The sequence below is a fragment of the Battus philenor genome, unplaced genomic scaffold (genome assembly GCF_028537555.1).
Source record: "Battus philenor isolate CCGP_79_NKW_IND1 unplaced genomic scaffold, ilBatPhil1.0.hap1 SCAF_1, whole genome shotgun sequence".
NCBI classification, from domain to species: Eukaryota; Metazoa; Arthropoda; class Insecta; order Lepidoptera; family Papilionidae; genus Battus; species Battus philenor.
This window is the reverse complement of record NW_027181661.1, coordinates 15,867,460-16,155,817: the sequence shown is the minus strand read 5'-3', so window position 1 is coordinate 16,155,817 and position 288,358 is coordinate 15,867,460. Positions and strand designations below refer to the sequence as shown.

The following is a 288,358-nucleotide window of genomic DNA, read 5'->3' as shown; positions in this document are numbered from 1 at the left end:
GCATTCTTTTCGTGACGTAAGTAATAAATTAACGCGTAATTTATTATAAAAGAGCAAAAATATACAACTAAATATAATATACAACTTTTTGATTAAATTAAAATATATCAATAGAAATGAAAATGATATAAATTTTGTGGCATAAGAAATTGTATTGTTTCGAAATAATTTTTAATTTTTTTTTAATTTGAGGTCTCACTTTTTTTTAATTTCAAATTTCGAACGTCATATTTGTATAAATCTTGTTAGTGACTGGTGTTGTCGCGACTAATAAAAAAAGAAAAAAAAAGCAAAAGGCATTCAAAGTTTACATTCCATTAATAGTTTTATTGAATATAAAAAAATTACGTTATCACTAAAATTGTGATAACTTTTTAAATTTAATTTTTAAATGTTTTGCTCTCTGTTCGAAATTTGAAAAGGCTATCTGACTTTATCGAGAACGCAAAATACAACTTGTAACGGTACAATAAATATGAAATTGTGTGGCTGTTACGCGCATTTCGCGTGTCTACCACAGGCTTGCAGCTGTACCTAATGACGCCCACGAATTGCTACGCAATTTCAATGAAATAAATATTCTTATTAATTTTATATGGAAATTGTTTCAAGTAGTTATTGTTTTAACGTTTATAGTGTATTTATTTTACGTCATACTTTAGTTTTGTGTACTTTAAATTGCAGATTAAAAATCACTTAACTTTTTAAATTAGTATGTGGTATGTAGGTAAATGATATATATACATATGAAATGAACTTGCAATCAGAGGTTGCGAGTTCGATTCCCAGGATATAATATTATATAATTCACACTCTGTATATTAATTATATGGCATTGCCACTACTCAAATATTAATTAAGAAAAGAACCAATATTTAGCCACTTCCGTCCACCGATTAGTGCCAAACACAGAGTGATTAGCAGATAGATAGATAAAGGTACTAATCGGTGTAACATAGTTCCTGAAGATGCCCCGTGGAGGGGTGAAACAGGTGTTGATTGATTTGGCGGTGGCAGTTGTGTGATTCGCATTGTTTGCCGCATACGCATTTATCAGCAGGCTGGCGGGCGGTGCACTTTGTTGCACGACTACTACTGCATGTGCGGAAGTGGCTAAATATTGGTCCTATTCTTACTTAGGATGGACTTCCGCGAGGTAACGCCTGATTCCATTAAATACTCAAATATTAGTTTTCAGGGGATGGGCAGCAGTGTCGTCTACGTACCATGATGCCACACTGCGATCTATAACTCTCCAGTCTATATTTTTTTATTGTTTTTTTTTTTTAATTAAAAGTGCAACTCGGCCCGTATTTTAATTTGTTTTCTATTTATTTATTTATTTATTTATTTATGTCATTCATATTTTCTAATAGCTCACCGAATAGACGTTCTCCTATGTTATGGATAATCGACTGGAACTTTAACAAATAAATAAAAAAAAATTATTTCAAAGACCAATTGTTTGATGTAATGATTTTTTATACAAGACAGTTGGTGACTAAATAAGTTGAGTTGGTGGTTTTCCAACACGGGAACAGGGAACATTGGCCATGTTAAGTGCACGAAATTTTACGTATAATCTGAAACATTAAATGACTGCCTCTGTAATTTATTTACCGAGTCAGTACAAGCGAGTCGCAATGGAACGTGCAATAGTAATTATATAAAAAAATAAATGAAATCAGTAAATACGTTCTAAAGTTCTTATATGTCCAAGGGAAATAGACATTAATTTTTTTTATAGAGTGTAATTATAAATAGGTGTAAAAGTTTTAAATACGTGAAAGTATATTTCCATTTAAAGTTTATACTACCTGTTTCCAATTACCCTGTGTAAAGTGATCATACTTATATATGTTTAACAATATATTTTTTATATTCGAATACGCCTATAATGTTTACAGAAAGAAATAGTAAACTTTTGGTATACCGCATTTTCTTACTTTATTATTATTAAGTTATTTATTATTTCTGAAATAACATTTCTGTATAGGTTATACCGTACATTATTTGAAAGCAAATGTAATATATTCACCCTTCAATGCTTTTATAGTTGAATAATTCTTTTTTTAAATAAATGATATTTGAATGTAGCTCCGTTTCTAGCGTTTTTAGATACAATTTTTAATAATAACAATTTGGCTAGAAAACGATGTTATATAAATTTGAATATTGGCAGAGATTTGTATCGTTGTATCCGATTTATAATAATTCGACAGATTTTTATATTAATAAGCAATTAAAATGAAATGCAAATCACAATTCGACGCTCCATCATTGAGTTTCAGCCGTGACGTTAGGTCGTTACCGACTTTCTATTTATTTGACTTGGCTTTCATAGCTGCCCAAGGGCCATTTGCAAATCTCGCGGGCTCGAAGGGGCAGAACGCAGAGGGCGCTTATCCTAAAATCTCTTTTTTATTATTAGAATATATATTCCATAGACATTAGCGTCCGTGGCTTTGTTTTGTATTTACGTTAAATATTTACGATTTTTTTTTGTTCACTTTTTTACATGTTACAGTGTTTACTAAGTTTCTCGATTTATTTTTATAACGCCCTAACAATGTCTAGTTTTTACTTCCTAGCAATGTTTAGTTTTTAAAATTACGTTTCATGTGACTAAAATTACGTTTCATGGGACTTACCATAATACCATTCTGATGTTGTACGCCCGTATCTATGCGGCGGTTGTTGTATTCGTCACATCGATGAATCTTGAGATTGCATCTTGAGTCTCGTCCGTGTAATTCACGCACGAGTTCGTGTGACGTGATATATTGCTACCACCGCATGGCGGACACTGTTATACAGTCCTAGGATGTCTATTGTTCGACAGACAATAATGTCTCGCTCTTTAGCCTCTGAGCCTCGTGGATGGTCAGAGTCTATGAACCTGTCTTTGTAACGTAGTCTTGGCAAATTAAAACTTGTTTGTCGGCTTGGAAGTTAGTTGTGGAACAGATAGTGAAGGTCGAGAGTTCCCTGGTAAGCCTTGGCTCGGATCGCTACATCTTATATTTTCAGACACGGATCCCAGTTTCTTAGGTTTCTCTTAATTGGTTCAGTAATTAAGTTCTTTTATAGCTTTTTCGGTGACTAAGGGGTATTGTTAAATGGAAACGAGAATGAACAAGTGCGCGTATAAATCTCTCTCTCTCTGTCTTTGCACGTGTGCACGTACATGCGTACGTACGTGTGTGTATGTGTGTGTGAGAGCGAGTGTGTTTATGTACGTAAGAGAGTGAGTACGTGTGAGTGTAAGTATGGGAGTACGTGAGTTTGTATGTTACAGTTTTAAAATATATTTCAGAACCGCTACTGCCACTTTCTATTACCCTTGTGTTTTCCACCTTCATAGGACTGTCTAACACGACGTCCTATGACAGAAATAATAATGGTAGTGATTTATTTATATGATTCATAATCAGAATAAAAATTCAAGTGGGTATTTCACGGCAATCGTATATATCTTCAGGAGAATTTCTCAACTAATACGTTAATCCTATTCCTGCGTACTTTATGAAGGTTATTACGATAAAGTTTATCGCATCTCGGCATGGATCATTTAGATTTGTCTGAGCATCTCAACAATGACTCTTTTAAATGAACTAAATCGATTTTAACCCCAACAAAAAAAAAAGTCAACGCTTCGTAACTTATCGAATAGAAAAAGAAAAGTTATTCCTTCACGGGCGATAAAGCCCGTTGATTTAAGTCGACTTGGTTCAAAATACGGATTTGGTCTAAGCCTAGCCTTTTTATTCGAGGTACTATATTTGAATATTTGTTGGTAATAGTCCCAATTTTGTCTTACAGACATGGTATCACCACACAGGTTCCGTCACCAACAAACCTCATTTCATATGGTATATATAAAACAATAGACATTAAAACTCTTTGTATGATTGTAACATTGTCAATAATGGACTGTAATCCTTAATCCTGAGAGAGGATCTGGTTCTATTTCTCCACGATGGCTCAGTGCAGATTGTTAAATGCCATTACGCTTATAAAGTTTCGTTTAAACTTTTTAATCACTTAATTTAGTTTATTCACTACTATGATATGATACGCTTTTTTATTGTTATAATTATTCTACGGTATATTTATTTTTAAGGATGTCAACTCTTGGACAAGAATTTGGTAAAGTAGGAACTACGACTATGTATGGAGATAAGCTCTCCCGCTGATTTATAATAAGAACGGATGGAAGCAGGCTGTATCCGACAACCATAACATGGTATAAGGGACACCATGTCGGTGAACATCCTATGTTGCGTCTATCGGTCTTTAGTATCTACTTCAGACCTTGAAGGCTTCGACGGTTGTCTGTTCTACGCGATAACCAGTAAAATATCTTGCACATGAAGAAAATAAATTTCTGTTTTTTCTTAAGGTATTTAACGAAAGCGAATCATAACAAGAACATTATAATCAAGATCAAAGGCACATCGCTTGCGTAACAGATGACTCTTAAAGCAGAAAGTTTCTCAAGTGGCGCCCATGAGCAGTTAGAAGCTGCGTAGGATCCCCCTCTAAGTGAATCGACGAGATAATTCAGGTCGCGGGAAGACGGTAGAGCTGGGCAGCGAAGAATCGATCATCGTAGCGATCTTAGGGAGAGGCCTATAGCTTGCAGTGGACATCCATCTGAAGGCTCTTCCCAGGTAAAAGGCACTATTGTATTCCGCGTAGCTTCAATTTGTTTGTGGTTTCTATTGAGTTGGGTTCATTAGTGATTTTTCTATTGATGTGTATGTATATATTTATATATAGTATATAGGATTTTGTACGTTCGTATATTTTTTATATTATATTTACATACCTGCCTAGTTCTTATCTCAGCACGTCTTTAGGTTGACGCGTCGGGAATGATAATAATCATCATCATATTAGCCGATATACGCTGAAAGCAAGGGATGGGCTTTCGTCAAAGATCATCATGTTCGTTCTTGCGCTACCTGCTTTCAAAATTTTTCGATCCAATTTAAAGAGTAAAATTTAAAGAACAAGCTGACGGTTGTCTCTAAGGATGCAAGTTGCATCTTCACCGGTGTTTCCTGGGATCCCATCAACCACCATGGCGTACTTATGACGCATGTGCGGAATGGTTTTATATAACCTAGGGTTGTACCCAAAACCGACGCGACCCATGGAATAACGTCCGTTAGGAAAGTTTACTCATTCATCTTTTCCCTAAAAGCGGGGTGGACGGGGTGTCTGCGGGGAGGTGCGGGGGACCGGGGGGTGCGCTGCGCTACTCTGTTATGTAATGCTGGAAAGCGACGCCGATTTTAACTCGAGCCGTCGTAGCGCACGGACCTCTCCCGAGTACGAAGTCGCAACAGTTAGCGTTAGAGCCGAGCTTACGGAACTACAGCCGCACGCCCGCGGTCCCAGTGCCGCATTTAAAACTCGCCGCGTTTCTTTCCGATTTCTAACTTTACTTCTTCACTGTCATCTTCTTCCCGTCGATCGGTAAGCCCTTCTTTACTATTATCATTTAATCATGCGTTAAATCTATTTGTTATATAACGTTTTTGTTGCTCTGTACATTCGATGATTTTTTAAACTGCTGAGCGTATTTATTCCTTTCAGTTTTCGACACTTTTAAATGAGAATTGTTTTAAAATAATTTTTTTACGTCTCCGGGCCTGCGATAAAAAAATCCGTGTACAATTTAATCATTTATTTTTTACATCACATACTACTTTATATGTACTCAAATTTAGGCGGCGACTCCTGACGTGGTTTACCTGAAAACAACAAATAATATTTTTATAAATTACATACATATACATAAAAATGTGCAGCAAGTTACAATATTTGAAATATATTCATTAAAACAGTAATTTACTGTTTTAAAATCACAAAAATATTTCTTTTGTTTTTGTAACATTAGAAAAAAATATTGCGAATGAAAATAAATTGTTAAAATCTTACTTTACCAAAAACAGTGTTAGTTTTAAAATTGAACAAGAATAAGCGAAATAAAAGTCCGGAATAGTTTAAATAATTACGTACGTTAGTAAATTATTTAATTTTAAAGATTATATTTACCTTTTAAATATAATAGGTGTTTTCTGACACTGACCATTATCTATGTTAATTCATTTGGCTTTGTGTTTGCTCTTTGCATAACAAAGGCCACAATAGAGGCGATGTAAAAATAATTATACGACGACTAAGTAGGTTAAATTAATTAATTAATTATAAAAATAGAAAATATATTATTAAAAACATAATAAATTTATTTTATATGAAATAATAGGTATTTTATTTTTTAAGTGAAATAGCGGAAATAATAAATTGGTTTTTGCTACGAGAACGCGTAGCAAGTAGACGAAAGCGTAGAGGTCTGCAGTTCTTATCATTGTTATTCGGCTCTCCCACAAAGATTACATGTGATTAATGTTTTTAAGGTTTTCAGCTTTCCCGGGAATCTTGTTACGTAAGATATTTTGGAGACGGTCGCTTTACTTCAATGGATTCATAGACTATTTATATCCCTATGTCGTTCAATTTAACTTTTAATATTTTCAATGAACGTTAAATATAAAGAAGAATAAACGAGTATTAATGCGTAAAAAATGGAATACAATATTACTTTCATATTTTTGATCGTATATAGCAAATATTTCAAAAATAATAAAGTTCAAAAAGTCTTAATTAATAAGGAACCGCAGTTAAAAATTGAATTAATTATAAAAAAAATTTATCCTCATCCTTTTATTCACAGGATGTCCAAAGCTGGACATAGACTTGGTCATTGATTAGGAGCGCTTCACTTTAAGCGTCTTAACACGACTTTTGCTATTTTTTTAACTTAATTTTTTTAATGAAGCTTTTGATATTTGTATACAATGTTTCACGACTACATTTTGAATACGTAAATAGTTGGTTTACATTCGGTGATTATAATGAAAAACATGTGGCAGTATTCAGTACATAAAATAAATTAAATATAAAAACAGTATAAAACTATTAAGAACATTTGTATTAATTATGAAATTCTAAAAATTAACTTTATTTAATTTTGATTTTAACTATATATTTTATAATAAAGGTTAACAAGTTGTTACATATATAAATATATATTTGTATATATATCATCGCTTAGTTCGGCTCAACCAAATTTTAAAGAGAATTTCACAAATAAGTAAACTACAAAGAAATTGAAGAGCTTTTGAAAGTACTTGAATAAGTAAGCTTGTCTGTTTTCTTTTTGCACGGTGCGTTCAGTTCATTTACCTTTCATTGAATTCAATTGACGTTAAGAAATGTATGATAGTTAGGTTTGTTTGAATTTGGAATTAATCGATGTCGGCTTATATTAGGAGAGCGTAAGTTGCTGCGTTTATTTTTATTGAAAGGAAATTAAGTAGAAAAATAACTCCAACACCTGCTTATTGAATAAATTCCGCGAGTTTTTCCATTAATAACAGTACCGTCGGAAACTGTTGATATTTCTTTTGTTTAATTAATTATCGGTATAGAATAGATTATAATTTATACATTGTGTCAGTATCTAAGCCGGTTGACAAGTGTTTTCTCTGTAAAAATATAGGCGGATGCTGTTACTGGGGAGTTGTTCCTACTCTTTTAAGTCTTATTTATTTATTATTTAGATCAGCTAGAAGCAGAGCAAGAAAATTAATTTAATGTTTAGATCAATGTACTTATATGTATCATTTTATCTCACTTTGAACTTTGTGAAATCTAAATGTGCCATCACTGATTATTGACAAAGTTATAAGAATCGTCAAGAGAGGAAGAATTATTTTTTTTTAATACTTTTTCAATTGCGATTCTCGAAAATTCAAATTTTGAGGGTATTGTATTGTATTGTCTGCCACTGATATATGTAGATAATCAGAGAACAACATATTTTTATAATCATATTATGGATTACTGTCTAAAATCAAAATCTAAGCTTAATCGTGTATCCTAAATACTCAAACTAGTTTTTCCATAGAACCTTACGCCTATTTAAGAGCTATAAAGCTATTATGAACTTTTATCTATTTTTAAACTACACGACTCGATTGTGACATTTTGTAATATCGTTAACGATGCTATACGTAGCATATTGCTACGCGCTGGTCTACGTTATTCAAGCTCTACGATCATAAATTATTTTTAGACCATTATTACTTCATTTTGATAACATTACTACATCGGACGATTTAGTTCAATGAATGAATTATTGACTGCATTAAGATCTACTTCATGTATTAGATACTATATTATTAATTATATCATTTTTATTTTACATAAGCACGCTTGTTTATCAATATGTTGAGAGTATAAAGATAGGTTTACATAAAACAATATTTAGAATTATGATGGACTTCAATAGTTTTGCCGAAATATAAATAGAATATCTTTTATTGTAAAATTGTTTTGTTCTTTTTCATTTTTATTTCAATTAATATTTATTCTTTGCAGAATATAATGTTTTGTATGTAAGCCTCTTTTCTTCTGGTCATCTTTTAGGTGCTCATTGCAAAGCATAGGTCTTCCGAAAAATCGCCGCGAAGTCTGATCTTGCGCCGCATCCAAGAACTTCTCGCGTATTTAACTATATCGTCGGTTCATTTAGTGGAGAGTCTGCCTATGCCCCGTTCACCGTCTTTTTTCTTACTCAATTGTAAAATATAGATATAAAAATAAATGATTAAATATCGATAAATAAAATTTCATCTAATATTCACAACGGAGGTCGAATAGGCTCATATACAATGGAGGTCCTATATAAGGAGCGAAATTTAAATCAAGTCTTAAGCTTTAACTGAAGGAAAACATTTTCATAATCAACTCGGTATTTAGATGCTGAAATTCCAATTTCAAATTCACGATACGGTATATCCGGTTCTTTCGTAAGCGAGCAACCGCAAACAAATCGGGTCAATGATTCGAGAGATGCGGGCGTTTAACTAACGGAAAATAAAATTCCCTAAAAAAAATGTCCTCCGTCGCTTACGCAGGGACACAATGTATTTTTTAACATTATTTATTTATTTCACAATGCGCACACCGCCTTAGCATAGCCGTTGACATTTGTAAATCTACCTCCATTAACTTCTTAGATTCCTCGCGGGTATTTTTATAGCTCGCCTAGGGATTCTTCGTTCGTAAAGAAAATTACATCGTGGAATACTAGAACAGAAAGAACAAGAAAGTTAAATATGTTAAATTATATCTGCGACGAACTCGTGCATTTCAGAACTTAGCGAGACGCAATTGAATTTGCTAACTTACTTTAATATGAGAATATCTTCTAGATTATTCTAGAGCCATGAAACCCTAATATGCCCTGAATTTTAACTGTGTAATTGAATCAAGATTATGATTAGTAACTTAAAGTAGACTTGAAGTAGGCAGTAGACTAAAGTCTGCCCATAGAGTGGACAGACTACCATGGAAGATGCTGATTTTTGGAGAGTTCTTTGTACAATGCTGGACATAGTTTTCCCCGTACATTTTCACGAAGAACAATTGGAAGCTACAGCGTTTTCCAAGAACCTTAAAATGTCGTCTGATTATCTTATGGGTGGACGTTCCACTCTGCGTTTAACTCCATCTTCTCATCTCCAAGACCTGCAATCCACAGCGGCCATCAGTTCTCAATGCATTTAAAAATATTATATTCCTTTATAATTTACTCGTCTGCTGCGTACCTAAGTTATTTACATGCAAATTACACTACCAAATCAACTCGTTTGAACCACGAAAACATTGTCAGCGAAACGCTAACAGAGTTTATTTATATGAGACATTTTCAATGTAGAGGTAATTACAAAATCTGTCATTAACTATCACCGGAATTTTATTTATTAATATTATTATAGTTTATCGAATAAATTATTACGTAATTTTAAGTTCATTACACTTAGTAATTATATATTTTTAAAATTCTCCTTGCAAAAAATACAGGGAAAAGCTAAAACTTCACATAAATATACTATTTCGTATAATCGAAAATGGAAAATAGTCTTAAAAGAAAACAGAGACGTAGAAAAAGAAATTGAATGATAGATGGTAGCCAACATACAACATGTAAGCAGCTTGTGCTTTGAGAGATTGTACATTCGCGTCACAAAGCATCTAACATATCTCCTTTAAATTTAATGACTCGATTCTAGATATATACACAATAATAAAAAAAATTTTCGTAAACCTTTTTTTATATTCAGATTGATAGACTATATGTTGTTGTAAAGGCTTCAGAGGGGTGTATTGTATAAAATATACATCTGCATAAATTGGCCACTTTTAAATATGTAACATTTTTTTTAATTCAATGCGACACGTCAATAACTTCTTGCAGAACAAAGTCTACAGTGACAAATAGTAAACACACCTTTGCTTACTTTATTACCATTAGGTTGTTTATTATGTCTAAAACCATTGATTTTTGGATACGGTGCACCATATATTAATTGACAGTTAATGTATTATACATTGGTTCGTTTAAATCTATAACTTTGTAGATCGATTTGATATCTTATAAATTTTTATCTACGATTATTAAACAATTGTAACACAAGTATATTTACAAAGAGAATGTAAGGGTAAGATAGCGAGCGAAGGTCGCTTATTTTCCGTAATATTATTCCTAGATTATACCGATTTCCCTTACGATGTTTTTCATGATGTTATCAAAATATCGGCCGGTTTAACCAAGGGTAAGGAACTAACAACGCTAACGGTGTTGAAATAAAGTACATATTCCGAGAGAGTAGTACTCCAGATGTGCAATTAGTGTTGAAGTTGTTTGCAATTTTCCTTTATTTTCGTACTTAAATTTGCGCACAAAGATTACCTGCCCTAATTATTTTATAACTTTTATTTGAAATAATTTTCATTAGGAATTTTTAAAATACGTATATAGAAGATACAAATTAGATTAAATAATTTAACATAAATACTGCTTGATAAAATATTTAAGAATAACTTGATTTAAATACTATTTTATAAAATGCCAGTATTTCTTCGCCGGCTTTGGACCGCACTGCATTTGGTGTCATTTCATAAAATCAATTTTTGGTTATTTTTAAAATGCCATAAAAATGTTTCAGCCAATTTGTCAAGTTTCTGTTGTTAGCTAACATCCAGTCCTAAACCAATGTTTCTAAAAATATCTTGATGAGGACATGTGGTGAAAATTGTGTACACATTTAATAATTACTGGTTTATTATATTAATTATAATGTAACAAGATAAATAAATTAAAACATTTAAATGTAAAAGTATGGATCGGTTGAACCAAATAATATTGAATTGAAAAACCTGTTTTGAATTAAAAAAATAACCTAAAAAAAATGTTTCCAAATGTAGCGCTAGTGAGGCACTCTCTGATATTACATAGTTTATGTTCATACAAGTTTAAAAGTCACGTCGGATAAGCGTGTTAGAGATTTTGCCTGAAATATGTATTTGAGCTCTCTTTCGCCACACATTGACCTTGTCGCCTGAAGAACCGTGATAAGTCTATTTCGCGATATATTTTTTCGTATATCACTTTTAATAATGTTACACGTACATCGTTATATAACGCAGAGCAAAGTCTAAAAAAAATTAAATTATGGTAATATAGCGTGGAGACAAAATTACAAAGTTTGGAAATGATGAACCAATGTTTCATAAACGGAGGAGGTTGTAGAGAAGCCCAACCAAAAAGTTAAAAAGTACATGACCACAAATAAATTTCTTTTTTTTACGAAACTACCGTGTAAAAGGTAATAAAGAGTAAAGGTGTAGTGTAAAAGTTTCAAAGGCGAAAGTTTAGCTCATTTGCTAATTAACGTGTAGTACACCCAATCTAAAAACAATATATATATATATATATATATATATATATATATATATATATATATATATATATATATATATATATATATATATATATATATATATAATTGTCTAATATCTGTTCCTAAAGACTTTGTACTGTCAGAAGTTTTCGAATTTCAATAGAAATAATAAATTATTTTAACATATTTCTCAATGATTGTTTAGGGTGGTTGAAAATAGGTCAAAAATTCTTAGCTAACAAATGTGCTACACGCCTATGAAGCCATTACAGCCATAACCAATCACCCTATATAAATAAAATGAATTACACTGGACAATAGACAACTGCACTTAAGGAAACCTATCAGTCTATTGAGATCAGTTTCCTTATTAAAGTAGTTTGTATTATATATGGTTCTAGAAACTAAATTAAATTGATTTAGCGTAGAATGAGTTCGTGCAATGAGATGAACTTGTATGGTTTACTTTGTTTATGGTTTAACAAAGTTGACGACATTGGCTTATACATGTGTCCAGATACTTTTTTCTTTATTTGGATCATTTACATGGTAGAGTATGATTTAATAGAAACAAGAAATAGAATGAGAGCACCTATAATGGCATCGTTCAAATAAAAATGAAGCTACGAGATTTCGTGGCTCTAGTCTGAGAAGATCCCACAACAAACTGAGCGCTCTTAATCCATATGAAGACCTAAACTAGGCCATCTATCCACCTCGTGGACGTCCTAAACATGACAATCCATGGTTTTCGCTCTAGAACTTTAAGATACTATTGACCATTACAGCTTGCAAGCCCTCTGGATCAGACTCGTCGTAATAATATTTAAGTAATGTTTGCTTCTTTCATTTATAAAATAAATGTAAATGTTAAAAATGAAGCTATATAATATGAACGAATCGTTGAAATTCAGGTAGATTTGTGAGGTTACTCGTTTCAGCAAGTAGACGCCTACTGGTAGGTCTCCTTAATGATATGTGGGAAGTATACAATAATCGCCTCGCTTGGCAGGCGGGTAGACGATCACAGTGTGGTATTATGGTATGTCTCTGTCCTTCTTTTGGAAACTTGACTGACTGTCTTGAATAAAATCGACCCCCGCTGAACACTAACCGATACCTTCACAAAAACCTGTCTGATTTTTTCATCGTTTCAAAAATCTTTAAATCACCACCTCCATTGTTTACTCGCTGTTAAGATCGTCAATTACGGGATGATCGCTACGAAATTTGTGAATTCTTGTAATATAATCTTCAATATCTTTTCCGGACTCCGTGAACAGATTTTAATAAAACAAACTTCAAATGAAATTGAAATAGGTTGGGTATCCGGCACCTGTAAAAAGGGAATTGCCGAAGAATAAAATAAACGGACAATGTATTTCAATTTTTTCGCGAAAACTATCACAAATGTAATTATAAAATGATTTTTTTATTATAACAAATAAAATACAATTGGTATTTAAATTGATTGCTTTTAGGTCCAAAGGCTTTAAATGGGTGAATGTATAGCTTATTATCAAATATTATCAATTATCCTGTACAAATTGATCATACTAAAAAAGTTACATTAATTTATGTTTATTGATATGCGACAGTAATTATTTCTGCTAGTACAATATCTGCAGGGATACTAAACAGTAAACAATTTTAATAAATAGTAATTCAAATTCTAAAGCCTTTTCCTTACTATGCTATCATAATTTTATTAATAATTTCTGAAACTGTTTAATTATGAATAGGGTGTATTATAAATAAATTAACTGCAAATAAACTATACTTTCATCTGTTTAAAGCCTTTACATCTATAACAAATCACCTGTATAATATTATTATAAGCTTGTAATGATATATGGATGATGCGAGTATTTTTACTGCAAAATTATAAGACGTTTATATTCTGAAAGGATTCGGGAATTAATCTTTGTAACGGGATTAAAATTAAAAGGGAGCAATAGGATGGCAAATTTATTCTAGTTAGAGCAAAACGCTTGTTAGATCAACTTGTATTTACGTATATATTTTAGATAATTACGAGGCTTTGATGTTTTTTTAATACAAGTTAGGCAGCTTCCATATATTACTTGATAATTTATTTAATGGTTTATATTTTATTAAAACAAATTTAAAGCGTACAAATTTAGCATAGGTTTTTTACAACTTAAAACACTTACAGAATCATGAAATGCACGCTATATATTGTCAAGATTATGTTACTACTTGTTTTAATAACTTAGCCTCTGATGATAAAACTGAGTGTCAATATTTTTATTTAAGCAAAAAATCATTAAACACCACAGCACTTTAATCTCATTGAATATTTTATGCTAATAAATATTCAAATATAGTGGATGATATATTTTACTCTACCAATATGGCTTTTAGGTTTATATGTTGATTTTAGCACCGGTTTTGGTTAATTACGTGTCTATTTACATCGGTAAAATAATTGGTTACCGCAACATTAATCATGAAATGTTAATATTTTCATTTGCTAAACATGTAAATGCTGATAATAAAAGCGGAATGACAAGTTGAAGTAACAGTGGGTAGGCCACATGGCGTGCAGAACAGATGGCCGCTGAAGCCTTAAGACTTTGAATGCAGGCCTCTTTTAACCGGTCCTATTTAAGTAAAGATAATAAAAAAGCTATAACTTTAAAAATAGAACTAGAAACACAAATTGCAACGAATAGTAAAATATAAATATAATCGTAAAGTTGAGTCAAAAATGTAATAGTAAATATGAACAAATATGAGGGAAGAAAGATAATACATGGGATACGATTTGACTTTTAAAAAAGATAGGGATAATGAAGGAAAGGAGGAAGTGAAATAAAAGAGTAAAATGATCAAATCATTTATCCGGTTGTCCTTGTCCCATACTTGGCAGGGTTAGAAAAACGGGAGGCCGTAGAAAGAAAAACCGTTCCTATTTACTGAAAGAGTGTGGCGAAGGAAGAGAAGCGAGGTGTAAATGAAATGTAATTAAATGACAAAAGAATTAAAAAAAATTCAAGAATGGAAGAAGAGTTCCGAAATTGTGAATAACGAAAGAGGAGAGTGAGAAATAAGATTACAAACAATGACAAAAATATTTAAATTAAAAAAAATTTGTTTAAGTAAGAAAATGACCAATATTTTGCCACAGAGACTCTGTGTTTGGCACTAATCGGTGTAACATAACTCCTGAAGATGCCCCGTGGAGAGGTGAACGTGTTGAGTGATTTTACGGTGGCAGTTGTGTAATTCGCATTATTTGCCGCATGCGCATTTATCATCGGGCTGGCGAGCGATGCACTTTGTTGCACGACTGCCCCTGCATGTGAGGAAGTGGCTAAATATTGGTCTTCAAGAGTGAAGTTATATTCTAGGCAAATATGTACCATCGTAGACCTGTTCATCTTAAGATATAGCGAGACAGAGGTCAAATTATTTTCCAATAAACGATAAAAAAAATGTAATACAAAATGTATTTGGATCACATGTCGATCGTGTTTCGTTCGTCACGAATACGGGATCCGTAATCTTAAAGTAATTTCAAATATAAAAAGGTAAAATTACTTCAAATTAACAAAGTTAATCGCGTGTGAACACATTGAAGGACGGTCAAAGGTTACTCTTATCCGAAATCATTCGATAGACTTTAGCCAATTGATTAATTAACAGATGGGTAATGACCGTTAAAAGGATAAAGAAAAATACAATATATTCGACCGGTTAGTCTATTAATGTATCTAGTTTCGAGACAAGATTTTCTTCTCAGAGTAATTGTGCGGACAATGAGGAGCTTAAACCAAATTCGTAGACGTCAATAAGCTTTCGGATATTTCGGTTTTGAAATTCAATAGCTTAAAACTGCACTGGATTAGTTTGATTGCAATCAAACCCCTGACCCATGAGCGTAAACAATATTTTATTTTATCAAAAATCCATACAGAAAGCAAAGACAAGTCCGAGCTATCAAATTTTTTGTCGCCAATCAAAAAATATTTTATTCTGTTGGACAAAGTAGAATACTTATATTTGTATACAGTCTTTATTGATACGTATTGTTAAGATAGTCAATCGTACAAATTATTTCACGCTTGTGGAATCATACTTTTATCTATTTTCAAAAGACAAGTAGCTTCACTATACTCCCACTTATCTTAGGATATATTTATATATTACATTATAAAATATACGGTTATTTGTTTTTCCATGATAACTATATATTGTGTACTCGGTAATTTAAAATTGACCTTGATGACCGCCAGTTTTTTTTTAATTATAAATAAGTTGATCTAATAGTTGTCAAATCTTGTTTACTATCGCGCAATGAGTTTGTAATTATGAAGTTAAAAGAAAAAGTTTTAGTTAAAAAATTCCAACGTTATAACATCTCTTATGTTATAATTTCATTAAAAATTCGTGGCTAATATTCTCTGAAAATTGTCGACCACTCACTCGCCTCGACGGAGGCGACAAGTCATATTTCATGAAAGAATAGAGTCGTTCTTTCTGCATAAAATGTAACAGAATATAAATTGGTATAGAGCTTAGACTTTCCAAGTTTCTTGGTTTGTTCTATAAGCATATCATATCATTTTTAATGTGTTGATAAATAACTTGTTACATGTTACATTATAGTTGCAGTCAAAGCTTTGCCCAAGTTAGATGAAGTTAATAAAATGAAGCAATCGATATGTAATTTATGATGTAATTCTTAAACAGAAATAGATATAACTCAGAGGATATCTCATTAATAATATACAAAAATATTATTAATTAATAAATATATATTATAACGAACCAAACCATATATGTTTCATAACACAAGTTCGTAATGCGTTTACAACAATGTTAATATATTCAAGTTGTATTTTAAAGTATATGTCAGGACGATTTCTATGTTATTCTTTTCTTGTTAATATTTGTACAACAACATGTAATTTTAAAAGGTTATGGCGGTAGAGTGTATATGTTTATATTATTAAAGGACCTAGGGCGAGAGCTAGAGGTAGCGGGGTATATGACTTCGATCCTTCCGCGTGAGTTGACTTAAGTGAATATCCATTTGGTTAGCAGTGGTTATTTCTGAGATTTACTTTAAACTAACAACGATTTCTTTGAAATTTATCAAAGTTATTTTTTTTGGTAGAACTGGTAGCATTGTAACTTAGGACTTATTTAGTGTAAATAATCTTACTTTGATTATACTTGTAAAGGTGAAAGAATAATTCTAGAACAAACTGACATAATTTAGAATAAAAACACGCCTTTAGACTGACGAATCGAAACATTAAATTACGCTAATTATAAACGCTCACTACCCCCTCTCCTCCCCCTGCCACACTTCCGTACACATACATACGTACACGCACACACAGATACACTGATTCGCAAAGTATATAATTGTATGACTTATTAAATATATAACATAGAGTTATCCTGATCTCTACGATGCGGGCCTATTAGATCAAAGAATATCAATAATAATACATTTAAAACAATATAAACTTCTTGCATCTAAGTTTACAAGTTTAATTATGTACAAAAATTTGTAATTATATTTTGAATTATATTTTAAAGTGTATAGTAATAAATAAATAAAAAACTTTATTGTTCAAATAAATAATATAGTGTGATTAGTGTAAAAGACTTATAGGGGTAAATATACAGCTTATTTCTTCGTATGGTACTACTTATCGAAATATCAGTGATATGAGAATTAATAAACAATGTCATGATAATATAGTATAGGAACTAAATAATAAATTATTGTTCACTATATACCCCTGCAGACTATGTAATGCCAGAAGTTATTATCTTGTCACTTTCCAATGGAAAGAATAAATTATTGTAACATTTTTCAGAGTGTTTACTTTATACAGGTAGTTTGGAAATAGATGTTTTACCTTTAAAGTTTTTACCTGTCAATTGAGCTATGCATTCACATATTTAAAGATTTTACATATATAACAAACCAATAAACATATTAAATCACCGTTAATTTAAAACGTGCGCCTCCCTGTTCCTCAATTGCCAGATGACTCAGATTTACGTCATATTGTATGCAATAAAATTTATAGCATTTTATAACTTCGACAAAGTGGTCATGTTAGCATTTAAGTAATAGAAAAGAGATACTCTTGGCTCCGGTCTCATATTACGTAGGCGCCTAAAATGTGGATCAATTGAAGAATGGTTTTATATTTAGAAAATATGTCATTGAATGTGTGACACACGAATGTACTTTTAAGCATTCAAATCATATTACAAAACCATTGTTTTGACGTCATATTGTATGTTTTTTACTAAAATAAGACATGTTAGAGTTTTTATTTATATACTTAAGTTCACTATAATTCAGAAGAAAATATAAAAACAATAAAAATGATTATAATAATATATTTACTATAATTTACGTTACTGAAACGTGGCTTTTCCATTCAGAGTGCATTGGTAAGCCTATATTCGCTCAACGAGCCAAGGGCATACATGGGGTTTCTCAATGTGACTGATAAACTCAATGTACTAAAAAACTGTCGTCCGCTGGGACCTATGAAATTGAAGTGGAGAGACGAAGTTCGCCCATAAGATGAACAGGACTCTCTCTGCGCCCATTCCTAGTAAATAAGACCAATAGGAACAGTACTTGTCCGAAGGCAGGGACATATTTACAGTAGGTCTTCCCTCCACCGTATCTGACAACAGAACTCTTAAGAGAGAGTTCCTTACCTCGATTCTCCAAGCAGATGATGGAGTAGTAACGCTCACATACCAAGAACACACTAACGATTTAATCCTTCCTGATTGCCATTATAGGATCTAGCCTCAATTACAGCTGGATGTGGTGGATGTAGTCTAGCATATATATATTTCTTACCGACCAGCAAGTTACCGTAGACAGACGCTTCTAACTACGCGATCACCTACCATCTGGCCCTTTCGCAAGAACAGCAAAAACGACAAAACACTCCACGCAACGCCGAATGCCTGTTCATAGACCATATCTGGAAAAGGAACATGTCTGACATCTGGAATTATTCACATAGCCATTATGAATCCGACACCGATGACCAGTTCCTACCGCTAACTCAGTAGGCGGGCGACTGGTTCGTAGTGTTCTAGTACAAATAGCTGGACCTATTACAGTTGGAGTCACAAGATGGGCAGACAGTCTTATTGGGATTCTCTGAAGACGTTGAATATCGCCTGCTTGCAACCAGGCCTGTGCCCATCAGTGGACGTTACGCCTGACATGTTTCATGATATTATTAGCTAGATTTTGTGTCTTCTAGGTGTAATGTATATAATAAATATATTATCATGTCAATTAATCAGATTCGAAATTCAAATAAATCGGATTAATTTAAATTAATCTCTCGTGATCTAATCCTATATATTATGTTAATATCAACCGTCAATCAAAGATAGTGAATAATCTACGTATATCACAAATCTGTCATATCGATCATACTAACTCTTGCTTAGATTCAAGGCCGATTGCGTTAAGAGGATTATAGAATTCATCCGGGAAAATTACACTACCGGCTGTCCGGTTATTAGATTTCTATTTGATCCGGCTTTAGACGTGACAAACACCGTGATGCTATTGTACCTTTATTCATTTCCCAAAACCGCTAAATCTATTTTTAAACTTATATATTTAAAGTTACATTTTGTTGTATTAATTATCTTTGTGAATTTCTTTGATTGAATTTTTAAAAATTACGTCTTTGTATACACAAACATATACATACTTACGCACACATACACCGCCCAAAACAAACACTAGAACTCCGTAAATAACTATTAATTATTGGAACATCTTACATTGATTTTTAACTAAGCTTTTTCATTTTCACCCTCTCTCTCTCCTTCTTCACAATTTCTCTCTTTCCGTTTTCTATCATCCTTCATGTTTTTCATCCTTCTTACAGCATTCATTTACACTTCACTTTTCTTATATTTTGGATACACGATTTCATCGTTCAGACAATATATATAAATATGTACATTTGAAATTGCAGTTATTACTTGAGATAAACATATTTAAAATTAATAATTATCTACTATATTTCTCACAGACTTTGTACTGTCAGAAGTTTACGCATCCCTATAGCAATAATAAATTATTTTAACATATTTCTCAATAATTGTATAGGGTGGTTGAAAATAGGTAAACTGTAAAATTATTTGCTGACAAATGTGCTATATATTTACGAAAAACCGATTGATTTGTTACCGCTCCGGCATTAAAAATTTGTATACTAGATGGCAAAAGGTTGTTGATAACGAAGGTGAATATATTGTTGATTAGAAATAAAAACTTGTTAAAAATGTTGTCGTATGAATTTAACTTAAGAAAGCGACTTTACTTTCCGGTCCCCCTAATGCATGTACATACTATATTTATATACGTATATATATATATATATATATATACATATATACATATAAACATATATGTTTATATGTATATATATATATATATATATATATATATATATATATATATAACATCGGCACATTTGGCAGGCATGTTGGCTGTCGCAGTGTTTTATTATCGTACGCAGTGGACATTTTTACCCATCCTCTGGAAACTTACTTGTGAGTAGTAGTTCTTGTATATTATTAATGCACAAAGTATGGAACTATGTAAGATTATATCCCGGGAATCAAACCGTCGAAAGTCTCAGTCCTTTACCACTGGACTATCACTGCTCACACATAATGTACTTTTTACTTACTTACTCCGCTGGCTCAGTGGGTCCAAAGTGGGTCTTGTCCTCCGAAGCGAGAGACTTCCACTTTTCTCTATCTTGCGCCATCGTCTGCCATTGGTTGACATTTAATTCGCGCAAGTCTGCCTCAACGCGATCGATCCAGCGATACCTGGGTCTACCCACTGGTCTTCGACCCCTCGGTTTTTCCAGGTACGCTACCTTCACGCTTCGATCCGATCCTTGTAATATAATCCTTGTAATGTACTTTTTACTTATTTAAATTTCTAGAAGGCTTCTTCATTGCTACCTGATATACTTTAATGACAGTAAAACATTGCATTTGAACAAAGAAAGAATACATAGTCGTTTATAGCCGTTTTTAACTACTACACTGGTTATTATCACAAAGTTGAACCGTACGGAACATACGTTCCGTTAAGTTTCGACCGGTGCCAAGTCGAGAGCAATTCGAGTCCCGTAGGAGAATTGCCGACTTGCCTTTCCTGTCGTAAATTATTATTATGTAAAAACTTCTGCCGCATGCTGTATACGTACGCTGTATTATACAGTATGTTACAAGGTTACCGCTGGGACACAGTTAAATATATTGAAATAATTTTGTTTTTAATATATAATGTGCAGACGAGATGTTATAAATTTTAATGCATATTTTAGAAATAAAATTGGTGCAAAAATTATGTTTAATTCATATAAAGATAATATTTTACAGGAATGCTATTTTATACAGTTTTTATTTAGTAATATACTCCGTAAAATAAAAAAAAATATTTCTTATTATAAGTATATTACTGAGCTGTGGTAGCAGTAGAGAAATGATACTTGCGATCATACGCCCCGTTTTCGATTACCGGGCTATAATCTTATATTTATACTATAAAGCTATAGGCTATACTAATTAATATAAAGAATTGCAAACTGCTCAAGAACAAGTTTTCAAAAGATGGACACCTGCGCCTTCTGCGTACCATAATACCACACTGCGATCGGTAATTCGCCAGTCAAACGTGCTGATTGTGGTATATCCCCCATAGATATTTGAGGCAGGCTTATGCCTTGAATTGGGTGTTTTGTATTGAAATGACAATTTTATCATAAAACAACCATTACATAAATAAATTTGCTATCTCTTATTATGGAAAATATATGTATATATATATTTTTTAAACTTTTTACGGTTTTTGCTGTCGTCAAATGTTAGTCGAATTTCGTGTTATAATTTATTTGAATTTTTATGGGCAAAAGTAAGTTTTGCTATTTCTCTTCTTTATAAGAATTTATGATATTCAAATTGGCCGGGCCATTATCAACAAGAATGTTTTTTTAATTTTTTAATTCGAACCACGAAAGCTTAAACATTAAAATAAATTTAAAATGTTTATAAATAAATGCGTTATCTATTTTTTAAAGTAAGCTAAAGAATTAAACGATCTTGTTTCACTGTACTCTTATTACAACGAACAAAGATGAAACAACCTTTGTAGCGGTTATTCGCTACGTCGTTTATAATGCAAATTAGTTAAGTTTACCTCTAATTAAGGCAAAGTCAATCTCTTTAATCTTATACGCGACGAATGCCCTTTCAGTGTTTCACAGGACAGGATTAAATCACATAAAGTATAGTTTTATTTTGTGATAACCTTTACAATGACTAAATTATTTATTTTGTGATGAAACATTTATTTTTTAAATAAACATTTGTTCCTAGTTTATTTGTTATGCTTTTGCAGATAATAATATTTGCAATCATATTCACTGCTGGTTGAATGGTAGTTAAAAATACTTTCTCCCCCCAGTTAGGTAGACCGACCACATCGTTTATATAGCCGGAAGTCCCTGGATACGGGCAGCATAGGACCGGTCATCCTTGGGGGAGATCTATGTCTAAGTAAGAAAGAAACTAATATATAGCTACTTCCGCTATGTAGCAGTAGTCGTGCAATGAAGTGCACCGCTCGCCAGCTTGCTGATAAATGCGCGTGCGGCAAACAATGCGAAACACAACTACCACCGTCAATTCACTCATCACGTGTTTCAACCCTCCACGGGGCATCCACAGGAGTAATGTTGCACCGACCAGTGCCAAACACCCAATACAAGTGAGAGTACCGAGTTGCATAAGGGAAGTATCTACATATTTGTCCCTTTCTTACTTAGGATGGTCTTCCGCAAAGTAACACCTGAATCTATTAGAGACCTATGACTTGCAGTTGGCGTCTACCAGCTAAAAAGAAGAGAAGAATACGTATGGTAATAACAAAATTTTTTTGACAAGCAATAATGGTCTTTATAATATATATAGCTTGGTGATATGAATTGTTAAAAAATGGTTTAGATTTGTTAAATTATCGATACCCTTACTTATTCTACTTTTTTATATCAGCCGATAGATGCCTACTGAATGGTATCGGTCTCCCCAAAGACCATGTATTTTAATGTTGGAGGGCAAAACTATAGATCCTCTCTCTCTCTCCTAAGTCGTATCAATACAGAGGATCGTGAGCAAGTTTATTGCACACTATGCCCATCTGTGCCGGTATTCGTTAGTGTAGTTGTTCGGCTACTGTGGTATTGTGCCTCTTCTCGCGACCTAAACTATTTGTTCAATTTCGTTCAGAAATGATTTAGAGGGATCACGTGATTTACATTGGATCGATACAAAAACTTTTTATTTGATTTCCCAACTGAAATCCAAGTTTATAAACTATCGAGCACTATATGAAATTCAAAGGGTAATGTTTCCTCTTGTATAAATCAACTTAATCCTGATCTTTAATTTTGCGAATTCAACCGCAAAGTCCGTTTATGTAACGGCTTGTGGTGTAGATTAGAACAGTTGGTAATATTGACCGGAGAGCCGCTGTTTCGAAATTTATTTTAAAAGATATTGTTAAACAATGTTTCTCTAGACTTAAATTACTATATATACATGTTTGTATATACATATATGGCGATGATAATAATAAAAAATATATTCATTGATTTAGACTTTATATTAGTTTAAAATACAACAAAGCGAAAAATAATTTTGAATAAATATTACGTAGCAGCGGTCGGACGGAAAACTTTAAATTTTATTTAACATTTCCGCAAGACAACGTCGAAGCGCTGTCAGGCAGGCAAATGGGATATATTTTAAAATTGTTCATTTTAAAATTTATTCTCGATGCTCGATTCTATTCTACAAATTAATTTGTCAATATGTCTATGGTTAAAGGTCAAATTCGATTCATAGGCAATCACTGCATGAGTAGACACTAATAAGCCTCATATGGAAGTCTGACAAGGACTTCGCACGCGCCAAATCCTTAGGAATTGTTCTGGAAAAGATACTGGTCCATAGTATCCGGTGGTACACTGCATCTTATATCAATCTACACAATTGCGGCTATATTACGCTGAGGGGTACTGAAGACTCACTTTATGATCTAATCCAGTACCTATGAATTGAAAATGCAGGTGCATGGTGCTAGTATTGGTGGACTTAGCTTGGTACCGCCAGGTGGCCTGCTATAAGGTGCAAACTAGAAGAAACACGTTCATAAGAAGAATATCAGTAAAGCCTGGTATCCAACAATGTTTGAAAACGACTAAACGCACCACTTTTGTCACTGTCGTTACCGTGTATATATTAATTACTATGTCAGACTTAATCTCTACTGTGCGTGCATTTACCATGCAGTGGTTAGTAGAAATTAATATCTGTTAAACGCAGAGATAAAATATTTAATTTTTTGTGCAAAATCACGTCAATTTTATTATTATACATTATTTGATAAAGCTATACCCTGCATAAAAATCGTGCTTTAATATATATATATATATATATATATATATATATATATATATATGTATATATATAATAAAAATGACTTGACTAAAGGGAATATGGTATACTAGAAAGCCATGTCTACATTGACCAGTGTATATATATATATTGTGTGAAAAGAATCTAATTTTCATGAAGCGACGTTCAATTATCTATGAATATACCGGCAATTAAATCGTATTGCCGAGCTTTGCATCAGGTTTCCTGTGGCCCGGTGAAAGTTTTAAGTTTGTTTCCTAAGTTGTAAATACGTCGAAGGCTTGTTGAAATGTTGCCTAACGAAGTGACTTCCAAACAACGAAACGAGTTAAAACAAACTTCTTGTAACACAATCAGAGATCTAAATTCATCTAGAATTAAGACATTGATTCAAAACTATTGTCATTCGTTTTGATTAGTATCTTGTTATGGAAATTTTTAATTTTTAGCGGCCAAATAGCAGAGCGGTTTACAGTGTCCGGTTTAAAAGAGCGTTTGAGATGTAATACTGGAGACGACCGTTGCAAATTCGAAATCGATACTGATGGAGTATCCATTATATATACGAAGCGAATCTTCGAGTATCTCGGTCACGTAGCCATAACGGTAACAAATTAGAAAAAAAATTAAATACCGAAAAAGAAAATAGACAAGGACCCCTAGACTGTACCCCCTGCGATGCTCCGATAAGGACTGAACCACGCTCAATACCACAATTCACAAGAAAAAAGAGTCACGGTCTTCAGTAGTGAAAGTCAAGTTAGAAAGTCGTAGTTACATTGACCAGACAGTATAAGAAAATACAGACGTCACTCCCTGATTTTAAAGTTCATATATCATTTTCAATAATCCAAATCAGTAGAATTACCAGAGAGAGATGTATCAAAATAAACAAAAATTCTTATACTATTATTATTCAGAATTCAGAAACTAGTTTTTTTTTCATGATTATATAAGTTTCAAATCAAGCTTTATTAATCTACGATGTTTAATGAGACAGATGCGATCTTGGCACCTTAGGCTCTATTACCCCCCCCCCCCCCCTTCAAGGTTTAAATGGGGTCTATGGGTGGATTGTTGAATAAATTAACATGACGCCAGTGAATATACGCATATATAACATGATTACAAGCCATAACACCACGTGACCTGAATAGATAGCAGCATAATGAATATATCTCATTAAACTCTGTCAAAACGAATTGCTGGTATATTAGCACGCCACACACTAAACACTATGCATGTTGAAAGATTAATTAGTTGTTCCAACAATAATGAAACATTAATAAGTGTTTCAATAAAATCATGTTTTGTCGTGTAATGCGTATCCTAGATTGAATTATATATAAGTTCAAGTTTTGAGGTTATAAAACATGCAAGCCATACGTCTTCTCAAAGATTGCGACAAGAACCGTCTTTCGTAGCCCGCGTTCAGTGACTTTCTACAACCTTGATTCTTTCCTCGATGGAACGAGGATAGAGAATGACAAATGATTTTTTTTGGAATATACATAAACATCTCCATTTGGACCCTGTAAAATTCTGTGTTCAACAAATTATAATAAAAAAGAAATAATGTCCTTTTTGTTATAATTGTCATAATATCAGCTATACAAAGTTTACCGTACAGAGGCCTACTCCATAGTTTTCCAAAATAACTGGTTGAAACCGCCCTGCGACCAAAGTCTGTCCAAACTAAAACAAAATTAACTTTATATTCGATCCTAATGAGTCGTGTAAAAGCATCTATCACCGTGTTATGGAAAATTAATTTTAAATACAGATATATCTGGTATTATTGCGTTCCAAGTTCAAATTTTCCAAACATTTTTAGATTTCTTTTGAAAATGAAAAAGATCGATAAATAATACCGATTTTGGATACCGCGCAAATATGAACTTAATTTGGAAACTTAATTTATTTTAAATGAAATTATTTGTAATATTCTTTATTTTAATAACAATAATATTAAAACCTTTGATAAGGACTTAAAAAGTACAATAATTTTTATTTAATACTACACTTATGTATATTAACTAAATTTAATTCTTAGCACATATTTGGTGTTTTGTTATTCTTTGTAAGTCCATTTGCCAGTTAGCAAAGGTCGTCTCCAACCTACTCCATTCTACTCTATCTCTGGCCAGTCTGCTCCATGTTACTCCTGGTTTCTTAATATGAGAACATTTAGAGCTGTAACAGATTTTTGGGTTTTCTCTGCCTGTTTCTAATCTTATCTTCATCATCTTATCCTTTGACGTTGGAGAGTTGTGGTCTCTATCCCCTACGAGGACCAGTCAGCTAGGGGGAGAATCATTTTAAAAAGTAAACAATAAAAAGCTTTTGTCCAATACCAGTTACGTATTATATGAAATAAAATCAATAACCTTTTTGGACAAAATTTCACCAAAGTTCAAATTATCACGTCACATTCCACAATAACTAGTTTTCGTTACAGAAAATCTAGCTTAATATTATTAAGGTGTATTTAGTAATCTGTCAATCAATGTTAAGAATGATACAAGATACTTTCTTTTGTATCTGTGAGACCTTTATTTATAAATAGGTCATTTGTATGACATCTATTACACTCATACAAATTACGCGAAAGTCCACTAAGATCAGTTTTTTGTTACTTAGCAAGGATAAATTTAGCACGTTTGCGTAATTGTATATATATAGATATATATATTTATAGATATATATATATATCTATATATATCTATATGTATATCTATATATATATTATTTAACAATTTTGTTTGAGTCCGGGATAAAAAAATCCGAAGACGATCAAAACTGACTTTGACTTGACCCAAATGGCATCAAATACCTCTTATAGAAAGAAGAAAGCTCGAGAGATCTCTGGAAAGCTTAGGCTCGGACCCCTGCACAATATTGTTTCTCTGGATTAAGAGACCGCCGATCTACCGAATCCGGATCTCCGGATATGATATAAGGGTCCTCATAGGGTACCACGGCTTGGCCGAAAGTCGACTTGGTCGATTAGCAAGTTTAAGTAGCAGTGGGCAGCCGCAGGGGCCTTCAGATATTGAAGTCGACACCACGGATCACTAATCGCAGGGTAGGAGTCCACTTAGGTAGATACATTTCAGATCTTTTAAGGTCAACACTGGATGCACGCTTCTAACAGGTGCTATTGGAGCCCTATGTCCAGGAATTTTATATTTGAGTTTCATGACTCTACTTTAACTATTTTAAAAAAATATTTTGAATTTCAAATTAGGAATAATTCGAACATTTGACAATTGTACAGACTTTAACATTTTTAATAGATAAATAAACAAACTGTAACAAATATTGATGTCTAGTGAAGAGAACCTTACACTTAAATTTGGATAATTTTATTTATAATATTTTTAACACGTTTCATGTGTAACGGCAAACTTTATGCTGAAGGCATTCTCTACCGGTTATCGGTAGGAGATGCAGAAATAAAATAATAAAGATAGGTGAAACAAGTCAATATCAAAAAACAAAAAATAGAATAAAAAAGTAAAATTAAATTGAGAGGGAAAATAATCACATAAATACACCTTTTGTAAATATACCAATAGGTACTACTTACTAAAATTATATGCATATTGTACCCGGCAATTGGTTTGGCACACCGGAAATATTCATTCAATATTAACACAATCGATTTCACTGCTCTTTATTCATACTTATAAATGCACGTATAATAATGCATATTAAATTTCTAGTTGTAAATATTAATACGGCGGTTTTCCCCACGCAAGCATCCCTTTACACATTTATTAGAAATAAAATAGAAGGTGTCGAATGATAATTAAAGGTAATTTCATAGATTTTTTAATTAAAAAGCAATTTTTATAGTAACCAGTAATTTTAAAGGCTCGAATTGTCAATTAATACTGGCAGGTTATGCTGAACTAGTATAATTTACATATCAATCTTTAATTTTATAATTTAATTTATTTGTAGTGTTAATTTCAGAATATTATCTCTTATATTTGTTAAAACTATTTTGCAGGATATTTATTTAATGTTTTATTTTTTTTTTAAATTTGAACCCAAAGCTAGACAAGGCGAGGAAAGTCTCTAATCAGATTTTGTACTTCAAAAATAAATTAGTCTGTTGTATTATAAATAAAATAAATGATTGTTAAAAATTTCAGAATGGTCACTTTATACAGGGTGATTGGAAATAGATAAAAAGCTGTAAAGTTTTTTGTTGGCAAATGAGCTCTTTTAGTAGATAAAATTTGTGAACAAATTAACAATCTGATTCGTGAAATTACTAAGCTTGTACTTCGTTGACAATAGTCCGAATATTGACCAAAGCTTTCTTTGAAGCTTTTTTCATTGATTGAACTAAATTAAAAATTTAATAAAAAATACAATAATTATAATGTATATAGAAAAAAAATGACAAGTGTGGCAAAGGATAGACGATGAAGCATTATGATGATGAAGTGATGTGAAAATATGTAGCGAGAATAAAACATAATGTAAGAAGAAAAATGTAAAGTAAATGGTAAAGGGTGAAAGATAGACAATATAAATAAGTAATAAAATAAAAAGAAATATTTATAAAAAGCATGAGTTCCTGTCCAAAAAACCAGACATTACTATAGGTCCTTAAAAACGCGGACCATTAAAAATTCTTAGAAGCTCTACTACTTTTTGTTAGTACAATTAATAATGCAATAGACACAGACGGACGCTATGACCAGGGGCGGCTCTAGCCCGCGTAGCTCCCGTGTGCAATGAAACCCTGGCGCCCCCTAGGCCTGACCCCTTTCATCCGCGGCTATAACTATTAACTTAGCCATCGTAACACGAAAGTTTTTTCATATTAAAACAAGCTATTTTATAAGTAGGTATAGCATAGAGTATTGTATTAGTTACGGCCATGATGGTCCAAGACGATGCTCTTAGCTTTATTAGGGAGCGTCGCGGCATCCCCTGAGACGGTGGCGCCCGTGTTCATTGCACACCATGCACTATAGGTAAGTAAGCTGCCCTTGGTTGGAATCTCAAGACCATAGGTTATGAAGAATATAGACCCAAAAGCGCAGAACAGGACTTCTACTTACGAGGTAGACAGATGACTTTGTACAGGTCGTTGGAAAACGCTGCATAATTACTAATCTATGAAGGTTCTAGGCCTAGTAGTGGATGTCGTAGGGTTGGAATGATGTTAGTATGATAACAAGTGTCTTATTATATTAGAAATATACCCTTTAGTATGAAAATTTTATTAAGTTTTTGAGTTGTTAAAGCATCGGAGTGTAGGTACCGTCTCGTATTACTTGGATTGAAACGTTCGATATCATCTAAAGTTGATGACTCATAACGGAACGGACCTATTTCGCCTCCAAAATAGACGCCTTCCGAGGCCCATTTCGTTTACTGGTACCCGTTCATCAAAGGAGATTGATTTTTTTTCTTCGAATTGATTTCTATTGTTTCTGATTTTTATTTTACAGTTGGTTCGTTTCGTCGGTATTGTCAGCTTTTGCTGTTGTACCACAAACCGAACAATGGTAGATATAAAATTAAATGAACTGTCATTATATTTTATGAATGAACTACCCGAAAATACAAAGCGGCAAATTGAAATAAATATTTAAATAGAAGCCTCTCCGAAAGATTTCATACTGTCAAAATTAATTGAACTGTCCAATTCCAATATAAACTAAAATTAAATACGAATTTCATCTGTCAATTAGCAAACATTGACTAACATACCATGAAAATTATTTTTCTTTTAAAATATTAATAATGTTACAGAAGACCGAGAGTTGCGATCTCAGGTCGCGGGTTCTATTCTCGGAATACACTCTTAAATAATTCGCACTTTTTGCATTAATTATATAAAATTGCTACTGCTCATTAACAAGTTTCCAGAGGATCTGCAGCAGTGTCTTCTATGTACCATAATATTACACTGCGATCGCCGACACGCCTACGTGGGGATTATATAGATTATATATATACATATATGTATATAATATCTCACTCAAAGATATATATACAGATGAGACTTATGGTTTGCAGTGGGCGTCTATGGGCTGAAAAGACGACATTTAATAATGTAATTGTTACTTTCAATTATATCATATTTATTTTTTTATTTTAGAGGTTTATGATACAAGATATTTTTTACTGTATCATAACATGTGTTTGGTATTAACTTTTTGCACTGCTGAACAACATGGAGAGTGGCCATACCTTCCTATACTATTGTAATAAGGTCATAGGACATACAGCTGTGTTAAAAATGTAAACTTGACTAATTGACTGTGATATATGTTGAAAGAAATACATAAGATATTAAAAAGAAAAAATATTAAAAGTCTATAAAAATATATATTTAAAACTAAACAAAAAAGAAAATTATCAAAAAAAATCCAGAAAAGAGAGCGATGAAAGTGAGGTGATGTATTATATAAAAGTATTAAAAGGAATGCATAATATTTTGAGGGACAACTATGAACATGTATAATATATTAAGAAGGAAAAAGAGAAGCGAAAATGTACAATGTTTGTGAAAAATATTATTGTAATTCTAGCAGGGACTAGATACATGGTAGGGTAGGTACGAAAGGTAAAGAAGGGGACATATAAAGAACATGTATTTTGATATCAAGACGATCATAAACTCAGCCCAATCGATGAACAGACCACATCCAACCTATGTGGAGCCTATGCCCAGTAGTGGTTTTTGATTGATGTCAAATTTTACTCAATTATGGTCAGGAGTTTTTTAGTTTAACTAATTTTCTCGCGATTTTTCCATACTTTATCTTAATTTGGATCTCGTGCTTTCTCACGACATCGTCTTAATAAACTTATAGAAAACTTTTAAAAAAATTACCCAAGCTACTCTCAAGGTTTACGTATAGAAACACATTTGGTAATTAATTTTATTTTTATAAATTTACATGTTGACCGTTGTTATGGGTTTTTTGATTGTATGTATGTTATAAATTAGATGACCACAAAATAGCAAATAATTTCCCGATCTCGATCCCTGAGTAACACGCTGAAGAAATAAAATATTACATCAAAAAGATTTCAGTTCAGTGAAAGTGATTAATTGAATTCTACAATATTAGTACGTGACGGGGCCTATTTCATATTTTTCTTAATGGAAAAAATACAAATTATGTTTTATTAACCCTTCGTTGCATTATTCTTTAAAAATGTTGAATGGATGATCGAGTGTTAGATATTTTTCTATCTTTTAATAATTAATTATATAGAGTAATTGGTCATAGGTGCAAAAGCTTTAAAAGTTTGAATATATAGCAACTTTGCTGTCAAATAATGTAGAGTATGTACTAAAAGTCGATGATATCGGAATTATTAAATAACGTAATATCATTACGTATTACTTGAGGAAAACCTTTTACAAAATTTGTGACAGGAAGTAGTTTTAAACTTATAAGATATTTGCTCACAAATGAATTTATACTAATAACCAATCATCTTATAGATTTTACTAGCGTAATTATCCATAAGATAAGATAAGATTCTAATACAAAATGCCATATTTAAACCCATATGGACAACCAAAATCAACATATAGATAGTCGCCAGCAAAATCAAAAGCGTGTTTATAAAGGATTCAAAATAATATCCCCAGGAATATCACAAAGAGTCCAAATTTAAAAGAGACAACGAAATCCATAAGTATTTGAACACAACAATGGTCGGAGATCTAGCGTATTAACATATCTAAAGCCTTCACTCGTTATGGCAATTCGATAGATTCTTGATGACAAGCTGGTAAACAAATAAAAAATGAACCAAATGCTTTGATAACACAGCAAGGCATTGCTCTACTGTTCTCTTAACATCCACGTTTGCTTACAAATCTGATTATAGTTTTTCTTTTGACAGCAGATAAAGACATATCACAAAAAATGTCTATGCCATTATAGACTTGTTTTATTCTACAATTTAAATATATTATTTAATTGATTTTATACTCTATATTGTTAGCGAAATATCAGAAAAAATATCATTGAATAATAGCGTAAAAATATACAATGAGCTGTCTTATCGTCTTCGTCGTTTCAGCCTATAAAAGCCCAAAGCATAGCACATGTCTTCCAAAGATATCTATGGGGATATATACAACAACCGCCATGCTTGGTAGATAGGTTGGTGATCATAGTGTGGTTATATATATAGGCCATAGCACGCAGAGCATGCTGCTGCCCATCCTCTATAAACACGTCTGTTAGTAGAGGCAATCCGAAAGGATCAAGGCTGTGTCTCGGGAATCGAAGCCGCGACCTAGTCTTCTGCCACTGGTCGTTTACTGCTTAAGTTCTTATAACTCAAGGCAATTCCTTATTTTCCCATAGTATAGCCATTGTTGCTGCATGGGTAAGCATTCCACTAGGTGGATCGACGACTGAAGTCGCGCGAGACCGGTTATTATTGTGGTCTTTGGGGAAGGTATATGTCCAGCGGTGGACATTCTTAGACTCTCTAGACTCTAGACTCTCTCTCTCTTCTATTATATAACTTTCGTTGTCATGTACAATCAACAAATTGCAATAATATATACATATACATATACACATATATATGTATACATATGTGTATATATATATGTTTATATATTTATGTATATATATACATATATAGGAGCTCTTGTAGACATGTCTTTAAGCTTACTTATCCTATGGTATGTTATGGAAACAACTACATATAGCGGGTAGTCAAAGTGTACATTGTACGAGATAGTTTAGCATATAAATTATTTAATAATAATATACTTAAAATGGTAGACTTATACGTACATTTATGTAAGTATTATTATTAAATAAACTGAAATACAAGATGTATAAAAAATGATTTGACAATAGTTTCAATTTTTTTTTATTATATTTGTACCATCTGCAAATATTTAGAATACTAGTGAATACCGTAAGGACTAAATAAACACAGTGCCGCCAGTTGATAGCTTTCAAATCCCTTTCATAATCAAAATAGGTCGCTACGTGAAAAGCAATTTCTGTACTGAATATTTTTATATTATTTTTTTACACCAAGTCTATATCGTTCATTGTTGATTATAAACAAAATTAGCAAGAGTATACCGATAATACCTCCCTAACTACAAACAAACATAAGGATCTTCTGGTTAATTAGACAATTGTAATATTTGTTTAATACGTAGATACGGAACCCGAGTGGACTTTATGGCAACGAGCTCTTATTAAAACGACCTAAGGGATACAAAGCTACAAGAATACGAATGGTCGCATTACAAAAAAAAACGTCCTTTACCTTCGGGACCGTTTGATAAAAAATTATTGTTTATTCTTTTTAATTACAGATAATTTACAAAATTAAGCTTGATTAGCGACTTCCTAACTTTATGTTCACTTTTGTCGTATAGTTTTGTTTGTGGATGGAAACGTGTTGTCGTAGAATCTATTTATTTATTTTACTACAATTTGTACGTATTTACATATTCCACAATTTTCTTGCCGATTACCTCTTGGCACTCTGAATGAAGAATTGTGGCCCTAAAATTCCGATATTATTATGTTATAGTACTCGTATAGTATTCAACTAGAAATAATTACACTTATCGGTAGAGTTCATTAATCACGGTATAACCTCTGCAAAGTTCATCACCATGATGATCATTATTTTAGATGATGTCCATTACTGTTTACGCCCGCCCCATGCCTTTTCAGATCGGTTGGTACAGGTTCACTAAAATAGGGTTAAGATATTACCTGCTTCAGTAAGAAGCGACTACAAGGGCATTAGGTTCGCGGGCGTTGAGGGTGATGGCCTTCATCATCCACTAACCCAAAGAGGGCAGAAATGCGAAATGGTCTCGTGTCGCTGTGGTACAGCGGAATTGCAGGGGATGGTACAGCTTCCTTCAGGGATGTCACTTGGCTCAGTACTGAGGGGCAGTTGCAAGTTCCGTAGGAGATCCGGCGACCCCTTCAGAGGTACCAAAGACGATCACCGAGGGTGTTTTAGTGGGTAAGAATACCACATGGTTATGTGTATATATATATCCTTCCCCCAGAAGGCAGAGTATCTTGTGTCCATCCTCAAAATTGTTCCCCGATACCAAAAATAAAAGGACTGGTTGGTAGCGGTCTGCACACAGCCTCGTTCGAAAACAAAGTTATATAAATGTTCCCCTAGTAGCTGGACCACCTACGCTGCACTTGCTGGTACATGGTCTTACCTTAAAGCACCAGCGACTATAGATCAGCCTGTTTGGCCACTAAATCGCTTTCACAACTTCAAATTGCCAATTGTCTTTGAACTAAATCGTTTACTTTCGTTTCGAATTTCAAATATTTAACGACAAAAAAATATAAAAAAGCCACGTCAGCAAATCGTACGTTACTTTGTAAGCAATGGTTGTTTATAGTTAAAACATAAATAAATAAATAATGTGATCACTGAAATACATTTAATTTTTTGTAGTAATATTATTGGTTCAGTAACAAAATATGCTCACCCATGTTAGATCTCTTTTACTAAAGATTTTCTAGATTTTGTGATGTCAATATCTGAAACAAAAGATTAATACGTTATCCTCACATGTATCGGCTATTTATTTAAACAATGGGTTTGTTATATCTCGAAATAAATTGTTTTGATGGCTTACAAAATAAATATAATGTAATAAATGCAACAAAGCGAATACGAAATAAAGTTTGCGTGAAACATAGTTGGCGGAGCGTAGCTTACAATCGGATTGTTTTGAACTTCTGAACACAAATGCAATGTGTACTTTATAACAACAACTCGCACCGCAGGTACCACAATACTTAAATCCGTATTTAGTTATTCAATGCCGATATAAACAACAGATTATGTTCATATTATTTTTATACTAAAAGTTGATATTGCTCAGAAATTTTTTTTACCGTTCAATTGCCCGTCTTTTTCGAAGTTTTAGACGACTAATATATCTGCAACCGTCGAGCTTGGTACGTCCATTATTTAATAGAATCAGGCGTTACCTTGGGGAAGTCCGCGCATGCAGTGGTAGTCGTGCAACAAAGTGCACAGCCCGCCAGCCCGCTGATAAATGCGTATGCGGCAAACAATGCGAATTACACAACTACCACCGGAAGTGGCTAAATATTGGTCCTTTTCTTACCTCGGATGGACTTCCGCAAGGTAACGCCTGATTCCATTAAATGGCGTATTATAAATACAAGCTTATTTTTATTTCTAATTAGGTGTCCCTCGCCTCTTTTTCGCACTGATTGTTGTGAGTGTCATTATACTATTATTTTAAAAATATTTTTATGAAATAAAAGCCTAAGCTACTCCTTATTACACCAGCTAACTGCCAGTATAAGTCCCGTCAAAATCGGTCAAATCATTTCAAAGACTAACCGGAAAGAACAGACAGACCATAACCAAAGAAAATGTAATTTTCGTGTATGTACAGTATATATATTTATATGCATCTAGTTACAAGCGGTAATTTTAAAATTACAAATAGACACTGATTTTATTTATTTGTATAGATATTAACAATAAATCAAGGGGAATAGTTTATTTCGTAGTCGATAAATGTAAGAGGATAACATTTTTTATATAAATATAAAGTTTATCATGTAAGTCATTGAGTTTTTAGAATTGAATCAACGGTAAATCGAGTAACTAAAGATATCTACATATTCAATATCACACGCAGCAAACATTAAAGTGATTTTCTTTAACAGTAATATGTATAAAAGTAGTGTATAAAATTTTAAAAGTAATATTTTCTTATAAAACAAATACATAGAAAAGCGTGCACCAAAATAAATAGGCCTGAATAATATCTCACCATATAATTACCGACGCTATTCCAAATTCAAAAATATTTTGTTCTAATTATATTTAGATGGTGCCACATCAAAGAGGTAAGAACATGTTCCGCAAGGAGTTCGATACAGAATATTAATTTTGAATTTGGAACTTCATCCGGTATTAACTATACAGCAACTATTGTTTTCCGTACATAGTTTCGTTGCAAATTAACCATGCGAATGCAAGTTCTAACCTGCGCAAAGCTAGCGAAGTGAAGTATTTAGTTCTATTTAAGTCGTGGGGCACTTGAAAATTAAGTAAACTTTGCCCGCACTGAAAATTTCAGACGGAAAATTTGTACAAACACTTATATGGTAAACGGTTCTCGCAAATACTACGGTCATTTGTTGAATATTTTCGAAATACATCGCTTTTCCTAATGACTCCTGAAATATAAGTTGCATACTTAATATAAGTATGCATTGCATTTACTTGTTCGAAAATATGAGGTCATGTGTGATAATGTAGAAAACGGTTGACGGTTATATTTATTTTAAGTTATTTATTTATACTTTATTGTACACCAAAACATTAAATGAAAATTAACAAAATTATATAGATAGTAAAAATAATAATAAGTTATATATAATATAGGTAATAATTAAAAAATTAAACAATTTATATACAGGTACAAGTGGCATTTTTATCGTTCGACGCGATCTTTACCAGACCATCTTTGGATGAAGATGAGATAAACGGAGGAAGAAGTAGTGGGCAGTTTAGGGTGTAAACGTACACATAAACACACAAACATTATATATATATAAAGCAATATAGCCGAAGTATTTTCAATTCAAATTTATTTAAAGAAAAAAAAAACATTACAGCCATAGATTCACATACGACGTGAATATTGAATTCTATGAGTCAGCGTTCGTTATCGCAAAATCACTACATTGTTGATTTTCAGCAGAACCCGTGTTGACGTCCGCTATCTTTATTCGACAGTTTTCTTTTTTGACAATCAATAAATTTACTGTTCATTCTTAATATGTTTTCGACGTAAAATTTATAATTAAAACCGGTTAGACTCTGTTTCAGTCTACAAGTCCACTGCAAGGCATAGGTCTCCTCAAAAGATGCCCACAGTGACCAGTGTTGAGCTCAACAGGCAGCTGCCTGTATCCAGCGATTTCCCGTGACGTCAACTATGTCATTGGTCTTCCTAGTATCCTAATCACGCCGCATCTACCGGCTGGACTGATGATTGATGATTGGTGGATTTCGGATACGCGAGCCCTGAGTCCTAAAAAGATGTAAAAGCTAGAACGGCTCAGAGCATCCTACACCAATCGAATATAGCCGGCTTGATCACCACGCGAGAAACTTTCAGCCTGAATTAAATGACATTAAATTTCTCATTTGAAATATGATTATAATCGTATTAAATTTGAATATTTATTGTATTTAAAATTAAATAATACTGGATTGTAACACCAAATGGTAAAATTAAAAAAGAAAAAAAAACCTAAGAAATCCAAAATTTGTATTTGATGACTATAGCTTTTACGTTCGCTTATGAAGATATTTTTTGCATATCACGTTCGTCAGCACGGCCAGTGATGGCTTAAAGCCAAAAACGTATAAAATTTCGCAAGTTCAATAACAAACTTACAGAAGCTTCCGCGTAACTTTTGTAATAAATTCTAAATGCGGTCGAAAACAAAATTGTAATTTCAAGTGTAAAATACATAGAGGTCTGGATTAGTCGAGGGATGAACTGTATGCTCCATTGTTATTCAGAAAATGCGTTCGCGGGAATGTGTGTTTGGAACTTCTACGTGCAATTCAATATTCATTTACAAATATTTACAGTTCAAAATTAATTCTAGTTTTAAAGACATGCACTATATAATAACCTTTTATATGTCGGAAAAACTTTCTGCGTGTAATACCTTTTTGTTCGGTAACGGGTAAAATTTTTCCCGGACGTCGAGTCAGCCTATAGCGCGCTCCGGAAAATCTAACTGGAGACAGTTCTTTCTGCATAGACTTAAACTCAAGGAGAGTCTCTTGTGAATCTATAACCCAACAGTGGATCAGATCGTGTTGCTCGTAATTGCCTGCTGTTCTTTATTCGGTATTATCCGATACCAGAAATAGAGATCGAGCTAGAAAGGAAGGTAGAGAGTGGAAGGATTTCCTCCCTGATAGAGGATGCAGGATGATGCCATAGTTATTTACAACAATGCAAGGAGGTTATAAAGAAAGAACAAAATGGGATAGCTGGGATAAACAAATGTATAAATAAAAATTAAAAATAGAATACGAATAGAAGGCGATGCATGTACGTACTGTAAATAAAAGTTAAAGAGTGAAATATACTGTGGAGGAAGGAGGAAGAGAAATTGCGAGATTATGTTGAAGTTAGTAGAAGAAAAATGCAAACAAAATACTGAAAAAAATAATTTGTAAGCCATGTCCTTGTTATAAATTAAGAGAAGGGGGACGAGAGGCCCCAATAAAAGGTACCATAACACTTTCTTTGCACCACGAAAAGGTATACTCCTTTCGGCCAAAACCTAACCTTTTGAAATCTTTTTACTACCATTGTTTCAAAGCTGGTAGTGCCTTAACGTGTTAGAATAGAGCTTTAGTTTCCTATCTGTTATTTTAAAAATTTGAGCAGTTCCCCCAGCTATAGGGTCAGGGTAAAGAAGGAAACTCTAGCTTAAAGGCAGTGAATAACTGTTGCAAACCAAATTGATATTAGATATTTTATCACACAATACATACTTTAAGAAGGTAATTCGTAAGTTAAACTTTAGTAAATACATATAAAGACAACATGATAGAAGAGCAAGTAAATGGCAATAATAATTGTAGCGTAATTGTGCCAGTGGTAGTTCAACAGTAAAGACTGTGACCTGCGGGTCAGGGATTCTATTTGCGGTATATATTCTTATATAATTCATACTTTGTGCATCAATTATATACGAATGCCACAACTCATTAACAAATACAACACTACAATATCACCTATAGCTATCAGGGAGGTGCCTTTGCAGGGGGCGTTTATGAGCTAAAACGACAAACAATTTTAACAGGAACAAATAAAGGCACGGACGCTAAAGACAAGCACGATACAGACTAAAAAAAACATTTGACAATACAAAGTCTGACGTGATAGCTAATTAAACAATTGTATAGTATTTAAAATACACGACATTTTTTTACAAATTCCAACTATTAATTTGTATTTTATCGTATTTTCATACGAATCATTTTTGACGAATTACTCTCGTCACTATATTATTTTTAAACATGTCATTAGCGAAAGTAAAAAAAAAACACAAAAAAACATCGCAAATGTAGGTCGGAGACATTTACAATTTACACACTTGCAAGAAGGTCAACAAACTCTATTTTTGTCATTCAAATGTTGCTGAATTTAAGAGAGTCACCGACGCTTGCTTTATGTATAACTTGTTTTAGTACCAATACATTAGTAAACTCATAGTGTTCGATGTACGGTACACTGTGTATTTTATATAAAGATTAAATAATTTAATTTGTTCGTTTTTCAGAAAGGTCATTTTATTTATTGATTTAATATCCTAGTAATTCTGCTTCTCATTCTTCTTTTTAGCCGATGAACGCCCACTGCAAGATATAGGCCTCGCCTACGCCATAATGACCGGTCTTGTGCTGCCATATCCATGACACATTTCCCGTTTTGTGGTCGCCTCACATAATAAAAAAAAAATAATAATAATAAAAAAATCGAATGAACGTTCGCTGGTAAAATAACAGATCCTCTTCCCCTTTCAAGAGACGTATCGTATTGACAACCAAGTGACCAAGTTTGGAAAGTTTATTGCACACTATGCCATCGGCACGATGTTCCCCACCCACTGTCACTTTAAATGAGCAATTCTTCGAGCTACATCGGTGATCTTAGTTCTTTTCCGAATCTACTCACTATTGATCCTAATCATTAACAAATGTTTGTTCTAAAAAATAATTTTTCATAACATTTTTATCAATATTAACAAATTAAGGTTATTAATTTCTAAGTTTATAGCGAATAGGCAAGTTGATATAGCAATGGGAAGGCCGTAACAGGTAACGGTTCTGATGTGGACACCACATATCGGCAAGCAAAGCGTAAGACGTTCACCTGTTAGGTGGACATCCTATTGTGAATGCGGATCGTTTCCAAGCAAAACCTTCTTGGAAACGTAAGAAGATGATCTATTTCCTGCAGTAGACGTCACCTGTCTTAAATGAAGACGAATATGATCGACTTAGTAACAGTGTGATTATATCAGTTAGTAGACGGTTAACACCCACCCATCCTTCTGATCAGGTCAAGCCAATAACGGGATTCCCTATTTTTACAGTAAACAAAGTAGATGATGAGATAACGAGGAATCAACTCTATCACTGACTTTATCCAAGCGTTTCACACAAATTTGAGAAATGAATGATTTTTGTTTTAGAAAAAGGTTATATTTCCAATGCTTCGATATACGATCTCTTTTGGTTGATTACATTCTAACGCCTTTTGGTTTTGTATGTACAATTTTCAATGACCTTGTCAACGTCAGCGTATATATATAACATAAAACTATATATAACATAACTAAATGCAGGGTGTATTAGGAGGGTGTATAGGAGAACGGAGAGTAATGTCGTGTCTATTGACAGATTTTACAGAAAAAACGATTGATTTTTACTGCTGCGGCATTGAAAATTTGTATACTAACGAAGGTGAATATATTCTTGATTAGAAATAAAAACTTGTTAAGAATGTGGTCGTGAGAATTTAATTTAAGAAAGGAACATTACTTACCGGTCCTTCTAATATTTAAGCGGTCCTATTAGAAATCGTAAGATAGTCATAATTCTGATATTAAATTGTCGACTTTTTAAAATATAAGATAGTTTCAGGCAGGGCTAAAATTTGCATTACCAATACTGTATGCAGACTGTTACTGTTGCAATTTTTTGTCTACTTTTCTAGTAATTTAAAAACTTTTAAAATTCGCATTTAATAACGTCTGTAACAGGTGTTTTCAACATTCAATTTGTGCTTAGTTTCTGTTGCATGCAATAAGTTGCTAATGTGTTTTGAAGTGCCGTTTAACGATTGTAAACAAACCACTTTACGTTTATTTTTAGAGGCAATAGAATGATAAAACACCGATGTTACGATTGCGCTTCGAGTATATTGTTTTGTTCGGAGCATCAGACGTTTTATTTTGTAAAAGATGAAAGTTTTTCAGTTCATGCTCCGGGGACATGTGAGAGCTACTGCCGACTACCAACAAAGCTACGAGCTAAGCTCGACTCTGTGCCTTTGGCAGGTAACAGGCACCAAAGCATTGCCTACGTTTTAAAATTGTAAGATTGGCTACCACGTAAATATCTCTTATTCGTTATCTAAATAACATATGTAAAATTCAGCATTTAAAATATGGCTTAAGTAAAGTAATAATTCAATAAAATTCAGAGTTGTCTAGCAAAAGGGTCCGATGGCCGCTGGGACCGAATGGTTTTTGGACCACGAGCCGATAGACGAGGCGTGGGTAGGTACCCCACTAAGTGGACAAACGACATAGTTAAAGTCACGGGTAGATTTGACATGATGAAAACGTCTGACAACACACACACACACACACACACACACACACATATATATATATATATATATATATATATAGGCTTTATTATTGCCGAAAGTGTTGTGTTATGATTTAAAATATATTGGCAGAGGGCGGAACATGTAGCACACCAAACAGATAACCGTCCTGGAATGTAAAATAACCTATAAAGTGTTGGTCTAGACATCGGAAGGCGCTGAATGCAGGCTTCCAGCTGGTTCTGGTATATACAATAGTGGACCTCCTACCGATAATGACGATGTTATTATATTATAAACCTTCGGTACCTATTACTCGTCAGAACCATCATGAATTAAAGTTCAAAGTCGAACATCGCGACAGTTCCTGTTGAAAGTTTGCGTTGAATAACTTTCACGGCGTTTTTTAATGTAAATTGTAACAAAAAAAAGGAAACGAAAAAGAAATATAAGACGACACTATTCACTCAGATTAAGGTCAAGATTACAGAACCGCTATTCGTTTTGCCTTGGCAAACCGTTCCCGTCTATTCAACGTATTTTATACACAAATATGGCTTGGTTGTGTAGTAGTTTGTACAATCTGATTGTTGCCAAATCATGCCGGTGATGCATGGTTTGATGCTCCGATTTTCTCGCTCGAGAATAGAATGCGTATCTTTATCTTTGGAGTTGTACATTGAAGCCTTGTTAGGTATTTTCAATAGACTATTACGTACTTTTTCTTGGCAAGGAGATCTTGTATGTCTTGTATGAGATAATCTACACCATCGCACTAAATTGAGCGCGAGTAGTTCATTTGACGTTCGTGTACCGATCGCCGTTGGTGCCGAAAGCTTTTTGAGTTGCGACCACGAGTCGAAAGACGCCGGTATGCATTTTTTTTGGTTGGATTCCGTTATTGCAGGTTTCTCGTTTCCCCTATCATATTAGGAACAAGGACTTTTTATAAAGGATGAAGCAGAAGCAATCTTCTACATCCTCTTCTATTAATGACATTTTCTTTTGTTCTCTTTCTTTAACAATCCTTACACGCATCGCCTCTGTTCCTCCGCCACATTACTTTATATTATTTAGTTTACAATCTGATATACTTCATTCCTGTTTCTTTATTTTTATTTTACAATTTTTCTTTAAATATACCCGACCCTATATTTTAAAATCTAATCTTTATTGTAGTTTATAACCTCTCTTGGCAACTTTCCTGCAATAATCTAGGAATTTGTGTCGTGCGTTCTTTATCTGCCATAAGGGAGGCGATGGTGCCACTTTCCACCCGTTCTTTTCACCTCTAAGTTGCGGTAAGTCTCTGGATGGAGGCAGCGTTGCACTGAATACCTACGTAGTGGGTGTCTATTGGTTAACATAAGTGAGTTAATGATATTTTTCGTAAGTTCAGTATTGTCACTTAAATACTAGTGATAAGTTACCTGCATTCACTTAATATTGTATTAAGTGGACACATGTGTATATATTTGCCTCATTGACACTCAATGTTTTCATGTGTGCCCGTCATTATGAAACCGAACTTGCTGTCTACGATATTGATTCGTCTTAGCTTCTAGAAGAGTCTTATTTTAATATAAACTAGAACTATTTTGAGCTCCTACGATAACATAGTATAACTTAAAAGTTCTAATGAGAAGATGCCTTTTAACAATTCAATCGTGTTCTATGTTACTTTCAAAAATTTTGTTAAAAATCCTTTAGACTGTAGTCGCAATTATAAACTATTTTTAAATGTAAAGGGTATTAAGGTTTTATTTATTTTGCTGATATAAATGAACACTTTATTCGAACACGCAGTTATAGATTCGGTGAACGATGGGAGGGTCAGTTTAAACCGGAAATGACATACGTATGTACATATCATTTCCGATGGTATACAGTCAAAGGTAGTGTATCACAGCGTAGGCGTGATTCCATTTACTGTCGCTACACGTCGTTGCGTATTATGTCCATCAATACATTCACCCGTTATTACACGTTGAAAGCTCTTTAAAAGTTGCGTTGGAAAATGGCTGGAAGATCGATGAAACGGTTGTTTTTTTATACCTTTCAGCTTTTGTAATTCAAAAAGTTTTTAAGCAGGAGTCTTATCTGTTGAGGCATTTGCTATTTGTTATTTCTGCTTTACCTACAGTGAACAAACATTTGTGGTTTAAACAAGCGTTAAGAGCAACATAGCTTGCTAATTTACTTGCACAAATAATAGTTGTTTTTTGTCTAAAGGTGAATAATTAATGCGATAAATTTCTAAATATTTTAAATTGACTTAAAAAAAAATTTAAAAAAAAATAAAAAACATTTATTAACGTTTCCGGAAGAAAAGTACCTCTTTAAATACAGATGATTTGGGATGAGGTGATTGAGTTATTGTTTTTTAGTTGCAATAAAAACTCCCCTCTCATCTTAGTGTCTAGTCAATTTTGGAATAAAAAGATTCTTTTTTTTAAACATTGGGACGATCACTTCTCTAGGTCTGGCCGTGCTAATTGCTGGTGAATTTAGAATCCTGCTAGTACTAATCACAACGGGACCAAACTATTCAAAATAGCCGAAGGATTTTTTTTAAGCCATTGAGACTCCTCCAACACCCGCCTATCCTCATAGAGCGTCAACCATTGATGTAGCCCTTATCAGCAACGTCATCCTTCAAGTTCAGAAGATGGAGACACTCCATGAACTGGATTAAGGTTACCATCCTGTCCTAAAGCAGTAGGCCCATCACGCTAGCGAGGTTCCTATAACTAAAACTAGTGCCCACTGGCCTTGTCGTTATTTAACTAAAGGATATGAATTCCCAGCATTCCCGATTCGACCAACTCGCCAGATAAAGCATAGGCAATATCGTTTATTGCTAATCAAATTCAATCAGCGGCAGAAAATTTTCTAGGCTCATAAAAATCGTAGGAATCTTCCTGTTAAACCGCACTTTTGATGAAGCAGATTGTTCGGAGATCCCTGAGTACCCTAAGGTCAATTTAGCAGTATACGCGGCAGAAACCGTGCTCTACAAATCGGGTAGAATCTCATCTCTTCTCTTACGTCAACTTAGATACGCAGCCTAGGAGAGTGATTTAGAAAATAGAGAATTGACTCTTCTCAAGACTAACAAATTGCTGGCGTCTGCAGAAAATGCATCAAGTCGATCGAGGTATCCTATACCTCTTCGACCGTTCTATTCCTTGAAAGGACTTGGTCGAGTATCTGATAGTTACCTTTGATTCTAAGCTTCGGTTTCACAATTAAATTCGCTCAAACAGGAATGAAGATCATAATATAAAAAGGCTTTATCCACTCTTACGGTCATCTAGCAATATCTCCCTCCAATACAAAATTGTTATTATTGTTTTCGCCTACGCCCCGGTGTCAATATTCCGTCACTTCAAACCCTCCAGAATAGCCCAGTAAAATTTTTCTTAACTTTCCGGATCCTTTCATTCATCACCGATGAAGCTGTAAAAGCGCTCCAGGTTGACAGCGTAAAACATCATCAGAAACAATAGTTAAAATAAATATATAACGGTGTTCACAATGAATAATTTTCTAATGTCATTGAGATATATAAAAGCTTAATTGAAGCGGAAATGTGAGCTTGTACAAGGATGAATAATCGTTGTGCTTATTTTTAATTAAAACAAGACAAATGTTACTGGCAACTTCCCAGAGTTATTACTTGATGAAGCAAACTGTTTCCCTAGCGAAATTCACTTCCCTACTTTTTGTACACAGACGCTCAAAGTGCGGGAGAGTCTACCGCAGCTGTTACGTTGCCTTTGTTTCTTATCAGTTTTCTAATAATGTTTTTGTTGTTAATTTATTTCATATTAAAACTATTACAATTTTTTTTTTCATTTTAATTTGCTATTTGTCCAATTAAGTCAATTTTAGATCGTAGGTTGGGTAAATTTGATTATTTGTAGTAAATAATATGTATTTTGTATTTTAAATGGTAGCTCAGTGATGATAAAAGACAGACTTGCGAACATAGGTTGCGTGCCGATTCCCGGAAGACAATATTATATATATTTCGCACTTTGTGCATTAATTATGGGATTGCCAAAGCTCAAACAAGTTTTCATAGGATGAGCAGTAGCGTTCTCTGCGATAATATCACACTGTGATCGCCAACCGATTATGGTATTTTTCCCATAGATATGTTTGGGGGTGGCTCATGCCTTATAGTTGCCGTGTAAGAGCTCAAATGATGACAAAAACAAATTCATTTTTTATATATTTGGTATTTTTGTCTGAAGTGGCAGTCGCAAATCGTTAATGCAGCCTAGGACTGTTGGAGACGAGAAGACGACCACGAGACCGTAGTTGCGGTATGAGTAGGACTCCCCCTAATTAGATGACTATGTCAAGATCGTGTGAAAATCTAGATGTAGGTTGTGCAAGATCAGTCATTGTGGTAATATATGGGAGGAAGGCCTTTTCCTTAAAGCGGTAGTTTATCGGCGGACATGATGATGATAATGATTAACACAAACGTATTACTTCATGTTACTAAAGGGATATAACTCTTATAGATCACTTCAAATGGGTGAAGTTGGATAGAAAAGTACTTCAGAAATAAATTAGCTAAACATATCCACCTGGCCTTTGGTCTAAACTGGATCGGAATCAGAATAAAGAGAATATTTAAAAGATCAACTTGTATAGATTAGTATCATAATGTTGATTTTGTTCACGTGACACAAACAGACACGAAAGCAACAACAACAGATAATATAACAAAAAAAATTATAGAGTTGACACTAAATAACTAATAAGTTCATTGGCAGCTCAATACAATCAAAATTTTCAACATGGCAGTAGCCTATTATACATATTTTAATCTAAATTTATTTAAAGTAAAGCTTATTCGATGGAATAAATATTTATTTCAATGTTTCGTTAGAGATAAGCGAAGAATACCGTAATTTAGTTAAAAACTTTGATACATTTATTGCTAAAATCGTTTTGTATAGGAATAAAAGATCTTTTCTATAGTTTTGTCTACCTTATCGGTTAAAAACCTTTCTGAAACCAACGTCTTCCGTAACAAGGTCATCCATTTATATATGGACGTAACAAGGAAATTATTGTAATTATTTAAATAAATGTAGATTAAAATAATTAACCTTAAAAAATCATTTTTATCGAGAATAAAATTTTAATGTCCACACAATGACTAAACATCTATTTAATAATGCAAATTTTGATCTTATTAGTAAGAATTTACAAGTGCTACTTGTTATGTTAACGCAAGAGCACAGCCATTACTAATTGCCGTAATACTAAACTAATTTGTGCCCAATCGAATTGTTTGCCAGAATACAATATGCGTGGATGATATTAGAGAACATCGCCCAGTAATTCAAATCCAATTTTAGCGTACAACATCGCAATTGTGGCATACATTGCGTGTAATTAGGTTTTGTTAGAGCGTAATTAGCTTCACGAAGTGTTAAAATGACCGATGTATGCATTTCATTTAAATTTATAATTTAATGATTATATTTAAATTCCTGCATAAAAATAAATGTCCGATTTATAACAGATCTAAGAGCTTTAAACAGGTGAATGAAAATATCTTTGTAAAATCTTTAGTTAATTAAATTTACAGCTAATTTGTTAGTAAATAGCTTATAAGCTGTTACACCTATTTCTTATCACCTTATTTAAACTGATCACTCTCTAGCTCTATTTGAATGTAACATGCCAATAACTTTAGGCTGTACAAAGTCTGCATAGACAGATAAACAATTTTTTATTTTAATGTATAGTAATACAAATTTTAGCGTTATTTGTTCTTACTGGATACAGTGTACCACAAATTGACAGTTAATAAGTTATATATTCACACTTTTTAAGCTTTCACATCTAAAAACAATCAACCTGTTTAAACGTTTCCACAGATAAAAAAATTTAGTATGAAAAAAATTAATATAATATTTTAATAAATTTAAGCTTTTGCAATAAATATTTTCTGCAATATTTATAATTCAATAATTCAAAAAAATCGATATGATTCCATACCGGGATATCGAATCGGGTGAGTTCTAAAAATAAAATTACATTTTGAATTAAGAAAAAAATATTGATGGACATTCTTCGCGAAAATAGCGTTCGAAATTCAAACGTCGTCAGGTTTTGTAAATAAATAGAAATTAAAAATTAAAAAGTCGAAGTAATTAAAACGATTTTCATTAAAAATCACAATTTAGAAATTCACACAACTCAATTTCATTTGGAATCGTCTGTGAAATGAAAGGAGTTTCATGCTTGTGCCGACGATTCTGTTTAAATTGAGTAAACTGACGGAAATTGACTTAAGGTTCGCTTCCATGACTCGAAAAGTTGTTTTTATTAAACTTTCCCTTCATTTGCGTCTGATAGGGGATGTCGGGACGCTTTAGTGGTACATCACCTTTAATATTGACGGCGTGGAAAATTGAAAATTAACGATAAAGTTTGATTTATATTTGTGCATTGAAATTTATTTGCTATGTTGACGATATAATTAGTAGTCACTTTCTTATTCTTTTTCACTTCAAGGCCTGTCCTGCCTGTCCCAAAGATATTTATGGGAGGATATAACATTATCGTCATATTTTTTAGGCGGGTTGGCGATCGTAGTGTGGTTATAATGGTACGAAAAGAACGCGGCCCATCCTTGTTTGTGGATAGTGACATTCCCATATATTCCCGGAAATCGAACCCTTAACCTAATATCACAAGCCTCAGTCCTTACCGCAGGACTATGATTGCTTCAATCACGTTACAATTATTATTCCACTTTTCTCTCATGTTTTGGCTTATACAACATAGACACGTGTAAAAAGACGTTGTAATATATTAAGTTTTTTATAATATTAAGAAGAAATTGTTATACAGAGAATGAGAAAGTTGTGATAAAGTATGAAGGAGAAGATGCCTTTGGGATGGGCTATCCCTTTAAGTGGGCGTCCATCGGCTAAAAAGAAGGTCTCAACCCTATTAGGCCATCAGTGGGCGTGATATAGTTTGGCTACTAGCTTACCCTAAATCTATCATGGAGAAATTTCTTTGTTAGCTGCATTTTGTTGTGCGACACTGAGCATGCCAATGAAGATCGAAGTAGAGATCACTTTGTGCCGAAAGTCATAACTACATTGCATTATCTTGATCATATACATTTAATTAACTTAACATATAAGCTAAGATACAAGCAGATGGAGGTAACATATTTTTATTTATATTTAATATGTAAATAACAGAAGAGCCGGTAATCAAAACCGCCTGTTTATGAACATATCGTTGCAGCGTCTATACTGCAACAAACTGAAGCTAAATACAAATTAATCTTGTATTGAAACAGTTTCAGGGTCAATAAAGTTACGGGCGGTCGCTGTGACCCCGATTTGCGTTTCCAACCGTGCAACATGCTCGTGCTATTTACAATAGGTAGCTTCTATACATCGAAGAGCAAGTTGAAACGTCGGATTATACATTGTATTAAAATAACATACGGCTACACGAGTTTCTAAACTTTTAACACCGACTCTAATAGTGAAATAATGCTAACTCTACAATATTCGTAAGCGGACATGTAGGTTTTTAATTATTTTATTAACACTTTTTTGTGAACTACACGCAATTTGGAGAGGAAAAATAAATAAAAAAGAAACAATTTATTTGATACAAGAGGTTGTTTTATCGCTCGAGGCGATCTCTACCAGGCAATGGATGGAGATGAGAGACATGAAGGAGAAGAGGGCAGTTTGGGGTGTACGGACAAGCAAATACATAAATATATAAAAATTCCTTTACAAATCTTCATATAAACATACATACAAGAATACCTATACAAACATATATATATATATATATATATATATATATATATACTTATATGTATTCATGGAGGTTAGACAAAGTGTTTCAACTTGTTATATTTTAGTGTGATTCGCTATTTTTTAATTAATTGTTAATAATATTTATTCATCGTCCTGCTTAAACTCTAAGCTGCGAAGTTTTCAAAGCGCATTCATATTTAAGAAGAAACCATCATAGGAATAGAACTATTAATTTTAGTTATTCTGTATATCTCGAAGTCCTGGAGATTTGAAACTTGATGCTTCCTGTGTTAAGAATAGTTAAAATATTGTCGTGATTTAATAACTGTAAATACCATCCCATTGCACAATATTATTACGAAAATTATTCATAACAAACTCGCTAAGAACACAATTGGACAAAGTCCTTCAAATTATTTAAAATTCTTTCTTCACAGTGAACACTCGAGAATAAGATAAGAAAACGAAAAATCGAGAGTCAATCGACCGAGCGTCGTCAGAAATGTACTTTGTAACAATTTATGAAAATAATTTATCATCGATAATGGCTTATAACGCTAGAAGTTTTTCTTTTAACACTATAAATTGTCCATTCATTGAGCAAAGGGAGCATCGTTTTCAGACCTTCCACAGTCAATCATAATGGTGATTTAAGAACGAAGTTACTTTTTTCTGGGAAGCCAGCAAAGTAAAACATAAGATCGAAAAGATTTTAATAAGTATTTGCTCTTTAATAGGACACATTATTTATAATATATATGAAGTACGTTGACACGGAAAAACAGCTTTACACGTGGCAATAATCACCTTAAAACTCGTGGTTAGGAATTTATCGTTATTGTTTTTTTACTGTGGTCAAATATTTCACCTTATATTGTCATATAAACTTTCGGGTATTAGAAAGACTAGTAATTTTTTTCTAGATTGGTAGGACTGTCTATAACATTTGCCAAGCGTCTATTTGACAAAAGTCGGAATATCATTGGACTCAGCCCAAACCATTTCGAAGGAGGTTTTATGTCTCAAACAAGTCAAGTCTCGATTGGTGCCAAAATGGGTTTTTTTTTTGGAAAAATAGCGTCACAACTCGACTCACATCGTTCTGCAACCAACGTATTCGCCTGATTTGGTTCCATGCGACTTCTGGCTGTTTAGTAAACCCAAAAAATCAATGCGGGGATGCCGTTTTGGCACGATTGAGGATACAAAAATCGAACAGAAGAAGGTCTTGAAGGCTTTACAGGAAAAAGAATATTCCGACTATAACGAGGACTGAAAAAACGTTGGCGATAGTGCGTTTTATCGGATGGGGATTACTTTGAAATAGATGAAATTTATTTGAATAAAGAAATTCAATAAAAATTTCTTTTTAATCGCGGTTTTACATGTCGAGACCCCTACGGTTAACCAAAACTCATATAAAAACATATAAGAAACACATATAAGAACATTTAAGTAAATTTTCAACCAAAGGTCTTAGAACCGCTTTACCATTTCTCCGCTGAAGAACATACGTTAACAGTTGATTTATATAAAAATATTATTTATATCAGATAAACCAGTTATAAGCATAAGTTAAATAATAAAAAGAAACCACTAAAACAATAAAAAACGAGCTTAGTAGTTCCTTGCCAAAGATAATTCTATAAAAAAGAACGCAAAAATAATGACATTTAAAGATCTATTAAATGTTCTATTACAGTCGTATGTCACAACTGGACAAAAATCTATCCCGTAGATTCCCAAACTTACCGGCTGGAAGTAAATTCAGCATTCTACTACGATCTCAACAAGGTCATTTATATGTCCATCTTGTGGGACATTCCACTTGCCGATCAGAGGTCTCTACTACACCGCATGGCCCTTGCGAACACGTCTATTTTTTACGCTATTTGGTCCGACCACTGCCAGTTTTACCCGCCAATTCGTCGGTCACTTTAATTCGGCTACAAATTTCTTCCTTTCTGATTGTATTTCCTACAAAAATCCCAAGCATAGTATCAAATGCTATCTGACCTTAATGAGATCATTTGTCCAAGTTGTGGGTGGACGTATACCCTAATTCTCCAGGGGCCATCGCATAAAAACGAAGATTGATGAAATCTTACATAGGAATTCGCTGTTATTCTAGAATAACAATAGAGAATCAACCTTTGTTCAGTGTCAGTAGGTCGAAATGACTCGTGTATTCAACACATGTTCGGTTTAATTAAATCGCTTCCACTTTACGGCTTGTAGCCGTTCCATAGCCGACTGCAGCATGCTTCAACGTGGACACTCGGTGCTGTAATACGTCGTATGAATTATTCGGATTACTATGATAATCGCGTGTTCATTTCGCTTTGTTTGCTTTGTATTAATTTTAGACAAAATTAAATGACGAAGTGTTGTTTATTATTGAACATTTAATATTTAGTAGTTTGGTTAAAATATTCATAAGATGATTTCACACAAATAAAGTCCTTCGCAGTAAACATAAAGCTTAAGGTTGTAACAAAAACCGCGTGGCAAGCTCGTCGGATTATTGGAAATCTTTTGGGGATGTCTATGTCCAGTAGTGGGCGTTTTACGAATCAAATTATGACGAAAGAACGTCTTTTAAAATATTATCAAGCGTCTTTATGTTTCAATGTCTTCAATTCAACGTTTTAATCATTTTTTTTTAATTGCTAAAACTAGATTTGTATGTTTAAATAATGAAGTACAGAAATGTTGACTCATAGTGCTACCGAAACCGCTGTACAGCGCCTTAATAACGTGGCGGAGGCGGTTAAAAAAACCCACATACCTGATATTTATTGTAACGATTTTTGACGATATTACTCTTTCAAAATATGTGATTTTATTTAGACTGATACACATAAATTTCTATTACAAATTTTAAGTCTTTATATATCTAAAAACCTTATTTATTCACGGCGTAGTGTTATATTAACGAAATTATATTGATGCACGTAGAAAATGAAATAAATAAATTAAATTTTATATATTAACAAGTTGTCCCGGCCACGCTTTGCTGTGGCTTTGATAAAATAGTAGAATTTATTCAATGCTAAAATATTAAATACAGCCAAATTAATTTTAAACCATATTTAGAATTGAAATTTTGCACATAATTAAATGACATTTATTCATTCATTTATTCATGTTTTCGTTTATAACTAGATATACCTGTTTACTCGTTGCTGTGTTATGCCTCTAATTAAAAATCTGAAATGCAGTTTTGGTTTCAGAAATAAAAGCTGAAAAACGAATTTTTAAAAACCTTCCAAGGGATATTATAAAATTTGAGCGATTTTGCCACCTATCAATGCTTGAGGGGTTCAGCCAACTTTGACAAACAGACGCATGGATAACCTAGAAAAAAAATTTCTAATGTTTGGGAGTTTGAAATGACAATATTTAACTTACTTTTTGACTATAGGTATATATCGATTTATTATTAAGTAAATTATTTTACTAAAGATTGTTGATATCACTACGTTTTTTTTAACTGACTTTTTTGACTGTTTTTTTTTTTGGGAAGGACAGAATCATTTATTTTCTTTGCTGATTTTTTCACGTTCTCTTCTACTTTCTTTCCACAATTTTCTCAGTCTTTCTCTTCCGTTCTATTCTCCATACATCCATCCTCAACTACTACATACTAGGTGTCTTTATTCACAATATTCTTTAAATCTCAGTTTTATGCATCTTTACATTCTATCATTTACATATATTTATCACAGTTTTTATCTTTTACTCTACTTGTTGCAATATTTTATTTACGGATATCAGTACGTTCAACTCATTCGGTTTGATCAATTGATATGCCTATACAATCATTATCTATGTCAAAATGAAACAACGAACAAATCAGCAGACAAAATACGTCATTATTTCTCATATAAATTAAGAGTGACGAAACGACAATTCATATATACAATTATAACAAGCCAATACAACGTCAGCGTATCTCGTTCCGTCAAAATTGTTAACAAGGGGGTCAAGTCTCTATAAAATCCTACAATTCTCATTCCCTCAATGAAATAAAGGTTGTAGGCGCAGCGAAATATTTTATTAAATTTTTGATTTTAATTTCGAACCGTTATAAAACAACTTCATTCTATATTCTATATAAGCTTTCACAATAAACTTTATTGTAATATCTAATTTTTTTAGATAAAATAAATTTAAAACGTACTCGTAATTAAAAATCCGGGCGAAAGCTACAAATATGCCTCCAACTCAACAGGATGATTACTTTAGGAACAATAAGATCTAAAACTTAGAGGTTTAAATGTATACCTAATTTTCTGTCAAGTAGCATATGATACACCTTTACCCAAAATTAAGTATTACATAAGTAATAAGTAACGTAATTATAATATGGTAAAAAAAAAACGATTTCAAATTTCGTGTTACTACATCATTCCGGCAGATTATATCTAAAATTATTGAAGTCCAATTCAAATGTAAAAATCTAATTAATGTAATATATTTTAGAGCGAATACTACATGATGATTGTAAATAGATTTACCTGCTTTGAATATTTTTGCTCGATGAGGCATATATTAACTACATTAAAGCTTTTAACCTATTTCCAGTTGCTCTGTACAGTGCATTGTTTCAAATGGCGTAGTCTACTTGTATAAGTGTTGATTATGAAGTTAGAAAACTGCAAGGCATAGGTGATGTAATATTAATAAAAAGTTATTCGTCCAGACGCCTATACATAAGTTATATTTAAATCTAGTCATACGTGCCTCTACAATGGGCACGAATGCAGAGAGCATGCACTTAGGCCTCTCGTGGGACGAACTTATTCCAGTAACAAGCTTCAACTTTTGTTCCAAGTTTAACAGCGGCTAACAGGTGAATTTAGTGAGAAGACACGTATTATTAAAGTTAACGGTCACCAGATGGTTATTAACCCATTTTCATTACGTTAAAATTTTCCCAGTACTGTCACCGGAACGTATACAGGGTGGTATAGCTTATTTATCAACAAGAAGTTTTAAAGCTTTCACATCTATTACTAATCACCCTTTATAAATCGATAACTATTTCCTATTAGAATGTGACAAGCTAATAATTTCTGCCAGTACAAAGTGTACAGGGAGAGATAATAAACTATAATTAATTTTCTTTTCAGTCTGTCTTGCGTTACTCGCATCTATTTTTGTCTTTGGTCCAGCTAGTGTGGGGCTTACCTACGCCGCGTCAACCGGATTGTGTTCGTCACTCGAAAACCTTTCGACCCCATGTACCATCGGTTGCAAAATCGACGTGCCCGCCCAACTAAATTTAATATGTAATAATTCGAAATTTAAAAAGCTTTTTCTTACAAAATTATCATTACGGTATTTGTTATTTCAAACACCATTTATTTTTGAAGAAAGTGTACTAATGACGATAATAACAACCTTTAAAAGATAGAAATTATTTTAGCTCTAGGACAGCCACTGTTTGACTTTTTTTCTGTCGTGGGAATATCCTGTATGAGATACACCTCCGTTGCGGGGGCAACGAAAGAATTATGCCGGACTCCTACCAGCTAAAACTCCTGAGTATTGTTGAACGCCTCTTAAAACTAATAGTTGAAATTACGGGAACTTTCGAATACTACCGTTGTTTCAACGGTGGCCTAGTGACTCAACTCCTTACTTGCGGCTAATCACCATGAACGAGACTCCGAGCCATGTTAAGGTGGTTGGATAAAGGCGCGGTATAGCACCATGTTCTTTATCTCTCTCTCTCTCTGCAGCCTCCGTCTGCAACATCACCTCTTCGCAGAAGGTTATACCAGCGCTCCATAACTGCCCATTCTGTACCATCGCCTTAGCGAAGCCTGGTAACCTAGGACTGGTGACCTAGGACAACCTTTATAAGTTTAACTACCTTGAGAATAATTTAGAAAGAAAGATGGAAATGTGGAATGAGAGAAGGAGGAAAAAGAGATAATGTGAAATATGGAAGAGGAGTAAGAAAATAATATAATTATGTGGTAAGTTGATAAGAAATAAAAAAAACCCTGTTCCTAACTAAATAGGGGTTGAAGGAGAGGTCCTCTTGAGATTGTATGTCCTGCGGTATGCTTTCTAGTCCGTGGTCTCCACACCAAAACTATGAGCCCCAATCGGCCATCGGTTATTTGCTATCTGGCCCACTACTGTCAATACAATTTGCCAATTTGCTGTCTCATGACGGTTACTTTCATTCGACTACGAATTATCTTATTTTACTTCTCACATTATTTCTTCATCATTATCTGAGAGGTAAGACATCCATTATTGGAAATAGGAATCCCCGTAACCAAAACTATAAAATAAGCAAAAGCCGGTTTAAATTAACCTTAATATTGTTGTAACTCTTCATCAAAATAAGTTTTGCCTTCAATATTACTTTTCTAAATGACATTTAAAAAATGAACACAAAAGCATAGAACCACTCCACTCAAAGAGGAAACGGAAGTGACGCGTCAGCTGAAATGTTCGAACAGGTCAAATCATAGCACGGGTATTTTGCTTTGAGCCATACGTCGACAACCGTTGCGAATATTTCGACCGAACTTATGACTTATGAATATAAATTTACGAGATCGATTGACAATATTAATAAGGCTTTCTTTTTTTGAAATCGTTTAATTTACTTTTAAATTTAAATTGTTATTTATAGTGTGATTTATCACTTTACCTTATTTATAGTAATATTAATGACAGATAATTATGTTCTGCGGTGTGAATTAAGGTTTGAGTAAAAGATCTCAGACGTGGTCGTTGACAGTGGGCCATTAAGAGTGGAACTTGCTTGCGACCGTCAAGCGTCAAAATATATCGGCTTGTACGCATGTAGTAATTCCGAAAAGAGATTCTCATGTCAATTTATACCTTAGAAAATTTTAAGCAGTCTCCATATTTTAAAGCTAATGAATACTTTTAATAGGCACTTGTCTTTTTTAGTCGTTCTTAATCATAAATATATGTTGCTGGAAACAGTTTTTCAGAAAAGGAATTTTCATAAAAGGAATAAAAATGAGTTATCTACTCAAGAGTTTTTCTGTTGAAAAATATATCGTTTATGGCACAAGATATACGTATGTACAATACAATTCCACAGTGTCAATATAACAAAAATTATTGTAAGAAGTATATTATAATCTATCCAAGAATATTAATAAATGTTGTTGATGATTTTTCAGGAAGCTAATTATTGTGAAGCTCTCTATATAAAACTATTTGTAAAAAGCCTCTGTCGAGTTTCTCGCCGGCTCTCCTCAGCAGAACTGCTTTCCTAGCCGACAACAATGCGACATTTTATGCTGACTGATCACTTGAAGGTCCTTGTGATAACCTATTCAAATAAAGTATATTTTGATTTTAAATAAGTTCCGTTTAGACAGGAATATATAAGCACAATTATATTTTAACAAAATCCTTAACGTCTTTAAGCGTAATATCGTCTTTTCAGATTAATGACTATTTTGTATAATAAAATAAATAAATTCATCATTTAAATTAAAAGAGAGAGCTTTTTAGTCTTGATTTGAGCGCTATAAAAACACAAAGAGGACTTAGGGAGGGAAAGATAGAGTAAACAATTTCGATAATTTCGTCAGCGATTTGAAATTCGGTATAAATTCAGTTCAAATTATTTCATTTGCACTGAATAGTTAAGCAAAAAGTGGAGAACCCTTCAAAGAGTCACGCCGTCTTCCTACGATGATTACGTCGCTTTTATATGAAAGTTTGCTTTTAAAATAACTGTCCCAATTTTTTTTAATTATCGCCTCTGTTATATTTATATTTTGCAAATGCACTTTATAGGCTATAACTATACAGTTGCTTTTGGTTTTATATGTAGTTAATTTAAAATTAAAATCGTGGTTTCAGATCATAGACGCCTACTGCAAGGCAAGGGCCTCCACTATAGTTATCAGTGAGGGATATATATCCCTAATCGCTACGTTTGGCTGCTGCCTATCCTCTGGAAATTTCTTTGTGAGCAGCAAATCTATATGATTAAAGCATAATGTGTATTATATAAGATTGTAACACGGGATTCGAGCCCGCGACCTACGATCGCTTCTCAATCTTTTTCCGTAGGGCTGGCAATTCAAGTCAGATCACAATAAATGTATATGTTGAGAAATTAAATATATTTTATATCGTTTTTCAAATCGAATCTAAATTTATGAGGGTTGTCTTGAAACGGCTTGCAGAATCGATGACAAGATCTTTGCTCACTATCATACTAGGCTTTTATCAGAGCGGTAGAAATTGAGAGTTTGATGACATCAGAAAACTGATAAAGAGGCATTTAAGAGAAGAGTACTTTTTAACGTTTTATGTGCCATGTCCCACCTCAGCCTTGGTAAAATTCTTACGCCCCCCTATATAACACACACACACACATATATATATATATATTAGTGGCCCCAGTGTTTCGGGGCCTTTTATACTTCCCCCCCCCCCTGTCTTAGGCACACAGGGTATTTGCGTTTTCATTTTGGTTCCTTCTCAATGTCATTTATTAATCCATCTGAACTTTTTCTTTGTTCTTCATAAATTATTTCATTCCTTTCATCTCCCATTGGTCATCTTCCCACGAGAATAATACTCACATTTTGTTCTGTTTAGCTTTATTTTTATTTCTTTTTCTGCTGTTCCCCTGTGGGACGTGGGCCCCACGCTGGGAAACACTGGAATAAGTAGTTACCCGGTTTTAAACTTGAGCTGATCGTGGATGGATTTATTTCTGTCCACGATAAGTGTCATATTTAATTTGACTTGTGTGATATCAGGTAATATATCAATGATTCATAGCACTATAGCAATATTATCTAGTTTAGACATGGATAACATTTCCGATAATAATCAAAATTATATAAGACTTTTGACTATGTTTTTCTTTTTACTTTGTTATAGATATTTTTATTAAAAATCATCCTATCGACTTTTAATAAGAGTTTACGTAAATCCGTGCAAGATGGAAGGAAGATTAATAATTATTTTTATTTGTAATAAACGTGTCGAACTTACTGTTTTATCAGACTTGAGCTGCGATTTTCCAATAAGTGTTTCGACGTTGAACTTTTTCTTCGTTCGCAGCTAGTTTCCACAGTTCCTGAAAATAAAAATTGTCTATTAAAAAAAACATTATTTTATATAAAACCTACAATGTGATAATATGCCATTGTATAATATCAAAAATTTATTCCATGTAAGCTGATGATGTTCACTGCAAGGGGACATAGGACTTCGTCAATCGACACAATGACTGGTCTTTTGCTTTCCGCAGTCAGTGACTTCAGAGGCTATGCATGAAAGGAAATTAGTATAAAGAAGAATGCTAGAGAATAATAGAATGAAAAATATGGAATGTTACTTCATATGAGTAATAAAAGAAGAATAAAGAAATAATAAAGTGAGGTAAGAATGTGAAAATAATTATTTTTAAAAAATGTAAATGCCATGTGCCAAAAATCAGATAGAGATCTCCGGTAACAAGAGCCATTTCGATAAAAGTCGGTGATTTAATTATAATGTGTAGTCCGAAAAGAAAACTGTAGTTATAAAATTTGTTGATAGTTTTCATGACACTATAAGTGATGATATTAAGTCAATATCGGTCACTCGAAATTGACATCGTACACCCTTCATTATCAAGGTTACACTATACACTAATTTCTTTTAAATGGTTTATCTTTGCTGTAATATGTGTAGACTTAATTAGGAAAACACTCAGTCACGCCTTTTCTTTGTTAGAGAAGACCATATAATTTTCACAAAGTTGATAGAATGTATAGTGGTTCCACTTTAGTACTAGTGGAATAAATTCGCATAAAAATGTAGTTTTATATTTAATGGAATCAGGCGTTATTTTGCGGAAGTCCATCCTAAGTAAGAAAGGACCAATATGTAGCTACTTCCGCACATGCAGTTGTAGTCGTGCAATAAAGTGCACCGCCCTCCAGCCCGTTGATATATATTAAAGATTAATAATAAAAATTCGGTATTAAATATTGTAGTGTGTATGTGTGTACGATACCTGTATATTACACTAATGAATTATAACAATCTATGTTTATATCGAAACAATAGATACAATATGATTTTTACTCGACATTTTTCATTTGCTTGACCCAGTTTTTATTTTTCACGTAAGTAGATTATTTTCTGTAATATAAATTGAAGAATCGATGGCATTCACCTGATTCTACGTTATATTTTAAGAATTCTGAAATGGACAGCTTATTTCGAAATCAACCTTATAGTTACTACGTTAGGGTATTAAGTTTTTTGTTTGATAATTACTTCACGAGGACAAAGATTAAAATGTATTACAATTGAATGATGTTATCGTTTTAGCCTATAGACGCCCCCTGCAAAGAATACGCGTTCCTTAAAGGATTGACGATCGCAGTTTGGTATTACTCAGGAAATGCGATTATGAGCAGTAAAATACCATTTTAGCTCATGAACAATTCACTGTATCCCAGGAATCGAACTATGGACCTACGATCGCAAAATCCAGCCAACTATCGCTACAAATCAATTGAATATAAACATTGAATTTCCTGAATTATTACGTACAAATCCTCGTTTCAGCTATTCGTAAGAATTTCATCGTATGCGAGTTGAGACAGATTGTTCGACGGTCAGCAAATCGCTTTGTACGAGCGACGAGGGAGAGGCGTGGAAAGGAAATGATACAATTTTCCGCTTCAATCAGTGAGACGTAGGGCAGAGGTACCATGCTCTTTAGGAGATTTCAAACTCTTATTGTTATATATTAAACAATGTCGCTAAGTGATCGTTAACAAATAAAAGTAACGGTTTAAAACATCAAAAATCTGTTTCTTTTTATCTTATTTATTTGGTTCACAACTTGAAATATGCACCAGTTTTACCAAATAGTATAAACTACAATTAAATTAACAATTGTAAAATTTCTGAAAATCGCAAAAACTATATGAATTATTATGGAAGGCCGAGAATTATTCGTCTGAAGTGACAGGTGGTGACGCACATCGTTCGTGCGAGCAACGATAGTTGTGGCCGAAAGGTTCTAGAGCGACGACCATGAAGCGATAGAAGCGATATGAGAAGTCTTACCACTGGTAGTACGGATAACATAAATAACGTCGTGGGAACTCGCTGGATGTGGTCAGATCAAGACTGGTGATTGTGGCAATTTAAGGAAATCATATGTCTCGTTCGCATCTATATACCAGAGAACTAGAGAGTATGTTAAATTTGATCTTAAAATCCTACAGTTCAACTATATATATCAATGTCCATTAAAACTATAAAATTTTATATTTTTAATCTGTGTGTACTTAAATTTTATAAACCCTGATTCGGTCAATGGCGTGGTGTTGGCAGTTTTCGTAGTCGTTTCGAGCATTCTAAATAACGAGCCAATCCTATTTTTCATTTCCGCTTTCCTCTCTTTCAAGCGTCCAGTGCAAGGCTTTTATGGTAATTCAGGCTTCTACAATACTTTCATATATCTACAGAATAATAATTGCTCCTGTTCTTATTGTATACGTCAGTGTCATACAAATCCACGGAATGTTTTTAAATACATTGGCTCATTTAGTGATAGATAGCTTCGCTACAAGCTAGCTTCGCTAGCTTTTGCAAATTTGCCTTGAGATTATATTTGATATTTAGTTCCACCCAGAAACTACATTATACATTGATTATTTATTAAAAGGTTGTCAAATATCTCCCTTCCGCCTTTTTGTCTTTTGAATTTCGCGGCTATGTACAAAGCGCTACAGAGCTCGTATCTGGCAATACTATACATTACTTGAAAGGTCTTGACGTAACCTACAAAACGACGCTATGCATGATTAGTTTGGATATTGCGTTCAACAGTTATAGACGTGTAAACATGGAGTTCACTAACGCCGAAATTCGCGCTATTTTAAAGTTTTCCTTCGTTAAAGGCAAATCCGCTAGAGAAACGTTCCGTGAGATTAATGGTGTTTTGGGGGATGGTACTCTATCACTTCGAACCGCGGAGGAATGGTTTCGACGATTCAGAGCCGGCGAAAACGACACCATGGATAAGCCAGCCGGCGGAAGACCTGTGACGACAAATACCGATCAAATCATGGACTACATCGAGTTAGACCGGCATGTGGCATCTCGTGACTGAATCAACGCCTGCGATATGCTGCTGAAACGGAACGAACTCGACCCATTCTTGAAGCGGATGGTGACTGGCGACGAAAAATGGATCACATACGACAATATCAAGCGAAAAAGGTCGTGGTCGAAGGCCGGTGAATCGTCCCAAACAGTGGCCAAGCCGGGATTGACGGCCAGGAAGGTTTTGCTGTGTGTTTGGTGGGATTGGAAGGAATTCATCCACTATGAGCTGCTCCCATATGGCCAGACGCTTAATTCTACCATCTACTGCGAACAACTGGACCGCTTGAAGCAGGCGATCGACAAGAAGCGTCCAGAATTGGCCAACAGGAAGGGTGTAGTGTTCCACCAGGACAACGCCAGACCACACACTTCGTTGATGACTCGTCAGAAGCTACGGGAGCTCGGATGGGAGGTTTTATCACATCCACCATATAGCCCGGACATAGCGCCAAGTGATTACCACCTGTTCCTGTCCATGGCGAACGCCCTTGGTGGTGTAAAGTTGAACTCAAAAGAGGTTTGTGAAAAGTGGCTGTCCGAGTTCTTCGCAAATAAGGAGGAGGGCTTCTACGAGGGAGGTATTATGAAGTTGCCGTCTAGATGGAAACAGATTATCGAAAAAAACGGCGCATATTTGAACTAAATCCGATCACTGTAACACTTTTTATAAAGCATTGAATAAAGAGCAAAAAAGCGGAAGGGAGATATTTGACAACCTGTTATCTTTATTTACAAATGTTTAACAATAGAACACTGTAATCTGCTTAATAACATCATTAATGATTTTCGCGTTATAGGAAAACACATTTTACGAGCATTAGTAGTTAAAATGATTCGCTTTTAACTTTATTTATATTAAAAGGAGGTTAAATCGAGTTTTAAGGAAAAGATATGCTAGAAATGAAATAAGTACGTTTATTTAAATATGACTTTCATTTTAAATAATAATAAAACGCATTCAAATATGTTACCATAAAAACAATAGGTACAATCCGCAAACGTACGCAAAATTGTTTATAAACTATACAAATCACCATAAATTTCACAGTACAGAAATATAAAGTGGTAGATCTCAGCGTTATATGAGTGAAACGCTTATACTAGGATAATAAAATCTTAATGACTGTATACGGTATGATTAATTATAGGTATAATATACCTGTAGAGTTTATATATGTTTAAATTATTCAACATATAGTTATTACTCCGATTTTTGAGAGGCAACCTCACTATCAAACGTCACTTTGAGATGTAATATGGAATGTCGGACTAGCAGAGATATTTGCCTAACTACCGCACCCTTTGAATCGACACACCAATTTTACTGTTATTTACACAAGTGATGTGTAATATATATAAACGAATATGAAGATATGAATATATAGTTCGTTTGATATTGTTACGTACTGTGGGTTCCGACTCGAAATGAAACACCGCTTCACGAAGTGTCTTTTATTCACAAATCATATGGTCACCCTACTTTAACACAAAGTATGTTTTCACCTAGTCCAAACTACGTATCCAAATCGCTTAAAAAATTACTGTCGAAATAACTTACCAAATAGTCACTTTGTGTCGTAGATCTTAATCTTATAACTCGAATAACAACACTGAAGTGTCGTCATGGGGAGTATACTTACTTATACTACGAATAAGGTTCTACTAAGTTCGAGATAGTACTCAGTTAGAATTTCCGAGAACCGTGCAAAATTTTTTAAAATAACTTCAAGGTCAAGCGTGTTCACGGCAAAAGGGTTCAGTGTTTATTGTTTACAGGGTTCTGTAAGTCGTGCTTTGTAACACTATCAATTTGTGTATGCTATAAGTTATTCAAAAATTAATGGTTACAAAAATAATAAATAAGATAATCAATAGTAAGAAAAGGCGAGATCAAAATTATGATTACTGCATAGTAAAACTAATTATTGTTTACTATCAGTCCCTGCAGATTTTGTATCGCCAGAAGTTTTTGGTCAGTCGCATTCCAATAATAATGAACAATCTTACACATTTCAAAGTTATATATGTGATATATCTATTAGAAACTGTTTAGTAATAAATGCATCGCATACTTTACAATCATTCTGTATCGAGATAAAATGTGACATTTACAAAACCCTTACTTACTAAATTACGGCCCAAAAACCATTTGAGAAAAAAACCTTTTTCACAAATGGTAACAAAACTTACCTATTTACAAAACAGATCAGTTTATGTTGCTATCCTTCTCTAGTTCCCTAAAGTAGATAAAGAAGGTTAACATCTTCAATTAGTTTTTGCCACATTTTACACTAAAGGGTATATAGTTCTACTCTATTTTTATTTAACCTATCGTAAATGTTAATTAAAGGTAATTCTGGTTAACTTTGATCTGAAATGTCACGCTATCGATTATTCTCTCGGGAAGGCTATTTACAATGTCAATGTTAGAACCTTCTCGTTTGTTTAGGAGTGACAACTTAAGAGCTTACACCTAGGCAGTAATTTATTTCATCTTTTCGAAACAATGACGCCGCAGAGCCTCACAAATGATATTTAAAGTCTTTAAATAAACGACTACATAGGCGAGTTATAAAGTACATTTATGTAGATACGTACTTATGTGTGAATATAAATGTATCAGTGTGTGTTAACGTGTATATGTATACATGCATTCTTCTCTGGCTTTAAATAAACAGTCATCAATCCGAATGTACATATCAAAGTTGGAATAACAGGAAAATATGACAATGTTTTAATAAAACATTCCAGAAGTCCAATAATAGCGTGCCGGTTTAGTAGGCCGGTATGTTTTTTTTTCTATCGTGTTATGCAGTGTATATTTCTTGTGGCATTTCGTGCCTTATCTGTGGCATTTGAAGTTATAAAGTACTGTGTGTTTCGTTATACCGCTGGTAAGTTATAATACTAATTGTGTAAGGTATTCGATCCTTAATTCCACTTTACTACGAGTATTTAATTAAGTACAAAAATAACATTTTAAATTTGATTTAGTATAGATTGATTTAAGAATGCAGAAGACTGACTTTGGTCATTTAAAACCTCTTTTTATATATATTTTTTATATCTTTCAGTGACTCTAATGAAGAAAAGATTTACTCCTTATTCTTGTGTTCTAAAAATTTTCCTTCAAATTTTATTCTGTTAACTGCACTTTTTGATGCGCGTAATATATTTTAAAATATAGGTGTGCATTTTATATTATAAAAATGTGCAAGTAGATGCTTCTTTATTTACTTGTAATATACGACCGATCCTATTAAAAGTATAATGAGGCCCTATGTCCAGTTTCCACAGCTGCAATGCCTGTCTTACAACTGAAATAATGATGATAATGAACCGAAGCTCAAAGCGATCCCAAATGCCTACAGGATTCGACCTTTTCCTTGGTAAAACTATAAAATCCTCTTAAAAGGAAAATTGCGACTTCCTTTCATAAAGAATATATCAATAAATATCAGTTCTACCTTATAAATTCATTTTTTCCCATTGCAACGAATTTAAGCTAAGTATTTCTATAATATACATGACGTTAGTTTTGATGGGTTTCGAATGACATTCAGGCAGAAGTAAATTAAAGATGTAAGAACTGATAGCAATTAAAATCCTTGCCGGATCTTTGAAATATTAGGATCACATATCGAATGCAAAGCCTGACTGAAATTCAAAATGCGTGAAAAATACAGCGTGTATTTTTATTTTTTTTTTTTTTGCAAGAAAACACAAATTAATTGGTATGAGCATTCGTTTTGGATGAGTCGAATTTACGAATTTATTTTCGAGAATTCGTGAAAAAAAAAGTTTTCGTATTTTAAATCGCATATTTTTAGATGAATTCGTATTGCAGTGATTTTCTGATATCGGATTTTTTTTTCGTATTTAATTAATAGAACGAAACTTTTCGTATCAAATTTATTTAAGGTTATTTATGCCTGCATTTTTTAAGCCCGACTTGAAAGTCACCACTTTCTTAGACTTGTAATCTAGTTCATAATGAGTTTAATACCTGTATCGTCCTTCCAAATCATGTAATTCGTAGTTGTAGGAAAATTATTAAATAGTGTACCATGAGGCATAGGGCATATGTCGGCACATTAAGTGTTATTTAAGTAGAGAGAATCGAAGCCTATGTTAGTAACACATTACGATAACACCGTTAATACTAAGCAATAAATATGGGCAGTGGTTGCCTAGCTGTAAAAACTGAGAATTACGATCATAGATCACGAGTTCAATTCCCGGGTTACAATCATATATAATTCACGCTTTGTACATTAATTAAATAGGATTGCCATTGCTTAAAAACAAGTTTCCAGATAATTGACAGCAGTGTCATATGTGTACTATAATACCACACTGATTACCAACCCGCCCAGAGTGGCGATTATGTTATATGCCCCATAGATATCTTTGGGGAAGGCCTATGTCTTGTAGTGAGCATCGATAGGCTGAAACGACTATGGCGGTTATGAATTAAATAATTAATATGTTTCTGTCGTTACGGTACAGAAATAAAGGCGTGTTTATATAAAAAAGAAGATCATCTACAATAGAAAATGTAATGCACTAAAACAAATGCACACTCAAATAGATGTCTCTATGTCAAACAACAATGCCAATAAGGCTCTCATCGAAGTTTGTTACGACAGGGCAGCACTGCGACGAATATTATTTACACAAGTATAGATTTTTCCTTTAGCTTTTGCCATGACACACATTCTAATGACAGAAGAATCGATGCAACGCGTTATAGTTTGAACTCAAGCCAACTGCGCAAAGTGTATCAACTAATACCGGGACAAACAAACGATTCCATTTTTGAAATTTTATATTTTAACGGCGAATTAAATGGTAAACAATTTAGAATAATCACAAGGATATGATTTAGATATTTATTGAGACTTCCAATATCTTTCCACGACCTTGATGAAATCTGCCTGCCAGTTGGTGGTCTTCACCTCAGAACCTTAGTGGCCATTTGTTCTGCGCGATATATAGCCTGCCCACAACTACTTCAATCTCTGTTATTTTGTTAATTAACGAACTTCTTTACCCCCGATTTAATCTCCTAGAGATATTCCAAGCATGGCCCTTCGCCATAGCTTACTAAGCGATTGCAAGTTTTGTAAAGTGATAGACCACGTTTTAACGCATGAACACATCACCAGTAACACACGTTAGTCGTAGACTTTAATTGTCAATCTTTGAGGGAAATTGGATGAGTAGTTTCATTCTAAATAAACATAAATGTTGCTGAAAAAATATAAGACCTCTGTGGTATTATTCTCAGTCAAATAAATGTCATGTCAATACAGATATGTCACAGTAAAATAAAAATATATAAAAACGACAATAAACGATAATTCCGCCACTTTCAAAAAAAGTTTCTTTTTTTCCACAAAAAAAGAACTTTCTAACTGGCCAGTTAATAACATGGTATAGTTATGAATAATAAGTTCGAATTGAATACTCCATGGAGTTACCATTCAAGTGTAATAAATATCATATTGTCAACCTAAAAGCTGTACATAAAATATTACCAATGTGTTTCTTGGAAACACTAAAACCGACGTCAAAGAATTAAGTGACATATCTACATACGACGAAGTTATAAACGCAAATAAATATAATATATAGAACTTTTATTGACAGGCACATAAATTTTTCGTAAAAGATTATATAAACGATTTTAAATATATGTTTTATATTATTACCATGTTCTTATACCGCACACTAAAAAAATAAAAATAATCTCGATATAAAGGTAGTTAAATGGAAGTGGTGATTGGTGGGATCATCGCTCACATGCTGGAACCGAAGGTTCTTGAGTGTCAGTAAATGTGATGCAGGTAGATCCTCCACTAAGTGAACCGACGATGTAGTCAAGGTTACCGGGAATTGCTGAACAGGTTGCGCAAGACCAGTCGTTGTGGTGATCATTGAATATAGGCTGACACAGTGAGGATGTTGAAAACTCTGGTTTTGTACGTGAAAACACTGAACATTTTCGTATTGTAAGAAATTATATCGTCTTGTTATTAAATAGGAAAATGACCTCTGTCACGTAGGCTTAAAGTTCAAGTTTGTTTAAACATGAAATGCATTACTCCTCTATTAGCAATAGAGAGTAATGTAATAGTAATCTGTGGATACTGTCTGGCTTTTTCGATTTAAGAAATACTTTTTTGTGTGTCTTCCGAGTGCGTAAAATTACGGTGTATAAAGTGACCACTCTGAAATATATTACATTAATTGTTTTTTTTTCTATTGAAATGCTGCAGGCAAATAACTTGTAGAGATGAAAGGTCTGTACAGTTAGCAAATAATAATTAATTTATAGTAATACGCAGAAATCTGAAATTAGAGTCAGACTTTTGTACCATAGTATTATTACTTTAACAATTATATCTGAAACGATATACCATATATAAATTGTCAGCATGCGAGTTCTCTTAAAACCGATTTTTTTTTACACATTTGAAATCGTTATGTATATCGCGGAGTAATTTGTAGAAAATGTAGGTTAAAAATATTAACAGTATGTCTTTTGGTTCAATGTATATCATTTCAATTAAATGTTTGAAGAAGATATATAGAGTAGGTGTCCCTCTATGTGGACTGATGACGTAGTCAAGACCACGTGAAATAACCTGATGCCGGCAGTACAAGATCATTTATCGTTGTTATATTTTGAGAAGGTGTTTTGATGGTGATAATAAGAATATAAACATTACCAACTCGTACGTTTTATGAACTATAAAACGAGCATTATCTCAAATTTAGGCGAGCAATTTAGTATATTAATGCACTTCGCTTATAATATTCATGCACTGACGCATCCGATGTAGTTTTGACACGTTTCACATTAAACTTTAAAGAACAATGCAATTCAGTTATGTCAATTTATGTTTGCTTAATTGATTCAATATCGGAACTTGTGGTAAATAATTAAACAGTGTCCCATAAATTAACGTCAACCTGAAATCTTGTTATAAGGCAAGTAGTGGATCGTTGTTAGTCTATAAAGGCTTTATTCAAGGCATAGGACTCTTTTAAAAATACCTATATGGAATAGACTATAATCGCCACGCTTGGCATCCGGATTGGTGATCGCAGTATCATAATAAATCACGCAGAAGAATGTTGCCAATCCTCTGGAAACTTCTTTCTGGACAGTGTCAATCATATTTAATTATTGTACAATCTGTGATAATCTTACTAATTTGTAAATCTTGCTGTAATCAACTGCGCACACGGACTTTTTCTAGGTCACTAATGGTGTATTGTATACCAGGAGTTTTTGCGGGGGTATATTGGAACACGTAACACTCTCTGAAAGAATTTCGTGAATATCGAAATATTGCAAGAAAGCAGTTTTGATAACCTTTACGAAAGAATTCTTCTTAATAAGTGTAAAATATTTAATTTGCTTAGACATTGTCTTTAAACTATTAAAAATATACGATTTTTTCGAAATATATGTGTTTTTTACAAAACTAATAAAAAAAAATTAAGGAATCTCTCGAAAATTAGGGTGATACCAAACGAGAAATGCCAAAAAAGTTCTATTGTATTGTGTAACAAAAGATAAAGGCTACCTCACCTTAATCATCATGATTTATTTGTAATAGGAAGTCTCCTACTGTATAGCCTGCCTCCCCCCTAAACATTTCCGATATAGCTGGTTGGAAGCCGATTACATCTAGCGTCTTCTTTTATCTTACCAAGGTTATTACGATTACATTATTATCTATATATTGACGTTTTCAGGCTGAAGAACAGACTTTAATATTTATTTTTGATACTTATATAAATAATAATATTTATTCACTTAAGTATAAAGTCACTTATATAGGTACTGTTACTAAATAAATTCTCATTTATATCTAGATTTTAACGTGAGTTGATAGCAAATAAATAAAACTTACAATCCATTAACGTATTTATTTACGTAAAATTTACGTATTTGAGGATGTATCAAATATATCGTCTCGCGTCTGATAAATGTAGATACTAATATATCTTAATGTCGTAGAAGAGTCATCGATGTCATAAACATTGTTTTATTTTTAAAATTGTCAAAAGTATTAAACCTATTTTCGAATTTACTTAAAATCTTTAGAGAGATTAATTAGATATTCGGTCAATCTAGTAGCTTTAATAAATGTAGATTTCATAGGTTAATTTTAATAAGAAAAAATATTTTAAAAATAAAATTATTTTCGTAGCAATGACTACAAGTCACGTATAAACATATCGTACAACATTCCCCAATGTATAAACCAATATGTGTTAAAGTTTTGACGGAAAGGAAATGATTTCTTTGGGCTTCATTAGCAATGATATCTCAAAGAGCTATGGAGAGGGCTACGCTCCGAATTTCAAGATCAAACCTTGATAAGTTGAAGGCTTAATGGGCAAGTTACATAGCGTGTTGAACACATGCGCAAAGTGTAAGAATTCTATCAACAATTTCGACAAACAACTTTGTTAACTGTGGATGCTGGTCGCTTTTAATCGGTCTTATTGAGAAACCATGGTACAGGCCTATGTCCAACAGTGGTAAATGTAATAATCAAGCTTGAACAACACATTGTGGGATGTGCTAGGGCTGGTAAGTATTGAGTTATTAACAAAAATAATCCCGAAGTAGAAGTGTGTATATTTATGCGAGCTTCGCCACTATTTACATAGAGGTAAATAAAGAATTATATACCTGTGGAATTCCTCCTTTTCTATGCGCTGTTGACGATGATGTAATGTTGCCCCTATAATATGATGTAGAGTAGCTGAAGCCAAGGTTCTGAACTTCAATAACAATATGGAAAGTCGAGATCATGATAAGAATATTAAAAAAACGTGCAACGTGAGAGGTTTCCAAAATGAAATTTATTTAGTAATAAATTAAATACTTTTATGATAGATATAATAATAGAAATCCAATAGAGAAACGTTAAAAATTCGTGATATTAATCTATTTTTGTCAACAAAAGCTAAGTAAAGTTAGTAACATGCTTATCGAAGAGATAAAAGTAATTGATGGTTCATAATATATCATACGCGGTTTGACATGAAAACGTGTGTATTCCTATTCAATTTGTTTTTTGACTATGATTATATTCGCCGAGAGACTAAATAAAAAAAACTATTAATTTTCACTAGAACAATATTAAAAGCCGCCCGAATTTGTTATTGATTCTTCTAAAAAATGGGAACGTCTGAAACTCTAGTATTTTAAAGCGAAAAAATGCTTTTATAGATGGTTTCTATCTGATTTTTGCTACTGTCACATTAGACTTTTCTGGCATTGTCCTCACGTTCGCCAGCGGTGATCCTATTATATTGTAAATAATCGTACTTGAATAATAATTTAAATAAATAAATATGGTTCATACATCGAAGGTACAAATTCCGACAGATGAACAATTTTTGATGATAAAATATTATATGATTGTTAGTTACTCTCATTAGCGCTGTTTAATCATCACTAACTCAAATCACAAATATACACAGGTACATTTTCGGGGACAGATTTTTCCTCCCTTTTCCCTTTTTTCCCCATCTTTCATCTTTTTCCCTGATATTTTCTGCATTAACAAATTTTACTTCGTTTCTCAATCGTTACTATTAGGTCTATTACTATCCATAAAAACAGTTTCTCCTAAACAGAAAATTTCAAAGCACCTTTCGTTTATGGTGCGCCATAGTTACTCGACATGAACACGCAAATTTATTTAACATAACTTATTTTATATGGTTGAAAACGTTCACATGGAAACAGTTAAATAAAGTTGCTTTGAACTGAATTAATTGCGTATGTACTTTACAACTGTTTCGCAAACGTCCAAAAGAAGTCGAATAAGTGCAAAAGTTTCCAAATCAAAGTCGAATTAAAGGAGACGAAAATAAATCTATTGCAAATGGCGCAGTAAAACATTGCGTAAAACCGTTATATGTTTTAATCTATAATGCGAAGGATACATAGTATTTATCAATTAAACACTGAGCTTTTGTTTATATTTAATGATTTATAAAAAATATTCAAGGACTATATCGCTAAATTTATCTGTCTTTCAACGCGAAATAGGCTCGGCTACGCTAGAAGATCAAATTTTTAAAACGTCTTTTCATTTTCAAAGCTCGATTCTCAATAAACATATTCGTATGGTATAGTGTATGTATGTATATTTATAAACATACCAAGTGTACCCCGCGTGCGTTACGCCGCCAACTAAAATAAATTTGAATAACATACATTACACGCAGTTTTCGTTTAAATTCAAATCAGTATGAACTGTGACGGCATTGTATGAAGTTCATTGGAATGACAGTGGCGCCATATGTCGAAAATTTGTCATAACAAATGAATAGAAACATTTGAAGGGCTAATGCACTACAACTTTGCTAAAATCATCACATGATCAGATGTATAGTTTGCGAAACTATAAAGGATATACAGACCAATATTCATTATATATACACATACACATACACACGTGTGTGTGTGTGTGTGGGTGTGTGAGTGTGCGTAGACTAGTTGTCTCCGCTCGCTTCGCTTGCCTCGTACTGCAACCATAAGTTGGTGTAATTCCATAAAATTTCACATGCCAACAATATTCCTGTGAAGTTTTATACTAGTTCTAGTAAGTTTTATAAGAGCTATAGTTTTAAAATATACATCTTCTAACACTCTGTCAACCCTCTCCAGGTGAGATTTCGATCATATCTGGCATCATTATCGTTTGAGCCGTAAGACGTCATGGGCCTCCCATTTAGATTTCCAACAGAACCAGTTGTTATTAGAGTAGTCTGTTCACCTTGTTAATGGTCGTAAAACAACTTTATATTAAAGGCTAAATTATAGAGCACTATTAGAAATTTAATTTCGAATTCAGAGTAAGCATTATCTTCGCGAATTGATAGACAGTTTATATTGATTATTTCAAAACAATATAGGACCATTAATCGATATCGCGTTGAACTTGATAAAGAATGTTTTCACAGACCTGGAATCGAAATCCGTTCATATCTCTTCCATCGGATTTACAACGGGATAACCCTAAACCACTTCGCTTAATGCATCCACCACGTTCGCAGTATAATATATCGCTCGTAGAACTAAAGATAAGCGTGTAGTTTTTGATAAAATACCTGTCAACTTTTGGCTTCCATTCGCTATGACCTCAGTGTATATTGACACGTTACAATTGGATTGTATATTCGAATATTCGTAAACTTTTTCAGATTTTGGTAAAGTAAAAATACATTCGTCTATTGGACATTTGACATTTTTCTGGGAAGCAAATAACGAAATGCTTTTTTTGAATTTTTTTTTATAAAAACAAACTTCATCTGCGTGTTATTATTTCTTTTATAGTAAATTTACTTAACGAAACAGTTGAATATCGATTTTGAAATGACGTATTAACTCAGGTACTGTATGTTTACTTGTTATAATTTTCATTCGAACAAGAAACGATGCGTTTGATATGTAACATCCGGAGCGTTTAGAACAACACTAAAAACCAATTATCGTAAATTAAAACAGTGTCGGCCCAAGCAACCCTCTGGCAACTTTATAGCGGCCATGTTAAGCTGGCGAATCGTTCTTTTTTGGCAAGTTTTTTTTTTTAGATTTCATCCGTGATGTAAGTTTTCTTGCCAAATCGAATGCTTAGCTTTTATATTGGATATAGTGTGTTTATTTTATTTATTAAAAACAGTCAAGAATATTTTAGGTAGTTTTCAAAATCATAATTTTTTTAGAATTATACACGGTGATTGGATGGACAACAACTTTCAAAGCAAGAATAAATAGCCCATTAATCAACGAATAACTTTACAGCTGTTATACGCATTTCTTATCACCGTGTTGAAGTCGAAACCTCTAACTTTTGGAACGCTACAGTCTTATACTTCTGGCTGTATAAAATCAGCAGGCAAAGATAACAGAGTATAAACAATAATCAATTTTATTATTTTGTTAGACAAATTTCAGAAACGCTTTTTAAATACATTATTATGTAAGTTTTTAACAAAATTAAAAGTATTAAATAAATATACATAGTAATAAAAACGATACAGAACTTTTTACAATATCAATGACAGGCAACTACAGCAAGCTTTATATTAAAAAAAATTTAAAAATCAATCTAGAATAAGTCTATTTTTCTAGATTTAATTTAAAAGGTTAGTAATTAATTATTATTATTATTATGTTCGGCAACGTTTTGTTTGAATGAGGAATGCCAAAAATATATATTTATTTTCATAGATAGTTGGTTATAGAGTAAAAGTTTGAGAACCTATGTTGTAGAAAGAGGTGTTTACAGAGCTCGCGAGGTTTAAATGACCATTAAAGTTAAGAGCCGCCTCACACGGCGAACTATTGAATGAGCCACCACTTTTATAACAATTTACAGCTTCAGTGAAGTTTGTTATTCTACGGTAATTACGTGTAGTTACTGTTTGAATATTTTATCATGTTTGTTGGTTTCAAATCATACACGTGAGCTCTAAGCATGTATCATTTTAAGCTCTTTCTTAGAACACTAGTTTCATAATAAAGAATATAGAAAAAGGAGAAAAAACCAAAAAAAATATTTTTTTCGAATTAATCTGCGATGAATCAAATTTAAAAGTTTCCAAAATTATTGAAAGACCGTGTGTAGAGAAACTACTTAAATAAATAATAGATATCATTTCAATACAGTTAGACGTAGGCCTCTCTCACAAATTTTCAATTAAAGCGATTGGAAAAAGTCCGTATTTTATCGATTTTAACAAGATGGTTTCGTCCATCCAGTACGTTCTACACTACATTTGCATGTCCATCATATCCTCTCCAAGGCCTTGTGGAGGAAACTATCTGTTCTGTGCATTAAGACATCTACCTACACTTAAAATTCCGTATCCGGTGGTCTATGCAGAATATTTTTGTATCGAGCATAACCGTATCAATTGTTGGCCGTATCATTTATTCAACATTGGAACTTTAACAAGACTTATTGATCTTCAAATATGTTTTACTTTTGCCTCTACTCTGCCTGTCAGTTATGTAGAAGAAGCAATAAGGAATATCACAACAGCACATCTTTTAAAAACTTTTAACGGTATGATTTTTTACTTTATAGATATAACTCGTAAACTTTATGTGAAATTTGGCCTTAATAAAAACAAAATAAAGCAACGTCATTGTAAAGGATTCTTGTAATTTAAATTCACTTTCAATATGCGTTTTGAATTTTATTAATGGTAGTCCAATAATGTTTTGCGCAATTACATTAAATAACTCGATTTGTTTTAATACAAATGAATTAGAGAATTTTTCAATTGATGTAAATATAGTTTGTAATCATATATAGTTATATCATAAAGTTTTTATTTTAAAACACGAAGTAAGTGTAAATCAAATTTAATTTCTCTGAGAGCTCATTTTATAGACGCGTTGAGTCAAGGTCGACTATTATGCTAAATGACTTACCTCCAACCTCTAACCTCGGTTCTTTGTCATAAACTAATGCAGTGTTAAATAAGCATAGGTGTTGTCCGTGAAATATGGATCCGTTTTCAACTTGAGATTTATTTGTATGGGATTGTTGTTAGTTTTCTATTCAAGTTTGTTTTCAGAGTAATGTTTTTACCTTTTAATTCATTCATTTAGAACTCCATTAAAACTCTTTCTATTGTTTTTGAAATCATGATAATCATTGTAGGTATAAGACGTCCACTATTGGACAAAAGCCTTTATAGATTCCCAATAGGACCGGTTGGAAGTGGCTTGCATCCTGCGTTACAGATGACCAAATAAGGTCATGTGATTTGTCAATTAACGGTGGCAGTTGTGTTTTGAATTGTTAAGTAAATTAACGGTGGTAGTTGTGTTTCGCATTGTTTGCCGCACGCGCATTTATCAGGGGGTTTGCGGCGGGTGCACTTCATTGGACGACTGCTGCTACATAGCGGAAATAGCTATATATTAGTCCCTTAGTTTGATTTCCGTGGTCTCCTCTACAGAACCTAGATGTTCCCGGAGCTACCCTATGCATCTAATTAAATCATTTAGACAATCATTATCCACGTTAATGCCTGTAAACTGTTTATATATATCTATATAATATTTTAAATTTGCTGCTTCAACTAAAGGCACGGTGCTTAACCTGCATTGGTTAAAAAGAAAAAATATTTTTAATTAATGAGAATTTTAATTGCAGCGATACCATTCGTATAGACATTGAAATGTTTCATTTTCAACACTATATTTTGATGATACCAAATTCCTATCGTCCCGCTAAGCTACATGTTATGAAAATATTTGTTCACATTCCAAATTCGGAATGATTTGGCAAAATTAGTTCACTGTATCAAGTTGAAGGTTAGACTCAAAATTGAGCGCTTTTAAAATTCACAGAGCTCGAAACTTTGTTTTAGAGAAGGAAATGATAAATGCTTAGCTTACATCGCCGCTTATTCCAATTCAGATAACTAAGACCTGAATAAGATAATACCCTTCAAGATTCTCTGATGAACATTTGACTTAAATAATTTTAATGGTTTGGATAACAAAAGTCAAAAGCCAATCTTGTCCAGTTCAACCATTCCAAAACACGGGCGTGTCTTTTTTCTGTGAAAAAGTGAAGCTTCGTTTTAACACCCACTGTCGAAAGTATCCATTACAAACCATCTAGGGCTTCTAGGTATTACCATCACCTCTAACCTCAACTTCAAGACCCGAGTCTATGGCACACCCTGACTCTTGAGCATCATCGTCGAGTTGCCAGCTTATCGGTTTTTTATAAGACACAATTTGGAGAGTGCCCGAATGTTCTTTTCGAACTGATTGAGCCATCTCCATTCCTTTATCTGACTACTGGGCGCAGGCAAAAGTTTTATCCATATGTTGTTGACGTACCCAAAAGTCGAACTCGTTCGTTTTTGGTGAGAGTCGCCAAGATTTGGAACGACCTGTTTGGGTCTATTTTGCCTGATAAGTTGAACTCTGAAGCCTTTAATAATAGAGTGAACAGGTTTCTTTTTGGATGGGCTTGTACCGCCTTCGTCTTCATCTACACTTTCTATCAGGTGAGATGGAAGACAAACGTCTATTCCATTACAACTATATAAAAAAGTCGAAACCTAAGTAGAATAAACAAGCCTAAAAATTTGTTACACGAAAAAAAAAGTACAGATTTATAGATTTGATAGATTCTAGTAAGATATAATTTGACTTTTTAATTTTGTACCTATTAAAATTTACGAACATAAAAAGTGAACCGTGATTGTTAAACATAAGCGTCGAGGGATGCTAAAATAATTTATTACATAAATTAATTACGTTTACTTGTTGGATACCTGATGTCACATAGACTTACGACCGCGGTATCCGCGGATGCTTTGTTCATTAATTTACTCGAATGAGAATTTGTCAATGTGTTGCCTTCATTACATTAATTTTCAAAACGCATACGCTCGGATGAATAAAGTTGTTGTTTTGTAACATTTAGTTGTATGTTATTGTATTTTTGGTTTTACGTGTAGAAGCTGTAAAGGTATCGACACATAGGTCATTTGTTAAAAAAAATTCAAAGCTTTTGCACCTTTTTTTCATATCATCTCTGTATACAGTAATTACTTTAAAAATGGTTATAATTGTCTATCTAATCATTTTATCTATCTATCGTTTAATTATACTTTCCATTGTTATAAATATCAATTTCTATTAGAATGCGACAGGCTATTAACTATAGGTTAATTTGAATATGTAATACTATGTTGTTATTATGTTATTTATTATATCGGAAACCATTAGTTTTTGATAAAACATACTATACTTTAACTGAAAGCAACTGAACTATAGATTCACACCCTCTAAAGGTTTTATATCTTTTTAGAATCACCATGTACATTATACTGGCACATCGTAGATATGTATGTTGAGCGAATATCCAAATTGCGAAACTGACTTTAATTTTAATTCTTTCCTTTGTATTTTTTATGTTGAAAGACCTCCCTAGTTTTGTCTATTTTATGAGTTAGTTATCAAATAAATAAAATTTTATCCCTCTATCTTTGTTTAAGATAGTTACGTAGCCAGATTTCTGTAAAGGTTCACAAAATGGACGATACCAAAATTGGCTTACCCGTTAGGCCTCCGACTGAATAGTCGGACACGTATATTCTAGTACTGCCTCCAACTGAATAGTCTTTCATATATATTCTAGTACTTTCGATGACATCCACCCGTTCAAATATTCTTAGTATACTAGGCAAAACTTGAAATTACACTTCGACAGGGTTATAGCGAAAGATAGTGTTAGTATCCATATTTACCTAAAGATTACATGATGGTATATCTAAAACACTTTTGTACTGTTGAAATCTAGGCTCAAAAAAATAATTATTAATATTTAAATTTTTTATATTTTATATAAAAAAAAATAAGTGTGATAGTTTTTCGAGTTATGACATTGATATGCTATTAAAAGATGCAAATTCTACGTTGGTTCAGTTTATGCAACTAGCTGTTCCACTTCAAAATTCTAATTGCTTTGTCGACAAAGATTCGTGACTATCGTATCCTGATGTCTTAATACATAGTCGCAGCTACAATAGATTTTACACCTCATGTTTAGGTCATAAAGTTCATATTAGATTTCGAATTCTGGTTTTAATAACTGAAATATTTACTTACAGTTAGGCGTTGGATTACGTAACGTGTTTTTGGATCGATGCAATTTTGAAATTCAATTTTAGTTTAGATTAAGAAATATATTTTCAGAGGTTGCAATATAAAGTTATTTTCATCAATATGATCAGATTTCCTATTAAAACCCTTTACTTTATATCTGAACTTTTAACTGTACGAATATTTGGTACAACTTTTAATAATGGAACAAATCTCTCTAATAAAACAGGAAGAACAAAGAGTGTAAAGGTATTGGACCCTAAGTTAAAGTTGGTTCCGTTTTTGCCGAGAGGTAATACGAGTCTTAAGTCATATACATATATAAACAAGGAATTACTTATCTTTTAATTGTATTGCAAGCTGGTTGTGATTGGTTGTAGGCATAAAGCTACGACAAAGAATCCACAGTACAAACCGCAACTCAGAAAACACTAATACACACATAAGCATAGACTCAAATACAGACACGTTTGCATATCACGCACACACGTCACGTCACGCACATACTTGCGCTCTACACGAACATTGTGTTTTTTACTGATATTTTTATCTAAAATCTCGGGGTTAAGAAGTCTTTTTAATTTTTTCCTTTTAAAAAGTGTAATTTTATTTAAAATATGTATCCGATTATCCATATCAGATTATAGCTTCAAAATCAGAGTGGTTTTATATATCAAAACATTCCTAGTAATTTTAGGCTATATAAATATATCAAAATTACGTATAGCAGCAGTATTGCCGGATTTAGTTAAATACTCGAAAAATAAAACTAACTAGCCATAAAAGTTATGATTTTATGGTTACGTTTGTAATTCGTTCCGTATTGACTAATTGCGAAGTCAATAAAAGATAATTTTAAATGTTAACATAGGTTCTTTTAACACAAAAATCGTATAGTCGAGTCAGACCATATCGACAAAAGTTTGTTAAAAATTAAGACAGATTACCAACTATTAACACTTCGGGGCAAAGTTATCATATAAAAAGAATCAAAGTCGTAGACATCAAATACAATGACCTTCGAAAAATAAAGAAAATCCTTTACAGCCAATGTCATAAAAATCAACATCAGACCCGTCGACATTTTGCCTGTATTTTAAGAAAAATATTAAGTTATACCATATAAGAGATACGTGCGCATGTAACTTCTAAAGTAGCGAATAAAAAGTACCTTCATTTGGTCTAACTAAAACATAAGTTTTAACTCTAGTTAACGAAGGAAACTTATACAGGATGATTGATTACAGTTGTAAGAACTTATAGAAAGAAATTTAAACGTACAACTAATTTGGCAGCAAATAGCTTATACACTTATTTTAAATCATTAATTCATTTTAATATTAAATGTGACAGAACTGTAAGTTCTACCAGTAAAAAGTTAAATGGTAAACATTAAAATTAAAATTAATATGTTGTAATATAAATTTACTACGTTTAGTTCTCTAATGTGGATAGTTCTCAAAGCTTGGGACGGGGGAATATACGTGGGAGGTAGATATCGAACCTGGGAGAGGCAGGTGATATTACCCTGCTAGCGGCAAACAAAAACGATATTCAAACTTGCATTCGTCGATTGGAGACCTCAGAGTTGGATTTACATTTCAATTGCAATAAATTACGACAAGGATAAAATTGTGGTCATAGACCGCGTCAACAACCAACCGGACGTCCAACCCATAGCAGGATACAAAGTAGTTTAAGGATAAGCATTAAGTAACATTAGAGGCTGTTGAAAAAAGCCTTAGTTGAAAAACTCATCAAGATCTGCAAAACCGAATAATAACCAGAAATATAAAAGTTCGGCAAAGAACGCCGAGGGTTCTGGGTTGGCTTCTGGCCGGGTGCTCAGAATCCCATGGAATCAAAATTTCGATTCTCGAAGAAATCGACATAGAAAAGGTGCGAATACGAATCTTTTAAATAATACATATTAGGGTAATTATATATATATATATATATATATATATATATATATATATATATATATATATGCATGTGTACGTATATAAATAAATACATCAAACTGACTTGGATCGCACTAGCCTCAGAAAGAACGAAATAAAGTATAAATAAGCATAAGTATAGTAAATATTTCTTAACCATTTTCTTAAAAATAGGTAGTGGACTTAGCAAGTCATATTTAAACGGTAAATCTTCCACAATATATTATAACTCTAACTATTGATTTTTGGATAGGGTGCACCATATGTTAGTTGATTACAAATAATTGAATATTCACTCCTTTTAAGCTTTTGCACTTATATGTATATCAAGCAAGAATTATTGAAAAAAAAAGATCGTAGAACACATCTTGGCCGTGTAAGATCAAGGAATGGACAGATCCAAAGTGCAATCGAACAATATTTTGCTAAGGACGCGGTGAAACATACAGAGAACTTTCTTAAAGTCGTCGGTAGACTTTGAATGCACGCCTCTTCCAAAAGGTTTTATTAGAATTCTATCCACGACGCCAAAATCCACGAGTGGACACCTAACAGTTGCAATTATGGTGACAAAAAGAGAAATAAATTAACCTAGCAATCTATTAAATGGAATACTTAAGAAAAAATTTCTTGACTTTTTATTTTATTTCTTACCGAACATATTTATGAACGAATCGAGTCACCATATTGAAGCACAATTAAAAGACTTTAAATTTTAAACTGTTTTTTCAAGCAGAGTTTCCGCTTGCTGTGAGTTTTATAGAATAACTGCGTTTGATTAGCGCTTCACGGGCGTTTTTATAGAATTTAGGGGTTCTCATATAGAACATCCAAATTATGATTTATAATCTTTTGATTAATTTGCCTAATACATTAAAGAAATATATATTACAGCAAAAATGTAATTTTAATTAAACACTTTTAAATATTAATATCACTGTTTTTATAATCATTGCTAAAAATAATTATTGTGACGTCACCTAGCGACAGTGACAGTTTTTGGAACTGGAATATATCAAAATATAACATACTTTAAATTAAAAAATCAATAAATAGGTAATAAAATGATGAAATTATTTTGATAAATAATTAGCTTGATTATATAGACTTAAATGATTATAGGAATTGCTATTGTAAATGATAAGAGTAATTTCATTGAGTCAACTGCTAACATTAGTGATTATTTATATATGACAGAAGAAAGCTTAAAGGATCTAAGTTGATAGAAAGTAGATATTTATTTACTTTCTCTAATATCATCCTTTAAATTTAAATCATGGCGTTACAAACTTTCGCCTTTGGAGAGCCCATAGCAAACACAGACGGATTTATTTTTCTGACCATTTTACATTAATATACTTAATTGTTACAACAAATTATTCCTAATCTTTATTATAATTCAAAAAATTGTTTACAAAAATAAGATTTTTTTGCAAGTTTAGATTAACCATGTTTAAATGCTCATTTAGATACATTACGCAGTTGACCAGGTAACTATAAAAGATTTAATTCTTATGAAGCCTTGACAAATATATAACAAATCTATACTTATTAACGTCACTTACATTTGTTAATTGAATTTAAAAATAATAATAAAAGTTATGAATTCGTTATTGAAATAAAAAATGTGACACAGGTGAGGATTTGATTTTCAACCTTTTGTATTTAAACTGTACATTGACAGAAAAGCCTTCATAAGCGGCGTGCGTTTCGGCGATACAAAATCGTGCAAGCCCCGCGAACAGTAAAGCTTTGGATTCAATTTTTCTACACTATTTTTCCATTTTATAACTTCGCAGTGGAAATTTAAAAATATACACGAGAAAATCAACCACCTAATGTAGTAAATATATATTTAAATAATTACTTTTTAGTCGTATTTGTAACTGTCACGAAACGGATTTTATAATCAAATTAATAGACGAAAAAATGTAAAAGAGGGAGGTAAAAATATTAAAGCAATTCAAAAATCATATCGACGTTTAGTTTTAGATCAAACTAGTTGATCTGGCGTGATTCGTTCCGCCTTACTATAAGAGTACATAAAATTATTTATTTAAGTTTTTATCACGACTGATGTTTTTTTTTTGATGATATCATTATTTTCATATTATTATTTTTTAATTTTTATAACATCATGATCTTAAAAATTGATCTACCCGTTCTTGAGTTATATATAGTGTAACTAACACGAATTTGTTTTATAGATTTACTAGCTGATCCCACAAACGTTATTTTGCCATGTATGTTATTTCTAGGAAACATTAAAAAACAAATAAAAAATACGGGTTGATGGAAAAATACGGATGAAAATTTAGAATTGTATGTATTTTTGTATGCTGTATCATAAAAAAATAAAAACAGAAAATTTTGTCAATAAATATCATAAAAAAATTAGGGGTGGACCACCCTTAACATTTAGGGGGATGAAAAATAGATGTTGTCCGATTTTTCACCCTGGCCGATATGCACGCTAAGATTCACGAAAATCGGTCAAGCCGTTTCGGTGGAGTTCAATCACGCAACCGTGACACGAGAATTTTATATATTAGATTAAAAAGATATGATTAAACATATTTCGACCGAAACTATTGTACCGTGCTTTAGGTAGTTACCTGTATTAAACTGGTAGTATAGTAGTTCAGGTTCTTTTTCTTATCAGTGTATGCACACATAAGGTATGGGACTCCCGCAAAATCGCCACAATTACCAGTTCTGCGCTGCCTGCGACTTAAAAACTATGTAAGAAAAGGACCAATATTTAGCCACTTCCGCACATGCAGTGGTGCCAAACACAGAGTCAAACACTAAAGGGCAATAATCGGTGTAAAATAACTCCTGAAGATGCCCCGTGGAGGGGTGAAACACGTGTTGAGTGGTTTAACGGTGGCAGTTGTGTAATTCGTATTCTTTTCCGCATACGCATTTATCATCGGGCTTGCGGGCGGTGCACTTTGTAGCACGACTACCACTGCATGTGCGGAAGTGGCTAAGTATTGGTCCTTTTCTTACTTAGGATGGACTTCCGCAAGGTAACGCCTGATTCCATTAAATACCTTAAACTATGTAGTCGATCCAACTAGTGGGGGACCTACCCACGTTGTGTTTACAGGCTCGTGATCGCGACTCGAGAACCTTCGACGACGAACGTTGTGTCTTCGACCTACGTCGGTGGTCTTGGTTCTTCTGCGGATTTTCTATTTTATAATTCGATTTCGCAACAAAATTCTGAAGATAGACCTTTACATTGCTCTCTGGGTGGCCGTGACCCTTTTTATGTTGCGCGTCGTTAGTGTTGATGTTCTGGTTAGTTTAAAAAAACACACACACTCACTCACAAAAACATGATTATATTTACGTTAATTTTAGATGGTAGATGCGGCTTGGGTTGGTCGCTTCTAGCTGGACCGACAACATTATTGCAGAAAGTCGATTAATGAGAACATAGTAAGACAGGTTATTGTGGTGAACTTTGGTGAAAGCCTAAAGCCTTGCAGTGGGAATCCATCATCTTATATGATAATACTGAGATATAAATTATTGAAAATACTACCTTTATTGTAAAGGTACTTTTTTTTCAATTATACCTCTGTGGGACGTAGAAATCTAGTTTTTTTTTTTAATTTTAATCTCGGCTATGACTTTATAGAATTATAAAATTCATTTTCATGTTAAAATAATCCACAGATTTTCTCCAACGTCTGAGCATTTAATCTAAGCTTTATAGTTGTTTTTTAGTTCATTATTCTTTATTGTTTTCAGACTTATTATTCTGTTTTAATCCGGCTATATCCCTTTCAATATTATTAATTGATATTACAGTCAGATGGTTGTTTTAAATATACTTTTATAATGAGAAATCTTTATGCTTCAGTTATGCAGTATATATATTACGGTGTACATTTAAATGTTAATTAACTTTTACACTCAAAACCTATTTAAGTTTAATTTTTGAATAATTTAATTAGTAGGAATATTTAGATTTGTTACTTTAAAATGTTTTCATTTGTTACTAGCCACACAGAATCGGTTATAGAGACAATTCCAGTATGTTTTGGAAAGAATACGAAGACAAATTGAATTTACACTAGAATCAGATTGAAGTCATCACTTATTAGGCACCCTTCATCTTAAGGCTTCGGGGGTTCCAAGGATAAATGATTTAAGAAAAGCCTTCAACAAACTCAAACGAGTGTTTTTTATTTTTTCCTTTTCACGCGAGGGACATTAGAATACTTCGGCGGACGCTTCGTGGTCACCACTCTCATTAGGCTCAAGGGCGATCACAGAGGCCATCTGATTAGGCTCTCACTCGTCTATAATACCCGATTAACAAATGTTAGTTGTTAGTCCGACTCAGATATACCGCGAACATATTGTCGATATCACGATATATACGGAATACATTAAAATTTTACTTGTGAGAAACTAACAATATTTTCATAAATATTCTATTCGCATCGATAATGATGGTGAAAATTCCAGTACGTACGCACAAAAAATCGCTTATTCCTTGAGGGATTTTCTACTTGAATGTACTTCTCAGAGACTTTTCACTTATTCGCAATAAAATATTTTCTTCGCCGCGCTCATCAGATATTTATATGATCAGAAATCGATGCGCATTAGAAGTGAATAGCCATATATATAAATATATATATATATATATATATATATATATATAATATTTCAAAAAATTATAAAATCCCAAACCTCTCGGTGTCTTTTAAAATACTTTTAAGTTTAGAACGGATTTTACATTGAAGGAAAATAAGCGCAATACAAGATGTGTTTCTCTTTATTTGTTCGGTATTTAATTTTAATATTACACGAACGCAACCGCCGTAGCTATTGTATATATATACGTATATAAATTTATATCAGGATATTTTTTATCTTACTATGTTTTTCATTTGCATTTTGAATTTTGCATATAAGTGAATGCCTTTGATGATTTATAAGTGTGTAAATAAAAAAAAAAAACTGTATTAAACACGCTTGTATCCGATGAGGAGTAAGGCTGTTTATTGCGCCGGTATTCTGCCATATTTCAGTGTCAGCACACGCATAATGATCTGAAAGCGTGCCAACTGAGAGAACTGGACCAAATCTGCACGAGCGTTTCAGACCGCCTAGTCAGCGAGATATAGTCGCGGATTTAAGAGTCTCGACTCTGCGGCGTTGATTTATGTGATGCAGAAGGGCGACTGACTGAGAAATTTTGGATACGTTATATTTCTGATTTATTTTTCCAAAATAAACTACGAAACTATGCCATGATTCATGAGTATTATGCAGAATAATTATTGATAGATATAAAAACTTTAAAGGTGGTAATACATATCTCTTTTACTGACTAATATATGATACTTCATTTACAAAAAATAAAAGTTTCCAAAAAATAATAAATAACATAATTATAATGTACTGTAATAAGGATATAGTCCCATGTAATTCACATTTTGTGCAATAATTATAATAGGAATGCTACTGTTCAGAGACAAGTTTCCAGAGGATGGGCAGCAACGTCTTATATTGCGATCGCCAATCCGTCTACCAATCCTGGCGATTAAAGTATATCCAACCATAAATATCCTTGGAGGTAGCATATGCCTTGCAGTAGACGTCTATAGCTGACAAGATAATGAGTATTCAGCATACGTAAATAATGAAAATATATTTTTTTGCTTTAAATGTGTACAATAAAGTCAACAAATACATTTTTTCAAAGCCTCGAAATAATTTTCGTGATACGGAACCGCCCGTTTCCACCCGAGCTCTGAAGGACAGCCTCATTTCCTTTTTTATACTCTGATCGTTAACCGCGTCAAAATTCGTACCTTGCAATCGAGAGTTTATTTATCGCTGCATCGAATAATATTTTACGTGAAACTAAAAAATACATTCAGAGTAAAATAATGTATTAATTTTATTTTTAATCTAATATGATGATCACTTGTAACGAGATAAAAATTTCTTCCAGTTTCTTTTAAATTTATCTAGTTTGATAAGAATTTTTTTTACTTTCTTTCTTTTAACTTTCACTTAAAATAAACCAAAGATTGTTGAGGAGCTGATCAGAGAACAGCCACCAGCAAACTGAAGTTTTGTGATTTCACAATATCCCTTATGTAGTAGTATAGCAACTCATTACGAATCTTTATCACCTAAATATATATTTTTACGTGACAAATCATACATATTACACGGATGTGTTTTTATTAGTTATAGACAAAGCATTTAGGGGTCTATGATGGTACATGCTTGCCCAAATGATACCTATTCACTTTTGACTTGAAGACCCCCAAGTCATAGCTAGTTGGAAACAACGACGCCAGTACGTTGTTCCATTCATAGGATATTTAAACTATGAAAAATTGTATCAAAATGCTCAGTTCGTTAAAGATTTCAATTGTGTATGGATGTCGCGAATCCGTACGTCATGACCGATGGAAGAAATTTAACATGAACACCGATAAACTGGCAACTTTTTGCCGATGCTGCAAGCTTTTAAATTTTTTTTTAAAATAGTAGTTACTGATTTTTGGGACAAAGTCATTATTTCTCTTTTATTAAATGTTTTCACATCACTTTTTATTGTTTACGCCCTTCTGTCATTTCTCTTAGGATCTATATTTAACTTTTCTCCTCTTTAATTCTTTTTATAATGATTTTCGTTCATTCATTGCCTCGGTCCTCAAATATTTATTAAATGTATATTAGTTTATGCTAGTTTTACATTCTTATGTATCTTATAATATACTAATTATAGCTATTTATCACAGATCACAAATTCCGTTTTGTGTTTTATTTTCTTAACGTTTGATTCTAATTGTGCAAATTCAGAATCTTAGCCCTCACCAAAGCACCGTTAGCAATAAACCACTTGGCGCATTTCTATATAGATTCCAAAATTTCAAGCTTCATATATCGCCGACCCATTCCACAGATGACTGAAGTGTTCTCCAAATGATCGGACTTGTACTACACAAAGACTCAATAGCTGTCCAGGTACAAAATACTACCCAACCTTCTCCAGAATGTGTATTGTTATATAAATAATTTAATGAAGCCTTGAGAATGGTATAAAAACTTTTCTTTATTTCCATTGATATTTTCTTTTTATTCCTTCATATATTCATATTCATATACTCTATTGACGATTACCTTCGTACTTTCATAGTCTTCAGCTCTTATATAGGTTGCTTGAGTTAACAAAAAATCTACCTGTACTTTTAAATATCAATTGATACATATATTCTTTCATATGTCGCGAAACCGAACTTCTTCGATAAATCACAAACACGAGGGTGATATCGCCATGAAAAACTGTACCAGTATTTGGACATGCTATGCCGGGTGTTATGATATATTGCGTAGCTTAACTTCTATAGTACAGACATCGCCGTCTCCTTATTGTACAGTAGTATACATTTTAAATAGAGAAAAAGTACGTTAGTGAAAATAATCTTGGTTTCATTTCAAGTCTCAGTTGAAGTAGCAATGAGAAGATATAGTGGAGATCGCAGTCCGACTAGCGTAGCGTAGGATCCGACCTTTCATCGAAAGATGTTGAATGCAAGCCGCTTGCAACTTGTCTATGAGGTTCTTGATTGGAGACAACGAAACGATAATCTTATCGTAGTAGCACCGATCCACAAAGTGGACAGACGTCCGTATAGAGGTCATTGAAAGAGGCTGGATACAGGCCGGATTCAAACAGCCTTATTGGTAATTTATTGGAGAGGCTTATGTGCAGTGACTGATGTCCTATGATTATATGGCGATGATAAAAATATCAAATTATCCATGGATATATGCAACCATTTTTTTACTAAGAAAAACCTCTATGTGATTTTAATTTCGATTCAAATTTAAAGCGTTAAAATAACCCTTCTTTGACTGTTTATTCTGAATAATTTATCACAGACAGGCTGTAGGACCTATTTATTGTCAATAGCCTAATATTCTCGCTGGAATATTAAGAGCACGGAGTCATAAAGGCAGACAATACAATTTTATGTTATTCCACGTACAATAAACTCGTGGATTTTTGTTTCTAGATGCTCTATAATAAACCGCTTAAGATAATTCGTTTATAGGTTATAAAAGGCTATTGCTAACATAAAACGAAAGAAACGTACCAGAAAATGGGCTACTTAATACTCGAATTGTTTCATGCAGATGCTATTAACTTGTAAAATTGACAAGAAATAAAAAAAACGTGGTAAAACATTTTGAAAAAAAAAATTAAAGGTCATATTGTTTCTTTTAAATCTGTATTCGTCATCATTCCAGTGGTAGGAGATCCAAAAGAAACGTATAAGAGTCGGTCAGCATGCATTGTCTTCTGACGTCCTCGACAGTGTCTCTGATCCATCTAGTTGGTCCCCGGCCCTTGGTCTCCCATCCAGAATCTTAAGGCCTGCCCACCACTGCTTAAACTTGCCAATCCGCTGAAATATGTCGTTTATTTTTCCATAGTTCATCTGTGGATCTCCGCATTACATCTCGTAAAGAAATTCCGAGCGTTGTCCTCTCCATAACGAAATCAGATTTTATCGGAAACAAGCATTGGTCATAGATCTTTTTAACCTCAACTGAACAGAGTACGAAAATTGACTAAAGTTAGTAAATAATGATAATCGATATTTAAAATTGAAAATCAAATAAATTATCTATCAAAAATTAGTGCTAAAAGGTTTTATTAACGCAAATAATATAAACATTAAATTTACCTCACAATAATAGAATAAAAGTTAATTATGAAAAATTATATTTAAAAGATACATTTCTTCTTTAAACGATAATTATAATAAAAATAATTGAAATTGTACAATCAGTTCAGTTCGTACATTCAATAATTGTTTTGATTCATTTGAATAATTTTTTTTTCAACTTTCAAAAGCAAACTGTCATATGCTCCTTTTTTGGAGCATAAAAAGGGAATGTACGATAGCATATTTGTCCAAGAAGGTGTTGTACTCCCTGAGTAGGCGTCCTAACTCTAGAAAAAAGAGACGGACGGTAATGTCTGTGGAATATAGATACTAATAAAAAGCTATCATACTAAAATAAGGTTAATATGAAGTTATCTTAAAAATAATAGAAGAAAAGCTAAATGGTACAATACATTCCTCCAAATTAGTATAAATATCAATAATTATTTCGTTTTATATTTAGTACAAAGGTGTTTTTGTACGCTTTGTCTTTAAATATTCTTAACACAAAGGGGATAGAATCAACTAGGCTTTTGTACGCGTTTTGATGAGTTTTTGAAGTCCCATTAGTAGCATCGATCCGAAGGTATCACTGGTGACCTACATTACTGTCGTGCGGTAAATCCAACAAGAACAATGGGAAAAAAATTAATAAGGTCATTAACTTTCCTTAACAAGCGAACAAATAAACAAACAATAGCTATTTGACAAGAATGTTGTACGATTTTGTATATGTATACTTTAAAGCGACAAGAAACAATCAGAACAACAGAACATAGATCTTACATAGCAACATATAGGAGTTTAAACACTCCATTCAGCACACAACATCCTCCTCAGTCTTCACCTAAACAATAACCATCTTATCTATGGCACGTCGCACACGATATTGCGTGCGATGCAACAGAATCAGGCGCTACACTTCTCACAATCCACTTTGCTTCCGGAGACGACCGCCCGCCCCTGCCCCCACGTACGGCATGAGCGGAATAAGAAAGGTCGCTAGCCTACCGTCTCCGCCGCCATCCCAAGTTGCAAACTTACACGTGTACAGTCAACTTTGTGCGATCATCATTGTTTTACAGGTTTACGATTGGACCAAAACTAAGTTTAAAGGAACAAATTTCTGAGCTGTGTTATTTTCTCAAGAAAACACCTTTCTCCCACTTTTATAATCTGAATACCCTCGTAGTTGTATCTTCTCGTTGTCGTAACAGATTCTTTAACCTCAAAAGCCCGGGCTGTGGGTGGTTGTTATAAAAACCCTCTTACCTCTATTTGAACACCTTGTTAAATCGTCACTATATGGTATCAAATATGTAATATTTATTATCTTTCTATTGTTACATCATAAATAATTCTTTTTCTCCTTTACACTGCCGCCTAATTTGCATTTGCAGTTTCTATGGATTTGAAGGGACAGAGCGTAGATGGCGCTTCACCTAAACTGTTTCTGTGGATAGGAAAACACGAGGAATCATCGGTGGCCGGCTGGAGCCACTACATACCAATAAGTTATTCATTAGGTCTTATTCCCTAAACGTACAGTATTGTTGGTTATTTATCCTATGCTTACGGTCACCTTTCCTGGAAAGTCTTGATCGAATTGCCTCCCCGTGAGTGCTTCTGTCACCAACCCTACAGAAGCCGCCCATCGGATTGGTCATCGTGCTATACTTCCCTCTACTTTTCATACGACAACCAGCTTATCGACTCTCTGGTTGCCTGATACCTATGTGGCTGAAGTAGCTCAGAATCTTGTACCAAATGGTGGGGAGCCTACACGTGTATTATTTGAACGAGACCAAATCTGGTCATTCACCTAGCTGTCCACGGTATGGGTAATATCCCTCTCTAGAATCACATTTCAAAAGCGTCGATATTTCTTCGGTGTACCGTGAGGATTGACTAAGATTCTGATGCGTAAAAGAAAATTTAAAATAACAGAGTTGTTAAAAGTTTCATTTTTCTAATTGGTCTTTATTGGATTTTTTTACTATTTAAGTTTGTCTTCGTTTGTCGTACCCTGGTCATTGAGACCAGATATATTCTGAGATCGTCAATCGTCAATATTTATATCAAAATATGTGTGAGCATACGAAACAAGGCGTTGAATTTCAAAGTTTAGCTGTTATAAATAACATTTTTAAAAACGCATCTCATAAAGTAAAATACATTGTAAAACTACAAGAATTCAAGTTGTATCGCAAGGAAGGAAGTCTAAACTTCCTTCTCTCCTTTAGGGTGATAAAACTTTTATTTTTCCTACAAATGTCACGTTAGTTGAGATAAACTCGCTCATGTCAGTATACGTAAATATCGCAACTCTGTGATACAAAATGTGTTACATTATAAGAAAGCTTATCTATTTGTATATTTTTATTAACAACTTAGTTTGCTTACACATATAAATAGATATAAATATTTTATGGATAAACATAAAGGATTTAATGTATTTTTGACATAGTATATCTAAAAGGGGATATACAATAATCATTTTCATGATGATTTCAGTTGTACGACACCGTATGCTTTGGACATAGGCCTGACCCATACATTTCCAATAGGACTTATTGGAAGCAGCCTACATTTAGTGACGTGTTTCTCAAGTTATTAAATCATAGTTAAATTGACTCAATGTGTTCCATAAGAAAAACCCCTTTCATAATTTATAAGAAAGATTACATGAAATTTATTTATATGTTGATGTTTTGATTTGAGTATTAAAAAAAATTATTTCTTGCTTACTTTAGAGTGAGTATATATTCGAATTAATATGAGATATTTAAATTTATTTGTGTCCTTACGAGTTCCAACTCTTTCTAAGTAAGCCGATATGTAAAAGAAAGTGTGAGTTAGGTGTATTATAGTTTTCCTTTGTTTTTTTCCGTTTTATCTTTCACGTGACCATTATTTCTCCATGGGCATAATGGTGATAATAAACAATAACGGTTTCTTTGTCATTTTTCTTTTAATGTTACAAATCTAATCATCTTACAGGGTATTTACTGCTGTCAAGTTGGCAATGAGAAGAGTGTAGTAACATCATTAACTGTAAAATTAAAGTAACGAATGTCACGATACAATTTATATATATATATATATATATATATATATATATATATATATATATATATAGATTGTAACTGAAAGCATTCATATGATATTTTAACAGAGACGATGAATCAACGATAAGTGTGTGAGCTTTAACTAAACTAACGTTGTTTTTCGTAAATAACCTCGAAGCGTTCTTCAGATGCCTCAGACGTGTAAATGATTTCCGATGTAATATTATAAATGCTTTTCTAGTTAGTAACGATGACTTGAAAGAGAAAAAAAAAAGATAGAGAGAGACAATACATTTCATTGGTATCAACTTTTAATTAAAAATGCTTCAAACTGGAAATGCCGGTAGCGAAAAAGTGTTTTCATGGCTTTATTGACTCCATTTTAGCATTGGGTCCTCTTTACCTTTTGCCACCCGCTACTTTCTCAGCAATAAAACCTCAGCGCATCAAATTGCCAGTGGGGAAAATCAACCTGAAATGCTTTAGAGAAATCGCTTCAGGCAATCCAATTGCTACAAACAGTTATTTTATTCTACTTTTGCTCTTAAACAGATTACTATAGTAAGACTATATTATTTAAAAAAATTCTTAACCATAATGAATATAACATAATAATTTATCGATATATTTTATTATATTTCAACACTTAATAAATCGGCGTGTAAAAGCCTGTATTATATAGCGAACGATCCAAAAGCTTTGTTCTCCAAAGCGTTGAGAACTACTTCTTTTGTAGACGTCTTTGAAAGTTTTTAAGTTACGATTTTACTACACTTTATATACGAGCTGTCCAATATTGCACTTAGTTATTGTTAGTTGTTCAGCACTTGTTCGCGGGCTTGCGATTTTAGAAGGATTGAGCTGATTTAAACAGTTCCAATCTACTTATAAATTTTAATATTACGTAAACTTAGTTAAAGTTTTAAATATTTTTTTTTTCAGTTTAATGACCTCCGTTTTTGGGGCCTTTGTAGAGATGTTACTAATTCAAAAAATATGAGTTTTTAAAAATGCTTTCTACATCTTTTTTCGTCTTAATTTTAAATGTTATAATATTAATAATATTATCGTAAAAAATCTGTTTTAAAGATAGAAATTAAAAAAAAATAATGTTTTCCAAAACACTGTAATAGGCACTATCACGACATGAAAACGTTTTTACGTAAGTTGTAACCTGCTCTACAATGTGTTGTTGAAAGTAATGACTGTGTCCTCAGAGTATTTAATTATATTTACATTATACTATTTACGCAGTGAGAAACTTTAAAAGTGTTGACCCTGCAGTACAATCACACTGATAAAGAATTATTTGTTGATGATTATTATAGCGAATTGTATCTGAGGTTTTCCTTTTGATATAAACCTACTGAAAAGCAACTAAAGCAACATCAAGATGTTCTCGTTAGATTACGAAATATATATTTTCTGAGCTAATTTTTATGATTAAAAAAATATTCTATTAATAGTAATCGTATTTATTTATTAAAGATGGTATTTTCGGAGAACTACATTTGAATTTCGAATCGATCAAATTGGTCACTTCTTCATTCTTACGACGTACAGAAGTGACCACTTTAAATGATCCAAGTTGTAAATGTATATGTTATCCATCAGGGTCGTAAAAAAATATAGTATATATAGTTTATATTAGTAAAGTTAAAAGATTTTAAAGTATGTTTGTCGAAGCGTTTCCAAAAATGTATTTGAAAATACATTCCATCTTTCAACCTTATCTCTTTGAGCTTAAACTAACAAAGTAGTCGGAAGCAAACTCATTCGTTTGCTTATGGTGCAACTATTTATTTCTATTTGGTATTATACGATGATATTTCTATATTTTTAACTAACTTTCTGAACAAATGCGTTCCTAGCAAATGATAAAATTACTGATAAAAAACGCTCTTGAATCGTCGATTATTTTAAAATCATAAATAGCCAGCTACCACCAGTTCAGAACGCTGATTTGTTAAGAGCTGGCTTGAAACTGAACAGCAGGATGGAAATGGTGAAAATGTGGCATAGTGAACTGAACACGTATTGAATTTACGTGAATAATAAAATTTACGTGTACGTAATGACAAGAACGCCTGAAAAAATTAATTTGATATAAACTGTAATCAGGTTGAACTCTGAAGGTCCCAAGCACGCCCTAATCAGAGAGAGAGCTCACAATAAACCCAAACGGCCCAGGCCGAAGTATCCTTACGGGCCCTTAAGGTTAGCAGTCCAATGAGTAACCACTGAAACGATCTAAGTGCTTGACAGCCTCTAAATCCGGTGGATTTGTAGTGGACAGTAGCCTAAGCCGAGGCTTTTCGGGGAGCCTTCGAGGTTTGCTACCATAAAAGAGGTTTTAATTTGCCCTGCAACGAATTCGCAAATGCCACTTGGGTAGCAATGCAAGTCAGGTAAAAAAATCCGGCATTATAGCGTTTCAATGGAACGGTAATACATGAGTTATTGTATTTATAATAAAGCTTATAACATTTTAACTAAGAAAGGGACTAATATATAGCTACTTCTGTTATGCAGCAGTGCGAAACACCGAGTCAACTGGAACTGTCAACTGAAACACGTGTAGAGTGAATTAACGGTGGCAGTTGTGTTTCGCATTGTTTACCGCACGCGCATTTATCAGCGGGTTGACGGCCGGTGCACTTCATTGCACGACTATTGCTGCATAGCGGAAGTAGCTATATATTAGTCCCTTTCTTAGTTAGGATGAACTTCCGCAAGGTAACGCCAGAATCTAATAGATGTTATAATGTTTTGTTACATATTTAATTTTAATACGCTGTATACCGATTTTTCAAAACACTATTTCTAACTATACTTTCATTACTTTATTAATTATTTATGTAACTAATGACCTTTTACATAAAGTGTACTATACAATTATTGACAGAAATAGCTATATATTTACGCTTTTCACATTTTCACACTTACTTCTAATCATCCTATGAAAAAAATCACTGAAATATGGGACATTAAAATGTTTTGTTGAAACGAGACTGCTCAACAGTACAGTAGACAGTACAGTCTGCAGGGTAACTTTAAAGCTCTTAATTAATAACCAGTGAACCCGTAGACTGAGTAGAAAAGAAAAAAAAATGCATATAATTGTTTGAAATAGTTATATGTAGGTTTCGTGAACTGTCAAAAGATTTTCTTTTACACATTTTATAACCTTATTTATAAAGAACTAGTATCTATTATATATCTTTATTGTATATTTTACGTGTAAACCTTTGTGATATGGTTTAGTTCAAACAATGTGTCTTGAGCGATCCTTCAGAAGCTATCCTTTACAGCACAGCTCGGGCGTTCACATCATTTAAGATATGTTATGTCTCATTAACTGTAATTTCACTAACAACGTCTCTCTTCAAACTGGAACACATTAATGCACTCTCGTTTGGCACGAAAATAGACGCCCGGTCGAATCTTCCTAGACGTATTCTGGGGACATAAAATGACCTTTAAATTTAATATTTATATTCCGCTTAAAGTTTTAGCAGATTAAAATAGAAAAATTGAGAGACATTCGATACTAGATGTACACCAAAAGCCAATTTAAAAATATATTTATTTATTAACAGATTTCTTGCAAACCATTGCAGCGAACTTTATTTCGGAAGCATTTATCCAATTGTTTATGTAGACAATACAAAGATAATAAAATTAATTAAAAATTTAACATGATTTGTAAGAAACAGTACGTTAGATGTCCCTATAATGTTCATCCAACATTTGAACCTCCGCTTTGAAAGCTCAACGATTCTTTTTCAATTCCTTTTTATATCTAGAGGGAACGATTTTTATAAAATAATAAAATGTATAGCACTGGCTACGATCTAGAATAGAGGAGTACGAAAGAGAAGTAAGAGAACAAAGGAAAAGAAAAGTTACGCCAGATACGATGTAGCATACGTAATATTTTTTTTTATTTTTTCCTATAACTTAGATTTCATAACTTAGAATATGAGTACTAAGTGTGACGCATTTGAGCATTCTCCTTGCTTTTATGAGAGATCTTAATTTGTTTCTTCATCAATAATAGGCTCGCAGGTCATATTGAAACACCTTTACAAAATCGATGGTAAGCTGTTGCCATGCCATTGTCTCTTCAACTTAGGAAAGTAACATCATGAGTACTAGGCAGTAAGTTATATATATATAAACTTAATCGTGCACGTAACCTTGAAACGTTTAGTCTAGAGCAAGTTAAAGTTACTTTGCTGTTAGAAATGTGGTCAAAGTAATAACTCATTTGAGATGGTCTTCATCTTCAGAAGTGTGAAAATGAGACTTTTTGGTGCGTATTGTTGTCTACAGTAATCTTCATTACTTTTTCTGACCTGCTGAGGGAAGTGACCATGATTCGAAATACTCGAGTCTTTCTTTTGGTTGTGTTCGTGATATTTCTGGCCAGATTCCAATGACAGATATAACAAAAAATAAATTATTGAAAGTCACGCGAATTCGCAAACATTTCCTTCTATTTCTCCCACACTTTATTTAGGTCTTTATCTCCTTAAGCCCTGTGACATGCAATATATCAAAGTCGGTCCCAAAATCGTAATACACTCTAGCTTTAACATTTAACTGACCAGTCCACAATAAGAGACCCGGGACAAAAGCTATTGTTGACAATTTACGAAATCTTTATATAACTATTTCCAACATACTCTTTTTAAATTTCGAACAATTCTTTTGTTTTTAAACGGTTTTATTTAGTTCGACCCGTACGGAATTTATTTGGGTCAGAATTAGAAATTGAAATTTAAGCATCTTCACTAGTAAAACACGATGATTATGTCAAAATTTAAAATTCAAGATGGACGCCGTTCCAATATGGCGGACTAGGTACATATTTTTCCACAACCACCACAATATGGGTATCAAAAAACCTTTTAACTTAAAAGTTTTTTAAATGTATTTATTATATTTTTTACTCGATCTACAGGATTATTGGTTAGCAGTGTAAAATTTTAAAGACGTGTTAAGCTAACTTGCTGTCACTAAACTATGGTACACCATATCCAGAAATCAACGGGTTAAACATAATGATGGTATAGTAAGAAAAAACATTTTAGAAATTTTATTTACTAACCAATCCCTGCAAAACTTTACTGCTAGGAGTTATATTTGCCTCGTATTTCAAAAGAAAATATTAAATGATGTAAAAAATGTTACAGTGAGAATTTAGAGTTCTATGCATTTTATGCCAACTTAAAAAAAATAACTATTTTTTTCGAAACAAAAAAATGAATAGTCGAAAGATCTTGGGGTGGGCCGCCCTTATCACTCTATCACTCGAATCGCCGATTCGAAATATGATTTAAGTCTGATTCTCTAACCTGCTGAATAGATATGAAATATCGTTAAAATATATGTATGGCAATTGAAACTTTGTTATATAAAATAATATAATAAATATAAATAAATGGGTTAATCAAATTAAATTATTGTGCAAAAAAGAAAATTTCGATTGGTGTAGCCAGCCAAATTCGATTTTGGAACATAAAACATTATATCGAATCGAGTTAATACATTTTCGCGCGTTCCAATCAGTCAAGTAATTTTAAAATATACTTTTACAAATCCGAACAGATAGGCGTTGGCGTTCGAAAATTTTAGACGGATTTTTATTTAACTATTTAATACAGATTAAAAATAAGTCTATACTCATGCTAGTAATGAATATGTCTGACGTCTTACAATATTTATTACATCTGAGATCAACAGCAAAATTATTCGTCAATTTTGTTATCGTTAATAAAAAGGTATGGCCCACAGATGGACTAAGAGAAGAAGAGCGCAAGTACAATCTTTTTAAATTTTTACTGGCTTAAGTTTTAAAAACAGCCTGTGGTAAATAGATGAAACTGTTTTATTATATTTTCTTTAAAAATTTACATGACGGCGCTAGTCAATAAGCCATAAACGTAATAATGACTCTCTGTATGCCTTTGTGTAAATAATTATACACTTCAAAAAATGTATTCCTTTCTTCTTGAATCTTGAAAAGCAGCCTGCCATCGGCAGCATGTTCCTTCGAACCGGAAAGTTTGTTATCGACGTGGTTCTTGTATTGTTTAATAACTTGTGTCTTTGTCAAGTCGCGTCGTCGTGCGAATTTCAACAGGAGAAGCGGAAATTAATCAATGTAAGATATATACAAGAGCCGCATTACACTCGTGTATAATTTGATAATACGATGCCCAAAAACATCCGTTACAATAACAACGAAACGTAACATACTGATTTAAGAAAATTTTAAATTTATTTTAATTTACCAACTCCATCCCTGTCTAAGTTCTGCGTTGTTGTGTTCCTTTTTATTTACATAACTTTTCGGTACAAACAACAGAGTTTGTTCTGGAGTCATGAATGCTATGCGTTATTAAAACTTTTCTCCTAGATGCTTAGATGTTTCTTCCGTATCTTTGTACCTAATTTAACTATGTAAACTTTTTACTTTCTTTGTCATCTAGTCAATTATATATTTGCTGCATTTTGTCATGTTTTTTACCATCGTTTCAGCATATATATCTCATCATCAGCTCATTGCAAGGCATAGGCCTCCCTCAAAATATATGTATATTGTTGGCGATCGTAGTATGGTATGATAGTATGCAGGGAACGTTGCTGCCCGTCCTCTGGAAACTTGTTTGTAAGCAGTGGCAATCCTATATAATTGATATACAGAATGTGAATTATGAAGTTTATTTCAAGAATCGAACCTACAACATACGATCGCAAGTCTTAATCCACTACCGCTGGGCTATCAGTGATCACGTGAAACTCACATTCTTTAACAGCCTATGTGCAGTTTTTACCTCTCAATTTCGTTATTATTATTATTATTTTTTAAGTAACTTATTATTAGGATCGATGTTCCACAGCCATTAACGTTCGGTGCCTTTGTTTTATTTCTACATTTATTATTGTCTGTTTTATCAGTTGCTCGTATTTTTACATGTTACAGTGTAAAAGAATAAGTCTCTTAATCTACCTTATCGCCAAACTAACTATGTCCAACTTTAACGTTTCATGGGACCACTTCCTCATTCCTACTCCACATTGCTATCCTCAGGTTGTACGCCAGTATCCTTGCAGTGGTTACCGTATTCACCATATCGATGAATCTTGCGCACGAGTTCGTGTGACGTGATATCCGTGATACCACCGCATGATGGACACGATTATACAGCCGGAGGCTGTCTGTTGTTCGACAGGCAATGATGACCATCTCGATCTTTAGCCTCTAAATCTCGAGGATGGTACACACACACACGCACATATGTATATGTATATATAAGGAATTGAGTTGGCATTTGAAAGCGAACCCTCACGCCTCCCGACTCCGTCTCCCACGCGGTGAAATTCAAATACAGCGTCAAAGCGCTTTGATTGCTTTCTCAAACGTTCATTGTGTTCCCTTACTTAATTGGACGGCGCAATCGTCTTGAGATGTACCTTTTGGGCAAAGTGAAATGACAAACTTCTGTTATATTCGCGCTGTGTGTACCACAGTGGCGTTAATTGAACGCGACATTAATTTAATATTATCCATTATTTGTATTGAATTGAAAAGGTCATTACCATGCATTTTGATTTAAAAACAAGTCAATAGCTAAGCCTCTCGTCAATTGCCGGATACGTTACATATTGTTTACATTTATTATTATTTCTTCTTTTTACATATTTTCCTTACCAGTAATTACTAGTTAGTAATTACTAATTTAGTTTTTTATCTATATGTCCGATACATAATTGTTTCTACTTTTTATTTTCTTACAAAAAAATTCAGTTCATTTGTTCAATATATGACAATAACAATAACAGAATTCATTTTGATCTTTAACTTTTTTTCTAATCTGTTTTATTATTGAGTTCACTCCGCTCCGCAAGGTGTTATACTTGTGACAACATGAAAACATTCTAGATAACTTATTTCTAAATGTGTATATATATATAAATATACTCCTCTAGTAAAGTTAAAATTAAAGACGAAAGTGCATTTATCTAAATAAAGGAACCACCTTCGAAGTAGCTAATTTCTTGGATTTTAGTCGTCATAATCATTTCAACGGTAGGAAGCCCATAGCTGGACGTAGATCTTCAGAAAGAACTCTCAATCGGACTGATTTGAAACTGTTAATGTTCAACGTCGTCCAATGACATGAACAATTTCGTCTGTGCAATTTGTACATGGACACCTTACCCTATACTTAATAATTAAGAGTAAGAATATAAGTGAGGCATCATTGTGTATACAGGGTGATTTATTTACTTCCACCAGCGACTGTTACAAAGATAATGTAAAAAAACACAATATACAATATAAAAACAAGTATTGTAAGCATTATACTAATAAGTGGTATTGACTTTAAAGCTATATAACAGATTATAAAAAAAGTCAAATGTCAAAAATATTTAATTTTGTTTCTTTATTATATAAGTAGGTACCTTTTATTGGTTTGGGGGAAACTACCGGATGTTCAAGATGCTCTGCCTCTGGGGGGAGAACAGGATATGTGGGATCGCCTTCTGCGCTTTACGGGGGACAGCTGTATCTTCCGATCAGGGATCGTCACGCGGTCTTCCCTCGCGCTGTGCTATTTTAGATAGTCATTAAATACCTACCTTATTACTACCGCCATATACAAGTTAATTGTTATATATATATAAAAGCTATAAGACATATACACACTACATACTTATACATATATATACACTTGCTATATTATATACACTAACTGTCAATTAATGTATGTTACACAGTGGTTTCTTATCGGTAAAGAAATAAGAGTGTTGCGGGTTAGGTTCCTAGAATACTAACTTATTTAATTCACAATTTGTGCATTAATTATATAAAATTGCCACCGTTAACAAAAAAATTGCTATACTTCGATCGCCAACCGTCCTGCCAGGCGTGGCGATCATGATATATCACACTATAAATATCTTTAAGAAAGGCATAAGCCTTGCAATGGATGTCTATATATGCTTAAAATACACTTTGTATAAAGATAGTTCAGATATAATGAATAACGTAATTAAAATTTAATAACAAAAACCGTTTTCACAATTCGAAATGTACATATTAAAATTAACTATTGTTTATTATCTTTAGGTTTACAAGTTAGATTGAGTACACAGTCAAATTCACGGAGTCACTGGATAAGGGTAGCGTAAGACAAGTTATTTTTCTATCGGCTTTTATGATTGCATGAATTTCAATAGAGTTTCAGAGAGATCGATTTATACAGGGTGAATTGAAGTAGACGTAAACACCTTTACAGCCTTTATAACCTATCACTGTGTATAACCTTCAATAGTAATATAAATTTTCTGAACGCGTGAAAATACGACCTTCAGTTTTTATTAACACAAAAAAATATTTTATATATACTTAGCTTATAATGATTATCGTCATTTCAACTGTGAGACATTGGCGAACATAGGTCTTCCGTCTTTCAACGATATTGAAAACGTCGTATATCCATCATTAATGATATTCATAATAGAATACAAAAATATTTAACCAAATAATTACCTTATCACTCGCGTTTCTGTGGTTCACAGTTCAGTGTCAAAATCACACGATTTTTTTTTAAAATTTAGAACTAGTTAAAATATACACGCTTTGAGCGTCACGTAGACACACCCGTATGAGAGTAGGCATGGCCGTTTACTGATTAGAAGACACATAACTCTGTCTCATTCTTACCCGCTATGCGCGCACGCATAGACGTCGCGCTAAATGATAGAATAGCTAAGGATTTTGACGATAAGATTCCGTAGCATTTCGTAGCATTTTAGACGAAACATCACCTTTTTCATCTAATTTATACTCAGATTTATCATAATTAAGGTATTTGCAAGTCATAGGGCTCTTGCGGTTTTGTTACAATGTAGTTAAGCGTAACGTTATACATTTTAAGAAGAAATTGTATAAAATAACACTAAAAGAAAAATGGAAATAGTCGATAGGAAATGTAAATAATTAAAATTTCAAGATGGCGAAGGATGGGAGGCGATGCGTGAACGTAATGTAAATGAATGCTGAGAGGATGACAGAAAATGTGAAGGATGGAATAGGGAAGAACGAGAGAGAGAAGGTGAAAAAAGGAAGATTTAAACCCTGTACCAAAAATGAGATGGAGGAAATTAAGGCCACCAATAACGGGACGATAAAAAAAACTACGCCGCGTGTACCAGTTTTGTTTTCATTCCTACTCCGTGCAGTTTTCTGAGGATAACTAATCGAGTGATAATTGATCGGTTACCAAGAAATGGAGGTTGGTGGCAAGACGATAAATATCGGGTGATGATATGTATTTTTGGGACAAAAATAAAAAAAAATCCAAGAGATTAAAATAAAAATTTGTCAGACCGTCTTTATTCTAAAACTTATCGTCAAATTGGTAAAAAAAGTGTTCGCTTATTAACATTGCTAGACGAAAAATGTACACTTATAAAAGCGTGCATTTCCAACTCTAACTGTCCGTATCAAGTTCCTTTGATAATATTAGCTGCCCATTTCACTTCAACTGCATTAGCATAACATATAATTGCGACAGACAAATTGGATCCGGAGATGCTGGAAAGTTCTTGAACTGAATGAAAAAGTATAAAACTACTTTATATTCTAGAAACTAATCTTACTTTCCTTTATATAATTTAAAAGAAGCGAGTTAAAGCTGAGAAATTCTAATAGAGACACCTTTGATACTGCTGAAGGCAATTATTCTTTAAGAGCGAACCGGAAAGATTTAATTTGTTGGCATTTCATGTTGGATGCAAATATATTCTGAAGTCGTGCATTTCTTTGTATAATATAATATGAAGATGTACTTTTAACACATTGACACATAATAGACTATTAAAAATAATATAAAAAACATATTAATATTTAAATAATTTCAAAATAATTTAACCTCTGTTTCTATAATGTGAAACTTTATTGCTGAATTACGACCAGTTATAACCCAATCGATATGGACAGAGACATTCATTCGTATGTCGCTGTGTTCGATTCTCAGGAAACATTAATTTTTTTATTTAACATTTCACTTGTTCAGAAATCGTATTAAGACTTATGAATTAGTCCATATATTACAGAAGTGAAAGTCATTAAAAAATATATATCGTACACAGCCTGTATCAAGTTTTTTAATCTAAATTTTCTAATTTCTAATCTTTATTTTCACTTTTTTAATTTTCTTCCATAACAATATTACCATTTTTTTCCTCTCCATAAGAACTCTTTTAATGTCTTAACAAAAATATAAAAAGAAATCTTAATTACCTGTGCCGTTTGTTTTTGAGTTCATCATAATCATTTTTTCGTAACGGTCATTGCTTCATATGAAGCGGCTTGTATGCGTCTTCTGGAGAGGTTGATAATCCGCTGGACTACATCGGCTACTTCCTTTCGTCTACGAATTACCTGATAATGGTGATGATGAACATAGCCTTATCCTTGGCTCGTTGAGCGACTGTCAACTTGCCAATGTGGCCTGCATCTTAAAAGATCATACATAAAATCCTTAGTTTAACTTAAAGACGTAAAATTAGATTATGACGTATTTTCTAACATTATGAATATATATTTTAAGTATATTAACGCATTAAAATATTAGTTGAAATGATGAAAAGAAAATTAAAATAATTACATTGAAATTTGTTTGACTTTAATTGTAACAATTATTAAAACTTTCGAAATAATTCACAAATTGGTACCCGATAAAAAAAATTAATTAATGAACCCTGGAAAATTATTGCCGCTAATTACTACTTAATAATTAGCCACAAACGAAAATATCAAATCACAAAGGGAAGTACACCGAAAGTTTTAATAAATTAATTATAAATTTTATATTAATTAACATTTGTAATTAAAGCGAAATAATTAAACGTTGCATTCGCTGTCGATGTATTATCATAAATGGAAGGTGAATAAAATTGTTTTGCTGTAAAAATTGCGATGCTTGTAAAGCTAGAGATAGTGGTTTATGTAAAAAAAAATATGCTAACATTACATAAAGACCGTTGACCGAATAGAAATGGAAATTCAATTAATGACGGATCCATTTTGAATTATTACGAATCACGCAATGTTATTGTAGTTTCCCCCTAGCGAATTTCGAATGATCAATATCAATGTAAAGTATAACAGATAATTGTATCAGACTTTTACGTTTTGATTCAGTAGTCATATTTCAACGTGTGAACACTATTAATTGATATTTCTTTAATGATTCTTTCTAAAATGATTGATGAGATGTTAGTCTTGCGTTGTTTCCTGTTCGCGTGTTAACAAAATTACGTGTTAACAAACCTACATTAGTGTTCACAGCGCGATAGTATGTTATAATTGTTTAATTCGGGCACATTTTCATTGGTCTAACTCTGTATGAAGTCCCGTATGTGGCCTCTCATCATTGGGTGATAAGGAAAGGTGATGCGGAAACTCTACATGAAATCGAGGAGCCAGATACTATTGATTGTAATGCTACTGAAGCCGCTGTACCACGCCTTAGGACATCATAGATAGATTTGGGCCGCCGCGTGTATTGTCAGCTGACTATGAGAATGGAGCAGCCGAGGATCTCTTTCCTTTTTTTTTGGACGTGGGATGTTAACAGATTATTACCTAAGAACATAACTGGTTAGCCTTTCTCATATTTTTTCCAATAGGACAAGATCTATACGGCCTTTATCCAGTGTATTTAGAGCACCGTAATAAAGTCGTATATTCTGGTAGACGTCCTAAATGACAAACGCCACTTTTACTTTATGTTGTAAGCTTTTGAAAAATTAAAAAATATATTCTTAACATTCATCTGCATTTGCAGCTATTCAGAAGTTCATGTAAAATTTCTTATTTCATAATTTTAAACGATTTGTTTCGGCGTTTCGATACTAGATTGAATTAGAAATAAGAAGATCCGCAGAATAATCAAGATCATCGATGTAACACGAAGAATTGCTCGTCTGAATTGGCAGTGTGGTGAACTGAACTGAAGTGCACCGCCCGTGCACATAGCTCGTGCAACCGATGGCTGTTGGAGCCGAGCCGGTAAACGTGGCGTAAGCCCCCCATTAGGTGGACTGACGATATAGTGAACTATAGGTCGCGGGAAGTCGCCGGATGTTTTTAGCGCACGAACGGTCATCATGATCTTTGGGAGAGGCCTCTACCTTGCAATGGAAGTCCATCGGCTGAAAAGAAGAAAAAGAATGTTATCAAGAGACGCGAGTTCGATCCCCAAAAATGAACATAACTTTTTGTCAATAATATAAAATTGTTGACACTTCTAGATGATAAAACAACAGACTGTTTTTAATTATTTTCATCTTTAATTTATACTAGTTAGCCTAAACATAGCATTGTACCTGTTAATTATTTATGAAATTAACATATACATCAATACCTCACTTTGCGTCGTGGTTACGTTCCAAAAACACACGACGCAAATTGAAACACACAAAGTGAACTAAGATTTCCTATAACAAACCATGTAAATATCGAAGATAGGTTCCAGGGTCACGAAAATACAACTTTTAAAAAAGAAAATTGAACAAAGTAAACATTTGAAAAACAAAAATAATATAACTCTGCCAATAAATAAATTGGAAGAATATTTACCTTTTTGGTAACCAGAAACAACACGTAAAAATTTATGTAAATTCATTATTCACTTTTTATAATAAAAAAGCACAACACCAATATGTAATGTAATCGTGTACATTACAACACACTACGTAATTGAAACTGAACTCTAAAATTAGCAAAACAACGTGAAAATAAAACTATATTAAAATTGCGTTGATTTTTAGTTAAAAAGGGAATCCCCGAATTTTGATGGCATGGCACTATTAGAAACAAAAGTGTTGCCATCTTGTAGAAAAAAAAGAATTCCAAAAAAAAAATAAAGACTCGAACTCAAATCAACGCAACCTCGAAAATCTAACGACGCACAGTGAAAATTAGTACTAATTAAGCAGCGACGCTACTTCGAAAAAAAACACAAAACGAAACTACGCAAAGTGAAGTATTGGTGTACATAACATAAAAACACAGATAAAGTCACAGGAATTAGCTGCAAGCGGGCAGCGAAGGTTGTCCATTGGCTGAAAAGAAGAAGTAAATGAAAATAAGGCTGTCATATGTACTGTTAGTTTCCGGTATAAACAAACTGAACAATTGAGCAAGAATTAGAGAAATGAATATTCATCAGGGGTGCAGCGTAAATTGACTCATTTGTTTAAAACTCTGTCGCGCCTGCACATCACGTCGCTATAATTAAAACCAACAGTTAATTAAGTTGTTTTTTTTTATTTATAAACAATTTACACGGTGCAATTGGTTGAATTCAAAATTCTTCTTGCCCAACATAACGTAATGTCTGATGACAAGTCCTTGTCCAATGTTTGTTGTCGGTGATAACTTACGGATGCGAGAAATGGTCGCTTACGATGGGCTTTATAAGAAGGTTCAAGTTCATCCTAAAAGCAATAGAGAGAGGTATGCCTCGGAAATGAGTAGATATGTAAATGAACATGGATTACCGATGTAGCTTGGAGAATTGCTCGTTCAAAGAATCGCTCGTTGGAAGTGGTAGTGGTCAGGACACGCTCGTGCAAACGATTCCTAATGATTCTCTAAAAACGACTTCGAGCCGGTAGACAGGGCATGGATAACAAAAGAGGTTTGATATTGTGGACGCTGGTGTACGTCCTCCAGAAACTTGTTTATGAGTAGTGGCAGTACTATATAACTAACGCTTAAAGTGTATATTATTTAATATTATATCCCGGGATTCGAACCCGCGACCTATAATCGCGAGTCTCAGTTCTCTACCGCTGGGGTATCTCTAGTGTTTTATCTAGTACATAACTTAGTTCTCGTCGATGCGAATCATTTATATTTTTAAAAACTTATCATCACTCTTAATTTGTGTAAAGATATAAGGCTCGTATAGGAAAAATAATGGTTGCTATAATTAAGTTTGTTCGTAAATTTATTTTTCTTATAAACCATAATACATAAATATATAATTACATCGTTTTTCTGAGTGTATCTATGAACATGTATGATTGTGTGTGTATTCATGTGTATATGTGTGAAAGTGTGGCGGGAATGGAAAAGAGCTGTGAGCATAAAATAAAATACATGATTACATTACATATTGGTGAGGTAAGCCTAAATTGAGACAACCTTCAACTTGTCATAATTTAAGCTCAATTATTCTTCTACTTTTCAGTCGATAGATGGCCATTGCGTCCTGCGCTGCTCGCATCCAGTGACTTCAAGATAACTCAATTACTAAAGCCTTATTCTTAATTTTCTTTATTTTGGTGTTAAGGTTTAAACATGCCGCAAAGCCTTAATAAGTAAGACGTCCTTCAGAATATCCTTCCACCGTGTACTGCAATACTAAAGCGACATTTACTTAGCGAACTTCGATATTCAAAATGCGAAGATTAACCGTAATAGATAGAAATATATAAAAGTAATGATATAAAAATAATAACAAGTTAATCGTCATTTTTTTCTGTCGTAAAATGATGAAAAGCTATTTCTAAAGTGAACTTCTCCCCTCTTTATTCTCCTTCTATAAGAACGGTTCTGGACGCAAATTTGCCAATGTCAAAACTCTACCGAATCATAAACACACACACACAAACACACTTTTACGTTAAATGATTTTAAAACGTTTTTGTGGGGAGTAATTTACTTTTAAGTTCAGTTATCATTTACCTTTTTATTGTGTTGTTCCATTTTTGCTATTCATCTTTAGTCTGTAGATGTGGAACTAGCTCGTAAGAGATTGTTGCGCTTATATAAATGTATATTTTCTACTTAACTTATATAGTAAAGATATATAAGTATAAACAGTTAAGTAATAAATAAATAAACATGATATCATGTTAGGTAGCCGGTAATAAAAACTTTATAATTATACATCGTAATCTCTTCGATCAACCCATAACCGGAATTTAATCTCGAATCAGTTTCCGGATAATAGCTTAATCCGTTTAATTTCATCCGGTTACTGTCGTAGAATATCCGGTTTGTATACAATTAAAACGGGCCACAGCGTGATCTGACGAATTTTCAACCTTCATTACGAATTTAACAAATTTAAAAGGTACACGTTAGGATTATTAATATTGAGCAGTGCATTAATACTTTTAAGATTAAAATTATTTTGACTTGTTCGAAATTCGAATGCCGATTTAAATTCGGACGCTAGCAGTGAGGCCGTCGCTGCCATTGTTTTTGGGTCAGAACAGGTTGTTAATGTTCTCTGTAATATACACCATATGCAATGGTAGTCCAGTAGTAGTGGACTTACATTTGCAATTGCAGGTCGCAAGTTCGATTCCATAGATACAATGTTAAATAATTCACATTTTGTGCATTTATTATATAGAATTGCCACTACTCACAAACAAGTTTTCATAGGATGTGCAGTAGCGTTCTTTACGTACGATAATACCACTGAAGTCTCTATTCCAAGTCTTCTGCCAAGCGTGATGATTATGATTATATCTCAACATAGAGATATCTTTGGGAGAGGTTTTCGCTTGCGACATGTTTGAATTTCTTGCAGGCTTTACTCAAATCAGGGCGCGGTGGAAACCGTTTGCAACCGAAAGTTACTATATTCAAAGATGACATTATTAGGGTGCCCAATTTAATTTTGTTTTTCACCAAATTAAACTCTTCTAAAATTTTCTCATGAATTACAGTACCCGGCGATAAATATCGCACATCGACCTTTGGAAAGATACAATCGACTAATTCTGGCTTCGTAGACCACTATTTCTGTCCAACACTACCTATGTGACGTTTTGTCAGTCGCTGTATTTCGTACGTTATTGTGTGCGATAATGAACGGTACTGTACACGAGTATTTATTGTAAATAATATTAAGCAGAAAGATAATATGAACAATAAGTTGTTGTAATTGATATTTCGCATCCTCCTTGCGTCTTGTGTTTTAATACTGAGAAACGTGATCGTCCTTGGAAAGTCTATGGCGCGTTATATTTTACACCAGTGATGGTCTACGGCGTGCATTGGTTCCGCTAACGTGCCGTCAAGTGTAATTAGAATTTGATAGGACAAGGGTATGAGACTGCAGCCTCGTGGTCAGAAGTTATTTCATCTTGTCACAGCGTTTTTTGGATACGTGACACTGTGCTCTCTTCGAGTTCCATCAGTATAGATGTGATATCTTAAAGTGGTCGATGCATAATAAAGAAATGTAATATAACCCGAATCTGTTATATTTGAGGAACGAGGCGAAGGAGGCGATGAATGAACGGTAATAAGAACGGTAGAAAATTCTAGAATTTAAGAAGAGTACAGAAATAAGAAAAAAAATTTAAAAATTTACTAAAGAATATCTAACCCTGTTCTAAAACGAGGTAGGTACGAGTGGTGCTAAATAACGAGGCGATAAAAAAACCCGTCGATGCATATTCAGTCCGCTTTTCTTTAGGTCCAATGGATAATACCACTTAGGAATCATTATAGGTTAAGCAGATGTCCAGATTTGGACGTCGTATGTCAGAAATAATGATGTACTGACTGTCTAGATATAAAAAAGTAATCAGTTCTGAAATAAATAAGATGTGTACAAATTTGAAACTGTATTAACACCTTTATGTAAATTTTCCAAAGTAAACAATCTCATGTTCACTAAAGCAAATTCTCAACAAATTTCCCGTTAAATCAATCTCGCATTGTTCATAATCCGTTCGATTTAAAAGTGGACGTGACAAATACAGCTCTGTACCGTATCAGCGGGTACATTGGAATCGACAATTTTTAATCCACGAGCCACGAACATGGTCCGTCCGACGAAAAATACAGGACGACTCGAAAATTCAATTAACGTGACTCTCAACGAACGTTTGACTTTGAGACCATCGTTTCGACACGTTATTTTTTAAACTAAATGGATTTCCTTGCAAACCTCTAACATTTAAACGGATATACGTTAAAAACACTTTGTGATTAAGGCTTTACTATTTTTCGCTACGTATTACACACGTTGATGTAAAACTTCGGTATCATCATCCGTCTAGCTAAAGGACCTCCTCTGCCAAACTTATCAAATATGAATTCCAATAAGATGAGAAGGAAGCAGCCTGCATTCAATGTCTGTCAACGACATTAACAAGGCCTTATCAAGCCAACTATATGAGCGGTCATCATTCGCTGCACCCACTGGTCTTTAAACTTGCGGCCCCAAATGACATTTGTTATGCTCAGTGTACTGGGTGAATAATCATAATAAATCCTAATCCAAAAGATTACTGTATCTTTGTCCACAAAATAAGATAAACATCGTATTATGTATCAAAACAAAATGCCAAAGGGACTGCGTACCCTCTTAATTTATTTGATTTATTTGTCTCAATAGCAAAACAGTGACACGACGTCGTCGTATCAAAGATAAATTTATTTACGGTTTTACTGCTTTTTATAGAAAATAAATAAAATTTAAAAACACACAAATACATCTCGTTTTTTTAAATGTGATTGTTTTGATTACATTATTTGTGATTCGTTTTATCAAATCTTCTTTGAAAATAAATTATTACGTAATGAACGTGTTTATAGCAAAAATATGATTAAAAATGTAAGCCAAATATGCTTAACAATTATTAAAAACCACATTAGAATACTTTATGACAAAACATATTCAAGATTTCAAGCTAAACGTAATCAAAACGCCATTCCAAATTATTTAACAAAATCTTTTAAAGTTGATAATTCCTATTCAAATATATTTCTTTTAAAATTTAAATATGGAAAACGATTCGTAATTCAAATTTCGAATCTAACCGTCACCAACTACCAAGAGCGTGAAAAAATAAAGTCATATTTAATCGTAAGGCGTCTTGTTTACCGAGGACCCGATGAAGCGAATAGCTCTTGAATTTGCACAAGAGAAAGTAATATCAGAAGATATTCAAGTTCTTCGTGTTCAAATTTACAGAGCAGTTTAGTGGCTTCCCGGGTGCAAAGCTAGTATTTCGATAGAAATACTGTCGACTGCATTCGCATGTATGAAATTTTATTACCCATAAAGTAAATAATGCACAAGTAGGTTTTATTGTGAATTGCTTACGGCAGATTTTACAAAATAAAACGGATTCCAAGCGTGCTATACAAAACCTCACTGCTTATGATCTATATATCTGTGGGATGTTGTTTGAAAACAAAATTCTCTCTTTAAATCTCTTTTTAATATTTATTTAACAATCATCCTTACACATAGATAAACGTTAAAACCTCAAAGAAAGAACAGAATCGATGCGTGTAAGAATTATGAATGAAAGCAGGAGAACAAAAGGGAATGTGATGAATAATAGAGAATATAGCAATAGAAATAGTAAAGGATGAGAGAGGAGAATGAAAAAATAAAAGTCTCTTTCCCAAAAACGATAGGAGGAACGAAAAGCTCCTGATAACAGTGGCCATTATAAAAACAGAACTTCTTAATATAACTTAATAATTTATTTTTTGCAAGTGTTTATCTAAATAAGTACGCATTGAATTTACCAACGTGTAAATCACATATGAATTTCATACAAATGTATAGAGTTTACCTCGGCATATGCTATTAATGGGATACAGACATTGTTCGAATCACAATCGTATAGCAACGTCTTGGGGTTATTTGCATGCATCGAAAGATCCCTCGGAGCGTATTGATCTGTTTATTCCCACGGCATACAGAAAATTATGATGTTTTGTTTTGTTGTAGTTCAAGATGTTTCGAGATTATATCTTGTTTTATATAAATAAAAAAGTAATGAGAACATTTGATGTTAAAACAACAGATCCTATCCCTCCATATATCGTTTCCCTCAGTACTGAGACTCGTGATCATTTTTGGAAAGTTTGTTGTTCACTATATTTAAACTATGCCGGTCTTCGCGAGTGTAGTTTGATCAGAGGCGCCTCCAGCTTGTGTAGCGCCCGTGTGCAATGAAACCCTGGCGCCCCCTGGGCCTGACTATCCCCCGCGGCCATAACTATCAACTTTGCTGTCGTTACAAGAAAGTTTTTTCATATTCCAACAAGTTATTTTATAAGTAGGTATAGCTTATAATATATCGCCGCGGCGCTACCTGAGACGGCGACGCCTATGTGCATTGCACACTCTGCACTATAGGTTAAGCCGCTTCTGGGTTTGATCGTGATCGGACTTTACAGATGACGCATTTAAAGGGATTGAACGAATTATTGACATTTGATGTAATTGAGGTTATGTCGCTAGGCGGTTTAGGCTTTGTGGTTTCACGGGCGGTTTCACCGAAATTAAGCCGTCGTGAACTAAAAATTTACTCTGGACAATTGTATTCCAGTTACATTAATGACGTTCATACGTTGAGGGACTGTACCCAGTGCAATGAATGAAGTAAGAGCGAAAAAACCGTTTATTCTGAAGCTAAAATTATGTGCCGAAAAATCTTAATACGGTGCCGACCTTTATTATTTACATAGCGCCATCTATTGATATATACACTATTTCATTCAAAACTGTTACGATTTATTACGAGCTTCTTGAAATTTGTGTTTTGTACTACTCTAAGCAAATAATTATAAATAACGGTCTATACTTACCAATAATGATAATTACCCTTTAATTTCGAGGTGGTAATATTTAAATGATTTAATATAATCTTGACTTAACATTACTGTGTTGTTATATAAGTCACAAAAAGCGTGCGCAAGTTGGGGATCGAACCCACCTCTTAATTTATAGATAGAAATATAAATAGATAGTGCTTTACTTTATAGATAGAGATATAAACTTTCATATTTTCACTCTCTCTCTTTCATCCTCAATCCTCACAAGTGTGTACAGCTTTCCAGCTAAAATAGATACATTGCCGAAGATTATTTTTGCGTGGTATTGCGCAAAATCTTTAAGCTCTTCGGAATGAGAGGAAGAGGATCTCCCGGTACTCAGTTACTATTGTATCATTATCACTTCTACATACTAATGCTACTAACAGTCGGAGAAACGATATAGGTAGGTATCGTTATAAATTATAATAACTTTTTTACCATTTAATGTTTACGTATCATATTTTTTACGATTCGTATATAGTTTGTGATGTGACCCACGCACGCCGTTTGAACAATGACTCTAATTACGCTGCTCTGTCGAAAGAATATTCATTTCACTAACATACCAAGTGAAAATTTTATTTTCATCACAATACTGCAGTTATTAGGATCTTTTTTATTCTACGTGACAAGGTTTGTAGGAAAGTCATATATTTATATGAATATTGAATTACTTAGGGTTGTAGCATACAAGTCCCCTTGTGGTATTTTTTTTAACTAACCGACACTCACGAGATTGAGTTTAAGTTAAATAAAGTTTTATTTACTAACCCCAGTTCTCGGGTGTAAAAATTAAACTAAATATATTTTTAACGTATGTTTACGTTCTACTTAGAGTGACGTTTTTTCAACATTGACTGACCGAGGGATACTTGCACTTTCCAATCCAGTGAAGTCGTGGCAGGGTGAACCGAAGTTTCTATTTTATAATTAAAACTAAAACCACGGACATTGTCCGTTCGTGCTCTTTTTCTTTGTCCAATATTTTTAAATTGTTTCTTTAGTAAACAGAGAGGTAGTTTTTTTGTGCATATTTTTCTTGTTATTGTTATATATTTATGTTTTATCTTTTATTAATATTTTTTCGAATTGTTGTAATACAGTGTTGTTAAAACAAATGTTACCTTACACTTCTTACTGATGTAATTATTGGTAGTAATTTCCTGTCACATTTTTTTTCTTATACTATAGACATGCCTCGTGATAGTCCCTGCCGTCCCGTGTCGTTTTAAGTAGAAACTTGACTTTATTATATCAACATTTACAGACAAGTTTTGGGTTATGTTGTACTATTATGTTCTTTAACGCCTAAGCCGCCCGGCGGAAGAAATCGGTGTAGTACACTCAGATCTTGATTGCTTTCATTGAATCAGAGCTACGCACGTTTGGTGATGACCTCCTCGATGGTCTATTCCTGAGCTTTGTGGATTGTCAGGACGCTTGTCATTTTCTGGATCCATATCCCAGGTACATCAGGAGACTTTTGTTTTCCTGTTTTCTTATACCTTTATTGTGTCTGATGAAACATCCAGCACAACAGGTACAGGGTTTTTCATCGAGCATATATATTGTAGATATTATTTATGTTTCTGTGGGTTCCTTTCTGCTGACTGGGAGGAAAAGATAGTATTATAAACCTTGAAGATGGCTTAAGCAACTTCCATTAAGTTTATATATTTTATGTCCTGCAATATCTTAGCTCGAACAGATTACGTCTATATCTAATAAGACAGCTAGTTTTTATCGTCAACAAAAATAAGTTCAATAACTTCGTTCGGGCTTCGTCGACGGTCATTCAGCCGTAAGATTCGGTCACCCTAAACCCATTCATCAGTATGGAAGCCTGGAGCTGTATGTTTTTGAGGGCTGGATTCTTCTCCCAGTCCTGATGGTTGTACTTGCCCTCTGTCCGCTCTTGTATCGCTATCTTGAGGCGCTTAGTATGGCTATCGGAGCGACAGAAACTGATTTCGACATTCGACCAGAGTAAGTTTGTTAAAGTGGATCTTTTCCTCGAGCGGAGAGATGACTGACCAAATATTGCGCGTTATGTCAGAATTTGGAACACTGTTTTTTCGCAGTCGGGGTTACAGATTACATTACAGGAAGGACTGTATTTTATCTTATATTGATTGAGATACGCCGCGAAGCCTCCCTTACCAGTCAGAATAATTACATCGACTAGTAATAATATTGCTTTTTTATGATTTTGTTTGCAATTCTTACGTCTGTCGAGAATTGTCATATCTGTAATAATTGTTGATTCCTAATCGTCGACTTTTTAACAACTGGGGGCCATGCATTTGCTGTGTACAGAAACATTGGCTCTATCTCTGCCACATATCACGATAATGTCCCTGTTTAGGCCCCTAGTCACTCGCCGCACTCACCAATTGTTTGTAGATGTCTGCTGCCATTTTACAGGCGTTGCGTACAGGCCAACACGTTGACAGTGAATCTGAGCTTTGAGTCTACGGCGTGACCTTCTTACCTGATTTCGTTAACTAATATCAGCTGAGTGCCGGACATGAGCATAGTTGTAGCTTATCAGAAGATTATCAGAAGAGAACGCCTTGCCAGGAACTCAGCTGACTGCTTCATTGACACAGTTTCCACAGCTGTATCGCTTAGTAGCGTGTCTCTTTTATTTTTGGTTATTTTCTATATGATGAATAAAAACCGTCCCAAATACTTTCTTTGTCCTGAGTAAAACTCCTTCCAGTTTTAAGTGGATGCTTCCTTCACCCTTTGGTGGTAGTAATGTCTGGCCCGTACGTACTCAACTATGGTGAGCTACCTTCAGCCCGGTGCAGCGTTTCGAATTCTGCGCTTTTTCCTCGGCATCTTTTTTGGAGCGTGTCGAGGTCGGCCGAACACCATGACGTTTTTCGTTTACTGGTCCAAAGCTCCAACTTAGGAGTCGTGCTCTAGGTCTCTCAGTCATGCTGAATTTGAAATCTTTGATGATGTCATTATCTAGCGGTGGGCATCCTGAAATTATAATGATAAATGAAATCTGGTGTACCGTTTTCATCAAACTCCTCATGAGATCCAAGTTCTCAAAAATAGAAAAAACTACGTAACCCGCAGTTTATTGAGGAGCGCCCAAATCTCGTGTTTAAGGATAATTAAGAGCGAAAACCCCTCACTGTTCGATCTATTGCCACTGTAACCATTGCGTGTTGGACTTTTCTAGGGGTCAGAGAATTCTTAATGTCCGGTACAATTAGTCCGGATTTGATTTGAAGTTATTCGTCATTAAAGGCTTTTACGCCCATTCTATTCACCCCTTATGTAAATGATCGCTTTGGAACTCTATTGGAATGCAACAGGCCAATAACTTCTAGTAACAGATAGTAAACAATATTCAATTTAAAAATGCTGTATTACGAATTTTGAGAACGATATTTCTCACTGTTCTATCATTATGTTACTTATATTTGAATGGAATGAGCGTATCTCGTACATTAATTGGCAGCAAATGTGCTCTACATTTATATACAGAACTTGTTACACCAATAAACAATCACCCTGTATTTATTATAATTTCAAATGCACATCCTCCACTTCAAGTTTTATTTACGCACTATCAACTCCTCTGGACATTTAGCAACGTTCATATCCAATAAAAGAGCAAGCCACTGTGTTATGTTTTCAGTTTTCAAATATAGAGGGCAATGTGATTTATATGCGTTGTAATCTTATCCATATATAATCATATATTGTAACCACATTTATTCACAGTCTCAGTATGTCACTGGACTGCGTGTAAAAAATAATTTCTTGAATAATCACTTTATTTATTGATACTAAGAAATGAAAGTGGTGAATACTTATACTACACGAGACGGACAAACGATAGCACGAATTTAAATAGCACAGCGACATCTGTTGCTTGTATTCGGACTCATGTGTTAGTCTTAACTGATATATGACGGCAGCCATTTTGAATTTTTTATGGGTTTTTTAACAAAAAGATTACGGTCATTAGCTGCGAGTTCAATCACAGATAGGCGTGTTTTGTGGTAATTATAAACCATGATCGTGATTAAAAATAATACAGCACTAATATAAAGAATGAATGATTTTAGATATTAATTTTTTTACGGGTTGAATGTAGATTTCTGTGTCTATTAATTTATACTACTATGTATAACCTTTTAAAAAAAACAATTTCAGAAATAATAAGAAACGTACGGATAATATCGTAAGTAAAACGTGTCGAAAATTAGGATTAATAATTATTATTTATACTTGCATACTTTATCATGCCAGAAGTTACAGATCTGCATGTTGTATATTAGAAATGTAAAAAAAAATTAAAAGATATATAGCATTTTGCTAACAAACGAGTTAAACATTCACCCCTTTAGAGCTTGTATATTTATGTATCAACTTATATATTTGTCATTTTTCATAAAAATAATAAAATTTGTGCTGTAATATACTTAAAGTATCCACGAATTAAAAATATTCCAGCAATTGTAAAATATTCCCATTTTTATCATTTATATACAGTTAGCCATAATTAAGAAAGGTCTGTATTCCGCATTGTCATTTACTAGAATATTAGTTAGTCTAGCCTTGAGGGTGTAGTTAAGAAAGACTTTGAAAAACACCGCCTTACCGTCCCCGGCTTACATTGCTTATAATCATGTCTAGTGCCCATTAAATATCGGAGAACGTTGGTACTTCGTCATCAACTTTAGTTATTTATACTTCTGTTAAAAGAATTGTCTTTATTCCAGAACATTAAAGCAATAAAATAATTTATAACGCCTTAGAGATTTTAATAGCAAAACTTCAGAAAAAGTATATTGCATAAATATTTTTAAAGTGAAAATCATTAAAGATATACCTTTACGTAATCATTATCATCATTTCAGCTGTGATTATCTGCAATTAATTTTAGCCTCAAAATAAATATGGTTAGATAAATGCATTATTTTTGGTACCAAAGTATTAAATTGTGATTATTTGACTATTTATCAATCTCTTTTGAGTTGCTAGGCTTAATCCTTACATAAATTTTATTTAAGTGTAAATATTATCCAATTATTAGCAAAATCATTTGAGCCGTAGAACAATACGATACATACTGTTCATCAAAATTTAAAGGTTTATTTATAAATGCTTGAAATAAAAAAAATCATAATATCTTTATTTAAGAAGAGCCAGAAACTTAACAGTTTATCTTTGTAAATGAATATTCATATATACATTATAATATCAACCATATAAATGTCAATAGATCAAAGTCCACATATGTAAAATAAAAATTCTTGTTCGCTATTTGATTTATTTCATAATATACTTTTAATGTTAGATTTGTAACTATTAAAAGATCTTAGATATCTTGTAGAATTATATTACATCTGCGTACACAAGGAGTACCATGAAGTATTTGTCAACTTAAAAGGAAAAACTCAAAAGAAAATTTATATATTACGAGTTTATTTTTATATCTTGTTTGTAATAAATTAATTTGTCTGTCACTGTTTATTGTAAAAGAATAAATGTTTTAATGTTGAGTTCGATATAAAATTTATTAATTTACTAGCCAAAAAAATATTTAGTTTTTTTTAATTTTTTATAACTTCTTTTTATATCAGCTACCTGCCAGTGTAAGTTCCGTCAAAATCGTGCAGAAATAAGCGGTTATTTTATTATTACAAACAGATACTGTATTTTTAATAATTTGTATAGATTAATATTATGTATACCGCACAGTTTACATTGGATAATTATAATCCTTAAACACACAAAGTTTATGTGTAGGTGTAATAACTATTATTATGTATAAAGTCACAAACACGCACACACTTCATTCTTGATTATCGACGTAATACTGTACTTTACGTAATGGTGGACAAGCTATGTCTACTGAATATAGATTACACTGTAACCTAGTTGTGGAGACAATTTAATACTTTTCTTGTTTGTCTCTTTCGTGCCAGTTTGACGTTGGCGAATCGTGAATTTTTGGGACTCGGAATTAATTCTATTCGGAGGCCTTTTAATTATACGACTAGTTGTAATTTTCTCAATAAACTTTTGCTTACTTAATGAAAATAATGAAAAGAATAAAAAAATATTTATTTGCCTGGCCTGAAGGATCTGGTGTAGAGACCACGGATCCGTAAACGCAGTGTAGGAAGTCCGGAAGGTGAACAAACGACCTGATTAAAATCGTCAACCAGTCTTACTTGAAACATAAGGGGTTGGTATTTTCAGGTTATGTGGGGTTCCCACCCAGTAAAACTTCCTCGATGATCGTCTTCGGTACCTATGGAGGGGCCATTGGATCACGCAGAACTCACAGCTGCCTCTCAGCACTATGCCAAGACACCTCCCAGTAGGAAGCTGTGTCTCCCCCGGCATCCTAGCTATACCGCAGCCACACTAGACTACTTCGCGTCACTGCACTTCTCGGAGACGAAAAAGGCCATCACTTTCATCGCCAGAAAACCATATGCTCTTTTAGTCGCCTCTTATGACACGTAGGGAATACGTTAGCCCTAGTGAATCTGGTCTAAAATGTTGGAGCGACGAGGCGCCCGATACCACGGCCTCGTCGCGACCGATCATGAACAGGATCGGCCTTTTCCCAATCGACGCTCTCGCAGAAGGTGACCAGCGCTGATCATGCGCTTTTCTTCGCCAGTGCAGCCGCTACTGCTAGTGGCAGGCAAAGGTCTTTCCTGATTTCTTGGATCAGGATTCTCCGCTAGGACTATCAACCAGGGTATTCGGCGAGCGTGTGCTATGCAGAAAACCGGTCTCTAATTTTAGGTCTGCGTCAAGCAGAGGACGTTGTGTGATGCAAATGACAATGAAATACAACAATTTGTGTGAACAATGAAATTTGTCATTGACTACTACCTTCTTCGGAAAGTGTCCATCATTAATAGCAATAAAAACTAAAAAATATGAAAATTTTATTTTAGAAAGTATGTTGTCTTATTTAAAATACGTAATTACTTTATTGGTCACCCTGATGCGACCTTGTATCGGATCACTAAGCGAGTATTATTGAAGAGTGACAGACCAAGTCGAAGTCACCTTGTGAGGGCCCTTGAGTCAAGTCACGCTATCTCCCAATCCGGTGAAATAGTAGTATATAACAGCCCGAGCCGAGGCATCCCTGGAAGCCTTTAAGTAGCGGGACCTTAAAATATTAAAAATTCTCTTTTTTTGGCACCCTGTGCACCCTGTACCCTGACGTGAATTCTGCTAATGCAACTTGTACAGCAGTAAAATTACATTCCTTAAAAAAATATTATTAAAAAACGACTATATTTTAACAGAACTTTTATCATTATAAAACAGTGTAAAATCCAACCAAGCATATTAATATGAGTTCCCCATCAACATCTAAGTCATACTACTAAAAGTTGAAAGTATACCGACGTGTTAGGTTATTCAGTCTATTTCTAAAGACATGTTGAAAAGATGTTTTTAGGTTAGCTTGCTTTACCTGAATTACCCTAGAATTCTTTCCGAGTGTCGTGGACAAACGTTGCGGCGTTGCAAATAAACATGGACTGTCTTACGTTTGAGCGATTACACTGTCACCCTCTTCTATAATATATTATGAAAGGCAAGACATACAGGAACCTCATCTGATGGTTGACTCAACTAAAACATTACCTTATTAGCTTAAAACTATAGTAAACACAGGATAAATTCTGTATATGTCCCTAACTGTTGAGATAGCGCCCTAAATGTGTGCGCGGAAGAGCTACCGAAATTGATGTACCACGCCTTAGGCTAGCGACAGGGCGGGGGCGGGGGGCGGAGAAAATAGCTTTAGCACTGACGTGAGCTTTTACGGTGAACTGACGAAACAGAGCTGAAGGTAGTCCTCCGTTTTGCTGCGGGTTTACCTAAGGCGCGGTACTGTGGTTTCGGTAGCATCGATTGATCCCTATTCACTTGCTCACAAACTATAAACTACTGTTTTAATATGGCGGCTTCATAATAAAATATTTACACCTGTTGTAACAATGATAATCCACTTTAATTTCCTTCAGTACTTTACTTGTATTTATCGTCTAATTTGGTTAAGTTATGTACTCTTGTAATTAGTTTTCCGATAAGTCAATTGATTCACTGTATAACTGAAGTCCTCTGGAGCCTTAAGGTTCTGTAGTGAAAATACCGGACACCATATTTCGTCGCCGTCATTCATCGGAAGACACTAGACCGGTCTTATCTTATCGTATCGTATCTTAATGAACAAATAAAATTAAAGAAACAATAATATATGCTTCGTCACCATATCAGCCGATAGACGCCAATTGCAATTAATAGTTCTCCCAGAGACCATCACGATGATCACTTTTACACTGCTAGTATCCGGCGAATTCCTGCGATCTTAAATATGTCGTCAGTACATCTAGTGTTGGGATTACACACGCTACGAATACCGGCTTGTAGTCTAGAACCTTCCGGCTTCAAAGCTTTTTAGACCTGCCACTCTCCGAGCTATGTCAATGACCTTAGTTCCTTTGCGGAAGAAGTTATATGAGAACTAAATGTAAAGATTACGGTGATATCAATCTGTATAACCTTTTACATACTTTCTCAAAAACATATATACGAGTATCACAAAACTCATTGAAAACAGATTCTATACAATTTATCCAAAAGGTAGGGCGTTTAGTTAAAAAAAACTCTAAAATTGAAACGCCAAAGGTTATGCGCTATTCAAAAGAGCGATTGCCACCTAGTTAATGCGTCGCAGAAATGATCGCTAGGTCTCTAAAAGTCCTTTCACGTCAGTATTCAATAGAGATTCAAATTGCGATATAAAGTCTATTTCACAGAAGCATCCAGCAAATGCGCGCGTATGTAAGGACATCGTGGCATTGAATAAAGGTATTAAAATTGAAAAGTCGACTTCTTGACGTGCGTCTAGAGCGAGCATTCATCCCGAGCTTATCTGATACCGCATATTGCACATTTCAAACGTATTTTCTTTGTATTTCACTCATCACTCCGTTTATAATTTCAAAACGATTCGAACAAGTTACTGTGTTCAAAGCGAACGAAAATTAAATGAAAATATACGTTTGATATTGTAAGAAAATCAGATGTGAGTATACATGTGAACGAACTGAAATAACATAGTCCAGTGGATTGGCAGGTTGCATTGGACAGGCCACATAGCGCGTAGAATAAATGACAGCTGTGGAAGATTCTGGAGTGACGATCACGAACCGTTAAGCGCAACCAAGGACGATCTTATTAATTCCAGTTCGTAACCAAAACACACGAAAAACACTTGTTCCCCGTGCAATCGTCTACTTAGATGCCCCCCTCCATAATACCGACTTAACTTCCTTCTTATTTTTGATTTTACTTTTTTTTTCGTCTTTTATGATGTTAACATATTTCCCCTACCTTTATTAATTTATCTCTGCACCGACCAAACGTTAACTGGTAGAGAAAGCCTTCAATAATTAGGAGATGGAATCTATGGGGAGGTTTATATTAAATGAAGTTTTATTTATTATTTACTTGCGTAAGATGTATGACATCGTTTTTTAAAATAAATATCTATATTGTTATGAGCTATATATAGACAGATCGAAACCGCTGTAACGCGCGAAAGATGGCTTTAGTTATCGCGCGGTTTACCTACTCTGGTCGCAATATAGCTAACGGCTCTTCAACTTCCTCGCTACCTTTTCCTGATTTCTAAGAATAGTGATACCACGACATGTAATCTCGATACTGCACAACCTGCCGCGATCTCTGACATCGGTGGTACATATCATAAGTTTAGTATTAAGTCTCTAGCGGATTTGATCCGACCACTGATGGGACTACGTCCTCTAGGATGTTCTGTCTCGACTTTTCCAGGCTATGGCGACTATATAAATTTGTCACCATGATGTCAGTTGATAGATGCCCATTGCCCGCATTCAGCGCCATCTCGTGACGTTGACTGGAACTACATCGTCATTCCCCAGTTGGAAGGTCTAACTACGTCGATAAAATATAAATATAGATTAAATTCATTAAAATATTAACGTAATGAGTTTATATTAGTTTCATGTACTTATATTAAATAATTATACAAAGTTTTAGGTGAACTAATTAAAGCAACTGCCTGTGTGAAAGTTTCAATTGTCATTATCCGAATTCCTGACCTCAGAGGTCTATTGAGCTAAGTTACCTGTGAATTTACAAGTACTATGTTACAGTTCAATCATATTTAACTGTAGATTATTGAATATGAACGTGAATCTCTTTATAACCCCTGTAAAGTTATACCAAATAACACGAGATCTGTAGACTAATAAAAGTACTAGACCAGCGGAATGATATGTTTTTTTTTGTTCTTTTAAAAATACTCTTTCCCCCATCTCGTTTTCGGGACTGGGATATATATATATTATATATCCGAAAACGATATTATATATATATACCTTTCCATTTTTACCACCCTTCTTTCATCCTTCATGTTTTCTATCATTTAGCATACATTCAACATACGTCATTCACCCATATTAATTTACGCATCGCCTCACCACACTTCCAGGTACACGGTTTTGTTATGCCTAATCCACCGCTCTGCAATAAAACCGCAAGAAAGTGTGACAGCTCACCTCCTCTGCCAAAAGAAAAGTGATGCTAGTGCAAGCAATGCTCCGATTTCAACTTCACAGCCACTCTAAGCCCTCCATATACGGGACAATAAGTAATTGCGTGTACCACGCTTTGGTCCACAACTGGGTCACAGATGCACGAACTCCCTTTGAGTTTAAGCCTATACAGGTACTTTGAGAATCCAACGTGCGCCGTGAACATTTGCGCCATACACTTGTCCAGTTCTACTGTGCGGATTGGTATGTTGTTGGCACAGGGCAGCCTATGTCAAGCAGATCTGATGATGGCTCCACCTTAACGTTCTGGTGTGGAGACCTCAGACCAGCTAGAGTAAGACATCTATGTATTATATCGAAATCTATGGAGATTCTTATGTCCACAAGTGGACAACTTACTGTTGAAAAGATGACGATAAAACATATAAACATACGACGTTTATATAAACTGTAAATTAATGAACAATTATACTAAGTTGTGTCGGTGAATAGGCAAATTTATAAAAATATTATTCACATTAATACGAACAATGGTTTAGTGGGTTGAAATGTCATAAATCAATGTCCAGGCCAAATCGGGTGAGGGTAAAGTGACTAACCCTTGCAAATTAACTAAACAAGATCTACATCACGCGTTTATATTTGTTCAAGTTTTACATGGATATAATTTTGCAGTTTGTTTTTAAACCAAAGAGTTATTATTTTATTTCTTTGGATTAAATGCTGCTATTCGTGGTAGTTGGTATAAGTTTGGCTTTTGGCTTTGACTTTTGACTAAAGATTTTACAAAATAAATCATATAATAGAGTATATACATATATATATATATATATATATATATATATATATATATATATATATATATATATATATATATATATATTATTTCTGATACTATTGATTTTTGGATAGGATTTACCTTACATTAATTGACAGCAAATGTGTAATAATTTTATCAAATTGAACTCTTTTGGTATCTCTATTTCCGCAAAGTATATAGAATACGTTTGTAAGATTTACTTGTATATTAATTGTAGTATAAATTAACACAAAACAGTTAATAACACGGCATATCTTTTATTGTATAAAAATAATTTACATTCTGTTATACAGTTCGAATCTCAATAGATATGTATTCTAACATTTGCTTTTAATATCCCTACGCTATTCAAATGTACAATAATGGACGAAACGTACTCTTAAACAATATTAAAAACTAACCACAGTACGCCGTATAAATGCAACTGTTAAACGAAATATTCAGTAATGTAGGTGGAATTGTTATCACGGTAAAGTTTGGAGAGTATAGTGTATTATTATACTCGTTTACGTTCTTGCATTACAATGCCGGTTGCGCGTTGAGAATAGAGCTAAAAAGTTATTCATTTGCTCATTCAGTCGTGTCCATATAAAGTTCATTACTCGTTTCAAGTGGCAGTGGGCGTGGCACATTCCTGGTATATCACAGAGCTTTTGGGACCGAAAGGTACAAGCGACTATAAGTCGGTAGACCGATGAAATAGTCAAGTAGAGAAGGCTCTAGATGCTGACAGTGCAAGAGCAGTCTTCGTTATGATATTTGGGCGATGCCTACGCCTTGAAGTGGGCGTCTATCGGCTTTTTTGTATATCATGATAACATTATCAAAAGAGCCTAGTTTAATTTAAACTAGAATCATATTGAACTTCGTTAAATTAGAAACTGTGATTATCTATCGTAAATAAATAGTTTTATTAAACGGAGGTACAAAGTTTGTGTGAAAATATTTATATTGCTCATGTTTAAACTTTGATTAAAAAAACGAAAGAAGAGAAAATAGTAAGTCATAATAAATTCCCTCGCTCACCTGACGCTATATTTAATATTAATGAATCCACATTATAAAGTAACGAAACAACCATTTGGGCTGAAATGTTCGCAAGTGGCGACCTCGAGAAGGTAGACATCCAACTAAGTAGACCGACGATATAGTCAAGGTCACGGGAAGCAGCTGGAAGCGAACAGCATAAGACTGGTCATGGAGGTGATCCTTGATGGAGGCCTAGGTGGTAGGCGTATATCGGCTGAAGTGACATTGTTATGCCTTTGAAGCTTTAAATTGACATTTTTCGTCGCTACACGAATGAATTAAAAGAAAATACCTTCGGCCATATTAATCTAAGCTAGAGTTAAGTATTTATAGCTGTCATTTCAAGTTACAAAGGCTTATCATTTACTACCACTCCCTAGCAATTTAGCTAATGAACGGATCACTCTCTGTCGGTATTAAACCGACTCATAAGCTTATCGACCCTAAATTCACCGACTAAATGAGTCACACATTACGATCTTACAACTTGAAGGTATACCTTGAACTTTAATAATTCGTAACTTTCATAGATTTTATTTTGTTCATTTCATCATTTTTCTTATTATTTATTTACCGTTATAAAGATATCGTATCTTTGTATATAGAAAACAAACCACCTGGATTTATAATAAGAACAGGTGTAAAATGAAAAGCCACTGTTTAAGAGGAGATATCGGCGGTTCTCTATCTTCAAAGACTTTAATGTGAAGTAAACCTCGAGGCTGTTCCATACGGAATACTTATATGTTATTGTTTCTTTTGATTTATTAGTCTGGGGGATTTTGTAACTTCGTCAGTAATGAGTTCATGGAGCGGAAGGATCCGTGAACTTGCAAAGAAAATTGAACTAGGAAGAAGTAATCCACTTGAACGATCACGTTCGCCCGAAGGTGGTTATTATCTCGTGTTGATGTGTGATATGTTGTCCACGGGTCACCCACGCTTTTCGCGATTAGTGGGCGGGAGGCTGCCCCGGAAATGAATAGTTGTGTCTTCAAAGCTTAACTATTTATACACCTGCAAAAATGCACCATGGTGAGTTCCTATATTCGATGCATGGGTTTTCGCGCAATTCTACGACGACTTCTATCAACAAGACAATTATTCTGTCATCGGTCGCGACTCATAGGTCAGCATTTGGCGATAAAATATATGCGAGTATATGGATTCGTTCGTCATAAGATATAAGACATATAATTCTGTTGGAATCTTTTGCATCTGATTTATTTATACTTAAGAAGAATTTACTATTTTTCCCAAGAGAAGAGATTAATATCATAGAAACTAGTATGGAAGTGAGCTCCCTTATAAATTCTAAGTGCATAATACAGCCTTAAGATTTTAAAAAGGAGGTCAAGGACCGGCTGCGCAGCGCAGGATATTCACACACAAGGTATACGACCTTGTAAAGGTTGTACAATAATCTATGGGCAAGGCTTATGCATAGATTTCGCCAGAAATTATGATAATGTTTTACAATCATCATTCAATAACTTATTTATCTAACTTGCACGGTTTTACAAATATTTACATTTATGTCATTAATTTGTGCGTCTTTTTTTTACATCTATGTTCTATTTTTAAATCTTCTTGTAGTTCCTACTTAAGTTACTGTTCAAAAGTTTCAATAGAAAAAAAACAATAACATAAAAAAGGTTCTGTAGCGAAGAGCAGAGTCGATTAAAACGCTTCATTATTAAACGGATATCCTTGAATGCCTTGGTGCTTCAATTCTCCTTAATATTTCTTCCTCGACTACATTAACATGCCACTGAAAAATTAAAAACTATTCTAGCGTGTTTACCAACTATATATAATGAAATATTTTTTTTGTTTGCAAGTTTTCTATTGGAATTCTTTTATTGGACGCCATCTAGCGGTAATAAAGGAAAATGTAACATTACTACCTAATACAATCACCTCGGCGATTACTCTCTACAATTAAAATGGCCTCTGTTTCCCCTCAACTGTGTGTTATAACAAAATAAGTTCTCTTTTTATGATTCGCTTTAGTAAACATTAAAGACTCTCCCCGTTCCCTATTTAACATGTGGAAACTAGACTTTTTATAGTTGTATGTAGCAATCAGGGAAGCATAATTATCATCATCACCAACATGTCTTAGATGTTCAATGCTGGACCCATGTCCAGGTCGTCGAAAACCTATAGGAAATCTATGAGAAAGTTCTATGTTTGTCCACTACGTGCTACAGACGAAATCTCTGGACTGATAAAATGATGCGCAATAGTATTTTTGTCAGTCTTTCTTCAACGTCATAATGCAAAAGTCGGAGCAAATATTTAAATCAGAGAAGTTTCCGAAACGTTACAATTAGGTACTGCAAATCGTAAATTTATTTATTAATGCACCATACTTAACATTGTTGTGAACTGAATAGAATTAGATATGAAAGTTTAAATTATAATAATCCGCGATTAATTGATTTCTAATCACTCTTTATAAAGTGATCACTTTGAAAACAATAACAATACTAACTAAATTACTTCTGCCAGTAAATAGTCTGCAGGGTCTGTATATTACAGTACTGTATAATGAATTTTAATAATACAAATTCGAATTTCGAAAACGTTTTAACGTCCCCACCTATTTCAAATCATTATGTATGACTAACCCTGTCGTTGGGTTCTAAATTTAAATTAAATAGTATAATCTAGTAAGCGGGAGTAGAAATTAAATATTATTATTTGTACAAAGCACCGGAAAGTGAGGAGGTCAGGAAATTGCTCCACAGTCACGTTATAAAATGAAATAAAGCCTTATGTGACTTTTCAAGGAATGAACACGATCGATTTAAACGAAGAGAAAGAATTTAACATTTCGACTTAGTTCTTTTCAATTTCGATATATTTATATCGTAAGAAGTACCATCTACAATTGTCTTGTTGCTTCAGATTTTTATATACAGGATGATTTGGTTATACATGTAAAAGTTTTATTTATTATAATTAATTAATCATAATATTTTGTAAATTACGAATAATATCCATGCTTAAAAAATAAATAATGCATAAATGATGAAACAATGCAATGAACATACCTGAAGTATTATGAAAGGGTAAGCTATCATTATCACTGCAAAGGCTTTGCCTACAGATGGCCCCCATGACCGGTCCAAAAAGGTAATAGTTGTTTTAAAAAAGAATACAAACATACATCGTTTTTCCGAAAATAAAAAACAAATTTATTCCAACTATAAAGTATAATAAATATAAAATTGGTTTTCGATAAAATTGTCGATTATTTTCTTTCGAAAATCCCTACATTCTGAATTTTAACGAGTTCACATTCATGACATTCTATTAATAAACGTCATAGATGAACGCAGCCATTATTGGTCGGCGAACTGTCAATCATTCAGATAGGGATGCAACAATACCACTGAAGTATCGATACTTTTATTCCATACTATATCGTTACCTCCTTAATATCGATACTTAATTGTGCTATATATTGTACGACTAAAATTAAAATGACTATTTTTAGACATAAATAGTAATTTTATTGACATGTTAAAAAACTTGAATGAAAATTATTGAATTATTTAACAAACTAGTTCTACATCATAAACATACTTCACTCTTTCTCTTCTTTCTTCTCTTTGAATCGCCACGTAGTCGCTTTTAACCAAGTTGCGTCTCAAACGTAACAGAAAATCGAAATTTTCCGTTACTTTTTCATATCCACTGGTCGACTTGAAAACACCTTCTTTAATAATGTTTTATTTTTTTAAATCTGAATGATCTTTCTATATGCATTTTCATCTTACACAACTATACAATACTAGGACTTGTGTACGTTAAAAAATACGATACAATGAGATACATATCGGTCGAGAACCAAAAGCATTCGATGCTTAGTTTCAAGGTATCGATATAAATAGTATCGAGTAAATATTTATATTTACTCGTATCGTTTCAACCCTAAATTAATTTAATAATTTTTAAATCAGTTGCTTATTGAATAGATAGTTTTTGTGTTCTATTTTTTAAAATTTTATTGATGAGTTATTAGCCTGCTGCATAATTGTGGAAAAGAAAAACATGAAGTGAACTAATTATGTTTTTGAATATGTAAGGAATTTATTTCCGTAACTAATAACATATATGAAACGACAAATACTGTTTAAAATAATAACTTGAAATATTCTTTTAACGAACAAATTGGCGACAAGAAATATCGACAATATACCCGAACAAATTTCGAATAATAACTTATTTTTAGTTGAACCATTATATAATATCTACCTTCACTTTATAAACATGTTTATGAGTTTTGAGTTTGTATATATATATATATCTACATAGAGATATCTATATAGAGTTATGAATGCTATGCGTAATTAAAACTTTTCTCCTAGATGCTTAGATGTTTCTTCCCTATCTTTGTACCTAATTTAACTATGTAAACTTTTTACTTTATTTGTCATCTAGTCAATTATATATTTGTTGCGTTTTGTAATATTTTTTTACCATCATTTCAGCATATAGATCTCATCATCAGCTCATTGCAAGGCATAGGAATCCCTCAAAAATATATATATATATATATATAAACCATATATATATGCCTTGCAACGTATCTTTATAGACTGATATGATAATAATAATAGAAGAGTAAATTTTTACATCAACATATTACATAAAATATAAAGCATTTGTTACTGTTAACATTCTATATTTAAATTAGCAAAGCAAATTGATGCAGGGGTTTCCCCGTTTTGTATGTTATCTACACTCCATCGACACGCGAAAGTTATTATTTGCCGTACAACGTTATTGTCGTCCAATATAAAAACCGTAATCACTGTCAAATTCCTGTTCCCCTCTATCCACATGTCTTAACCCGCTATTAAAGCGAAGTGATTCAGTATTCGCGTGTTTGGAATCGTGAATTTTTTACATTGGTTTATTTATTCATATTATTTTCCACTTTGGATAACTTTGTGACGGTTATGCATGAATTTTGTATGATAGGAATAGGAATAGGAAGAATCCAATTTTATTGAATTAACAAACAAATAGAGCTTTATAAAATTGACATGCTTCAACTACATCCTCTGCAAAGTATAGGTCTTCCCGAAGATCGCTACAATAATCTGGCGACTTATGGCGTTGATCCTAGTGAGAGATGAGACTACGAATACGGTTCAATCGGTTCGTGGTCGCTCTGCTATTAGGGAAACCGGAAAGTAATGTCGTTTCTGTCTATATATTTTACAGAAAAACCGATTTTTATCGCTCCGGTATAAAAAAATTGTATACTAGATGGAGTAAAGTTGTTGAGAACGAAGGTGAAAAGCAACATTAGTTTTCAGTCCTCCTAATACATCCATTACTTTGGTCTTACTACAGATCTTTTCATTTCCGATTCGATCTCACAGAGAAGCTCCCAGCATCGTCCTATCCATTGCTTTTTTGAACTTTCGAGTTAAAACATATAGAATATTACAGTGACGAATGGTAAAGCTTTATTAGCCTTTTGAAAATAGATATTTCGGGCCTTTCGTACTGTCACAGTTAACTTGTTCCATTAGCGCACCGCCTGAATACACAATACACGATTCTATATTTATTATATTATTATTTATAACCATTGAGGTTAAATCCTTTCAGTTCTGGAATAATCTAAAAAGTGACAAATCACACGTAATCATAAATAAATATATCATTTCTACATTTCGTTATATTATTAAAAAAAAATTCGCAAAACAAACTTCAAAATTTCATATTTCTACACTCGACGAAAGTGGATGCCTAATTAACAATTTGGCTTTTGGAACAGATGTCTCATAAAGTCGAACTCTTAAATCAATCTCATTTACTCAATTTTTTTCTGTCACGTAATTCACTCAATCCGTATTATTGCATTAGCGATCTTAATTCTATATTCTCTAAAATACCTTTTTTTCAGCTTCACTATGTTTAGTTTTACAATTTCATTCTGCCTTCAAATTCAAATTTTTGTTCTTATCTTTATTTTTATTCGTATCTCCGTTTAAACTTGAAGTTTTATTTAAATATTTCCAACCTTTCGACATTTTTATTTGTGATTTCTTTTATAGTTTGTGACAAATTTATAAAATTATGTACAGTTTAACTGACATGGATGTCCATTGGTTGTAATAAAAGTTTATATCTGACTTTGATATGATATACACGTAGAAGTGATTCGAAGTTTAAAATAATCAATGAACAAATATTAAAAGTTCACAGAATCATCAAGTTAAACTTTCGAAAAATTCAACAAACAAATACATTATCACAATAGTCGTAGAACGATGGAAAAAGAAAGCATTTTTCCTTTAAAAATTGTTGGTAAATAAACCTGTATCTCACTGAAGCATAAAGGAGTTTTTTGCTAATAATACAGCCTTCTAATAAATTATTATAATTACTATATACCTGTCAAAAGTTTCAAGAATAAAATTTAAAAAAGTCGTACCTTCTCTTCTTGATACCGCGGACGCGGTCGATAGTTCCCCCTCTAGGTAAACCAATGACATTATCAAGGTCAAGAGAAGTCGCTGGATGTAACCAGTGCAAGAGCAGTCATCATGACGATCTTTGGAGGAAGCTATACCTTGCAGTGGAGATGGATTTTGATATTCAACACGATTATACACCGCGACACACCGTAGCCAAATTACGCTTGTAATGCTTATTCATTTTTCCTTATCTCAAAAGTCTTCTTCATAAAGTAGAAGACATATAAGAAAGAGGAATGATGGTGTTTAAGAAAGGTATACCTTTGTGTAGGTGGTTGGGTTAATTGTCAGAAATCTATCTTTATTATTACAATACTACAAATCAATGTCATTTGCAATGAAAAGGATATTTAAGCAATAATAAAACTTGGCACTGCATTACTGTAACAATAACGCCATTACCAATATTTATAAAAGTATATAACAAATGAAAGTCTCAATTCGTAGTGAGTTTTTTGCAGATGGCATCGTACATACAACATTGTTAAGCCTTTCTATTCAAATGATGCCGTAGTTATTGAAAATAAATAATATACGGATCTATTTATAAAATTATTTGTGTATTTTTTATTAAAACTGATACTTGCGATCTTAGGTCGCGGGTTTGATTCCCGTAATACAATGTTATGTAATTTAAACTTCGTGCATTAATTATTTAGGATTAAATATCTAAGGGATTCAGGAGTTATTTTGCGGAAGTCCATCCTAAGTAAGAAAAGGACCAATAAATAGCTACTTCCACGGGGCATCTTCAGGATTAATGTTACACCGATTAGTGCCCAAACACAGTCTGTGATTGGTGAAACACGTCCTGAGTGATTTAACAGTGGTAGTTGTGTAATTCGCATTGATAGCCGCATGCGCATTTATCAGCGGGCTGGCGGGCGGTGCATTTTATTGCACGACTACTACTGCATTGGCGGAAGTGGCTATATATTGGTCCTTTTCTTACTTATATAGGATTACTACTGCTTACATACATTCTGCATACCGTAATACCACATGATCGCCAATCCACCTGCCAAAAATAGCGATTATACTAAATCCCCTATAGATATCTTTTGAGGGAGGCATAAATTTCAGTATGCGTTTATCAGCTGAAAAACTGACTCTATTAATTTCTATTGAATTCGATCTTGAATTTTTATAAGCTTATTTTTTATTTTAAAGGCCTTAGTACTTGTTGTTCGGTTACCGTTCATTTGTCTGGTTACTTATATTACAATTTTAGCCGTATGACATCCACACATATACAATCGCTCGACCACAGATATCCAGTAAAAATATATAGGTTGGTAGCTGCCTACATCTGGCTTCTCCGACAACTTTAACAAAGCCGTCTATCCACCTTGCGAATGGAGGTTCTATACTACACTTATCGGTCCGATATCTCTACTACTGAACCTCAAGGCGCCAGCGGCTGCCTGAACTGCTGTCACTGTGTTCTATGTCGGTTAGTTTCGTTGTTCCATTTTATTTCTGATTCGATTCTGTAGAGAAATTACGATCATAGCTCTCTTGACTTGTAAAGCGATGGCGAGTTTACCATTAAGATCTGAAGCGAGAGACTACATCTTTACATTTACCCTATGATAAATATACGAAATAATAAATCATTACTAAGCGCAGTAATATATTATAAACACTTTGTTTAATCGAAACTTTTGTAAGTCTATCCTTTTGCAGAAACTCACCCCGCGGTGTTATTGTTTTTTACAACGCACCTGTCATTTTTACTTTAAAGCGTAACGTTTTTAACGGGCGATGTTAAAATCTATTGAAATCAGTGAAAATATTTTTTTTTAAATCACATTGCATTCATCCGACAGCGAGGACTAGGATGAATTTTAAAAGAAGGTTTAACTTTTAATAAAAATATAAGGTTACGTCGGATTAAAGATATTACATTTGGAATTCGTTATAACATGTGATATTTGTCCGGTAGATCTAACAGGAAAGAAATTATATAGATATGTACGATGGCTTCAGGAGTATATTTTTGCAGAAATGAAGAGATGAACCAAGGTCATCGACGTAACTCGAAGAATTGCTCGTATGAAGTGGCAATGGGCGGCGCTTGTCGCTCACGCAACCGAAGGCTGTTGGGGCCGAAAGTTTCTCGAGTGGCGACCACGAGCCAGCAGACGCGACGAGGGTATAACTCCCACTAGGTGGACCGAGGACATAGTTAAGATCGTACGAAGTCACTGGCGCTGATCATGGCGATCTTTGCGAGAGGCCTAGGTCTTGCAGTGGACATCCATGGGTTGAAAATGAGAACAGGAAGATACCCCATTAATACCATTTACTGCACAGATTAGAAAGCCGTAAAGCCCTTAAGGTTCTGAAATAGAGACAACGGATCGGTAAATGCGACGTAGGATATCCTCCCATAAGGAGAACAGACGACCTTATAAAGATCGTCGAAAGACACTGGAATCAGACCGTTTCCCAACGGTGTTATTGAAATTTTATAACGAATGCCGATGTCCTGCAGTAAAAGTCTTACATCTGAAATAATAATGAAGATGAAGCGTCATAGTTGGTATAAGACTTGTTGTTATCCCACTTTTGGGTTAGTGACCTTTAAATTTGATGTTTTAGGTCCGTAACACAGGCCAAGTTTCAGACCAGTGGCGATATATAACACTGTTTATCCATTGTGTGTTACTAAAATTTGAAGCCGTGAACTACAATCACAATACTTTATCATAGTCTATCAGCAAGCCTTTACGAGTGCTATTTCACGACCCATCTTAGATAGCTATACTAGGGAATTCTCTTTGGAGTCAAATCAGGGATGAGGAGATACGTAGACGAACTGAAGTAACAGTAACATAGAATCCAGATGACCTTAAGTTTATAAAGCGGAGTATGCAAGGGCAGCATAGATAGTCCACATAATGTGAACAGAGCACCTTGTTAAAATCGACGAATAACGATGAGATGTAAACATGATTTCCTATTGGAAATTTGTGGGAAAAGCCTTTGTCCAACAGTGAACATTCTACGGCTAAAACGATAATGATCATGATGCAAAAAAAATTTAATTATACATTTTAAAGTTAAGATTGATAATAGATACATCTTAAGAGAGACATACATGGCAGTAAATATACGGATATAAGACAAATAGAAATCGCAGATGAAAAGTTTAAACCAGCTTAAAGCTATGGACTCCAAATAGAGAAGAGATAAGAAGCTGTTTGGTGAAGATACTTTGGTAAACAATAAGCTTGAAAGCTTATTATAAAATCGGCAAAAAATTGCCAGTTCATCTGTATTCTAAAGACTGCATTTTAGAGAACATGCATTGGAATTACACCAAGTAATTCCCCAATCCCTTTTCTTTCATAGGACATGACATACGGGTTCACGACATCCGTACAAGGTTGAAATTCCTTCCACCCGCACTAAGCGTTTTGCTAATACTTTCATAGTGCGAACAATAGTAATGGAACAACCTTCCTGCGTCATTTTCTAGACAATTATAGCCTTAAAGTCTTCAAGACAAAAGTAAATGGGTTTCTTTTGGGCATGCTTTGGACAAGCAGGCCACGTTATGGCTTAAGATCAAGCAAGACTAATGCTTCGCCTATGGAGGATAAAAAAAATTAAAGTAACAAATAAATTTCAAGCCTTTAAGTAACTTTTCTATACTAAAATTTATATGTCTGTACAAGATGGCAATGGTCATTATTTCGATCAAAGCATAATAATTTACTTTGAATTTCATCTTATAATCCGAGACACGAGATAACACGGCAGTGCAGTAGAGCCTGATTTAGATCACACTAACAGCTGTAGCAGGTGAAGCAATACCTGAAATAGCTTAATATACCTTTTAGCTTAAGCTTGTTAAGCCATTGCAGTAATGATAAGTATTGAATGTAAAACTTTTAGTTATTTAGATCAAATTCTATATTTACTGCGTCCTATTTCTATTATGTAATTTTATATTGCAAACTTAATTTCACACAGGCATAAGATTGCAAAGATATTTGACGGATTTCTTTTAATAAATATCGGAAAAAATGTAGCATCAATATCATTTCATATTGTATTAGGTTATATTTACATAAGAATTGAGCATATTGTGGCAGTGTTATCCTAGCGGTAGAGAACTAAGCTTTGCGACCGTAGATCGTGCTCTACCAGTTGATTGCCATTGCTCACAAACAAGTTTCCATATGGGCGGCATAGATATCTTTGGGGCGGTCTATGCCTTGCAGCTATATTGTTTAGTAGACGTTTTTTGATACAACAATAAGGTTGAGTACTAAACAAACTTCTTGTGTAATTTCAAAGCCAATAAACCCAATGTTTATCTAAAAAAATGTAAAACTGGTTCTTTAAAGTCTAGATTAAATTTGTGATTACATCGATTTTACTTTAATAGACATTGATTACCAATTACGAAGAGGCATTTCATATTATTTCCATCATCATGTCAACCGATGAACAAGATATAGTCGTTCCTTAAAGGTCACCAAGATGATCGATCTTAAGCTGCTCTCAGTCAACGACTTCCCGCGACCTTGACAATGTCGTAGGTGATGATGATCTATACCGACTCATCATAGGGGTCTAAAACATTGATGTAATAATAACATGTGATCTAAAATATTACTTACTCATTTGTCTGTTCTTCAATAAGAGAACAAACAAATGAATTACTTCGAACGAAATATCTTGCGTAGAAATAGCAAATATAACATGAAATACGGAATTGAATGGATTCATTCGAATTAGGGGATATCTAATTGATTGTGATCAATCGAAGCCCCGTAATCAATGTCGAAAGTTGTCTGGTTAGTTTGAAAAGCGATCTCATTACAAGAGTGTTTTTTGTATTATTAAATAATAACTACATTAATATCTATTTTTAATAGTATCTAAATATGAATTTTGAAAGGCCCCCGTTTCTGAATTAATATACACTGTATCACAGAAACCAGTGTGGCGCAAATTATAATTAAAATCTAGGTTTCCAGTACAAACAAATATATTACGTAATATTCATAAATTATAAATAGAATATAGAATTATTTTACTTGTCAATGTTACTTTTGATATAGGTGTATTCGCTTAAGTATGCTATATTACTTTTAAAATATTTTCTTTTAATAAAAGTCAAATGATTTGTGCCCAGGGTAAAAGTATATCTTTTTGAAGTACAGTCGAAATCAGTGAATCGATATGCTTCTTCGTATTTCAATACGAGTTAAAATTTCAGTTAATATAAAATAGTGACTTTTGTATTACCACATTGGGCTCAAATTCAAATTAATTTTTTTTTTATTTATACCGTGAATAGTATTAAAACGTGAATGAAAAATTTTACGAATAAATGGGAGACAAAGTCACAGATAACTTATTTTAATAGTATGTTTGCATACTGTACGCAAAATATATGCAATTGTAGTGGAGATTCTAAATAAATTAAATGTATATTTTCATCGAAAAAACATTTCCGTTGTAACATTTTTTTAAGTTAAATATACACAAGGATTTGAATTTTTTAAATATATTTTCAATGAAATAGTTTTGCAATTTTAAAAATTGAATAAAAACCTTCCAGTTGCATAAAAAATCTAACTAAAATAAATTCCAAAACGAAGTGAACCCAAAACACGTAATATTTAACCAACCATCAGTTTTAAATTGCCAACGGTTTACACTTTATTGGTCGCTTCTATTTCTGTAAAGAGATGTAACGTAATTACATTTGCCAAACTATGCCAAACAATGTAATAAACTGGTGATTATTCGTAACCACTGTGTTACATAATGTTTTTTTTATATATAATAAAAATTTTGAGCACTGGTAGCCCAGCTATTGAGGAGTGAGACTTTCGTTCATAGGTAATTCACCTGTAATTATATATTCTCAAATTTGTTACATTTTCAGTAACATATAAGCACTATTATGACTCTTTTCAACTGGAATAAAACACTTTTATCTCGGGTTTTAAAAATACTGTACTTTAATCTTTTTATGGGTGTAGCGGTAAAGTGTTTTAGATAAGACATATTGCTACACTCAAGAATATTTTACCTTGTATTATTCTCAGACCTTGTAGTTCCCTGAGAAACGAATATACACAAAGACTATATAACTAAGGTGATCAAGTGCTTCAAGATAGTCGACGAAATACCTGAGTATTATTAATTCGTAGTGAATTTGTATGCGGTGGAATGTGGAATTAAGAGCTAGAGGTATAAAAGCGATATATCTCTGTATCATGTTGAAGAATTTAAGCATGTCAAGAGCTAATAACTCCTATTCTATGGATCGAGCCTATAAAACAGCCTTAAAATGTCGTTAAGTGGGGTTATAATCCGCAGAAGAACGAAGATCGCCGACATAACTCGAATAATTGTTCGTCTAAAGTGGCAGTGGATGTGGCACAACGCTCGTGCAATCGATCGCCGTTGGGGCCGAAAGGTATTCGAGTGGCGACCACGAGCAGGAAGATGCAGCGTGGGAATGCCACCCACTAGGTAAATTGACGACATAGTAAATGGTGGTCGCGGGAAGTCTCTAGATGCGGGCAGCATCGGTCATCGGGGCGATCTTTGTTGGAAAGATTAGAGATTAGTCTTATAGGTGAAACTAAATTGCAGGAGTTTATCCTGAAATTGAACACTGCACACTTCTCCTTAGCTGCACGGTTAATCCAATAAATTCAGATTATTGATTTAAATATCTTTTTCATTTGAGACACGACCGACTACTTAATCATAAAGTAATTTGCATAAAGGCTTCTAAACCCAGTTATATATATATATATATATATATATATATATATATATATATATATATATATATATATATATAAAGGTGTATTTTAACATAAATATACTTATACATTATTATTCCTCGAACTTGAAGGCATCATAAAATCATTAATGCAAATTCTCTGATCTACCGTATAATATTATATGTCAGAACTTTGAGAATATGCTTGTAATATATTAACGTTACGAACATATTGTCAAAAGATTGATGAGATACATAGCGGGATGGCCACATAGCGCGCAGGATTTAAAGTTCTGGAATGGACACCACAGATCATAATCGTAGCGTATGACATCCACCCTGTGTATAATGTTTTAAATTCCATTCCAGGTTTCTTTTTTTATATTTGAGAATAACATAAGGATTATTGAATAAAACTGTTCAGAATACATAAAATTAAATCCTATTTTGAATAAAGAACTTTTAAAACGGTTCGCTGTGCAAACTTAAAAATAAAGCAGCCAACCTAACGTTACAAGTGCAGTTCTGCCAACATAATATAATAAAGGATGCGTCTTCTGTGGAATAGATCATTAATCTGCTTATGTTCCCTCTGTTAGGGCTTTATTATATATAGGGTGATGTGTTATATACGCAGAAGACTGACTCTTTAAGGCCATGCGGTATACATTTAAATATTCATAACAAATCGGTGATCATCAAATTAAAAGTTAAAATAATATTTATGACATTTTCGATGATTACATTATACCTGCATTCATAATGAATTTTTTAAAAAAAAACTTTAGCTAGGTATATTAGCTATTTTGTTTTAAATCGTTCGCAGCGGCATCCATTTTCATTTTTACACATTTACACATTAATTTTTTTCTATTAAAGCGATACAGGATGTTTTCAACATGCTCCTAAATCTTTTATTGTAGCAATACAGATTAATTTTTAATACCTGAGATGTTATAGAAATTAAATTCTTTATAATGTAATTTTAAAGGATTATATACGCTTTGAACATTATTTATAATGAACTGATTTATAAGAATCTAAAAGCGTTCGTCGCCAGCTTATTTTGTTAAGAATCTAAAATTTAATTCAGCATATTGTGCACTTTATCTAGTAGTGCATTGTATTTATAATTTATCTCGTCCTGTAGCAGATCTAAAACATCTGGTATTAAGCGGGCAACTTTTGAGTTCTACTTAAGTAACACAACTTAGATAATTATTCATCTACTTCCTTCTCCCGAGTAAACTAAAGTTATCCCTTTCGCATGACAGAGAAGTTCATGTTTTTCTGCGCCACTCTGTAAGCGAGTCTCGTGTCTCTGCAACTGGTTTTGGATCCGATTTCGCACTCAATTTGTTAATTTAAAATAATTTAATTGTTAAACATCGGTATTCATTCGTTATATCTATTTTGAAACAAATTCAATAGCAACGTTAATTAGAAATTAATATTAAAAAAGTCGGTAGAGCAAAATATATTTTTTTTAAAGTTTTGATTTTGTTTAAATTTTATGTATAATTTCATTTAGTAACATTAATTAGTTTAAAGAAATTTTATTTTATTCTGTCATTTAATATTTTATTCTGACTCGTATTTAATTCATTGTAAGAATTAAAATGAAATATTTGGCCGTAATTATTCGACAAAGAAAATTAAAACAAAAATACGTGGGATAACATACCTGTTGCTTTCAAGTTATGCGAATTTACGGCAACAATTTTGTTATGAATGCGTCCATCTGCCCCCGTGTGGTTTTACTTAAACATTTTATACGTTTAAGCATTCGTAAAGTATAAAATATTCGCATACTTTCGGAGTTATAAATATCCAGAAAATGTTATTCGAGGTATTCGATTTTAAATAACTTTGGTCTCATCTATAAGCCTGGGACGAACAATCCTGTTAGGTGAGTTTAATTTTGAGAAAGGTAAGGAAAACAAAAAGTATTCGGAGAGGGAGTTCGGGAATCTCCCAAATATATTCTCGTCCAAAATTTTGAAATGTTTCAGACGAAAGTCTTTGACCAGTATTTGTTTGCAGTGAAGACGTACAGATCCGAGACGTGGTCTCACGTTTGTCCCCGTAAGTTGGATCAGGGTTACCCAGGGAAGTGACGAAATGGAGAGGGTGTTTCAGCTCACAGAAGAACCAAAGTCTCCTACGTAGCTAAAAAAATCGCTCGTCTGAATTAATAGTGGTCGGAGCACATCGCTCGTGTAGATCGAAAGAGAAGAAGAAGAGAGAAAAGAGAAAAAGATCTGTTCGAAAGGCGGTGGCAGACGCTGTGTATATAGGCTCTTTTCTAGATTGACCGACCATATAGTTAAAGTCACGAGTTGTTACTGGATGCAGGCATCATCGTGGCCTTCTTTGTGGGAGGGCTTTGACTTGCAGTGGGAGTCTTTCAACTGAAAAGAAGATCTGTGTGCATAAGAATATGATTGAATTTAAAATAACTTCTATATATACTTGTATATTTACTTGTATACATACTTGTATATATACTTTTGTTTATATTTCATAAAATTAGTAACTCTCTTTTGAACAACTATGTACCGTACACAGTTGTAAACTGTAAAACACTCCTATTTTTCGAAATAACCTTGTAATAAATTGACAAAGTTCTTTAAACAAAAACCAGATGACAACAAAGCGAGGAAATGAATTGTACAACTAACAAGGGCGTTGTAAAAGTGTCCATAAAAAAACGTGCATGTCCGTTGCAAGCTCTTCTCATATCAGGACACGTTTGGTACCTTTGAAAGTTACGAGGCATATTATATCTTAAAGATATTACGGTAGAGTTAAATTTGATTCTAGTTTCTATTTGGCTCCTCTGGCATTCTTCCTATGACAAACACAAGTGGTCACTATAAATGATTCTATGCAAACTATAATATAAAGAAATTTATTAATCTTGTTTTTATTTAAAATTGTTATAGAACGATAGAAGAAACTTTGTTCAAAATTTCATAGAGTGAAAATTTCAAATGTTTCATTATATATTTCACGTGCATTTGTTATACAAGTTAATGATGCCAGCGGTGTCTCTAATTTAAAATGATAATGGAGATCCGGCTTAAAAAAATAATTACGCATGCATAGAAGCAAAGGCATACAGTTCCGTGAACTGTTATACACTTCGCTTTGTAGAAGAACGCGCCACGGCTTGCCGGAATTTTTTTTTTTAATAATAAATATCATTGCAAATTGGATGTCCCACTTGTGCCACTTAATTAACACGGTGTGGTCTCATTAGAACGTTTTTAACAGAGTCACGAGTTGAATAATTCTACTGTTTGATGTCTGCAATGCGTAAACTTTCTCTATTCATACATAATCCAATTTGGTATATAGCCCAGATTTTTTTACACATTTCATAAAGTATTTCATGAAATACAAGTTTAATATTTCCTTTTTTCATAAAGGAAAAGGTGGTTTTATCCCATCAATAAACAAGACGTAGCTTGCAATAGTAATTTAATATAAAAAATTATTATATATCTAACATAATTCATATTAAATTGCCATTGCTCACAAACAAGTTTTCCAGAGGATGGGAGTAGGAATAGAAGTAGCTTCCTCTGTGTAACAATACTACACTGCGATCGCCAACCCTTCTGCGCGTGGCGATTATAGTATATCCCTGCCATGAATATATTTATGGTAGGCCTGTACCCTACAGGGGGCGTCTGTGGGTTTAAACAACAACCACGACTGCTCTTTTCTTCATTGCATTACTAATTTACTGTAAATTTATTCCTAGTAATTCCGTTGAGTTGATCGAAGACCTTGGTCACTATATAGTGCAGGCTTTAAGTATATTTATTTTCTGGAGATTTCTATTTTCTTTCCCATGCATATCAACCATAAGTGTCTATTTAGATTATTAATTTAAATCGTATGAAAGTTATAAAACATCATGAGACCACCAACCGCTGCGTCTGCCGACTTGTAGCACTCGAGTATCAAAGGCAGTCGATGCAAAGAATATTTATTGTAATAGGTCAATAATAATATATTGTCACGACCATAGGTTGGGGACAGGGGAACGCCGAGTCACCTAAAATACGCCTTTTAATATTCTAGAGTTTGGGCAACGAAACTGGCAGCGATTCTACCCACAACACCACTTTTCCTACTTTTCTATCTATTATGAGTCTTCTTGTTAAACGGTTTTATTTAGTTCGACCGGTACGGAATTTATTTGTTTGGGTCAAAATTAGAAATTGAAATTTAATCACCTTCCCATTGTCAGATTGATCTGAAATTTGGTACGCGCATTTAATTTAGATGACAATACAATATAATAAAATCAATAACATTATAAATCTAAGATTGCCGCCGATACAAAATGGCGGATTACGTATTTTTCCTTAACCCCCTCAATATGGGTATCAAATGAAAGGGCTACACTAGTATTAAAACACGATGATTACATCAAAATTTAAAATTCAAGATGGACGACGTTCCAATATGGCGGACTAGGTACATATTTTTCCACAACCACCAAAATTTGGGTATCAAAAAACCGTTTAACTTAAAAGTTTTTAAAATGTATTTTATTTTTCACTTCTCTTCAGCATGTAGTCTGAACAAGAATGCCCCCAGTATCGCCTTTTATAGTCATCAACGGAATTCTAGTATGTTATAATTTTGATATTTGACAGTTTGAAATTAATGACATTGTAAATTTTCTTGCAAGCCAGCTGCTGTATAAAACCTTCGCAGTCATTAAAAAACTATAATTTGGATAGTCGTTATAATGGATTTTAGTCATACAAATTTCTTGAATCTTTTCTAAATATTTTATTCGTGACTCAAACAACTTACGTGTATACAATTATTTGAGTTATATTCAAACCATATAGGTAATTCCAACGTCAATATCGATCTAGAATAATTTATCTTGCGTCCTTGTACCGCGATATCGTACGAATACCTTCCGCGCTAATCCTGACGCAACGTTCCATTAATCGTCACGAGGAACCCTTGTCATCGCGAAAGACTTGACGGATTACAGCTTATTTAAAACATTAGACAGATTGCCTTCCTGTTTAACTTTGGCCGGTGTAAAAAAAGTTGAAATCTCTGTTCTTAACTATAAAGATGGTATGTGAAACTTGCGGTAAAGTGAATTGTATTTATTTATATTCATAAAACAAAAAAAAAGTTGTCATTTCCGTTCGGGAGTGCTCGGGAACCGAACCTCGGCTATATCAATTCCTAAAAGTACTGGCATCATTTATGACGCGGACTGCAAGCCATAGGTCTCTCTCGAAAATCGCTACAAAGACCGGTCTTGTACAGACCGCATCCACTTCTCTCGATCTCAACTACCACAATGTCTACCGACTCCGGGTTGCGTGATCAGTGTGCCACTTCAACCACTTCAGACGCAATTCTTAGACTTACAGTACACGCATAAGATATTCTATAAAATAAATATTTACTTTATCACACAAACATAAACCAGTATAATCAATTAATAATTTTCCATTACAACGAAAACACTTTGTAATTTGAATTAAAAAAACGTTTCAAAATCTACTAACAAGCAGGTCACATATAGCTTCGAAGATTTCAGGCTAACAAACTAGCTAACGAACTAACTGGAGAGATTAAATAAAACATACAAAAGCATTTTGCAAGAGTGGCGAATCAAAGCATAAAACCCAAAATCTATTTTTATAACAAGATTATTTTTCTATCAAATAAGAAAGTTTATAATGGTGTAAGTGTTGTATTAGTAACTGTTCAATTCTGTTTCATAAATGTCCCATTTTGCTCTGTCGATTGGAACTAAAGTAAATTAGAGTCGTGTCCTGCGGTTCTTAAATTATTTTACAGACACCCACTGCAAGAAAAAGGCCTCCACCAAAGATATCTACGTAGCGATATACCATAATCGCCACGCTTGGCAGGCGGGTTGGCGATCGTAGTATGTAGTGTTATGGTGCGCCGAGAACTCTGCTACTCATCCTCTGGAAACTTGACTGCCAGCAGTTGTAATTCAATATAATTAATGCACAAGATGTGAATTATACATAACACTGTGTCGCGGGAACTGAAGCCGCGATTTATGATCGCGACACAGTTGTTACCGCTGTGCTACCACACCTCATTGGTTGTTAAATATTTTAATTTTTGTTGATCATAAATTGACATGTATGGTATTTTTGAAATTTTTTCAATGATACTTGAGAGTTGTTGAATAAGAGGCAAACATATAACATGGAAGCAGCTCTGAGATTGAACTTACCATAGAAATTTTTTCGACACCTTTCACATTGTTAGTCATCATCATTTTAGCTGCAAGACCTCCACTACTGGACTGAATAATTAACTTGTGTGGTACTTTTTGTCATTAATTTTATGTTCTTTTCATTCTACGTTATAATTTTTTTTAATTAAAATTTTAGTTTATACTAAAGGTATTTGCTCGAATGAGCGGTGCATATATCTCAAATTTATTTGCAGCTGTATTAGGTTTCGTTATGAAAAATATATCCAGAAATCGAGCAAATGATGATGCACTTTATGTTATAAAACAATAGAACATGCTTTTTTTAATCGCCGTTTATGGAAAAAATGTTCGCAAAAAAGCAAGTATTTGATTTATTTATCTTTCCTTTATAAACTCCAATGTATTCGAAAAACCAGTGACCGGATTAAATCATACAAACAACAAACATTTATCGAAAATCCATCAAATCTCCAAATAGAATCGTATATTGAAATATGTCACAGTTTATTTAAAAGCTTTCGTTTGAAAGTAACATATTTTCACAGAGCTTTTCGTCGGAAACTACAAAAATATACAGGATGTTACTGAATTTCTATTTACGTACGGTTGATAAGGAGTTCGGGCGGATGACTTGGCGACGTTCCAAACATGTTTTTAGTAAAATTAGGCTTTGTTCCTCTGAACATTTGCCTCCATGTTTATTAACCATTTCATGAATATAAAATGTTGATATATTTTTTTCTTATTAAACATGCCATTATGTGAAATACATTTCTGCTATAAGTATCTGAGTAAATCATTTAAATTTATACGCTAGTCAAATATCGAAGCGTGCTATCCCGAAATGTACGTTGGATAAAATTCGAATACACGTCACGGTAAAGCGAAATGGGTTTTGTTTTAATGGTTCATGTGATCTAAGCATACAGTATTGTCCCGCCGCTTCACGTGCGCCCGCCGTCGGTAGCGCTTCTTCAAATAATATTATTCGCTTTCGCTGAAATAATGTAAGAAACTATATTTTTCTTTGTGAGATTTTAGCATTATCAAATATGTAACATAACATTCAACAAGACAAACAGTATGCGGCTTTCGAAGTTTTCTTTGGAATAAATAAAACTAACGAAAATGTTATACTTATCAAGAATACTACACATCGTTGAGGATATATTTTATATCAATGTCATTAAGTGTTTTATTACTGTTGTAAAGCTCTGTGAATCAGTTCTTAGTGGATTTACTTTAAGTTTTATAATAAGAAACTTTACGAGAGTTTACAGTTCAACGATTTATAAGTTAAAATGTAACTTATCCTTCAATCCAGTACGCCTGTTGCTCCTTTGTCATGTATACTTACATATTAACTCCAAAGTTCTTGTATAAATACACTTTGAAAACGAAGCGATATTATTTAAATTTTATATCATGTTGGTATCCTGTAATGTAACTTGATTTATCTTTTAACATATACTAACTAGGAAATACTTTCAAGTAGGGCTTGCAATTCCGGACTAAAATCTGAGTAACCGGTATTTGATATTTGAAATTTAAAACCGGTATTATAATTAAAATATACTAGTTATATTTGTTATTTAGCTCAGTTGTTATGTTGACTTGTTAATAAATCATATTTGAAATCCAAAAAAAAATTTGGTCTGAAATGAGTAGATAATATTTTTTTATTACATAGAAAGTAGGTGTAGATAGATACAAAAAAAACGTGCAAGAAAAAAAGAGTACATATTAAATTCTATGTTACATTTTACATATAATAGGCTCGTACGGCATTATATAATTAAAGAAGCAAAAAATTTAATTAAAACGAAAGTATTTATGAGATAATATTAATAACTAACGTTTTTTATACATAATGTAATATCAAAATACCGGAATTTTTACATAAATACCGGTTTTTAATACCGAAACAAAATCGTCCGAGATTCCGGTATTCGGAATCCCGGGGTTCCGATATTGTAAGCCCTACTCTTAAGTAGCTTGACCATAGAATAAATTTAAAACGTCGATCCAACAAAATGCTTAATAAAATCTTATCATAATTTCGGGCATTTTTCTCTCGAAAAAGATAAATTAATCAGGTAAATTATCATCATAATCAAATTAGCCGATGGACACCTTCTGCAAAGATCGATGCCAGTTAAGCGCTGCCCACACCTAGGGAGTCTATCCAAGCCTGAAGATCATCTCGAGATCGCCACTTGAGAAACAAGTAAATAAATAAATGAAATATAAACTTGGGTTTTTCAAGAAGTAATTTTTAGGTGTGCATTCACTAAATACAACTTAAAGTTGATATTTACTTAAGCACATGTTATTTTAGTAAGCCATTTAAGTTAAAAATAATTTGTTAGTAAACCTGACATATTTATACTATCATTACAAGTGGCAAGAAGTTACCTATCAGGCTTAGTCAAACTTACGGAAAATTTACTTTCTCTGTACTTTATATAACTCTAACATATCTCAATTAATGATTCCTTGATTAACTTTCAACATTAAAAATTATCTCAGCGATAAATAAAAACTTTGCAATAAAATCTCTTTAGATATACTGTTTATATCTGGCTGATTTTACTGACACGAAGTAAATTAAAAAAAATGATATTTTGTAAAGTTTAAATTTGAAAATTAATTTTCCATAGTTGAATGATATAGAAAATCAGTTTTCAATCTATTGTAGAGATAATTGAGTTTATTTGAAGCATTGCGTAATCTTCAATTTACGTTTTTATTGAGATTTGTTCCAATCGCCCCGGAGGAACATTCGCTGTCGGCGAATGTAGACGTAAGCTTTGATTTGTGCTACGGATTGTATCGGTGTTTGTATAACAATTTATATACATTACGACGCCGTTGTACACGACTGCAAATCGGCCTCGGCGTTTCTGCTATGCGAATTTCATTTCGTCTCTGATAAATTATTACCCTGTATTATACATAGTGATTTGATATTTAGATTTAAAGTTATAAATGGTTACAGGTATAATAACTTTAAAGGGGTAAATGCTCAAATGATTTGTCAGCAGAAAGTTATAAAAATTTACACCGATTTCAAATCGTCCTGTATAAAGAGATCATTCTGAAATAATACCAATTTATTTTTTCTATCGGAGTCCGACATGGCCATTACTTAAGTCAGTACAAAGTTTACAGGGACAGATAGTAAACAATAATTATTTTGATTTGTATTAATTAAAATTTCGATAATATTATTTCTTTCTATATTATTTTTAGGTTATTTATTATTTCAAAAAGATTTGATTTTTGTATAGGGTGTACCATATATTAATTAACACTGTCGTATTCATCCCTTTAAAGATTAATACATGTAACCAATAGTTCTGTATATATGTTTTTAAAAAAATAATTTTCTTTGACGATTTTTTATATCAATATATTTTAAACATTATATGTTTTTATCATAATTAAGCTTAAATAATACCATTACACACCCCTATGGTCAGGGGTGTGCAAACCTAATTACTCGTAGATATACTTTTTTGATCACCGATTATAAAACGATTATCATACAAGCAAAGCATTTTTTACTATTTTTCGAGTATTAAAAAAAATACAATTGTTAAAATTTATAAAAAAAATTTTAAATTAAGATTATTATTTTTAATCAATTGACGCACACTATAAGGCATATGAACCTTCAAAGATCGCTACATTATCCGGTCTTGCGATGCTTGCATCCAGCGATTTCCCGCGATTTTAACTACTTCATCGGTTCATGAAGTGGAGGACCTAACTCCGCGTCTACCTTGTGGTCGCCACTAGAGAGCCTTTGGACTAATGGCTATCAGTGGCACGATTAGTATGCCCCGCCCACTGTCACTTCAGACAAACGATTCTTTGAGTTACGTCGGTAACCTAGGTTCTTCTGCCAATCACCTCATTTCTTATTTGATTTCGCAGCGAAACCCTAAGCATAGTTCTTTCTCCATTAAGAATATTAAGCTTGCGTAAATTTTAAAGCAACAGCGAACGTTAAATAGTTTATTTTTATTAAACAAAGAGCCATTGCGAACATATAAGGGTTTAAATTAAAAAAATAAATAAAACAAAGATAACTCTCCATCGTTTCAGATACCGAAAGAATATTGTGAGAGGGAATAACGTATAACTTCACGTAGTTGTGTTGAAATGGGGTATACGTGTGGTCTATTCATCCGGAGGAGAGACATTGAACATTTACATTGAAAGGTAATAAAGTCTTTGGAAACGTGTAAACAAAGGATAGAAGCTGGGAATGCGACTTTGAACTGTCAACGGTTGACAGCAGACTGATACAGAAATAACACGCTACCGCAAAGCGATAAAGTATATATTCGTCCAACAAAACTCTAGGAATAGATGAATATACTATTTATTTATAAATCGACAACATACATCTGATATACTGCTTATATTAGTGTACATTCACAATGTATATATAGGTATAGAGTAGATAAACATAATATGAATGTATCAATTCGTAAAATATTTGTGCTTTTATGATTTAGCAACATAGTACAGGGTGGCCCATAAGTCCTTTGATATGAAAAAAAATTATTAAAATAAAACTAATTGCATTATGAATTAAATTTTTATTTACAATAAAAGCTTAAAAAACGGGAATTATTTTTTGAAAATAACGTCTTCTAAATGTAATCCGTTGCGATCACGGCACTCTTGCAAACGACGTCTAAAATTGTCGATGACTGCGCGGCACGTCACCGCTGTAATGCTTGTCATTTCTCTGCTGATGTTTTCTTTTAGGGCCTCAATTGACCGCGGGTTTGTGTCGTATACTTTAGCCTTAAGGTAGCCCCACAAAAAAAATCCATCGGGGTCAGATCTGGACTACGTGGAGGCCAGGAAATGTCCCCTCTCTTAGAGATCACTTTGCCAGGAAAAAGTTGACGGATAACGGGCATAGCAGTGTTAGAGGTGTGAGAAGTGGCCCCATCCTGTTGAAACCACGTCCTGGCATTAAAGCCTGAAAAGTTTTGCAATTCTGGTATGAAAAATTCTTCGATCATAGCCACATATCGCTCCGACGTAACAGTAACTGTGCGCCCTCTGCCATCCTCAAAGAAGTAAGGCCCTAGGATACCATGGGCTGTAATAGCGGCCCAAATAGTCACTTTCGGACTATGTAAGGGCTTCTGATGCTTAAGTTTTGGATTGATGGGGCTCCAATAGCGGCAATTTTGTTTACTAACATGCCCGTTAAGATGGAAATGAGCCTCGTCAGAGAACATTATGTTATTGAAGGAAGTGAACCGATTCAACATTTCATTCGCATAATTTTGTCTTTGAATACCGTCAGTTTCCTTTAATTCTTGAACCAACTGAATTTTGTAAGGGTGCATATGTAAATCTTTCTTCAAAATCCGTTGTAACGATGTCCTGGATACGTTTAATGCTCTGGCGCGCTTACGAGTTGACTGTGTCGGATTTTCGCGAATAGACTGTGTCACTGTGTCTATGTTTTGTTCCGTACGTGACGTCCTTGGGCGACCCAACCGCGGTTTATCTAACGTCGAACCGGTCTCCTCGAACTTAGCAACCCAGTTCTTAATCTTTTGAAGAGTTGGAGTGTCGTCAAAGTTGTGTAAACCTTTGTGTTCTCGAAATTTATGCCGCGCAACGGTTGCCGAATTATCGTTTTTATAAAATTCGCGCACACAAAACGCACGGTCCGCTCCGGTAAAACGCTTCATCTCGACTAAATTCCCAGAAACCGAAGTTCCTCCCCCCATTCCCCTGCACCGCTCACGCGCACCCTGTTCGTTTTATTCAAATTTTACTTTTCAAAAGACTTATGGGCCACCCTGTATATATAACAAGTAACAACGAACTATTAAATCTTAAACTAATGTCTCTAATTTAGCTTATAAAAATGTTATAATTACGTAATTAAAACTAATTTTAAGCTGACAGTAACAAATTGAATTGATATCTTAAACGGATACTCACAATCATAGTATATATAGTTTAGTGCCTTCACTATATTAACTAAAAGAATTTCATACATATTTTTAACTTTTATTTAAAAATACAATACCATTTGTATAACCAAACAGGCTTTAAAACTTTATTATAAAATAATTTAATTATTAATAAACAAAGTACTCTGTGTTGTTTAGTTGAACAACCCTAAAGCAAAAACTATTTTTTTACGAAATGATTTCATTGAATATTTTTATACATTTTTTCAGCAATTTCATAACGTCATTCTTTTATAACAGTAACATATATTACGTAAATAAAATAAACATTAATCTTTTACTATTCAATAGGATTTTTAAATTATAACAAAGCTTGGGAATGACTTGCTTTAACTTTGGTAGTAAAGATATTTTTGATAAAAAAAAACGTTTCAAATTTTTTAGGGTCTACTCGGTTCTGAATGTGATAAGAACCATCCTTGATTTAGTTCACGTGTGTCATCAAATTTGATTCTTCTTGCATCCTTCTCTTGATATCATTACAATTGATTCTAATTCAAAAATAAAATAAAAAAATAATTAATAAATATGTGTCAAGGATTTTCTACGGCCTAATAATTCAAAAACATTCGAGTTTTCATTGTTGTTTTTTTGTTCAGTAAAAATGTGTATTTATTTATTTTATTTATTAACACATTTTTGTACACCATAGATAATGAATAGAAGGATAAAATAAACAATTCATATGATTTAAGAGGCGGTTTTATCGTTCAAGGCGATCTCTACCAACCTTTATATATATATATATATATATATATATATTATATAATGTGAAATTAACCGGGATTGATCATCGATTTAATCATTGATTCATCATCATCTTTTAATCCGGTAGAACATCCACTGTTAGGCATAGGATTCTCCTGTCTTCCGATCAACTTAATTCGGTCGTTTGTTCACTTTCTTTCAAGCGGCCTCTATCGAACTTCCACGAACTTCAGACGACTTTAACAAGGTCACCTGTCTTCCGTGTTTATAGATATTTTTAAAAGATTATTATGGAGACATCGTTACAGCGAAAAGAAAAAAAAATAATTATATATCAAGAAAGTAAACTATAAAAACGCAATCGTAAATAACATTTTACGATTACAACAGTACGGTTGCGGTATATATTTATCTTATTTATATCCACAAACCATCTTTTCGAATTTAGAATTTGTATTACATGCAAATGTAAAGGTTGCGGGAATAATTAAATAATACACGTAATAATTATGCAAATACTCGAAGGCAATAGTGTTCTTTTCTCTCTCACACGCACAGATTTACAGATATTTGTACACACACTAAATTACTATAGGAAAAAGTTTAACTGTCTGTTTATATAAAATAAAGTAAATAAATAACAAGCAAATTTAATTGTGATATCTGCTGATACAGGCGTTGAAGCAAAGATCAATATTAATCATACATTTCAACAATCATAATATGACTCAAGAATGACTTACAAAAAGGTAACTAAATAATGGTAATGTGCATAGATTTATAGTAATACTAGCAGTACGCAGAGCGCACCAGCTTAAATCAATTTGAAGAAAGGATATTACAAAAATTTTAAATTGATTTTGAGTCATTTAATTAATAAAAAATCAACTGAAAAATCTTCGCAGACTTATACACAACAACCCTGCAATACGTAAACTATGATGATCAAATTCATAGTCCACGATTCCATAAACGACATAAAGACAAACATTCGTTTTTATGTAAATAAATTTACATACGTAAGATAACTAATAAATGAAAAAGATTTCTTCCTCCTTACTGACTCATCACGATATCTCTGGAATCATATAGCCTGGAGATTTGAAATTTAACTACAATATACCTTTTACTAAGTAAGAGTCAACTAAGAACGAATTTTATAAAATTCTTTCCGTAATTAGGTTTTAAAGGGCATTCATTGAGTTGGAACGGAAGACAGTTTGTATTAGACAAACGCATTGAAAATTAAAGGACAAAAACTTAAAGGTTTTATTACTTGGAAACTATGTAACATAAGTGGCTTAATACCATGACTTATATATCACCAAACACTCTCAAAAGCCATGACTTAATAGATGGGCAGTTGTAGCCCAGTGGTAAGGACTGCAACTTGCGGTCGTAGGCCGCGGGTTCTATTCCCGGGACATAATTCACAATCAAGCATTCCTTAGGATTGCCATTGCTCACTAATAACTTTCCAGGTGATGGGCATAGTGTCCTTTGCGTACCATAATACCATACACGATTGATTACTCGCCTGCCAAGCGTGGCAGTGATCATCTATGGGTTGAAACGATGACATGATACTTTCTTTGATCACACTCATATAATTTTTATAATGAACCAAATTTTAAGAGACACAAATCTCGTTTTCAAAGAGGTTACAGACCTTAATTTTCCATGCGTAATAAGTGTAGATCGAATCACCGTTCAGATATTTGCTCTTGAAATGGGCCGATATTCTCTTGAGTTTTAATTTTTTGTGTGCAGACACGATATTTTAGGATTGACCCTCGCGTACTGAAAACCTATGAATCTATATAACTATTTAAATTGTATAGCTGGGAACAAACTTATACACAAACACGAACTAATTATCAATAATTCCACACATATAGACAAACACACGATAGAGTTTCGATTAATTCCGGTAGACCAACACTATGTGGTCAATGAAGACCGGCGTTTGTTATATCCTGTGTAGAATAAACTATTGTTATGAGGGTATTATAATATTTGTTTTATTACTTATAAAGAATCGATTTCGGAATCATAGCTAAAAGTTAACTTGTTTTTTTTTATATATGTATATACTTATTTATTATATCAGTATTACATAATTTATATAAGTAAAATAAATAAAAACATACAAGTTATTCCATCGCGCTAAATGCAATCTTATAGAATACAAGTATGTATAATTATAACATATATATTAAAATCTACGTAAATAATCATGAGATAGAGTTAAGTTGTTTTATATAGGAAATAGGAAAATTAAAAATTTAAATAAGTCGTGAATCAAGATCTTTTTCGTTTTAGGGTGGAGGTGTAAGGCTACTATAAATAAAAAATAAACCCGGTACTCTAAACAAGACCACCACTGCTATGAAAGTAAAAAAAAACTTATCTCAAGCGGATAAGATCTTTGATTCTTTTTATTTAATCTATGAAGGTATTATAGTAAAATGTTTTCACGGTCATACGCCAAACTTATTAATAATGTCATATACTATCAATTACTTTTAAACAGTTAGGTGCATATTCATAGTTTATAAATTATATAAGGCTTCTTTTTCGTATTCCATACTATTCTACGGTGTAAAATGGAATTAAAAAATTCCGGAACGAGATAAGAACGCTAATTTTACATCTGTACTGTTATTGTATATAATTCTGTAGTTCTTGTATTGTTATGTTCGGTTTTAAATATAGTTTTTGATTAGTAAATCATTGGCGAATATAAAGCTCAACGAATCCGCTGGCTTGGTCACTTGGAGCGAATGGTATAGGATCGGAGCGTGAAGGTAGCATACCTGGAAAAACCGAGAAGTCGAAGACCAGTGGGTAGAACCAGGTATCGCTGGATCGATCGCGTTGAGGCAGTCTTGCGCGAATTGAATGTCAACCAATGGCAGACGATGGCGCAAGATAGAGGAAAGTGGAAGTCTCTCGCTTCGGAGGCCAAGACCCACTTTGGGTCACTGAGCCAGCGGAGAGTAGTAGTAGTTTTGATTAGTAGTAGGTATATATATGTGTGTGTGTGTGAATATTAATATAGCCGTAAAAGTAAGGTTATAAATTAATATTATACGTCGGTTTCCAGGTGATCATTACTACTGGGGGTTGAATAGCATGCCATAAGTCACCAAGCGGTGACAGGTTTAAGCGAACAGACTTGCTGCCAGTCGAGCCGCGGTACAGCAAATCGCCGAGATGGGCAAGAAGAACTCTAAACTAAAACAGGACACCATTGACCGCCTCACGAGCGCTACCTACTGTGAGTACCTAAGTTTAATATATTTAATTAACATCACTCAATGACTTATAAATCTTTAAGCACCTGTTTTAAAAAGCCTTCCGTATATCTACGTATGTTTGCAACCGAATTGCCAACCTTATTCCAAACTTTATATCGATTTAAAAACACCATAGCTATTGATATCACTGTGCTACATTTATATAACAAATTTAATGTATATCAATCATTACAAAATGTTAACAAGGTGATAGGTTGTACGTCTATAAGCTTTGAAGAGGAAAACACAAAGTTGATATACAAGGAGGTTTTAGACTTTTACACCATATTTCCAATCATTCCGTTAAGAATAAACTCTGAATGAATATGTTACATTAATATTTTATTTTCTATTTGAATGCGACGGAGCCGTAATTTCTGGCGGTACAAAATCTACTGCAATTTTTCCCAACGCGACGCCCACGATCTGCAGGAGAGCAATTTGATTGTTAAGGGGACAAAATGGAAGTGAACTTGACACAAGTTTAATCCTTTCGCTCTATTATGAAAAGTATATATTATATAAGGTTTAAAAATACTGATCTACAGGATCAGGCAGTAAACAATAATTAATTCTAATATGTATAACACTAATTTTGAAAACGCTCTTTCTGTATTATCATCACCTTGTTTATTATTTCTGAAACTATTGATTGAGTTTCTTGTTTCATAGATTAGTTGACAGCAAATGATCTATACATTCTTTAAAGGTTTACTCCTATCACTTATTCCCATCGGTCCATAGACATCAACTGCAAGACATAGACCTTCCCCAAAAATATATATTTATTTATTTACTTTATCGGAGAGTACAAACTTAGAAATATAAAATTAGTTACAATTGTTACTTTATAACTATCTCACTAAGAACATAATCTATGGAGGAATAAACCATAACCGCCACGCATGGCAAGCGTGTTGGCGATCACAGTGTGGTATTATGGTGTACATAGGAAGCTGCCCATCATTTGGAAACTTGTTTCTGAACAGTGGAAATCTTAAATAATTTATACACAAAGTGTGAATAAGATTTGATCCCTAATCGAACTTGCAACCCACGATCGCATGTCACAATTCTCTATCGCGGGACTATCACTAACCAGTCTATCAACAATCAATCTGTATATGTGATCATTTCAAAGTAGATCAAAAAAAAATTGATGTTCTTCGGTTTTTTTAGGTATTAATAATTTATTTTTGACTTCATCACATTTTTCTATATTTCTATTGTAATAAATAATATTATAAATAGTAGTGTTTTCACTAACATCCCTTAATACGTACATTGGGGTAGCAAAACCTATTCCGCTCATTCTTGTGCGTGACAGAGAGCAATATGCCCACAAAGCGTTCCGTTTAAAGCTCGCAACCCCATTACCTTTAAATAACCACACTTTCCACCATTGAAACTGGTCAAGGTGAAAACTATTATCTGAAACACTTTGTCACTGTCGGTTTCGCTTCATGGTTAACGGTTCACTTCTAAAGTAATTCATCTTTTATTCCACTTTACAAATTAAGTTATAAAAATGATAAAAGATTATTTATATCAATAACTATCTACCACCAAATCGCACTCTAAAATTTTTACTCTGTCGCTGATTAATTAAAAATAAATAAAACATGTTACGTAAACCACTTTTTTGATTGACATAATATTTCAATTTTATTAATATTCCAAACTTTATTCAGCCATTTTTGCCGGTATTTGATCAGTCATAACCTGCGGTAAAGGTCGGTGACTTGTGATCGGAGGTCATGTGTTTGACTCCCGTTACACAGACTAATATAATTCACACTTTGTGCATTAATTAAATAGTATTGTCATTGTTCACAAGCAAGTTACAGAGGATGGGAAGCTGCACCAACCTGCCCGCTTAGCGTTCCAATTGTGGTGTATCCCTCCATAGATATATTTGGAATACGCCTATGCCTTGCAGCAAGCGTCTATTGGTTAAAACGATGACGAAGTCAAATTTCGCAATTTGGAATAATATTACTATCATTAAATACGCGTGTCCTACGCTTCTAAGATGTGTTGACTTTATGCTAATGAAATAGTGTCCGAATATCCTAGTGTTTATTCGTTCATGATATGCATAAGTGACAAGTCAGTGTAACTTTAAAGTTATTTTCAACTAGAGACTTTTTTCCTATCCTGAATAAAAAATTCTGAAGAACCACTTTACATATTTTTTGTTGATTTCATTTGACGGCAAGTAGAAATACCTATAGGTGTTTTAAATAACTAAATAGCTTGTATGGGATAAGAATATTTTGTTCTTTATAATATTTCTACAAATTTCTAATTTTTTTATTTCTCCTTGTGTGTTTTATTAAAAATATGAAGAAAAATTGCTGTATGAGTTTAGCGTTTAACAATACATTTGGCGAGTCGATCTTATTTTAATAGAATAATGAACAATATAGATAGTAAAATTTTCTTTTCAACATTGGATTGGTATTTATTATAATAAAACCATTTAAGTTAAATATTAAGGGCAAAAATCCAATCAAATCCTTTTACAAAAATAAACTTTTCATTGTATAAAGTTATAAATTTATATTTTGTTAAATAAATGGTAAGATGTATATTCACGCGTTTAAAATAAATTCTAGAGAAATAACTAATTTCACCGTTCCTTTCATAACGCCGGACGTTGTGAGGCACGGTCGGCGTCCATTCCATTGTGGATAAGCTACATATATGAATAGAACCTTTTACTATGTCGTTTTTAAACCATTCATTAAAGTAGTGGAATAGTTTTCGTTATGTCACTGTTTCCGTTTTTATATGACGTATGTCCTACAAAGGTAACGTTATATATATATATATATATATATATATATATGTATATTTGATTAACATGGATGACAGTAAACATGACGCCAGGCATATTAAACACATAAAAAACTTAGGTCTCATTTTTATCCCATAATCAAAAGTATGTACTTAACATTGTATGCCAACCAAGTTCTGGCTGATGAATCTTAGGGATTGTAAAGATTGCCCAAATAGCTGCCGAGATTGAATTTTTCTAAAGTGTCTACGGAATATGGGGCGATGGTTTATGTATCTTTTAATCAGTTCGAAGATATACTAAATATAAATAATGGGATAAATTGAAGATAAAATATTATATTAGACAAAGAGATTTCTCGCACTGTTTTTTATCAGGCAAAAATTATAAGTGCCTCATAGGCTTTTGGCTGGCTTGGCTTTTGGCTGACGTGTGAAGAGCACTAGGGTAGTACTACAAGCATGTACATATTATATAACCTCTTAGAGAATTGTTACTATACTTATCCACGAAACACACTGGTACACCTAAGTATTTAAATAGTAAAGTAAGTTAAAAAAAAAACACTAATACAAATCAATATTTGTCCAATTTACTTATATACTCGGCGTAATTTACTCAATTTACTTATGTAATAAATAACGGCGTCGAATGAAATTATCTCTGCGGTTGACATCGTAGTTGGCCCGAGTAAAGTGTCAATGTGAACACCAACGCCGTCCTTTACTTTGATGTTGCCAACAGCGTTAGCGTTGGCTTTGGCGTCCGCGTTTAATTTGTTGCTGGCATCGGTGTCGAACGTTGCTTTGGTTTCAGCATCCACCAAGTCATCGGCCTCTACGCCGGCGTCTTATTCTGCCAAACATTAGGTGTTGGTGCCGGAGTTGGCATAGTGGTCTACTTCGGCCTTGGTGTAAGTCTTAACGTCGTCCTTTACTTTAGGGGTGGCGACCGTGAATGCATTGGCTTCGGTTTACGCGTCTTCGCGAGTGCTAGCGTCAATATCGTAAGCTGATTTGGTTTCGACTCCCGCTTGGACAACCTTCTCAACTTGGGCGTCGATGTCGGATATAATCCAGCCTCGGCTCCATCATCGGTGTCTTATTCCGCCAAGTCATAAGTGATGGTGTCGGAGCTGACCTAGTGGTCTACTTCGGCCTCGAGTAAGCGTCGGCTTAGGTGTCAACTTCCGTGTCGGCACTGACGTCGTTATCATAGAGTTCTTTGGTTTCGGCGACGGATACAACAAAAGCGACCTGTTGGCTCCATCGTCGGCTTCACATTCTGCCAAATATTAGGTGTTGGTGTCAGAGTTGGCCTAGTGGTCGACTTAGGTCTTGTGGTAGGTGTCAGCGTCGTCATTTACTTTGGAGGTGGCGACAACGTATGCGTCAGCTTCGGCTTCTTCACCAACGCAAGCGTCGGTACCAAAAGCTACTTTGGTTTCGGCTTCAGCCTAGTCAACGGCCTCGACCTCGGCGGCGGCGTCGGACATAATAAAGGCGACCTATTGGTTCTGTCGTCGACGTCTGATTTCGCTTAATCATAGGCGTTAATATCGGAGTTTGCTTAGTAGTCTACTTTGGCCTCGAGGTAGGTGTCAACGTCGTACTTTACATTGGCGTTGACGACGGTATAAGCGTCGGCTTCGGTGGTCGCGTCTTTGTCAGCGCTGACGTCGGTATCATAGGGTTCTTTGGTTTCGGCGTACGGTTATCGACGTCGGCGTAGGATACAATGAAGGCGATCTGTTGGATCCATCGTCGGCATCTGATTCTGCTAAATTATAGGCGTTGGTATCGGAGTTGGCTTAGTGGTGTACTTCGGCCTCAAGGTAGGTGTCAGCGTCCTCCTTTACTTTGGCGGTGGCGACGGCGTATGCGTCGGCTTCGGCTTTCGCGTCTCCATCAGCGCAGGCGTAGGTATCGAAAGCTGATTTGCTTTCGGTTTCCTAGTTAATGCCCTCAACCTACGCGTCGGTCACAATGAAGGCGACCTGATGGCTCCACACCAAAGCAGCCTCCGATATCGGCATCTCGAGTATGCTTTGGAATGTCATGCTTTGATATCGGTGTCCGCGTTGTCAACGGCTTCAACGTCGCCATCGAAATCGGCTTAGGCCTATGCGTCGGCTATGGTTCTGGAGTCGGTTACGTTTTCTGCGTCGGCCTTGCCACGGCATGGAAGACGACGTCAGCGACGGTTTCGGCGTCGGCTTCCGAAAATATGAGCACATTTAGTGTACAGTTTTCATTTATAAATCTTTTTGTGCAATTAGAGGTAGATCTACTGGGGATAGCTTAGAAATCAATCAGTTTCTAGAAACAAGGGCAGAATTTCTTATTTGTTTAATGAAATTTCTAACGTCAAAGAATAAGATACTCGAGCACGGCATAATTCCGAATAATCTATTTTATATTTCGCAGTTTAGTTTAATCAAAACGTAATTATTTTATTATCTGTCGAATTTATTTTAATCGGTACTATTAAGCACTTCCGTTTGTGACATGCATGTAATATAATCGTAATTTTAAATTTAGAATTACAGAATGCAAATATAGAAAGATTTTATAATTTATATTTAGTATTTCTAGTTCATTTGTGTATAGTACACCTTGTCCAAAAAATTAAGATTTCTAGTAAAGATTTCTAGTGAAGTCTAGTGAAGATTTATAGTAAAAATTAACGTTTAAAAAATGCTACATTTAAAATTAACAATTAATGTAACATATTTCAGAGTGATCATTTTATATAGGGTGATTGTATATAGGCGTAAAAAGCTAAAGAGAAATCTATAGGTACTTTGTCAGCATACTACCAGTATATTCACCCCTATGAATCTGTTACTACCTATTTCCTATTAACCTGTACAGCCGGTTTGTAAATGAAACTATAACATATTTGAAATGTTCATTTAGCAATTGCGCAATTATTATAAAATATAGCCGAGAAGTTTAATTAAAGAGTTTTCCTCGTTAATTAGATATGTGTAAACTTATATCATAAATTCAAACTCGGGTATCTACACTCAGATGTAATTGAGAATTGTTGGGAAACGACAGGGGAAGCTTTTATTGTGAAGTTAAGTGACTAAGTTTTGGAAGCCGGCGCCGCGTTGACTGGCAGACGCCGACGTTACTCCCTACCAATTTGCGAAAAGCTCCAAGGTAAACTTACAGAGGGAACACAATACGCTAAGAGGAAAATATAACCGTAATTCATTTATTCGAGGAAATTATACGATTTATGAAGGGAAAATATCGATAAATATTATTTAATGTTACACGTAAATCAAAGATAATTAATACAAAAATATAAGAATTTATGTCATCGTCATTTCAGCTGTAAGGTGCCCACAGTTGGACATAGGCCTCCCCTATCGACTTCTAATAGGACCTTGTGGGTGGACAATCTATGTTTTGCATGCGAACCTGTGATCTACACTTTGAAACCTTAAGGTCTAAGCGACTATCTTTTCTACGCGTTATTTGACCTACTAACAAATATATGTTTTTAACTTTGATATTAATAAAAGTTAAAAAAATCGTTCCTCTATTACGAATTAAAAAATATAATCCGTAATTGTAACAAAATGTGAAAATAGTAAATTTAAGCTTATAGAGAGACTCTTGAATATATATGTTAAAAAAAATGTATTATGTAATGTGAAAATTAAAGTTCAACATCAAAACTCTGTCGGCCATAAGTGAGGGCAATGCGGAGAAATATCTGAAATACACTGCAAAGTAAAGGCTATTGACACAGTTTAACGATACGAATACATTGCTATAATATTTCTACTTTCATTACATAATTGATTTCTTTTTGGTAAGGTATATTATTATTTTTTTTATGACAACGAGCTGTAAAATGTTCTGAAATGGCAGTAAGCGAGGCAGATCGCTCGTGAAATCAACGGCTTTTGGCCCCAATGGCCAAAAGCTTCCACCAGGAGCCGGTAGACGTGGCCGGCGTGAGTAGGCTAAAGTGGGCATCCATCAGCTAAAAAGAATAAAAGTGGAAAACTTTCTAGAAATCGAACATTCAAAACGCATGAATCACAGTCTAGAATCTGACATTCCTATCTTTTATTGACAATAATTAAATGATTCGTGCTGACAACATTGTTAAGATCTGCGAAGGACGCTTGATTCTGGTCGCATCTGATTGGTCCTTTTTGAAATCTTTAGGGAAGGCTATGAGAACTGTATGATGCCATAATATATACTATAGTTTCTTAAAGCAACTTTGAAACGATTTAAATGTAATGTAGGTTTAAATATATATTTATACATAGTATTATTACTTCCGTTTTTCTTCCCATACTACTGCCAGGTTCAGTGCGTTGACTCTACCATCAAGAATCTGACGAGAAAAATACTGCTAAATAAATGCGTTGAACAAAGAGCTTTATTGTCACTTAAAATTAGAAGTGCTACCGTTCATCTACCATGATAATAATATGCGTTTAATATAGCTGATACTATTTGATTAGTTTCGCTTTTAGTGTAGGGCGTTCCGTACATGCGGTAGGTGGAGTAAGGGGTGGATGGAGGTCTACGCGCCGTAGGCTACACATACTACGTGAGGGAATCCCTCATTCCTGACACCTTCAATGAACATGCCAAATTGTTACGAACATTTGTCGCGCATGCTTTCGTGTTGTCTATCCGACAATCTTCATTGCTTCAAACATGTTTCTTTATAATAATTAGGTTTTTTTTATATGCTCATCACTATTTCTCATCTTTTTCACCCGTATTATGTATAAAGTAGTGATTAATATTTTGGATAATATCCGGTATCGAAACATTAAAATATTATTAAAATTGTTGATTAAAATTAAAAAGTTAATCTAATACCAAACCAATATACGTATGATTGATGCAAGCCACTTCCAAACTGTGTACTACAGCATAATATTGTTGTAGTACACAGGTCGACTGGTTATAGTTGTAAAAGCTATAAATGAATGAAATTATAGCTGATTAGCTATCAATAATGTAAAGTAAACCTTAACCAAAAATCAATGGTTTCGGGAACAATAAAGAAGAATCACAATGACCAGTCTGGCGCTACTCGAATCCAGCAATTTCTCGCGACCATAATTATGTGGTCGGTCCACTTAGAAAGAGGCTTAACCACACAGCCTCTACCGACTCATTGTCGCAACTTAATAACCTTTCAGCCCAAACTGCCCTGCCCAAATCAAACGAACAATTCTTCGAGTTACATCGGTAAACTATGTTCTTCTTTACATCTCCTCATTACTGTTTCGATCCCGTAGCGAAACTCCGGATGCTTTTCTATTGACCTTTGGGTTACCTTCTTGTTTAACACATCGTAAATTTCCACGTCTATAATCCATATGTCATCATTCTACATTCACATTTGAGGAAAATAAATGTAATACACTTCACAGTGATCATTTCAAATTGTATGATTGAAAATAAATGTATAAATTTTAAAACTTTATTTAAGAAAAATTGGCTGTGCTTTTAACCAATCACCCTGTACATAGTGTATTGTTGTACCTTGACATTTTATCAACTTTAAGCCGACGGACTGTTGACAGGTAGTTTGAAATAAAAGGATAATTTTCGTGAATTTTTAAATTTGGAAAATATATATATCGATCTTTCTAAAAGTATGCAATCCGTAGCTATAATTTTGTATTGGATATCTTATTCGTTAACAAAACATATTTAATAGTCATTTCGAAATTAAAAACGATTTAGCTTAACGAAAATAATTAATATCTTGACAATGATTAATTGTTCATGGTAAAATTGCCGAAGATAATTTGGCAAAATATAGATAGAAACTTCGATACTTAAATTTAATGTTTCTAATCCTGAGTTTGCTTTGTTGGATGTCAACTTTGGACGGCTATTTTTACTGCCAACAATGCTAGCAAATTGCCATGTTCGAAATACGCTTTGCGGCAAATAACTTAGCTAATGATCAACGAAGTGAATAGCTGTCGTGTTAGGACTTTCCGTGGAACTACTTCGTAGGTAACACAATCAGAGAGACAATATGTTTGTCCCTTCACATTATTATTCAAAGAAAATAAATCTATCAGTTTTCCGTTCTATGGTATACTGTTTGAAAAACACGGCAATTTGAATTGTAAAATTGCTATGCAATTGTCTTCATTTATATTGCATATACTTAATATTAGGAGGACTGGAAAGTAATGTCGTTTCTGTCGACATATTTCACAAAAAAACCGATTGATTTTTACCGCTCCGGCATTGAAAGTTTTATACTAGATGGCAAAATGTTGGTGATAACAAATGTGAACACTACACCCGTTGATAAATATTGCACATCGACCTTCGGAAAGAGACGATCGGCTAATTTCAGCTTTGTAAAGCGTTATCTCTGTCCCACGAAATACATAGGTAGTGTGGGACAAAGATAATGCTGTTCGAAGTCGAAATTAGCCGATTATCTCTTTCCAAAGGTCAATGTGTAATATTTATCGCCGGGTACTCTATATTGTTGATTAGAAATAAAAACTTGTTAAAGATGTAGTCGTTTGAATTTAACTTAAGAAAGTGACATTACTTTCCATTTCCTCTAATACAATTAAAACACTATTTCTTAGTGACATAAAATGAAATACTGCGTCAATTATGTGTTAACGCTGATAAATTTCGTAAAACACATCTCAGTCTGGTTTTCATTAAAGTCACTGAAGATAAATGACATTGAAAGGTTATTAACGTGATTTTTCTATGATATCATACCAAAAATAAAGTGATTCGTGTATGAACACAATTGGCTATGTCGGTATAGACCAAATTGGAATATCCATATGCAATACACATTTCACACAGAATACAGCAGGGGCCCTAACTTTCGGGATATAATACCACGGACATCCTTTGTTAGCGTCAACAGAAAATGGGTGTAGGTCGCTTCTAATCGGCTCTATTAGAATTCTTCTATGTAGAAACCTATGTTAAGGAAGTCCTACAATCGACATGAATGAAGAAGGACGTTATATTTTATTACGTTGTAAGCAAATTGATCTGTCTATTCTCCATATCCTTTAATTCTTGACAAAATATTTTCCGTATTTAAATAACTGGAAAAAAATCCCATCTGTTTTTATATATATATTTATATTCGACTTTTATTAAACTATGAACCTCTTTCGTCTTGATTTATCCTACGCTTTTTTCATTTCAGTCCGCAAGTGTTTTTATATAATTCACTTAATCCAAATTCAAAATATTTTCGTTCAAGTAGGCATTTACGTGGCGAAAACGAGCCAGTAGATGCGGCGTGGGTAACCCCCCACTGAGTGGACCGACGATATAGGTAACGAGAAGTAGCTGGATGTTGACAGCGCAAGACAGGTCATCGTGGCGATCTTTGAGGGAGGCCTTGCAATGGGCGCCCATCAGCTAAAAAGAATAAAAAGAAGGCAACAAGCATTATTGAATCGTTCTTTATTTTAACATTGCAAGTAGTAAGCTACCACCGTAATCTCAACGGTTGCTCTTTTTAAAAGAAACTCCACAGTCTTTACGTGTATCTAAACGTAAAGATACATAATTTTAGCCATGTAAATCGGTCAACAAATCAAATTTTAAACATTTCGATAAACTAAAATCACTTGATTGTTATAGCATTTCTTTAATAATATACTTATAATGTTAGATTTAAGACAAAAAAGGGTCCGAAATATAATGTGGAAATGTATTATATATGCACACTCAGACCCGTAAGAATTTATTTACGTAACACCCTACAGTGAAGGACAAAAAAGAAGAAGATTTTTTAAATTGAAAGATGTTTGTAGTGGTATAGGTAATAATAGACGAAAATCCAATGATTAAAAGTTACATTCCTATACGAGTGGGCACCATATATTTGGATTTCCGAGAAGCAATTTTTGGATCAACACAAAATAATCTAAAGTCAAGGTAGAAGACAAGCTACCGAAGATTTCCTTAAACCTCTTTGATGATCATCACCCTCTGCGTTCACAAAGATCCGTGAACTTTCACTAAACAGTGCAGACTAACTTTGTTCTATTTACGAGATAACACCTTTCACTACCTCATTAATCACACTATAACGCACTTAAACCGTAACTAAGTTATTTAGATAAAGTAAAAGACTTTCGATACCGGCTTCTTGTATTCTATATTTAAAAAATGATGGTAACATTTTTTAGGTTTTTAAAAAAAAACTTTCGTAAGAGCTGTTGTTTTGACAACTTAAGCCACACGACTTGAACGAAAAAATTCGTTAATATTTATTACAGGATTAGTCTAAATAACGACCTTTAGACGTTGCATCATCTAAATCAGGGGTGTCAAACGCAAGAATTAAATTGGGCCAAATAAACAAAGCCGCAAAAAAAAATGTCCCAAAACATTTTTTATATTTTGACTAGTAATTTGTAATAAATATATATAAAGCGAAATTATTGTTTACATACTTATATCTGACATCTCTTATCTGATTTTATGTTTTCTACTATCAAAATTGTTCCAAGGTATATATTAACTAGCTCGCAAAAATTTTGCAAGATGCTAGCGAGCCGCGAGCTCGACACCCCTGATCTAAGTGTAACAGCACCCTTTGTTATAATAAGCTTACGCCAAAAGACGGCAACCTGTATAACTTAAGAAAGAAAGTTTAAAACTTGTAACGTTTCAGATAATATTAAAGTAGAAGTATACAACTTGCAAGGAAGTTAATTATGGCCGCTTTTTTATGTACTAGTAAACGCTATTAAATTTATTGAGACGGTGTTAATTGTGCTTACAGAGTTAATTAACAATCGGATATATCTAATTATCGCTGTAATATATATTTAATTTAATTAAATCTATGAAATTTAAAGAAGGAATTATTTTGAAATCTAATAATTCTACACTTAATATTCAATTTAAAAGAATTTCTTTCCCATATAATTAATTTACGTATAATAATTTACAATTGAAATTATGTAAATTACTTTTAATATTTTTGGTGTAGAAACACTTTTAGGTTTCCAACAAGTGCATGTGAAATTCTTTTAAAAAAAATTCCAGCCTAATAGACTGACTTGTCTTTGAAGGTTCTGTGTTCAATTCCCGATATGTGACTTAAACGATAAAAGAAAGGTTTCGTATTCTACAAATCTGTATTGTACTGTACGATTTGTAGTTAATGGTTATTTTTGGTTTTGTAAGGATATAATGTCAGATTGACTTTATACTATGTCTCTAAGAAGCTTTTTCGTATATAATATATTCATGAATTTTATTATGTTATAGAGTTAATTATATATTTATTTATTTACTTTATTGGAGATATACAGTAACAAAAGGCAGTAAGAAAGTACAAACTTAAAAATATAAAATTAGTTACAATTGTTACCTTATAACTATCTCACTAAGAACATTTAATGGTTTATAGTCAAACAATGACAAAACAAATAAAAACATTACTGAACAGGGATTAAAGATCCAGCGCATTCTGCATATCACTCCGCAATAATTACGAGTCACAGCAAGCCGTCACGTTCCAATGAGGTTTAAATTGTATTGTGTGTAGTCAATCATTTCGAACGAAATTGTCTTTTAAAAGATACGAGAGAGCACGAGAATATATCAATATCAATAATATATGAATTTTGAAATGTATTATTTCTGTATAAGGGTGCACGTTTACCGATATTTGTTTTAGCCGTTAATAAAAAAGAAAGATAATTATCAACTTTAATAACGATTTCCGCTTCCGTTTTGAATGATGTAGTAACTTTTCAAATTAATTAGATAATGTTCCCCTCGTGTCTTAGGATGAACTTTTGAAAAGGGTTGATTATTAAAAATTCATTACGGATTACATTTATCCCTTTTATGTTATGTTGAACCTTAAAACCTTTTGGTTGTTGCCAAGTTTTGGCAAATTAATTAGGAAATCTGTATGATCTTTTACAGTTTTTATGTATGATGTTAAAGATATGTATACATATATATGTAAATATATATACAAATATATACATATATATATATATATATATATATATATATATATAGAGAGAGAGAGAGAGACGACTTGGGAGACCCACTCCTAAGTGAACCGATGACGGATTAGATCGCGGAAGTCCCTAGATGCGTGTAGCGCAAAACCGGTCATCGTAATGATCTTTGAGGAAAGTCTGTCTTGAAGCTGTCATTTAAACGTCGTCCTTTCAATTGAAAACCCGCAACTGATGTCATCTCTAAACTCAAACAGTAAAGTAAATAAATAAAGTACAACTAACAGGAAAAATTATATACATGTGACATCCTCTAAAAATAAAACAGAAAAAATATTTAATGTTATATTTTGATAGACAGACATAATTGTACATTTTTTTTATATTAACGTAACATCTCAGACAAATCTAAACACAATTCTCCACTTGAAGTGATATGTCTAAAATACACGAGATTACTTTTTTAATTATATACATGTGACATCCTCCGAAAAGAAAATCGAAAAAAATATTTAATGTTATATTTTGATAGACAGACATAATTGTACATTGTTTTTATAGTAACGTAACATCTCTGACAAATCATAACACAATTCTCCACTTGAAGTGATATGTCTAAAATACAAGAGATTACTTTTTAAATTATATACATGTGACATCCTCCAAAAAGAAAATCGAAAAAATATTTAATATTATATTTTGATGGACAGACATAATTGTACATTGTTTTTATATTAACATAACATCTCTGATAAATCAGAATACAATTCTCCACTTGAAGTGATATGTCTAAAATACACGAGATTACTTTTTAAATTATTTCGCTGAGTGTCGTTTACACAGAACTTAGCTTAAGTAATTACGTAGGAGTACTGTGGATGCCGCCGGGTCTTTTGGGACTCGTGCGTCGAGCTCTGCTGAACCGGAATCGGTACAAAAGATAGTTAGACGATTCGATGAGTCGTTTCTCTGTCTACTGTTCCATGTTCTGAAGTTTTTTCATTAATCCGACGAGTATAGAATCTGGTACTTACCAATTTACCGGTATAATCAGAAAAGTTTTTTTTTCCCGATATTGGCACAAATACAAACCTAAACGTAATAAGATATCTAAATGTAATAAGACTTATGTGGCTTAAAAATTACTTAACTGATATTTTGCAAATAATAAAACTTAATTTAAAAATTAAATCCTGAAATTTATCAAACGTAAGAACACGTACAGACTATGTACGCAAACTATGAAGTTTATTAAAAGAAGAGTGATGTCGTTTCTGTCGACATATTTTACAGAAAAACCGATTGATTTTTACCGCTCCGGCATTGATTTGTATATTAGATGATAAAAGGTTGTTGATAAGTAAGCTAAATATATACTGTTGATCAGAAATAAAAACTTGTTCTAGTCGTGTAAATTTAATTTAAAAAAGCGATATTACTTTCCAGTCCCCCTAATATAACAGTTATAAAAAGTTTTTTTTTATCTTACGTAGTTTTCAGGCACAAATAATAAAAAAAAATTATATTACTATATTATCATTACGTTATTTATTATTAAATCTATTGATTTTCGGATAGTGTGTACAATATGTTAATTGACAATAATTGAGTTATATCAAGATTTACATGAAGTATATATATATATATAATGAGTAATACTTAGAGTAAAATAAAAAAGAAACAATTTACGAGCAAAGTGAGAATCACTTTAACATAACAAAGTAAACCCGTTATAAATTTTCAGTTGTGAATGAACAAACAAACCCGTTTAACGCCAGTGGACGGATCTTGACAATGTTTATGCGGTGTGAAAATGGCCCGTATACGTGTCGTAATAAATGTTTGTTTCGAGTTTTACGTAATTATATTTTGTGCGGTACGGCCACTTTTAAGTGACATCTAGTGTATTGGATTCATGATACTTCACCATCCTTGGGGTTCATTTAGCTTGAGACAAAGCACCTTTAAGCACCTATTGATGTTACACTACAAAAACATATTAAAATTAAATTTAACAAGAGTGTTCATAAGTCGTCAGTATTTCAAAGACATAGAATTCTGTAAATAACCCTTACCTTAAGTCTCCTAATCATTGACATATTAAACCTTCTTCTTGTAAAACTTTATGGCGAAGCTAACAAAGCTGCATTTCCATGATCTCTAAATATTTTACATCACCGTCAGACAGTTTACCAATCATCTTTCTGATAATTCTTTAGTTAATAATATTCTTTATTGTACACAATACAAAATATATACGTAGTTGCATAATAGTAAAGAAAGAGAACTATGAGCTGTCATATCGTACGAGGCAATTTCTTCCAGACAACCACAATATGGAAACAGTAGAAGTATAAATAATGTGTAGTTAACGTGTACATATAGACAAACCATACATACATAAACATGTATACATATACATACATATGCATATATAGCATGAATAATAAATACGATATAAAATATAATTATAATTACGATAATAAATACAGTCATCTGACTTGAATTGAAATTGCCACAGAAAGAAAGTTCCGTAAACTTTTCTATGATTTCACTTGTAGCAGAATGGTTTTAATTTGTTTATCTCTCGTCCTTTTCAGCCCAATAGACAACCAATTCCAGGCATACGCCTTGTTTACTTATTGTCCTAAATATTTACATTAACAAAACCTTAAGTGTATTTGCATGTTAACGAATAGCACTTGGAATCGACGGATCGCAACAAAATATTTACTTTCACAAAATACTCTGAATCGAGTAAATCATTATCTGTAATAGTTGCATCGATTTTCCAGTAAATAGATCGATTCGTTATCAACTATTATTATCATTTAAAAAAAATCACATTTTATTAGGATATTTATTTGTGGTTATATAGAGTTTATTAATATTTAGTACATTAGTATTGAAATTTTTATGAAAAACAACTCGTATTCGGAAAGCTCTCAATTCAATACCGTTATATCTGAAGATGAAGGTGAGGTCTTTGACCAATGTGTGTTGCCCATGATGACGTGGATCCGAGACGTGGTCTTTTACATTGGGAAACAAAAGACTCAAGATCAGAGAGCAATGGAGAGAGCTATAGTCGGAGTTTCATAGAGAAATAGGTGCAATAATTGCTTGTCTGAATAGGCAGTGTGGCGGGGACATTGCACAACCGGTGGCTGTTAGGACTGATAGGTTCTCAAGTGATGACCACAAGTCGATAATATAAGGTCGCGGTAAGTTGCTTGATGTCGACAACGTAAAACCTTGAAAGACCTATGTCTTTCAAAGAAGGTATATCGGTTAAAAAGAAGAAAAAGAATATGTATTTTACTTAACATTTAATCAGGACGATAAACCCGCATCGTGTTTAACCCATTGCCATGCCATTTAGCTCGGCGAAACACAAGTCCAAGTGTTACACGTCAATGTATGGTAAGATCAGAACTGCACGAAAAAAGTCACATATGAGCCGAAATGTAAATGCCTCTGTATTTGACACTCTTTTTAAATTATGGCTTTTTTAACACTGCTTTTCTAGTCCAATATTGTCGCATATTTGATATTTTAACTTGATTCATCAATCGGCTTGTTATGTTTACGTTTGGCAAGACGTTTGCAAGAGTCCGGCTCGTCCTATTAATGTTTGGGTCGATGTTTTCATCACGAGTCAGACTAGTTAAAGAACGACAAGAGATTAAGTCAGAATTAATTTCCAAAGTGTCTGGAAAAGTATATTTAATTCTGAACCAATTAAATGTTCTGAGATTCATTTGTACCTAAAAGAATTACATTTCTATATAAAAATCGTTTGGCCTCCAACTTACTTTGTTAGCTTTACAAAGTTAAATAAAGCTCAAAGCTGTGTCGAATAGCACGCGCCCGCTGTTTAAGCGAAAGTTATTTTATTTAACTTAGTGTTTAACTTACACCAAGTAACCGTTACATCCGGATCGGGTTTTTTATTCTTTATTTTTATTCTTCATTTTTAAAGCTAATACGCAATTCTCGAAACGTCCCCAATGCTTGTACAGGCTTGCATACTAATGAACGAAGGACGGTGTCACCGGTAACCCAACTTTCATTTTTAGCATTTTTTTATTTAAACCTTTAAGTGTTACGTATTTGATTTTTATATAGAGGTAAATTGTTATACTTTCTCTCAGAAATTTTAAAAAGATATCTATACACCGCTAGTTCTTTTTTTGATGATTATAAAAATAAATTAATTATTGTCTTGTACATTCAAACACATAATTGAAAACTAAACTAAGAATCTTCTTGAATAAAAATATTTTATATAAATCTGTGTAAATTGCACTACTTAATAAGTTGGATGCTTAGAATGCATGAAACATATTAATAAAAGTGACCCAAATATATTAAATAAGTAACCTCAAAAGATATCTATGGTGGGATATACCAAAATCGCCACCCTTGGCAGATGGACTGGCGATCGCAGTATGAAATTATTCCATTTTTATGGTCACCGATATTGTTGGCCTCTCGTACTCCCCTATCTCGTCTAGGGTCGGGAAACTTACAATATTTAATGAATTATTTCACATCCTTCTTTTTATTTCTTTACTCTTTCACTGTGATATTATGGTACGCAGAGGACGCTGTTGCCCATCCTCTTTAAACTTCTGAAAGCATGATTGCTTTATATTTGCAATCCTAAATATTTAATGCACGAAGTGTGAATTATACAAGATTTTGTCCGGGGAATCGAGCCCGCGACATACGAACGCAAGTCAATGTTGTAAATTACACTTAAATTGTTGTTAAGTTCACAATTTCATTATTATTAGGTTACACAAATAAATACATTAACATCATGAAATTTAAAAAAAAAAAACAATAGAAATGCACTTCTATGTTGTAGACTGCTAGAGAAAGTTTATTTTTCTTTTTACTTGCATTCCAATTATAAATATAATAGATTGTCTAAGTAACTATGTTTACAAAACAAACCTTTTTAAAGTCATTTGAAAACACTAAATGCAAGCCGCTTGCATTCAGGCCTATTATAATTCTATAGGGGAGGCCCATCTTCAACTGTAGATATCTGTTCGTTGAAATGATTATATTGTGTATATGTCCGACATATTCGCTCCGTTGCGAGTTTTAATAATTAAAAAACAGAGCTGCATTAATATAAAGGCATGTTCATTTAATATCTTTATATAAATATATGGCCTCTGTTGAGTTAGGTAGCTTCTCTTGCAACCTAAATATGATCACGTCTTTAGTTTAAATTGCTCTATTTCTCAATGACATGGATCTAAATCTTTATGTTCTTTCTCTACAATTTTAACAAGCCTTTTCTACGAATCATTTCGTATAATTTTTAGAATTATTTTCGCTCAATTTTATTTTTACACTCATTGTAAAGTTCAATGAATGCAAGGCATTAGTAGTATATATATACAACTTTATATATATATATATATATATATATATATATATATATATATATATATATATATATATATATAAAGTTGTGAAATTGACAATTTCACTAAAAAAACAGTTAATTATATCTCTGTAACTCTATCTGATTGAATAAGTTATGTAAATGAAATTGTATTTATACCGAACCGTTATAAAGTTGTCGAAAGACGCAGGATAGATGAACCTTTCAACCGGCTCTGTAGGAAATCTATGGAACCAACCTACGTCCAGCAGTGGACATATTATGGGTGACTTGATATATAATCTACATAATCTATAATCCATTTTGATATATAATCTATATAATATATAATCCATTCAGCTCTATGTAACATACCCAATACCACTTTAATTTGCCAATCCGCAAAAAATGTATATTTATTAGGTGGATCGAAAAGTAATGTCATTTCTATCGACTTATTTTCCAAAAAAAAAAAGATTGATTTTTACCGCACCTTCTTTGAAAATTTGTATAAGAGATGACAAAAGATTGCTGATAACGCTGTGAGCATATTGTTGATTAGAAATAAAAAACTTGTTAAAAATGTATTCGTGTGAATTTAACTTAAGAAAGCGACATTACTTTCAGGTCCTCCTAACATTTATCTTCATATATAAGATATTAAATTTTAAAGCCGTATCCATGCTATAACAGGGTACAAGTACATTTATTTGCTTCACCTGTTCGAATCATTATACAAAACATTTAAATATCGAATTAGACTAAAACATTTCTGTTTACCGCAGTGTAAAGGCTTGGTACGACGAAGAAGTACGTAATCCGTGTGGTGATGGCTTAAACGCGTTCAAATTCCTTCCGTAAATAGAAGTAATACGTCATTTTATATTCGGAAATTAGGTCATCTATTTATTCTTTTATTCTCCATTCTTTTTTAAAAAAAGATCGACGGTTAAAATGTCAGTTAAAATTGTCTATGACAAATAAACGAACTGTAAGGTATCACTGAAGAATAGGCAATAAAGTATTTAATCATCTTACAAAATTTTGTTCAAATAATTCAACAGTTGACTCTTTTAATATCTCTGAAATATTATAAAATAAATTCATCGAACAAAACATTGTTATAAAATCATCACAGGATTTAGTAAAGTACATATATTGTAAAAGTGACAAAAAACCGGTCTGTGTTTGTTTTAGGCTTTTCTCACGAACGCTTTTGGAAACCACGTAATTTTAAGTTGTAGAATACCTTATGAAAGTTATAATTTTGATGACACTCTGTAAAAAAAAATATATTATTAAATGAATACGCAAATGGAACGCACTGGTACAAGAAAATCCTAAGTAACAACTCGCTACAATCGACATTGTTCATTGAACGCGCTACATTAAACTTACATAGATTTGTTCTAAAATCTTTTATTAAATCTATATTCTAATATTAAAGTAAAAAGAATTATTTAAACATATTAAAACGCTAAATCTCTAACCTGTATATATCTGGTTAAACAAAATATAATTTTAATCATAAAGCGTAAGTGGTAGTCTTAAAAGTCACGTCGGCAAAGCCAATAAGCTTAACCGTTACGTCAGGTATTCATCATAAAATTGATTAAGTCTGTACTTTCCAAAAGGTTTACTTCAACTGGTCAATGTGAACACGGTTTTCTAATTTGCTATTATCATGTCAGCCGGTAGACGCCCACTATGATGTGACTTTGATAATATCATCGCTCGCCCTAGCGGGCGGCTTTTTTTAATGATTCTAATTTTTATAGCCATGGTGTATTCATTGTTATTTCTTTTAATGTGTTGTAATTTTTTTCTTGCGTTCACTGAGCGCAGATAGTTTAGAGACGGTTTTCAGCTATTTGATACGGATCTTTCTTCTCCCAGCTGTGAGTCACTAGACAGCCTTTTATTGTTTACAATTTTTAATAATGTTAATAGTAAGTATAATTCAAATCGCCGGTAGCTTTTTTATCAGTATTTTCAAATATGTACAATCTACGAGTTCTAATACAATTTGTAATTTTTTTCTGGCTAATAATGGCGGAAAGGCAGTCATATTTTTTTCTCTAAATAAACAAAGTACAAATAAGAATTAAATAAATAATACGCAAAGCGTTCCTACAAATAAAAATATTCAAAAACTGTACCGTTAAAATCACCTTTTAAAATATACAAAAATTATAATTTTTAATCTATGCTATTTAATTTTTCGTCTTTCCTAAAAGGTTGCATTGTCGTACTTATTTTGTGGGATGGACATTTTTTTAAATTATTAAACATTATGTTCCAGAATTTTATAAAATTGCGTAATAGGTTCTTTCTTGAGAAAATCCGGCACGTCGAAAGGAAAGTGAGTGACGTGGAGATATCATTTGGATTCGAACCGGGAATGAAAAAAATTTATTAAAAGATTTGAACTTTGGGGTTGTCATATAGCATATGTCATCGTTATCGATTATTTTAAAACGGTGCAGGTACTGCGTGCAGTATCAGTGACAGTTTAATATTTAGGTGAGATGAAAAGATATTTTGATGAATTTCAGCATTTTGTAGTATCACCAGTAAAGGATCTTTCTAACCCAACGTACGCCTATTTTTTTTTATTTACTATTTATAAAATAGACAGTTATTTAAATTGATCGTGAAAATTTTAAGGGTTTGAAAGGCTTTCATTATTATTCAAATAATATCACCGAGGTCGATATAATTATGAGTTTTGAAGGTAAACGTCCAATAAAAATTTAACTATAAAACATTTGTACAATTCAGTGGTTATTATAAAAATAATATTGCATAAATTATGCAAATACAGTTCGTGTGAATACGCCGTCAAATTATCGCTGTTAAACTGCGATTTGATATAAATAACACATTTTTACCTCATAACTAGGTTGAGTCACGCGCGGAATTTCAAACGGGGTCACATGGGAGTTTCACTGGCTCCAATGTCACCAACCTGCTATCAGGCGAAATTCATTTGTCTTCGATCATGGCGCGAGGTTTCATGCATATATTTCGCGTCGCCAGCATGTCTGCGAACAAAAAGGAGAAATCATTTGCAAAATGTTTATACGATTCGTTTTAGACATGGAAACATTAATATATTCCGACGAGACTTGTAGGTAACATCTTTACATCCGTTTTTAGAAGAATTTTGTAATGGAACGATATATTAAATTTTAAAAACACGCAATTAATATAGCGAAAGACGTAAAACAATATAATTGAAATGATTAACGCACCTTAAGTACTTTAAATCAAGGAATCATGAAAGAAAAAATATTTTTGCCTGTGTTCGATTAAAGCCACAAACTAGGATCTGCGACCAATATGCGTTATCATAATGGCTTACGACAGTGAAACGTGGTTGCTCACTTCGGACTTCCTTTGTAAGCTCACAGACTCACGTCGAATCATATACATATGTACTATATGTGAGTTATTAACACTATAAGTGAAGACATGTATTGTATCTACACTATTGCAAAATATTATGACATATAGCGGTACTCGTACATATAAATAAATAAAAAAATATGGTGAATCTTGGCCAGTTTTCATTTCTATCAAAGCGACTGTTTCGAATGTCAAATGAATATAACATCATCTATATAAGGGGTGAGTAACACGGGGCCAGCGGCTAGCGGCCTCTTAAACATATTTAAGCGGTCTTAATTTATTTTATCGACTTTCTCCGAACAATTTATTGTTATAAAATTAATTATATTAATATGGTAGTACATACTAAACCAAAACAATTTGTTTGTGACGAGTTACCAACAAAGCGACTTGTTAAAACATAATATGAACGCTATGTGTCTCCGCGATTTTTTGGATTGAATTTGTAAATGAAAAATTTACTTTTATGCTATGTTTGTTGTGAATATAGTTTTGTAGATTATTAATAAATATTACTTTTTATGCGGTTACTTTTCCCTGATCTATACAAATAAACAAAATTTGATTGCCTGTTTTTAATATTAAAATAACAGCTTTTAAATACATGCTTTTGAATATATACGGTGCATATACCAAAATTACATTTTTTTTAATTTTTGTCTGTCTGTTTGTTCCGACTAATCTCTGAAATACTGACAGAACAACACTTGACAGGACTTATATAGGCAGGTAGATGATGTTATATGGAATAACTTAGGCTACTTTTATTTTAGAAACATTCTTATAATATAATAATATATGAACCACCCACAAAAATCAATGTAAGCCACGGGCAGAGGGCAGGGGACAGACAGTTATATGTAATTTTAATCTGTTTAATTGCATTTGGAATAAATTCCTATATTATAACTGGTAACACTGTTTTATGTGGTCTATAGGGATAGTGTAGCCACTTTATTACTGAACCTTCCATAATTATTAACATTAAAAATACGACCTATAAGAGAAGATATTTGTTACATCTAATTATATTAATAAACTAAAAATATAACTTTGCTGTATTAAATAAAATTTAATTATCCTATTAATTTTTCACCTTCAGTTAATATAAAATAGCACCATCTATTGGCGAACTTCAACAACTGATAAAATAAAAATCTACATCGTGAAATAATAAATAAACATTTAAATTTCTATGACGATCGGTAAAATGGGTTCATGTTAAATCAATTAATGCGTACGATTTTTTTTAATCTGTGTAAAGGAAAATATCTTTCACAGACAGCTTACTAGATCACTGCTTTTTCCTACAGTTCATAGAAAAAACTCAACTGAATTTGTTGTGGGTGTTCTCTGTGCCGTTTCGTGTTCATAGCTTTATTTTGTGCACCTTTTTTAAATCAAGTGTTGTACACCAACGAATTCAACTAGGAAAGAAGTTTTAATTTTAAAATGATTATGAAAAAGCGATATTTAAAATTAAAATTCAAAACTCTTGAATAACACACTTTACAGTGCTCCATATAATAAAACGTAAATAACTTCCGTGTGTCGATCTTCATAGAGTCGAAACTAGTCTGTCTGTCATAATTCTACAATTTTTTTTTTAATAGATAAAATAACGTATTTCAAAGTGATACAGGAAGTCGCCAAATGCGGGTAACGCCAGTTATCGCGGCAGTTTTTGGGTGAGGCCTATGCCTTGTAGTCGATTTTTATCGGCTGATATAAGAGTTTTACGTCCATATTTTCAAAGTGACCGCTTTACGGCTGACTTCTACGACCAGAGCTCCTGCGTCTACATGATTATGATAAAAGAACGATTATTTTTAATAATAAATTTTGCTTATTTCGCTCATTCCTCACCTGGTAATAATGCTATTGTGCAGTACCCGGCGACGAACATTACACATCGACATTTGGAAAGAGACAATCAGCTAATTTCGGCTTAGTATAGCGTTATCTCTGTCGCACGAAATACAACGGCTGACAAAACGTCACATAGATAGTGTGGGACGGAGATAGTTCTCTACGAAACCGAAATTAGCCGAAGGTCTCTTTCTCAAGATCGATGAGCAATATTTATCGCCGGATACTGTACATTCACTGTAATGCTTTATGAAATGATAGTTATTGTTTAATTACATCCTTAGATGACATTTTTATTTGACGTTCAATGTTGGACAGATACGCGTTAAAACTTTCTCTTTTCGTTTGAAAAGAAAGTGACATAAAATGTACATACTAATTATGATTAATCAGTCTTTAATAATATATGTAAACATGTTAGTCAGCGGTAGCTGTTACAGATAAGCTGTGATTGGCCGGCGGAAGGCAATAACGGGACCTCATAGTTAAGTTACGACGTAACTTTTTTCATTAAAAGCTCCGTTGTAAAGCTGAGTATATCGCTTAATAATCCGCGCATTAAAACCTCTGCAGTCGATAATGGCACTTGGAACTTCTTTAATTTTCTAGTTGGGAGTTTATACTGTCCGGATAGAGTGGTTTATGAACATTAGAACGCATTTTCATTATTCCGTGTCGTTTTAACATGTTTTTCTTCATTGTCATTCTACATTAAATGTATTGAGAGAGTTAATTTTTTATTAAATAGTTGATAACACTAGAAAACTATATAAATTTATATCCACGCTATCAAAGTTGACATATATGACTCGAAGAAATTAATCATAAAAAAGGTTAAACAAAAAGCAATAATGTGCATAAGATGACAGAGGGTGGAGCATATCATTCATGCAAACAAAGGCCGTTGAGGCTGAAAGGTCTTCGACTGACCAGCGTAGGTAGACCCAAAAAGGATAGTCGCTTGAGGTAGACGACTCAAGACTCCCTATCGTAGCGATCTTAGAGGGAGGCATGTGCCTTACATTGTGAAAAAATAAATAAGTATTGTATTTCACACACACATAACTGAAGTTTTTAAACTTTTTATTGACGTCAAGTGTTTGCCAGCTAGAGACAGTTGTTTTTATTTAATCTGTGATTACTATGTTTTTTAATTAAAAACCTTTCTCGCGTTGTAAATATAAAGGAACGGTTTTCGAATTTCGTACTGTGCAACACATTTATCAATATTTTTTATTTAAATAGATTACGTAAGTCGTATATATATCTACATATTTAATAATACAAAAAGTCACATGTGAGATAAACATATGTCAAGACTTTTCAACTTTTACTCTGTTTTCAGTAGGTAGACGCCTATTGCTAGGCGTTGGCCTCCACACAAGATATCTATGAAGGGATATACCATGATCACTAGGCACACAAACTTGACAAACGGGTTGGTAAACGCAGTGTAGTATGACACTGCTGCCAATCTTTGGGAATTTTTCAACAGTAGCAATCAAACAATTAATGCACAAAGTTTAAAATTATATAAGATTGTATACCGAGAATCCAACTCACGATCTACAATCGTAAGTCTGTCCTCTACCGCTATTCACTTTTGAAATAAACATATCAAATAATTGGTCTCCATTATTGATAAAGTATATTTTTTAATACTAAGTTGATCAAAGAGTTATAATTAATTTGAACAACTAGTTCAATATTATCAATAAAAGATATTATAATGCACGTATGTACACACTATGAGTGTAGGCTATAAGAAATCCGTTGCTTTATTAGTATAGTAAATAATATAAACCGATTGCAATAAAAGAGCAATCGACTAAAAAGCATAGAGTTCAGATAATTCTTTAAACATCTAATATTGCATTGCATCAAAAATAATATTTCACTCTAAATGGTTATAAAACTGCATGTCACGTATTGCGCTGAAAAACATTTGAATACAACCACGTTAGGCAAACATCGAAATCAACTGCAATTTTACTACGTGCTCAAGAAATGAAAATATAAAGTTCACCGATGTCGCCCCAAAAACCAATAAAAATATGAATTTTACGACATCTCCTACCGTCGTTCATACAACCCCTTCTATACCTAACAAATTTTACTTCATAGTAGGCTTTGGAACTCTGTTTTACAACCAATTTATCTTGTTACAAAATTTAACATTCACTATGCTAAGTCATACATTTTATCCCGTTTTTGTTTACCTTATGGCAACTTATTGTTAAATTATTATTATGATTTCTTTGTTAACCCTTTTTGAGGTGACCATATTCACATGCTGAACACGGTATGTACATCATCAGTGAATACCATGACACACTGATGGACGTTTAGTCAACAGACGTCAGCTTAAAGTAACGCTTTGTAAAATACTACTTTTCTAATAGAGCTGTGGTTGCCTAGCGATAGAAAACTAAGACTTGCATTCATAGGTCGCTGGTTCAATTCCCGCGATACAATCTTATATAATTCACACTTTTCTCATTAATTATAAAGGATTGCAACTGCTCATGATACAGTTTTCAGAAGATAAGAACTAGCGTCCACTGCGTATATACACTGCGATCGTCAACCAACCTATAAAAGCGTAACGATTATGATATGGCTGAAATAAATAATAATTTTTCATTGGAAAAAAATTACAGAGCGTTTTACGTTCTCCATAACGAAAGCAATTTAAATAAATATCATGATTAATATAGTTATCACCTGTAATTACCTGTATTCGCAGATTTGTTACAATTTCAGTGACATATGGCCCTCATAAGTTATGACTCTTTGTACCGGAACAAACATTTTTTATCCCAAACTTTGAATATATCGTACATTTATATTTTTATGGATATGTCGGTGACGACATTGCAGACATAAGCCTCCCCCAAAGGATATGTTGGACGACGACTTCTCTAATAATAATTTAAACTTATAAACTGAATTAATGATTAAAAATAAATTAACAAACTTAATTTTATCTTTTTTGGTTACGGACGAAATTCTTCTGAATCTACACAAAATACTTAATTTGAGATGGTCTTTCTTTGTAGAGGCACATTGGAATAGGAAATCAGGAACAAGCGGATGCCTCTTTGAATTTTGTTTTAATGGCCGCCGCTATTAGGGGCCTTTCGTTCCCTTATCTTATTTATGTGACAGGGACGTTTTCATCTTTTAATGATTCCCTTTTTTTTATTTCCATGCTCTTCTGTCATACTTCACATGATCTATCTTTCTTCTACTTACATTCTACAATTTCCTTCTTTCTCCCTTACTTTCTACCGTTCATTCATCGCCTCACTTCCTTCGCCTCGTTCCTTACAACCACAGCTTTTGGTTATCACATATTATATACATAGTTTTTGTTGTATTTTATAATTATCTGTAATTGTTTTTGGATTACAACCAATGGAAGCCAGACCTTGCCCGGCACCCTGGCTGTGCCTGAACACGACACACTTCGTATTACTGATTAGGGAGCCGGGAATGCTTTTAGTGACGACGTATCTCTACTGTTAACTCCCTTGAATCCGACGCTGTTTTACGATAGCCAGGGGGCACCTTAGCCCTGAGAATTCTAGAAACTAAAGGATTAATAAAGCGCCTATGTCATGAATTTTTAGTTTACTTCTTCGAGATAAATCAAAAGGCTAACTTTATCCAATATTTTTTAAAAAATATTTTGCGATATTATATCTAGATATGTTAACAGTTATTTCCTTTCTTATTTTAATAAATTGTTTAATGTACTGTATAGAACCACAGTCATATAATGAGGTTTACTAGAATATAAATAAATTAAAAAACGAATTTTATTTATATATTTATTTCGTTCAGTATATGCCTTTTGTAAATATTTAAATACATAATTAAGAAATTTAACTAATTGAATTGTTTTCATTATAAAAACAAATTAAATTCTATTAGCATCGAGTGTTTAAACTTTCAAAAATTCTTATTATGCACTTCAACTATTGATGGAGTAATATGAAAGGACTGAAATGCATTTCCGTTATGTTCGAGACTTGGAATGGCATGTCATTAATGTATTTGATCCGTCGTGATCCTTTGAATACCTAAATAACATTCTATTACTCAGTGCTATCCTAGAGAACATACACATACACAAATTTTAAAGCTCGCTCACATTCCTTTCTGTCTTTGATAATCGATAAACTAAACGACCATACATCTTTCTCACTGAATAATATAATGTGGGGGAAAGCAATTTAACTCTAGTTTAAAAAAACTAACTTTTCTAACATTCTCCTCATATTCTACTAAAGTAATCACTGTAAATATTTCTACGTGTATTATATATCTCATATATAAAATTCTCGTGTCACGGTGTGCGTGATTAAACTCCTCCAAAACGACTTGACCGATTTTCGAGAATCTTAGCGTGCATTTCGGCCAGGGTGGAGAATCAGACAACATCTATTTTTCATCCTCGTAAATGTTAAAGGTGGTCCCCTAATTTTTTTTATTTTTTAGACAAAATGTTTTATTTTTACTTTTTTATGATACAGCATACAAAATACATACAACCCTAAATTTTCATCTCTCTACGATCAACTCTTGTTTTTTAATGTTTCCTAGAAATAACTTACATGGCAAAACAAGTTTTGCGGAATCAGCAAGTATAATATAATAAAGCCATTTCTCACATATAGAATCGACAGGCATTTGTGCTGAAACGAACTTTCTAGAAAATATAAATTCTTACTCTATATTTCGTAGAGTTAAAGCTCCTGTATACAAGATACCCTGCTTTTTAGAAGTAAGACAAAGTTGTGTGGATTTGTTATTCACTGAAACCGCAGCGGTAAAAATATTATAAATGATAATGTACTTTTTTTGATATTACCGCAATGCGCATGTCAGCCTGCAGGCGCTCACTGCAATACATAACCTTCCCCAAAGATCGCCACGGTGTCTGATCTTGCGCAGCCCAGATACAGCGAATTTCTGTGACCTTGATTATGTCGCCGGTCTACTTTCTTGTGGATCTACCGACACAGTGTCTAACGACTAGCGGTCGCCCCTGGACCATTATTTTATTTTGGGAGCAGAGAGCAAAATATGTTCTGCTTTATTTTGAGAAAAGCACAATAGTATATTTAATTTCTACCCATTTAAAGCCCTTTGGTAGTCGTCCTCTGTACCTTCGAAGGAGCAACTGAATCATACCGATAGCATCGGGACCTCTTAGTATCGTGACAAAGCATATTTCGGAGAAAGGCTGAACCTACCCTTCTATCCTCGCTTCACCACAGTACACGAGACCACTTCGCATTGCTGCATCCTAATTTTAATTTAACCGTGATATTTAGTATGATAATCTCCATTAGTCTGTCAATGTTAAAACCATAAAAGGTTAATGTGAAAAATGAAAGAAGAAATCAACCTTCTAGATACTAGAAAAACTTAAGAAATAATTATTTGTCCCACTTTACACAGGGAAGAGATAAAAATCGCATCGTCATGATCATATTAGCCTATTGCAAGAGTATACCTCCCCCAAAGACCCTCTCAGCGAATTTCCGCGGCCAAAACTATATCATCAATCCACGTAGTATCATAAACAACTATGTAAGGCTTTTTAATGTATCATAAATAAACTTATCCAAATACTTTTGTAACTTAATCATAGCTAAGTAACACTTGACTCTGGACTTTAACCTAACCTAGAACAGTTGTAGTTTAATATGCTAACTCAATATTGAAATAGTTATCGAAGTTTGCCACCTGAATTATAAATCTTTAAACAATGGTTCGTCTTAACTTGGTCCAATTTATTATCCTCGCTTGTTTTCTTAACTTTATAGATGACATATTAACAGCAATTCAATTGAGTGTTCAAATCTTGATGTTAAAAAAAAAAATTATTTGCTAATGTTTTTTTTGCATTTTATTTATTGGGAATAGTTATATATAAAAGCTTTTAAAGGTTTAATGTATAGCTAATTTGTTATCAACTAATGTATGGTACACTCTATCAAGAACGAATCAAAGGATGGTCAGTCAAATTTTTAAAAGAAAATTTTCGTGATGGCTGATGTTTTTATAAATTACGCCATACGCCTTAAACGAGAAATGTGTAAATATTTATTATAAGTTATATCAAAATACCGCAATTTTTGAACAAGAAAGTCTTTGGCCAATGTGTTTTGCCGGTGATAACATACGGATTCGAAACGTGATCACTTATGTCGGGAATCATAAGACTCAAGGTCACCCAGAAAGCAATAGAAAGAGATAAGCTCGAAGTTTAGCTGCGAGATCTTACCAGAAATGACTAGATCAGCACGTGAAAGAAGATCACTGACACATCTCGAGGAATAGCTCGTCCGAAGACACGTGGTCGTTGGGGCCGAAAGGTTCTTGAGTTGAATACGAGTAGGTAAATGCGGCGTGGGTATGTCCACCACTAGGTAGGACCGACGACATAGATAAGTCAGGAAATCGCTTGATGCGGGCAACGAAAGACTCGTCAATGTATCTTTCTTTTTTTAATCTTTGAGGGAGGCCTATGGCTTCTAGTGCCTGTCACTGCAAATTTTGTATTGTAGGAAGTTATGGTGGAGTTTAACACGTTAGATAGGCAATGTTAGAGACGACACCTAACGAGCTGGAGCACAAAAATTAAAACGCTTGGATGAAAGACAGACACAGTTTATTTTAAAACACCTACAACTTCAGATACACCACCAACGCCGTAATAAATTATTTGTCACACGAATGTAATAATTTTCACCACTCATTTGTAAATATTAAACATTGATTCTAAATTGATATAAGATAGTCTTTAATTCTACATTCCATCACAGCACTAAATATTTAATACAAATTCACAAACCACAATACATACGTCACTTGACGCCTTTCGCCATTATTATATTTCATAATTTTTTCGGCGTGAGATGTAGTTTTGACAACTGCCTACAAATCATACGCCGCGCGTCCTTAGTTTTTGCGCATGCGTAGATCGATGGATTGACAGATAAGCGAAAGCATCTTGAAAACTGTGATTATTTCGCAATAAAGTTTTAAGTCTGTAGCACTAGAAAAAACTAATCAATGTAACATATTTTAGAGTGATTACTTTATAAAGGGTTTTTTAAAAATATATGTAAAAGGTGTTAAGATTTCTACTGACAATTGAGATATATTCAATCTGTTAAAACTGTTACACCTAAAACATATAACACTGTATAAGGTATGCCCAAGTTCGACGATTAAATGTTACGTCATAACCCACCCATGCCAATAGATACAACATATACACCGCCGGCATATTAAACCTTTAAACATCGCGTCTTTATTGCTCAGTCCCATTTTCCTTTACGAGAACCTGAATGACTAACACTTTCGATTTCTTCCGATTTTACGCATTCGCGTCGTGACCGTCTTTGGTATTATGGTCACGTGTATATGGGCATTTTGTTTGCAGACGCTTTACGGTCGAACCAGGTGAAACATCGTTCGAAAACTCATGCATATCCGTAACAGGGTTCCACATAGCGTTGGACAAATTAAAATTAAAAGATCTTTAAAACGCTACTTTATCCTTGGGCACTTAAAACTTGTATAAAAATTAACCGATTGTCTCTTTCCAAAGGTCGATGTGCAATATTTATCGCCGGGTATTGTATGTACTTTATATACGTACAAATAAATTTTAAAACATGTAATATACGCTTTATAGATACTGAATTTGAATGAAATCAATATACCTTTTCCTAAAATGTTACACTAATATAAATATTACACTCCATTGAGACGATACCCAACCCCTGTAGTATCCATCAATATTATTTTTCTTTCATGCTAAAGTTATCGTTTTAAAATTGTGAATTACAGCTTAGAAGTTTCACGCCCATAGGCAACCGACCGCACTTGCCAGACCAATGACCGGCGCCGAGGCAGCGTCGAACTTTTATTAAATTGAAGATCGCAGGGAAAAAAGCGATGACCTAAATAAACTTGCGGCAAGCCTTTCCGCGAGAGGTTTCTTCCCGATCGTGACTTGCTAAGCGTCAATGGCGCGTTCTTTTTTTGAAAATAAATTTAATCTCTAGAGATTTCTAGTGAAGGGTTAACGAAAAAGCTCTTAGTCATTTAAAAATATAAAAGATTTTTTACTAATAATATCGATTCAATTACTATTAAAAAATAATATAGATGTAGAGAAGAAACAAGAGATTGTAAGAACATATTTTCATTTGCAAAATTTGATTGTACTTTTAATCAAATTGGGATCTTCCAGCATACTTGTCTTAAAATACATATGGACAATCATAATCATTATTATTTCAGCCGAGGAATTAAAAAAAGTTAAATATAGTGTACCGAAACATAAATATTTTAGGCATTGACGTTTCAAGTTCTTACATAATTTACTTATGGCTATTCAAACAGCTCGCCTTTTCGCTACTTATTATTCTGCATACGCACTCCTACGTGTAAAAGTCCTGCTTAAAACAACTTGAAAATACAAAGCCGTTATTCTTTCTGTGAATCATACCATGTGGGCGTAACAGTTCTTACGTAAACTATTATATACGTAAAGAGAACCAAATTATGTTACACCATGCTATATTAGGTTCTTCATATATTTGTGGGTCAGCTAACAATTTGAACGAATAGGTGATATATTAAAATGAATGCTATATGGTACTTACGTAATACCTTAGACTTTATTGTTTTAATTATTGTACACTAACATTTGAGATTGTGTTACATAGTCTGAACTGGAGATCTATGGTTCGTAATTGCATCTCTGAATAGATGCTTATGTCCTAGTGTAATTAAGATGTCCTCTGCCGTGCCGCTTGGGAGCGGTCACCATCCAACATCTTGGAACGTCTTGAACAAGACGGACGTCCAGTGCTACGCTTGCTGGTTTATCGTCTCCACTCCACAACTTTAAGTTTCCAGCGATCAACTTTTCTATCTGGACTCCCCTCTACCACTTTATCATGCCAACTCATTGGGCTATATCTTTCATTCGTTTACGAATCTTCTCATTATAAATTCGTTCTAGCAGAAATATCCGTAGCGCAGTCCTCACTATTGCTCTTTAGAAGACTGTGAGCTTATCCCAGTAGTGGGAAACTACACTAAAAGTCTAATATAGTTTACATACCGACGAAAGAATAAATTGTAATATCGTTTTCAAATCAAGTAGTATCTGTCTTACTTTTTACATATATTAATCGAATAGATCATCCAATATATTTCAACTCCAATTGACGCAAAAGCAATAACTAGATTAGAAACAGAATTACATTTTTTATAAGTAATATTTATTTTCTTTAAATTATAGTTCAAAGATATATATACCCTTATACTCGTATGTTTATAATCTTAATACTTATTTTTATTAAACCGCATAATTATTGACTATTCAAACTATATTGGCATAAAAAAATATTTTTGTATACCACCTCTTAACTATATGCGATATGTACTATATAATATATATTATAACATGTATACTTCAAACCATATACGTAATAACTATAACGATAACATGGATGCGGGAGGTGATCGCTAACGATGGACCTCATACGACGGATTAAGGTATCCAAGAGAGCTATTCTCAGAGTTCCACTAGAACAAAGATCACTAAATTGCTGGCGGAGCATATCGCTCATACGATTTCAACAACGAGTCAGTACTCGCGGCGTGGATTGACTTCACACGATGTGTCTCGACAACGTAGTTAAAGTCATGGGAAGTCAGTGGATGTGAGTAGCAAAAGCCCACGACCACCGTGGTGATCTTTGGAGGTAGCTAATGCCTTGCAGTGGGCGTCTATCAGCTTAAAAATAAAAAAAACGTAAATTAAAATAAAGGTACTAATAAGTTTAAAAAAAATTGTTAGTTCAAAATAACTCGACATCATAAAGTTTGAAAGCCGGAAACGTGTTTTAAGAATAAAAATCACTATCGCCAAAAGAGGTTCGTGAGTTTTGCGTCGTTATAACAACCTACTTCGTCCCCTTTCAAATCATAATTCCAAATTGCCCCGAAGAGCGCCAGAGGACGTGACATCCCGATGACGATATTCTTGTGAAAATATTGAATGGATTTAAAAATCCGCTCCTAGATACCCCATGGGAACTGTTTCAATATATATTCTCGAGGAAAATTAGGGTGGCGCTGAGATAAATCTGATTTTGCTTCAATATTTACTGTCGATCACTTCCCCTGGTTTTTTTTCGCCTCTCTGAAATCCTTTATAGACTTTTTTACATAGATTTTAATGACTTTTTCAGGGGATTTTTTTTTACAATTTTTAATGTTTTTAGACCTATAAAGAATCAATGTATATTATTTGTGCTAAACAATGTGATACTGTTTATTTGTTTGTTATATATTTCTGTAACAACTTTTACGACAAGTAATTAATTGACAATCTATCGCAGCGTGGATAGACAACAAGGTATTTAAGCGGATTATATCAATATCTCCATTTTATTATGACGTTATTAAGTTGACATCGATGGATGGGGGAGCTATAGATAATCTTGTTACTAAGCCAACTGTTGCGGCTGAGAGTATCTTTTATCTGAGTGATGCAAATTTAAAAGCTCCACTGCGAATATAATTAGAAAATTTCTACATCTCTTTGAAAACTTTAAAAAGTTTTATAAAAAAATAATTTATACTAGTGTTTTATTCTAGGTTTAAAAACTTTAAAGCGTTGAACACATAGCTCATTTACTGACAATTATTGTGTAGTATAACGTATCCAATTTTTTTTTTCAGAAATAAATAACATATAGATAATTTATTAAATGATCGTTTTCAAAATCCAAATTACTACATTTTAAAATTATTATCTGTCCTAATCGAGCAATGTGTTCGATTTTTAAATTATTAAATTTTATAGAAACAATTGTACAATTGGTCTAAAGATGACCCTTGATACATATTTTGACCAAAAGTCAGTAAAATGATATCTATCAAACAACATCGTTTTTCCAGCAGTGAAAACATTTCGAAATAAATTGTGGCTTTATTAAATATACAGAAGTAATTTTAAAATCATAAAACGCAACACAATGACTAATATTATGTATTTCGAAATTATCACATCGTAATATTCTTGCAAAATGTTTTTACAAGTTCAACTATAACTGTCTCTCCTCCTATATATCACGATTAAATTTCCCTTGCAAATGTAAATCACTAATAACAGTCGCTATGATTGCTTATTACCCCATTTCGTTGAAAAAAAGGACGTTCTGTTACGTAGCGATGATATTATATAACAATTCGCTCATGACCATTACGTAGCAATTTCGGTCGATTTAATGTCTGTCATTAAACGTAAATTACGTTAACTATATCATAATAGTAAGTGGCATCCATAGCGCGCAGAACTGATGACCATAGACCACCAACAGGTCTCATAAATCGAATAATTAGCGATGATAAAACAATACCAAGTATATGCCTTTTCTAGTCTTTACATTTGCGAAAGCTCATTTCAATTCAATTATACAAGCTCTAACATTCTGGCGAAGCTTTTAGTGATGCGATATTCGTAACACTATACCTCTCGCCATTGTTTCGGTTCTTGTAAGTTAAATCACGTCACGCTGAAGTCACTTAAACATAAAGCAACGCAACTATGTATAATAATGTTATTCGGAAGTGTGCGCATTTGATATACTACCGCACAAATTTAACAATTATTATTTATATATACCAAATACATTCTATATATAAGAGATTTCCACCTATGTGATGACTCATCACGATATCTATGGAACCATAGAACGTAGAAAGTTGAAATTTGGTAGGAATATTTCTCATGCTAAGAAGAATCCAGCTAAGATAATTTACTTCCAATGAAAAGCATCTAGGCGTGAGGCTGTTCATTAAAAAAAAACCTTATTTACACAATATAGCTCTCATAAGCCATCGACTTCCCTTAACTACGTTGTCATTCCAGTGGAGAGCCTACTAACGCCGCGTACCGACTCTTGGTCATTTGTATTTTATGACTTTATGAAATTAAACCCACAAAATACACGGTTTACCATGTAAACATTCTTCAATATCTACATTAGTATAAAAATGTGACGCAGACATCAAAGCGTGCCTCCTTAGCTTAAAGGTGACAGTTCGTTTCTATTGTATAAAAACATAAATGTTTTCAATAAGAAAATAATGTAAGTACTTCATTCTTTCGACCTAGGATGTCCAATAGTGGACATAGACAGATTAGAAGCGGCCAACATCTATAATCTTCAAACAATGCAATTCTAGAATTAAGGAATAGAAATAATCAGGTTTTCATTACATATTTGAAATTTTATAATTATATATAAAGTAATAATAATTTACGAATTCTAGTTAAAATTGAAGAGTTTTAATATAGAAGTATGTAACCTTTATAGGAGTGTGTGTAATATGATTTTTAACCTGTATTTTTAATTACATGATTATAAATTATCTAATCGAAGAGAAATATTCTTAAAACTTATAAACATTTGAATGTCTTAATTATTAATGATATTTTATATCACTGGTTTCCGTGAAATTGTTTTTTATGATATCGAAACTCGAATGACAATTTGGAATTATTTTAAATTACTAAACAATGAATCATGTATTGTTTTAAGTTACGTTTGCAACATACAATACATTTGTATATCGCATTGTTTGATGTGTCTACTAATGATGTATGTCGATACCTCGAGTTCCCGTAATTCCTCTTGTTTGCATAATAAATTCAGAACATTTTCACGCATCTATTTAGTTTGTTTCAAAATTCTTAGTAAGTATATATACTCTTTCTCTCTCTGTCTATCTATATATCTATCTCACTCTACATATTTGATATACTTTGACATTAATTTCTAACTAAACAGACTACAAAAGATATTTTTTTCTCTCTGTTGATTGAATGATGAGAGAATTAGATTTTCATCCATTTTTAGGGTAATTGGTTAAGGATGTAAAAGCTTCAAAGGGGTGAATGTATAGGAAATGCATAAATCTAATTACCGTCCACAAATGGCGATGTTCAGTTTAAATTCGTGCTATATAAGGTCTCGATCTCTTTTAGTAGCCTGTACCCATATAAATAGCTAAAATGATTGTAACTCATAAAATTAAAATTTTTTATACGCAGTTCAATGAATAACTGACACTGTGTTAGAAAATATATCAAGCTTTGAGAATTGAACGGAACACCTACATCGTATTTAATTTTCATTACCTGTGTAGTTCACAGCGCAATAATTAACAGAGTGGTCCCCAGTTTGTACGTACGTCTCTTGATGTCTATAGCTTGTTAGTACATAAATACGACTTAATATAGAGGGCGTGCTATTCAAATCCTAATACAGAGTGATTGACTTATTGGTGTAAAAGAGGGTTGAGGGAGATTTAGTGTTACATACACTCTTATTTGACATAAATTAGTATATGGTAAAACTTGTCAAAAAGTAATTGTTTCAGTAACGTAATGATAATATAATAAAATTAATTATTGGTTACTATCCTATCTTTGCAGAAATTGTACTGTCTGTTGATTTATTTATTGCATTTAAATAGATATAAGAATATTCTAATATATTACAGGTTAACTTTTTTAATAGTGGGTCTTATACCCCTATCTTGTTTTGGGACAGGGTTTTTATTCATCTTTTATCATTTTTTTCACATCTATCTTTTTTATTTTTATGCTCTTCTGTCATTCTTTCTTAACGTCTATCTTTTCTCTTCTTTTATTCTACAATTTCCTTTCATTATTTTTACTTTTTTCGTCTCGTTCGTCAAATATCAAAGAAATGTAACATTTTACATTTGTTTATATTATCTTACTTTTTTATTCTCCTTATAATTTACTTATTATAACTATTTATCAAAGATCGCTATTTTTTATTTTATGTATTATTTTATTAACGTTTAATTCTAATTCTACCTCCTGTTTACTCCAGTTTTGTTGATTTAAAACAGGTGTAAAAGTTTTTTACGACAAGCAATAAATTTAAAGGTTGTCTAGCCAATCATATATATATATATATATATATATATATATATATAGAGAGAGAGAGAGAGAGAGAGAGAATATATATGTATACATATATATATATATACAGAGTATATAATATGATTTAGCCCAGCTTATGTGTTGTTCCCACAAAGGGCTTTTATACCGCCTTGTTTGAGAAATTACTCGTACTGTCAATCCCTTAGAGAATTTCGAAGCTAATGCAAAACATATTGATAATTAACAGACACCATATTTGTACGAATCTATTATTGATTCTGTTGCTAAAATTGATTTTAATCCGATTTCGATATTAGTGAGTCCTTTCCGTACTAATTAAGAACGCTTTTACATAACGTCTTATCTTCATACCAACATTTCAATTCTCTAAACATTGTAACATCAAAGATATCGTAATGAATCAGGATATATGTGGTAAAAATTCATATATAGATTTATATTTGTGATCTGTGTAATACAATTATTTCAATTGAATTTAATTATTCTAATTATTAATAAAAATACTGAAATGTCCGTCCAAAGTTATTTTGCACAGGTATTATAGTCAGCGTTACGTTTCTAAGTGCTTCCAAGCATTACAATTTAGAGCAGCTGCTACGAACACCTGCGTCTACATGATTTTCTATGTAACTTTTGAAAAGAACACTTAAAAAACATTTGAGTCATGAAATTTTTCGGCGTTACAAAAATGTATTTAATATACACGTTAATTTATTATAATATTTAAGGTTTAATAGGTAATTACAAAGTAGATTTAAATATTTTATTTTTCCTCTTAAAAAATTAATGATTTCAGAAATTATAATACACTAAGAAAGAGCGTTTTCAAATTTAAGAGTGCTGTTTTTTAAATTTAATATTTCTCTACTAAACACTATAGAGGCTGTTTTTTGGACCTCTCGTTCCAGCTCCTATTTTGTTGGGAACAGGGACATACTTTTTTTATTAATTTTTTCACTTCCTTTTTATCATTTTCATAATATTCTTCCATTCTTCACAATCTCTATCATTCTGTTCTTTTATTCCATAATTCAGTCAATTATTCTTTTCCGCTCTAATATCCTTTCATTCATCCTCAATTACTGCAGTTTATTTTCTTTTTACAATTTATATATATCACATCTTATACGTATATATCACAGTTCTCTTCTCTTATTTTCAACATTAGTATTAAGATTTTTTGTATTGCACCAATTAACTTTTCATTTGTTTTTATTTATCGCTATTTTGTTTACTGTTCTGCAGAAATTGAAAAATGTTTTTCTGCCTTCTTTCCCTATCAAAATGAAGCCAATATTTTTTATCTATCTTTTTTCCTATTCGACATTAGGACACTACAGAACTTATACTAGCAGAAGTCATTTGTCTGTAGTACTTCAATAAAAAAACAATGTAAAATATTTCAGAATGATCATTATATACAAGTTAGTTAAAAATAGATGTGAAAACTTTAAAGCGTTTATACTGATTGCACTGCATTTATCTTTTTAAATATTTTCCACCTACAACCCTGTATGTTAAATATGTATTACATTACAGTTTTCATTGGTTTAAAATTCCACATTCTAGATGTATTTTCCGCAGTGTAGTACACGCTTTAAAGACGATCTGTAATCTTAATCGAGATAAAAATAGGTCTTTAAATAAATTGTACAACATGTCAACATAATGTCTGTGTTGATATTTTCTCCCTTTTCCATATAAATTCAGATTTTGTATTAGGAGGACCTAAAGGAGGAGTAGTAGAAAGTTATGTCGCTTTCTTAAGTTAAATTCACACGGCTATATTTATAACAAGTTTTTATTTCTGATCAACAATATATTCACTTTCGTTATCAACAACCTTTTGTCATCTACTATGCGAATTTTCAATGCTGGAGGGGTAAAAAAAATCAATCCTTTTTTTTGTAAAATATGTCGACAGAAACAAAAATACTTTCCGGTTTCCCTAATGAATATTAATATTTTAACTGTGTGAAATATGTGTTGATAATTATATTTGTTTTACACGAGCTATGTTTTTTATAGTTTACCAAATAAAATTGTAAAAACTAATTCAATTATTTCAAGTATTTCGTTACATTTAGGAACGTAATAGATAAATCGAGTTTCAATTGTTATCCTTTCGCTTCTTTAAATATAAAATTACTATTTGCCTCTCTCTCTCTATCTCTCTTCGTTTTATAATTTAGATTCAATTAGACAACCGATAAGGTTATCCGATACTTCCAGGCAAATTGGGTATGGCCACTTAGTAAGAAAGGGAATAACGATAAATAGAATCATTTTATAAATTGAGTTATTTGATCTCGGCCAACCTGACACCAATTAATCTATATTGTTTCTGTAATTTTTATTTATCTTTCGACTACACTGCTGCTCAATTAGCTTTTGCAAGTTGAAACAGGGCGGAGATGGAATTAAGGCTTTAGCCTCTTTTAATTGTTATCAAAGGCTCCCCGGGGGACCTCGACTATGTCGGTTAGATTTGACTATTTTTATGGCCTCAAGTTCTCCCACCTTATTTTTGGAACAGAGATATATTTTACAATGATTTTTTTACAAACTTTTCTATTTTCATTTCTTCCTATCGTACAATAGATAAAGGAATGGACATACCTCCTTAGTTGTAAACTCCTTAATTAGAGATATATTTTTGAGCACCATTTGATGGCCATGGTTAATATCATATAACAATTGTGTTAATAAAATATTAGACCATAGACAGCCAAACGTAACGTTTAAGTTATACAGATGATCTAAAATGTTATACTTTATATATTGACAATAAACCGTAGAATATAATAATATAAATATAAATATAATATAGAAATAACCGTATAGTACAAAGACAGTACGCCAGAGCGCTAAAGACCGAAGCTATCCTGTTACAGTTCATAAAGAATTCATATAAACACTAATTATGAATCGATTAATAAATAGATAATTATGGTAAATTTCAGACAAACACTATACACTTTTTTAGAGCGGACCTGGTTCCTCAGTTTGAGGTGGCAGGGCGCAAAGGGCGCCTTGCCTAAGACCTCCAGCGAGGCTCGCAGGCTCCTGAGGTAGCCTCGGCTTGGGCCGCTAAACACTACTATTTTACCAGATTAGTCTATATACGTTAAAACATGTCTTTTAACATAACTTCTACTGTAAATACGTTAATTACATTTATTGATACCTAAAAATAAGCAATATGTCATGTGTGTAAAATACTTGAAGACAAACATATTGAATTCTAAAAAAAAGAATATTCGCAATAAAATTTTATTGTGCGATATAGAAAAATATAAGTTGCGTTTTTAAATTTGCATGTTTAAATATACTGAATACATGGTATGCGTATACATGTAATTATTATAAATAACGCGGTAGTAGTCAATTAGTTCGATTAATGTAATTAATAATTTGCAAAGTTTATTTATTTTTAGTTTTTACTTCATATATATTTTTTATCTGTGTCTCCTCTTTTTTTATCTGTATCGTGTCCTCTGTCATTCGAGACAGATATAAACACCATTTCGCTGATATAAAATCGAATTGTATTAAAGCGGAACTGTTCCAAAAATCGAAAGTTAATATTGCTTATAGAATAAACAGCTTTCTCATGAAATATACGACGTTCTAAAACGGGTTAAGTTGTTTTGACTCGGCGGGTTTGTTTCAAATCGGCGCGGTGTTAAGTGTTCATTGGACTTAATATATTATGATCGTAGAGATCATTGGAGCGGCACCGCACGTCCAGTCCGTTCGCTTTGAATGCGAACTTGCGTAATAACGTTATTACGCTTGTACACAATTTTGATTTTATATCGAAGCTGTACCGGTTGCTAAGGAGAAAGGAGACTCAAATGGACCACCGATCACCCTCAACCATGCCAAGGCAACCTTTCACATCGACTTTCAGACGTGACGCAATTGTATGCTCACAGGGGGTATCACCAAAAAACAAAATTGCATCACATTCGTGTTTTATTATAAAATAAAAAATAAAAAGCTATCTATAATACATAAACATAACAGTCGCAGTAAAATACTCATTTGGAACAACATTAACACTGTGCACTAATAACAAGTAGCGATGAGTGGCGATGATGGTGGAAGAGTTGAATATTGTGTTGCTGCCTGACTTGATGGCGAACGCTGATGATGACTATTTACAGGGCGTTCGCCAAACTCTGGCTTTGATGGAAGCGTATTCGTATTTGATCCCGCTCGCGGTTGCCGAGACGAGTGGTAAACCGTAAATGGTGGTCGCTTAGCAATAAATATTATAACTCCTCTATGTACCACTTGGGCGTATTTGAGTAATTGGTATTTAGTGGATGGAGCCAGCAACGTGACCAGGGGGACCGTACTGAGCGCTAGCAGCGCCACTGTGACCACCGACAGATCCGCTGTCGTCTCCGCCGCTTACACCGAAATCACCACCGCTGATGTCACCACCATGGCCAGAAACGTCACCGATGCCGGCACCGCCTCCGATGCCACCTCCGATACCGCTGATTCCAGATCCACCGAGAGAAAGAGCGCTAAGATCACCACCGCCAATGGATCCACCGCCAATTGAACCACCTCCAATAGAGCCACCACCAAGGGCACCTCCGCCGATGGCACCACCGCCGATAACACCACCTTCCTTCTGGGTCTGGTACTTGATGAAGTAAACTTCAGGTTTGGAGGGCTGAGTAGGAGCTGGGGTGGGGATGACGATGTCGGGCTGCTCTTCGGGTTTCTTGACCAAAACGTAGACGAGGGTCTTCTCTTCATTTTGAGGCTGGACGGGAATGATGGGAGCAACAGGGGTGGGAGGAGTTGGGGCCTTGATGAAGATGATCTTGTAGTGCTTCTGGGGAGGAGCGACAGCCGGGATGCGGGGGATTCTCTGTTCTACGGGTTCTGGTGGTGGCACGTGGACGTAGATGTGCTTTTGCACCAGAGGGGCACCAGAATAGCCACCAGCATATCCACCACCGAAGCCAGAGTCACCGCCTAAGGCAAGACCACCGAGGCTGCCTCCGCTAATTCCACCTCCGAGGCTTCCACCACCGAGAGAAAGTCCTCCAGAAGAAGAGAACCCAGATAATCCACCGGAATGTCCACCAAGAGACAGACCACTTGATCCAAAGGACACTCCTCCGGAAATTGCACTGGAAGAGATTCCTCGGATTCCTTCTAGGGAAGGAGCTCCATAGCTTCCAGATGGGGTGGAGTATCTTGTCGGAGCTGAGTAACTGTAGCCGACTGGTGGCTCGGGGCGGCCGTAGGCGAGCGCCACGCAGGCGAGTACCTGTAACGAGCAATACATATCTTCAGCTTCTTTCAAACCAATGACGTCACTTCATCTCTTTTGTGTTAAATTACCCTTGCTTAAAATTCCCATTTGGAACAAAACTGTAGTTGGAAGACTAAATGTATTGTTCGCCTCTTTTTTGACCGCATAATGTATTTAAAGTCCTTTTCTCAAGCAATAATCTTTTGCATAATCCAGTTCATCGCAACTAATGTATGTCATGTTGTAATATTTTAAAGTACTTCGACATAAGCAATGACTCGGAACACTATATTGAGGATAAACAAATTGTAAAAGCGCAGCAAAATTTCCTAACAAAAATATCTTATAAGATGAATTCGCCGAGCGGTGAAAATTTGCCAAACATCGTTCGTAGGAAATTTAACAATAACGAATAATGTTTTAGTGAAATCGGGAACAAGTAGACATTACTGGAGCAGATTAGAACAAAGAGATTAGAAAAGATAATAAATGACGCAATACGAGATAAACCGTATGCGGTAGTTAACAATTTGAAATGGACTGGATTATGCAAGTGGCGAATAAATATTTAGAATGTTGTTGCACTGGAATACTGATACGTTTGTTACTTTCATTGACATTTCGAAGTCATAATGTGACGGTGTGGAGTCAGTGAAATGAAGATTTCACCTGTACTGAATAACGAACCACTTCGTATAAAAATCTGGTTTGTGTCGAAATTGATATAATCTTTGTATACATCACCAAGAACTGTTTTACTGGTGATTAAAGCAGTTTTAATTTTTACATTATTAATTATTTTGTTTAAATTTATTTTAGATAGAATTAAAATTAAACATTGATTTAGTTCTGGTCCTAAGGCTGTGCATTAATTCGATGATGGTTATCGAATAAATTCAGGACACCACTATTCCCAGAGATATCAAAAAAGAAAAGCCATACACATTTGTCACAAGTCACTGAGAAGAAATATCTTCCCGAATATATTTGGCACATGAAAGTCCATAGAGAAATCACTGAACACTTCACTTTACACCGTGATTCCTGGAAGCGGTGATATATGTGGGGGATAAATCGCATGTGCCAAATGGAAAATATGTTAAAGATGTAAATTTAAAAAAATATATATATTGTATCGAACGCAAGCAAAACTCACCACAAAAGCGCGCATATTGAGCGTGGGTTGCACTTCTCTAATGTAGGAGGACCCTACTTCGGGAACTTGTAGTATCACTGATCAGAGCAACTCAGCTCGTCGGAGATGTTTCTGGCTGTGGGAGCTCGTGTTAACTGATGACATTCGCCGGGCGACCCGCTCTTAAATACCGAAGTGCTCATCTCGTCAGAACACTCCATCCCTACGAACATTTCACTCGGTAACGTGCAACTATCGTCATTATTTAACAAGTATACGGTCCTTTCTTTTCGACGAGGTCCGCGACTGGCGCGGAGCGCATTCGACACGCCGCCTTAGCGTCCAGCGCTCGCCTCCACGCACCGCCTTGCCCGACCTCTGCACTTACAGTTCATATTACTCTGCACACCGTACAGCCTTTTACAACTCTGTCGAAATAAATTTTTTTTGTCGTCGGTACTCCTTCTCACTCTAAGCGGGGAGAACGCATACATTCTCCGTTTTTTAAGATCGTACACGCTCGTGACGTCATCGGTTGCGTTTTATCTATCGGCTGTATACAAATTTTCCTTATTATCGCCGGTACGTCACATGTTAAAGGTTTTCGTAATGATACTGTAAAGAGTATTTGTTACGTGTGTTCAGGCTTTGTTTAGAGCGGCAACACCTTATTGCCTCCATTGGATCATGAGTAATCGGCTTTGGTTCGTAAAATGTTTGATGAAACGACAATCCGTTGCACAAAACGATATACTGCAACTTTCAGAGTTTCTTAGCATATGTTTACTTATTAATCAGTATTAAAAAACGAAAGGTTGTTTTTAACGAAATTTATATCGTGTCTCAAAACAATGATTACGTGATGTTTAAAATTTTTTTTATGTCACATTCACTCAAGTAAATCTTATTAAACAAAAATCGAGCGATAATTTCAATATTGTATGGTATATTCGATTTTAATGCTTTTGAGAGTGTTCTCGCCAAAATATGATAAACGACCTTCAAAAAAAGATTGAATAGGTTATTACTAGCGATTTGCAAACGAAGGCTATTTGAGCAATTAACATCAGACGGGATCTCGGTCAAGACTAGTGCATTATAAGTAAAATATATATATAAAAACACTAAAAGTTATTACATTGAAATAATCTGAAAACTTTTGAACATGAATCACAACTTAGTTTTTAACGGATTGGTTATAATCACCCATATATATAGAGAACCTTAAAAATTCATATTCTTTTATTTACGTTCTTACTATTATATATAACGTTATAAAACAGCGTTATTATATGTGTGATTGGATGTATTATATATTAATTAAAAAGAAATAATTTTAGTACGACAAAATTAAATCATCTTGAAAGTTTTGTTCAAACAAAACGGTCTTCGGTATCATTATGCCTATGATGGAAGCTATGTATGATATATCATGTGTGTTGACGGTGATGACATACGGATCCGAGTGTCAGACCTCAATAGGCTCAAGGTCACTCAGAGAGCAATGGAGAGAGCTCTGCTCGGAGTTTTGCTGCGAGATCGAATCAGAAATGAAAAGATCCGCAGAAGAACCAGGATCACCGACGTAGCTCGAAGAATCATTCGTATAAATGGCGGGCACATCACTCGTGCAATCGATGGGCGTTAGGTCCGAAAGATTCTCAAGATGATATATCAAACACAAGCACTTATTTTTATTTTTTTATTCATTAATTACAAATAAATTAAACATTTATTCTGAATTCCGAACACGAACAAACAGAATAGAGAACTAACCTATATAAATAATATAATATTACATTAAATCAACTCAAGTGTCGTGAATAATGCACGCCAGTTTTGGTATAACACTGTTCCGCTTTTAGCACACCTCAAAGTTGCGTATTTTTATCAGCATTACTGTATGGGGTTGGCTGAATTCGTAAGTTCGGCAATATTTCAGTTATAAAGCTAAAAAAATACAATGTACGGTTAAAACATACGTATCTTTATAATATATCCGATACTATATCAGACTAACAAAGTTAATTATACCCTAAGTTAAACTGTGTAACCGCTTCTGGCATATAAAGCATCGCATTATGAGTTACTTCCTTTATCTATATTTCACAAGTATACTACTGTTGTTATGAACTAAAAATTATTCAATTCTTTATCTAAATAATGTTAATTAGACATTTAGAAAGTAAGAAAAGGACCAATATTTAGCCACTTCCGCACATGCAGTGGTAGTCATGCAATAAAGCGCAGCCCGCTGATAAATGCGAATGCAACAAACAATGCGAATCACACAACCGCCACCGCCAAATCACTCAATTTGAGTGCATGTGCGGAAGGGGCTAAATATTGGTCCTTTTCTTACTTGGTATAGACTTCTGCGAGATAACGCCTGATTCCATTAAATATTTAAGACACTTAGAAGTTTCGATGCGAGTTAGAATTATAAATGAGGAAATCCGCAGAAGAACCACTATCACCGGCGTAGCTCGAAGAATTACAAGTCCGAAGTGGCAGTAGGCGTGGCACATCGCTCTTCCAATCGATGGCCGTTAGGTCCGAAAGCTTCTCGAGCGGTGATCATAAGCTGGCAGACGCGTGAGGTAGGTCCCCTTCCAGGTTGTCCAACAACATAGTGAAGATCGCAGGAAGTTGCCAGATGCTGGCAGCGCAGGATTAGTCATCATGGCAATTGTTAGAGAATGACCTATACCTTGCAATGGAGTTCCATCGTATAAAAAGAAAATGACATTTCATCCGCTCCCACCTGATTATATTGAAAATCTCGAGATGACGTCTAATACTGTGATAAAAAAGTAAATTGAATTTAATTATAAAATGTAAATTCTTTATTGTTTGTTTCAAATCAATTTCATTCACTTCAAAATTTATATTTTGAAGTGAATGAAATTGAATTTTGAAATGAAACTGAATTTTTCCCCGTGCGATAAAACATACTTTTGCCAACGCTTTTCCCAGTCCTCGTACCAGACGGGATAGATTTTTTTCGGTTTAGCCTTCAAAACCTTCAATTCTCGATCGTATCAAAGCTGCATCTCCGCGTTGTCTCTTCGAATTTACTGAATAGCCAGAAGTCACACGAAGCCAATTCAAGTTTTTGACAAAAACAGTCACGGAGAACCAATGCAGTATGATATCGACCAATCGAAACTTGACGCGTTTGAGACATAAAACATCTTTCAAAATGATTTGAACTTGGATGATATTCGAACTTTAAAAAAGACGCTTGGCAAATGTTATAGACAGTTCTACCAACCTATAAAAAATAACCTGCCTTTCTAACGCCCGGGAGTTTTGATTCACCATTTCACCTTATTTATTGATCACAATAGCGTGTTCATCATTAGTCCTTCTGCTGAAATAATGATTATTAAACAATCATAGCAGAGCACACATGTCTATGACAAATTAATAGTTCAATTATTAAATTGTTATAAAGTAGATTTGAAACAATTAATCATTGATCGAAATAGTGGTGGTCACAGCCCATAAGGCGAGGAAAACAGATGACTGCTATGGCCTAAAAGTTCTAAAATGGTCGTCTATCCATAAGGAGAACAAAGGACCTCGTTAAGATACTATAGGGGAGATCTATGTCCAGCATTGGACTTCATATGTGACTGAAATTATGACAACTATGATATTACACAGACTATATTATGTAAAGTGAATGCCCTAACAATCTTGTGATTTTTATAATAAAAAAGACACGATTCTCGTCCGCATATAATAAAACTATGCAGTATATAAACATCTAAATATATGTTCCGAGCTATTTTCAATATGATATCACACAAATAAATTATATAATGTTGATTTTTCTTAAAGGAATTGTCAAAGAATTTTACAGTTACTTGTTGAGACGGTTCAGTGTTTCAGGTTGCAAGCTTTTAGCGAAATGGTTTGTTCTCCAGAAGCCAAACAAAGTGTAGGGTGCAATCGATTCGCATTTTTCAATAGCACTTGCCTTTTTCTATTTTCATTTCGCAGCTTTACCGTGGCCGTTCATTGCAAACGGGAATGTGGTGCAATTTATAAAGAATGAAACATACGATCGTGCGACATTTATACGGGGTGACTTTTTTTATTACTTCGCCTGTTCTCAATATTACAGCACTTCAGAAGATATATTTCTTACAAGATGCGATCTATGTTTCCATTTATCGCCATCATAATTTCGACCACAAAAATATAGGCACATCTTTAGTAACGGAGATATTTGAGGACTTCAGTCTTATCAAGCAATGAAACAATTGTTTTAAGTGAAATAAATGTAGGTTTTAAACGTCTTACTAAAGACCTTTAAAAACTTACAAAATTATTTCTTCGTAGTTAATTGATTTTATCTACAGTATTTATTTTGAAAAATATCAATTACTTTCAGATAAAGAAACTGTATTAAATCATAGACATCTCAATACATACTCTACAGTAAACCAGCTTATATGTAAACTCGTGTCGAATCAAGTTTACAATTTAAATTTATTTATTATTTGTTCTATATTAAAAATAGTTGTAACCTGATTTTAAAAAAATTGGCTGTGCGCGAATTTGAATCTTCCAACTATAAGAGTAGAAACGCAAGGTACGAATACAATGTAGTTAAAATTTGAAAAAATTTAGTTAAAACTACTATAATACCTTCCTTCAACCTGCGTTAAGACTTGCAATATATATATTTTCTTACTCCCTTATCATTATCATGTCAGCTAATAGACGCCTACTGCAAGTTAAAGGCCCATCTGATCACAGGCTGTCCCATATTTTGTGCGTTAAGGATGGATTACCAGTTTCCGTTGCAGCAAGGCGTCGAAGAAAGGGAAATCAAAACAACGAGGAGAGTCAAGCAACCTTTATAGAGTACTGCAGAAGGATCATATGAGAGATCAATAAAGGAACAACTAGGCAAAAAAATTATATAAGACTAGTCAAAATAAATACCTAAATCTGTGATAAATCTAAAGAAAATAAAACAATAATGTAAATATAACAATAAAGTAAAATGAAAAAACTAATGAAAATAAACCAAAACAAGCAAAATCTAAGCCTATAGCATTCTGGTGGGAAAGTAACGAAAGATAGGTGATGAATGAAAGGATTAGGAAAATATTAAAGGAATGAAAAATTTTCTAAAAAATAAAGGATGAACAAATGACATTGAGAAGAAAAAAAATATGAGAATGTATATAATAAAAACTTTGAAAAAAATATTTTGTAAAAAGAGTCTCTGTGTACCCAAGACAGGGCAAGTACGAGTAGCTACATAAAACGGGAGCCATAAAAAAAAGGTATAGGCCTTTCCAAGTCAACTGGATGAGGGGATTTGCATTATCCGAATTGTCATCTTGCGACCTAAACTATATGGTCGGTCCAATGATTGACTATTGACATTTAATATTAACTATTTGCCCGTGTCATACTCAAAGTACATTCCGAGGTCGCGAAAACCTTTATAAAGCTATAATAGTGAAGACTAATAGATATAAGTGTTATTGAAATCAATCAGACAAATCCAAGAACGCCCCGCGGCTGTACTTCGCTTTATTTGACACCTCTGCGGTATTCTATTGCGATCGCGACAGAAACATCGATTCGCCATGGCCGGCATGTTTGATAGAATCTCACACCTCAGACGAAGGTCAAGTGTATTCCTATCGACCCACGTCGATTTTGTTTATCCAAAGGTTATTATAATTTAACACAATTGGTATTTTTTTTGGTCATTTACGTTTTAACCGTTTAGCTTTTCATGGCTCATTTGAATTTATAATTTCGTTCCATAAGATGATTCGCTTTTGTTTTATATTTAAAAATTAAATCGATTTACATAACAGATGAAGAAATGTTCAGACGAAATAAATTAATATTTATATATATGAGTCATGTTTCTAAATCTATTACGAAGCGTCTCACGTAGTGACGTATGTCTTATTTTATTTTTAAATCATGTAAATACCTTGTACGGATCATAGATTTATGAATAGAAGTAAACATTGAATATATATATCTAATTTTTATTTACTCGTTTAAAAGATCTACTGTTCAACTTCTGGCCACCTATTCACACCAGATCAGCATTCCGAGCCAATGGTTGCATCTTAGATTGTTTAAATATTCGACGATTTCAAAAGTTTTCTCGAATAAAAATTATTTAGATTTAAATGTATAAAATGCCTTGTAAAATCTGTCCAATGTCTGCTACCGTGTCTAAAAAAAACTGAGATATAGGTCGAGTTTAAATCATAATCCGGTTTTAAATAAACTTGTTATCCTTGCACGTTTAAACTTACACTGTTATATAAGTGAGTGAATTGTTCGTATTCGGCAAAAATTACAAAGCCCCAAAATTACTTTCGAGCGTGTGTCGAATTATAATTATTTTACATGCATTGAATGAACGCTTCCAAAATCAACTAAACAAAACTATACTACTAAGTATACTGTACTGCTATAGGCTATTTAAATAATTCACGGAATCTAAGTGGTTAAAAATTACCGTGTTGTAGAAATTCGTATATATAAATTATTCTCTAGAAAACATTAATGCACATTTCTGCAAGCATTTAAATTACTTACAGGCAAGATTACAATAGCGTATATCTCCATTTGTAAACAAATTTAAAGAAGTATTTACATGTAATGGAATTAATAATTTTCTGTAGATATTTGGCTTTTTGATTAATAAAAAAGTTTTTAATCACAAGTTGAATCGAAATCAGTTCAAAAGAACGCGTCTTTACCATAAATAATAGAATGTTGACATATTGTTCCCATGTAAACACATTTTTACCTAATTATTGTTAAACAATACTATAATGGCCCGGCTAATACAGAGGATATTACTAGGTATGGATCACATTCGCTTAATTCGTTAAACCTTTCACTTGATCTCATTTTCCACTTCATTCTTACAATCGATATCCATATATGTATCGAAATCGGAATGCTCATTCCGCCATTTTCTTAATACAATTTGACAATTGTCCAATTTATAACGGAAATATGGTAAAGATTTCAATTCTAGAACAGACAACAATAAATAATTTAAATCAGACGTACAGAAATATATTCTACAATAGACCTTTGGCAAAATTTTGATTTTTCCGGTGTACTCAGCAGTTACTGAATATTAAATTTAAATATTTTTTTTAACGATATTATCTGCCATTAACATAATAGTGCTTTAATATCAGATATTGGCACAACGAATTGGTATTGTAAAACTCCATTTTTTTGGTGACGCCAATGGGGTCTACCGCCGTCGAGTCTACAGTGGATCCATAGAAGTCCACTTTGACCACTCGGAAACCTTAGACTTAAATTTTAACAAGGCATTTCATGCAACTGTTTCTATAAAACTTCTTAAAAAAATACAAAATTTTTAAATACAATTCAACTGCGTTGTTAAAATATAAAGTTTAAATAAAAAAAACTTTCAAATTTATCGCGAGTATTTCCCAACCGCCGAGAAGCGACACGCCTACGCGTCTGTTGGAATTAAATTACGTAAGGGAGTTATAAATTAATTGGAATGCGAGAGTTTGTCGGCTCACGTGACCGCATTGAACTGTATCTAGGAGATGGTCTTGCGTCTGAACATATCGCTGACGAATTATCTAGTCGCGAAGCAAGCCAAATCAAAAAATATCGCCAGTAACCGCAACCTATGTACCTTCTTTTATATTTTGTCGAGTGACACAAATAAAGGATGATTGGTTACAGACGTAAAACCTTTAAAGGCTTTTACATCTATCAAATCAAATGAATAAAGTGATCACTCTGAAAATCTATAGCAACTCGCCAATAACTTCTAGCAGTACAAAGTCTGCAGGAACAACATTAAAGGGGTGAATGTATGGCTAATTAACTTTTGATACTCTTGCACCTTTTTCACAATCACTCTATATACAGTGAACATTATAAAACATGTTACTTTAAATTGTCATTTCTATATAAATGTGACAGGCTTGTTTCTTCTAGCAGTATAAAGTCTAAAGGAACTGATAGTAAACAACAAATAATTTATATATGTAGTAATTCGAATTTTGATAACACATATACACGCAACGGTAGATAAAGGCGCATAGGCTTTGGAAATCAGGGAAAGAATATAGGCCAATTGATTTCCAATAGGACCGCTTAGAAATGTGATATAAAGAAACTGAGGAATTGTAAAATATTAAATAATGGTAGAAAACAAAATAAATATTATAAAGTAGAATTCCGGATGGAACTATAAAGGAAAAAAGATGCGATATATAAAAGGAATGAGAGACAATAGGAAGTGAAAAAGAAGAATCAGTGTAATAAATATAAATAGTAAAGTAATAACTAATTGTTATTAACCGCCTTACGTGTATTTTATATTTGTAATGAAGATATATACTTATACATATTTAGTAAAGATAAAAAAACAGCATGTTGCCACGATCTGTTTAGTGTGATTATTTAATATTTTTACCATCATTCTTAAATCATAACTTGAAAGGTTAACATATTAAGTATTTAACTTGTCAAATTATAGTTAAACTTTATTAAATAAACAGATATTTTTTTATAACTTTAACTTATCACATCATACAATAGAACAAAACGTATTATAATATTAATGTTGAAAATGAACAAAGGGTGGTTCCGTGTTTAATATAAAAAAACACGCGGCCTAGTGAAAATTACCGACAGATTTATGTGGGACAAGGGAAAGATATATAAATTGAAGCTTTAAAACGGGTAAACTTTCTTTTAAAATTCACACATCGCTGTTTATTTTTGGTGATATAATAATAAAACACTTGGGCACCTAAGATTACATCTTTCATGGGCATATAAAATTGATACCTCGTATCTCACGTGCTGTTTATTTTGATATTTTTTTTATTAAGCTATAAATTTATGAGGTGAAGGGCGATCCTAAAGCTAATGACAAACCTACTTGACAACAAGAACTTTTATTTCAATTATGCTTTAAAACGACGTCTTATTTGATATAAAATGATTTTTAATAATAAAAGGGTAAATGTATGTATGTCGTCAATTGATATATGGCACATCCTATCGAAAAGTCAATAGTTTCATTAAACAACTTAATAACAGTATAGTAAGAAAAACATATTTAAAATTCAAATTATTAAGTTATAAAATTAATGAATGAAAAGAATTGTCACACTAAACAGACAGTATTGAAAACAACATAAATACAGAACGGAAATTAAAAAAAAAACATGAATTATTTCAAAAATAGAACACTAGAAATAGAACTCTCCAGGTTATTGAAGTTGCCTTGGGTAGTTAAGGTAATCTTCGCCTCCCTGAGGAATAGCAAGTGCGGCGTTTTGGACTCGAGGTGCTTGTGCACCGAGTCGAGTTTGCGGTGTAATTGAAGGTAAAGGAAGTAGTTGAGTGCTCATACCACACCTCTCCCTCACGAACGCCTACCGGCACTACAGCCGGGGTTTTTCGCAAGATGGCGGGGCAGCCTTGCATTTGTGGTTGGCACTCTACTCGAGTCCTCAACTACCTGCGGTCGGCCAGCGAAAAAGCGTGTTGCGGATCCCGCTACCCTCCAAATCCAGACTTTAAGTGTGTCACCAGTCTGTGCTACAGTGCTGCTCAAACAAAACACAGGTCATTTCACAGCGCGGCTTATTCCGTTGAGTTGTAACTAGCCACTGTCGAAGCCTCCCACCAGAGTTTGCTACCCAGTTGGCATTACCCCAGGATATGTTGTATACCATAATCACCACTTGGCAGGCGGGTTAACGATCGTAGTGTGCTATTATGTTATGAATAAGACACTGTTGTCCATCATCTCGAAGCTTGTTTATAAGCAGTGACAATCCTATGTGTTTACTGCACATAGTGCTAATTATACAAGATTGTATCCTAGAAATCAAATCCGCGACCTACAATGGCAAGTCTATCCTCGACCGCAAGATCACTACTTCTAAAAAATATACCTACCTACTACAAATAAGTAGTTATATATTTCTATAGTTCTATCATTAAAATCAGTAGGAATTATCTGTGTTTATTTTAATAAGCAAAATTATACAGCGTGATTTGTTATAGACATAAAAGCTTTTAGCGTATGAAATTTTTTAAAGCCTTTTGACCTCTTTTCCAATTATTTTGTGTTATTTGATCACTTTGAAATATATTTCATTAAATGTTTTTTTTTTCTCTTGGAGTTCGACAGCCCTGTAATTACTGGCAATACAAAGTCTTTAGGGTCAGATAATGAATTCAAATTTGGAAAACGCTTTTTCTTACTATCTTATTACGAAATATTTTATTTCTGAAACTTTTGTTTTTTTATATATGGTGTTTCATTCACTCTTTTATGCTTTCACACCTATAAACAATTACTCTGAATTTTTATTAGTCAACTAAAACTTGAATTCACAACATTGAAATCAATGGGAAGTTTTAATATGTGCATTTTTTTTTTTTTTTTTTTTTTTTTTTTTTTTTTTTTTTTTTTTTTTTTTTATTCGTACCCCTATCTAGTTTGGGACAGGGTCTTTTGTATCAATATAATTTTTCACATTTCTTATTATTTTCTTTCTCTTCTTTCTTTCCTTATAATGTCATTTCTTTCATTCTATTTTCTATCTTTCATTCCACAATTCATCTTTCTTTCTCATTCGCCCTATTCAGCTTTCATTCTTCCCTCTTTTCTTATTAATAATTACATTTTTATCTTTTTATTTACATTTGGATTTCTTATTTTATAATTATTTTTTATTTATCACAGTCTTATTTCTTAATTTTTTCCCATTTTATTGTCGCTTTGTTACTTACTTATGTTTGTCTTTTATTTATTTCTATTGTTCTTTTAACTATTTCTTTGCAGAGGGTTATGAAATCTTGCTGGTATTCTCCGCCTATCAGGGAGGCTATTGACTCCTCCCTGATTTGAACCCCAGACCGGCACTCGAAGCCGAACCGGAGTCCCCCGAATGCGGGACACCGGGCCACAAGGTGGATCACGGTCTGGTCCACGCCCGGTTCACAGAAGCACGAGGGGTCCTCCTTGAGCTTGAACCTATGAAGGTACTCAGAGAACCCCCCGTGCCCCGTGAAGAGCTGGGCCGAGACCGCGTCCACCTCGATGCTGCGGAGCACGCGGTAGGCTGAGACGGCGTCCGGGAAAAACATCCTCGTTACCGAAGCCGTCGTTCCTTCCACATACCTCCTGTTCCATTCGTCGAGCGACTCCAGTCTCAGTTGCCGCTTGACGAATGAAACAGGGCATCTCTCGTACTCTGGTCGTCTTTTACTCTTCAGGGCCGCTTCCTTGGCCAGCTGGTCCGCCCTCTCGTTCCCCTCCATCCCCGCGTGCGCTTTCACCCAGAACAACCTTACATCCTTCCCTTTCTCTCTCGCTTTCATTACATTCTCCTTCACTCTTAACGCTAAGGGATGGAGGGTGTCCGATCTTGCGACAGTTTCGAGAGCGGACCGCGAGTCGCTCAGTACGGCACAGACTTGCGCCGACTCGCCGGCCGCGTACCCTGTTGCCTCAGCTAGAGCCAGCAGCTCTGCCTGGTATACGGTGCAGAAGTTGCCCAACTTGAGTTTCTTTGTGTATGACTCTACGGCGCCCCGCTTGACGCAGAACGCCGCACCCACCTTATCTAATATGTGCATTAAAATTTGAACGGTTTCAATATTCCGAATGCGTGTGATGGGTAAATATTGTACTGTACTCTTTTGTGGAAAAAATAGGTGGGGAAATACAAATACACCTTCAGCACGCGTCATAAATATTTCGGATTCGTGCTTTTCGCCACCATTGATTTTAAATCGGAATGCGAGAGGAAAGTAAATTGAAACTAAACATTCGAATAGTGTTAACTTTGTTGTATAAATTTTCCTCGAATTGTTTTTTTTTATAAATAAAAATGGCTATCCAATTGCTTCTACACGACTATCTTTTTTAATCGTATCCATTACTATGATAATTCCGATTAAGACTACATTCCTGTTAACAAAAAAAAATATATAAGGGGAAACGGAAAGTAATGTCGTTTCTGTCGACATATTTTACAGAAACATCGATTGATGTTTACCGCTCCGGCATTGAAAATTTGTATACTAGATGTCAAAAGGTTGTTGATAAGGAATGCGAATATATTGTTGATTAGAAATAAAACCTTGTTAAAAATGTAGTCGTGTGAATTTAACTTAAGAAAGCGACATTACTGCAGTATTTGTAGTAGTTTGTTTTAAATCATATTTCAAATCCAAGTTGTAGTTCAACTGAGAGATAACAGCACTAAACATGATAATTTACCTCTTTGTAAAAGAATAAACAATTAAATTCGTCAGAATATCATAAAATAACTTCACTAGTTAGCTTAAAGCTTATTCTTGTAATAAATATCTTCAGAAGTTGAAAGTTTTACGCAAATCAAGAAAGGTATTTCTATGATAAAAAATATAAATAAATTAAATGGTAACAAAATGTGAGTCATTTAATAAATTTTTGATACGCAATACTTTTACAAAACCTGATATTTGTAAATGGTTTCGTACAAGTTATGATATTTTCATCAGACGTGATTTGAATCTAATTAATAATTTGCCTTTTAAAAATTCTTACGTCCCGCTATATAACACATATATTTTTATATTCATGCGCAAGGATTCAACTCTTGTCGTTCTTGTCTTGCCCCCTTTAACAATCAAATTGCCCCCTGTAGGAAGTAGGCCTCACATCGGGAAACACTGAATTGAACCATCGTTCTTTACATAGCATAACATTTTAAATTTCAAATATTATGAATGACATAGTTAGCAAGCTTAACAGCTATCTATTCATTAGGACTCATACTTTTTAATCGCATAAAGGCAAAGTAGTTGACGGTAGTAGTTTCCGGTTTTTAAAGTTAGACTTTATGGAATTATCATATTTTGATCTGTCATCCCTTAATATGAATTAAATTTGAATGTTTGAAGACCCCAGTACTACGTATGATTCCGACACCATGAAGGCTCACAAGGAAGGAACGCAGTGTTAATGGTTATGATCAGAGTTTGCTGCGAGATCGAATAAAGAATGAGGAGATCCTCAAGATAACCAAGGTCACCAACATAGATCACTTCGGTGAAAAAATTTGAAATTTTTATTAAAAAAAATTATTATATATAAAAATTTCAAGTATTTATATATAAAACAGTTAACTTGTTTTATAAATTAAAGTTGTTTATCGCCATCCTCATTATTTAGGCTGCATGATGTCCACTGGTGGACACAGGCCGACCCCATACACTTCCAATAAGGATTGGAAAGGCCTGCACCCAGTGTCTTTCAACGAGTTTTAAAAAATTGTCTGACCATATTGTAGCCTTATGCTTCGCTTCCCAGTTCGCGGCTAAAACACATTTAAAAACACTAAATCGATTATCATACTATGGATTCTTTTTAGAAACGAAATTATCCAGAGTTGATCGTAACTTAAAAATCAAGTTGTTTATAAACAAGCAAGCCAAAAACAAGTCGAATTTCACTTATTCATATTTAAAACTTACTCGTTGACTCGCAAAATGCACGCCGGGGAACTCTCAGCGCGAATTCAAACTAGACCCGAATGCAGACATCTCGGAAATTATTAATTAGCCTAATTAAACCACCACTAGTTTAGCGAATGAATTTGCGGCTCTATTTTCATAGTTACCGTACAGTGCATACAAAATAAAGTTATAACCACGTTACTTTAGAGTCCATATTGCAATGCATCATTTTAAGTAGTTATTGTAATTTTTATATTTTATCATCCTCTTTTTTCGAAATGCCCCAGGGATACTGTTTACACTCTTCATGTTTAGAAATAAAACTGTTTTACGTTTGCTAAGTGATTTTATTAGATACGGATACCTTTCACACAGAACCGCTATTATATTTTGTGTTTGATACTATGATGTTTTTAGATGCTAGTCTGTTAATCAGAAAGTGGACATTATTTTGACATTTATAAAGTAAAATAGCGGGTAATATTAATTAGCCATGATCGTATCATCGATAGATGATCACTACCGAACATGGGCCCTTCTCAATGATCACACGATGACCGGTGTTACGCTGCCCGTATCCAGTGACTTTAAATGACTACGTAGGTCCTTCTTGTAAATGATTTACTTACCTCACATCGCCATTCGAGAAGCTATCGGCTCCAAAGACTCTGTAGAAGGAGCAATATGACCCGCGCACTCCCTGTTCTAACGAGCATTTCTTATTCTAAATCGATGTCGTAGTCATCGTCGTTCCAGCCCAAAAAATCATCGGCAGGGTCTAGACCCTAGGCCTAGGCCTCTACCAATGATATCTATAAAGAGATAACATAATAGGTGATCGCATTATGGTATAATGATACGCAGAGGACGCTGCTTCCCATCCTCTAGAACAATTAATGCAGAAAGTGTAGATCATATAAGATTTGTGCCCGGGAATTGAACCCGAACCACCGTTAGTAAGTCATTGTCCTCTACCGCTCGGCTACTATTGCTTTGACGGTAACCCTAATGTAATGACATAAATACGATTTTTTGAATAATATACCAACCAAATTTACGAAAATTAGTTTTTATTTATATATTTATATAAAAGCACACCACACGCCATTAAAATAATAATAATGTATTTATTATTAAAACATATGAATATTGTTAAGTTTCTTAAAATACGCTAAATTCAAACCGATTACAACTGGTCCTATCTATGAAGAAAGCCTAGGTCTAGGACATCCTGGCTGAAATGGTGTAAGTAAAGTTATGTATGTGTTTTTTAATTTGAAAATATTAAAATTTATCATCTAATTCCATAGCGTGGCTGTCTGTAAGAAATTGCTTTGTGTCAGACAGACCATTATACCTTATTTAATACTAGTATGTTTTTTTGATGTTACGCTTACAATATGTGTATTAAATAAATATGTATTATAAATTGTTATCCACCTACCTTTTAAAGTATGTATTATACAACATTAAAAATACCTTGTAAGAAAATAATAACATAAAAATAATAATCATATTTAATAAGTTTTATAAAGCATTATATTAACAATTCTTTTCGTAACTATATCTCAAACATATCAATCATTATTTAACTAGCTTCATCTAATGTGCGTAAATCTCGAGTTCGATGCTTGGTATGCACTTTGAGTTAAATAGATAACATAGGCTGTAAAAATCCTAATGATCCGCGTGGCAAGAATGGGGAAACTTCGACCGCTTCGCTTTGTGAGTCCCCCGCCAGTGATCGACACGATTTCCTAAGACGCGGTACTGCGGTTCCGGTAGCACTATAATAATTGAACCCGCTTACATTACAACTCGTACGCTCTGAAAACACGGCTGTCATAGCAGTAACACATTAAAAAGCTCTTATGTTGTTACCATCGCGCTTAGATATATAAAAGAAGTGTTACAAATTATTTCATATTAGAATTTGATTGACACACATAATTGTACATTGTTTTTGTATTAACGTCACTGAAAAATCATAACACAGTTCTCCACTTGAAGTGATATGTCTAAAATACACGAGATTACTTTTTAAATTATTTCGCTGAGTGTCGTTTACACAGAACTTGGCTTAAATCATTACGCTGGAGTACTGTAGATGTGCCGCCGGGTCTTTTGGGACTCGTGCGTCGAGCTCTGCTGGACCGGAATCATTATAAACAAGAGATAGTTGGACGATTCCATGTTTCGTTCCGCTATATATATATATATATATATATATATTTTTTTTTTTTTTTTTTAATTTAAGCTTTTTTTTCTAAATTATATGGAAAAAATTTTAAAATTACTGTCGTCATTTGTTTTTTACAGGCTCCCTCAAATAAAGCTTTCAATACATATAATATAGATCAATCAATTACTGTGATCACAATTGCTTTCACAAATGTGTTTAATAAAAAAGAGGCAAATCCGATTGACTTTGTTGTAAGTTCAAATTTAATCCTAATTTGTGTCAAACGATTTTAGTATACACCCACGAAGTGGACCGACAACATATTTGTCAAGAAAAGTAGCTGGTTGTCATCGTTGCGAACTTTAGGGAAGGCATAAGCTTTTCAGTGGGCGTCTTTCTACTAATATCATTATGACAGTGATAAAGTGAGGACGTCTACCCACAAGGTAAACATCCTTGTTAAAGTCTTGCGGCTATGATAATTTGTTTAGAAGGCAAATGATTAAGAAAACGTGCCGATTCTTCTGGCCTTACATGAATCTTACAAAATTCTTCATTTGATTCATGATCGAACATTTTCAATTCCGTATTTGCTGATGTAATTAAATATTTATTTATAACTAGTTACGCGGTTGTGGCATCGCTCCAAATGTTGCAATGCTATTTGTTAATGCGCTTCCAAATGTATGTTTTATGATTTAACATTTTTACTTCAGTTCGGTAAATGGTATTACTACAGAAACTCGAATAGAGATCGTGTAGTGAATCGGAGGTACGGCGTTGCCGGAGGCGGTAATAATAAAGTGAGATAAGTACAAGTGTGTCGTTGGTGAGAGGTTAATGGTTATTTAAGACACCTCTTCAAGAAGAGACTGACTTACGTAAATGTAACACGAAGGTTTAAACCGTGTACTTCGATAACGCTTGCCGCAATAAACGTACTTATTTATATCCGCTATGATAATAAAAAAATTACGAAAAATTTTTATATATATTACATAATAATTGAAGCTCGATTCTAAAGTTTAATTTGTTCCTTCAGTAAACGCAATTATTATTACGTCGCCTCCGCTAGTTTACCTTGAACTTAATACGATAAAATATGTTTTGAATAATGATTTATTAAAAATAAATATATACTAAATAACCGTATAATACTTATTGAATTTTAATTCTTGCAATTATAGCATTGTACACGCCTCTTGTGATATTTAAAAATGCATAATTATGAATATCTTTCACAGACCACTTTTGCAATTAAAATATAAACTCACACCGATAGAGTAACGTTTAGGAAGATAAGAAATAAATCATTTGTAGAATAAATATGAAATAAACAAATTAATTACGCGACGAATAAATACTGATCGATGCAATCATTAAACGATAATATAAAATTATATCGCTTGAATAAACATTTATATTTCAAATGGTCATTATATTTTGTGGATTTTTTGTTAAATCATAGCCAAAAATCCTCCATTGGGTCTTATTGAGAATTAGTGGACAGGTCCTGTCTCGCTGATCCTGCTGAAATGATGTAAAAGAATATTAAGAAACTTTTTAGAAAGGTTAATACAATCTATATTCGTTTACACATATATATATATATTTTAAAATGTTTCTAATTAGTATAGAGTGTTTCACAGTGACATATACCTTTCTTGAAGTTAAATTATTTAAAGTCAATTAAATAATTAATTAGAATTTAATTTTCACTGGCTTTTAACACACTACACTACGCTTAAAGTCTATATAATTAAAATTAATGTTACTGTTAGGCCGATAGGCTAAGATTATTTAACAAATTCTTTATCCCAAACTTCGTCATCATCACAAGTCAGCTGATAAACGCCCACTGAAAGATATAGACCTTTCCCAAAGATCGCCACGATGATACGTCTTGCGCTGTTCACATCCAGCGATGATCATCTTTTATATATCATCGGTCCACCAAGAGGGGGTTCCTGTGTCGAATGCTTATGGTTCCCTTTTGACCACATACCCAACTGATTGCATGAGCGATGCCTCGCCCACTGCCACTTCCAACGTAACTTTGGCGACGGACCACCAATTTAAAAATCGAAACGCAAAATCTATAAAACCATATCAAATCTCATCACAAATATACCGTACATAATTTTAACTACAAAATTATATATCTTGTGGCATTGATCACCCTATATTTGTATACAAGTCAAAACAGATACACTAATTAAAATTTGCTAATCGATTAAACACATGCCGTACCTTTCTAATAACTCGAGTATTTAGCAATATTGCAGGTCATTAGCGTATGAACTATCAAAGTATATATTCAAATTTAGAACAGCGTACAAACAAAAGAGTTTCCATATGCAGTAGTAGACGCATATATTCGTTTCCCAACTGTAATTAAATGATCAAATACAATATAAAATGAATACGCCTAAAGCAATAATTGGGCCATACATGTCTTTCCATCTTACGTCATCGGTATCATCACATGTTTCTAATGCTTAAGTTAATTAACCGGATGGTTAGAACTAAATAGTTTCAAAATTTTTGTTAATATTACATAATTATGAACGCATTTTTAATGAACGTCATTAAATCAACAACTTATGTAAATTTAGTCAACGAACATACGTTTGATGTCGATTCTCATGGGAACATAAATTTTTGTAAATAATTAATGGATAATTGTAAATACAATGCAAACACACGCGCTTAACAGGCCATGAAGAGGATTATGCGCAAGAGCATGTAAGAGCATAACAAAAAAAGATTAGCAATTTGAAGTTGGAAGGCCAGTTAGCGAACGAAAATAAATGTCCGGGAGAAGACAGAGAGAAACCACAGACCAGGAAGCGCAGACATTTGGACAAAGTGGACAAACAACTTTGTGAAGGTTGGGAACCTATGCTTTAGAATATTTGAAATATCGTAATACACAAAGTTTTGAACTTATTTTTACTTGAACTGTGTTTATTGCATTGTTAATATGAAAATAAATAAACGATATATCGTCTGTAATCAAAATACAAACAAAATTTAAAACTAAATGGACACGATTCCCTATACACGACTATCCAATAAATTCAACGTGACACTTCCCAAATAGTCTCACAATCTTGTATCGCTATAAAAACTGAAAGGTAATAAATATCATCTAGAAATCTACACCAAAAATTATTTGGCAAACAAAATTGAGTACATCGTGATTATTTCCGCCGTTCAGTTACTTACAACGGATCTGATTAGAAGGCACATGGTTACACAGAGAACAACGGAGAGGGTTATGCTCGGGGGAGATCCGCAGAGGAACCAAGATGAAAGAAGAATTACTCGTCTGAAGTGGCACATTGCTCGTGTAGCCGATGGCCGTTGAGGCCTAAAGTTTCTCGAGTGGTGACCACGAGCCGGTAGACGCGGCGCGGGGAAGCCCCGCTAGGTAGACCGACGACATAATTAATATCGCAGGAAGTCGCTGGATTCGGGCAGCGCATGACCTGTCATCGTGTCAATCTTTGGAGGTGGCCTATGACTTGTAGTGAACATCTATCAGCCCAAAGACGTTCACAGATGGACATAACCCCCCTCCCCTCCTAGGTTACCAAAATTTGCAGTTACAGTCAGCATAAATCCTGTCTTCAAATGACTTTAATAAAGTCGTCTGTCCATATTGTGTCTTCCTATACTGCGTTTGCCAGTCCGTGGTACCTTAGAGTCCCAGCTATGAGTCATCTGTCACTTCAACTTTGCCAATCCCAATGACTTGGTTACTTTAATTCCTTTAGAGATCTGCTCATTCCTGATACGTTCTCGAAGATAATTCCCGAGTACAGCCTTCTCTGTGGCTTATTTAACGATTGTGATCTAGCTAATGACGCCCGAAGTAAGTTAAGATTAAGTTTTTTTTTTATTATTATTATAAAATTTAATCAGATAAGTAACCTTATATATTATAAATAAACACACTTCTTTATTGTTTCTTGTTTGGAGGCTACTGTAATTTTTGGTTTATGTAAGAAAAAAATAAAAGAAAAATTTAAATAACATGTTAAACAAAATTAACTTAATGTAAAAATTATTATCAACCCGTACTCGAAAGACTTAACGTTGAGTTATTCGTAATTATGATATTTAATACATTGAACAATATAATCCAAGGTCGTCACCTTGAGACACAATATGATTCATTATTTCTCGGTAATCAAATATTTCAGCAAACCCAATCCATTATATCGGTTTACGTTTTTTTAAATACACTCTTATTTTAATGCAGGAAGTTAGTTCTCATTACGATGTTATTACGTATGCCCGAAAAACTAACTAATGACTACTGCAATGTTATATGGTTGTCGGTACCACACATTTTTATTAATGCGAAATATAATCAACACATCTTGTGCGTTTGAGAAAATATGTTTTGGTATTAATATATACGAGTATATATATATATAGATGCGGACTGCGTAAGACCGATAATCGTGATGTTCTTTGATGGAGAACTATAACTCATATTTAATTTAGATTAACATGTATTAAAATATAGTTTATTCAGGTATTTACCACTAAAAAACTTGATGGCCGGTATATCTATAGATGTATCTCCTTAGCTTTTCTATCTTTATCCGTGCGAGTGCGTGGTTTACCGCGTTGAGATTTAGGGAAACTTCTTGCAATTAACGTTGATCTTGACCGACTACACTCCTCGCCATATCTTATCAATCCAAGGCTGCTTTGTAAATCCGTTACAGAAATCAGATGATGTTCTTTCTTAACAGGCTTAAATCCTTTGGCAACTTATGTAGAACTTATATTTTTACAAGTCTCACTCGTGTCTATAAAATCACTATGTATTTATTTCATTAACCAGATCTTAGCACTTGGACACCCTTATTTTGAGGGTTCATTGCTGTCAGCTGTAGGATAGACGTCCACTGCAAGGCATCGAACACTGGCAAGGACCTTCGCAATGACTGGTCTTTCGCTCCCCGCACCTAGCGATCTTTGAACTTTTGTCACGTTAATTCACTAAGGAACTGGATATATTTGATTGATGCTGCACGCTGTTAACTGTTTTGGCTTTTACAGCTTCATCGGACTCAGGGCTCCCGGATCCGAAAAGAAACAATCCGCGAGTTAGTAATTAAGGAACAATAACTTCTGTTATTACTACATGCTATTGAAAATAGAATAAAGTACAGTCTAGAATACGACACCACCCCCGGGATAGTAAATATATACGTTTTTATACGCGTCCATCGTAAATGTGTAATCAGGTGTTGCTTCCTATACAATACGGTGATAAAAGGTGATCTCCGTTCGTAAAAACGCACTTTGGCCAAAGTCTTTTTCCGATATAGCCTTCAAGACCATCTTCGATTCGGTTTTTATCTCTTCAGTCAAAACGGCGTCCTCGCATTGGCCTTATGAGTTTACTGAATAGTCAAAAGTCACACGGAGTTAAATCAAGCGAATACGTTAATCGTAAAACGGTATGAAGCTAGTTTTTAACAAAAAAAAGTTGTGAAGAACCAATGCAGTATCGAACAATCGAGACTTGATGCGTTTGAAACACAAAACATCTTTCAAAATAGTTTGAGCTGAGCCAAATGATATTCCAACTTTTGCCAAACAGGCGCTTGGCAAATGTTATATACAGTCCTACTAACCTAGAAAGAAATACGTTTTCCTGACATCCGGCAATTTTAAACCTCACATCTACCTTAATTTTTATCACAGAATTATTTATAGTTAATCTTTGAAAGAAATAGTAATTTTAAAACAAAGTCAAATTAGTAAATGATTTACATCTGAAGGAGCTATTGAAGAAAACGGATAAAGAAATTGTATAATTGCAGTGTTGCAAGTGCGGAATGCAATTTTTTGATAAATCCGATGACCTTAGCTGGCAACCCTGGGATTGCTCAACTAGAACCGGAGCGCACCGAGCGAACCTTGGTTCAACCTTTCTAATACATTCTCCAAACTTCAACAAGTATATATTTACGTTATAATCTGTATCTTAATCCATTCACTCATTCGATTTTATTGTAATATCTTACTGAATTATTAATACAGGGAAATTATTATATAACGGAATGAAATTAGAATCATATTCCGTTAGTTGTAAATTCAAGATATTATTTTATAACTTGAAACATTTGTGACACGATCTAAAATTGCGTAATTATATTCCAAAGGAAAATAACACTTCACGCGACGTTTGTCTTTTACTGCCGACTACACTTATTTATATATTTATTTATTTACGCTTAGTTTGCCATTCTCAAGTGAAATTTGATAATATGTAGATTTAGCTTCTTTTGATTCTATACGCCTCAAAAATAGTAGGTGAAAAAGTTATTAGGCAGCTTATAATCAACAAAGTTATTAACCAGGCATTACATGAATCCTTTGAGGGTAACCTTCTCTTGAAAATGAAGAAATAATAGAAATATTGAAATAATAGAACTGTAATCACGAAACAAAATAACATAAAATTCATTTTCTTTTCTTAATGGCAGTAATTTAAAAAAAAAATACTATTTTTTATTACTAGTTTTCGACTTGACGCTGATTTATGGCAAAGTCTGTATTTATTGGTTTGTGTATATATGTAGTAATAAGTATACGTAATAAAAAATTACGTGGAATCTAATCTGACTCGAATATTATAAGAAAGATTGTAAAGACTCGCACGAATTCTCGTCTCGGCTATGGAACGCAGTTAATAAAAATTTACATGTATCGCATAATGCGAGTTGTCATTTCTGACCCCCTACACCCTAGTCATACACTAAACAACGACGGTTGCACGATGTGCATTGTAATTTCTGTATTTTCCGATTAAGTAACAGAGCTTAGAAATCGAAAGCTAAAACGTCAGACCGTACGGTAGCAGACCACAGGATTGAGGTCAAAAACACTACGCATGGATTACCGTAACACATACGTAACTATGGTAAACCTTTATACAGTTCAATCCTTAAAAAGTATAAAATATACAGTGTGATTGCTTATACATTCAGAGGCTTTAAAAGGGTGAATCTATCGCACATTTTCTTTCAATATATAGTACATCCTTACAAAATGTTTCAGAAATAATAATGTAATGATAATATAGAAAAAAAAAGCGTTGGCCTGACGCATTACAACAGAAAAAAATTATTAGTTATATATTTGAAAGTGACATTTTGTACAACAAATATAAAAGTTTCATAATAATATTAATATAAGAAAATGCATTTTCTAAATTCTGATTGCTACTTAAAATTAATTATTAACATATTTCAAAATAATCACTGATCGTAAAATGTTTGTAAAGGCTGTATATCTTTTTGTTGAAAAATAAGGTACACATTCACACCAATCACCCTATATATCCGCAAAAACACGAAGCGAAATATATCCTACAATACGATGGGCGGATAAGAAATGTAATAGATAGGGTCCTTGTTTCTGAAATAAGTCGACGTAAACATTTTAGTATTAATCGATAAGAACAGCATACATGTCGACACGGAAACAAAAAACAACTTTGATATGTCTAAACATGAAGAGAATTCTTTATTTAAGTGTTATACTTTTTATTGCGCAATATATTTAAAATTAGAATGATATACCGTCATAGTTATCATTTGATTCTAGGCTCCTGGTAATAAAAGTATGATATATTTTACTCCTACCAATCTGCGGTATAAACTTGTCTTTGATCCAAAAAGGACATTATATTACTAATGCTAATGGATATATATACACATACATATATATACGTGTATTATTAAACACAGTTTAATCTTGTATCATACCCTTAATTGATAACTTACATATATTAATAGAATAACTGTAAAATAGTTTTTTTTTTAATAAAAATTTCGAACGATGTTATGCGAAAGATACAATCGCGTAAATAAAGTTGGTGATACAATAATTAAATATTTTATAATTAATATATTATATTACATTTTAATACCATCGGCACCATTGATAAACTAAACTTAGCTTATATTCAAATAATTTTGATTCAAATATTCGATTTAATTTATTTTGACTCCTTTTTACTTTATCATTTATGGTGTTATAAATATAAACGTGAGAAATTTTATCGTGTTAACTACTGTCTAAAAATTACGACTATTTTAACATAAATGAAAAATACAATATTTGAATTTCGAACACGAAACTATTTTTTCTATTTGTCAAGTGTATACAGATAAATAATTTAGAAAAACAAAAAAAATGTTTATTATATAGACGTAGGCGAGAATGGACTTAATTACAGGAAAGCAACGGAATTGCTTATTGAAGTAATAACATTTTATTATCATCTAATATTTATGTCGACGATCTCGTAGACTACGAAATCATTGTAAGCCATGTCTGGCGTATAGAAAAACTCTGTCTGCGAGATAAATATATCACTGTCATTACGAACAATGATTAAACATATTTCATCCATCCACACTTTTTGTATCAAAAACACGTCATATTTTATTCAAGAATTTCATAAATCTTTTTATTAATAAAAAAGATTGTTTTCTTTCATCATCTTTTGAACTGTTGAACATCTGAACATATACATCGCGCATGGCTTCCCATCAGGGCTAGTTGATAGCGGCCTCCATACAGCATCTTCCGGCGACCTCAACAATGTCATCTGTGCACTTCATCTTAATGGTAGACGTCTTTCATTGCACTTAAGGGTCCGTAGTTTAAACTACACGACCCCAAGTCCCAACCGAAGTTTGGGTATATATATTACTGTAATTCCTCCAGAATCAACAATGAATATGTATATTAATATTAAACGTATATATAAAGTAAATAGAAATAACGATTGCATTACAGTAATGATTATTGAATATTAGATCGTGAGTTACGTAAATAGTCAAAACTCTTATTATGGGTGAATGGTGTCCGCGCCTAAACGCCTCTGCGGCGAAAAAGGCTTGAGTGTAGCAAATTCACTTTCGCCTTCAATCTGACCGCACACTAACCCTATTTAGAGTTTCAACTGCATGCGTATATACGAGTCAAATGTTACATCAAGGCGTCACACTCAATGGCCATCACCTCTCTCGGCTATATTAAATGTTCTCCTTTACGCAAATATAAATGTACTCTCAAAACTACTAATTGTTTTATATAACAATGCCTTCTCTCGTAAACGTGTGTCGAATATTGTATTTGGAATTTTTAAAAGTTAAACTGCGGTTCAACTATTCGTTCCTCGTGTATTTTATTTCACCACAAAATAATGCAAATTCGAAAAAAAATAACAATAAATATTTATTTTGGTTTATCTCGTTCTCGATAAGTCATCTTAATTAATATATAAATATGTATAACAGAAATATTTATTTACTAAACGAATCTTAAAAATATCTATTATAAGACCCTCGTTCTAACTTGGAATCAGTGTCAAGTTGTCCACTATAGGATAAAATAACATAGTTTATTTATAAAAATGAAACGTCAATTGTGTTGTTAAGTTCGAAACATAAGAACGGCTTGACCTATTGGGCTATTTTTTTTCTTATTTTCGTTAAAACGCGGAAGGTTGTTATAGATGTGAAACATACTGAAAATTACAAAGTGAATAGTAAAAATAACACTTTTTATTACTCATACAAAACCAGGAGTAGATTAAAATATCCCTAGCTGTCGAATCATTAACAACAAAAAAGATAAAGAAGGCGAGTAAGGTTGTAGGGTGTGTGAATAAATCAAACTAAAAATATCATCAAAGTCGTTTTACATGTGGAGCGTCCTAATAAATATATCCCTTAATAATATATCCTCAATAAACCATTTGGAGGCAGTACAAAAAATATTTCGATAATCATCATATTAGCTTATAGCCGCCTACAAAGGTTTATATTAAGGTTATTTTGCGTGGTAAGAGCAGAATACCAGTCTCGGTTAGAAGAGAGAATAGAGAAGCAGAACATGGCCTCAGTGGTGAACAAAGAATAATCACGCAAGACATTTTTGGAGTTATGAAGAAAGGTAATAGGGATATTTATAAAAAGCAATAATTTGATAAAAAACAAGGAAAATAAGAAAAATAAAAAAACATAGTGAGCTGATAGTAGAAATGTAAATTAATAGCGGTATAAATAGTAAGAAAATAAATAAGAATTAATCATAAATAAATTATTAAACAAATGAGAAAAAAAAATATTAAATTGAAAAGCTGCGGAGGGAACAGGAAGGAAGTGAGGCGATAAATGGAAAGTAATAAAAGACATTATGACAAAAATTAGAGGAAAAAATTAAAGACATTGAGGAGGACGAAATAAAAATACTAAAAATAATTATGTAAATATAGATTCTGTCCAATCATGTTAGGGGTTGAATGAGAGGCCCCAAAACGGAGTCATAAAGAAAACCTCTGCATAGGAACAGACAGGCCCGCATCCAGCGATTTCCAAAATGATATAGATTTATAAAATTGAAAATGACAAAACAAATCATTATTATTACAGACTCATAGATCACAATGAGTAAAATTTCATTTGTAATAGTAATTTGATTTTAATTAAAAATTTTTAACAGTAACTTTAGACAATACGAGTATGTTTAAGTCAATAAAATAAAGATTAAAAAAAATGCACCTAGCCACCTAAGAGTGATAAGATGATGGAAGGAAGGCGTTGAAAGCAAGAAGGAATGAAAAAACAAAATGAAAGATATTGTGATGGAAATAAGGTAAGAATAAAAGAAATTGAGAAGAGTGACAGTGAGTGAAGAATAAAAATGAAAGATCTGAAAAACTTAATTGTAAACAAAGACCCTGATCCCAATTAATTAGGGGTACCAGAGGCCTTAAAATAAAAAAATAAAAAAATACGAGTATGTTGTGGCGGGTAGCTATAAATTAACTATTATTACGTGTAAATATTTCAAGCTTCCACTGCACTGTTTATTACTGCATTAAAACAGTAGTGTTTTTAATATTTGAAAGATGACGATAATAAAATAAATAGTTAATGAGACGTAAATGTGTTTTAATGTTTGCTTAAAACATTTTACATTTCAAAAATTTGATCACGCAACATTGCTACTGCTCCCACCTATTTCTATTTTGATTTAATAAGTACATATTCACAAAAGCTATTCTAATATTAAGTACATATTAATGTATTTACACCGAAAAATATCAATGATTTTTGTTTACATACATTAAGGTCTACCGATCCATTTTTAGGAGAAATTACGACATGAAAAATGTATTTGTTTACATGAATCGAAACGAAAACCAAACCAACTATTAAGGTTATACAGTTCTTCTTATTTATGTACTCTTTTCGAAGACATGGTCATGATCCGGTCAATTCCGGTGTCCCGACTTCCCTGGCTAAGCGTCCCCATGTACTTGTCTGTTTGGCGGAGTGAGAGCATTCATTTACTGTCTCATGGTTGACAGTTTTCTGTATAGAGTACATGAATAATAAAACCACGTTAATTTGACTTCCTTTACATATAAAGGAGTATATAAATCTAAATCTATCAAGAGATAGATAAGCTTCTGGTAAGTCCTAGAAAATTCATTTAAATTAAAAATTTTGTAATGTGTTTTAAAAGTTACCGGCCACCATTTTAATTGAAATTAACATAATGCTTAACATAAGGGATATCATTAAATATGAATTAAATTTCATAGTTCTTCGATTATCTGTTTCTCTTATATAAGTCTATTACTAAGAAATCATAAGGTTAATTTAAAATTATTTATATTACTAAAATCCTACCTATACAAATAACTTGAAAGCATGGCGTCATTAAGGTTTATATACAGCATGTTTAATCCGTCTTTAAAAAATCTTTATACTTCTTTTAAGCCGATAGGCGCCCACTGCAAGGCTTAGGAATATTATGTTTCTAGAATTATCTTCAAGTTTTATGGAAACATGTACTTAGTACTAAATCCATTTTAAATCTAAGAGTGTTATTTTTACCATCGTATCATAAAAATGATTTTGCTCTAAAGCTTTTTTATAATTAAGAAAAAAAAAGGAATTTCCACGGATTAGTAAATAAAATATTATATTTGCTTTCGGTATATGAATAGAAATAGAAATAGACGAGGTTGAGCAAGAGATACTTCTACGTGTACAAGTACCATTGTAATAAACCGGACAAATTTCGCTAATAGACGCTCGGCACTATCGAGAAGGGTCTTGAATAATTTATTTAATGCAGGGGTCCGTCCTCTATCGGCGCAACGGCAATTATTTCGGCCCCAAAGGATGTCGCCGTCGCCCCATTGTCTTGTAACGGCCCTATTGAGAAACATTGGATCGTGAGCACAAAGTACACTTGGAACAACACCAAAATGTTTTGTCAACCAAGTTATTGACCAACTTTAACAGGATACCAGTCTCAATGATGCGCATACGCAACTTGTTTTAAAGAAAGTTATTCTCCTTTCGTGCCTCATTCGGAAATTCACTTGTCACTGCCAACAAGTTTCGGTTATGACAATTACTTACGTGCAAAGAATTGTTTTAGTAATTTAAATGCTTACATTTTGTTTTTACATATGCTCATTCATTCCTACCTTAGGAGGAAAAAAGTGTTTTAAAATTCAATAGAATTTTCACTTCAATTTATATGTTTTTTTCTGTTCTTTTTCCGGCGTAATCTCAGTCATACATTCTTCTATTTTTCTCCGCAATATCTCTCATTCTTCTAGCTTACTAGCCTTTTAAAACATCAAATTTCTTGATTCTCTTTCGCTCGTTTTCACAAAAAGTTTTCTTTTATATCACAGTACAATTTAACTCTTCTCTTTGGTTATATACTTACTATTATATTACATTCTTATACATTTTTATTCATTTTTTTTGTTATGATATATACCCGACTCTTACTACGAGTACTTTATTTTATTTCTTTTTTCTTTTCTTTCTTTATTTTAAATTTAAGGAAGGAAGAGCGACGGTTTTCGACGCCCGTCAACGAAACGATTTTTCCTATCTCAATTCCCTCTCCTATTTCAATCTCCAACTGCGTTCTCTGATCAAATGCAGAATAGCGGGCGATAAAGTGCGCCACGATCTGGTCCACCGCTGGGTCACAGGTACATGAGAGAGTCGCACTAAGCTTAAACCTATATAGGTACTCAGCGAATCCCAAGAGCCTTGTGCATATTTTAATGTTCCCACGTTTGGGAATCAAACATACATTCAAAGTCTTATCGTCTTTGCTAAGTGCCTAAAGATGAAAGTCTGTGACCAATTAGTGTTACCAGTAATATATCATGGCAGGTCAATATACTCATGGTGTTGAAACGTGGTCTTTCACTGTGAGCTTAAGCCATGGGAAAGGATTTACTCCATATTTTTCTGCGAGATCGAATCAAGAACGAGGAGAATCGTTGATGAACGTAAATAACCGAAACAGGCCTGCTAATTGGCAAATATAAATGGCAGTGCCCAGGCAAACATAAACAAATAACCACTAGAGCCTTAAGGTTGTAGGATAAAGACATCATACCGGCAAGCGCAGTGAAGGATGTCAACACACAAAGTGGACAGACGACCTTAACAAGTTCGTCGAAACTTTTCATGCTGGTCGTATTTAGAATTCAAAGAGGTAGGCTGATGTCCAGCTGTGGGCGATGATAATGCAGACACTTAAATCATCACCCGGACCAAGAATTGGTGTTAGTAAATGTTGAATGTCATCATTCGGATTTTTGATCATATATATAGTGATTTCTTCATGGTGTTTTCACCTCGTGACTCGTGAATTCTGTACCGCCTAGGCTGTAGCTCGCTGTAGTCTGTATTAGTTGACTAATTACAACAGAAATAATGAAATTTGAATTACAACACTTTTCAGTACATATATATTAAATAACGATGTGTATCGTTGTTGTTTGATGCTATTATAAATTTGTGTCAGCGTTTACGAACTAATGCCATTGTGTTCCAAATTCAAAAGTTTATTTAAAATTCAAATCGCGTTATGGCCACACAGAATTTACGTACATTGTGTCATATATATATATATATATATATATATATATATATATATATATATATATATATATATATATACATATATATATATATATATAGAGAGAGAGAGAGAGAGAGAGATAGAGAGGAGATGTAGATAAAAACCTTAGTAGGTTAGAGTCGGAAGCCTCAAATCACATTTTCCGCGGAACAAATTACAATTTTTAAAAACTTATTTATTCATATTTGTAACAATTAAAAAATCTAGTAAATATAAGCATATGGTTTGGCACATCATATAGAAGAGTCTTATAGAAAAGCATTGCTTTAACGGATCATCGTCACATATGACCGCACTGGTTAATTAAGAACAATTTTACCAGCTATTATTTTGGCTTATCTAGACTGAAGGATAATGTTGTTTCACATAGTTTTTAACATAAGAAGACTAAGCACTGTATTGTATTGTTTCTGAAGATGTTAATGCTTTTAGCCCTAAGGCTTTTACAGCTTTATCAGTACTGAGTTCACGGAGCGGAAAGGTCCGTGAACTAGATGACTAAACACTACTACTTATAAATACTTACATAAACATTTTTTGTAGACATTCGCAAAAATAACCAAGATTAATTTAGATTTTTCTCATGGCGCATTTAGAATCCTCGTAACCTCGTTTTAATTTAAAGGATTCATGTATAAATAAACTCTATTTGATTCTAGTTTTATATCAAATTGGTCTATTCCGGATTTCTCGTCAAATACATGAAGTAATCACTGTTCCGACTTGAAAATAATATATTTCAATGTCGTGTAACCACTTCGTTGGTAGACAGATGATCTTTTTAAGATCATTGGAAGACGTGAATGGACATTAATCTATATGGGAGGTATATGATCAGCGGACGAATTGATGATGGTAAAATAGATAAAGGAAATTGGCAATATGACTAAATAACCAAAACATTATTAGAAGAAAAGATTAGTCGTTCCAATAACTTACATAAATAAACTTATACAAACATGTCGTATCTACAACGAATGATGTCATGAATGAAGTCACTTTATAAGTTTCAATGAACAGATATATGTCACATATTTTTCTTTTTCAATATTAGCTTTTGTTTATAGCGATTTTGTTAATTAAGCATTAGAAATATAAAAGTGGTTTGTTAAGAAACGCCTTTCACGCTATGGTTTTGTAATTGACCTTTCACAGCGCACGTAACACTACTTCAGCCCGAAAGTAATATTCGAGCGCTTTGCGTATCGGTTCGAAATCGCGCCGATTAACTTTATTAATAACGTGACGGAGGTCATTTCAGGGTTAAGTGCGAAAAGCTCAAGGCTTCGAGAAGTGCTCTGTTCCCCGCTGTTACAACGGATGAAACTTTTAAAGGTTTAAGAATTTCTTATTAGAATAATCAATTACTTTGAAAGCTTTAAATTACATTATTAGTAATAACAAAAGAAATTTAAATAAATAGTTTAAATATAGAGAGTCTGTGATAAAAAAAAATCTGTGATAATTAATATAAAAAACTGTGATCTTGGAATGTAGATAATGGAAGGAGATGCAAGAAAGCTCTGCAAGCGAAGAGTGACAGATCATGTTAATCGTAAAAATAATGGATAAAAGATAAAGTTAAGGATGTAAGAGAATGTAGAATCAAAATTAAAAAACTCATTTTACCCGAATTTGCAACGTCCTTGCGCCGTATAAGGCAGAAAGGAGCGAGGTGCGCCCAAAAACGGAGTCATGTAAAAATAAAAAGATACACATTAGTAAAAAGTAATTTTAAATTTAAAGGACATATAGAGAATAAGCATTACTATTTTTTTTTATTTCAATTACTTGTATTACTGTTATTATTATATGTAACAAATTTATTATTATTAATATAAGCTGAGTTTTGAGATAACCATCGGTTAAACTATTCTTGATTTTTTTTAACTATGTTCAATTATTCAATTATGAATTATAATTTTAATTACGCAATTTTTCCTAGGTTAGTGGGTCTGTTTATAACATTTGCCAAGCGTCTGTTTATCAAAAGTTGTAATATCATTGGACTTAGCCCAAACTATTTTGAATTATATTTTGTGTCTCAAAAGCGTCAAGTATCGATTGGTCGATGTCATACTGCATTAGTTTTTTGCGACTTTTTGGCTAAAAACTCGACTCATATCGTTTCGCAACGACCGTATTCACCTGATTTGGATACGTACGACTTCTGGCTTTGAGTAAACTAAAAAGGCCAATGCGGGGATGTTGTTTTGATATGACTTTTTTTTATTAAAACCAAATCGAAGATCTTGAACGCTATACCAGAGAAATGCTATCCCGAGTGTCTTTAGGCTTGAAAAAGCGTTGGCAAAAATGATTTTTATCGAACGGAGATTTTTTTTAAATATTACATTTTACTAATAAATTCGCCTTACTTATTGAGTACAGTTTTATACTATTTTTTATGTCGAACCTAAACGTATTTTGTTTAAACATGGTTCTTCCAGAATCTTTTAGAAGAAATCATGGATTTAAGTTTCTTTAAGATATAAAGAAACTCAAATTGCTCTTGCCATAGTGACTTATGGGTGTACGTACAACAATATGATATTCGAAATTGATTTTTTTAACCACACCAAAACCATTCACTTTTATATAGTTTTAATACCGGATTAAGAAGCCACCGAACTTTAAGGTTACTTGGGCAGACGCTCTAAATTTCGTGAAATACCATAATGAGAATAACGACACCGAATTTAAGTGATATCATAAAGTGACGACACGGATAATAATTTCGCAAGTTTTACGCCCAATTCATAACAAAGCAGAATAAATTAGACTTTTAAAGTCCTGTGATTGCCGCCTTGCGACATATTTCTCATTATATAACTTCAGTTGTAGGTTTTAACAATCTTAAGTCATGTTTCGTGTGAGGTTTCCCATTGTGAACTTTATTATTAGTAGCTCACGGCGGTCAACGAGCTACGGAAATGAATAAACTTATAGAAAATTAGAAGTGACAGTGTCCACGCATAACCTGCAAAACGAACGACCGCTGGGGTCTTAAAGGTATTCATTTATGGTCCCCTTTCGTAGTGACCTCTCGTGTTCCCCTGCCATATAAACAGGGACATAATCTACAATATTTTTTTGTTATTTAGTTAAGGGGACCTTTCATTCATTCCTCTGTTGTCCTTCTCATTCTTTTTCATTTCTTTCTATATCTTATTCTCTAGCATATATCGCCTTTGTTCCTTCGCACTTCTTCTAGAATATTGTAAAAATCGTCTTAAAGGTTTTGGACTGAAAGTAACAGACCGGCAAACGCAGGGTAGGATTTCCTTGAACAAGTTAGACAGACGACTTTATTGATATCGTCGAAAGATATCACATATAGGTCACTTCCAACCGGTTCTATTGAAAATTTATAATGTTGGTCAATGTTTAACATGACATCTTACGACTGAAATAATAACAAACAACAATGAATTTATGAATTTATTGTCTCTAAATAAAACGATTATTTTATAAAGCAATATTTCACAAGAATATAATAACTATTTCGCTAATTTTTTAATAATAATAATCAATAACATTTCTTTATAAATGCACAGAAAACATTAAAGAATTCAAAGGATTCATCCATTAAATTGAAATATAAAACACTCATTATTAAAAGGTTTTATTCAGTTCGACCCGTACATAATTTATTTGTTTATTTATTTGGGTCAAAATTAGAAATTGAAATTTAAGCACCTTCCCGTTGTCAGATTGATCTGAAATTTTTATAATAAAATCAATAACATTATAAATCTAAGATGGTCGCCGATACAAAATGGCGGATTACGTATTTTTCCTTAACCCCCTCAATATGGGTATCAAATGAAAGGGCTACACTAGTAAAACACGATGATTATGTCAAAATTTAAAATTCAAGATGGACGCCGTTCCAATATGGCGGACTAGGTACATATTTTTCCACAACCACCACAATATGGATATCAAAAAACCGTTTAACTTAAAAGTTTTTTAAATGTATTTATTTCATATATTATAACGCAACCGTGTCAAAGTAACAGAGGTTCTTATTCGCTAATCAATTGTTCGTCACTCTACGTTCACCTAACTCGAGCTGTATGATTTATAACGTCGTAAAATACAAAAGAATAAAGGTTATTTCACAACAAGAGAACGGCTACCGCTGCGTGCGATGTTCTCGAATAAATTTCACCCGATATTTTATGTACTAAACATGCGATAATGGAATATTATAAACGTAATACGTAAAATTTCTTATTCTTATAATGTACCTAAAGTTGGTACATTTAAAATCTATGATATTGTAAATAAATAGACCTAACAGAAACGGATGGATAAAAGGTAAGTGGAATGGAAGAAAAAAAGAGAACGAATTGTTGAATAAAAGAGAAGCAAGATTGATATTGTGAGGAATGGAAAAAAAATCAAATAATATAAAGAAAGTGAAAAGATTATTAAGCAAAAAATATCTGAAATAAAATCCCTGTTCCCGCATAAATAGAAGTGGAACGAGAGGTCCCCAAAAACAGGGGCCACATACATCTTTCGCAAATCTTTTCATGCGCCGATTCTTGGATTTTATCATCATTTACAGATGTCCCATAAATCAACGTCAAATCAGACCAGATTAAATTGGAAAATTTGTAACAAGTTTTTTTTTTTAATTTAGGTCCATTAGAAAAACTAAATGAATTTTATTACTACTCTCTAATACTCTTTGTTCTTAGCTTTATTTCTACGAATAATTAAATATTTCCTTTTTTTGATATAACTCAAATAATTACACACAAAAAAATTTTAAGTATTTACAAAACCAAAACAATGTATTGATTTATTTAAATAATATCTGAAGTTATATCAAAGAGATTTCACCTATGCGCAACCTCATCAAGACATATCTGCTACTATAAGGTTTGGTGACTTGAAATTTTGAGTTTAGGTCAGCTAACAACCTTTTTACTATATTTTAAACAAAAAACTTTTGAGGGAGTGAAGGTATATAACTTGACTATAATATTTTTCGGTGTGTTAAAGATTACCATAAATGCATTTTATTTAATTATACCAACAGTAGTGCGGGGGCGTTAAAAATAAAAAAATAAACCTCGCGAAGCGGGCAGGGGACTGCTAGTATACATGTATAAATATTAAAAGAATATATGGTATTTTATAAAAGAAATATTTTAAAGCTTATATATTTTCGTGCCAGACACACACATATTAAAAACTATGGCCTCCGTAACTCCTTTTATTAAAATTTTAAACACCTGAACCACTTCGTCATAACGCCTTTCACTTATGGTCATATCTTTAAAAGCATCGAAATTTACGATCAATTAGATACACCTCTGCATCGTTGTTGCATACACGCGATATTAATCAACTCCTACCAAGAGGACCTGCCTTATACGTAGAAATGGTAATTGTCTTGCCTAACATTTGGCTAAACCAGATATCGGAGCCTAAATTTATTTTGTCCGTATCACATAGCTAAAAAAAATAATTATTATTTGAACAAAACGTACTGCGTTGTCTACCGTGTTGTAGAAAGAGAGGCAGTAGAAAGAGAGGTAGTAGGTAGGCACCCAGTACATTACCTACCATTTTCGAAACAACCTCCTCTCCCTGTTTAATTCCTAATCTCAAATCCATACCAAATGTTAAAAAAGAAGACGGAATTATTTAATGTACATGAATAAATTTATAGAGTTCGAATTTCAAAAATATTTTTTAATCTTTTTTAAGTTGGTCAGTTATCAAAACTGTGTAACTCTCGTATAACTTGTTAGAGTTAAATAAGTTTTAAAATCAGTAAAAATAGTGTATTCTAATGTATATATATGTACGTTTTATTATACTCTATCAGTGAATAAGGTATTTTATATGTATTTTCCCTATTATTGTTTAACTTGCTAATCCGCCACGCCATATCGATCAATTTCGTAACTAACTGACACTCGACGTTGTAAAACAATATAATGACAATTATAGTCATTATAATGCAACTTATCATTAAGGAACTTATCTCCCAGAAGCAATGTTTTGGCAATTGTTAGGTATAAAATTTTAAATCACTTTGATCACATTATGCTATAGAAAGACAGATATGAAGAGCCTAGCAGGTCAGGGTAGAGTGAGTGACTAAAGTTTTAGAAATAGCTCATCGCAGAAAGCGGGAATCATGATTACAATTACTCTCCAAAATCATTTACACAAAAATTCTTCCCAGAAAACTAAAGAGTCACTGTATAAGGGAATGAAACTTTTTTTTGTCTCTTGCATTTAAAAGCAGACTAAATCCTACCGTTCACAGCATTAGACGATGCAGATAGAATTATTAATGTTAGATAATGGCTGACCAGGAAAATGTATTAACCTGTTTCCAGGAATATATAATCTATGTCGGGAATCTAAAATTTCACGATACGTTCGCAAATAGATTGATCGTATATAAATAAAACACTCTAACTTAGAACAATAATTTAGAATTATTAATATTAGATAATGGCTGACTGGATTCACTACTAATGATTGCCAAATATCTACAGGAAATTAGACGATCATAATAATTTATTGAATATGTTATAATATTTACACTGTTAACTGCCAAATGGTCAAAATTTACTCGAACTCGTGTCTTATGACCATAACCAAGTCATTTATAAAGCAATAGATCCTGCCAACACAATAATGACGATCACTGCAGAGCATACGCCTCTACTAAACATCGCCACGATGATCAGTCTTGCTCCGCCAACTGCCAAAGATATTCTTAACTAATTTTACATAATTCCATTTGAAATTCAAATCAAGTTAACTACACATATTAACAAAAAAATTCCAAAAACTCTCGTATTTAAATAACAATGTAGTATTAAAATATAATTAAATTCTTTTAATGCGGCTAATTATGAAATGTTTTGCCAAGTAAATTCCCCAATTTTTGTGTAACACTATAAATACAGGTTGTAAATATTTAAATAACCTATTCTTATGTTAATGAGCGTTATCTAGAATAAATGATTACGTTGGCGCCTCCTTGCTTTCAATTGTGTTGTTTCAACTTTACACCGCCATCTATCGATAGCTTTTAACAACTCGTTGGTGCAAAGCTACAAATAAATACCAAATAATTTACCATAAGAGTGACTTATTTATCATTTCACAGACGAATGAATATTTCTCTTTGTACAGTTATCAATTAATATAGCCATTAATATTGTTACGAGGAAATATCCTAATTTTTCTATAATGTCAACCGTTTATTACAGTGTTGTGTTGATTTCATTTATTTATTCGTATTATTATTAACATAGGATCATATTAAGTGTCCCCTTGTGGCAATCCTTTTGTCCAATGAAAAAAAAAGTTTTAATTCCTTCCTAATCAAATGCACAAATTGAGTTGTATAAGATTATATACCGGGAATCGAATCCGCGACTTATGATCGCCCTTCTCAGCTCAATATATCAACAATCTTTATTAATACCTTTTTAAATTAATTCGTACAATATAATCGTCTATTTTGAGTTTAGACAGAGTTTTAAAAATTACATTTAGCTTGATACCTTTTTGTCATATTACAACGATTCTTTTCTCTTTACCAATCCACTTTATTTTAACATCAAAAAAATCTTCAACATGCGAAAATGATAAAACCATCAAAAATTACACAAACATGATAAAAATTTATTTCAAACTTAATATAAAATTATATTTATTTTAATTCTAACATATGGCCATATTAAATATTCCACAATGATTATTTATCATTAAATATCGCAATGATAGATATTTAAACGATGTACGCAGATGAAGCAGTAAAATAGATACAGCAATTAGCTTAGAAATGTTCACTGTTTAGACACTAGCACATTCTCAGAGGTGATATAATACCGTAATTCGAGCGTGCAAATCGCAATGGTGGTGTCAAATGTCTTTCTGATTTATAACACTACTGCATACCGATTACCAAACTGTTTTACACGTATAAGAATACGCACTGCGTCGTTATACATTTTACAGTGCAATATAATTTATGCAACTTTACAAAATAGTTGAATCCAACTCGACTGGGAAGCGTCAGTTAAACTACCAAAATTCTTCTTTTTCAATATCCTTTGCGTTCTCAGTGATAACGACATTGAAACTTGGTTTAACATTGGGCTTCATTAACAATTTCACAGTTGCTCAACAATCAAAAGAGAAATCAAAAGTTTTCGAATCGAATACGATGCCTAGCGAAATGAACAGACGACCTTAATAAGGTCGGTAAACGTTGGATTCAAAATGCTTTCAATCGATCCCATTTAGGAGATCGCATATGTTTAGCATACGTATTGTACCTTAAAAATAATAATCAAAATTAATCTATTGCAGTTATATATCGCTCGGGAAAAGTAATACAGCATTAATACCGTCTTATAACATTCTGTACTTCTACTTCATTTCGGCAGATAGAAGCCCAATGCAAGACTTAGGCCCAAATATCGCCAAAATGACTGGTTCATCACTGACCGCATCCAGAAACTTCTCGTGATCTTCACCGTGTCTTCGTTAAACCTAGGGCGAGACCAATTTACTACTTTACTCCATACATATACCGTAAATTTATAGAGATAAACATTAAGATATAAAATTTAACAATAGGCGATTAATAGTAAGACAATTAAAATACGTAAAAAATTGGAAGCTGCGATACAATTTTAATTCTTCAAATGTATATGCTATTTCCCCACTCGTGTATGTTAAAAGAATAATTCCAGGATAACCAAATTCGAAACTTGAATCAATTCAAGCTCTCCTTTAGTAACATCCTTCGACTTAAGCCGGAGGGTTCCAAACACTTCCTGGTTTGAGAAAAATCTTTAAGAATCTATATATATATATATATATATATATATATATATATATATATATATATATATATATATATATATGTGTGTATTTGTTTATATGCACAGATAAATTACGAAATTTCTTTGCCTATTAAACGTTTACGAAGACGTCCAATATAGAGTTTTCGAAAGTTCTATTGCACAATTTAGAAGGCATGCTCTTGTAAGCTCTTGTAAGCTCACTTCTATGGTACAGTGTTATTGTAAGAGGAATTCGCTGGTTTCGCTTTAGACTTTTATCCACTTTGAACGGAGTCAACCAGTCATACATCGCATTGTATTGCTTGAAACGGAGCCTCCTATTTCTGCCCCAACGACTGCCTGTCGCACGGAAAAAATTTCCGGCTCTAAGCCGCCACAAAAGCGTTTTCTATACACCGTTTTTAATCCTACTAGAAACGTGAACTCTTTTGAAGCTGTATTCGATTTTAAAAGAAACTATTCCCACGTTTCTTTCGATTTAAAATATTTCACTGTATACACGTAGTTGTTCACCATTTGTTCGCTATATTTTATTGATAAAGATTTTAATAATAAACAATGATTGTTAATAAAAGTAAGTATTCTATATTTTATACCACAATACTGGTAATAATGTAATGTATTTCAGTACCTTCGCTGAGCCATAGCGAAGATAAAAGAGTCGAGTTTGACAAATCATTATCGAATTTTCAAATTTAAAAAAATTACGAGAGATATTTTTAATTCGTTTATATTTGTATGGATAGATTTATTATTGCAACTTAGTAAGTAACATAGTAAAGTACATAAAAATAAATAACAACTCTTATACCATTAATAATAATACTGATAATCCCAGCGTGGGAGACTCGAGGGAGAGACGAAATGTAATTTCATTAATTATCCAAGAATACGCTTTTAGTTTAACAGGATTATAAAAGGACATGTGCCTAAGTAAAGACTTAAGTAAAGAAGTAACGAAGTAAAAAGTCTTGTGCTACCTTTATCCACTGACTTCCGGCGACCTTGACGCGCGACCACGCCGTGTCTACTATCTCGTGGTCACCACATTCCAACCTTTCGATCCGTACAGCCGTCAGCTGCACAAGCCATTTGCATTCCGTTTTTTAGTATTAAATCTAAAATAAAAAGTATACATTAAATAAATCTTACTATTAGGGTAACCGGAAAGTAATGTCGCTTTCTTAAGTTAAATTCATACGACTAGATTTTTAACAACTTTTTATTTCTAATCGACAACATATTCACTTTCTTTATCGACAATCTTTTCAAATCTAGTAAACAAATTTTCAATGCCGGAGCGGTAAAATAATCGGTTTTTCTCTAAAATATGTCTTGTTGACATTACTTTCCGTTCCCCCTAATATATTATTCAAGAGTTGTTAGGTGGTCGAAATGTGTGGTACCTGTTTTGTTGACTCATTTACATGATTGTTATCATAATGTACACTTAAAAATTGTTATATTACATTTAAAAGAGCAAGTGTTGAGTTTATGTATGGGTCTTCTAAACAAATAAGCGTTCCTAACCGGTGGCAGCTTACCACTAATAGTATTAAAATAATCAACAATTCAATGCGTACTTTAATAAAGAAATTTTGAATTTTAAAAGCTTATTTGCAAAATTCTTTGCGTCATTATAACTCACTTCAGGCTAAGTTATTTGCTTATTGCAATGGTTTGAAACCTATTGTAAATCTTACAATACAGTTAGCCTTGATTATTCTTTAGTATTTCGTAAATAAACGGCATTCACACTTGACAACAAGTCAGTAAATGTCGAACGGGGTCGCGACGTTTGTGTTTATAGACTATTTTTCAAGATTTTTTTTCATGAGTGAACACGCAAATAACCATTTATATGGCTTAATTTACTACGTTGATTTAAGCCCTTGATGAAAAGTTAAAACTAGTTTTATTCCTGTACTATACTTAGTCTTGCCATAAATATTGTTATAAAGAAAAGCACGATTTTTTTTTTATACGTAACATTTATTCCTTTCATAGTGAGTTAGTTTAATACATCAATATATAACTATTAAAAATATACAATGTTTATTCGAAGTGGTCTCCATTGGCTGCAATACAGTCTTTTAAACGTTGAGGCCAGTTATCAATAGCAGCACGAACTCTTTCTAGAGGAAAATTCTTCACTGCCAACCGAATGGATCGTTTTAGGGACTCCAAATTATCATGGCGTTTAGAGCAAGCCTTACTCTCTAAAACTGACCATAAATCATAATCCAATGGATTTAGGTCAGGACTTGACGACGGCCAGTTTTCAGTGCTGATAAAGTCCGGAACGTTAGTTTTCAACCAAGATTGGGTGGATCGAGCTCTATGACCCGGTGCCGAGTCTTGTTGAAAGCACCATTCTTTGTTATTGAACATGGTGTTAGTTAAAGGCTTAACTACCGTCTCAAGAATGGTATTTTGATAAACTTGTGCCGACGTTTTAATACCTTTTTCACAAAAATATGGCTCAGTCACCCCTTCATAGCTAACACCCCACCAAACCATCACTGAAGTGGGATAATGCCCACGTTGTACTCTGTTTACTAATTGCGAAGCTTCTTTAGAGCTTCCAGCATAAATACGGTCATTTTGTTTATTAAAATACTGCTCAATTGTAAAAATTTTCTCATCCGTAAACAAAATTTTTTTGTGACCTCCCTTTGCGTACCGCTTAAGTAGTTGTTTGGATTTTACCACCCTATTCTTCTTTAAATTATCAGTTAAGAAGTGACCAGTACGTCTCTTATAGGCTGCAAGTCCTAAGTCATCTTTTAATATACGCGACATGGTTCTAGGAGCTATCTTCATCTCCCGAGATAAAATCTTTTGCTTACGGACAGGATTTCTTCGAATTCTTTCCCTAACTGCTTTAATCACCTTTTTCACACGAACGGTACGTGGACGGCCAGATCTTTTTCTGTCACAAACAGAGGAGGTATCATTGTACCTATCAATAGCCCGGTAAACAAACATTTGACTAATACCAAGCGGGTGGAGGGTTTTAAAAATTGCACTTTTCTCCATACCTACTTTATGTAAGGCAATCACAGCGATTCGGTTCTCTTTATCACCCCACTCCATTTTAATATAACAAAATATTTAACAATATAATGGCGCGAAAATAAGAAAACACATCAAGCAATCATATAAAAATGACAGATTCCAAATTCAAACGTAATATTTTCTTTTTTTGAATAGTAACAGTATTTATGGCCAGACTAAGTATAAAAGTTAATTAAAATTGAATCCATTAAATATGCTGTAATAGTGTGCAGGAATTTAATAAAACAGCTTGAAAGTTATTAATAAATAAATGAATAATGATTATAAATACAACAATCATACAAAATTAAACAGATATTGTTCTAGTAAAACACCTATATAAATACCTGCGTTTACCTACTCTGTGTATGGCACTAATCGGTGTAACATAACTCCTGAAGATGCCCCGTGGAGGGGTGAAACACGTGTTTAGTGGTTTAACGATGGCAGTTGTGTAATTCTGGCTGGCGGGCGGTGCACTATGTTGCACGACTACCACTGCACGTGCAAAAGTGGCTAAATATTGGTCGTCTACTTACCTATATAAATCTTTTAATAACATAGGGATCCGTAATGAAGTTGTTTCAATGGACCACATAAGAAGGCGCAAGGTCACCCAAAAATCAATGGAGAAGGCTATTTTCGGAGTTTCATCACGTGATCGAATTAGAAATGAGGAGATCTATAGAAGAACCAAGTTTATCAACGTAGCTCAAAGAGTTGCTCGTTGAAAGTGACAGTGTGCGAGATGACGAAAGATTCCATAGTGGCGACCACAAGTCGGTAAACGCGACGTGACTAGATCCCCCTCTAGATGGACTGATGGCATAGTTAAGGTGGCTGGAAGTCAGAGGATGTGGGCGTCGCTTGACTAGTCATTGTACCTATCTCTAGGGAATGCATATTCCTTGCCCACCACAAAGATAGACTTCCCCCAAAGTAATTACCATGCTTGGCTGGCGGGTTGACGATTACATTGTGGTATTATGGTACAAGACGCTTATGACCATCCTTTGGAAAATTGTTAAAACGGATTATATCTCGGGAATCCAATCCTCAACTTACGATCTCAAGTCTCAGTCCTCTAGCGCTGAACTACCACTACTCATATTGATATTAAACTATATTAATTTATAATTAAGTAAAATTATTCTTAAGGCCGAAATTTACTTACTCAAAGTTAATAAAAGACTTTTATTAGTTTTAAATAAATAAATGATGATTGAACACCTAGCGGATTTGATACCGCATAGAAATTATCAGTTAAAATGAAACGTAATGTAAACACTAAAATATTTTTATGCATATAAAATAATGTATGTTTGTAAATATGTATGTTTTGTACACGCTATCGACCCATTACTTTAATTCTACCTTTACCATACTATGATTGTCTGTAAGAGATTGCCTCGTGTGATAAGACCGCCTTTTGTACTTTTTTGTAAATTATTCTGAAACTATTTAAATTTATCCTATCGTGTACAATGAAGAAAATAAAATAAAATAAATAAAAGTAATATTAGTTTTTATTCGCCGAATTTACGTCTGTCTCTGGGTTCTTCTTTGAGTATTTAGTTTGCTCCCAGAAATGTTTTCTATACTTGTTACCCTTCTGAGGATTTACTGATTTGAATATCGAATTCTACTAAAGTAAAATATACAGTTTTCTTTCTTCGCGGGATATCAGGTAAATATAAGTTATAAAAAAATTAGTGTTGTATATATATGTATATAGTATCCCCATTTTAACATCAAGACTCTCATAGTTATATCTTTCCTTTAGGGTTCCCATACGACTGATTAGAAAAGGTTCCTAACCTTAAACCTTAACCTTCTGCGCGCTATGCGGTCTACCTACTTATACTTTAAATTCCCGATCCGATAGTATATGTCAATAGTTTTCGTTCGTGTACTCATCTCCTTATTCCTGATTCAATCTCCGAATTCCAAAGAGAGACAATACCATGGCTGGTAAAGTGACTATAAACCTGCTAATAAGGCACGAAGTCAGAACTGCAAACTAACAAAAGAAATTTTAGAATACGATCTATATTTTAATTTACTCTAAAAATCGATTCCACTTAATATTCAACAATCTTGATTGAAATATCTTTCGGGCGCAGTCATCACTTAATGTAAAGTGAAGTACGTACTTGTGCACACCATCGACGCGATACGACGCGTTTCGACGCGACACGATAATGTCTGTGCAAACATCGCAAGGTCGTTCGATAGGGTTTGCGAATTTTTACACTTTCGCTGTCGAATCGTGCCAATGCCAATTATAATATTACTGTGAGTTTATTTATAAATTCGCATTCCTAACATTTTATAAGTCCCGTTAACTTTATGTAGATTATTCGAGATGGACATATTTTATTATTGGAATTTAAAGTTTCGTTCAAGTGAAGCAACTGCCTGAGATTTCAAATGCTCAGTAGAATCATACATATCACATATTTGACGTATTTACGATCTATAGATATGCCTGTTACCTTACATTGAGTTCGTTCACCAAGCCCACTGCCTACTAGGTCTCCTACTGCTGGACATAGACTTTCTCTATAGGTTTCCAGTTGGACCGTGTAGTGTCTGTCTTCATCCTGCATCTTTACCCTTAACCAGATAATCACAGTCATCAACCCTGGATTCTAGGCCTGCCAGTGGTCTCCTCTCCCCAATCTTTAGGTCCCACCGCTCATTAGTTCTGTGCGCTGCGACACTAAAACGTCTATACTATGGGTATTTTAACTATCTATTCTCATTAAGATAGAATTTATTGTCACTTATACACAATATAGTTTTTTATTTTACTTCTGAACCTTATGCTCTTGGTAGAGTAGTGGCCATGACGGCCATCTCCTCTTCCCGGGACCTGCCCCCTTTCCTCAAATCTCTGCACATAGATTTCAATATTAGTGGCGCTAATCAAGCTAGTGTTAGACATAATAAATATGCCAATTTAAAATATATCTAAATAACTATAGTATCGGAAGTTAAATAACAAGACATTTGAAGATAAATAGAACCTGCTTAACTAAATCGAGGCAAAGCGGCATAATTGATAATTGGACGGCTTCCTCTTTAATTGGCTATAACTAAATTAATTTGAATATTAATTACGGTACAATGGGACGAACGGTGTCAAACACCAAAGTTTTCATATTATTATATCACTAGACTTTCTAATAATAATTATAGATATGTATTACATTTCCCACGTATAAATACGTTTCTTCTTTTCTTTTTCGTTACAATTAGAGTAAGTTCTATAGGATAGATAGGATATCTCTGGTATATAAGACACAGGTGAAGCCTCGTATACAGGATGATTCATATTGTGCCTTCAATTTTTTAGCTAACCTTTTTTATATCTACCAACTGGTTATTGGAAATTTACTGTCAATTAATGTGTGATACGACCTATCCCGTGCAGTGTATCTCAGCGGTAATGAACTGAGATTTGTGTTCGTAGGTCGCGTATTAAATTCCCGGAATACCTATGACTGTATTCCGAAAATTCACACTTTGTGCTTTAAATATATAGAATTGCCTCTGCTCACAAATGAGTTTCCAGAAGATGGCAGCAGCGTGTGTGTATCATAATACCATACTGCCATCGCCAACCCGCCGGCCGAGTGTGGCGATTTTGATATATCCCCCATAAACATCTTTAGGGGTGGCCTGTCCTGTAGGCTGGACCACAATGCCCTATCCAAAAAAAATCTATCAATGACTTAATACAGAAATAATAAATAACGTAATGTTATTATTACACATTCACCATTTTAAACTTTTTACACATAATACCAATCATTCTACATACACTATAAATCAGGGCTTCTTAAACTTTTGTCATTCACGACCTCATTTATGATTGCGAGTTTCTTGACGACCCCATTCAAATATAAAAAAAAAATTTTTTTTGAAGATTTATTTACTAGTACTACTAACAATATACATATACATATGACAATATATGGTTTTAGAATTCGTTTTGAAACTTACAAAAATCTAAAATTTAAAATTGGACAAAAAATTATAAAATTGTATTTATATTATTTTTAAACCTTCAACAAATGCGCGTGTCTACACGCTGCAAGTCCACTGCATTTCGCCAACTCTAGTGAAATAGTGTTATAAAATGGTACATATAAATATTTGACATTGAAATCCCTCGACCCCAGAATTTTGCCACGCGACCCCATTTGGGGTCGCGACAAATAGTTTAAGAAGCCCTGATATAAATCTTTACTCTATATAAACGACATATCTATAATCAAGTCAAAACCTTCACGTTCTTATTGGACAAACTCATTGCTTTATTATTATCAATAATTTCAAATTATATCCTCAATTTGTATTGTCATCATTTCAAATAGCTCGTCTACTGCTGAACATGAGTTACTCACATAGATTTCCTATAGAACAGGTTGAAAGCTACCCCTATCTACCTCTTTCTAGAACCTGCACACCACCTTGTTATGCACCTAACAAGTTGTTGCTTATAACAATTATTGTAGATATTTAATTAATTTATTTTATTTTTAACGCCAACAAATATTACAATGTTACATGCAAGTACACATCACATAAAAACACAAACAACACAAAATAAAAAAAAATTAATTAAGAAAAAGATCACATTTATATCAATAATATTCCACGTGCAATCATTGAGTGATTATAAGAATTAATTAAAGAATTGTGAATTTTTATTTATCATCAATTTGTTCTAAAAAAATTTGCTTAAAGTTAAATCGAACAAATTGTTTCTGTCCTCCTTCATTGTCCTTTATAGAATCTTAAACTATGCATTTGATGATATAATGATCTTTAGTAAAGATGTTGTGCATGAGTTCACAAAGGTTTCTAAGTTACATTTGGTATTTCATTATTTATTTTTATCAATAAAATGACTCTAAATGAATTGAATATTTGTAATATTAAATTTATTTTAGTTGTTAGCATAACATCGCTCAAGGTACAGATGGTAAGTCATATTTTTTTGTTAACATAACTACATATAAAGTCTTTAAAACTATAAGTATTTCAAATATTGTACTCTTGGTACATGAAGGTATCCGCGAACTTATATAACTTGTTTTTTAAGTATAGAAAGAGAGAACGCGATATAAATAGATTGATATCAATGAATAGAGTGGTAAATGGTTATGTGGTCCGCTTAGTAAACGATTACCGATGTCTAAAGCACTCTAACATCGCAGCGATAATCTATTTGTGAAAACACTATACTCTACACTCACTGTGATAACTAAAAGTTGTTATCAAGCTTGATGTTCCCACTTTTGGACACGCTTTTTCTCACTGAAAGTGTGTATACGTTTATATATAGTTATTTTCTACTTTATATTGTATAATGGCAATAATTTCACTTTTACAAATATTCTTAATACATTACACAGAGTAATGTAATAACAAGCTGTGTTATAACATTTTATATTTCTTAATAATATACATTATGATTAAAAAGTAAGATGGAAGGCAAGTAATTTTTTCCTAGGTTGGTAGAACTGTCTTTAATATTTACCAAGCGTCTGCTTGTCAAAGGTTGGGATATAGTTTACATCAGCCCAAACCAAGTCATCGTGGTCAAAATCGCTCAAATTTGGTAAAAAAAGTGTCATAAATTAAACTAATTTTTCTGCAACCATCGTATTCGTCCTGATTTGGATCGGTGCAACTTCTGGTTATTCGGCAGACGTCCAAAGCTAGGATGTGGTTCTGAGCACGGTTGAGGAGATAAAAACCGATTCGAAGATCTTGAAGACCGTTTCGAAGACTAGAAAAAGCGATAGCAAAAGTGCGTTTTTTCGGAAGGGGATTACTTTTGAAAGTTATAAAATTGATTTGAAAGAATAAATAAATATTTTTTATTAAATCAACAAACACTCAACTTCGATGATTTCTACCTATATACACACTCATCATTATATATCTGAAATCATAAGACTTAGATATATAAAATATGGTAGAAATATTTTTTATGCCAAGTAAAGGTCAACTAAGAACGGTTTATTTGAAATTTTACCGGCAAGGGATTGAGGGGGCGTGCATTTAGTTAGCAAAGTGGATGTGAGATAGTGAGCATTTATATAAATTATATATGAATTTAATTCAACTATAATAAGTACACTTTATAAGTACAAATAAGCCATGGTAACCGTGCCGTAGAGGACTTAGACTTAAGACCGTAAGTCGCAGATTCCATTCATAAATCTTAATATCAATCTTATATAATTCACATTTTGTGATAAATATACACAGCAGCATACCATAATACTAAACTGCGATCGACAACTTCGCTTGTCAAGCGTGGCTATTTTGATGTATTCCCTCAAAGATATCTTTTGGGGGCCTATCTATACCTTGCAGAGAGCGTATCTTTACTTATAATAAAAAAAAATTGTGATTTTACTTATTTCGTCTAAACATGAGTAGATATATTTAAAATATATATACTCATGCTTTTTTAATTAATAATTACGGTAAATCTAAGATTCGCTAGTATGTGACGCGAAGTGAATGTCTATACGCTGTTATATTCTAAGCGATAATTATGTAACATTATTGCAGGTGACGAAGAATTTAAACGCCTCAATTAACACCTTTGATGAACTGACACATAACTATCATAGTTTAAACGTTGTAATAATTAACTGTTACGAAAGACAAAGCTTTGTACGCCTTTTACGAGTACATTCAAGGTTACTTATAGGAAATTATCAGACATAGGATGATCGGAAACAGGTATAAAAGTTTTAAATATGTGAACGTAAAGCTCTTTTGTTGTTTACAAATGTATTGTACACCCTATATGTAGTAAAGAACAAAATTCGGATTATACCACATATTAAAATTAATTATCTGTCCACGCAGGCTTTGTACTTCCAGAAGTTACTAACCTGTCGCACTTTAACCTTAAAAATATTTTTTCCAGATTGATCTTTTCATACAGGGTGACTGGAAATAGGAATAAAAACTTTAAAATTTTGCAATGAGATATTTTCGCCCTTTTAAAATTTTTACACCTGTGACCAATTATCCTGTATATTTTATAATTTTTTTTAGTCACCTTAGACTATGCATTTAATATATGTCACCTTCATCTCCCTCGACATATCTATTTTGAGTAGCAAGCTTTCAGTGCTTCTAGAGCTTCCACGTGTCTTCTTCAGATCCCATGTTCACCTTTCAATCCGACGCTTGCACTAAAAATCTTATGTTATAGAAACGTGGCGCATTCTTATTTGAGTTTTGCCGCTCTAAAGCGTTACACGTCTCCTCAAAAGGTGGACAGACGACTTTGTGCTATTATATATCTATGTGGGAGGCGGTTCGGCAAAAATGTTGTACTTTCCATTGTTCTTTAATTGTGACCGTTTCTTCCTTTGTAACAATGGTACTGTGAAAGATATATATAACTATAAAGATGCTTCCTGCATTTGTGAATCTTTTTAAACGTACCAACATATTACCACAAGAACTCGTTTTAAAAAATTCGCACGTTACTTATTATAATTATTGCGTTCATATTGCAAAATTACCCGTTATCGGTTCATTTCACAGTGAAAGCCCACCGCAAACAGGTTATATTAGCGTAGCAAAGTCGAACAGAACTCATTGTACTGAACGCTTTACGTTTGTACACTCGTGTTTGAGTCGAATTAGTGTCTCGTGGTTGGGTCGCGTAAAGCACTGCAGTTGGTAATTGTACGGCGGACTAATTGTCGGTTTCCACTTCGGTCTCGTTGATGCTCTAAATCTGACGTCACACTGCATCCTCGTTCCTGCGCTAGTCTTTTTTACAATGCGCCCACACAACTACTCTATCTATACGAGTATACACTCGAAAAATTCCGTCAGTTTCATATGCATGTGTAAAATATGTATCTAAAACCGCTATGATAACTTTCCCATAAACTAGTTTTGCTTATATTTCCATTGCAAGACATAGACCTCTCTTAAAGACAGCCGGGGCATACCATAATCGCCATAAATGGCAGGAGGATTGCTGATCGCAGTGTGGTATTATGGTACGCAACTGCTTCTGCCCATCTTCTGGAAACTTGTTTGTGAATAGTTGCAGTCTTATATAATTAAAACACAGTATGAATTTTATAAGTTTTAATTCCGGGAATCGAAACCGCGACCTACAAACTTAAGTCTCAGTCCTTATTGCTCAGCTACCACTGCTCACGACTCAATTAATACCTATATGTAATAACAATTGCATATATTTAGTATTACTTGCGAAAATAAAAATACATAACTATTTATATAGATAATGCACAAAATCTTTAAAAAATGTTTTTATCACTAGTGTGACAAAGGATATATAAATAACACTAATTTTCGTAAAGTACTTTACTAAGTGATAGTATTTTATTAGTATACATTACTATCACTTAGTAAAGTACTTTGTACGTACGTTCTGCACAGGAGTTATTACAAGACTAATTATTATATTTAAATTAAAATCAATCGCCTTTTGTGTTATATGCTCGAGATCTGTGAAGATGTCCGGACAAGAATCACAGTCACTCGTGAAACCTATTGGCGTTAGGGCCGAAAATACTCGAGTGATGCCACGTGACGATAGAGGTGAGCTCTCATACTAGGGAGACTGACGATATAGGTAAGGTTACTGGAAGTCGATAGATACAGACAGGGCAGGACCAATCATTAGAGATAGCTGATACTTTCCAGTGGGAGTCTATCGGCTGATATGATAAATGTGTTGCTAAGCGTAAAACTCTAAAACGTCTCGACAATATTTTTTTTTTCAAATTAACTTTTAACCATGCGAAATATATGGTTGCCAGTTACAATATTTATTTGTTACATTATGCATATCACAGACAACTTTCACTCTTGTCATTTGTTTTAAAATTTTCATAAATAATTTATATTGTTAATAATATAAAAGTACAAACAAATGTGTGATATTTGTGTACTGTTCACTTTTACTAATTTTAAAATTTCGTCGAAATCAAAGTTGGTGATTTATATGAGTATATAAGAAAGACTAATACGTGAACGCTTGTTTTTATATTGATATTGCTTTATTATCTATTGATATATGCTACATCCGGTGTTTACCATGTCTTGTTATTACGTTTATATCATTTCGCAGAGCGATTGCTTTTATACGAGTAAGTGATGTATGCAAATATATTTATTAGTCAGCGATTTATTATTATTTTAGCGAGATATTTTTTATGTTGTATTCACCAAGCCGCGTTCAATTTCGACGATTACCAACCAAGAATGATTGTTAGCCAACAGTCGCTACAATTCGAAATTTCAGTACGAGATCTAATCAGGGTTGAGAAGATCCGAAGACGGCAGAAAATATCTGACATAATCCAGTGAATTGGCAAATTGAAGTGGCAATAGGCAGGCCATATAACGCGCAGGAAAGATTTTCACTAGGGCTTTGGGTTTCTAGAGTAAAGATCATGTACCGACAAACGCAACGCAGGACGTTATACGACAATAGTGGACAGCTGTGGGCGTCTTACGACTAAAATGATGATGAACAGTCGTATTCCAGAAAAATTTAGATCATTAATATTTTGGATAACGCAGTGATGACATTATTAAAAGCATTTTTCTGTTTCAAACTACGTATTAGTTAATATATTTCGTTAGTCAAACCAGAAGAACCGCACTGTCACTGACAGGTTTTCTTAAACTTTGCCTTTGTTTACAGAAACAGTTTTTTTACTAAATGATTTATTCACATTCTTATCCTATTATTTACTCACTCTTCTTTTGTCTGTCTCATTATCTCTCACTCCTTTCTCTTTTTTCTTTCACATAATCTTTCTTTCTTTTACCCTTCATGCATCACATTTATTTCATCACCATTTCCTACTGGATTGCTTTTTATACAAATTTTATTTTGCTATTTTGTTTATGTGTAGTTTAACAATTTTGCCTTTTTAGATTGATGAAGATGATTGATGATTGAGATTTTTACCATCTGTATCACAATTTACTATCAATTATTTTATATCACAGCTATTTTCCGTCACACTTAAAAAAATGTTTATTTTATTACCTTACCTGTTCACCACGGGTCCGTTCTGTATGGCAATCACGGAAGCTGACTAGGAGAGTTAAGCTCAAAATGTTCCGGTCCAATGTGAAAACCGTGTTGCTATATGAATGCGAGACGTGGAAGGTTACCTAGGATATTACGCGTCGGCTCCAAGTCTTCGTTAACAACTGTCTTCGACGTATTCTCGAAAAATCTGAGAAAATCTCTCTGGATAGGCCACACGCTCCGAAGAGACCCTGATCACATACCGAGGCAAGCCCTAGAATGGGATCCTCAAGGAAAACGAAGACTTAGCCTCCCAAAGAAAACCCGGACGGTCCCTGCAGAAGTGAAGTCAGTTAGAATGACGTAGAGCGAAGTAAAGCGCGAGGCTCAAGACCGTTCGGGATGGCGACGTACTGTGGACGCCTTCTGCCCCATCTTGGGTCAGAAATAAATGATGACCTTATTATATATTTCTCTGTCTGGCGACTTTCGTCTTATTGGATTATTGAAACTATATTTCCCTCGTTTATTCTCTCCTGCAGCAGAAACTGGCTGTAACTCTCTAATCAGATTAAATCCTCATTAATAATCGATGTGACAGTTGTGATATTATAATCAATCTATAATCGATGTGATAGTTTGATCAGTTTACAATATGTACAGGGTAGTTAAAGATTATAATAAAATTTTAAAAAATCTGGGAAAAAAATCATCTGTTGGTCAGAGAATAGAAAACTGATTTGGTGTGATTTTCCACCTTATATTGAGTATTCCGTGTCATTTTATACGATCCAAACTTATGACAGCTTTCACGTGTAAAATATTTGAAAAGCAATATCACGACGGAATGAATATTTATGCTTTCGTTTACCCATCGTGAATAATTTACTTTAGATTCCAAAAGTCAATGTAACGGGCGCATATGTCTTGAATATATTTTCATGCGATCGAACTGCATTGAGTCAACAAAGATAGGGTTTAGTGAATTTGATTATCAAAATCGCTTCGTCCTCAAATATATACTTTATCATTGTTACTGTTTGTTATTTTGTAATAACTACACATTTTGTATCTTATCAACAACAAGCAGAGTGTCTTGACGCGAGTACATATATTGAATAATGTATGTCGATTTGGCTCACCATTCTTGGCAAAAACCTCACCTCACCATGCAAAACGCAAAATTTAAAAAATATACAACATGTTAATCAATAGAAATATATAAGAAGTCAAGAAAATACAGACTAAGATTTAATGAGAAGAAACAAAAGTAATGTATCTCTTAAGGTAAGATAACGGCAACTGCAATGAGACAGACAATAGATAGCTGAAGATGGAAATATAAAAGTTAATCATTAGAGAAGACCACAGAGGAAAAATTCAGAAGGCCATTTAAGCGGGTTGATGATAAGACATCAAAATAGGAACTGAACTAATTGATCCTAGGGCATTATAATCATCATTTCAGCCGCTATAAATCTGCAGCTGAAAAGCTGAATTTCTTGCAGCATCTCCCAAAGACGACCTTGTTCACCTTGTGATTAGAGCTCTTATCCTGTCCTTGCCGGTTTACACTAAACATTACAGAAACTTGACCCCGCGGCCATTTGTTCAGTAACTAACCTGCTCACAGCCCATTCAACTTGGTAATACGCGGGATAATATCGGCTACTTTCGTTTTTCTACGCATCTCTTTATTCCTAATTCGATCTTGTAAAGAAAACCCGAGCATGGCCCTCTTCGTGGCTCATTGTGAAAAAGAACTTGCTAAAGACCTAAGGTGAATTTCATGTCAGCCGATAGACACTCACTATGAGGTTTAGGCTTTCCTCTAAGATCGTCACAACAGCTGGTCATACACTGCCCGCATCTAGCGACCTCTCGCGATCTTGACTGTGTCGTTGGTTTATCTAAGCACGCCTATTTTATCGGCAAGTGGTCACCACTTGAAAACTTTATGGGCTCAGCGGCTATCTGTTCTGCACGCTATGTGGCTCCTCCACTGCCTAACTTGTCAATCTGCTGGGTAATACCAGTTACGGACTTCTTTCTACGGATCTCCTCATTACCCTGAGTAATAATGGAGAGTTATGAAAAAAGCAAAAGGAGGTCAGTATCCAAAAATTTTGCCAAAATTTATCACACTAACTAGCTATGCCAACACGACAATTGAACATATGAAAAATAATATCTTTTAAAATTGGAGCAAAGAGGCTTGTTATTACTATTTTAGCCTAATTTAACCTATTACAATCAACGATACAGCAAAGCATTGTATTTGAAGTGTAAGCAATAAAGACAATTAAGTTTATCCGGATACGATCAGATCTATTGAAACGGAACTTCATATGTGCAAGCCGAAATACCGGTTCACAATATTCACGTACAGACAGAGTTCCATCACTCACTCGACCAGTATACTACTCCGCTTTCATAATACAGGCGTTTGCGTAACGCAGTGGAATGTATTTAACCCGTTTTGCGAGAACATAGACAAAACATTTTTTTATTTTGTTACGGTAGAATAACTGGGCGCATATTTAAATATTTTGGCTGTCTTATTCACGTGTGAAAAAGAATATGAAACTGAAGTCAAGTGTATTTATATCAGACTTTGTTTGAACATCATGTGGTTTAAAAAAATAAATTTGTTTTCTGCTGAACTTTTACATAATTCTTTCGTTAATTGAAAATAATCATCAAATTGAACTCTAAATTATATTTCAAAGGGCTAAATTAAAAAAAATTAAAGTTTCAATCATATATCTAAAATTGCAATGACATTTTTATAACTGCTAAATCTTACTCATTCCAATAAAATCTTCAATGATAAATATTAAATAATACTAATGTAAATTAATTATTTTGCGTTGAATTGAAAAGGCAAAGTTTATTTATTATTGAAGAACCTGTTAGACAATGGAAAGAAATAAAAATCAATGAAATTCTTTTAGCATTTTTAAACTTTAGTATTGAATACAATGATCATGCACAGATAAAATAAAACAATATAAAATAAAATATATTTAATATAATGAAACACTGCGATACAGAAAATTTATAATTCAATTTTTTTGATTCAAATTATTTTTTTAAGCGTGTTGCAGATCTTTTTCATATAGATTCGTAAGTCTATTTTTAAACCTTACAAACTTGGACACCGCCTTGCTTTTCAATCCAGTGACTGTCCGATTGCTGTCTACGATGAAAATGGGTTCGTTCTTTTCTTTCTTCGTATCAACTTTCTCTTCGTCTCTGTTTACGAAATAAATTGCCGGTAGATTTATGTCACTCGTTTCGTTTAATTTATCATCGCCCGGGAAAACAACGTAAATGACGGTCGGCAATGCGTCCTTCTTTTTTCCTAGTTTTATGTTTTTTGGCGCTGTAGCTACTAATATATTGTATTCTTGAGCAGGTTGATTGATTATAGGTATATTTATGAAATTTATACCTTGACCGTATTTAGTCTCATTGGAATCTTGAGATATGTTTATTGGATACAACATTTTTGCAATTTGATTTGTGCAACCGTTTGCAAGATTTGCCGGGTGTGCGAAGATCGCTTCAGATAGTATTTCACTGGGCCGGAGGAATTGGGGCAGTTCTTGAGGGATCTTCGCGAATAAACTGCCAAATGATTTTGGTCTCACTTGCTCTTTGACGGAGATTGGTTTAAACTTTAAACTAAAGCCGTTGTTGATGGGTTTACTTTCGTGCTTCGGTATGTACACAAAACACAGCAAACGCAATGCGATGACAATCTGTTGATAATGAAAACATTACATTTTAATTTCACTAAAGCCGTTACCATAGATGTACCATAAAATGACATACAATCTAAAATCAGTAACTGTAATACAAGTAACAACATTATTGGTAATTTATTCTAAAGATTATCTTTACAACAAGAAACTAACTGGTTTTTTATTTAGATATCGCCACTCGCAAATAAAGCTGACATTATTCCGCGGTTTAGCAAGTAAAAGTGGCAGTAGGTAAGTCATATAGGCCATAGTGATAAAGTCGGCAAGTGGAGACCATGGATCAGCAAGTAATACTTCCATCCACAAGGTGGAAAGGGGACCTCTTTCTCGTCTTCTGAATACGCTGCCTGTGGGCCATTACCAGCTGGTCTTGTTGAAAATATGGGATGCTTGTGTCTAACAGCGGACATCCTACTCTAAAAAACCAAAGCGATTTTCTAAGGTCCAAAATACGATAGGCGAATGTCATTCACATCGCAATGAATCTGCTATAAATCGTATGTGATCCTGTAACCGTTCTTAGACAAAACAAAATAACTAAAAAATACACAGATCCTTATAATTTAAGGCGTAAAACACAATCGTCATTTACTTACACTTTTGAAATACACAGAAAGCACAGGCATTCTGGCATCGCGCGAGCAAATGTCAAACGTGCACTGTATAATTAAAACAGTTAAACAATGAAAACTGCACAAACCATTCATTGTTAGATATGTTTTGAAATACGAAACCTCGAGCTGGGGATGTTTAGCTGATACTGTAGAAGCGGCAATGGTAAACAGTGGCAGTGCGGTTGATATGCCTCGCTTCATTGTAAACGCATGTTTAGATTTCTAGGTAGGCAATGAAACATTCACATGAATTGTGAAGATTAGTGATAATGTAATTTTCACTGCTGATCTACGCATACAATTCTAGCTATATTTCTCTCAAATGCAATATTGCTTAGTATTTTCCTAACTAAATTATACAACTTATCTCATTGGTTAATAATAACAAACTTAAGATGCGTTTACATGGGGGTAATATGTCAGTCTACATTTGTCTTTTTTACAAATTCGCTTATTTTTATATTAATTATTCCTGTTTGCAAAATATCATAATTCAAACAAAGATGCTAAAAAAATATTATTATCATGTGATCAGTCAACATACTATGATCAAATATGCTTAGAGAAAAAGTGCAAGCAGAGTAGATTCCGTGCTGTTAATATATCTATATTTAATTCTTGTAATGTCTAATATTTTTCTTCTTTAACAGACGCATTGTCTCGCGAACGATCAATTGCACGGCTAGTTGGTTTGAATGATTATCAAGTTTTGCTTTATATTTCTATCTTTATATAATGTAATTCTATAATATAACTCTTATATCTCAGAAACCACGAACGTTTTTACATTAAAATATATTGTGACGACCACTTAAGTAAGTATCCGACACAGATGAAACCGCTAGAAATAATGGACGAATTCCGCGAACGAGCTAGTCGGGGCTGACGGCGCGACATCAAAAAAGGCAAGGGGGGGGGGGGTAATTAATGAAATATAGTTATGCGGTTTTATTGTGCGTGCCTCGGTATATTGCATCTTTAACTACAGCTAGTAGGCGGTGAGATGAAATAGAGTTTGAACTACAATAGAGATTTGTCCTTCATGTGGGTTTAAAGTATTTTTACCTAATCTCCCCAGCGTAGAAACGCCTAGAAATTACCGACCAGCGGTATTTACAGAGCGGTCTCGAGGAAGAAAGGGAATTTTTTTCTGACATCTAGTCAGCGATACGAAGCGATAACAAAGCGACAGTTAGCTCGTTCCCGAGTGTGAAAGTAAACAGTGTTTGCGGATTTAAAGCCTAGTATTAGCGTAATTACAAAATTGTACGAATGGCGAATATTCGTCCATCACTATGATTAAACTCGGTTTCGTGACATAATACATCGTTTGGATGCAAATGACATTTTGAATTGAGCCCTATCACTACACGTAACAATATGGCATCGATGTAAAATATATAAAGGAATGAATGTACAGCTCATTTGTCGACAAAAGACATTACATCTGAATTATTTTTTCTATTGGATTACGACGGGATAATAAGTCAATCAGTACGAAGTCTGTAAGGGCAAATAGTAAATAAAAATATGTTATTTTATTGTGCTTTTTATTATTTCCGAAGCAATTCATAAATGCTATATACAAGCATCAAAATGGTTAACAATTTGATGCTTTTAAAACTTTTACATTTATCAATAATCAATCTGTAAATTACGTTTAAAATATTAATATTTAATCTTTTTATGTTACTATCGACCGTGGTATGTTAACCTGCACACATTTAGTGAATCTTTAAACTTATTTCTGGAATCGAACATATAAAAAGTATTATATGACGACTCGTAAAACATCGGAGGGTAAGCGGGCCGTATAAGAGTGATGGGAGTCCTTTACGTGACTTCCATCTATATTTTTACGTTTCCATAATTTTACTCGAATGGTGGTTGAATATAGAATATCTGGTATCGCCTTGAAAAACGCTGAAATGTAATTTAGTAGTTTAGGGAAAAAAGGGTGTTTATATAAACGTATCTGTCGCAGAAAACTTCACTGATGAGAATAATAAAGATATTCACGGTAAACTCTTATTTTTCACGTCTGTTTATAAAAATACAGGAACCTTTTCATACACTACTAAAGTTCCAACAGTTGTGTCTTTATGACCTGACTAAATACATTCATATACAAATTGAAAATATCTTTATTCCAGTACATATTTACGTTATTGAATCGTTACTTATTTTATTATTATAAGTAAAAAGCTATCACTGGCTTGAAATGCTGATCTGCGGAGAAGATCCGGTAACAAACTCAACAGTTGCTCTTTCCTTATGTAATACAGATCTATAGTGCCAAAAATTATTTAAAATATTTGCAGAAACATCATCTTCTAATCCTACATCATGTGCAGACTATTTTCATATGTGTCGAAGTGTTTTTTTTTTTATTTCCGTGTGCAAATGAGGAGTTCTTATATAACATAGCCAACACTGTAGCAACGACTTTAATTTAGTATCTTTTTAAATTTTCAGTTACGGCGTTTTCCTTGGCACTAAGCCAATAGTAAAGAAGCACTTAGAATTGGGAATAATTTAAGCCGTGCCTGCAATAAGATTCGGACCTTGAATAGCAAAGAAAACTCGACTTAGTTACGTTCCTTTACAATTCGATACAGTTCTCCGAAAACCAGAAACCTAATTAAAAAATAGATAAATAAACTCCGGCGTATTAAGACTGGTTTCATAGTGTTGCCAGTTGAACTACCACGTTGTATTTTGAACAGTTGAATAATTCAAAAATAAATATTATTCATGCGTTTTTCTTTGCACGAACCTAATGTGGTGTCAATTTAAATCATATCCGGTTCAAATATAGACTTTAATTGTCGATTTGGAATTTCGGAATTATGTATAACAACTTATTGTTTCTAAAATTGATATGTCAGTTCTTTATAAAAATTCTTCATTCCATCTCCAATCTATTTGAAAGAGTTTCACAAATGCTTATATGTATATATTTTTTTTACTTTTAAGAGTTCCATAATTCAACTTAAGCTTTAACTTAGGCTTTAGTCATGATATGATGATAATTATGATTCTTTTACATTCACGTCCAGGTATCCAACAAAATACTTATATATCTGTCAAATTATTTTTGTTATTAGATCTATTTCTGAGCATAGATAATTAAAAAATCTACTAAATTTAAATTTGGAATACTTTAAAAATAGACAATGAATATATTTACTTTTTATTAAATAATATACAACATCGTTACGGAATAATGAACTATTGATATTAACATATTTATTGTCTGTAGTTTATCAGCTGAGGATCTCCAATGGACTGTCTTACGGAGGAGCGGGAAAATTACGAGCTATTCAGTCTTTAAAGCCATTTCATCTGGAAAACGAAAGGAAATTAAATTTCATTTCCTGTTAATGTATATTTTGCAAACAATAAGCTAGATATAAACCAAGTCCATTACTCGCTTTATAATAAACTGAGATTTAATTTGAAGATAGAAATAAAATTAATTTATTCAACATTGGAATTTTGAACAGAACTCTTATGGAGCGTCAACAAATATTTTTTTTTTACATATTTTATTCTTTAATGTCGTAAAAAATATATTCGTAATTCTGTTAACCCATATATATAGTTGATATTATAAATCATTGTTAAATTTCATTTGAGAAGAATAATTATTTTGAATAATAGTTTATTAAAAGTATAAATAATTAATATCTTTAGATTTTAAATTAATATATTTTCAACTTTCAATAAAAAATAGCAATATTTTTAATTTACAATATTGCTAAAATATAACCATGAAAGTGAATTGCCAATGTGTGTCACCTGTAATAGTTTATTAAAAATATAGATAATAAAGAGCTTTTTATTTTAAATTGATTTATTTTTAACTTTCAATAAAAATAGAATAATTTTTAATTAAAAATATTGCCAAAATTTTACCGTATTTAAGACATTACTTATATAATTAATTTTATAATATTGTAATTATTAAACTGTTCCATTTAAATTACATTTAGCGAAGTAGTTAAAAATCCGTTAAAACAGTATTGAGCTAAATAAATAAAAACTCGGTACAGAGGCTATATGCGTATAAAGATGAAAATAAAAAACTAATGCAGTGAACTGATGGTGTCATGTTTACCATAAATCGCAGTCTAACTTTATATATTAGAACATTTGTCATGTTAGAGATGAGATGATTTTATATCAGCTACTCGCCTTTACATAATACGCGCAGAATAAATAGCAGGATGAAACGCTCACTAAGAAAAAAAACCTATTTGTTAACTTCTTTTATATATAACTTAATTAAAATATACTACTATACGAATTTTAATAATAATTAAGAATGTTTTATTAGCGAAGAAATCGTATATATAACAAATCTTCTTAGAATATTTATAGAAGGAGGTTATATAGGTGTGGTAGCAAAACGCATTAAAGTACTAAGGCTTTTACATCTTTTATTTATGTAACTAAATTGATTTTTTAATTTACTTGTGGAGACTGCTGTGTGCGGCCTATATATTAATCGACAGCAAATATACGATTCATCCCTTTGATGCATTTTAACCCATAACCAATCAACCTGTTTACATAAAAGCAATTTTTTGGCTATTTTCTGTGATATTCATACACCTAAACCAAATGCATTCTGATACAGGCTTACCTTAGTATTATTTAACGAGAATTACCATTTATTTCTCACCGCCAGCAATATATTTTTAAATTATAATAACAAACACTGTCTCTAATTATTAATGATATGATCTTTCAAATATTAATATAGAAAACAAATGATATCAACATCGTTTAGTCCATAATATAACCTTTTAATAAATTATTTTATGCAAATAATAATTTCAAATTACGTTCATATATTAAATAAGTTTAATTAGTATCAACCGCTTTTCTCTTGCATCTTAATCGTTTTTTATCGCTGAAGTTCTTGTTTAAAATTGGTTTCATTGTTTGTTGTATACTTCCACTTCATTCTTTAGCTTCTAGTTAATGGCGTTGAGGAAAGGTTAAAAACGTGGCAATACGATAATGGGAGAAGGTCATTTTCTTTCATTCTTTTATTATTCGTTTAAAAACTAGTTGTTACATTTAAAAACATAGTGTTTTAAGTTTTACCTTTGCACATATAAATATAATATTTTTCTTCATATTCATTCTTTGCGCATATATACAAAGTAATTGATTATAGGTGTAAAAACATTGAAGGAATTAATACGATACAACTAAATGAAAAAACAATTTATCAAAATTAAAAAATCAATTTAGTTTCAGAAATAAAAATTGTAAAAACCTTAATGCATCAATGTGTTTTGCTCATATAACCTCCCTTCATAAAGTTTCTAAGAATATTTGTTATACATACAATTATTTCACTTATGAAACATTCTTAATTAATATTAAAATTCAAATAGTTGTATATTTTAATTTAGCTATTTATAAAAGAAGTTAGCTAAAAGGTTTGTTTTTTTTTGTGAGCGTTTCACGCGACTATTTATCCTACGTAGAATATGTAAAGGCGAGCAGCTGAAATCAAAAAAGGAACGTTTTTTTGTTTCGAAAACATCACCTCTAACATCACAAATGTTCTAATATATAAAGCTAGACTGCGATTTATGGTAAACATAACACCATCAGTCCAATGCATTAGTTTTTATTTTCACCTTTATACGCATATAGCCTCTGTACCGAGTTTTTGTTTATTTAGCTCAACAATGTTTTAACGGATTTGATTCTATTTCGCTAAATGAAATATAAATGGAATAACAATGTTATAAAATTCATGACACAAATGTTTTCATAAACACGGTAAAATTTTAGCAATATTGTAAATTAAAAATACTGCTATTTTTTATTGAAAGTTAAAAATACATACTTTAAAATAAAAAGCCATTATCTATCTATAATTTTAATAAATTATTACTAGTAGCACTCATTGGCCATTGACATTTATGATAAAATTTTAGCAATATTGTAAACTAAAAATATTGCAACTACTTATTGTAAGTTAAAAATACATTAATTTAAAATAAAAAGCTATTAATTATCTATACTTTTTAATAAACTATTACCGGTAACACTCATTGGCCGTTGACTTTCGTGGTAATGTTTTAGCAATATTGTAAATTAAAAACATTGCTATTTTTTATTGAAAGTTTATAATACATTAATTTAAAATTGAAAGATATCAATTATCTATACTTTAAAACAACTATTACTGGTAACACTGAGCTGTGCTGAGCTGTGTCGTACACTAGCTAGCCTAATTGAATTCCAAGATTGACCTTTTCCTGACATCACCGTAATTTACCGAATGTAATTGTAATCGACACAATGTTTTTAAATTCATTATCATTATGACCATTATAATTTCAGCTGTGGACTATCCACTATATAGGTAATAAACCCCCGCATTGTTAACAAAAGGCCGAATAATGGATAATATTTGATTTGATATTTTTAAAAACGAAATTTTTAACTGGTCACCCGTGTCAAAAGACGTAATACCGCTACGTTATTTTTTAGATGCCATGCCATGAGAAGAATGCCAGAGCGGAGCTAACTCTTGCATTCTCTTGTCTCGGCATGACAACTTTCCACTTAAAGCAATAGCGGTTCCAAACACGCTTTGATTCGAAAAGAACCTATAACCTATAACCTAAATCCAAACTTGTAAAAACTACTAATAAATATATAATGAATGGTATAAAAATATTTAGAACTCAGCTAAATAAACAAATGTAAACTGTCGTCCAACGTGTTGTCATAGATTCAACTCGGAAATAATAAACTTATCACGTCTGAGAATAAAATGAAAACAACGAAGCAATAAAGGAGGCAATAAAAATGTACTACAACGGAGGTTTTCTTTTATAGTAGAAACTGCAGCGGAGTTATGAAAGAGAAAGAAAAAAAAAAGCTTTGTTCGAAGTAATACTGGACGTACTAATTTATATTGCAAAGGAGAAATTGTGATTCATATCCCGCTTTTAAGCGCGTCAAGATTCAAATGAAAATATATTTTATCTTGTTGAATCGATGAGGAAGGACACGGGGGAAATCATAAAATACACAAATAAAAATTAATAACACGAATCCAGATAAACGTTTAGACTATGTGAATATATAACAGATTATAAACGCAAAATAGCTGTTATAGCATATAACTTAAAAGCTTTATTATTTTTTGTTCTTATATAAAGTCACGGAAATTAAATCTAATATAATTAACTACTATATTTACATTTAATTATTTATTGAAATGAAGAACAAATCATATTATGCTATAACTAAACTGTAGTGTTATATTATATCCTACCTTTGATATATTTTAAAAAATTAGATATTAAATAGTGGAAGTCTGATAATGACTCTTTTAGAGAAGGACAACCATATCGATACCACGACGCTATTTTTTCGACCAAGTACTATCACGTAAGTTTTATAAGGTTCCGGATTGGATTGGAGCTATTAGAAAGTCGCGTAAGGGCTGCTATATAAGTGTTTGGTTATAAGTGAAAAAGCTATATAGGGGTGAACATATAGCTCTCAATTAATTTATAATGCACCGTATCCAAATATCAATGGTTTCAGAAATAATTAATAAAATAATTTTGATAAACTAAGAAAGAGCGTTTTCAAAATTCGGAATTCGATATATTTCTTTTTAATATTTGTTCCTGCAGACATTACACTGCCAGTATTTATTAGCATGTATAATAATAGAAAAAATGTAACATATTTCAGAGAAATTACTTTTAACAGACGATTGGATATCAGTGTAATAGCTTATAATATATTCGCCGCTTTAAAACTTTAACACGAATAAAAAATCACATTATTCGTATAGTTAAAAAATATTGTGTATGTCCAGAACAAATCTACCGCAACATAGACGTACGTATCCTTAATTTATTTATGACTCTATGTGATTATTGGATCTTAGATTTGAATATGGAATAGGGTAAAACCCATAATCGAAATTAAACCGGAAACAGTGTGGACTAATGTTATTTGAAAAGGTGGAAGTAAACGATTACACAAAGTCTTTGTTTTCGAAACAATGTTGGGGGAGTCCTGAGTCGGGGACCCTAAATAAGCGTGCGACGGTTAGAGGGAGGTTAATGACCCCGTGAGATTTAGGCTCAAGATAAATGTGACATAAAAGGCGGTAAATAAGGTTATACTTCACAGGTATGAATCTCGCTTTTGAGCGTATATTATTCTTAAGTCGTTCATAAAATATAAATCATACATATGACATTTTTATAACACATTGCTAATTGTTTAATTTTATATGACACTATAAATATAATGAAGATTATAAAATTACTATGTGTTATATCATCTCAAATGTCAGTGCACACGTGTGGAAAGAAATCGGAGAATAGGTTATCACCGACCCTTGAAACAACAACCATAAATTTGGCAAATAATAATCATATTCGTTAATACATTCATGCGTCGATTTAAAGATTTAATATTTTTATGACCAAGTTAAAATTTAGTTTTAATTAAAACTTTATGTAGACTATTAACGAATATTGCATATTTTTCGAATCCACATTTGAATTGTGATCGATGTAGTTAAATTCTTAAAAAATACATTTTTGAAGACCTCATTTTTAAAATATTCCTTTGTGCTATAATACGAAAATATAATTATCAATCACTTCTTATTATTTCTATACTCCACAGATATTATCTTCCGTACCTTTGTTCTAAATTATCCAAGGTATTTTTTTGCTCACGTTTCAATATTTACAAAGTCTCTTAAACTGTTTACGAACTTAATCTTATGTTTTAAAATCATAGGTTTCTTGTTTCGCATTCGAGACGCCCTAACAATATTTATTTTAATTATAAATCACATCAATTTATTTAATAAAGTGAACATGTAAAACGAATAATTTTCAACTAAAATCCGTCGCCAATGTGAAAGGTCATTGAACTCATTTAACTAACACGCAAGTCACGTTTATTATAGAAAATATAAAGGATAATTACTATGTTATAAAAAGTACATTATTATACCCGAGCGTTTAAAATACAGTTTATTAAAATTATAGGCACTGAAAGCATTAGAGAGAGGCTTGCGAATACTATTAGGTTTGATTTTTGATAGATGCAACTCTTGTCGAAACTAAACAACGTACCGATTTTAACTGGTAATAAAGTTATTTATTAACCGGTACGTTTTTTAGTAATATAATAATGATACTTATCATAATGTCTGCTATTAGATGCTCACTGAAGAGCGTAGACCTTAGCACTGCCTGAATGCAGCGAATTCCCGCGAGTTAGTAGTTACCTAGTGGCCCCTCCCACTGATCTGATCTCACTGCGTTTATAATCTAATCAACTAACTAAACTGCGTGTTTTAATGGCATATTTATATATTATACCCTTTTTCCTCTTATTCTGTATATGTGGGTGTTAAAAAGCCCGTATTATTCTATGCATTTTATTTATATATTATTTATGTTATATATAATACATTATTTATTTATATTTTTTTATGGCCCCCGCTATTGGGGGCCTCTCGTACCCCTAACTTTTTGGGATTTGGGACTTTATTGTTCAATATTTTTTTTCAGTCTTTTCTTTATTTATCACACTCTTTTACGCGTCACAATATCTTTCATTCTTTACTTTTGTCCTTCACAATATCTTTCGTTTGCTCTTTTATACCTTCTTTCTTTCCTCGCCTTTCTTCCATCATCTAACCTTCCTCGCTTTTCTTCCATCTCTATTTATATATTAATGGAGTACAAAAGAGTACAGTTACTTTAAAATCATACTTTAGGACAACTTTGGGTTTAGTAATAAAATTTAATTTAATACTAGTAAGTAATTATATTTAGTAAGACAAAAAGTAAAGAAATAACCGACATAGGTCAGAGGATTAGCAAGTTGAAGTGAGAGTGAGCAGGTCAGATATATGAAAAGATGGCGGCTGGAGAATTATGGTTGGGGGGGGGGCACGATAGTACCCACAAAATGGACAGATGACCTTGTGAAGGCCTCTTAGAAGTCTATAGAAAGGCTCTATGGCCGTTCTTTGATGGACAAGGCTACAATAATGAAGATGAACAGAAAATGTTAACTACTCGCACAATATATTTTACAGCGAAGACATGAATACTTTGTCAGTTCTCTGCGAAGATTATCACTAACCCTCTAAGATCTTAGTAAACTAAAATAACACTTCTATTTCAGTGGTCTTGTTAAATCGTGGTAGTAAATTAATATTAAAACTAGTTTTAAGTGCAGTCAGGATCTGCTCTGGTCACTTACGAAACTTGTCCGGAAGCTCGCCGAACAACTTGAACTATAATACTTGACCTGGTACTTTGACTGCAGTTTCGTAGAGAAAGTTCGAGAAATTTCGATGCGAGACTTACTTGCAAGTTGAATTTAAAAAACGTATATAACAAACGGGAATATTAATATACGGTTTATTTTTTTAGAAAGGGGACAAAAGCATAATACGGAGCAGAGGAAAAGTGATTGTTTTAATTAAAAACGCTGAAAACTGGCAGAGATTTCGCGTTTTTTTTTATTTGTGGAGTTGCAATTCTGAGCGCATATGCTGCGGTGAACCCATCGTATAAAAGCGTATGCATTGGTGTTTTCGTACCGTTTTTTATAGTGTGAAAATTCTTTATAGTACACATAACTTAGACTACGGATTTTGCTTTGACTCGCACTATGAACGCGGAAATATTAAACGAGTTATATCGCTTTTTGTCTAACACTGAATTCTCTACACCATACACAGATACGTACACACATGTACACAGGATTTAAAGCCTCAAAGCAGCCAAGTGTTTCCTACACTGTAACATTCTAGAGCGTCCGCTTCTTAAAGAATTGTAGATAATGACAAAGACCTTTTTCAGGAAGGCATTTGCGTAGTAAAATCGCTTACCTCTATACATTTGCACTTCTTTTTAAGAAATGTTGTTGTAAAACAAAATAAAAAATATAATTATCTTACTTTTCCATGCAAATTATAAAATATTAATGTATATTTTCATATCCAAGTTTATTAGATATATAACTATAGATAACATTAAGTTTTAGAATCTTAAAGTATGATAGGAATATTTATTTCACAGTTTAGCTGGCCTAAATGCGAATCAAGATTGACGACACGTTGATTAAAATAATTGCATATTTTAAAACTATGGGTCATAGGTATAAAACCTGGTCACAATATTTCTTTCATCGTGTTAAAAATACGAAGAATTGGTTTCAAAAAATTACTCAAAAAGAGGCCTAGCAGGCCACAGGAAACGGGTGGGGGACAGCCAGTACAGATAGATATATAAATATACAGACAGACATATATAAGTATTACATTTGTTTCTGTAAACCATTGTCTTTTATTGCATTATGTTATATAGCAAGCAGTGTTATCATTCTATTTTTTTATTCAACTCTCCATGATTCAGTTAAAAAAAAATTGTTCGAATAAAACTCGAAGTAGACTGTACTTTTTTGTCCTCTTTTTCTATAAGTATATCTATGTGTACAATAATATAGAACCCTAACGTTTGTATTTTGATATAGGATAAAATCCATATTAGTTCTCCTGAATGATGTACTTCGAACAACTCATAGTGACTGGAAAAGTCTAAGACGAGTATTCGAGAGGTCATAGTCCCACTAGTGGGACGGATCAAATCAATTCATCACTTGACGCTAAACTTAGGATCAGGTGGCGTTGACTAATAATAATAAAGATTACTCCGTGTTCAATCATTCACTATGAATATAGACATAAAACTGAGTATAATGTCTCCTCATGCCTCCATCTTTATAAATTTAAGAAAAACGACCAATTTTTTTTTATTTGACTTTAGATATTACAGCCTTGGCCGAAACTATTAAGCACTCTCATAAACCACACACATACACCAAAACTTATTTTAAACATTAATTATCTGTTTAACCACACAATTATGTACAATAATAAAATGCTGTTTCTTACTTTTACTACGGTTACCTGCTATTACATATTTATATTTTTTTGAGTTAATTAAAAGAAAAAAATCTAGTCAATAATATTTTTTTATTTTCAGAACTGAAGTATTTCATAATTCTCTACGGGCGGCAAAAATTTATTATTCTGTATAGACTTTTCTAAAAAAATTCGTTCAATACAAACGTTTTACTTAGACTTCATGTATTGATAACGTCATTTCAAATGACTGCTTACAATTGACGTTGGGCGCCGTACCTCGGAGATAAGGCGTAATTTCCGTTCGCTAAAGGTCAGCCTACCTGACCTTTACATGTTCATTTCTCACTCAAGGCCATATTACGTAACCATCCTGTTATGAATGGTGCTTGGTTATAGATGAAAAAGTTTAAAAGGGGCGAATTTATAACTCATTTTGTCATAATTACACTATAGTATACCCTGTTCTAAAAATCAATAATATCAGAGAAAGATAGAGAGAGATATAGAATTATAAATAACGTAATGAGGATATAATAAGAAAAGGCATTTATAAAATTCAGATTACTGTTTACTATCTGTTCTTGCAGACTAACTGCCAGAAGTTATTGGTTTATATGCCAATAGGATAATTAATTATTACAACATATAGCGATCACTTTATACAAAGTGATAGGAGTAAACGCTTTAAAGATTTTTGCTGGTTAATGAGATTCCAGATGACGTATGTCGAAATATAATCTGTGGATGATACAAACAAACTGTATCATCTCACTATGTGTATATATATATATATAGTTACATATTTGATTGTATCGCATTAATATTAAAATTATTAATGTTATAATTGAACAATGTAATAAAATTTCCATGTACATTATTTTAATTATTACAAATACATCTAGTTCACGGACCCTTCCGCTCCGTGAACTCAGTACCGATAAAGCTGTAAAAGCCTTAGTGCTAACAGCATTAACATCTTCAGAAACAACAGAAACAAATACAATAACATTTCATTTTACAAGAAATTACAAAGCGTAAACTTTATTATGCGATACCTCGCAAACAAACCCGAGAACTTAAACTTCGAAAATAATTCCGAACTAGATGAAAACATATATCCCTGCACAAAACCCCGTTCGCGTCGTCCAAATCAAAATCCTATCCTGTAAGCTCTATCCATTTTCTCTGTTCGATGGAGAACGGATTATCGTGATTTATTTTCAACAACAAACTCACGAGGATATGCAAAATTGGACTTTATACGAAACATGAGCGTCTCTCAGTTTATTATCACCTTTACTGGATGAGACGTTATAATTTCTCAGATTATGTAAACCAATTATGTCATAACAAGTTATTAATAAACGCGAGACAGTTCCGCGCACAAGTTTTTGTACACCTGTTCCATCAGATTGCAGTTAGTAGACGCGCACTACAAGACACAGGCCTGCCCCAAAGACAGCCACGAGATGCGGCATCGCTATACCTGCATCCAGCGAGTTTAATGTCATGGTTCCACCTAAAGGGGAGCCGATACACGCAGTATCTCTAAATCACCACTGGAGAATCTTTCGGCAACAACGGCTGTCACTTTTACAATCTACTCAGCCCTCTGCCAGTCCCTGGCCTTGGATCTCCTGCCGATCTCCTTATTTCTTTCCTGTTCATCATCGTAGACTTTATTGTCATCATGGTCGCTGTTGTCTTCGTCAACGTCGTCGTCGATGTTTTTATAATTATTGTAGACTGCGTTGTCCAAACCATCGTCGTCGCCGTTCTCTCCGTGGCGGTCATAATAATCGGAGTCGTCCCCTCAGTCGTGGTAGTCGCAGCTTCCGTCGTCATTGTTGTCGTCGTCATCGTCATCGTTGTCGTCGTCGTCGTCGTCATTATCGTCGTCGTCGTCATCGTCGTCATTGTCGTCGTCATCATCGCCGTTCTTGTCATCGTCATCGCCATCGTAATCGCCGTCGTCGTCATCGCAGTCGCCGTCATCGCCTACGTCGTCATCGCCGTTGTCGTCATCGTCGTGGTCGCCTTCGACATCATTGTGATCGAGATCATTATAAATAATATGATATGATAATCAAGAACGCATAGCTTAATTAATCTTTTGATTCTTTCTTTAATTAACTAACTAATGGATAGTATTAAATGATCGTTTTGACATTTTTTACATAAACATATGTTTTCATTTAAATATTTGGGTATTTCCATGTTTCGAAATTCTATGACAGATTATGTTTGTAGTAAGCGAGTGTTGCTCAACAGACAAGACGATGATATTTTTAAAAACGCTAGTTTAATTGTAATTTGCAGTGCTTTTTCTATTTTCGATTTCCTTGACTTTGATTGAATGGAAGAGAAAGGTCTTTTCTCTTTATATTTTTTCTGGCTGGATATAGTATTACTTTTTAAACATAGAAAATTTTAAATTTAGAACATTCTTCTGCTATTTTATAGATTCTACATTCTCGGCAAAATAAGAATATGAAAAATTATTTTGGAGGCTTGTAGAAAAATTGCCAATACCACTCGTTTCAATTTTCGGAACGCAAGTCCATAATATTCTGATGCATTAAAAGTTATGTACTGAAATGACATTTTTCTATATTTACAAGAAAAAGCTCTGTAGTATCTGGTATAGGAGAAAAGTGATTTCAATCTATCGCTTTTACACGACTAATAACAGGCCGTTATTAACAAAACGCTATTATGTTGCTGCTATAAAGCCGTTATTAATACTGTTTTAACATATACATTTTTAGCATGCTATTTCGCAAAGTTATAAACATTATATACACATAGCAGGCGTATATGATCCAATATGTTTGATAATTCAAGTTTATATTCGCATTGCTTCTGTGTATAATACTATGTTGATATATCACTACGACGCCTGTTTTAACATGGCGATATATTAAAGATATGAATGATTATTATTAAAAAATAATAAATATAAATAAAGAGTTTAATCAGTACATTCCTTTCCGAACTCTCTATAAGACAAATCCAAAACGAGATACCCGTGTTTTACGTAAAAAAAAATTTTGGTTCTAATAATAAGTTACCATTCTATATATCAGTAATAAAATAAATTGTTGAAATGAAAAAAAATTAAAAAAAGTAAAAATTTTAAAAGTAATTCATAGCGTTCAAAATAAAAATAAAAACAAGTTTTTGTAATACCATTTAACATTATTTTTTTATTTATAAAAATAATAGTCTATAACGATTCCCTTAAACAGTATCTTCTTAAAAGTTAAAACATTTGGTTTAAAATGATTATGTCGAGCAATGCCTTCATGCTTTAGAAATAGTTGAACTCAACAACAATATAACATTAGAAGTATTTTTAAACAAGTAGTCTTATATCTAGGAGTACCTTAGCGTTGACCGTTTAGTAGTCCTGGTTGTAAAACGGGAGACTGATTCAGAGAGAAATTTTCCTGAGGCATTACACTAGGCACTGTCTGGCGTTCACTGTTGTCTGTATATTTCACAAATAACACTTCATGTTCAGATGGAATTGGCGGTGGCGGAGGCAAGACTTCAACCGTATCCGGTTTCTTAACCAACACAAATATTATAGTCTTGTCCTCTACAACAGGCGTATTCCTTATTTGTTCATTTATCGCCCGAATCTGTGCGCTGTTCGATGATTCTTGTGAAGGTATTTGAACAAATATGATCTTGTAGATCTTTTTAGGTAGCTCGGGAGCACGGTATTGTGACGTTTCTTCTATATCTGGAGGTGGTACGTGAAAATAGATATGCTTCATCACTTGAGGTTCTATTGTTTGAACTATATCTACTCCATTATTTCCTTGATAATTAATATATTGGTTTGCAATCGGCGCTTTTCCAGCGGATAAAACTTCATTATTATCATTATTAGATTGTGATTTGCTAACTGAATATTTTGCAACTTGTGAATTAATATAGCCTTCATTTGCAATTGTTACATGCTCAACTGGGTTTGAATTGTCACTTTCAGGAATGTTTTGAGACAATGCTACTGCATTTTCAGGTGGCACAGATCCTTGGTTGGCACTATGTATTTCATTCTGACTCAATCCGTTAACATTTTCTACTTTATTTTTATTAGAATTGAGATGTTCCTCATTGTGTTGTTTCAAATATTGATAGTCTTCTATGGGTAAGGAATACGAAACTGCAACTTCATGTTCATTTATAGAATCATCCAATAAAGTTTGTTGTTTCAAATTGTTTGATGTATCTATTGGTAATTCGAAAGGCACCGAAGGTCTGGGATATAGGTACCCTGCCTCACTGCCAATCATCACCGCACTTACAATTATCTGAAACAAATATATGTAAATTAATCTTTTATTTATTAAAACAAATATCATCGCAATAGACATCTGTATGACTGAATATGATATTGAACTGTATATGTCTACATAAAGTTATAGCAAAACGAACCAGATATAAAGCCATGTTGAACCATAGAGACGTTGCAATCAAAATGAGTTGATAACGTCGTAAGTAAAAGAATATATAGGTATTAAATACTTTCCCCGTGACATATATTGGTCAGAAATTAATTTATATTCCGCATAAATCTCGCATTTTGATTTGAATAAACTTTCGTTTAAAAATAAGGTACGGTCCATAGTGTTCAGATTAGCGGGCTCGAGGCAGACAGGTGTTCGGCTTGATAACCGCTTTCACATCGAATTTCACATGTTTATTTTGTTCTTTTTTCAAATCGATAACAATATTGTATAATAGACGGTCATAACACTAGAGTGCAGTTCACATAACGGTTTTTATATTTTATTCTCATACATTTTGGAATGGTGAGAAAGCTTCAATATACGTATAAATAGATTATAAAATTATCACTTTTGCTTGCAGTTCTACTAAATATTATAAGTCCTACTTCTTTAATAACTACTGCTTATAAGTATACAATTAAAATATAACTATCTAAATTGAACTTGACTTTAGTATATTAATAATATCTGTCCTCCGTCGACTATTTGTTGTTATAAGAGGTATGTTTGAAGTTTGAACATATATATATTTTAATGAACCTCTTCAACCTCTTACGCATTGAATTAAAAAAAAACATTCTTAGCTAAATTTTACTAAATCCAAATAAAAATATTGACCTAATTATAAGTCTCTGAGTTATATCTATATCTGGTTTCAAAGATATCGTGTGGGTCAGTTCTGAAGTGGAAATCTTATACATATATATGTATATTCCTATATGTATACCTACTACTATGTATTATTACTACTACTATGTATACCTCACTATATAGTGAGAAGTCGCTGGATGCGAGAAACGTAGGAATGGTCACCGTGATGATCTTTGTGGGAGACCTATACCTTGGGATGGGCGTATGCAGGTTGAAAAAAATCGGATAGGCCTGTAAAAATTAAAAGATTTTTATGTAAAATAATATAGTCCGCTACACTTCTCACAATAAACATTCGGCCCTGCGTCTTCTGTTATTACGTAAAACTTAAATTTATTTACTAACTTGGATCAATTCTTGAATACGCATAACGTATCTTTTATAGTTTTATTATGATAAACACAGCTATAAAACGAAACCTTCATGGATGTGCCAATTCGTGCGAGCGCGATTTGTTAAATCGAATTGGCACATCCATTTTTTTTGACGACGTAAACTATATTCATGTTTCTAAGAACCAGTTCTAATTATAACAACTCTGTATTACGTCGATTTTGACTAACAAATTTGCGTATTAAGTTTGGTCATTTTGTAACTTATTGACGCTTCATCGAATGACAAGATCTTTATGTTCAAGTTAAGTATGTACGTACACTATCTGAAAAAATATGCTAATTTAGTTAGCTAAAGACAATGCTGTTGCTAATTACCGTTTAAATGAGTAACATACGTTTAATAATAGCTTTTTGGGACAGGTGAAGCAACGAAAAATGCCATGTTCAGCTACTCTAGTGATCTAAATTGGTATCCCCAATCCGAACTTTATTTTTTTTAAGCTTATCGTAACATAGACAAAATCAGAGGAAGTAATTGGATGCGGGCAGTGCAAGATCGATTATCGTGGTGACCTTTTTGGTGGAGGTCTATGGCTGGCAGAAGGCATCTCGGCTTACACAAATGGCTACCATAACATACTAGTCCAATGTTGAAATAGGCACCACTGTTATTTATTTAAAACCGTCTTTGAAACTTCAGATTTATTTTTAAGAAACTTAGATGATTGTGATTGTAGTTTTGTGCACCCACTTCTTCATCACTAAATTCTCAGTTAAACGTTCTTGAAAATCAAATTTTTAAGCGAATTTAATCCTTGTGGTCACTGATTAAGCGCTGGGTAGTCTTGGTGTTACAGTATTTCCCTCTTTTGCAATAGATTTGATCCCTCCTAAACAACCCTCTTCGTTTCATATCCCGACTTTGAATCGGTCTTAGTAGAGTTATTATTTTTCGTGTAGTACCGAAAAAAATTATTATAAAGATATTGAAATTTAATATTTCTCTTTATGCCTTATCCTGGAGTAGATTTCCGATCCATCGTGCATTCATTAAAAAGCCTACAAAACATTTATTTTATTACTTCTATTATTTAAGTTATATTAAATAAAGTACTATATATAAGCGGCTTTTTGTTTCTTTTAAATATATTCAGTTGGTGTCAACTATAAATTCAATGATAAACCAAATATAACAAACATTTGAGTGTAAAATAATGCTGCCAACAAAAAGTGAGGTGAATTTCTTTTTAAAATGAAAATTCTTTATTTATTCTTCCAAATCAATATCATTCCATCAAAGTAATCCCTCTCCAATAAATCGTACTTCTACCAACGCTTTTTCCGTTCCTCGAAACAGTCGGAATAGACTTTTTCTGACTCTATAACCAGACTACAGCCTTCAAGATATTCTTCGATTCGTTTTTATCACCTCAATTGTGCTCAAAACTGCATCCCCGCATGGGCTTTTTGTCGCACAGAGCCCAAACAGGACGAAAGCGATGGTTACGGAATGATATGGGTCGAGATTTTGGCAAAAAAGTCGCAAAGAACCAATGCAGTATGTCACACAAAACATCCTTAAAAATGGTTTGAGCCGAGGCAAATGATATACTACAATCAGGGATGTCTTCAATTTTCAAAAGATGATTTTTAGTCACCAAATCTTTAATTTTTCGAACGCGGTCCTCGTCGGTTTTATTTACATATATTACAATATGTTTAAAAAAATTACATAGACTTAGCTAAATTAGCTTTAGTCAAACAAAGTTGAAGTTTTGACTTATTTTAAAACGAACTATGGAATTTAAGACATTTACACGTGAGCGAGTGCCACAGATAAGTATTTTATCTATTTAAAGACGATAATTCAAAGAAATTTTCGTAAAATTTTGTTTAAAAAATGTAGCAATGTTTTCGAGAGTAGTTTTCATTTCTTTCTTCTTTCTTCTCTTTTCAGCCGTTAAACGCCCTCTGCGGTCCCCTAAAAGATCGTCACGATGACCGGTCATGTGCATCTCGCATGCAATGACTACCGTCAACCTTAATTATGTCGACGGTCCACTTTTAGGCCCATTGCACGAGTGATCTTGGTTCTTTTGCAAAACATCTTAATTTCCGATTAAATTTCGCAGAGAAACTCCAAGCATAGCGCCCTCCATTGCTGTCTGGGTGACCATGATCCTTCTTATTACACCCACCTTAGTAAACTTATTTAAGGCTTTCTTTATTAAAGTCTCTTACTTGTCTAAAGTTGTGTCCACTAAACCTACCTCTTATAATTACGACTGTAATCCACAACTTAATTAAGAAGGAATGTATAGTCAAAACATTTATAATTAAAAATTTTATCAAACATTTCAAATTATTCACAGAACTAATATCAATAACAACGTAAACTGACAACCCTGTCACATTTACCGCGAATAACAAGCTGCCTATAATATTAGCATTTAAAATTTGAAACAAGACAGGCCCATCTAAAAATTTAATAAGGGAGCCGCCGAAAAATAACTAAACCAAATTCAGTAGAAGCAATTGGGGGCTTCATTCAATTTTAAATATTGGCACTTACTTGGACGTCGGAAAAAAATTCACAGCCGCACGAATGTACGACGTAATAAATGAACCGATGCCGTGCCTCCATTAAACAGAGGCGCAGTGTTATTTTTTGATTAACTTTGCTTTAGATAATATTTAAAGGCGCCTTTAAAGTATACGGAACGGATAGTTTAATTTATTAAATGCAAACATGTATATAGAGGCCAATGATCGTAAACACAATGTAAACTTTTGTGTATTTATATTTTTTGTATATATTCGTAATCTTGGATACTGAACTACACATTTGTATACGTACTAAGAAGTTTGTCTTAAAGCGAGTTAAGTTGTTCACATGCTCGATGTTTCCATGTAAACAGGTTGACCTGTTTTAGGTATATTAGCTTTCCGATCAGACTATATAAAGAGATCACTTAGAATCGTCGTCGTCGTCAAGGACTTAGCCCATAGAAGCTCTCTGCAAGATATAGGTCTCCCCCAAATATATCTACGGAGGGACATAACATAACCGCCACGCTTGGCAGGCGTGTTGACGATCGCAGTGTGAAATAATGGTAAGCATAGGATGCTGCTGCCCATCATCTAGAAACTTTTTTGTTAGCAGTGGAAATCCTATATAATTAATGCGCATTGTGTGAATTATATAAGATTACTAGCTGATCCCGCAAACGTTGTTTTGCAAAAAAAAATAAAGTTTTTAATTAACAAATGTAAGATAAGGGTTGATCGTAGAGGGGTGAAAATTTAGGTTTGTATGTATTTTTGTATGCTGTATCATAATAAAATAAAAACCAAAAAAATTGTCTAAAAAATTAAAAATAAAATTTAGGAGTGGACCACCCTTATCACTTAGGGTGTGGAAAATAGATAGAAGCCGATTCTCAGACATACTGCATACGCATGTAAAATTAGGTAAAAATCGGTCAAGCCGTTTCGGAGGAGTTAAAGTTCGAACACCGTGACACGAGAATTTTATATATTAGATATCCCGGGAATTTAACCAGTTTTCGCATGTTTAAATCACACTTGGCTACCGCTACTCATAAACCATACCACTTTAAACCTGTTACTACGATATACTATGTTAATACGATAGACCGGGGATGATCAACACACGGACCGCTTGAGGCCCTTTTTACACCTTTATACGGCCCGCCAAACATTTCGAAAATTGAATTCATTTTATCAACTTTCTCCCAACAATATATTATTATAAAATTTATAATAATCTAATTCTAGTACAAACTAAACCTAAATAATTTATTTCTCTTACAGTCACTTGTTCATATATGTAATACGAACGCGACGCATCTGTGTGATGTTTTTGTGTTGGATAAGTATAAGAGAACTTTAATTATTTTAATAGTGTTTATTTTAAATATAATTTTGTTGATTATTAACAATTGTTTATGTGTGTCAAATAATTTCGAAATTTTAATTGACCCGTTGTGTAAAAGGTTTCTCAACCCTGCAATAGACCATTTTTCAGACTATCGGTCTTATGGTCTTATATATATATATACAAAAATCTAGAGGGACAAATAACCAAGTTTTATTAATCTAAGACTTTTTTTTAAGAAAAGGATCAATATTTAGCCACTTCCGCACATGCAGTCGTAGTCGTGCAACAAAGTGCACCGCTGCCAGCTCGCTGATAAATGCGCATGCGGCAAACCATGCGAATTACAAAAGACAGAGTCAGAGTCAAAGTTTTGTCCCTGCGTTTGGCACTAATCGGTGTAACATTACTCCTGAAGATGCCCCGAGGAGGGGTGAAACGTGTTGAATGATTTAACGGTGGTAGTTGTGTAATTCGCATTGTTTGCCGCATGCGCATTTATCAGCGGGCTGGCGGGCGGTGTACTTTGTTGTACGACTACGACTGCATGTACGGAAGTGGTTAAATAATGGGCCTTTTCTTACTTAGGATGGACTTCTGCAAAACAACGCCTGATTCCATTAAATATTTAAGATTTCTTTTCTGAAAAATTATACAAAGAATTGTTATTATTGCCTAACTTATTAAGAGTCGATTTATGGAATCTGTGAGTCTGAGCTTGTACTCTGGTGAACAACGATGCCCCCAGAGCGTAACCCCGAATTGATATTATTACTATCTGATGTCCCTCACTTAGGTCATGTTTCTTAGAAAGAACGTCGCATGCTTACAGTCTTACAGACAGCTTATTCATCAAAGAGAAGTCTAAGAAATAGACATCATTTCTTGCTTTGCTTGCGCTTTATTCTGCAATAAGCGGTCTGCTGATTTTATAATTAGATAGGAAACAAACGCATTTATAATATTATATCTCTAAAGCCATTCATATTTAAACATACACATTAAAGGTTTTACTTTTCATAATACTAACGTTCTTTTATATAGAATTTGGTTCATTGATAACTTAAAAACTTAGAATTCTAGAATTAATTCGTTCGTAGACTACTGTACAACTTGAAACTGTGTAGTATAACTTGAAAATACTTTTTGTCTTAAACCATGATGCATTAGAGATTGGAACCTAAGAAAGTCAATCAAATAAGTTGGCTTAAGTCTAAATTGCCCACGATACTTGACCAGCGTTGCAGGTTGCAAGTTCGAAACTAGAAAGGTAATATCCTGCCACTGAGCCACGCAATAAATTATCTTCGAAACTTTGTAACCGCTCGTGAATAACTTCATAACTAACTTTCCTTACACTTGTCTAACCACTGTGAAATTGAACAGCTTTCACAAATGTATCGCATGCAAATTTTATCTCTAGTACTTTACATCAAGTGTTAAAGTTCTATCATCATCATCATGCCAGTTTATGATGACCATGACCATAAATCACACAAGAACTTCGGCTCCAATGACTGTCGGCTACGAGATCTATGTATCCCCTGACACTTGAGACGAGTAATTCAGAACTACACAGATGACCTTAGTTCTACAGATCTGCGCATATCTGATTTCATCTCACAGCATAGTCGAAACCTTCTTATATGACCTATCGTAAACGAACGCGTCTCAAATCCATATATCATCACCGACAGCGCATACTGGTCAAAGATCTTCATCTTTTGACTTTGCGGTATTTACATTTACAAAGTTATTTACATTTGAATATTAATAAATTATTTATTTTAAAAAAAATTAATTATAGTAATGTGCAATATACCATTTCTTTGTTCTTATCTAACAAAGGTATTTCTCTTTGTTACAGTTACGGAGAAGGAGATACGTCTGTGGTAAGCGGTGACGCTAATGAAATTTATTTACAGCTGCATCGACTAAGTAGAAATTTCATTAACGTTCTCATTTTTATTTCAGGCACAAAGGATTCCTCAAAGACTGCCCTAACGGGCTATTAACAGAGCAGGTGAGATATGACAACAAAAAAAAATGAAATCCTGTCGAGCCACGATAACGGAGGATTCTGAAATTAAAAACCTTATTTTTCTCCATTTACAAAGGATCAAAGGCGTAGTTTGGACCTCATGATAAATAATTGTCGTCCACATTTATACAGACCAAACAATTTTTTTGACATAGTCACTGTGCTAGCCTGATCTAATTTTTGATTAGTAATTTCAAGGTCTCTTTTTGTAACTTCACATTGATTTTTTAATAGATTAGAGGTCCGTACACCCCTCCTCCTCGTTATAACACAACTTTATACTTTCTGTCTAAAAACGATTGTCAATATTAAAAAAATTATAATTCTGATATATCAATAATCGGCATTGTATCAACTATCATAAAGTATCTCAAAGGTGATAATCTAATTTTCTCAAGGCCCCCTTTTCTACCTTCCTCTTCCACAACAATAGTGTCATATGAATGGCCTAGAATCTGACGATCTCTTCGTTTCGACGGAAGCACCTAAGTCATCATCTTTCCGACTCAAGTGTTCCCGTGAGGGTTCCCATCTTTAATTTGAATATTAATTTGTGTTTCATCATTAATATCATAGGTCTCTCAACAGATTTCCTAAAAGACCACAAAAAAGCTATTTGTGTTTAAAAATGCCATGTTGGTTCTTTTTGTCTGGACTAAAGACCAGACTACGTAATTTCCTTTATAAGCTATTCGTTGTTTGTGTAATATAATTCAATAACTAAAATAAAAAATTGCTCATCATAAAGTTATTCTTAAAGTTTATAAATTAAACGCAATGTTTATGAAATTTATCTTCATTAAAAAATATCCGTGTATAATCTTGAAGTGTAATACATAATTTTATATTTTAATAATAATAATTTAACAATAAATGAAGCTGGTAATCTTGTTGACCGATTAACAACAACAACACGCTGGACGCAGGCCGCTTTGGTCACATTGTAAATCTATGGGAGAGGGGTGATTCGCTCAGCGAGCTATAGTAGGCTATGCTCGGGATTTCTCTACAACAAGGTTGCACAGACTTATTAAGACTAGGGGCCACTTGAGCAAATCATAAACTGATGGCGGGCCGGCCGCCAGAAGTATAGGTAATTAATTTTTTTTGGTTTTATTCTGGAATAGAATTCAATATTTTTCGAGAGTATTATTTTTGCTGTCGGCGGGCCACCAGTATTCGACCGGCGGGCCGCGGTCTGTACATCCATGCTCTACAATATCGAATCAGAATGAGTAGATCTGTAAAAAACCGAACCGAAGTTTTCAACTCAGCTTCGTGTACTTGCAAATCTAAGTTGCAGCGGGCAGGCCAGAACAGACGGCTGTTGACACTTTAAGGTTCTAAAGTGTAGACTACAGACGCGCAAATCCTTCGTAAGACTTTCGACCACAAGATGGACAAACGTCGGTCAACAGGTCCTATTGGATATTTATGAGGAAAGCCTACAGCAGAAGACATCTTGCTTCTGAAATGATGACGATGAAACTTGGTATTAAAGGTATAATATCTCCTGTAAATAAACTATGCTTATTATAATCAAATTACAGGGATTCATTAAGATCTACAAGCAATTCTTTCCGCAAGGCGATCCCAGTAAATTTGCATCGTTAGTGTTTCGTGTCTTCGACGAAAATAATGTAAGTACACACACACACACACTTTATGCATTTGTCTATTCAGTAACAATTAATTTTACATCTCGCTGCATTGCCAAGTTGCACTAAGCCAATTAAGTATATGATGTGAGCCAAATTTCTGTTTTCTTCAGCGTATATAAAAACAAATTTAATTACACTTAAATACATATATTATTGGTCAACAAAATAAATATAATCCTTTATTTATTTTAAAGAAAATATTTAAATGTGTAAAAATTCCTAATTTTAGATATTCTCCGAGAGATATTTTTAAAAAATGTAGTATTCTAATGGTTGCTTCACAACATATTTTAAGAAACATGCTCATTTATGCGTTGTAATTTAAAACCCTATATGAAAATTAGACGGATATATGATAAAAACAAGAAATAAAAATGAACTCGTAACACCTAAACCATGTCTTTAAAAAGATCAAAAATCCTTCATGAGTCTGAGTGTATACATTTATAATTAAATTCCACAAGACTCCGTTTAGTTTTTAATTCTAAAATAACAATATATTTATATATAAATGTTATTATAGCTTTCAAGAATTTTTAATTGATCGCAATGTTTGAAACTTAATTTATTTACTCATTTGGATTTATTTTATATAATTAAAAAAAAAATCCAGATCGTGGGTAGCGGGTTCGATTCCTGGGATATTTTATGTAATCACACTTTGTGCCTTAATTATACAAAATTATCACAGCTCGCAAACAATTTTGTAGAGTATGGGTAGCTGTGGCTGGACACCTTTGCGTACCATAATACCACACTGATCGCCTACCTACCTGTCAAGTGTAGCGAATATGATGATACTCATTATTTTATATCCCACCATAGATATATTTGAGAGAGGCCTTTGTCTTATATTAGATGTCTATAAGCAGAAACGAATACGACGACGTATTAAAAAATTCTATTTTTTTTTTCTAAAAATGTTAAGCGCGGCATGTCCTCACATGCCACTACAAAAACAAGCTCTGCATACAACACTACATTTCATTTCCATCTGTGATAATTAATCTATAGAATTGTGATCTAGAAATGTAGACGAAGGTAGGAAGGAGATGCAAGAAAGATCGGCAAACTAGGAACGACAGATCATGTGAAGCGTAAAAAGAATGAATAAACTAATGTGAAGGACAAAAGAGAATGTAGAATGAAAATTTAAAATACTCATTCAAACCTAATTTGTAATGTCTTTGCTCCACACAAGGTAGAGAGAGAGTACGAGAAGCCCGAAAACATGAGTCATGTAAAAATATATCCGGTTCGCATGGATGCCAAACATAAAATAACGTTCATCTGTCTTTAGAACGTTTTTGTTTATTATAACTTGTAGCTAATAACACTCTTTCATCACCATTACGTTACTCCGCTTTTCCATAACTAAGACTATGTTATTTTTTATATATATGTGAAGTAGATCACAGATTTCACATTGAAACGACGTACACATAATATGTGTGTTAGTGATTGTTCCTCTACGGTGAGCTAGTTGATGTTAAAAAATTATACATTTTTTACGCAGACCTCTGAAAAGTTTATTTGACTGTTGCACTGAAATTTTACCCTATCAACAGTATCTATGATATTATTGTTTTTGCAACATCATATTTCCTTCTTATCATTCGTATTCTCTCTTCTCTATCTTATTTATAATTCATGGTATCGTATATTCTTAATATAATTTGAGTATTTAATTTTCTGACGAAAGATCTCGTTCCATTAAGGCTATACTCTTCCTTGTTTTAATCTTAGGATATGCCTATTTACTGTAGTAATTGGATGGGAGAGGTAGACGAAGAACAAACTGTTTACTCTTAAATTTCTCGTGTGCGTCGCCATCTCACTTGTTTGTGTGTACATACGTTAAGAGGCACATCTTGCGGGAAACTATGTCTAGCTTTAAACAAAATTAAAAATTGTATTTAGCTTCATCGAGACATTGCTGTTGATAATAGAGATTATTATATCTAAAAGTTTTCTCTAAGGGAAAACATCATTATAAAAACTATTTGTGCACGCAATTTTTCCAAGCGCTTAATTTCACTATCTATTTCTTGGTTGTAGAAGCTTGTTCTATTTAGTAACTATTGGATGCGGTCATTTACTACAGCTTAAAGTCCATCACCACGCCCGCGTTTTCATAGCTAAAGTTTTTGTAACAACTAGACTCAACAAATTTGGCGCCAAATTGTCTTTTGCAAACGAGAGATTTATTTTTTCTCTTTTACTGTATATTTCGTTTGCATTTCTATTGGTGGATTATGCAAAGAAATTCGAGAACATTCTGTTTGCGGTCGAATGAATAACCTTTCCGTTATGCATTGTTAGTTGACCGGGATTACGTCTCCGTCGCTCAATATTCATGAGACAATTCTATCAAACTCCGGAATACGTGCTGTGAGACTTCCAGAGACGAGAATCGAAGATGTGGCAACATGGCGGATTCAAATAGGAGAATGCATATTTAAATTTCGAAAACCTTTCCTCAGAATTCTTATTAATATCCTCAGTTCATAAAACAGACGATATATTTCAAAAATTATCCGAAAGACATTACTTTTGAGGTCAATAAAAAAAGTGACAAAAAAATATTTGGAATAGAAAAACATGCATCTTTATGAAATACATGCGCATACGCGCAACGAGGTCCAATTTCATTTATATTATATTAAAACTTTCCATTTATATTAAAACTAAATTTGCTCCTAAATCAATGGAGCTCATTTATATTAAAAGTAAATTTGCTCCTAAATCAATAGCTCCTAGTTCATAAAGGAATCATAAAAGTGTCATTCTTTAAATTCAATTTTCGTAAAAATTATTATCGTCGGATATTTTAAATAAAAGAAATAGTTTCTTTAATTATGATTATATTTCATTTTACGAAATAACACACAGGTATATATAAATTTATTAATAAAAATCTCATTAAGGTATTGTATATCATTTGTCTTTTTTCAGGACGGCTCGATTGAGTTCGAAGAATTTATACGGGCCTTGTCGGTGACGTCACGGGGCAATTTGGACGAGAAATTACACTGTAAGATATTGTAGCTCTGGCGTCATTCATCCGTAGCCATTACACAGACAATCTTTCAGCCAAATGACGCAATACTGCGTTATTTAGACACTTCCGTGCTATCTAAACAATATTTTTTACAATCGTAAATAGTGTAATTACTAATACTTTTCATGTAGAATAATTGTTTAAAAGGATAGAAGGTTTAAATTTGTGAATAGATAGCTCATTAACTGTCAATTAATATACGAGTATGATACACACAATTCAAAAATCAATGTTTATATTACAACGTAATTATTTTTTTTTATTGTTATTGGTCTGCCGCATTTAAATAGATATAATAAATTAATGAAACTTATTTAATAGTGATCACTTTTAAGTTGATCGGAAATAGGTGTAAAATCTTTAAATTTTTTTAATGAGGTACACATTCGTCTATTTAAAAAAATTACACCTATAACAGAACATTCTGTAAACATATGTCAAAGCATAAAACAAATCGTTGAATAAATATTCTAAGTTCATTAGGAATTAAAAAAATCATTCCATTTCAAAATATAATTAATTGTACGATCGTTAGCGAAAACAGTCTTAGATACGAATAACTTACTAGTACTACATGACGCTGATGGTAGGGAGATGATAGTGCTTTGCGTATGTAATTTTGGTCAATGGCATGGAGTCGAATTGGTTTTAATGGGCATACTGGGGCCACGGGCGGACGAAGGCAAACGTCCAACACGGCGTGCATTCGGCTCTGAGCGCATGCACTCGACTGCCGTGCTAACTCTGGTCTCGATCGAAGCTTGCCGCCTGCGTTTTCGTCCTCCTGTTCTCTGCAACTGCGCGTCGAAGGACGTCAAATTTCGAGCATGCGCGTGAACATACGGAAAGCTGAAGATCCAGTATACTTACGCCTATCTAACAATAACAATGTAATCCGAAGATAAATTTGAGTCACATATTGTCATAACAAAATCTTCTTTGCAATAGAATTGTGACTATTAAACTATTATTTATTTTTAGTAGAGTATGATTCTACATCATAACTGAATTGAAACATCTCTCGGAATTATGGTCATGATTTCAGCCGTAGAAATGTATTCTGCAGATCATAGTTACCAACATAGATTTCAAATAGGATTATTTGTAAACGGGGTGCAGTCAGCATCTTCTCACGACCTGAACAAGGTTATATGACTACCTTTTTTTTTTGGTTTCGGGGGGAAATCTTCCGAACGTTCAAGATGCCCCGCCTCTGGGGGAGGACAGGGGTATGTGGGATTCCTACCCCGGTGATCGCCCTCTGCGCTATACGGGGGACCGTGGTATCTCCCGGCCAGGGATCGCCACGCGGTGTATGCGTGTATACGCTACCCTCGAAGGTTATATGACTACGTACCATATATAAGAACTTAAGCTGCGCTTGTTGGTCCGTCTCCATTCTATAGCATTAAGACCCCAGCGGCCATCAGCTACATGGACTGTCACTTCGACTTTCAAATCCGTTGATCTATGTCGATCACGTTCGTTCTACGGACCTCCTCGTTCATGTTTCGATTAAGACAATCTATTAAATTTATTAATTTGTATTGATCTAGTAGATAAGTGAGATGGTTTCGAAGAAAGTAACCAAAGATACCACGAGTTGGTGAACCGACGACATAATTAAGGTCGCGGTCAGCCGCTGAATGCAGGCAACTGATCTTTGGGTGAGACCTATGACTTGCAGTGGATGACCATCGGGTTTTAACAAGAACCACAGAGAAAAATGTCAGTGATTGAAAGACATCGAGAACGGGGAATCCCGCAATTGGTTACGAGTATTCTCACGCAGGTCCCTGGATAATTTAATGTGTAGTAGAAAATCTTATATTACAATATCTAAGCCATTCAAATCTTTAATGTAAGTGTTTAGCGGGTAGAAAAGAGCTACCGCTCGAATTGCAAGTTAAATTTGAAACAGATGAACGCAATGGTAGCGACCAACACAGATCGCTTCCGAATTCAAATCAGTGTAACCATGCCCTAGAATGATTTAATGTAAAAGGAATTGTGGGCGTAGTGGTCAGAAATACAAAGCCTTCTCATGTAAACGTTTTATTTCTAAAAAAGACAAACCAGTTTTATTGTATATATAAAACCATTGCACTTATGTTTCAGGGGCTTTTCGTCTTTACGACGTGGACAACGATGGATATATAACACGAGATGAAATGTACAACATAGTGGATGCGATTTATCAGATGGTGGTATGTATACATTCATTAATATTTATTAATGTTTTTATTATTTACAACTCCAATATGTTTGTGTTGGTATAGCTCTTTCTTTTTTTTTCTTTTTTTATATGGCTCCCTCTTCTTCGACCCCTATCTGGTTGAGGAAAGGGATTTTATTTTATTATTAATTTTGTCATTTCCCTTTTTTTATTTCCATTCCCTTCTTTCATTCAACACAATATCTATCTTGCTACCCTTTAATTTAACAAATCTATCTATTTTTCTCTTCCACTCTAATTACCTTTCATCACTGCAGTTATGTTTATTTACAATTTGCAATGCCTCAGATTTTTTATTTTAATTTTTCTCTTGGCTCTATCTAGAACAGCTCTAAAAGCGTTTTAGCTTACACCTTTTTACATGCGTCTTAACGTACCTTGTTTCAACCCTTTCATACCTCAGGTGGTCATTTCCGCATACACTATGTTACTAGATATTAGATTTGACTTATCAGAAATATCTTTTAACAGAAATACAAACCGTGTAAACATCACAAAATCGAAAAGAAAAGAAATATAAGAGTGATAAAAAACAAATATCATCTTAAGACAGTTGACGGTTAGTTTAGTTTTGTAAAAATTACCGATTTGATTCTCAATTAGTAATATTTTTTAAACATCAGTATACACTCGCAGTCAAGTTATTCTTGGTTTGAGCAATTTCTTCTTTCGTCATCATCATTTCTGCAGTAGTGCGCCCAATGCTGGACATAGGCCTCCCGTAGATTGTCAGCAGTTTCCAACCAGATTTGAAGTTTATGAATGAGGCCTATGTCCAACAGTGGTCCTATAACTGAAATGTAGACGATACTAAACAGTTTCAAATACTAAAATGTATTCTCCAGGGTCAAACCCCGCAACCGGAGGACGAGAACACTCCGCAGAAACGCGTGGACAAGATCTTCGATCAGATGGACAAGAACCATGACGACCGCCTGACACTCGAGGAGTTCCGGGAGGGCAGCAAGGCCGACCCCCGCATTGTCCAGGCGCTGTCACTTGGGGGCGATTAATCCACAATTATCCTCTCGCCGGACTTCACCTTCACATAGGCAGCACCGAAGCCTATGTATTTAACTTCAAGAATTTGCTTTTTATATTTTGCTCAAATTGTAACCGATGTCGCTTGAGCTATGTTTATTTAAGAATTATATATTGTCTTATAAGAACTACTATATACTTAATATATTTCACTATAAAGCTGCAAATATGTATTGTTTTTATTATATTCATTATCTATGTAATATATATGATTTGAATGCAACACTGGGTGGGAGACAGACTGGATTGGAATGGAAAATTACTACAAAACAACGCTTTGAATATTTGTTTGCTTACAGTTCGTTGGTGGTCGCTTTTAAAGCAAATAATGTAGGAAAAAAGTACTTAGACGGTAATATCTATTTGAATCTAATGACAATAGTTAGACGTAAACGTTTCTATACGTTCTCAACGATTGTAAAAATAAAATAATAAATTCAGTTATCAAACAGAACATTTTTCCGTTAAAAAAATACAAGAAATTGTTTCACTTTCAGATTTGAAATAATAGAATTATTGGGTGAATTGTTACAATAACTAAAAGCGGACGATCAAAACGTTATAGAGGTTTTGGACGAAGTTTGTCTCTGCGTTGTGTTTTGGTCAGGAAATTTTCGATAATCGTGTTGGCATGATATATTATAATTAATATTCGCTCGATGTTCCGCATTTTTGTTAACACATTTAAATTACAATAAACCTATTATTGCTATATGTGTTCTGCTCCATTCAGCTTAATCCTATCAAAATTAATTCCGGACGAGAGAGATAGGCTATTGAGCCAAAATATTTAGTGTACAAAAATTGTTTTTATCTCCTATTGTAACCACGTATTAATTCAGGATAATAAAATTACTTAGAAAATAACCAATACATCTCCGACCATCTAAACACGTAACATTCGATCGTCTGTAAGTATTGTTTCTGTTTCGTCTAAACATCATAATATCGACGATATCAAACCATCACAAACACATCTCCCATTTAACAACTAAAGTATTATCATAATTTTATCATTCAAAAAAAATATTTGTAATAAGATAATTAGATATTTAAGAGTTGTGCCCCAAATAAATTAAATGTTACATTTTGGGGCGTTAAAAAAAAACATTCGAATAGAATTTTAAGTGTTTTACGAGCCGACTTGTTAATGATAGTAAATACGATTGGCAACTTAAAAAAAAACCTAAATTTTTGACAGAAGGGGGGTTAATGTTCGAATTTTAAGTCTCACTATGAACACATGGCTTAAGTCGCTGCTTTCATCGGTGATTGTACATATTCTCATCAGCGTATGATGACGTCAAAATACGATGTCTAACGGACGCACGCTTTCAAATTTTCAGTGCCCAACACCGGCGTAGAGGAGGCGTGCACTCATAACATACATGACATCACATGAACTGTGCGATTTAATAACAAAATTCATTTCGAAAATCATAAAGTGAATACACAAATACACATCAATTTCCATCACAACGGGAGCTAATGGCGTATATTTTGGAAGAACTTTTGGATATTTCCGTTAGGGACTCACTACGTATTTAAATATTAAGTGATTGTTTATCTAAGGAACGCTTTGTAACCCTTCAATATATTGTACTTAAGTTATGATCTCTTTTATTTAACATCATTACGTAAAACAGTAAAACTTGTAGCGATAGATAAAGTCAATTTGGATTTGGAGGTCATCGAATTGGAAGTTGAGATTTTCGAACGATAGAAAGTAGGACAATGTTTGCGGGCTGTGCTTTTTGTCTAGATTTAAGTAGATGGTTTGGCATGATATGTGGTTTGACCGACGAAATTTTACATAAAGACTTTGAAAAGTTGAAAAAAGTTCATTTTTAAAATTTATTGTTATGTTAAACATTATATTTTTGGTAAAAAATGATTTAAGTGTTTGAATTTATTTACATTTAATTTGTAAAGCAGCGAATTATTCTTCACTTATGATATAGATATCTTTTCTATATGTCGCTATAATTGTATCGTTTCTTAAGACGGCATTAATGCCTTTATTTATAATCATTATTAAAT

General features: G+C 33.2%; 4 protein-coding genes across 4 annotated transcripts; 1 reads left to right on the top strand and 3 right to left on the bottom strand.

Annotated features, from left to right (window-relative positions):
• The first annotated feature begins 149,041 nt into the window (after window positions 1–149,041).
• LOC137919549 (frequenin-2) lies at window positions 149,042–286,305 on the top strand. Its single transcript, XM_068762648.1, has 8 exons — window positions 149,042–149,069; window positions 154,674–154,847; window positions 278,146–278,170; window positions 278,253–278,301; window positions 279,870–279,959; window positions 282,936–283,014; window positions 285,160–285,248; window positions 286,123–286,305. Exons 2-8 carry the CDS (start codon window positions 154,784–154,786, stop codon window positions 286,288–286,290), a joined length of 564 nt encoding a protein of 187 aa, XP_068618749.1. The 5' UTR covers window positions 149,042–149,069; window positions 154,674–154,783; the 3' UTR covers window positions 286,291–286,305.
• Window positions 196,403–198,933, bottom strand: LOC137918751 (pupal cuticle protein 36-like). Its single transcript, XM_068761643.1, has 2 exons — window positions 198,826–198,933; window positions 196,403–197,684 (listed from the first exon to the last, which is right to left on the bottom strand). Exons 1-2 carry the CDS (start codon window positions 198,838–198,840, stop codon window positions 196,713–196,715), a joined length of 987 nt encoding a protein of 328 aa, XP_068617744.1. The 5' UTR covers window positions 198,841–198,933; the 3' UTR covers window positions 196,403–196,712.
• LOC137921053 (uncharacterized) lies at window positions 253,621–254,705 on the bottom strand. The gene is made up of 2 exons (XM_068763920.1): window positions 254,616–254,705; window positions 253,621–254,292 (listed from the first exon to the last, which is right to left on the bottom strand). The coding sequence occupies exons 1-2, from the start codon at window positions 254,703–254,705 to the stop codon at window positions 253,621–253,623; spliced, it is 762 nt and encodes a 253-aa protein (XP_068620021.1).
• Window positions 268,688–271,335, bottom strand: LOC137920893 (uncharacterized). The gene is made up of 3 exons (XM_068763911.1): window positions 271,321–271,335; window positions 270,272–271,196; window positions 268,688–268,911 (listed from the first exon to the last, which is right to left on the bottom strand). The coding sequence occupies exons 1-3, from the start codon at window positions 271,333–271,335 to the stop codon at window positions 268,688–268,690; spliced, it is 1,164 nt and encodes a 387-aa protein (XP_068620012.1).
• Window positions 286,306–288,358: the final 2,053 nt, after the last annotated feature.

Coding starts and splice junctions, on each gene's coding strand:
- LOC137921053 (XM_068763920.1), bottom strand. CDS start 254,705: ATGTCCGCTGTTAGACACAAGCATCCCATATTTTCAACAAGACCAGCT. Junction 254,293..254,615: donor ATTCAGAAGACGAGAAAGAG/GTCCCCTTTCCA, acceptor CATTATCAACAG/ATTGTCATCGCATTGCGTTT.
- LOC137920893 (XM_068763911.1), bottom strand. Junction 268,912..270,271: donor ACAACCAGGACTACTAAACG/GTCAACGCTAAG, acceptor ATGATGTCGAAG/GCGACCACGACGATGACGAC.
- LOC137919549 (XM_068762648.1), top strand. CDS start 154,784: ATGGGCAAGAAGAACTCTAAACTAAAACAGGACACCATTGACCGCCTC. Junction 154,848..278,145: donor CCTCACGAGCGCTACCTACT/GTGAGTACCTAA, acceptor TCTTTGTTACAG/TTACGGAGAAGGAGATACGT. Junction 283,015..285,159: donor TTTGGACGAGAAATTACACT/GTAAGATATTGT, acceptor CTTATGTTTCAG/GGGCTTTTCGTCTTTACGAC.